The 276732-nt window shown below is 48.6% G+C and overlaps 14 protein-coding genes, 1 long non-coding RNA gene and 1 pseudogene across 40 annotated transcripts; 5 read left to right on the top strand and 11 right to left on the bottom strand.

The window, feature by feature from the left end:
• Positions 1-4041: 4041 nt before the first annotated feature.
• Positions 4042-6895, bottom strand: PRR13 (proline rich 13). Its single transcript, XM_028125673.2, has 4 exons — positions 6715-6895; positions 6238-6276; positions 5501-5865; positions 4042-4278 (listed from the first exon to the last, which is right to left on the bottom strand). The coding sequence occupies exons 2-4, from the start codon at positions 6254-6256 to the stop codon at positions 4231-4233; spliced, it is 432 nt and encodes a 143-aa protein (XP_027981474.1). The 5' UTR covers positions 6257-6276; positions 6715-6895; the 3' UTR covers positions 4042-4230.
• Positions 6896-19868: 12973 nt separating this feature from the next.
• On the bottom strand, positions 19869-25550 carry AMHR2 (anti-Mullerian hormone receptor type 2). 2 transcript variants are annotated; one of them, XM_028125717.2, is made up of 11 exons: positions 25484-25550; positions 25004-25186; positions 24561-24752; positions 24217-24294; positions 23890-24032; positions 23538-23768; positions 22075-22189; positions 21758-21930; positions 21408-21555; positions 21101-21237; positions 19924-20219 (listed from the first exon to the last, which is right to left on the bottom strand). In XM_028125717.2, the coding sequence occupies exons 1-11, from the start codon at positions 25533-25535 to the stop codon at positions 20010-20012; spliced, it is 1662 nt and encodes a 553-aa protein (XP_027981518.2). In that variant the 5' UTR covers positions 25536-25550; the 3' UTR covers positions 19924-20009. The 2 variants fall into 2 exon arrangements, with proteins under 2 accessions (XP_087882234.1, XP_027981518.2); XM_088026108.1 differs by lacking the exons at positions 25004-25186; positions 25484-25550 and having other exon boundaries at positions 19869-20009; positions 20106-20219; positions 24561-24977.
• Positions 25551-26181: 631 nt separating this feature from the next.
• Positions 26182-81351, bottom strand: SP1 (Sp1 transcription factor). Of its 2 annotated transcripts, XM_028125714.2 has the most exons (7): positions 81249-81351; positions 80048-80202; positions 78176-79691; positions 40534-40702; positions 37623-37822; positions 30654-30724; positions 26182-27210 (listed from the first exon to the last, which is right to left on the bottom strand). In XM_028125714.2, the coding sequence occupies exons 1-7, from the start codon at positions 81253-81255 to the stop codon at positions 27148-27150; spliced, it is 2181 nt and encodes a 726-aa protein (XP_027981515.1). In that variant the 5' UTR covers positions 81256-81351; the 3' UTR covers positions 26182-27147. The 2 variants fall into 2 exon arrangements, with proteins under 2 accessions (XP_027981515.1, XP_027981514.1); XM_028125713.2 differs by lacking the exons at positions 26182-27210; positions 30654-30724 and adding an exon at positions 31705-37183.
• Positions 58697-62076, bottom strand: LOC114225870 (peptidyl-prolyl cis-trans isomerase D pseudogene; annotated as a pseudogene).
• A 26204-nt stretch (positions 81352-107555) lies between the features above and the next one.
• Positions 107556-114465, top strand: SP7 (Sp7 transcription factor). 2 transcript variants are annotated; one of them, XM_088025616.1, is made up of 2 exons: positions 107556-107721; positions 113183-114465. In XM_088025616.1, exon 2 carries the CDS (start codon positions 113224-113226, stop codon positions 114463-114465), a length of 1242 nt encoding a protein of 413 aa, XP_087881742.1. In that variant the 5' UTR covers positions 107556-107721; positions 113183-113223. The 2 variants fall into 2 exon arrangements, with proteins under 2 accessions (XP_087881742.1, XP_027981211.1); XM_028125410.1 differs by lacking the exon at positions 107556-107721 and adding an exon at positions 108228-108248 and having other exon boundaries at positions 113191-114465.
• Positions 114466-120483: 6018 nt separating this feature from the next.
• Positions 120484-133401, top strand: AAAS (aladin WD repeat nucleoporin). 4 transcript variants are annotated; one of them, XM_028125702.2, is made up of 16 exons: positions 120484-120755; positions 121417-121544; positions 124682-124737; positions 125049-125140; positions 125338-125384; positions 125625-125723; positions 126049-126192; positions 131081-131201; positions 131540-131664; positions 131861-131921; positions 132062-132152; positions 132355-132448; positions 132533-132600; positions 132731-132812; positions 132931-133015; positions 133148-133401. In XM_028125702.2, exons 1-16 carry the CDS (start codon positions 120633-120635, stop codon positions 133370-133372), a joined length of 1641 nt encoding a protein of 546 aa, XP_027981503.1. In that variant the 5' UTR covers positions 120484-120632; the 3' UTR covers positions 133373-133401. The 4 variants fall into 4 exon arrangements, with proteins under 4 accessions (XP_027981503.1, XP_027981502.1, XP_027981501.1 ...); XM_028125701.2 differs by having other exon boundaries at positions 131795-131921; XM_028125700.2 differs by lacking the exon at positions 120484-120755 and adding an exon at positions 120788-121163 and having other exon boundaries at positions 131795-131921.
• Positions 133402-133672: 271 nt separating this feature from the next.
• On the bottom strand, positions 133673-140421 carry MYG1 (MYG1 exonuclease). 2 transcript variants are annotated; one of them, XM_028125656.2, is made up of 7 exons: positions 140157-140420; positions 139888-140000; positions 136880-137039; positions 134599-134751; positions 134339-134461; positions 134045-134226; positions 133673-133893 (listed from the first exon to the last, which is right to left on the bottom strand). In XM_028125656.2, the coding sequence occupies exons 1-7, from the start codon at positions 140370-140372 to the stop codon at positions 133695-133697; spliced, it is 1146 nt and encodes a 381-aa protein (XP_027981457.1). In that variant the 5' UTR covers positions 140373-140420; the 3' UTR covers positions 133673-133694. The 2 variants fall into 2 exon arrangements, with proteins under 2 accessions (XP_027981457.1, XP_027981458.1); XM_028125657.2 differs by lacking the exon at positions 134339-134461 and having other exon boundaries at positions 140157-140421.
• A 136-nt stretch (positions 140422-140557) lies between these two features.
• PFDN5 (prefoldin subunit 5) lies at positions 140558-144067 on the bottom strand. Of its 2 annotated transcripts, XM_028125658.2 has the most exons (6): positions 143945-144064; positions 143638-143740; positions 143312-143343; positions 142284-142358; positions 142063-142168; positions 140558-140858 (listed from the first exon to the last, which is right to left on the bottom strand). In XM_028125658.2, exons 1-6 carry the CDS (start codon positions 144014-144016, stop codon positions 140782-140784), a joined length of 465 nt encoding a protein of 154 aa, XP_027981459.1. In that variant the 5' UTR covers positions 144017-144064; the 3' UTR covers positions 140558-140781. The 2 variants fall into 2 exon arrangements, with proteins under 2 accessions (XP_027981459.1, XP_087882231.1); XM_088026105.1 differs by having other exon boundaries at positions 140774-142168; positions 143945-144067.
• A 752-nt stretch (positions 144068-144819) lies between these two features.
• On the bottom strand, positions 144820-166926 carry ESPL1 (extra spindle pole bodies like 1, separase). Its single transcript, XM_088026104.1, has 31 exons — positions 166814-166926; positions 166235-166327; positions 165009-166067; positions 164620-164724; positions 164329-164449; positions 161556-161692; positions 160434-160627; positions 159877-160116; positions 159575-159719; positions 159331-159469; positions 159001-159140; positions 157009-157143; positions 155515-155634; positions 154845-155016; positions 154318-154446; positions 154032-154188; positions 153397-153506; positions 151437-152425; positions 150666-151002; positions 150321-150470; positions 149264-149477; positions 148973-149163; positions 147904-148031; positions 147646-147768; positions 146789-146944; positions 146545-146715; positions 146316-146420; positions 146034-146149; positions 145780-145863; positions 145447-145611; positions 144820-145182 (listed from the first exon to the last, which is right to left on the bottom strand). The coding sequence occupies exons 2-31, from the start codon at positions 166313-166315 to the stop codon at positions 144981-144983; spliced, it is 6315 nt and encodes a 2104-aa protein (XP_087882230.1). The 5' UTR covers positions 166316-166327; positions 166814-166926; the 3' UTR covers positions 144820-144980.
• A 2732-nt stretch (positions 166927-169658) lies between these two features.
• On the bottom strand, positions 169659-175387 carry SLC61A1 (solute carrier family 61 member 1). 2 transcript variants are annotated; one of them, XM_088026103.1, is made up of 3 exons: positions 175215-175387; positions 173675-174609; positions 169659-172123 (listed from the first exon to the last, which is right to left on the bottom strand). In XM_088026103.1, the coding sequence occupies exons 2-3, from the start codon at positions 174589-174591 to the stop codon at positions 171958-171960; spliced, it is 1083 nt and encodes a 360-aa protein (XP_087882229.1). In that variant the 5' UTR covers positions 174592-174609; positions 175215-175387; the 3' UTR covers positions 169659-171957. The 2 variants fall into 2 exon arrangements, with proteins under 2 accessions (XP_087882229.1, XP_027981477.1); XM_028125676.2 differs by lacking the exon at positions 169659-172123 and having other exon boundaries at positions 172994-174609.
• Positions 175388-178818: 3431 nt separating this feature from the next.
• On the bottom strand, positions 178819-182969 carry LOC148163756 (uncharacterized). The gene is made up of 2 exons (XM_088026102.1): positions 181413-182969; positions 178819-179308 (listed from the first exon to the last, which is right to left on the bottom strand). Exon 1 carries the CDS (start codon positions 182208-182210, stop codon positions 181713-181715), a length of 498 nt encoding a protein of 165 aa, XP_087882228.1. The 5' UTR covers positions 182211-182969; the 3' UTR covers positions 178819-179308; positions 181413-181712.
• A 4747-nt stretch (positions 182970-187716) lies between these two features.
• On the bottom strand, positions 187717-212112 carry LOC114225745 (uncharacterized). Of its 2 annotated transcripts, XR_003612622.2 has the most exons (4): positions 211969-212112; positions 197408-197581; positions 191082-191291; positions 187717-188115 (listed from the first exon to the last, which is right to left on the bottom strand). It is a non-coding gene; the product is annotated as an uncharacterized LOC114225745 (long non-coding RNA). The 2 variants fall into 2 exon arrangements; XR_003612621.2 differs by lacking the exon at positions 187717-188115 and having other exon boundaries at positions 190724-191291.
• On the top strand, positions 195130-211227 carry RARG (retinoic acid receptor gamma). Of its 3 annotated transcripts, none has more exons than XM_088026100.1 (8): positions 195130-195328; positions 206249-206397; positions 206612-206753; positions 207427-207587; positions 207777-207953; positions 208339-208543; positions 208991-209149; positions 209920-211227. In XM_088026100.1, the coding sequence occupies exons 1-8, from the start codon at positions 195145-195147 to the stop codon at positions 210117-210119; spliced, it is 1377 nt and encodes a 458-aa protein (XP_087882226.1). In that variant the 5' UTR covers positions 195130-195144; the 3' UTR covers positions 210120-211227. The 3 variants fall into 3 exon arrangements, with proteins under 3 accessions (XP_087882226.1, XP_027981274.2, XP_087882227.1); XM_028125473.2 differs by lacking the exon at positions 195130-195328 and adding an exon at positions 201760-201939; XM_088026101.1 differs by lacking the exon at positions 195130-195328 and adding an exon at positions 204833-204955.
• Positions 212113-213393: 1281 nt separating the features above from the next.
• ITGB7 (integrin subunit beta 7) lies at positions 213394-227090 on the top strand. Of its 6 annotated transcripts, none has more exons than XM_028125446.2 (16): positions 213394-213494; positions 217951-217998; positions 218550-218753; positions 220459-220660; positions 220737-220907; positions 221650-221891; positions 222224-222382; positions 222701-222796; positions 222962-223051; positions 224114-224260; positions 224665-224858; positions 225235-225458; positions 225704-225923; positions 226062-226270; positions 226580-226737; positions 226989-227090. In XM_028125446.2, the coding sequence occupies exons 3-16, from the start codon at positions 218553-218555 to the stop codon at positions 227067-227069; spliced, it is 2394 nt and encodes a 797-aa protein (XP_027981247.2). In that variant the 5' UTR covers positions 213394-213494; positions 217951-217998; positions 218550-218552; the 3' UTR covers positions 227070-227090. The 6 variants fall into 6 exon arrangements, with proteins under 6 accessions (XP_027981247.2, XP_087882217.1, XP_087882220.1 ...); XM_088026091.1 differs by having other exon boundaries at positions 217951-218027; XM_088026094.1 differs by having other exon boundaries at positions 226184-226270; positions 226989-227085.
• Positions 227091-227771: 681 nt separating this feature from the next.
• On the bottom strand, positions 227772-237583 carry ZNF740 (zinc finger protein 740). 5 transcript variants are annotated; one of them, XM_028125483.2, is made up of 8 exons: positions 237311-237583; positions 236115-236428; positions 235559-235780; positions 233598-233747; positions 233167-233256; positions 232572-232695; positions 232169-232287; positions 227772-230992 (listed from the first exon to the last, which is right to left on the bottom strand). In XM_028125483.2, exons 4-8 carry the CDS (start codon positions 233679-233681, stop codon positions 230903-230905), a joined length of 507 nt encoding a protein of 168 aa, XP_027981284.1. In that variant the 5' UTR covers positions 233682-233747; positions 235559-235780; positions 236115-236428; positions 237311-237583; the 3' UTR covers positions 227772-230902. The 5 variants fall into 5 exon arrangements, with proteins under 5 accessions (XP_027981284.1, XP_027981285.1, XP_027981282.1 ...); XM_028125484.2 differs by lacking the exon at positions 235559-235780 and having other exon boundaries at positions 233598-233779; XM_028125481.2 differs by lacking the exon at positions 235559-235780.
• CSAD (cysteine sulfinic acid decarboxylase) lies at positions 236970-261509 on the top strand. 5 transcript variants are annotated; one of them, XM_088026096.1, is made up of 16 exons: positions 236970-237056; positions 237318-237418; positions 251114-251250; positions 251514-251640; positions 251741-251831; positions 252167-252273; positions 252707-252822; positions 253308-253387; positions 253702-253756; positions 258024-258140; positions 258222-258286; positions 258568-258649; positions 259056-259255; positions 259452-259503; positions 259629-259718; positions 260833-261509. In XM_088026096.1, the coding sequence occupies exons 3-16, from the start codon at positions 251125-251127 to the stop codon at positions 261004-261006; spliced, it is 1482 nt and encodes a 493-aa protein (XP_087882222.1). In that variant the 5' UTR covers positions 236970-237056; positions 237318-237418; positions 251114-251124; the 3' UTR covers positions 261007-261509. The 5 variants fall into 5 exon arrangements, with proteins under 5 accessions (XP_087882222.1, XP_087882221.1, XP_027981277.2 ...); XM_088026095.1 differs by having other exon boundaries at positions 237318-237549; XM_028125476.2 differs by lacking the exon at positions 237318-237418 and having other exon boundaries at positions 236994-237056.
• The last annotated feature ends 15223 nt before the right edge of the window (positions 261510-276732 follow it).

The following is a 276732-nucleotide window of genomic DNA, read 5'->3' as shown; positions in this document are numbered from 1 at the left end:
TAAAAATGTTACCATCTGGGCGCCTGGGTGGCTCAGTTGGTTAAGCAACTGCCTTCGGCTCAGGTCATGATCCTGGAGTCCCTGGATCGAGTCCCGCATCAGGCTCCCTGCTCAGCAGGGAGTCTGCTTCTCCCTCTGACCCTCCCCACTCTCATGTGCTCGCTCTCTCTCTCTCATTCTGTCTCAAATAAATAAAATCTTTAAAAAAAAAAATGTTACCATCTGGGGCGCCTGGGTGGCTCAGTCAGTTAAGCATCTGCCTTTGGCTCAGGTCATGATCTCGGGGTCCTGGGATCTAGCCCCACATCGGGCTCCCTGCTCAGTGGGGAGTCTGCTTCTCCCTCTGCCCCCCTCCCCCCTCCCCCCGTTTGTGCTCTACCTCTCTCTCAAATAAAACCTTTAAAAAAAATGTTACAGGGCGCCTGGGTGGCTCAGTCATTAGGCGTCTGCCTTCGGCTCGGGTCATGATCCCAGGGTCCTGGGATTGAGCCCCGTGTCAGGCTCCCTGCTCCGCCAGAAGCCTGCTTCTCCCTCTCCCACCGTCCCTGCTTGTGTTCCCTCTCTCGCTCTCTCTCTGTCAAATAAATAAAACCTTTAAAAAATAAATAAAAAATTAAAAAAATGTTACAATCTGGGGGCACCTGGGTGGCTCAGTCAGTTGAGTATCCTATTCTTGATTTCAGCTCAGGTGGTGATCTCAGGGTCAGTCCTATGTCAGGCTCCACGCTCAGTGGGGAGTCTGCTTAAAAGATTCACTTCCAGGCGCCTGGGTGGCTCAGTCGTTAAGCCTCTGCCTTCAGCTCAGGTCATGATCCCAGGGTCCTGGGATCGAGCCCCACATCGGGCTCCCTGCTTGGCCGGAAGCCTGCTTCTCCCTCCCCAACTCCCCCTGCTTGTGTTCCTGCTCTCGCTATCTCTCTCTCTCTGTGTCAAATAAATAAAATCTTTAAAAAAAGAAAAGATTCACTTCCTCTGCCCCTCCCCTCTCTAAAATAAATCAATCAATCTTTATTAAAAAAATGTTGCAATCTGGGGCACCTGACCGGTTGTCTTGGTAGAGCATCCAATTCTTGATCTCTGTGTTGTGAGTTCAGCCCACACTGGGCATAGAGCTCACTTAAAAAAAATTAAATTTTTTAAAAGATTTTTTATTTATTTATTTTTAAGTAATCTGAGCCTAGCTGGCTTGGAAGGAAGAGTCCTGGACTCTTCATCTTGGGGTTGTGAATTCAAGCCCTATATTGGGTATAGACATTACTTAAATAATTAAAACTAAAAAATTACAATCTTCTCCCCAAGTATATATATTACTTTTAGCTTTTAAAAAGTTAGTAAATTTGGGGGGCGCCTGGGTGGCTCAGTCGTTAAGTGTCTGCCTTCAGCTCAGGTCATGATCCCAGGGTCCCAGGCTCCCTGCTTGGCGGGGAGCCTGCTTCTCCCTCTCCCACTCCCCCTGCTTGTGTTCCCTCTCTTGCTATCTCTCTGTCAAATGAATAAATAAAATCTTAAAAAAAAAAGTTAGTAAATTTTTGAGAAATAACAATAACAGAACAACAGCAAGGCGCTCTGCATATGGCTTAGAAATGCCAAGAAGGGGGATGTGTTCTCCATGGTTAAGAGTGGGGAGAAAGAGGGTCAGTGAGTTTTCTCCTTAATTTCTTGGCTTCTCTTTGTGTTTCCCCCTCTAACACTTCTGTGTCTCTCATTTCTAGTTTGTCAACATCTGTTTCTCTTCCCCTCACAATGCCCCTGTGCCCACATCTCCCTTCTCCTCAAAAAGGAGGAGCTGATGAATAAATGAAAACGGAGAATAACTGGAATATAACATTAGAATGGCCCCCAAATCCAGGACACTGGAAAAGCAGGCACACAATAAATGCTCAGTGTTAGCTGATATTATTTACCAACTGGGCACCTCCTACTTATCCTGAGGCACAGCCCAGACCTAGCTCATTTTCCCAGTGGCACCATCACTCCTTCCTTTGTTCCCCCACTGCTTGATCCATGTCTCTATTGTGGTCCTTTTTACAATATTATAATGACCTATTTACGTGTCCGTCTGCTCCATTCGATCTTGTGGATCACGAACAGCAGAGACAGTCTTATTCATCTTCGTAGGTTCAGCACCCAGAACAGAGTTATTTCCTCAATAAACAATTTTCTAGAAAACCAATCTAACCCCACTGGGAAACCTGTGATTCCCAAACATGCTACGGAACTTTATGACTCTGTACCTAAGCACACATGCCTTTCCTGGCTCTTCTACCCACCTCCACTTGGTAAATCCATTCTTTCGTTTTTTTCTGCTCATACTTTTCATGCTCCAGGCCCAAGAGGTAGCTGAAATGTCACTTTTCCTGTTAAGTCATCTTTGATCCCTCCTACCCTTCCCACTTATTTCTAGGTTTATATCCCTCTGGCATTTTATAACATCGATCCTTATTAATTAGTTCTCTTGGACACCTTTTTCCTTTCCTCAGCAGATCATTGAGAACCTGATGTGTAGTACCATGCATGGCATATAATAAATTAGGGGCCAACAATTCTGTGTATCATAATCACCCACATGTTTTCTTAAAAAAACTGATTTGGGGGGGGCCTAAGTGGCTCAGTCAGTTAAACATCCAACTCTTGATCTCAGCTCAGGTCTTGATCTCAGGGTCGTTGAGTTCAAGCCCCACATTGGGCTCCACACTGGGCATGGACCCTACTTTAAAAGAAAAAAACAAACAAAAAAACAAAACAAACAAACAAAAAAACTGATTTGTAGGGCCCCATCCTTAAGAGCATCATTCAATAATTTTTTTTTTTTTAATTTTTAAAAAGATTTATCTATTTGAGAGACAGCGCGAGTAGAGCAAGGGGCAGAGGGAGAGACTATCCAAGCAAAATACCCCTGACCAAGAGGCTCAGTCTCACGAGCCATGACATCAGGATCTAAACCAAAACCAAGACTTGGATGCTTAACTGACTGAGCCACCCAGGCACCCCCTCAGTCAATAGATTTAAGGCAAAACTCAAAATTATTCTCACCCTGAGGGGCACCTGCGTGGCTCAGTCAGTTAAGCATCTGCCTTCAGCTCGGGTCATGATCCCAGGGTCCTGGGATCAAGCCCCGCGTCAGGCTCCCTGCTCAGCAGAGAGCCTGCTTCTCCCTCTCCCTCTGCCCGCCACTCTGCCTACTTGTGCTCTCTCTCTGTGAAATAAATAAATAAAATCTTTAAAAAAATTTAAATTATTCTCACCCTGAAACTAGTAATACACTGTATGTTAACTAACTTGAATTAAAAAAAAAAAAAATCACAGTACTCCAAATTATTCTCTGATAGCTGATGGGCAGCCAGGGTTAAGAACCTCTGTAGCAGATATGAAAACTTATGCTACAGACCTGTATCTTCATTGAAGGGAAGACAGTAAAGATCCATTCCAGTAGCCTGAACCAATTCTGAAGTTTCCTCCCACTTAAGAAACACAGGGACATAGGGACATATGGTGTCTTCCTCACTGATGTGCTGGTTCCTTACTATAAAACTGATACACTTTGGAGCGTCTATGGAAGGGCAGCAAAAGTAGTAGAATGTGCTGGGCCCAACCAAGGTAATGGCACAGGTGAACAGAGACCAGGAAAAAAAGCTTTATTTGGACTGAGAGGTGGAGAATGAGAAGGACCTAAGCCAGTCTATTGAACTAAGGAGTGAGATACCAAAATGGCAAGCAGAGCTTATCAGCCAAATGGACTCCACCTCCCAGCAGCCTTACAGTTAGTACAATCAATAAAGGCTGCTGGGAAATCTATTTGCCACTAAATCACCAAAGTGTGCCAGCCACCATTACAAAAACGGCACAGTTTCTTTTTTTCCATAATTAAATTTCCACACCTCCCAACTACAAGTATTACAAAAGAAAGTTTTAAAAAATCACATTTTACAGATCTTAAACTCATCTTTGGCATTCAGCTCCAAGGTCTCACCATCCTCAAAAAATAGTTCTCCTGCTAAACTCATCAGCTAAAAGTTCTACCCAAGTAGTGAGAAGACGGTCTTTGCTAGCCATGGCAATTCTTTTCCCATTCTCCCTAGCTGGTTAGGGCTGAACAGCAGAGTAAGGCTCAGACTGGGGGATGAGGGAGAAGGGGCACAAGGGCTAATTTTCCCCAGTACAAGATGGCATCTGAAGCTTGATGGGAGAGCAGAACTGGAGAGGCTTGAGGGAAGGGTCCAGGCCCTGTATTCAGTCAGAGTCACTGCTGGAAGAGGAGGAGGAGGAGGAGGAGGAATGCTGTAACGGGAAAGGGGAAAGGAGACAGCATCAGATCCAAGGACCTTTGATCACTCCATGGGACGTTCTTTGGTGCTCTACCCCTCCACCCAAGCACCCCTTGCTTCCTAAGAAGGTGAGGAGTCTTGAAACAGACTGTCCCTTAAACAGCAAAAGCAAACATTTCCTTCAGCAGCGAACATACAGGAATGGATTAAACCCTCCCAAATCAGTGCACAGAACTTAATACTGCTTTTGGAACATGTTTCTAATTTTCTTTACCTGAGCCAGTGCCTAGGCAGGGAATAAATTATAGGTACTAGCACACTATAGTGCTAGGAGACAGCTGCTACCATACAAATGCTTACTGACTGGTTGCATGGAATGTTCGTGTAGCTGTGGGTCTAAGACAAATGAGTAGAACCAGCATCTGGGTGCCCATCTATCTCCACTTTTTCCTAAGCCCCAAATGGGAGAAAGTGAGGAAGGTGGGAGAGAAGGTGAGGAGAGTCCTAGTCAAGGTTCTTTACATGCACACTTCCATCACAACTGTCATCAAAAACATTTTTTAGTCTCTCCAGGGTAATTTCTCCCCCCATTCAACCTCATCTTTCCTTCTCCTCAAATTTCTACCAAAGATCCATAACCAGGAAGTAGTGCCCAAAGCCCTAAGGCAAATAAACACTAGGCAGTAAAATGTAAATTAAGGTCTCCTCAAGATCCAGGCTGGTTCTGTCCTTCCAGAGTTGTTCTGAGAGCTACTTGTTAGTTAACACTCTTCCAGAACGTAGAAGATACTCGCCTTGGGGCTGAGCATGAAATTTAGGTTTTGTTTGAGGCTGAGGGTCACTGAGTCTTGCTGGGTGGTAGGACAAAAGGTCCCTGTAATTAACACAAAACCTTGAGAACACTGAAGGTGGGTGTGTCTAACTTGCTAAAACAAGCATCTGGGGATGGGAGTGGAGCAAAAGTTCTGGGAGAGAAACAGACAGGAAGGGCTTTGGATTCTGGTATCTATTCTAAGGCTCAGCGTAGCCCCTCCTTGACAGAAGGCCCCTTAGCCTAATATTTCAAGATGATCGGATTCTTACCAGCGGGAATACTTTACAAAGAAGAACCATCTACCAGAGCAACACAGTGGCTGCTCCATGTCCTCAGACTGCAAATCCCCCTTGCCCACTCCTGCTAGCCTAGTCCCTCTGTGGGGGCACCCCTTCCTAGCCAGGCTCCAGAGGGCACTGACCTTGCCATGCTTGTGGTGTTTGTGCATCTTTTTATGAGCTTTCTTCATCTTCTTCCGCATCTTCTTGTCCATCACCATTCCCGGTCCTACCATGCCGGGTGCCACGGGATTCACAAGAGGCATGCCAGGAGCAGGTGGTGGGTAGGGAGGTGGGTAGGGACCTAGGGGTTGGCATCCTGGATACCCTGGTTGTGGCACAGGATGAGGGGGCCCACCTGGGGGGAAAGCTGGATTCCCCTGGGGAACTCCTGGGGGAGTTGGAAAGGGGCCTGGAGGATAGGCAGGATTTACAGGTGGTGGATGGGAAGGATTGGAACCTTCAGGGTACCCAATGTTAGGGGGATATGGATTTGGTCCTGGCTGCCCTGATGGAAGAAGCAAAGAGTAAATTAAGATTAGAACAGCTCAAAGTCTTTGACAACAAACAAGGACAAAAAAGGGGATTCAGTTTCTCACTCAATACTTGAAGGGAAATGCAAAGGTGAGGAAGGGGAATGGGGCGGAGGGGAGACAAACCTGAATAGCAGAGAAAAGGTAAGAGCACGGGCAGGGCTGGGGAAGAGAGGGAAACTAGTGAAGTCTAAGGAAAGAGTACCGGTCAGCGGGTGGTTTGACTGCTTTGGCAGGTGGGAGAGGGGGAGGAAAAACTGACAGAAACTTCCTACTGTGGGGCTCATCTGAAAAAGGTTTGCGGTGGGAAAAGAGATCCCCCCAAACACCTACCCCCAAACACCTACCGGCATTGGGATTCCACATGTTCAGGTGTTTCCTCCGGCCTGAGGAGAAAGAAATGAAGGCAAAAAGCTGATGGCGCAGAGGTGGGAAGGGGATTTAAAGACCGAGCCCAAACCCAGTGCCTCTCGGAAAGACTCAAAGAACTACCACGACCTCCACATAGATATTTTTTTCCACCCGTTCCTTCGCCCTCAGCACCTATTTTTTTCCTTCTTTTCTAACTACTGGGATCTAGCTCCCAGGTCCCCTCCACCTTATACTACCTCTGGCCGCTGCTGGAGGTCTCTAACTCCTCAATAGAGGGGCAGAGTCCGCGAACTCACTGTCCTCATCCTTCACCTCCCTTTCCGTGACTGAGTCCGGAAGACTTTCAGCACCCAAAGGCTACGGAAGGATCTTAAACAATTTCACCACCCCCACCCCGGGAGTGGGGGAGGGAGTCAGGAGAAGGCGTTCAGAAAAGATCCTCAACCACTTACTTATGTAGGCACACCCCCTTCCACATTAAATAGGCCAAATAGAGATCCTGGCTCCTAGTTGCGAAGGGACCCCTGACCTACGGAAGAGGAAAGGAGGAAATTGAGGAATCCAGATGCCCCGTCACCTTTATACCACAGCCTGAACTTGACTCATCTTTGGTTCTCACTTCCTGATCTCACTTCCCCGACCCTAGGCTTCAGCACCTGCCTCTGCTACCACCTAATTGGCAATCGCTTTGTCTTTCGGCGTAGTGATTGGAGAACACACACGTCAATCACTCTAGTCCCAGCTAGGCTGGTGGACAACGTTTGCAATAGGGGCGGAGCGGGGCTCTGCAGGGAACTAGGCTGGTGCAGAGGAGTGGGCGGTCCGGAAATCCCTGGGGGCGGGACCAAGAGAGATCTAGGAGAGGGCGGAGCCAGGTTATGAGCAAAGTCCCTTGAGAGGCAGCCAGGGAGGTCAGCCTGTGCCCCCTGAGCTCCTAGTCAGAGGTGGGTGCGACACCTTGTAAGGTGAATAATAACACCGTGGTAAGTATTGTAACACGGATATACGCAGAGCGCTTAAGAGAAGGCGGAGAGCTGCTGAGTCTCAACCCCCCGCCTCAATTTTGCCTCCTCCCGCCTATCCCCCGGTGGAAAGTAAAGAAACATTCTTGGGGGAAATACAAAGATTCCCTAATCCCTCGTAGGATTCCCTATCTCAGTTTTATACCTCCGCCCAGCTGTCGAATTGCATAAGGCAGAAACCAAGGAGGTCATGCTTGATGGCTCTCTCCTTCACCTTTCCCTTGTCCCCTTCCAACACCACGAAGAGTTCGTTTTGTCTCCCAAATAAATCTGAATTCCTTCCACTTCCCTCCATCTTCCCTGCTCCCAACCTGTCATCATCTCTCGACTGGATTGCTGCAATGTCCTCTTTAAAAAAAGAAGAAGAAATCGGGCACCTGGGTGGCTCAGTTGGTTAAGCAACTGCCTTCGGCTCAGGTCATGATCCTGGAGTCCTGGGATTGAGTCTCACATCGGGCTCCCTGCTCAGCAGGGAGTCTGCTTCTCCCTCTGACCCTCTTCCCTCTCGTGCTCTCTATCTCTCATTCTCTCTCTCTCAAATAAATAAATAAAATAAAATAAAAATAAATAAAAATAAATCACAATCAACAAGTTTGATTTAATAAACACAGAAATCCAGGCACCCAAAACTTAAAAATACTCATTCTTCCTAAGCATACTTAGAAGATTTATTTAAAAATTGGTCTCAACCAATATAATTCAAATTTCAAAGAATTGTACAATACATATCACATTCTCCACAATATAAAATATAAATACAAACATACATCTGGAAATTTAAGAAGACAAACAAAACGCCTTCCAAAGAACTCTGGGTTAAAGAATAAACCATGATGGAAATTAAATACTTTGAACTAAGCCATAATGAAAACATTACATACCAAATTTGTGGGATACAAAAAATAGGAAGAAGATAACTTTCATAATGAGTTTATCATCTTGAATTAAGGACTTTGATAGATCGTTTAAATATTTTTTATTTTGAAATAATTTTTAGACTCACGAGAATTTGCAAAGAGAAAAAACAGGAATTCCCATGTATTTTACCTTTACCGAGATTCCCCCAATGATAATATCTTACATAACTGAAGTACATTTTTTTAAAAAGATTTTATTTATTTATCTGACAGAGAGAGACACAGCGAGAGAGGGAACACAAGCAGGAGGAGTGGGAGAGGAAGAAGCAGGCTTCCCGCTGAGAAGGGAGCCCGATGCGGGGCTCAATCCCAGGACCCTGGGATCATGACCTGAGCTGAAGGCAGACATCTAATGACTAAGCCACCCAGGCACCGCATAACTATAGTACATTTTGATATACTTTCCTGTCAGCTTTGTACTAAACATTTGAGATGAATTAGAATATTTCCTATGTTTTCTTAAGCTCTAGGGCAATTTATATCTACACTATTTCTTTTTTTTTTTTAAAGATTTTATTTATTTATTCATGAGAGACAGAGACAGAGACAGGCAGAGAGAGAAGCAGGCTCCCAAGGAGCAGGGAGCCCAATGAGGGACTCGATCCCAGGACCCTGGGATCATGACCTGAGCCGAAGGCAGACGCTTAACCATCTGAGCCACCCAGGCGCCCATACACTATTTCTTTCTGGGAAAATTGGGTTTGAAAGAAATTATTGATGTGTCTGTATGGGCATGATGCCTTTTAGAAGTTAAATATTTCAAACTATTTCTTTTTTTAAGCAGCCTTAATGAGATATAGTTCATATACCATACAATCCATCTACATAAAGCATACAATTTGTTGGTTTTCAGCATATTCAGAGCACTGTGCAACCATCACCATTATCTAATGTTAGAATATTTTTGTGCCTCCTGAAAAGAATCCCACGCCCATTAGCAGTCAAGCAGGCAATCCTCATTCCCCTCCCTATTTCTCCTCATCCCCCACCCAGCTCTCAGTAACCATTAATCAACATTCTGTCTATAAATTTGCCTATTCTCGACATTTCATATAAATGGAAAATTGTACAATATGTGGACTTTTATGACTGGCTTCTTTCACTTAGCGTAATATTTTTAAGGTTCATCCATGTTGTCCTATGAATCAGTACTTCACTCCTTTTTATGAAGGAAGTACTAAATAACATGCCACTGAATGGATATACCACGTCTTGTATCTATTCATTGGATGATGGATATTTTAATTGTTTTTGCTTTTTGCCTATTATCAATACTGCTGCTATGACAATTCATGTACTAATTTTTGTTGAGCATATGTTTTCAATTCTATTGGGTATGCCTGCAAGAGGAATTCCTGGGTCATATGGTAACTCTGTGTTTCACTTTTCCAGGAACTGCCAGACTGTTTTCCAAAATAGCCACATCATTTTACATTCCCACCAGCAATGTAGAAAGGTTCCAATTTCTCCACATCTGGCCCAACACTTGTTACTGTCTTTATCAGTATAGCCATTCTAGTAGGTGTGAAATGGTGTCTTCAATGGCTTTGCATTATCTTTAAGACAAAGATCAAAATTATTTTTACATGTATGTATTAATTTTTGTTGAATAGGTAATATGTTCACATGATTTGAAAATGTAAAAGGAAAGTGAAAAGTCTCCCTCCCACTCTTGTTCTTCATCTACCCAGCTTCCCCCAACCCACGCAACCCCTGCAGTTTCTTATGTATATTTCCACAGTTTCTTCATTACAATCAAGCAAATACTGATATAAATGTATATCCCCCCATTTTAAACATAAAAACTAGTTATGCAGAGTTTAATTTGCAACTTCCCCCCCCCCCACTTAGTACATCTTGGAGATACTTTCATATCAGTACACAGTGTGTGTCCTCAGTCTTTTTCACAACTTCATTTTATTCTTTTGTATGATGTACCATAATCAATTTGACCAGTCAATGGATATTTGTGTTGTTTTCAGTCTTCTGCTATTAAAAACAATGTTGTGGTAAATAACCTTGTATATATGTCATTTAACATATTTTTACTTTTTATAGTTATTGATGAATTACTCTCTATAGAGGTTATATTTATTTACATTGTCACCACCAAAATGTGAGTATCTATTTCCCCGAAGGCATTCAGTAAAGAAGTACTCAAAATCTTGTTACTGTAGCCTGCAGTGGTCTTGCCCTACTATCCCTCTGGTCTCTTCTCATACTGTTCACTCCTGGCTTTCTGCCCTCCAACCCTAAGCTTTTTTCATCCCTCCAGATCTTGGTTCCTTTTGCAGGAGGGCCTTTGCACTTACTGCCTTCAGCCTGGAATGTTCCCCATCTCTCTCCACTTTGCCTAATTAACTCTTGATCATTCATCAGCTCTCAGCTCCAGAATCACTTCTTCAGGAAATCCTGTTTGACATTCTGGTCAGATGAGATTCCTATGTTGTAGAATGTTGTAGAATCTTGCCTTTCCTTTAGCACACCCATCTCAGTTTATAATTATACATGAATTAATCGATAATTACTTGATTAATATCAGCTTCCTACATTAGACTGTAAGCTTCTTTTTTTAAATATTTTATTTATTTATTTGACAGAGAGAGACACAGCCAGAGAGGGAACACAAGCAGGGGGAGTGGGAGAGGGAGAAGCAGGCTTCCCGCCTAGCAGGGAGCCCGATGTGGGGCTCAATCCCAGGAACCTGGAATCATGACCAGAGCCGAAGGCAGACCCTTAACAACTGAGCCACCCAGGCGCCCATAGACTGTAAGCTTATTGAGAGCAGGGACTGTGTTCATTAACACTTAACACTTCACACAGTGCCTGGTACATAGGAGGGTATTAATGAAAAAACTATTAAATGAATAACTACATGAATGAATGAATGAATGAATGAACGAACAAACGAACGAACGAACAAAGAGGAACAGAACATGGTGGTTCTGGAATCAGTCAGACAGCTTCTAGATTCACATTCTGGCTTTGCCACTTATTGTGTGACCTTGAATTAGTTAAACCGTGGACCATCAGTTCTCTCATCTGTAAAATAGTGGCAATGGTACCTACCTCATAGGGTGGTTGGAATGAGATAAGCATGTATCTGTCACATAACAAGCACATATTACATGCTAGTATGTATTACTCTCATGATTCTCATTAATATTATGAATGATTACTGTTAGACTAGCATGATTTTGACCTCTCTGCAGGACCCTCAGAGGGTACCAACGTCCTCCATGTATCTCTTCACCTACCTCCTAGTTGGGAAATTCTTCCTCAGATTTAAACTCAGATTATTATTATTTTTTTTAGATTTTATTCATTTATTTGAGAGAGAGAGAGATCAAGAGAGCATGGGCGCATGAGTGAGGGAGGGGTAGAGGGAGATTGAGAAGCAGACTCCCCGCTGAGCAGGGAGCCCGATGCAGACTCCATCCCAGGACTCTGATATCATGACCTAAGCCGAAGGCAGAGCTTAATGACTGAGCCACCTATACGCCCCTAAACTCAGGTTATTTTTAAAGCATTAAACAATGCTTTTAAAGCTCATTTCAGCTCATTCATTAAGTCAATAATTATTTACGATGCTTCTGTCATTCATTCATTCAACAAATATTTCTCAAGCTAGCCAGGTACTATTCTAAGTGCTGGGGATTAAGTGAAAACAATAGAAAAAAAATGCTTGTCTTTCTGAGGTAATATTGGGAGGAAATATATATGTATATATACAAAATATAAATATACAATAAAGTGTCAGATAATGATGTGTATGTACTACGGAGAAAAAAGAATCAAAGTGTAGGAGCTGTGGTGCAAGTATTGTAAGCCATGGAAAAGAGTTGAGATTTTATTCTAAGTGTGAATGGAAGTCTCTGAAGGATGTTGAGCGTGGGAATGACATGATCTAATTTTTGTTTTAAAAAAATCATTCTGTAAACCAATGTTCATAGAAGTATTATTCATAATAGTCCCAAAATGGAAACAAACCCAATGTCCATCAACAGATGAATGGATAAACAAAATGTGGTATGTGTGTACAATGGCATATCATTCAGCCTTAAAAGGAAGGACAATCTAACCCATGCTAAAACATGGATAAACCTGGAAGATATTATGCTAAGTGAAATAAGCCAGGCATAAAAGGAGAAATACGTATGATTCCATTTATATGAGGTGCCTAGAGTAATCAAATTCATAGAGACAGAAAGTAAGTGCCCAGTACTGGAGGAGAAGGAGAATGGAAAGTTATTGTCTAATAGGCTCAGAGTTTCAGTTTGGAAAGATGAAAAAGTGCTAGAGAAGAAAGGTGGTCATAGTTGCACAGCAATGTAGATATACTTAATGTCACTGAACTGTACAGTTAAAAACAGTTAAAAGGGTAAAAAAAAATAATTCTGGCTACTGTGTGATGAAAGAACAAGATAGGGAGAGGTGGTTAAAGTAGAAAGAGGGGGCACCTGGGTGGCTCAGTTGGTTGAGCGACTGCCTTTGGCTCAGGTCATGATCCTGGAGTCCCGGGATCAAGTCCCACATCGGGGTCCCAGCTCAGCGGGGAGTTTGCTCCTCCCTCTGACCCTCTTCCCTCTCGTGCTTTCTATCTCTCATTCTCTCTCTCTCAAATAAATAAATGAAATCTTTTTAATAAATAAATAAATAAATAAAGTAGAAGGAGGGAGCCCAGTTAGGAGGCTACTGTTGTAGTCTAGAAGAGGAATGGTGGTGGCATGGATGGAAATTGTGAAAATGTGGAAAATGTGAAGACTCTGGGTATTTTTTTAGGTAGAGCTTAGCAGATTTGGACTGGAAGTGATGTGTGAAAGAAATAGAAAAATCAAGGATGAACCCAAGGATACTGAGCAACTGAAAAATAACGAGAAAAAAAAAGAAAAAAAGGTTGCTATTTATTGAAATAAAGAAGATGAGAGACGAGCTGATGTGACTACATTTGGACAAGTTTAGGATGCCTATCAGATATTCAAGTGTAAATGTCGAAAAGGCAGTTGGATTTGGAAATCTGGAACTAAGGGAGAGGTTTGTTCTGAAGAGAAAAAAACTGAGTTATCCAGGTATGTGAAGCCAGGGAGCTAGATGAGGTCAGCTAGAGGGCAAGTGTGGCCAGAGTAGAGAAGAGGGTGCAGCACTTGGCCTTTGGCATGCCAGTGTTTAGAAACTGGGAGGAGGACCAAGCAAAGGATACAGAATGAGTGGCCAGTGAGGAAGGGGGAAATCAGAAGAGAGTATGAAGAAAGCATTCGAGGAGGAAGCTATCCAATGTGTGAAATGTTGCTGATAAATTATGTAGGGTGCAGTCTGAGAATTGGCCACTGGATTTTGAAAGGATGGTGAACTTTTTAAGAGCAGTTCTAATTACATGGTAGAGACAAAATTTTGCCCGAAATAAATTGAGGAAAGAATGAGAAATGAGGAAGTGGAGACAGCAAATAAAAGCAATTCTTCCAAGGAGTGTTGGTAAATAAGGAAGCAGAGAGGTGGTGCAGTAATCATGAGGATGCGCAATCTAGGAAGGGCTTTTTTTTTTTTTTTTGAGAGAGAGAGACAGAGAGAAAATGAGAGTCAGGGAGGGGCAGAGGGAGAGAGCATCTTAAGCAGACTACCTGCTGAGCGCAGAGCCTGACCTCAGGACCATACAATCATGGCCTGAGCCAAAACCAAGAGTCAGATGCTTAACCAACTGAGTCATCCACACGCCTCTAGGAAGGGCTTTTTAAGATGGGAGAGTTTAAAGCATGTTTGTAAACTGATGGGAATAATCCAGTAGAGAGAAAAAACAAAGTTGCTGGAGAAAGAAGGGACAATTTAAGGAACAAAGTGACCAGGAAGAGTGAGGTTCCAGTCCACGATGGAGGCACTAACCTTAGATAGGTCAGTTCACGAGTACAGCGCAGTGGTTGAGAGAATGAGTTCTGGAGTCAGACTACTTACTTTGTGACTCTGGACAAGGCACTGAAAAGGAAACCTCCAGGCCTCAGTTTCCCCAACTGTAAAGATGAAGAATCATAATAATACCTAACTCAGAGTAACGTTTAAATGACTTAATACATGTGAAGGGACTCAGCACAGGGTTGGGCATATAGTAAGCCCTCTATAGGCATTAGCTCTTATTATTGTAATGGGAGGGAAATGAGTCTACAGGTCCAGATACAAATGCATTGGTAGATTGAGCGATGGGAAGATATAACCATTCTTTGCTGATTGCTGTTCTCTTTTTTTATTATTATTATTTAATAGGGAGGTGGGAAGAGAAGGTTAGAAATAGTCATCACAAAAAGTGGGCAAATGAGTTGATTAGGGAATTGTAGGAGGGTTGCTAGGCAGCATGAAGGGCCCACTTGAGGTTGGTGAGCCATATGTAAAGTGGGACTAGTTGGCACAGGTGGTGGTTTCCTCCAGTTAAACATCAATGCTTGGGTACAGCTGTGGGATAGAAGAACTGGCTTTAAATGGGGTTAGGGTTTGCCTGGAAAATACAAGGAAGGGGAAGGGAAAAGAGGGCAAGGCTATTAAGTGTGCATGCATGATAATGATTATGGTGATAGATTATGGAAAATAAACTGAGTAAATAAGGAAAAACAGAAGGGTGTGATGGATAGTGACAAAGTGGCAGGTCAATGGATTGGATGTCAGTGGAGGTTCTCTAGAGTAAGTGAGCTGAAAAGGAGGTAGAAGGTGTATCCAGAAAGTGAAATGCTTAAAAGAGTTCTTGGTGGAGGTAGTGGAGGAAAATCTCGTTGGAAGTGAATGGTCAAAGAAGCAAGAATTAAATAGATTATCTAGGGGCACCTGATGCGGTGGCTCAGTCAGTTGGGCGTCTGTCTGCCTTCGGCTCAGGTCATGATCCCAGGGTCCTGGGACTGAGCCCCACATCAGGCTCCCTGCTCAGCAAGGAACCTGCTTCTCTCTCTCCCTCTGCCTCTCCCCCTGCTTGTGCTCTCTCTCTCTCTCGATCACTCTGTCTCAAATAAATAAACTCTTTCATAAATAAATACATAAATAGATTATCTACATAACGATGTAAAGAACGTACACAATGATGATAAAAGTAGTGATAAAAAGAAAGAGACTTCGAGCCAGATGCTGAAATGTTCAACAAATACAGAGGAGTGACCAGGAGGTCTGTAAATGATCACAACAAGGTGAGGTAGGAAGTGATGTGGTCTGATGGCGTGTATTTCAAAGATGCTTGGGATTTTGGAGGAGAAAGATAAAGAAATGATCTGGAAGTAGCAACAGACAGAAAGGAAAATACCTTTCTCCAGAGTATGCAAAAGAAAAAAGCAGCTACCTACCACTCCAGGATAAGGACATTCAGAGAAGAGGCTGAAGATAAAAATTTTGTAGATACTTCCCTAGACCTGATACAGGCACTAAAGAAATGCAAAGTAGCGTGAGACACATTTCACTTGCCTGCTAAGAACTTCAGGTAGGCATGCAACTTTCTCACGGAACCAAATATGTGTCACTCTACAAGGTCTTTATCTTTTTCCTATCAGGTCTGTTGGTCAAAAAACATTTATTGAAAATAAATTTAGCACATCAAAAGTGAATGCACCCTCCTTGAACAGATGAGAAAAATGAGGCTCAGAAAGCAGATGGTTTATTGCAGATTTCGCCTTAGTTAGTAGCAGATCCAGGTCAGGAACTGAGGATTCTATCCAGTCCACCAGGCTGTATGCAGAGTCCTGAACTGGTTGCTATAAAGGAACAGGAAGGACTATAAACTATGTTCCTCCACACCCTCCATGCTCTTAGTTACAGTCCAGGTGAGAATGTGATGCTCACAAATGAAATTTCAGCAAACAACATATTGTTACAAGTTGTGCTAATAAGTACGGAAGGGAGACAATGTAAAGTCACAGGTGGTTTTTCAAGGAATATTTCCTGGTGATAGTAAATTTGTTTACGTGCTTTCAATAATCTATTGAGTAATTCATGAGAATTAAAGAAAATTTGGAAAACAGAAAAGCAGAAAGAAAAAGCAAACTGTTTTTGAGGCCCCATTTATCCAAACAGAATCACTACTGTTGTTATTTTAGAATATTTCCATCTTTTTTTCTGGCATAGACTTTTTAAGTAAATACTAAATTTTAGTAGACAAAACAGGCAAATAGTTCAAAATCCAAGAGGTAAAAAAAAAAAAAAGTTGGAAAGTCAAGAATCAATCTTCTTCCCACCATCCAGCAGCCCTATCTTCAGCCACATAGTTTCCCTTCCTTGAGTCTGGCTCTATTCAGAGATTTATGTTTTTGAGTTTCTAAAAAGTGTACTTATAAAGTATGAAGATTGGGCACCTGGGTGGCTCAGATGGTTAAGCTTCTGCCTTCGGCTCAGGTCACGATCCCAGAGTCCTGCGATGGAGTCCCGCATTGGACTCCCTGCTCAGCGGGGAGGCTGTTTCTCCCTCTGCCTCTCTCTCTCTCTCTCATGAATAAATAAATAAAATCTTTTAAAAAAATAAAGTATGGATATTAGTTAATAATCACTTAATCACAAAGCAATATTGGATCATTAAGGTAACAAGCATACCATACTAATGTAAGATGTTAATAATGGGGGAACTGGATGTGAGGGATACAATTTATTGCATCTCTTTGATGCACTATGCATCTCTATGAGCATGGAATCACTAATCAGCAATATCATACTGGATTTGGTGAAATAATCTTTTTTTTTTAAGATTTTATTTATTTATTCATAAGAGACAGGGAGAGAGAGAGAGAGGCAGAGGGAGAAGCAGGCTCCCCACCGAGCAGGGAGCCCGATGCGGGACTCAATCCCAGGACCCTGGGATCACAACCTGAGCCGAAGGCAGACGCTTAACCATCTGAGCCACCCAGGCACCCCTTGGTGAAATAATCTTCACAATGGGGACTTTAATATTTTATCACAGAATCGTGGAAGCATTGGATTGGAAATGACTTAGAGAATAATTCATTCAATTTTCTGAGAAAATTAAATAAACATTTCTAAGAGTTCACAGTTAGGAGAGCCAAGATTATAATCTAAGTTTTCTAGCTTTTATATTAATGACATATTACAACATATTACAACACACCTACTCAAAAATACTACAAGTAGGCATTGTCATGCTTACCACAACCCTCCCATTGTTCTTTGTATTTATGGCCACTATGATGGTCGTAGTTTTGTTTTGTTCTGTTTAATAAGCTTTATTTATTTATTTTTGGAACAGTTTTAGATTTACAGAAAGATTGAGAAACTAAAGCCCATACTTTTATTCAGATTTATTTAGTTTTCACCCAATGTCCTTTTCCTATTCTGGGATCTTATCCAGGATATCACATTATATTTAGTTTTTGTGTCTCCTTAGGCTCCTCTTGGTTGTGACAGTTGTTTGGTTTTTTTAAAGATTTTATTTATTTACTTGACAGAGAAAGAGACACGGTGAGAGAGGGAACACAAGCAGGGGGAGTGGGAGAGGGAGAAGCAGGCTTCCTGCTGAGCAGGGAGCCCAATGCGGGGCTTGATCCCAGGACCCTGGGATCATGACCTGAGCCAAAGGCAGCCGCTTAACTGACTGAGCCACCTAGGCATCCCCCCTTGAATAATCTTTAAACATAACTTTTAGGGGCACCTGGGGGGCTCAGTCATTAAGTGGCTGCCTTCAGCTCAGGTCATGATCTCAGGGTCCTGGGATTGAATCTTGCATTGGGCTCCCTGCTCAGCGGGGAGTCTGCTTCTCCCTCTCCCTCTGCCCCCTGCTCATGATCTGTCTCTCTCTCACACTCTCTCTCTCAAATAAATAAAATCTTAAAAAAAAAAAATTATTCAGAGCATGGTGTTTAACCAAGACTGGGGGGAACATAGGTGGCCAAGAGGCAATTGCAATAGTTGGGGCCTGCAACCTCAGTGGGACTGGAGAACTGACTGGATATGGGTGGGTGGGACGAGTTGGGGTCACAGAGCAGACACAACACCTTCCTTGTGGGGATCCTCTAGGACCAAGAGAAACTTAGTGCAGGGTGGCTCAGTCGGAAGAGCATTTGACTCTTGATCTCAGAGTCATGAGTTTGAACCCCACATTGGGTGTAGAGACTACCAAAAGAGAGAGAGAGAGAGAGGGACTTGGTGCTTTTGAGAGCCAGGGAAGAGGGTAAGGCAGGCCTCTCGGTGAAGGCAGGAGCTTGGATTTCGATGTGTTTAGTTTCAGGCGTTCCCGTGATGATGTCTTGTAAAAAATTAGAGTTCTGAAGGAAAGTGAAGTCTCAGGGCTTGAGAGTGGACAGGCTCTGCAGAGGCTAATGCTGGAACAACCAACATGGAAAGGGACAAGAGATCATCTCAATGTTCAGTCACAACTGTTCCCATTTACAGAGTGTCCACTGAGGCCAGGTGCTGCACCAGACCTGTCACCATTTCTTGTTTACCCTGAATAAACTCTGCAAACAGGGTAGGTATTTTTACCCATATTTTATACATGATAAAACAGATTCCTAGGGTTTAGTAACTTGCTCAAAGACACAGGGCTCGTTGGTCACTGACCGGGAATCAATCCTGTTGTAGTGAAGTCAAAGCCTTCCCATTGCTCTACTGGAGTTAGACCAGAAGGCCTCAACCCCTGGATTTAGCAGATGAGAAACCTGAGGCCTGGAAAGAGAATGTAACTTCCCCAAGAGCACTCAGTTAGAAACTAAACGGGGAGGGGAGGGTGGGCATGCCTGGCTAGCTTTGAGCATGGGACTTGATCTTGAGGTCAGGAGTTCAAGCCCCACGTTGGGTATAGATATTACTTAAAAACAAACAAACAAACAAAAACACTAAAAAGAAAAGAAAGAAAAAGAAAGAAAAAGAAAGAAAAAGAAAGAAAGAAAGAAAGAAAGAAAGAAAGAGAAAGAAAGAAAGAAAGAAAGAAAGAAAGAAAGAAAGAAAGAAAGAAAGAAAGAAAGAAAGAAAGAAAGAAAGAAAGAAAGAAAGAAAGAAAGAAAGAAAGAAAGAAAGAAAGAAAGAAAGAAAGAAAGAAAGAAAGAAAGAAAGAAAGAAACGAACGAACTAGGGCTATAAACCAGGCATCCAGACTGAAATGTCCCTGTGGGGCGCCCAGTATGAAAGGGGCCTGGGGTGGGAAAGAAAAGCCAGTAGAGAAGAACAAAAAGAAATGAAGGAAGAACTTCTCAGTAGGGCTCACAAGGCCTTGCCTACAGATCTCCACAGAACCTCTCCTCTCTCTCCTCCACACAGCCTATGCTCCCGCTACCCAGGTTCCTTGCAGCTTCGGCCCACACCACGGGACACTACACCTACTGCCCCTGCCACTCCCGGGAAACTGTGCATTGAAAACCCAAGCTTCCTATGCTCTGTGAGGCCTTCCCACTCAGCCTCAGGACCCTGGGCAGGCCCTCCACAAGGGCACCTGCAGAGCAGCGATTTCATCTTTCCCCAATGACCACCTTGTGATCCCACCCAAAGAAGGCTTGTGGTAGAGAAGGAAAAGAAGAGAGACAGGAGGAGCCCAGGATCACATGAAGTGGGGAAGGCCCAAGGACATGGAGATAAAGCTGACTTTACCTCTTTCCTATGCACACCCATCCCTTAGGCCCTGGTCAGGACTGCAGTGTACTGGATGCCCACAGAAGGATCCAGGCACTCGGCAAATAGGAAAGGCAGTGAGTGGTGAAGCAGAGCAGCTGGGCATTCGATCACCAGATTTATGTTTACATGTACATAGATTATACATAAGCTGCACATTTACAGGTGAGACATGGTACAGGAGGATTCCCGGAACAAGGGCCTTGCTGAATGCTGAAGGAGCAGACATTCGGCTGATGCCTACAAAGGGGAACGGCAGTGGGGAGGAGTTGAGAGGCAGTCTTCTGGGCAGAGAGGTGGGCAGTCATGGGCACAGCTCTCTGGGGAGGGGCAGACCTCCTGCGGTCGGGCCAGGGCAGCCAGGCGCCGCTGTGCACACTCCGCTGTCAGCCGCGCTTCTGGGTCTGCATCCCAACAGTCCTCTAGCAGCTCTCTCAGGCCGCCAGGGTCCTGGGAAGAATGGGAAGCAGGCTTAATCCTGGGATCCTCCGTGGCTCCCTGAGTAGCCCCAGAGTTGAAAGGTGTCCACCACTACCCTGTTTTCAACACTCCTCTTCTGATCCTCCCTGGGGCCTCCCTCCCTTCCTCCTCCCTGCAATCCAGCCCTTTGCGTCTTGCTCCCAATGAGACAGGTTCTTTGGGTGTCTTCCAGAGGGTCCCCCTTTTCCTCTGAGGAGCTAATTCAGGTTAATGACTTCACATGCTGATGGGAAATTACTCTCCTCCCATTCAGGCAACCAGGGTCTTAGGCAAACAATGTTTAACCCAACAGATACTTGTGCAGTGGAGATTTCAGACCAGGTAGCAGGGAAAGGGGCTTCCTGTTAGGAAACTAATTATACAAATCCTGAAATTTCACTGTTTGGCCACTTTTTTAACCCTTTATACCCAGGACTGGCTTTTCTTGAGTCATGGCAGAAACACAGATGTGTGGGACAGGGTGAGGAATTACCGGACTGAATGTTGGGCTCCATTGTACCAGGAGAGGAGCCATCTTGGGAGTAGAGCTCAGGGCAGAAGCAAGGCTAAGGAGGGCTTCCTGGAGAAGGGGACTGAGAAATAGGGCTAACCAATGGTGGGGAGGAGAGAGACAGACCAGGCAAGTCTGAGCAGGAGGATGGTGTCTGTCTCAGGAATGGGCCGTGAGACTTATGGTAGAAGGGGATGAGCTGAGGTGCAGAGCAAGTTTGCCCAGCTCCAGCTGAACACGAGACAGGAGTGGTGGCAGATGAGAGGAGGATAGAAGCAGATGGGCTGGTCCCAGTAGACAAGTCCTTGAAGCCATGTCCACACTTTCCAGGTCCCCAGCCCACTAGCAGGTGGCCTCTTACTGTGGTGAAGCAGTGCCAGGTGGATGGGATGTAGGGGCGCCTTCTCTCCTCTACAGCCAAGGCCCACAGCTCACAGGTGGTGGGAGTGCTGCCCAGTTCTGCCTCATAGGCCAGTTGGAAGGGTGGTGGTCTGCTGTCTGGGGAAAGGCACGTGGGGCTAGGTGTCAACTAGCCCTGGGGTGCCTCCTTGTGGGAAGCCCACGAGGGAGAAGGGCAGAACTTCCTGCGTCAGGAGGTAGGTGCATCTAGAATGGGTGGGTGAGTTATGGGGGGCAGGGAGAGGAGGCACTGTTGCACCCATCCTTACCAGGCCACAAATCTGGGCAGCGGCTCAGGATCTCCCATAGGAGCAGAGCCAGAGAGTACACATCGGCTTGTCGGAGGGCTGTGCCCCAGTCCTGTAGGTCCAGAGTCTTGTCCAAGAGCTCCGGCGCCATGTACCTCTGGGTGCCAGCCTGGAGAGAAAGGCGTGGAGCGCCAAGAACCATCTCCCGGGCAAGCCTCACCGCAACGCTCATCCATGCAACTTCCCCCCAACTAGAGTCTGCAATGTCCCAAATGCTATAGGTACTGCTGCACTGTTGCCACAGCAAAGGGCCCATCTCAATCAGCAACACTGCCATCATCCTGGGCTTCACCCTTATCCAGAGTACTCACCTCCATGATGGCAGCTGGGCCTCGGGGTTGAGTAGGGGCCCACGTGGGAGGCTGGGTGAGGCCAGGGAGCACCAAGGCAAGGCCCAGGTCTCCGATGGCACACGACCCATCCTCCCGAATGAGCACATTCTGGCTGCTCAAATCTCGGTGGGCGATACCTGGTTTATATTGGCCTGTGAGAGAAGCCAAGGTTGAAGGGGCATGGATCCTCTTCCTTTCTCTTTGGACCCAATTCTTCCCCTCCGAGCTAAGGGAGAATCAGAAACATAGCAGTGTGGTTCCTGATTCCCATGGCTTCCTACTTCCAGGTCACCCACCATCTTGCCAGCGCTCCTCATGGAGAAATGCCAGGCCCTGCGCCAGAGACAGTGCCATCCGCATGGAACTTCCCCAGTCACTGGTGTGCTGGGTCAAGTAGTGGCACAGGGAGCCCTGGGGAGCAGCAGAGAAAAGAGGAGAACACATAAGCTGGAGGTGGCTGATCCACCCCAGGAAGCAGAGATCAATCTACAGACTTCCCCCTGCATCTCCCAGCAGACAACATACTGATCCATCCAGGCCAAGACAAGAGGCAGGGGAGAAATGAGAACATGCGTCTGTCAGATTGATGGGAAAAATAGTAATCCTAGCTCAAGTGTCTGAGTGCTTACTGTGTGCCAGGCCTCCTGAAAGCCTCACAACCCTAGGAGATATGTACTCCTGTCCCTCCTCTTTTATAGACGAGGAGCTTGAAAGGAAACTAAGTAAACCTGCTGGAAGTCACTTGGTGAGAAACAAGTAGAGCTTGAATCCCAGCAGTCTGACTCTAGGGTCACTCACTAGTAACTACCTTATCCTGCCTAGGGACTTGAGACAACAACAGAAGCAGAAGAGGCAAGGTGAGCTCAGTGTGGTATTCCCTGTGAACCACCTGGCCTGAGGTGTCAGGCCTGGATGGGAGAGCAGGCCCCTCGGGAGAGGGGCTGGCAAGGAGAGTGAAAAGTGGGGAGCAAGTGGAAACTGGGAGGGGAAGGAGCATTAGTGCCCCTCATTCAACAAACATTACTGAGCACCTTTAGTGTGCCAGGGAAGTTAAACAAACCAACCAACCCAAGAAAGCAGAGATTTTTGAGCTAGGCATTAAGGCACATGGTCAAAGAGAGGACTTCTCCGAATTCAAGATTTCAGAGGGAGAGGACTGCAAGGGCTAGTAGAGTCCCAAGCCCTTAGGTGGCCGGTGTGCACACAAGGGCAGGTGTGGTCTGGTCCCTGCCTCCCTTGTCCTCTTCATCCCTCCTGTTCATGACCCTCCCCTCCAGTCACATACCCTTATTCTTCTCTCATGGCACCTCCTCTCTCCGCACTTAACACGCTTGACAGTTGGCGCTTATTTTTGTGTTTACCTGATTCACTTCTGTCTCCCCCACTACTCTACAAAATCTACAAAGGCGGGGACGAGGCTGTTTGTCTTAGCACAGGAGGTATGGCATATGGTGCATAAATACTTCGTGAATGAGTGTGTAAATGGGTTTGGAGGGCCGTGCCTGGAGATATTTCCTTAAGGTTGGGAAAATGAATAGTTTTGATTGCTCCTTCTCTATGTTTCATGAGTTAAAAATATTAGCAAGTATTTCTTGTCTAATAAAAAACCAAGAAAACAACAAAAAAAATCATTTTTAATGTTCTAGAGTAGAGGAAATCTGAAGCAGAAGAATAAACACGAGCAGGGCCCCGCTGCCACCCAGCCCTGCACCCACATACACACACGGGCAAAGACATACAGACGTCCCTCGGTCCTCACCTTCGGGTGTAGTTCCAGTACCAGCAGGGGCCCACAGGGCAGGGGGCCAGGGCCCCCTTTGCTGGCGGTGATAAAGCGGACAATGTGGTCGTGCCGTAGGCCTGGCAGTTCGTATAACGCTCTCTCAGCTTGGAACTGGGCCACAGCCCTCCGGGAGAAGGCCTTGATGGCTACCAGTTTGCCTTGCAGCCGCCCAGCCCACACCACTGTGTGACCTCCTTCCCAGATTACCTGGTGGGAACATGGTGCTGGGTGCAAGCCTCCACTAGTATTAGGACCAGGCTTCCTCCCCAGCACACCCTCTGGGAGGGACTGGAGGACCTCCCCCCCCCCCCCCCCCGCCCCCGGGCACCTGGGAGAAACACAGTTCAGGCAGCTCGGGCAGCTCAGCACTCCAGTCCCTGCCTGAGTCTGGCTCTGGTTCTGGCTCTGGTTCTGGCTCTGGTTCTGGCTCTGGCCCACCTTGTACTCTGCAAGTCTTTCGCTGTAGCAGGGCTGGGGCAGAAGGGCCCTCGGGTCAGGGTGCATAGGCATGGAGACTGGGAAAAGGGCTTTGTGGGAGGTAAGGGGCTCAGGCTGTAGAGATCTCAGAACCATGGGGTCAGGGGAAACCGGAGAGGGGTCAGAGCTTTGGGGCAGTGACTTGGGGTCACAAGGGAGGGATGAAGTCGATTAGTACCCAAGATGATGCTGCCCAGCAGCAGCAGGAGGAGGAAGAATAGCCCCAGCAGCACCAGTGCCATCCAGATGGACTCGCCTGGACAGTAGGGCAAGAATGCAGCCTGGATGAACCCTGCCCCAAATCCACTCTGCTCCTCTCCCCCTCCTCAGAGAACTTACTTCTGGACCCACCCCCACATTGGTCACAAGCCCCTTATCTCCCAGTCACCAAGGCAACCAACTTCTCAAGGCCAGGAGGAGGACAACTTGGGATGGGGGTAGGGTGAGAACTGGCCCTGATTCTACCTCTCACCCTAACCTGGGCCCCAGCCCCCACCAGGCCCCAGCACCCTGCGTGGCTACCTGGGACAGCTTGTGGACCCTGGGAGCCAGAAGTCCCAGGGCTCCCTGGAGGAGGCAGATGGCTGTAATTGGCATTGCAGAAGTCAGTGCCACAGGAGCAGGTGAAGAGAGTGGACCTGGGGCTGGGGTGGGCTCGGGGGCTCAGGTCACAGTGGGGGGACTCACAGTCTGGCTCATCACTGTCTCGGCATCCTGATGGGGTGGGATTAGAAGAGGAGAGAAAGGGCGAAAGGGAGAGAAAGAGAGGGCGAGCGAGCATAATAGAGTCTAGGAACAGAGAGGATAACCCCCTTCTCTATCAGAGGCAACCCCTCCATCTCATACAGGCTTTTCTTGCCCTCCACACATTCCAATTCTCCTCCTCTCCCGCTGCTGTCACCCCCACCCCAGGATGTACCTGTCTCCCACCCTAGCTACCACCTGCTATATACTTGGCCATTCACCTTGCATCTCCACCTGTGCCTGGTCTTGGGTCAGGTTCCAGATCCCAAAACAGCAGCGGCTGTAGAGGCAGCGGATAACCCTGGGGGGCCCTGGTCCTGCATCTAGCAGCTTCCCCAGTGTCTTTGTGCTTCCCTGCACTCCAGGGGCCTCAAAGAACACACAGGTCCGCCTGCTTGGGGGTGCTGTGGCCCAGGGTGGGGAGAGGGGAGGGTTCAAGATGGGCACGAATGCAGGGGCAAAAGCAGCAGCCAAAAGGAGAGACGCAACATGTTTCATACCCTAGGGCCAGCATGGTAAAGCCAGAGGAGGAAATAGGGTCAGCAGAGGTCTGGAACCTGACCTCACCGTGGGGACACATGGCTCTACTTTTTGCCCTCACTTACCCACCCCACTCACGCTTCCAAAGGGGTGGCTGCTGCTTCCACCCTTTTCCTCCGTGGGTGAGTGAAAAGGCCCTGCCCCTCCCTGTAGACACTTACCGCGCACAGCTGTGGGAAGTGGTACCCAAAGGCCCAGAGTCCCCAGCATCATGCCGGAGGGGGCACGCAGCACGAGGAGGGGAGCATGAGCCAGCACAGCTGCCCTGGCCAGAGCTTCCTTCAGAGACAGGGCGCTGTGGGGCTTCTGATCCCTCAGTCCCCAACCCCGCCCCCCTCCCTCTTCCCAGTCTCTGTGGGGGAGATGGCCTCTGTGTGGGAGAGGGTGGGTGTGGGGAAAAGCAAGGAGAGGGAGGAGCAGAGAACCGAGCTCATATCCTCTTCTCTGCAGCCGCCTCCTCTCTGCTCTGCAAAGTGGGAGGAGGGGGTCTTAGAGGCCCGGCTGAGAACCCTGTGATGCCTAACTTCAGGCCTCTGCCCTTTGTGGACCCTGGAAGAAAGTGCTGGAGCCTGTCAGCCCTTCCTAGGCTGGAAACCAGAGTGAGGTCAATGGAGCCATTCAGCTGTGCCCAAGATCCCTTCTTTTCAGGGCTCAGATCTGTAGGTCTCTGGGCAAAGAGAGGCTTCATAAACCATACTAAAGTTGACCTCAGTTTCCAAACTCCAGAATCAGAAAAGAGTTATATAAAATTTCTGAGTTTTAAAAAAAGTCACATTGAAAATGGGTAAAATGGTAAATTTTATGTTACCAAAATTTAAAAAATCATCGAGTCATACACTGAAAAGAATCACTGAGAAGGTAAAACAAACAAAACAAAACAAAAAAACACTTTTATTGAGCACCTATCTGCTAGGGCACAGCTAGGGCTATGCATTTTACAGTTATCTCATCTCATTCTCCCACTAATTTTTTTTTAAAGATTTTATTTATTTATTCATGAGAGACAGAGAGAGAGAGAGAGGCAGAGAGAGAAGCAGGCTCCCAAGGAGCAGGCAGCCCGATGCGGGACTCGATCCCAGGACCCCAAGATCATGACCTGAGCCGAAGGCAGAAGCTCAACCATCTGAGCCACCCAGGCGCCCTCCCACTGACTTATTTATTATTATTTTCACTGTACAGGTAAGAAAGCTGAGCTTAGGTAACTTGCCCAAGGTCACTCTGCTAGGAAATAGCAGAGCTAGGATTTGAACCTAGGTAAATCTGATTCCAAAGCCCAGGCCCTGTTCTTTATTCTATGATGCCTGAAAAAAAAATTCAGCAATAAAAAATATTTCCATTTGATACAGTATTTGAATATTTGAATTTGGATTGTTGAGAAAATATGCACCATTACCTGCCAGCAGGCCACTAACTAAAAAGGGAGGGTACAGTTCAAACTACCGCCACCAGAGGTCAGCAGACATAGGAGAAACTCAGGGTGCTTCAAGGGGCAAAAGGGCCTCCTCTGATGACTAATATCCATAGTCTACCTCCTGTATTTTTTAAGCTGCAGGGACTGTATAATGTGAAGGCAGAGCCCAGGGTGTGCAGTGTGAATGGCAGCACGGAGATGGAAGAAGTCTATACTTCTGCTGCAATAGGAGACAGGAGTCCAGCTGCACCAGACTCTTCCCCAGAGTAAGGCATTTCAACAATAGGTAATCATTTCCGTACCTGTGAGCAGTTGGCTCCCTTGAGAATTAGAGTCAGAGGCGACTGGTTCCATTTTCCCAGCCTTCTGTCCCCCTGGTGGTTGCCTAGAAACCCTTTCTGGGAACGGTCTGGCTTAGACCAGGACTGAGGGTATAGGTATTAACTCTCTAATTCTGGAGCCTTTCTCCTGGGGAGCCTGCATGAAGGAAGGAGAGAGTAAAAGCCCCGGTAGTTGTGAAGGAGCAGCCAGAGGAATGACCAGGGCCAGAGGCAGATGGATAGCTGCCCACCCCTCCCTGGGACCTTCTGGGACAGGGCCCTGCCGGTGAGATGGAATGTTGTACTTACAGCTATTTTCCTGCTCCCAGATCAGTTAAGTCTGGGGGGTTGGAGGGCAGGTGGGGAGTTGAAGGTCAAATAGCTTGTTGTGTCTGGAGTGTTTCAGGAGACCACCTCCTCCAGAGGGGAGCAAAGTAAGGATGAGGCAGAAAGGCCGCCTCCTCCCTCAAAGCCTTGGGTGACTCCTCCTCTCAAAGACAGAAACATCCCAGCCAGAGTTTATAGGGTGAGGTGGTGATAGAAGGAGTAATAATCTGAATGCTGAGGGATTAGGAAGGTCCTGAGAAAGGACCCCAGGATAGAAACAGTTTCCCGGGAGCCTGGGTGGCTCAGTTGGTTAAGCGACTGCCTTTGGCTCAGGTCATGATCCAGGAGTCCCTGGATCGAGTCCCGCATCGGGCTCCCTGCTTGGCAGAGAGTCTGCTTCTCCCTCTGACCCTCCCCCCTCTCATGTGCTCTCTCTCTCTCTCATTCTGTCTCAAATAAATAAAAATCTTTAAAAAAAAAAAAAAAGAAACAGTTTCCCTGGATTCCACATACACAAAGATCTTTCTTCATCAGGATCCCGATTCAAGTCTGCAGTGGCCCAATAAGTTACCTTTGACCCCCCTGTCTACAGAGCTAACATAAGTTGTTTATTCATTCCACTCAGAACATATTAAGTCTCAGCCTTTCTTTTTTTATTGAAGTAATCTCTACACCCAGCGTGACGCCCAAATTCACGACCCTGAGATCAAGAGTCACACACTCTTCCGACTGAACCAGCCAGGTGCCCCAAGGTCTCTGTCTTAAAATGGAATTTCAGTAGGTGCTGGGCCTACAAAGAGATGCATGTTTCCTGTCCTCCAGGATCTCGGAGTCCAGAAAGGCAGGATGATATATCAACAAGCAACCAGAAAATTACGGGTCAGACCAAGGGGTATGAGCAAGGAGCTATATAAGCAGAAAGATCAAATAAGCTAATTCTGTCCAGGGCATAGAAGCAAAGTACCTAGAGGGTTTCAAAGAGAAAGGGACAAATTGTCTTGAAGGTAAACACACTGAAAACAAGTAAAAGGAGGGTGACGATTATAGGCAAAGGGAGCATCAAAAATAAAGTGTGTGTTGGGGGAAGGGGAGAGTGAGCAGGAGAAAGAGGTATGAGATATGAAGCAGCAAATCACCCTAGAGACAGACTGGGAACAGACTGGAAAGGTTTTTCAGGTCTATTATCAAGGAGACTAGACTTTTCCTGAAAGTAAAAGATTTTAGGGAGGGGTTTGGTGGCAATGTGGAAGATGGAAGACTAGGGTTTGGGGAGACTAGAAGCAGAGAGATCAGTTATGAGACCCGAGCAGTAACCATGGTGAGTACTAGGACAGTGGAAATAAAAAGGGAAAAAGTTGAGATATGTTGTATTGGTAATATTGACAGGATTGGGTAATCAAATGAATGTGGGTATTTGAAAGTGAGAATTAAAAAGATGATTCTGAGGTTTCAAGTATAAATGATCAAGGGGTAGTAATACTGTTAAGTGAGATGGGGAACACCCATGATGAGAAGCATCATTTCTCCTTCTTACATGTTGATTTTTGAGTTATCTGTGGGACATCCAGATGAAAATGTCCCATAAGCAGTGTGCCAGGTTGAGAGAAAAGGCAGGGCTTAAGATTTGGGATAGCTAAAGAGTGAATGCAACTTGTTTAAGGGGGTGAAAGGTAGAGTAAGGGAAAGGACACAAGACAGGGACACCAACATTTAAGGGACAGAGGAAGAAGTGGCTATGAAGGAGAACCAGGAGTATCAGTCTCACACTCCAAGGGAACAAAGCTCTAAGATGTACATGGTTGCAGGAGGTCTAAGAGGCAAATGAATGGAAGACTACCGGAGCTGGCAACCAGATTGCTGATGAGCTGGCAACCAGATTGCTGATGTTTGTAAGAAACAATTTCGTACATGATAGGTGCTGAACAAAGTGGCCTGAGGGGCTCACTAAAAGAAGACAAAAATTGTCAACTACTTTCACTAACTTTGGAAATGAAAAGAGCTAGATCTGAAGCTTGAAGTGGAAGCAGAGGGACGGGGGAGAGATTTTAACATGCTTATAGGAAGACAAAAGGGAACCCAGGAGAAACTGAAGATGAAAGGGGAAAATACTATCCAAATGAGGAAATGAGGTTAAGAGCACAGCAGGTAGTAGGGCTGACCTTCCAAAGGTCAACATTCTCTCCCAAGAGGAGGAGGGCGCCTGGGTGGCTCAGTCGTTGGGCTGTCTGCCTTCTGCTCAGATCAGGAACCCAGGGTCCAGGGATGGAGCCCCGCATCGGGCTCCCTTCTCCGCGGGAGGCCTGCTTCTCCCTCTCCCACTCCCTCTGTTTGTGTTCCCTCTCTCGCTGTCAAATAAATAAAATCTTAAAAAAAAAAAAAAGGAGGTAAACTAGTATTGGTGAATATATGGCTGTTTGTAGGGAGATGTGAGGGAAGTTTGAGGAAATTCACGCTTAAACATTCTCTCCATGAAATAGGAAGTAAAGCATCTATTAAAAAATGGGATCAGGATTGGGAACCCTGCAATTAATGATTATCTCTCTCACTTACGAGACTATGAAGTATGTGGTGGCAGGACCGGTCTTATTTTTTATCCTCAACCTAGCTCAGTACCCGGGACATAGCAAGGGCCCAATAAATGTTTACTGAATGAATAGATGATACAGCTATTAAAGGCCCATTTAGGGCTACAAAACCAAAACCAAAAACAAACAAAACAAAAAAACCCCAAAACACCCAACTCCTCCCCCCAAAGAATGCCCCCCCAATAAAGCCAAATGTTAAAATGTTATATTGCTAATGGCTAAATAAGGAAATCCAATGGCTGAGTTTACCCATGGCTGAGTGATTGAAAAGCAAAGGGAGTCAAATGAGCAAAGTAATTGAGAATGCTGGTAGTCACTGTATAAACAAGTGACTAAGGATTCTTGGATAGGTAGGAAGGGAAGGGAAACCATAGGCTGATGGGAAATTGGAAAGACTATCAGAATAACTTCAATTTCAGTTTCTGAAAGGGCCATAATCCAGATTCAATCACGTTAGACACAGGCTGCTATTAACTGAATGTAAAATATGTTGGGACTAGATCTTAAGTTTCTAAATACCATTCTCCAATAAAAAGAACGGAGGCTCCTTGGAGAAATGGCTGATTCTAGGGCTGGGGCTGGGAAAATACAAGGTTAAATCTGAAGTATCTTGTTATTGGAAAGTTCTTTAAAAAGTGCTCAAAAAAGGAAAAGGATGTAGACATATCAGAGAGACACAGGAGCCTACCTGAAAGAGCTCCCAATGCCCAGAGCTGGGACAATTTGAGCAATGAAAATAGTGTAGAACTGGATTATAACCTAAGTATAAAATAAACATACATGAGTACATACTAATATAAATTAACGGAGTGAGAAGACACAATTTCCTCAGAATTCCAAATACTCTTATGTAGTTACTTCCATCAGGAAAGGAAACTTAAATTCCCACCAATTCCATTAAGGATGCGCTAGACTTACTGACTTGCTTCCCAAGAATAAGGAAACACAGTGGAGAAAGCTGGCAAACACTACCTTAACTAGGGTGATGAAGGTTAGCATTGGTAATGTCACGTGGCTCCCGTACACCCAAGAGGATGTAATGAGAAAGGCATCTCACACTGTTTCACCTGTGTGGTATTTCTTCCAAAAACCTGGAAGCTCAGTCTAATGACGAAAACTTCAGACAAATTCAGATTGGGGGATATTCTACAAGACACTTGGCCAATACTCCCAGACTGTCAAGGTCATGAAAAATAAGAAAAGACTAAGAAATTGTCACAGACCAGAGGCGTCTGGGGAGACATATCAATGAAATGCAATGTAGCATCCCAGAACGGATCCTGGAACAGAAGGAGGACATCAATGGAAAACCTGGTGAAACCCACAGAGCCTGGGGTTTAGCTAATGTAATGTACTAGCATCAGTTTCTGAGATTTGACAACACACCAAAACAGTATGTTAACAATGGAAAAAAACTGGGTAAGGAGTATATGGAATCTCTCTGCACTCTTTGTAGCTTTCCTTTAAAAGTATTCCAAAATAAAAAGCTTATAAACATTTTTTTTTAAAAAAGAGGTTGGGCCTGCCCCATTCCTCTCGGTCCTCCACATTTCTATGTACTCATGGCACACTGATCTGGTCATGAAACTATTTGCCTGGGAGTTAAGTGTAGGGCAATTGCACTGACTAACATGTATGGGAGCACAACTGTATACCTGGAAAACTTTGTTGGGTACAGTATATGAAGTTATAACCATATTCTCCCCATTCCCACCCTGTCAACACACCAGAGACATGGCTTTTTATTAAAAAAACTTTTTTTTAATTGGTTTACAAAGGAGCTACAGACTACATTGAAACTAATCTTTGTACAAAAAGGCCAAAAAAAAAAAAAAAAGCCCCAAAACACCCAGAGACAAAAGGTAGGGGGGAGAGACAAGAAAGGAAGATACAAAAGAGTAGGAAGAAACTGAAAGACAAGAGATTAGCATCATACATACACAAGATTAGGGGGGAAAAAGAGCAAGAACGATGAGAGAGCATTTAAAAGTATTTCCCCACATGGCCCTGGTGATAATCGGATTGGAATCAACAACAAACACAGCATGAGAATATTAAGAGGTTTAAAAAGGCAACAGTGGTATGGAGACTGGTTATCGCCAGTGTTGAGAAAGAGAAATAAACTTGTTTTAGGCACCAGAGACTGGAGCACTGCCCCTCCCTCCCAGAGGATGACAGACTGGGTAAGAGGAAGCAGGCCCTGGGGCAGCTGCCATTGGTGTGTGTAAAAAGGGTCTCCTCAGGTCAATCTCAGCATATTTCCCCCAGCTTCCCCCAAAGTCTTTGTGCTCTAGACTCCAGGTGAGGGCTATGGGATGCCACTGGGAGAAAACGGTGAAGACCTGCCCTGTCCACACTGTTCAAGAGCAGTTGCTGGGAAAGTGGAGGGCTGGGTCGACAAAGCCCATTCCCCTGTGGAGAAGGCACAGTGTAATTCCTGAAAGTGAGATAGAGGAAAACACACACCCCAGGAGAGGTATTAACAAGAGTCCTCACTACCTGCAACCCCAGCTTAACTCCATTTGTTATGCTTTTTTTTTTTTTTGATACTGAAGGGAGTTGAGGGACAGTTCACCACACCTCTTCTCACTTAAAAGGGACAAGAAAGGCTAGGGGCTCTTTGATAATAAGGAAAGAGGAAAACGGGACAATGTACTCATTTCTCTCAAATGAACGTGGTAGAGGAAATCTTTCTGGGTTTGGGGAAGTCAAACTGGAAAAGACGTCGGGGAGGAAGGAAGCCAGGGACTCCCCTTTTTTACCCTTTCCCAGCCTTCACTCTTAAGGCAAGTGAGCCAAATTGGGAAGAGGGAGTAGGAATTTAAGCTTAAGGCTGCTTAATGTCCTCCTGGGGGCTGGTGTTTAGGGAAGGCAGACAAAGAAAAGAAACAGGTCAACCTCAAAGCTGGTCTGCTCATCCTCCTAGAAGAGGTCTGTACCCCAGGAGGAGAGCCAAGAGAGGCACCAGAGAGAACACAGGCTCCCAAACAAAAGTAATAACCTGCCCATGTTTTATCAGCAGTTTCAAAATCATGTTTTCCGGGATTGGAGGAGTGCCATATCCTCCTCCCTTTCCCCAAAACTACTGCTGCCACCTTTCATCCTTGCATATAAGTTACTGGCTCTCTTCTAAGGGAGATGAAACTCTGAGATTTCACATTTCTCTTCCCCACCCCAAGAGGTTACCCAGCTTTGAATAGGGGGAAGGAGAGCTACGCTAAGGGCCCCTCATTTGAGGAAGCTAGACTATCCGCATTTCCTTGGTACTGGGATCTCCAAAAATTGTTTGCTCTGATCCCAAGGTCCAAAAGGCATCAGGGTACTTACAATTGAATGAAGACTCTAAGCAAGTAGCACCAGGGCTCCCCCAAAGCGTAACAGGGGCCTGATTAACACCCCCCGAAGAACCCCTCAAAAAGTATATAAATTTATTGCGTCCTAGCAAAGATCTGCAGCTTCCAGTATTCACACAATGTGAAGATATTAACAATACAAAATATATTCTGAAAGTCAAACATCTGCAGTTCATAGTGCTTTCTCAGATTTGTTAAAAAAATACAATGCTTAGTTTCCTATATAGGATATACAAAAGCAAAAAATATATATATATATATATGTATATAGTAGAAATAAATCAATCAGCCATAGTAATTTACAGCTTTTGTCTCTAACCCTCCCCCAATCATAATCTTTACCCCACACTTCAGTCTATACTTTCTGGGATCAAGGGTTCTATTTATTCTGAATCAGGCTGAGAAATACCCATTAAATGGCATTCTGCATAGCACCCACAAACAGGGTGCTAGCTGGGAGGTCCCTGAAGGAAGATGGGTGTGGCTTGTTACTGCCCTGGGTTATAAGAGCGACAGTCCAATGGTACACAGATGAATGTGAATGGGCAACCTGAAGGGACAAGGGAATGGGTGCTTTAATATTACCACTGCTCTGGGCATCCCCTGCCCCACAGGTTTGGTCATTTAAAATTTTTAAATAAAAAAAGCAACTCATGAAAAAAATTTTAGAATCAATAAGCCTGTCAGTTACATTAATTTCTGCTGGCCAAAATGTTCAGGGAGAGGGATTTTCAGCAACGAGCTCATGACTCAAGCACTGCTGGCTCCTAAACTTCCTGTGGAAAGCGGCGTACTGCTGCTGGAAGACAGGAGCGGAAGCTGCTTCAGTCTGGGGGCCAAACAAGATACTGCATTTGGAGCTTCCTTGGCAAAATGGAAAGAGGGCAAGTGGAGGGAACGGACTAGGAATTCACTTTTAACAATGCTCATGAAGGGGCTTGAGGGTAAACCAGCATTTCATCCCAGAGAAAATCATCATCAAATAACCTTCTAAACACTTGTAGTCCTCAGCATCATTAAGCTAGTTTATATCAAATAATTTCATAGCGGGGAAGATTCCATTTCCTGAAATGCTCTAGCAAAATACCACACACTCCGGTGAGTTATCCTGCCCCTTTCCTCCAAAAGATGCCTACGTACATGATTACAGACATAAAATAACAGGTTCTGAGTTCTGCCTTTCAGTGGGAATAAAGGGTGTGTGATAAGTGGCTGGGCATGGATGACTTTTACTTCAGTATTAACAGAATTTGATTTGGGGAAAGTTCCTCACAATAGTTCCTGAGTGTATGAAGTCTGCAGAGGAAGGACCAAATGGAGTGAACTACTGTTTAGAATATCAACAGTTATTGTATTTCTGGCTAAACAACAACACAAAATTACCCAGACCCTAATTTGGATAGATTTGATATAAAATATATAGTAGAATCATAGCATCATCTATTTGAAGTCAAGGTAAAAAGATTTATGAAAGAAACTAGGACTCTGCTATAGATCTGGATGTTGGTTTCTCTTTCAAACACAAAAATAGTTTTTTCTTCAAAAGTGCAGTCGAATATCCCCCATCATTAATTGTAACTAATTTAGCATAAGCAAAGAAATGACCTCAGGAACATACCCAGGTTTTAAGATAGATTTCTAGGTAATGGGCCTGAAAGGCATTTTTGAGCTGAATTTGATTTATTTTCCAACAATTTCAAATATAATTTCTCATTTGTGTGTAGATATATACAGGCACAAACACACATACACACACAGTCATACACAAACACTTCATTTTCTATCAGATCAGGGCAATTTTTTATTGCAGGTCTCTTTTAGTATAGGCTAACAGAAAACCTATCCCCAACCTAACAGATTACACACATACACACAGCCATTTCCACACTTCCTCACAGTGAAAAGCTCTCTGACAAGATACCAGAAGGTCAAGAGAGACAATGTTTTAATGGCTGGGCCTTGAGGACAACTCTGGTTGCATTTAAATCTCAGTGCCAAATGCACTAAGAGTTCCCTGCCGCTATAATTTTTGGATCAGTCTCTTCAGGAATCAGGCCATGGAGAAAGCAGGATGGCATCTCCCGATCTCTCCTATAAACCACAGTGGTAAGACAAGATTTCTTTTTGTTCTGGGCTATCATTCCCATGATCGTGTGCTTCTTTTTCCCTTAGGAACCACCCAAGGAAGAGTTAAGGGAAAAGATCAAGGAACCACTGCCTTGCCACTAGTACATGCTCTGGAGTTCTGCAGAATGGAAACTGGGAACAGATTCATTGGCTGATGCTCCTTAACAACATGAGAAAGAAACTACCGGGGATGTTCAAAAGAGGAAGTGCATTTCCTTTCAGAATGTGACCTCAGAAACCCATACACCAAAGCTTAGAGCTACTTTGGAAGACACTGTACAAAAGTCCAAATACTCCACTAACTCCTGAACTGGACTACTATGAGTCACTTCCGCTTCTGGGCACATCATTTTCCTATTGAAAGTCCCTACCTATTACTTGACCACTTTTTGACAGTTTATACAAACTGATCCCAGATTATAACCTTTAAAGGGTCTCTTGTACAATTCCATAGAAGGACTCTTGATACTTAAAGCAGCTAATGACGAGAGGTGCCTTGGACTCTCCAGCGCCAAGACGGTGCCTGCGTCAGTAGTATTTTGAACACTCTCTCCACAGCTACCTCAAGCATCAGCCTGGCTTCAAGGCTCTCCATTCTGCTGCTGGGACCAAGGACCTTAAAAGATTGACAGAAGTGCCTCATCCAAGGATCATTACCAAAACCAAAACATGAAGTGATCAGGTGAGAGAAAGGGAGACAGAAAGGTTGCGTCAAGAAAGGAGTGCAAGAAGCTGATCCCAAATAAAAAGACAAAATTAAGAAAGGAAAAACATTATGTATGTATATATAAACTAAAAGCAGAGCATATGAATGCTTAATCTGGTGGGAAGCCAAGACAACATCTATAGAAAAGCTTGATGTGTCACAACAAGGCTCAGCCATAGGGAAATAAGGCAATATAAAAAAATGACCAAGGTATTTTGGTCACAGAATGGTCTCCTTCCTCCTCCCAGCCAACCCCTGCAAATGCATCTCTATATATCTTTTATATATATATATATATTTATATATATATAATATAGAATCTGTTTTTTTGTTAAAAAGTATTTCAATGATCATATATATTTATCAAGGCATGATGGCTTCAGGAAAGGGGGGATCCATCATGGGGAAGCTGAGAAGGGAAACGCAGGAAGGGGAGGCTGGGGTAAGAAGTATAAGAAACTGGGGTCAAACAAATGCTCATCAAAGGGTGGCACCAACAGAATTTTCACTAATGTTTCCCACTTCAAGGAGGTACTGATGATATAGGTGGGTGCCAAGACCCCATCTCTTCTCTTGTATCCCTCCCCCAATTCTTCCCGCCACCATGCATTTTAATGCCTCATGGCTCTCTCTCCCACATGTCTCTTGGACCCATGCTACCTTGCATCCCAGGGTTGATGGGTATGGCCCATATGTCTCTGGCCCCGGGTGCCTGATCTCAGAAGCCATTGCCACTGATATTAATGGACTGCAGATCTGCCACCTGCATGACGTTGATGCCACTGTTGGCAAGACGGGCAATACCCTCCGGACAGATGGCTTCCATGGCTACCATATTGGTGGTAATAAGGGCTGAAGGGGTGGCAGTGCCGCTGCCTTCTGAACCTGCCCCACTGTCCAGGGGCAAAGTGCCCACACTCAGGGATACACCTGGGCCTCCCTTCTTATTCTGGTGGGTCTTGATATGCTTTGACAGGTGGTCACTCCTCATGAAGCGCTTGGGACACTCAGGGCAGGCAAATTTCTTCTCACCTTAGTAAAAGAAGAGAACGAAGATGAGATACGGACATCTTTGGAAGTAGGGTTACCTTGTCCAATTCACTGTTTTCAAACTATATTAGAATATTAGGCACTCTTAGAAGGTGATAAAAACAAAAATCTGTTGAGTATTTTTTTCTTTGGAAGGTGGAGAAAAATAGGTAAAGCTCAAGGAGTACTCAGAAAGGAGGGACTATAGCAGAAAAGGCAGGACTGAGACTAAGAAGAATAATGGGCCATGGTCCTCCTTTAAAATCCCACTGAAAACCTAGCTCCTTCCTTCTGAAAGCTTTTCCAGATTAACTCCAATTCCATTTATATTCTATACATTCACTTTCAAACTTAAGTTGCTCGGAAATTTAATTATTTCATAGATATATTTTGTGTCTTTCTATTCTATTACTGTTTCTCTCTTCCCCAGGCTGCTCCTCACCTGTATGTGTGCGTTTGTGTCTCTGTAGCTCATCCGAACGTGTAAAGCGTTTCCCACAGTATGACCAGGTACACATGAATGGCCTCTCGCCTGTATGCCAGCGCAAGTGTGCCCGTAGGTGTGAGGTCTTGCCATATACTTTGCCACAACCTTGGATGTGGCAAATGTGCTGTTTCTTTTTGCCAGGGTCCCCAGAGCCCCTGAAAATAAGAACACAACTATTCATCATGCATTCTAGAGACAAAAATTAAAGAACCTCAGTGTCAGCAGTTATTACCTGACCCACTCAAAACTAACCCAAATTTTTATTTTAAAAAAAGGCTTCTCTGGGGGCACCTGGCTGGCGCAGTCAGTAGAGCATGCAACTCTTGATCCTGGGGTCATGAGTTCAAGCCTCACATTGGAGGTAGAGTTTACTTAAAAAAAAAAAAAAAGAAGAAGAAGAAGAAGTACAGACTTCTCTTTAGTACCAAAAGATAAATCTTTAGGGGTGCCTGGATGGCTCAGTCAGTTAAGCATCTGACTCTTGATTTACGTTCTGGTCATGATCTTGGGGTTGTGAGATCAAATCCCGTATTGGGCTCTGCACTGAGCGTGGCGTCTGCTTGAAATTCTCCCTCTCCCTCTGCCCCTACCCCCGCTCACACTCTCTAAATAAGTAAATAAAATTAAATAAAAAGATAAATCTTTAGTTGATTCTGATTCTTAATATCCCAAATTCAAGTTTTAAGTTCCCTCTCTACTGGGTATTTACTCTTTCTTGTTTTTCTATTCCTTAATCATTCTTTTTTTTTTTTTCAAGATTTTATTTATTTGAGAGAGACAGAGAGCACATGAGAGGGGGTAGGGTCAGAGGGAGAAGCAGGCTCCCCGCTGAGCAGGGAGCCCAGTGTGGGACTCGATCCTGAGACTCCAGGATCATGACCTGAGCCGAAGGCAGCCGCTTAACCAACTGAGCCACCCAGGCGCCCTTCTTTAGTCATTCTGATATTTGATGTGTGAAGGGATAATTGCTCTCACGATCACTTGTGAAGTCTGTAAGGCATTTTCTTGTATTTATCACAAATTTTAAATCACAATACAAGCATTTTCCATGGGAAATGTGAATATGGTGCTATTTTTGGCTGGGAACTTACGGAGCAAAAGGTCTCTCCATTTAAACACCTGATGGAGAACATTAAAGAGAACATAATAGTTTACAACTATTAACTTATTTCCTAAAATAAAGGTCAAGAGCCAAATGGTAAAGATTACATTATCAGGGACTTCAGAGCAGAGGAAGATGGGCTGGATAAAAATTAAAACAGGGGAATAAAAACCCTAACTAATTCAAGGTATATGTAAAAATAAATAAATAAATATATATATTCCCTATATGAAGCAGTTCCTAAGCTCCTCTGAGGCATCAGCTCTGAAATGTTTTTGCCAAACCAATTTGTTCCATGTGTAATCCATTAGTGGGCATTGGGGAGATTTCCAAGAGGGACTTTTCTTGGGTTTTAACAGCAGAGGGAAAAAAAACTAACGGAAATGAAATCACAAATAGGTGGAACTCAGAGAGTTACCTTTGAAAATTTAAATCCACTTTTTTTTTAATATTTTATTTATATATTTGACAGAGAGAGAGACAGTTAGAGACGGAACACAAGCAGGGGGAGAGGGAGAAGCAGGCTTCCCACAGAGCAGGGAGCGGCTCGACACAGGGCTCGATCCCAGGACCCTGGGATCATGACCCAAGCCAAAGGCAGGCGCTTAACAACTGAACCCCCACCCAGGCGCCCCAAGTTTTGTTAGAGGGAAACTCTATTGTACTCATGCTTTTTTTTTTTAAGATTTTATTTTTATTTATTTATTTTTAAAGATTTTATTTATTTATTCATGAGAGACAGAGGAGGAGAGAGAGAGAGAGAAGCAGAGGGAGAAGCAGGCTCCCAAGGAGCAGGGAGCCCGATGTGGGACTCGATCCCAGGAACCTGGGATCATGACCTGAGCCGAAGGCAGACGCTTAACCATCTGAGCCACCCAGGCGCCCAAGATTTTATTATTTTTAAGAATCTCTACACCCAACATGGGACTCGGACTTACAACCCCATCATCAGGAGTCACACACTCCACTGACTGAGCCAGTCAGGTACCCCTCAGTGCTTCTGATTCAGATTTTTCCTGTAATGTAGGTTAACCTATAAAGAACTCAGATTATATTTAGTTTTGTTGCTTTTCTTATTTTTGTATCTTTGTACTTATTTTTGTTGGGACAAAACTTTAACAGATTTTATTTCCAAAGGCATTAAAAAAATCTGTATGACTTTCTATTCTCTTTCAAAAGCAGTGAGTTGAAGAAAAAGAACATAACTTGGAACTCTCCAGAAATCATACTGAATAAAACTGAATATTCCACCAATAAGAAAAATTTGCCAGAACTTTGTTCTGTAGGACAGATTAGATTCCAGGATGGAAGAATTTTCTATCTGGAGTAAGCATTTCTGTCTATTTTGAGGGAAAATAAGACTCTATAAACCCTTATGATTCTCACACAGCCACTGTAAAAAATCATTACAGTAGGGATGTTTCTTTTTCTTTGCAAGACTATTTTATAAGCAACCTTGTTAAAACCATTTCAAAACAGACATATGGTAACAATCATTTGACCAGTTGGCTCCATGTGATTACCTTATCTCTGGAGAAGGCAGGCACCTATTAAGGCCCAAGGTCTTAGAGTAGATGAAAGGATCAGAGCTGGAACCAAAATCCTATAATATAACCCAATCAAATGTACTGTACTATCTCTGGTCCCTTTGCAACACTGCCAAGTCTTAAATGTTAAAAAATTAACCCTCTTCTGCTTACCTCCAAATCCATTAATTTTTCTCCTTTATACCCTTAAGAGACTGGCTTGGCTGGGTCAACTTACCTTCCTTCACTGTCTTTACAGTAGGGGCAGGTGCATGCTTCCCGCCGGGTCCTCCGACCAGCTTGGGGCTGGGGATCTGGGCTGTTTTCCCCTTCTTCTCCACCTGCTGTGTCATCATGTATTCCATCACCACCAGCTCCATGGAGGCCAAGCTGAGCTCCATGATCACCTTAAATTAAGAGAATAAAGGGTCAAGGTGGGAAGTAGAGGAGATTGTCAAGCTGTGGTCATTTCAGTGACACTTTACGTTTATAGCACCATTTCCTCACAGCTTTGAAGTCATATTTACTGATACTGCCGTCCATTCATGAAATCTCAAGAATCAATTTGTATTTGAAAATACAAAGAGCTAGTAAATATATAAAAACATGGTCAGTCTCATTTAAATTTTATTTTTTTTTTGAGGGGGGGAAGGGGCAGAGGGAGCAAGAGAATCTTAAGCAGGCTCCACACCCAGCGCAGAGCCCAATACAGAGCTCACTCTCACAACCCTGAGATCATGCTATGAGCCAAAATCAAGAGTCAGACGCTTAACTAAGCTACCTGGGCGCCTCTCTTTTTTTTATTTTTTTAAGATTTTCTTTTTAAGTAATCTCTATACCCAGTGTGGGGCTCAAACTTATAATCCTGAGATCAAGAGTCACATGCTCTACCAACTGAGCCAGCCAGGTACCCCATTCTCATTTAATTTTTCAAATGCAACTCTAGGGGCACCTGGGTGGCTCAGTCAGGCCTCTGCCTTTGAATGATTCCAGGGTCCTGGGATAGAGCCCCACATCAGGCTCCCTGCTCAGCGGGGAGTCCGCTCCTCCATCCTCCTCTGCCTGCCACTCCCTCTCTGCTTGTGTGCATGCTCTCTCTCAAATAAATAAATAAAATCTTTAAAAAATAAAAATAAAATAAAATTCAACTCTAGGTGGACTTTTGTAATTTTTCACCTATCAGATCACAAAAAGTTAAAACAAACAAAAAAACACGAGAAGCCTAAATTCTAATAATGCATAGCATTAGCAAGGACATGGGGAAAGAGGCTTTTTTTTTCTTTAAGATTTTATTTATTTGACAGAGAGAGACACAGCAAGAGAAGGAACACAAGCAGGGGGTGTGGTAGAGGGAGAAGCAGGCTTCCCGCCAAGCAGGGAGCCCGATGCGGGGCTCGATCCCATGACCCTGAGATCATGACCTGAGCCAAAGGCAGACGCTTAATGACTGAGCCACCCAAGCACCCCGGAAATAGGCATTTTTTAAAAAAAGATCTGATTCATTCGTCAGAGACAGACAGCATATAAGCAGGGGAGCGGCAAGCAGAGGGAGAAGCAGGCTCCTAGCTGAGCAAGGACCCCGATGCGGGACTCAATTCCAGGGCCCCGGGATCATGACCTGAGCCAAAGGCAGATGCTTAACTGACTGAGCCACCCAGGTGTGCCAGGAAATAGGCACTTTTATATATAGGTTGTGATAAATCAGTACATTTTGAAGTCCAATTTGGCAGTATTATTAAAAATTTAGGGGCTACTGGCTGGCTCAGTTGGTGAAGCATGTGACTCTTGATCTCCAGGTCATGAGTTCAAGTCCCATGTTGGGTATAGAGCTTACTTAAAAAAAAATTAAATTACATTTAGAAAAAATTTAAATGTGTACCTTCAAATTAATTCCACTTTGAATCAGCAATGTCCTATGGATATACTCATGAGTATACAAAAATATGTGACAATAATATTTTCTATAGCTTTATAACAACAAAGAATGAGAAACCATCAAATGGTACACATCAGAGTAGTTAAGTAAATTATGACAAACTTCTGCAACTGAACACTATACACCCATGGAAAAGAATGAGATAAAGTTATGTGCTGTTACAGAAGATGGTCATAACCCAGTATATTGATTTTATGAAGCACTAATGGGTCACACTTAACGTTTTCAAACACTTCTCTAGGCCAATGGACAAAAGTAATGTTTCAAAAGAAGAGGTAACATATCCTCAAGTTTTCAAAGCATCAACCAACAAGAAGTATTCACCTATGAAAGCACCTTGTGAAAAAGTTAATGACTCTATCCTTACTTAAGATTTCTATAGAGATTTTATTTTTTAAAAGATTTTATTTATTTATTTGACAGAGAGAGACAGTGAGAGAGGGAACACAAGCAGGGGGAGTGGGAGAGGGAGAAGCAGGCTCCCCACTGAGCAGGGAGCCCGATGTGGGGCTCGGTCCCAAGACCCTGGGATCATGACCTGAGCCAAAGGCAGATGCTTAATGACTGAGCCACCCAGGCGCCCCTATAAATGGAGATTTAAAATTGGCTTGCTTTGTTTTTACCTGTTGTATAAAGAAACAAACAACAGCTACAAATCTCACCTCCTGGTTTTACTTCTGTACCTAATCTCCACTCTTTTCAGTGCATCAACATAATTTTGAGTTACTATGCCTAATAATAAGCTCTCCTCACTCTACCACTTCTTTTATTTATTTAGCTATTTATTTATAGATTTTATTTATTTAACAGAGAGAGAGCGTGAGCGCACAAGCAGGGGGAGCGGCAGGCAGAGGGAGGAGGCTTCCTGCTGAGCCAGGAGCCAATGCAGGACTCGATCCCAGGACCCTGGGATCATGACTGAGTGAAGGCAGATGCTTAACGGACTGAGCCACCCAGGCATCCCTAAGATTTTATTAAGGGGGAGGGGCAGAGGAGGAGGGAGAGAGAGTCTTTTGGTTTTTTTTTTTTTTAGATTTTATTTATTTGACAGAGAGAGAGAGCGCAAGCCCGATGTGAGGCTCAATTCCAGGACCCTGGGATCATGACCTGAACTGAAGGCAGATGCTTAACCAATTGAGCCACCCAGGCGCCCCAGGAGAGAGAGTCTTAAGCAGACTCCCTGCTGGGTGTGGAAGCCCAACCCACGTTGGCTCAATCTCAGGACCTTGAGATCACGACCCAAGCAGAAACCAAGAGTCCAATGTTTAACTGACTGTACCACCCAGGTGCCCCTCACTCTACCACTTCTAAGCACCAGCCTATGGAATTAAATAAAATAAATTGGAACGTTTTGAGATTTTCATGATACTGGCAGAGCTAAACTGGAAGGACTGGAGTACAGCGCTGAGAACAGGTTTTGGAGTAGGACAGATGTAGATATGAGTCCCTGCACAGCCATTTGATTAGCTTTTTGACAGTGAGTCAGTAAAACTTCTCTAGTTATCAGTTTCTACCTTAGCAAAAACTGGGATGAAATATTATCAATCTCAGAAAATTACTGTGAAAAACAAATGAAATAATACTGTTAAGGTGCTTAGCATGGTATCTGTTAAAACATTTAACACGCTGTAGCCAATATTATTAAGAAATTAACTTGTGGTCAAACTATAGTGAGAAATCATGGAATAAGATACACAGTGCTACTTTATTTAATCAACCTGCCTTAAAAACTGTATGTGAAACTGAGTGGAAACTCCCCATAATGGGGATGGATAATTTCTCCTCTTGAAATAGGCCCCAAAAGCTCAGCAGGTAAGACAGAATGCTATTCAATATCATCAGTGGTTACCTATCAAAAATTAACTCCAGAAGAGAAATTTACGAGACTGTAGATCCAACTACCTGCAATAGGTCTTCAGAAACACAGTAAGCAAAACCGTGGTCCATACAAGCAAGTCATCTTTGATCTAATTTCCAAACTAACCTTACTCAATTAAAATCAGGGAAGCAATTAATTAAACCTGGCCTCTCCCTGTTGCAATCAATTGGAAAGAAGCAAACTTTTCTCCATTTTATTGAAACATAAGTGTAACATTCAGAACACAGGGAACAAAGGGAAACAAAGAAATACTTAAGATATTAGGATGCTGTAAAACCGTATCTCTAAGCCTCTTTCAAATTCTTACAAAATGGGGGCGCCTGGGTGGCTCAGTCATTGAGCGTCTGCCTTCAGCTCAGGTCATGATCCCAGGGTCCTGGGATCGAGCCCTGCATTGGGCTCCCTGCTCCACGGGAAGCCTGCTTCTCCCTCTCCCACTCTCCCTGCTTGTGTTCCCTCTCTCACTGTCTCTTTGTCAAATAAATAAAATCTTTAAAAAAAATTCTTATAAAATGGACAGTCAAATCTGATATCCTCCTCGATCCCTGCTATGATTTCAAAGGATTTTTTTAATATGAAAACTGAAAATGGGGTTAAATGAGTTTCATTTACCAAAAAGAGGGACGAAATGCCAACAAAGCATCGACATCAGACCAGAATCTGTTTCCAGCCTCTTTCTTAATAACAGTTTTAGAAAAAGAACAGTTTTATCTTAAAATGTGGCATTGGTTAAGCAATGAAATAAATTAAAGATTTTCCTTTCCATGATGAAAATAACAAGTAACCAAAGGCACAGTTTAATGACAGTCTCGCCAGCCCAGCAGTTGCCTTTAGCATCAGTTATTGAAATAGCTATGGTAGTTAACACACTTTTTCAGTTTCTTCAAAGTGAAGAAGTGTGCTGAAGTCATGAACTTTTAAGACGACCATGATACGTCAAATACCCTATTCTTCTCTGAGAAAAAACCTGGGCTGAATACACTAAAATAAGATGAAATAAGAAACTCAATAATTTTCAAAAGGGTAGTTCCCATACACTTCTCTATTCATCTGGTCTCTGGAATGATTTTGAGAACGCTGTGTTCTTTAATTCAGTAAGTATTAACACAGGATAACTGATTTTTATTTTTTTTTAATTTTTTTTTTTTTTATTCATGAGAGACAGAGACAGAGAGAGAGAGAGAGACAGAGGGAGAAGCAGACTCCCTGCTGAGCAGGGAGCCCGATGCGGGACTCGATCCCAGGACCCTGGGATCATGACCTGAGCCGAAGGCAGATGCTTAACCATCTGAGCCACCCAGGCGCCCCAGGATAACTGATAACTATACTAAGTACACACTGAGTTTTCTGAACATGTTTCATTTTATACAACAGATTTAATCCAAAGAATTTTATCTCAGTCCAGAAAGTGTTTGTGTGTTCAGCCACATTCAAACAGAATACTGGTAATAAATCATTTAAGCGTGAGGAACATCAGGTATCCAGAATATAGCCCCAAATCAAGAAATAAAACAGAAATAGATAATTCACAGTACATTATACTTTATTTTTCAGGATAATAATAATTTTCTTAATCTGGCTTCCTAATCCAAGTGAATCAGAGGTAGCAAATCAGAGAAAAAGGAATAGAAAAATTGTACTTTTAATGGCAGAAAAGCGGGGCACCTGGGTGGCTCAGTGGTTAAGCGTCTGCTTTCGCTCAGGTCATGATCCCAGAGTCCTGGGATCAAGCCCCGCATTGGGTTCCCTGCTCAGCAGGAAGCCTGCTTCTCCAACTCCCCCTGCTTGTGTTTCCTCTCTCGCTATGTCTCTCTGTCAAATAAATAAATAAAATCTTTAAAAAAAAAAAAAGGCAGAAAAGCTGACAACTGGGAGTGATAAAATGTAATACCAAAAAATACTGATAGATGGCCTCCAAATTCATCCCTACCTTGACTACTTGGTTATGCTTGAGATACAGTTTAACATAAGAGACAAAATAAATGCTTGATTCTGTCAATTACTAGTTTTTAAAATAGTTTCCTAGAATCCTTGAAGAGTGACTAAGGACTCTTCCTTTTAAAAATCAAGTTTGGGGGCGCCTGGGTGGCTCAGTCGTTGGGCGTCTGCCTTTGGCTCAGGTCATGATCTCGGGGTCCTGGGATCGAGCCCCACATCGGGCTCCCTGCTCCTCAAGAAGCCTGCTTCTCCCTCTCCCACTCCCCCCGCTTGTGTTCCCTCTCTCGCTGTGTCTCTGTCAAGTAAATAAATAAAATCTTTAAAAAAAAATAAAAATCAAGTTGGTTGGGGTGCCTGGCTGGCTCAGTTGGAAGAGTATGCAATTTTTTAAGATTTTATATATTTGATATATATAAATAAATAGATATATTAATATAACATATTAATTATATTTATATATTATATAATATATAAAATATATTATATTTATATTAACATAATTTATAATTATAATTAATATAATATAATTAATATAATACAAATTTAAAAGAAAAAAATCTTTAAACAAAATATCAATGTTACTAAGGTTGAAAAATCATGGTTTATTTTTTTAAAAGATTTTATTTATTTGACAGAGAGAGACACAGCGAGAGAGGGAACATAAGCATGGGGAGTGGGAGAGGGAGAAGCAGGCCAGCCTGATGCAGGGCTCGACCCCAGGACCCCGGGATCATGACCTGAGCCGATGGCAGACGCCTAACGACTGAGCCACCCAGGTGCCCCGAAAAACCATGGTTTAGATAAATGTACACAGTAAGTAGTGTAACCTTTTAATCAAGATATAGAGTATTTCTATCATCTCAAATAGTTCCCTCATACCCCTCTGCATCCAGTCCTTTTTGCATCAATATATATGAACTCAGGATTTAAACTTATTTGATGTTTCAATCCATGTGGTTTTTGTTCTTATTGATGCTCAAACTATCTTATAGTTGGTCACAGAAACTTATGTTGACTCTTGTGTCCTTTGACAAAATATCCCACATTTAATATTAATTTCCTACTCTAGATCTAAAATCAGGTATTTCTTCAACTATTCCTAATATCCCTAGTTTCTCTTACTGGAAATTAGTATTTAGATACCACAGTCTGGTTCTCTAGTTATTTTAGTTATTTGAAGCTCTAGTAGATTCCATACAAAGGGATCATGTGAACACTGTTTCAATTTTTTTTAATTTTTTTAAAGATTTTATTTATTTATTTGACAGAGAGCACAACCAGAGGGAGTGGCAGGCAGAGGGAGAGGGAGAAACAGGCTCCACACTGAGCAAGGAGCCCAATGTGGGACTCAACCCCAGGACCCTGGGATCATGACCTGAACTAAAAAAACGGCAGACACTTAACCGACTGAGGCACCCAGGCGCCCTATTTCTTCAATTCTTACATGTTACTGTTAAACTGTCTGTGGTATGGGGTGCCTAGGTGGCTCAGTTGGTTAATCGTCCAACTCTTTACTTTGGCTCAAGTCATGATCTCTGGACTGTGAGATTGAGACCTGCATCAGGCTCTGTGCTCAGCGGGGAATCTGCTTGGGATTCTCTCCCTCTGCCCCCCCTCCAATAAATAAATCTTTAATGAACTGTCTGTGGTTCTTATACTTAGGGGTCTATTTGTCTGGATATAAAATTCTTGGTTCATGTTTTATTTCACTGATTTTCTTAAATGTTAATCCACTGCATTCTGACACTAAACATGCTATCAAGAGTCTAGTGACAAGGGGCACCTGGGTGGCTCAGTTAAGCAGATGACTCTTTGATTTCAGCTCAGGTCATGATCTCAGGGTCCTGGGATGGAGCCCCACATTAGGCTCCCTGCTCAGCAGGGAGTCTGCTTCTCCTCTCCCTCTGCCCCCACCCCCCCAATCTCTCTCTAAAAAAATAAATCTTAAAAAAAAAAAAGTCTAGGGTGCCTGGGTGGCTCAATCCTTAAGTGCCTGCCTTCAGCTCAGGTCATGATCCCAGGGTCCTGGGATCGAGTCCCGCAGCGGGCTCCCTGCTCAGCAGGAAGCCTGCTTCTCCCTCTCCCACTCTCCCTGCTTGTGTTCCCCCTCTCTTGTCTCTGTCAAATAAATAAAAAAACCTTAAAAAAAAAAGTCTAGTGACAGTCCATTTTCCTTCCTTTTTAAGTGATTAGTAGGTCTTTTTTTACTAGGATGCCCAAATGATTTTTTTTTTTTTTTTTTGCCCTTAAAGTCCGTCAGTTTTACTAACTATGTCTCTGTGTTGGCCATTCTGAATCAATCTCCCCAGACACACTTTCACAAAGTTTTCTTTCTGTCCCATGGCTTTGGTTATTTTCTTCCTTGGGGACTCTGTTAGTATGAATGTTAGTTTTTTCTTTTTTTAAAGAGATTTTATTTGTAAGACAGAGAGCGCGCACGCACAAGCAGGAGTGGCAGGTAGAGGGAGAAGCAGGCTCCCCGCAGAGCAGGGAGCCTGATGCTGGACTCGATCCCAGCATGATCCTTGGGATCATGACCTGAGCCAAAGGCAGATGCTTTACCCACTGAGCCTCCCAGGTGCCCCTCTTTGCCTACTATTGTAGCAGTTTTTTCTCAATCCCTTTTACTTCTTTTTTTGATTTTTAAAAGGTTCTATCTACCTTGTTAAAAAATTTTTACTTTTTATTTTATTGAGTCATTACCTGTTGTGCTTCTTCATTTATGTGTTCCTTTTAGTTTCACCTTTATTTCTGAAATAATTTTTTTCTCTTATTTCTAATTTTTTCCTAAGGTCTATCACTTCTCTTTTCAAATTCTTTTCTTCAAACACCTCATTTCTGAGATTCTTCTCATTTGAATTAATTAAGTAAGTAGGCTCCACACCCAATGTGGGTCTTGAACTCACGACCCCAAGATCAAAGGTCACATGCCCTACCAACTGAGCCAGCCAGACACCCCGATCTTCTCATTTGAATTTATTTTTTTTAAAGGTTTATTTGAGAAACAGAGCGAGCAAGTGTGGGGTGGGGGGGGGGAGAGGGAGAGAATCTCCAGCAGACTCCCTACTGAGCAAGGAGCCCTCTGTAGGGCTCGATCCCACAACCCCGAGATCAAGACCTGAGCCCAGTTCAAGAGTCAGGCATCCAACCGACTGAGCCATCCAGATGCCCCTCTAATTTGAATTTAAAGTATTTTACTTTGGGACGCCTGGCTGGCTTAGTTGGAAGAGCATGTGACTCTCGATCTCAGGGTCATGAGTTGGAGCCCCACTCTGGGCATAGAGATTACTTTTAAAAAGTAAATAAATAAAATAATTATTTAGGTGGAATCCTCATTCTCTATTTGTGGTTGTTTCAGTGGTATAGGTAAGCATGTACATTACGCTATGGTGCTCAACAGCAGATACTACTACTTGTTCCAGTTTTCATTCTCTCTCATTCTCTTCCTCTTCCTGCCTAAAAGCCAGGCTAACAAGAGTGCCAGGTTACATATATTCCCCTTCCCAGATACCCTTGCAGATAAGAAGTAGGCAAATGACAAGGTCTTAGCCCATCAGCTGTAAAACAAAATTACTGTTAGGTAAGACTTTCAAGAAAGCTCTTTAAATGCGAACTCAGGGGCGCCTGGGTGGCTCAGTTGGTTAAGCGACTGCCTTCGGCTCAGGTCATGATCCTGGAGTCCCGGGATCGAGTCCCGCATCGGGCTCCCTGCTCACCAGGGAGTCTGCTTCTCCCTCTGACCCTCTTCCCTCTCGTGCGCTCTATCTCTCATTCTCTCTCTCTCAAATAAATAAAATCTTTAAAAAAAATAAATGTGAACTAAGCTTGCTTCCTCCTTTATCAAGCTTCACCTTTCCCTCCTTTATCCTGTCTGGAAAGAAGACACAATGCCTTGCAAGCATGGCAACTGAGCCACACTAAGGCAAAAGTAAACATAGCGAGGGTTCCTACTGTTACCTTGAGCTGCCACACGAACTTTGGACTCACTACCTTCAGACTTCATGTTACATAAAAACAATAAGCACCCACACACCTGGTTAAGTCACTGTAATAGGTTTTCTGGTATATACAGCCAAATATGCATTCCCTAACTCCAAAAAAAAGGGAAATTATTTTTTAAAGACTGATTTATTTATTTGAGAGAAAGATAAAGCCTGCGTGTGCGTGTGGGGGGCAGAGGGGAGAACGAGATCTTAAGCAGGCTCCACACCCAGAGCACAGCCTGACGCAACCCTGAGATCATGATCTGAGTCAAAATCAAGAGTTGGACGCTCAACTGACTAAGGCGCCCAGACGCCCCGAAATTATTTTTTAAAGTACGTCATGACTATGCTGGGCCTATCAGTTTTTCTGAATTATACAGATATACCTCAGTATATCTTACCAGGATTTTGTGTCACTACTTTTTGTGTGTCAAATTGGTAAGAGCCTTTAATTTTTTTTGTCCAGCTCCCAGAACTGTAAGTGGATAAGCATCTAACAAAAAAAATTCTAATACTTTTTTATTAAATTAGACCACACAAGAATAAAGAACAGATAACAGAAACTTATTTCCTCCTGTTCCAAAACATTAAGCCCTTGCTAATTCATTAGTAATTTGTGCTCGATACAAACCCATATAACCTTGCTTCTAAACTCATTTTTTCCACATTAAATCTTTCCTGATTATAGTTATTACAGCATATTTTACACACACACACACACACACACACACACACACAATTTACAAGCTTTACCATATATAACTTCCTTTAGAGTGTATCCGTATAGTGTCCTATACCACGTGGACTCCCTAAAAAGTATGTTGTAGAAATGTTTACCAATTATTTATTTTCTGTTATTCCAGGTACTATACTAAGCTCTGAGGAGTCAAAGAAATAGTACTGGCTGTTGAAGAATTTGTAGTTCCCTAGAGAAAAGAAAAACAGGTAATTTCAAAATAGTGAGATAAATGTTATAGTAAAAGCCATTCCAAAGATGTTCTGGTATTGAAAGGGGTAATCTCCCCAGTCTAGAATTTCGGAGAAGGTTTACTTCCTAGAGGAGCTGACATTTCGGCCAAACTTTAAAGAATACATAGGAATTAGCCAGGTGAAACATGTCGGCAAGGGAAGGTGTTCCAAGAAGAGAGAACACTAGGACCAGAGTGAAGGAATGTAGAGGAGTAGAACATGGTGTGTAGGATGATGGTAGAGTAAGAGGGAGAAGATGGATGTGGAGAGGTGAACTTCAAAACATGGTATCATCAGATCCAGGACAGATATTCAAATGAATGATTTTTTGAAAAGTGATGGTAGAGACAACACAAAAAGATAAACACTTTCAGACAACTCCCAGTAGCATGAGTGCACTAAAGTGTATAGCAGGGAATGAGCATGGTGTGTATATTAGGCATTGTGGCACAATACAGAGCAAATCTTTTTTTTTTTTGATTTTTTTTTTTTTTAAAGATTTTATTTGAGAGAGAGAAAGAGAGCACATGAGAGGGGGGAGGGTTAGAGGGAGAAGCAGACTCCCCGCTGAGCAGGGAGCCTGATGCGGGACTCGATCCAGGGACTCCAGGATCATGACCTGAGCCGAAGGCAGTTGCTTAACCAACTGAGCCACCCAGGCGCCCCAGAACAAATCTTTAAAATGTGACTAATCTTGGGGCGCCTGGCTGGCACATGCAATTCTTGATCTCAGGGTCGTGAGTTCAAGCCCTACACTGAGTATGGAGCCTACTTAGAAAAAAACAAAACAGGAACCTGGGTGGCACAGTCAGTTAAGCTGACTCCTGGTTTCAGCTCAGGTTGTGATCTCAGTGTCATGAGATGGGGGCCCCAAGTTGGGCTCCATGCTCAGCGCAGAGTCTGCTTAAGAATCTCTCTCCCGGGCGCCTGGGTGGCTCAGTTGGTTAAGCAACTGCCTTCAGCTCAGGTCATGATCCTGGAGTCCCGGGATCGAGTCCCACATCAGGCTCCCTGCTCTGCGGGGAGTCTGCTTCTCCCTCTGACCCTCTTCCCTCTCGTGCTCTCTATCTCTCATTCTCTCTCTCTCAAATAAATAATAAAATAAAATCTTTAAAAAAAAAAAAAAAAAAGAATCTCTCTCCCTGGGGCGCCTGGGTGGCTCAGTCGTTAAGCGTCTCTCTTTGGCTCAGGTCATTATCCCAGGGTCCTGGGATCGAGCCCCACATCGGGCTCCCTGCTCAGCGGGGAGCCTGCTTCTCCTTCTCCCACTCCCCCTGCTTGTGTTACCTCTCTCGCTGTGTCTCTGTCAAATAAAATCTTTAAAGAAAAAAAAAAAAGAATCTCTCTCCCTGGACATTAAGGAGGACACATGATGTAATGAGCACTGGGTATTATATAAAACTGATGAAATCACTGACCTCTACCTATGAAACCAATAATATATTATGTTAATGAATTGAACTTAAATTTTTTTTAAAATGGGAAAAAAAAGAATCTCCCTCTCCCATTCAAGCTCTCTCTAAAATAAATAAACAAATCTTGGGTGCCTGGGTGGCTCAGTTGGTTAAGCGACTGCCTTCGGCTCAGGTCATGATCCTGGAGTCCCGGGATCGAGTCCCACATCAGGCTCCCTGCTCTGCGGGGAGTCTGCTTCTCCCTCTGACCCTCTTCCCTCTCGTGCTCTCTATCTCTCATTCTCTCTCTAATAAATAATAAAATAAAATCTTAAAAAAAAAAAAAAAAGAATCTCTCTCCCTGGGGCGCCTGGGTGGCTCAGTCGTTAAGCGTCTCTCTTTGGCTCAGGTCATTATCCCAGGGTCCTGGGATCGAGCCCCACATCGGGCTCCCTGCTCAGCGGGGAGCCTGCTTCTCCTTCTCCCACTCCCCCTGCTTGTGTTACCTCTCTCGCTGTGTCTCTGTCAAATAAAATCTTTAAAGAAAAAAAAAAGAATCTCTCTCCCTGGACATTAAGGAGGACACATGATGTAATGAGCACTGGGTATTATATAAAACTGATGAAATCACTGACCTCTACCTATGAAACCAATAATATATTATGTTAATGAATTGAACTTAAATTTTTTTAAAAATGGGAAAAAAAAGAATCTCCCTCTCCCATTCAAGCTCTCTCTAAAATAAATAAACAAATCTTGGGCGCCTGGGTGGCTCAGTTGGTTAAGCGACTGCCTTCGGCTCAGGTCATGATCCTGGAGTCCCTGGATCGAGTCCCACATCGGGCTCCCTGCTCAGCGGGGAGTCTGCTTCTCCCTCTGACCCTCCCCCCTCTCATGTGCTCTCTCTCTCTCATTCTCTCTGTCTCAAATAAATAAAATCTTTAAAAAAATAAAATAAAATAAAATAAATAAATAAATCTTTAAAAAAATGTGATAATTCTTTTAACCCAATAAGTATATGTCCAGAAATAAGGAAGGACATGTGCCAAATACTGTATTAAGCTCTTGGGATTGATAGAATCCTGGCCATTACAGAGGTTCTATCTTACTGGGAAGATAAACAATTAAATCAACTATAATATTTGCCTTATGGTTTATAAAATAAAGTACTAATAACATGCTCTGGTAAAAGGAATATAAGAGTTGGAAGGAGGAGTATTAGAAAAAAGAAAAGTAGAATGTTCTGGGCTACTCCATTTGATAATGGTGAAAGATAATAAAGGCCTAAAGCAGGGCTGTGAGGGGTGCCTGCCTGGCTCAGTCAATACAGCATGTGACTTTTGATCTCAGGATCACGAGTTCAAGCCCCACACTGGGTGTGGAGCCTACTTAACAGCAATAAAAACAAAACAAAAAAAACAAGTGGGGCTGTGGTTCCAATGAAGAGAAAGGCACGAATAAAAAATATTTAGGAGTAAGAACAGTCAGAATTTAATGGCTGAATACAGGGAATTTCTAAGTTTCTGCGGCATAAATGAAATAGCAAGACTGCCAGGAATATGAACAAAAGAGAAGTGATAAATACAGTCGTCTCCCCTTATCTGCAGACTCTATTTCTGTGGTTTTAGTTACCCACAGTCAATCACAGTTGGAGGCAGATGATCCTCCGGACATTATTGTGAGAAGGTCAACTACAGCCTAACACTATGTCACAATGCCACATCATTCACTTTACTTCATCTTATCATGTAGACATTTTGTCATCTTATATCATCACAGAAAGGGTGAATACAGTACAATAAGATGTATTTTTTGCAATAAGATATTGTGACAGAAACCACATTCATGTAACTTTATGATATATTATTGTAACTGCTCTATTTTATTATTAGTTATTGTTATTAACCTCTTACAGTGAGTAATTTAGAAATTAAACTTTATCATAGATATGCATGTATAGGGAAAAAACAGTTTATTTAGGGTTCGGTACTATCCACAGTTTCAGACATCCACTGGAGGATGAACGTAACCCCAGCAGGTAAGGTGAGACTACTGTATTTTTAAGATCTTTCAAAGATACAAAGGAACTCATTAAAAATTGAATCTAACCTAGTAGCTCCGCTCCTAGGTATATAACAAAGAGAAATGAAAACATATGTCCATACAAAAACTTGTACACAAATGTTCATAACAGCACATTCATAATGCCAAAAAGTAAAAACAAGCCAAGTATGTACCAACTTGATGAATGGATAAACAAAATGTGGTATATCTACATAATGAAATACTATTTGGCAATAAAAAAGAATGAAGTACTGATACATGCTACAACGTATGAATCTTGTAAACATCACGCTAACTGAAAGAAACCAGTCACAAAAGACCACATATTGTATGATTCCATTTATATGAAATGTCCAGAATTGGCAAATCTATAGAGACTACAAGTAGTGGCTGCCCTGGACTGGGAATGAGAAGTGAGAATAGGGAAGGACAGCTAATGGGCCACATGGTGTTTCTTTTAGGGGTAATGAAAATGTTCTCAAATTAGATTGTGGTGGTAGTTGCACAACTGTGTGAATATACTAAAATCTACTCAACTGTACATTTTAAATGGGTGAACTGTATGGTTTATGAGTTATAGCTCAATTAGGATGTTTTAAATAGCAAACTATGTTCAAAACATGCCTTTTTTTTAAGATTTTTTATTTATTTATTTGACAGAGAGAGACACAGCAAGAGAGGGAACACAAGCAGGGGGAGTGGGAGAGGGAGAAGCAGGCTTCCCGCGAAGCAGGGAGCCCAATGTGGGGCTTGATCCCAGGACCCGAGGATCATGACCTGAGCCGAAGGCAGACGCTTAATGACTGAGCCACCCAGGTGGAAGAGAAGGAGGAAAAAAGAGGAGAAAAATGTTCAAAGGTGAAAACTGAAAAGGAAAAAGAAGCAACCTATACTGCACAGGGGATGGGGGGCACCAGAGAAGGAGGGAGAAGAAAAATACTTATTTTATTAATTTTAATTCAATAAATTTTTTTTTAAAGATTTTATTTGACACAGAGAGCAAGAGAGAGACAGCAAGCACAAGCAGGGGGAACGGGATGCGGGACTCGATCCCAGGACCCCAGGATCATGACCCGAGCTGAAGGCAGCCGCCTAACTGACTGAGCCACCCAGGCGCCCGTAACTCAGTAAATCTTTATTGCACATCTGCTGTGTTCCACACACTAACTTTATGTGCTAAATTGTAGCGAGCCAAACGCAGTGAGATAATACACAAGACAGAAAGTAGTATCACCAGTTGCCTTTTTTGTTCTAGATGAACAGAAGAGACAGCTCTCACGTTCGAAATAACTTTAGATACCTCTGCCCTGACAGTTCAAAAATAACTCTGGGCAGATAAAGTTCAAGGTTTACAAAAATGTCTAGAAAGAAAACCTGGCAAGAAATTCCAAAACACTAACACTGGTTTCTTTAAATGATAGGTTGCCTTCTTCATATTTTCCCCTGAAAAATAAAGCATGAAAAATAAAAGGGAGGGGAGTTAAACACACACACACACACACACACACACACACACACACAGTTTAAATGTGAAGAAAAGAAGGGGTGCCTAGCTGGCTCAGTCAGTAGAGATTACTTAAAAAAGAAAGAAAGAAAGAAAGAAAGAAAGAAAGAATGTAAAGAAAATAATTATTAATTTTTGAAAAGGCATTTCTATATGATTTTAAAATTCATTAAAGAAATCACTATCATCAAAGATCAGTTCATTTGACATATAAAAATGAAAACTATATTACAAAAAACTAAGAGCTTGAGGAAGTTTTTCAACAAATTTTATTTTATTTATTTTTATTTTTGGGGGGGTGGGGGTGGGGAGGGGAGACGGAGAGAAAGAATCTTAGGCAGGCTCCACACCCAGCGTGGAGCCCAATACAGGGCTTGATCCCATGACCCTGAGACCATGACCGGAGCTGAAATCAAGAGTGGGCCACTTAACCAACTGAGCGATCCAGGCACCCCTCAACAAATTTTAAAAACAACAAACTTCTTTATTTAAAAAAATAGCCCAGGCAACTTCCTAAGAATATCATTATGGTGCCAGCAGACGAATCAACTAATACAACTTGTAAACAAGCAGAAGGAAAAACTTCAATCTCACTAGTAGGCAAAAACACAAAAACTTAACCTTTAGGGAAAGGTCAGAGTATATAAAAATATTCCTAATTGAAAAAATCCAAATATGGAAAAAGTCATTTGAACAGATATCCAACAAATTCCTTAAAACAGCAATATAAAAAATGGAGGGGCTCCTGGGTGGTTCAGTCGGTTAAGCGTCTGCCTTCAGCTCAGGTCATGATCCCAGGGTCCTGGGATGGAGCCCCATATTGGGCTCCCTGCTCAGTGGAGAGCCTGCTTCTGCTTCTCCCCTGGCCTGCTGCTCCCCCTGCTTGTGAGCTCTCTCTCACTCTTGCTCTATTGCAAATAAATAAAATCTTAAAAAAAAGGATTAAAATGGGAAAAATGAGCAAAGTGTTAACTAACCTGATGGAATATACCAGGCAGTCAGTAAAATTTATGGTTAACTGAAGTATAATAACTTGGAAAAAATGCTTATGCCATATCAGTGAACAAACCAAGGAACAAATTACATGCATGCCAAGAATAAAGCTATGCTTAAAAAATAAATACATCAGGAATGCCTGAGTAGCTCAGTCGGTTAAGCATCTGCCTTCAGCTCATGATCCCAGGGTCCTGGAATCAAGTCCCACATCGGGCTCCTTGCTCTGCAGGGAGCCTGCTTCTCCCTCTCCCTCTGCCTGTTGCTCCCCCTGCTTGTGCTTGCTCGCATGCTCTCTCTCTCTCTCTCACTCTGTTTCTCTATGACAAATAAATAAAATCTTAAAAATATATATATATTAAAATTTAAATAAAGTAGAAGAAAACACACCAAAATTGCTGACTGTGATGGGGAGTAGTTATTAGTTTTGTTTTTCTCCTTTCTGTTTCTCATATTTTCTATAATATGATCATTTAACTTTTATCATTAAAAACATACACAGGGGTGGGGCGTCTGGGGGGCTCAGTTGGTTAAGTGACTGCCTTCGGCTCAGGTCACAATCCTGAAGTCCCGGGATCGAGTCCCGCATCGGCCTCCCTGCTTAGTGGGGAGTTTGCTTCTCTTTCTGACCCTCACCCCTCTCATTCTCTCTCTGTCTCTCTCTCTCTCTCAAAAATAAATAAAATTAAAAAAAAAAAAAAAAACAGCGCGCCTGGGTGGCTCAGTTGGTTAAGCGACTGCCTTCGGCTCAGGTCATGATCCTGGAGTCCCGGGATCGAGTCCCGCATCGGGCTCCCTGCTCGGCAGGGAGTCTGCTTCTCCCTCTGACCCTCCCCCCTCTCATGTGCTCTCTCTCTCATTCTCGCTCTCTCAAATAAATAAATAAAATCTTAAAAAAAAAAAACAACAACAACAACCATACATAAGGGTGCCTGGGTGGCTCAGTCTGTTAAGTGTCTGCCTTCAGCTTGGGTCATGATCTCAGGGTCCTGGGATCTAGCCCTATGTTGGGAATCCCTGCTCAGTGGGGAGTCTGCCTCTCCCTCACCCTCTGCCCCTCCCTCTGCTCCTGCTCTCTCTCTCTCTCAAATATATAAAATCTAAAGATTTTATTTATTTATTTGACAGAGAGAGACAGCGAGAGAGGGAACACAAGCAGGGGGAGTGGGAGAGGGAGGGGCAGGCTCCTCGCTAAGCAGGGAGCCCGATGCGGGGCTCAATCCTAGGACCCTGGGTTCATGACCTGAGCCAAAGGCAGACGCCTAACGATTGAGCCACCCAGGCGCCCCAAATATATAAAATCTTAAAAAACAACAACAACACACACACACATACACAGTGAAAAAATAAAAAAAATCAGCCTATATATCTCTCCCTTTTATTATTAACAATGTTTTATAGATTTAACAACTGGTGTTTCACATCTCAGTAAATGGGAGTTTTCTTTAAGTATGGGGCAATCAGCACAATGATGTCAAAGATTCTTACCAGTAGGTGTCGCCGTAACAAAGTGATATAGTTTTTATATTTTTATTTTTATTTTTTTAAGATTTTATTTATTTGAGAGAGAGAGAGCAAGAGTGGGGTGAGGGGCAGAGGGAGAAGCAGGCTCTCTGCTGAGCAAGGAACCCGACGCGGGACTCGATCCCAGGACTCGGGTATCATGACCTGAGCTGAAGGCAGATGCTTAACTGACTGAGCCAGCCACTCAGGCGCCCAGATAGGAGTTTTTAAAGTCCACCCTCCCAGCAAAGAGGTTTAGAAGAAAAAAAGGGGGAAAGGCAATCCACAAACTTTATTTATTTATTTATTTTGTAACACTGTTTTATTAAGAGTGAACTCTTTTCAGTATTCCTGAACTGTAAACAATGGGAAACTGGAGTATCAAAGGAAACACATCAGGGATCATATATAACCGACAAAAACCTTTAAATTTTCTTATTGCCTTTATATAACAATCAACGCATATTTAAGTAAAACTGAATTTCTTACTAGGCAAATATTTTTGCATACGCTGCCTTCTCTTTATCTTTCGGTGCTTTTATCTTTTGTTTGACTTTCAGCAATTCTGCCTGGATAGCTTTATCTTCTGGCGCTATCTCCTGAGCTTTAAGATCAGCCAATGCTTGATCGTATTCTTTTAATCCTTGCCGTCCTTGAGCTCTAGGGTACAATGCTTTGGTATTGGATGGGTCTATTTCAAGAGCCTCCAAACAACTGTCGATTGCTCCCTGCCAATTTGACATCTTCAGTTTACAAGCACCCATATTCAGCACACAGCTTAAAGCTATAGGTTGCAGCTTCAATCTATCTGCTTTCTCAATAACAGCCTTTGAACCTTCCACATATCTTAAAACTTTTGCATATTTTTAATGGCCATCTCCCAGTTCTGAGATTTGAAAAAAGTATTTCCAATATTTTTTACATCTTCTGTTATTAGTAAAATTTTATTTACATCTTTTAAATCTGTATCTGCATCCTCAGGGAAGTCTGGATGACTGTCACCAGAGCCATCTTTTGGGAATATGCCCCAATCATCCCATTCCTTCAATTCTCCGCATTCTGCAATAATGCACAATTTGGCAGGTTTTTCACCTTTCACTTCTACATTTTCCAGTATCCTTGCCACACCCATTCCTTTAATTACTTGGCCAAATACCACATGTTTCCCATGCAAGTGAGGAGTCGGGACTGTTGTGATAAAGAACTGACAACCATTTGTATTGCAGCCTGCATTTGCCATGCTCAATAAACCTTCCTGATCATGCTTACAATAGAAATTTTCATCTTCAAATTTTTCACCATAAATACTTTCTCCACCTGTCCCATTTTGATTTGAGAAGTCTCCACCCTGAATCATAAATCTCTTAATAATTCGATGGAAAGGGCATCCTTTGAAATGGAGGTTTCCCAGTGGTGGGTCCAATGCCTTTTTCTCCTGTACACAATGCACGAAAATTTTCTGCAGTTTTGGGTATAGTATCTGCAAACAATTCTAAGACAATTCAACCAAATCGCTCCCCTCCAATGTCCACATCAAAGAAGACTCTGGGGTTACTGGGGTTGGAGGGCTTAGTTTGGGGGGACGGGTGCGACATTTTGAATTGCAGATGTGCTTGGGAGCGAACTCAAATAACCTTGTGAACGGCAGCTCAACCCAAAGGCGACTTTCTCCACGAAGAAATCCACAAACTTTAAATGGGACCATTTGGAAGTATAATTCAGATGTGTATCAAAACCAGGTATTTTTTTTCAGCTTTGGTAATGCTTCTTTACTAAAAACTCTAGTCTTATGTTATCCATCATGAATCCAAAGGTACAGGTTTCCCTATTTTCCGTGTCCAAAAAAACCTAAAGATCTCAAAATTTAATCATTATTAGTAACATACTGAAATTCTTCTAAATTCCAAGACTTTCACCGACTTCCCACCTCTGTCAACATCATTCCATAGTGAAAACTGTTTTTTAAGACCGAGAAATGAATTAGAATTGTCATATCTTTCCCCCAACTCTCACCACAGTGATAACTTCCTGGGGAAACGGTCTCACTTTAACATCCCTCCTAAACTAGCTATAATTACTTATTATTCAGACTAGTATGATTTAAAATTCATTTATTTAAATATATAATATATACATTCCAGAGGAAAGCTACAGGAGAGGGATACAAAGGTTAAGAGAATATAGTCATTTGGTTTATTAAGAGCAAGAAAGTGATAAAACAAATAGGAAATAATAAAATTAAAATTAATTTTGGACTTAGGGGTGCCTGGGTGCTCAGTGGGTTAAGTGGCTGCCTTCGGCTCAGGTCATGATCCCAGAGCCCTGGGATCGAGCCCCACATCGGGCTCCCTGCTCAGTGGGGAGCCTGCTTCTCCCTCTCCCTCTGCCTGCTTCTCTGCCTACTTGTGCTCTCTGTCAAATAAATAAATAAATAAATAAAATCTTTAAAAAAAAATTTAATTTTGGACTTAATTCATGCCTCCACCATTTTCCTGATTAAAGAAGAGATGAGGCAGCTCTTTCTGCCCACAGGTTCTGACCCCATGCTTTAATAAAACCACCTTTTTTGCACGGAAGGAAGGAAGGAAGAAAAGAGGTGAATGCAACTTCTCCCTTGTTGGTTTTTATTTATTTTTTTCAGATTTTTAACTATTTATTTAAGTATTCTCTACACCCAATGCAGGGCTCAAACTCAGAACCCCAATACCAAGAGTTGCATGTCCCTCCGACTGAGCCAGCCAGGTGCCCCATCTTGTTGGTTTTATCTTTCTTCCTTTTTTTTAAAGTAGGCTCCACACCCTGCATGGAGCCCAACATGGGGTTTGAACTCATGACCCTGAGATCAAGACCTGAGCTAAGATCCAGGGTGCCTGGGTGGCTCAGTCAGTCAAGTGTCTGCCTTTGGCTCAGGTCATGATCCCAGGTCACAATCCCAGGGTCCTGAGATCGAGCCCCACATCGGGCTCCCTACTTGGCAGGGAGCCTGCTTCTCCATCTCCCCCTGCCTGCTGATCCCCCAGCTCGTGCTCTGTCAAATATAATAAATAAAATAAAATAAAAGACCTGAACTAAGATCGAGTCGGACACTTAACTGAGCCACCCAGGCGCCCCCAACCTTGTTGGCTTTCAAGTAAGGTCCTTTTGACTGACTTTTGGTCCATTCATATCCATTAACAGGTCTTTTAAAATTACTAGGAGCTTCTGACGATTAAAATTAATCAGGACCATTAAATACACCGTAATGCACTATAATGGTGCAGTTGGACAAACCTAGACTGAATCCTGGTTTCACCACTTACTACTAGCAAAGTAACCTGAGCCTTACTTTCCTCATCAGCAAAAAGGGTATGATTATCCTGGACTAATGATATAAAGCATACCGTTAGCATTACATCTAACACATAGAAGGCACTCAATAAATCACTGTATATTAGTAAAATAAAAGAGCTGAGTGTGACTTTTGTTTTTTCCCTATCTATGTATTATACACTTTTACAACTCACAATATGTTATTTTGAACTTATCTAGGACAACTGTAGTGTCAAATTCAATCACCAATATCTCTAAAACAGCACCAATAAAATGCTGTAAAACAAAGAAAAATGAAATGCACAGTAATTTAATATTTTGCTTCTAACCATTAGATTTACCACTGAAAAAGGATAATCATACCAAAGCATTCAAATAATACTTCTCATTAAAAATAGTTTGGAGGGGCACCTGGGTGGCTCAGTTGTTAGGCTTCTGCCTTCGGCTCAGGTCATGATCCCAGGGTCCTGGGATTGAGCTCTGCATCGGGCTCCCTGCTCAGCAGGAAGCCTGTTTCTCCCTCTCCCACTCCCCCTGCTTGTGTTCCCTCTCTCGCTGTGTCTCTCTCTGTCAAATAAATAAATAAAATCTTTTAAAAAAATAATAAACAAATAAATAAAGTTTGGAGTTGATTAATAATGCAGAAATAACCATTCTGAATACACAACACTGAAAGGAGAAATTGTGGGGCACCAGGGTGGCTCAGTGTTAAGCGTCGCCTTTGGCTCAGGTCATGATCCCAGGGTCCTGGGATCGAGCCCCGCATCAGGCTCCCGCCTCCATGGGAAGCCTGCTTCTCCCTCTCCCACTCTCCCTGCTTGTGTTCCTGCTCTCGCTCTCCCTCTTTGTCAAATAAATAATAAATAAATAATCTTAAAAAAAAAAAAGATTTGAAAGGAGAAATTGTGCCAATTAAGCTTCATGTTTTCAGAGAATTTTCTGGATAAAATATAGTAATGAGGGGCGCCTGGGTGGCTCAGATGGTTAAGCATCTGCCTTCAGCTCAGGTCATGATCCCGGGGTCCTGGGATCGAGCCCCGCATCGGGCTCCCTGCTAGGCAGGGAGCTTCTCCCTCTGCCTCTGCTTCTTCTCTCTCTCTCTCTGACTCTTATGAATAAATAAATAAAACATTAAATATATATATATATATAGTAATGAGATGCTGTGTGACGATAAAACCATGAAAAAATGCTGAAGGAAAGTACAGATGACCATAGGGAAAATAAGTACTTTATTTATTTATTTTTAAAGATTTTGTTTATTTGAGAGAGAGAATGAGAGAGAGAGAGTACATGAGAGGGGGGAAGGTCAGAGGGAGAAGCAGACTCCCCGCTGAGCAGGGAGTCCGATGCGGGACTCGATCCCGGGACTCCAGGATCATGACCTGAGCCGAAGGCAGTCGCTTAACCAACTGAGCCACCCAGGCGCCCGGATACCTGAATTTAAAGTACTTATTTTCCAGGGCGCCTGGGTGGCTCAGTTGGTTAAGCGACTGCCTTCGGCTCAGGTCATGATCCTGGAGTCCCGGGATCGAGTCCCGCATCGGACTCCCTGCTCAGCGGGGAGTCTGCTTCTCCCTCTGACCCTCTTCCTTCTCGTGCTTTCTATCTCTCATTCTCTCTCTCAAATAAATAAATAAAATCTTTAAAAAAAAAATTTAAAAATAAATAAATAAATAAATTCAGGTATCCTAGAAACTCTCTCACTAACCAGACCAGATTAATTTCTCTAGTAGGGCCTGAAGAAAAATGAACAGTAATAGCCATCTATCATGTTTTGTGAATAAGATTTTTTTTTAAATATTTATAGTATTAGTAAGAGTAATGGAAACAAGGGGCGCCTGGCTGGCTGAGCTGGAAGAGCATGTGACTCCTGATCTCGGGATCGTGAGTTCAGGTCGTTGGGTACAGAGATTAAATAAATAAATAATTAAAAGAAAGAAAGAAAGAAAAAGCGCAATGGAAACCAAAAAGGAGGGGGAAACATCCAAAACCCCATCCCAACAAATTATCATCACATTTTCATCTTCTCAATTAATATTCATATGCACAAACTTTACCTATTTATAATCATAAATTACATTATACGTAAAAATCTGAACTAAAGAAGTAATTCTTCAGATCCACACCATTCTAAAATCCCTGAAATGACCAGGTAAATAGCACTTACATGTTAGGTACCTTTTAATGATAGGCTTCTCCAAGTTTATACATGAGTAATGACCATAGCACAATTATATAATCTGATATACTATGGGCTAATATTTTAATCCTCCCTAAGCATAAACTCTAAAGTCACTTTATAATGTAAGAACTAGACTTCACCTTGTCTTAATTTATCTAGATTACTAGGCAAGTACTAAAAGCAGATACTCTCATTTATACCTAGTGTTGCAAAAACACATCACATCTTTAAACTGCCAATGACAGTATCACAAAAAGATACAAGACAAAAATGCTACTCTATGGGGACGCCTGGGTGACTCAGTCAGGTGAGCCTCTGACTCAGTTTTGGCTCAGATCATGATCTCAGGGTCATGGGATTGAGCCCCCCTGCAAAGAGCTCTGTGTGCAGCGGGGAGTCGGCTTGAGATTCTCTCCCTCTCCCTCTGCCCCTCCCCCAGCTCACATGTGCTATCTTTCTAAAAAATAGATTTTTAAAAATAGAAAAAAAGAAATGCTACTCAATGATAATATACAGGTGCTCATCTATGCATCTGCGTACTCCTTTTCCTATACTAGTTTCCTTAAACTTCTGCTTAATATGGCAATGGATAATTCAGACATATTGTATCTAATATATTTTAAATGTTATGCTCTCTGTTTTTAATATTATGTAATGAATGAATCAGCAAACCAACTCCTAAGGATGTATTCTAAGTAAATGACTCAAAATGAAAAAACTGTATGCTCTATTCTATATTTAAAATATAGGAAAATTTCAAACGATCAGAATATTTGACAAAGAGAAGAAAGAAATTGTGGCAAACGACTTGATAAATATTACACAGTAATTAAAAAATCACCACTTTAGGGCGCCTGGGTGGCTCAGATGGTTGGGCGTCTGCCTTCGGCTCAGGTCGTGATCCCGGGGTCCTGGGATCGAGTCCCGCATCGGGCTCCCTGCTCCTTGGGAGCCTGCTTCTCCCTATGCCTCTCTATCTCTCTCTCTCTCTGTGTCTCTCATGAATAAATAAATGAAATCTTTAAAAAAAAAAAAAAATCACCACTTTAAAAGTGAAATATAAGGGTGCCTGGCTGGCTCAATTGGTTATGCGTCTGACTCTTGATTTTGGCTCAGATTATGATCTTAGGGTCATGAGATGGAACCCCTGGGTCCGGGCTCCATGCTCAGCAGGAATTCTGTTTCTCTCCTCCCTCTCCATCTGCCCCCCTGCCCCTCACCCCCGGCTCATGCTCTGTCTCTCTCTAAAATAAACAAATCTTTAAAAAAAAGGGGGGGGGGCACCTGGATAGCTCAGTTGGTTGGGCATCTGCCTTTGGCTCAGGTCATGATCCCAGCATCCTGAGACTCCCCCCTGCTCAACGGGGAGCTGCTTCTCCCTCTCCCTCTGCCTGCCGTTCCCCCTGCTTGTGTTCTCTGTCAACATAAATAAATAAAATCTTTAAAAAAAAAAAAAGCGAGGGGCACCTCGGTGGCTCAGTCGGTTGAGCATCTGACTCTTGATCTCAGCTCAGTTCTTGATCTCAGGGTCCTGAGTTCAAGCCCTGCATTAGGCTCCAAGCTGGGTGTGGAACCTACTTTAAAAATTAAAAAATACGTTTAAAATAAAAACAGGCAACTCACGGGGCGCCTGGGTGGCTCAGTTGGTTAAGCGACTGCCTTCAGCTCAGGTCATGATCCCAGGGTCATGGGATCAAGCCCCGCATCAGGCTCCCTGCTCGGCGGGAAGCCTGCTTCTCCCTCTCCCACTCCCCCTGCTTGTGTTCCCTCTCTCGCTGTCTCTCTCTGTCAATTAAATCAATAAATAAAATCTTTAAAAAACAAACAAAAAAAAACAGGCAACTCACGAGAAAAAATGCAAATAATAAATGAAAATATATTTATTTCCCTAATATTCAAATAATGCTAATTAAAGCAAGAATCTCCCCTCCACACACATATTGGCAAAGACTAGTTATTAATGGTAGTATAAATTGCTAGCTTTCTTAAATTCAGTTTAGCTGTTAAGTATTGAAACATCAAATGTATAAAAACCTTTGACCCACTAATGCTTAGAACTTTTTTCAAAGATTTACTCATTTTAGAGAGAGAGACAGAGACAGAGAGCAAGAGAGAAAGCGCCATGTGTGAGAGCAGGGAGAGGGGGAGAGGGAGAGGGAAAGAGAAAGGGAGAGAATCTCAAGCCGACTCCCTGCTAAATATGGAGCCTGACTCAGGATTTGATCCAACAACCCTGAGATCATGACCTGAGCAGAAATTGAGTCGGATGCTTAACAGACTGAGCCACCCAGGTGCCCCTAGAATTTAAGTAAGCTCTACAGCCAACATGGGGTTTGAACTCACAACAGCAAGATCAAGAGTCACGTGCTCCACTGAATGACCCAGCCAGGAGTTCCTTTTGAAAATTTTTTTAATTGACATGAGATTCATGTAACATTCAATTAACTATTTTAAAGTGTACAATTCAGTGGCATTCAGTGCGTTCACAATGCTGTGCAACCACTACCTCTCTATACTTTCAAAACTTTCATCGCCCCAGAAAAACATCCATACCCATTAAATAACCATTCCCCATTCTCCCTTCACCCCATACCCTGACAACCACTGTCTCTATGGATTTTCCTGTTCTAGATAGGTCATATAAGTAGAATCATAAAATATGTGACCTTCTTCCTCTGGTTGATTTCCTTCATTTAACAGAATGTTTTCCAGGCTCACTCACATTGTAGCATGTATCAATACTTCATTCCTTTTCATGGTTAAATAATATTCTATCATATGGATATATCACATTTTGTTTATCTAATGGACATTTAGGTTATCAGCGTCTTTTGGCGATTATGCTGCTCTAAATGTTTCTGTGCAAGTTTCCATGTGGACATAAGTTCCCTTTTCTCTTAGAAATATACCTAGAAGGGCGCCTGGGTGGCTCAGTTGGTTAAGCGTCTGCCTTCGGCTCGGGAGAGTCCTGGGATCAAGTCCTGCATCAGGCTCCCTGCTCTTTGGGAGCCTGCTTCTCCCTCTGCTTCTCTCTCTGTCTCTCATGAATAAATAAGTGGAATCTTTAAAAATAAAATAAAATAAAATAAATAAAAAATAAAAAATAAATAAAAAGTAAAAACTATACCGTTTTGCACATTTAGTTTTAAGTAATTTTTCTCTCAAAATATGTAAATGCTAGGGATTTAATAATGAACAAAAATACGATTACCATTAAATAAATGAAAATATTTATGCAATTCTCTTCCCCCTTTTCCACACATCTGCTTTTAAAACTTGAGTCAAAATTATAAGTGAAAGTACAAATAGTTAATAAAATATTAAAGGACATGATATTAATTAAAAATAAATAACCTGAGGGGCACCTGGGTGGCTCAGTTGGTTAAGCGACTGCCTTCGGCTCAGGTCATGATCCTGGAGTCCCGGGATCGAGTCCCGCATCGGGCTCCCTGCTCGGCGGGGAGTCTGCTTCTCCCTCTGACCCTCTTCCCTCTCGTGCTCTCTATCTCCCATTCTCTCTCTCTCTCTCTCTCAAATAAATAAATAAATAAAATCTTTAAAAAAAAGCTATAAAAAATAAATAAATAAATAAATAAATAACCTGATAATGTATAACACAAGAGAAAACTAAAATCCAAAATAGTGTGGCCCTATTATTTCTTATATTTTCTGCAACTCTCAGTATTAGCTCAGTGTGAAAATTAGTGTGAAAACTTGTTCCCCTCTGAAGTGCACTAAATGTATATAACTACAGCATAACAGCAACTGGAGCTCCATGAAGGCAAGGACCATTATCTGTTTCAGAGAATTCTGAGAGCCTGGCACATTTGACACATAATAAGTGCTCAATAAGTTTTGCTAAATTTGCCTATGAATAAGGCATCAAAAATTGGAACCCATTTTCATTATTACACTTTTTCCCCCCACTGTTACACTTTTGTATCTAACTTTTTTATTTTTTTTAAGATTTTATTTATTTATTCATGAGAGACAGAGGGAGAGAGAGAGAGAGGGAGAGAGAGAGAAAGAGAAGCAGAGGGAGAAGCAGGCTCCCAAGGAGCAGGGAGCCCAATGCAGGACTCGATACCAGGACCCTGGGATCATGACCTAAGCCGAAGGCAGACACTTAACCACCTGAGCCACCCAGGCACCCTCTTTTTTTTTTTTTAAAGATTTTATTTATTTATTTGAGAGAGAGAAAATGAGAGAGATAGAGAGCACGAAAGGGAAGAGGGTCAGAGGGAGAAGCAGACTCCCTGCTGAGCAGGGAGCCCGATGTGGGACTCGATCCCGGGACTCCAGGATCATGACCTGAGCCGAAGGCAGTCGCTTAACCAACTGAGCCACCCAGGCGCCCGCTGTATCTAACTCTTAAGCCTGCTGGGGGCAATTATATTACTAAGTATACTGGTGTTCAGTAAATGCCTATGTGAGTTAACTGAACCATGAGTATTATTGGATTTCTTAATAGCATTTAGGGCTAAACAAGGAGTCCATTCAAAACATGATAATGCCAACAAGATATTCTGTTAAGAGAACACCAAACCAAACAAAGAAGTTCTTGATAATATGGAAAATTTCCAAATACAGTTTTCAGAATTAAGAGCTTTTTACCTTAAGACAGTCTGCATAAAATTACAGTTTTTCATGAGTGCAAGAAACTGCCAAAGAATTCTAAGCATAGTACGTTCAGATACCACCATTGACTGTAAGAAATATTATGTATATAAAAAAAGAAATATTATGCATTGTCTATGTTGGGCCTGGACAAAACTGGGCCCTATATAGTCTCTCAAAGGGTTGTTAAACTGTATCCCCAACAAGTATGTCAGGATAATATATTTTTTTCAAATCAGAAATGTGGTGGGTAGGGATGCCTGGGTGGTTCAGCCGGTTAAGCGTCTGCCTTCGGCCTGGGTCATGGTCCCAGAGTCCTGGGATCAAGCCCCAAGTCGGGCTCCCTGCGTAGCGGGGAGTCTGCTTCTCCCTCTCCCTCTGCTCCCCCATGTGCTCTTGTGCTCTCTCTCACTCTATCTCAAATAAACAAAATTAAAAAAAAAAAAGAAATGTGGTGGGTAGAGAAGGCAGGCACTGAAAGGGAATTTCCTGATAACAAAACAATAGATGAGAAACAATAAATAAAACTTTGTTATGAAAAGTCTGAAGCATATCAGGAAAAAAAAGTAAGAAAGGTACAGTCAGGGGCGCCTGGGTGGCTCAGATGGTTAAGCGTCTGCCTTCGGCTCAGGTCATGATCCCAGGGTCCTGGGATCGAGTCCCGCGTCGGGCTCCTTGGGAGCCTGCTTCTCCCTCTGCTTCTCTCTCTCTCTCTCCCTCTCTCTCTCTCCTCCTCTGTCTCTCATGAATAAATAAATAAAATCTTAAAAAAAAAAAAAGAAAGGTACAGTCAGGGAAAACACATCATCTTAACTGTAAAAAAAAAAGGGAGGGGGAAGGGTAATACCCTTCTACACATAAACCTCAATATGACACAGCTAACCTTCACTTTGTTTTTAAAGATTTTATTTATTTATTTGACAGAGAGAGACAGCAAGAGACAGAACACAAGCAGAGGGAGTGGGAGAGGGAGAAGCAGCCTTCCCGCTGAGCAGGGAGCTTGATGGGGGCCAGGACCCTGGGCTCATGATCTGAGCCACCCAGGTGCCTCGACCTTCACATTTTCAAAGTGACTATAAGTCTTTGATTTCTCTTGCCATCCTGCCCCTCCCTTCTTAATGTTTTGATCACATTTATATATTACAGATTAAATTAAATTCAAATTAACTAATCTGATTACAGCAAATTATGATTCATAACAAAGTTTATAAAGAAGTTGATTAACCATGCTTCTTTTTTCCTTTATCTGTCTTCGGCTACAAATGTTAGTAACACTTCAAAAAAACTGAACCTGGGTAAAAAAACAAATCCATTTTTCTACTTGGGAGAAGTCTTATAAAATGGGGAAAAAAGGAAAACAGGGGTGCCAGGCTGGCTCAGTCAGTAGAGAATGTGACTCTTGGCCTCAGGGTTATGAGTTCAAACCCCATGCTGGGTGTAGAGATTACTTAAAAATAAGTATTTTTTTTAAAAGATTTTATTCATTTATTTGACAGAGAGAGAGAGAGAGAGAGAGAGCAAGAGCAGGAACACAAGCAGGGGGAGTGGGAGAAGGCTTCCCGCCGAGCAGGGAGCCCGATGCGGGGCTCTATCCCAGGACCCTGGGATCTTGACCTGAGCCGAAGGCAGACGCTTAACGACTGAGCCACCCAGGCGCCCAAAATAAGTATTTTTTTCTTTAAAGTCATATAAGAGGGGCGCCTGGGTGGCTCAGTCGTTAAGCGTCTGCCTTCGGCTCAGGTCAAGATCCCAGGGTCCTGGGATAGAGCCCCGCATCGGGCTCCCTGCTCGGCGGGAAGCCTGCTTCTCCCTCTCCCACTCCCACTGCTTGTGTTCCCTCTCTCGCTGTGTCTCTCTCTTTCAAATAAATAAATTTTAAAAATCTTAAAAAATAAGTAAAATAAAAAAAAAACAAGTCATATAAGAAAATAGTGTAGTGTAGTGGAAAAGGATATTGATCTAAAGCCAAAAATTTACTCTATAAATTTTGTCAGGGACCTCTGGCAAGTCAGTGACTGTTTCTAGTCCTTAGGTTCTGTCAAAATGGGGGTATTGGAGAGGATAAGGGTTTCCAGCTCCAGCAATCTTCCGATTAGTTGCTATTACCATTGACAGTCTTATTTAATTGTACTATATTTGCAAAGAGTTGTAACTTTTAAATCATCAAAAAGGGTCAATTCAATGAAGAACATACTGAATAATTTGAAAAGATCCATCTCAATAGCATTTAAGCTTTTTTAGGTTATTTGCAGCAAGTTATTTGCTTTCCTATAAAAATAATTTTTTTAGGGGCACCTGGGTGGCTCAGTCATTAAGAATCTGCCTTCAGCTCAGGTCATGATCCCAGGGTTCTGGGATCAAGCCCCACCTCAGGGCTCCTTGCTCAGCGGGAAGCCTGCTTCTCCCTCTCTCACTGTGTGTCAATAAAATCCTTAAAAAATAATAATAGGGGCGCCTGGGTGGCTCAGTTCTTAAGCGTCTGCCTTCGGCTTGGGTCATGATCCTGGGGTCCTGGGATCAAGCCCTGCATCGGGCTTCCTGCTTGGCAGGAAGCCTGTTTCTCCCCCCCACGCCCCCCCCCCGCCACCGCTTGTATTCCCTCTCACTGTGTCTCTCTGTCAAATAAATAAATAAAATCTTTAAAAAAAAAATAAATAGGGCGCCTGGGTGGCTCAGACGGTTAAGCGTCTGCCTTCAGCTCAGGTCATGATCCTGGAGTCCTGGGATTGAGTCCCGCATCGGGCTCCCTGCTCCTTGGGAGTCTGCTTCTCCCTCTGCCTCTCTCTCTCTCATGAATAAATAAATAAAATATTTTAAAAAATTTAAAAAAAACCTAAAAAATAGGGGCACCTGGGTGGCTCAGTCGTTAAGCATCTGCCTTCAGCTCAGGTCAGGATTCTGGGATCGAGCCCCACATCGGACTCCCTGCTCCGCAGAAAGCCTGCTTCTCCCTCTCCCACTCCCCCTGCTTGTGTTCCCTCTCTCTCTGTGTCTCTCTCCGTCAAATAAATAAAATCCTTAAAATAATAATAATAATAATAATAATAATTTTTGGGTGCCTGGGTGGCTCAGTTCTTAAGCGTCTGCCTTCGGCTTGGGTCATGATCCTGGGGTCCTGGGATCAAGCCCTGCATTGGGCTTCCTGCTCGGTGGGAAGCCTGCTTCTCCCCCCCGCCCCCGCCACCGTTTGTGTTCCCTCTCACTGTGTCTGTCAAATAAATAAATAAAATCTTTAAAAAAAAATAAATAGGACGCCTGGGTGGCTCAGACGGTTAAGCGTCTGCCTTCGGCTCAGGTCATGATCCCAGGGTCCTGGGATGGAGCCCCACATCGGGCTTCCTGCTCAGCCAGGAGCCTGCTTCTCCCTCTCCCCTCTCCCGTTGTTTGTGTTCCCTCTCTAGCTGTCTCTCTCTGTGTGTCAAATAAATAAATAAAATCTTTAAAAATAATAATAATTTTTTTAAGTTTTCAGAGATGTATAAATTTTTAACTTAGTTCTCTCATCTCTTAATAGTAAAGTCTTTGTCTTGACGTAGATATATCTTAACTCCTTCAAAATTAAGTTATTATTTATTTTGTACATAGATACAGAGTTAGAAAGATTCATAGTGAATTAGATAAGCACATCCAAACTTGTCAAACAAGTAATACTGCCCACTTTCCATAAGCCACTCAGAGTTTAAAAAACACTGGAGCAAAGTGCAAATTCAAATTACAACCCATATTTGCAACCAACTCTGGAAAAAAAAAAGCTTTCTACGGAAACTTTTTCAGGGTCTTCTAAGAAAAAACAATTCTTAAAACCTAGCATAGTATCAACAATATAGTCTTGGGCGCCTGGGTGGCTCAGACGGTTAAGTGTCTGCCTTCAGCTCAGGTCATGATCCCAGGGTCCTGGGATCGAGTCCCGCATCGGGCTCCCTGCTCTTTGGGAGCCTGCTTCTCCCTCTGCCTCTCTCTCTGTCTCTCATGAATAAATAAAATCTTTAAAAAAAAAAAAACAATATAGTCATAATGTGGGCATATACACCTTAAAACAACACTTCAGCACACGAGTACCTAAATAATAATGCTCAATGTTAGAGAAAGGGATAGCACTATTGTGACACACCCGTAAGAAATATGAAAAACAGCAAAGTAGAAAATTTCAACTATCTATTAAAGTTTATAGACATCCAACAAGTAACTTACAAAGCATCATGTAATAAAGCTTTTCTACAGATGTTCATCTTATATCCCAAAACATTTTCAAGGAGGGAAAAAAAAAACAATTAGAAGCAAGGAATGAGCAGAACTAAATTACTAGTGGCAACATTTATATGCTACTTTACAAAGTGGAACAGTTAAAAGAAAAGGAAGATATAAGAACAAAACAGATACTAAACTTTCCTGAAACACTAGGCACCCTTGTGCCCGTTATTTAATTAAGAACTAAAATGGCCACATTACACAATGCAACGTGATTTAACAATGACGTCATTTACAGAAAGCCACTGGAATGAATAAATAGGAGCAACTGAAAAGGTCCGAGGACTGTCTTCTCAGTCACTTCAAATCAATGAATCCACCTTGGTTTTAAAGGAGACTTTTTCTACTTAAAGTGAAATCAGTTAAAAGCACTAATATCACCTTCAGAAACAAATATTAGATTAAAAAGGCAAATGATGCAGAAACATTTGACATTGTATCTGATAAAGTATATTATTTTAAAAGAGAAAATTCTCTCAAATGATCTTTTGCAAAAGAATAATTCTGAACACATTTAAATCATCTAAACCTACTTGTCATTAGTGTTCAAATACCCTAGTCTAAAATACAACTTTTTAATAAATTAGGTCTCAGCAATCTGACCCCAAGTTTAGCGACACTGTTGGCAAACTAACTCTGGTATCACATTCGACTTAACTTCTAAGAGAAGACATTTTCCTGACCTCGATAAAACCAAGCAGATGTGAATTTTTTATTTTTAGTGCCTGAAATTTGCTTCTTGAGTGAATTATAGCCATCAAGGAAATATGTTCTATTCTCCTGCCAAAGACTAGCCCTGAACTCTTTATTAGGCAGAACTCCCACGAAGTCATACAAACTTGTCTTTCAAAGCTGGCCCCCTGTCAACCTGGTGGAAGAGTTTTCAGGACACAGCAGTGTCTGAGAAAAAACCTGAAGCTTTAAACTGGAAAAAAACAAGATCTGTGAGAGTCTAACTACAAAATGAGAGGAAAGGGTGCTGATAACTGGGAAACAGTGTTGATTTAAAAACAAAAAACAAAACAAGACAAAAAAAGCTGATAAAAAAACAAAAAACAAACCTCAGAGCCCATAGATCATTTCACTGTCTGGAAACTAAACTCAGTTTACTGGGTGGTCCCTTCCTCACTACCACCCACCAGGGGCCGAGCCATAAAAAACACAGGATACTAAGATGGCTGGCTTACTTTGGTTCTAAGTTTGTGCCTTTGCCTGTGTATTCAGCAAACAGAAATAAACCCTGAAAGTCAACAGGAGAGCTTAAACAATTTCTAAAAGATGGTTTTTAAAAATAATAAATATAAACAGACTAAGTGAACACCATGGAAGTTGCAGTCTTCCACAACCATGTAATAGTCTCACTTTGTAGAGTGCTATGTATCTATCCACTTATCTACAGATTTCATATCCAAGGCTCTTTCTACAATATTATACTGCCAAGAGATTGAGTGTTTCCAGTAAAATTACTATATACCAGAAAAGGGGGTAAAATGAGACATTTTTTAGCAGCCAGGCAACAGATGAACAGCACTAAAGCTTCTAAGAAATGATTTTATTATCTTTCATTAAGGATAAAGTTGACCAATTGAAGGGGGAAAAATGTTGCACAAGTATAACCAACCAGAAAGGAGGAAACTTTTCTCTTCGGAAACCACTATTAATGAGGCAACCAATCTCAACTCACAAAATGGCCTTTCAGAAACTCATTCTCTCATTAGTGAATGTCAAGCTGCTGCTACTTCATAGAAAGGCATGCAATTTCTTGAGCTCTGAGACCATCCATAATAGCTAGGTAGCCCTATCCTATGACATATTAAATGGCAGACTTCCCCAGAGCATGAGTTAGCAATGAGAGTGCCTAATAACTGTTCTCTAAAGCCTAAGTTCTAAACCTTTTTAGAAATTTGCAAGGATCCAAATTATTACTAAATGGAACAATCCCACAGCTTTGCTTTCCTTTGAGGAAGAGCAAACTGCTGGATACAACCTAAGAGCAAAGAGCAAATAAACATGCTAGTGTAGCAAGTGTCTAATTTTCCAGGCTGCTGTTTAGTTTTCATTAACTTTTCCCACTTCTACCGCCGTGTAAGTTTTAGCCTATGAAACACTTGCCACATCTAGAGCAGTAAACTTCAAAGAAGCAAAGATATCTTTTCTAAAACATTTTTAACAATCTAAAGGATTTCTCACATCCTAAGTTAAAACTAATAGGTAATGCCTTACACTAGGAGAACTAATTACAAGCCCTAGCTCTGACTTGTACGTAGTCTCACCACTTACTCAACTGCTTCTCTGTAACTCAATGTCCTCACCTAGAAAATAAGGCAGTTGTACTAGATGAATTCTTAGGTCCCTTCCAGCTCTTTCTATTCCAAGATCTCCCGATTCATTAAGAAAACTGTTGTCTTGTTAAGGCTCAAAATGTAGTCATTTTAAACACACCTCAAAAATGTAAAAAGTGGGCGCCTGGGCGGCTCAGTCAGTTAAGCATCTGCCTTCAGCTCAGGTCATGATCCCAGGGTGCTAAGATGGAGTGCCGCATCAGGCTCCCTGTTCGGTGGGGAGTCCGCTTCTCCCTCTACCCCCCACCCCCGCTCATGACCTCTCTTTCTCTCTCTCAACCTCTCTCTTTTTCTAATGAATAAAATCTTAACAACAACAACAAAAAAATGTGGGGCGCCTGGGTGGCTCAGTCATTAAACGTCCGCCTTTGGCTCAGGTCACGATCCCAGGGTCCTGGGATCGAGCCCCGCATCGGGCTCCCCGCTCTGCGGGAAGCCTGCTTCCCCCTCTCCCCCTCCCCCTGCTTGTGTTCCCTCTCTTGCTGTGTCTCTGTCAAATGAATAAATAAAATCTTTAAAAAAAAAAAAAGTAAGAAAGTTAAGGAACCTGAGCAGACCTCACGCCCACCATTTTCCAAAACTGCAGGAGGCAGGAAATATGGTCATCTATTTGTTATCCTTTTTTTTTTAAGATTTTATTTATTTGACAGAGAGAGACACAGCGAGAGAGGGAACACAAGCAGAGGGGGTGGGAGAAGGAGAAGCAGGCTTCTCGCGGAGCAGGGAGCCCGATGCGGGGCTCGATCCCAGGACCCCGGGATCATGACCTGAGCCGAAGGCAGACGCTTAACAACTGAGCCACCCAGGCGCCCCTGTTATCCTCTTTTATGTAAGAACCAGTCTAAATGAAATGAGAACTCTACAATAAAAGTAAACAATTCATAAACTCACATATATTCCAATAAAAGTAAGTTCGGTGATATTAAACTATTTCCCATCATAATTTTTATATATCATGCCAGAATATCAAAAATCTATAGTAACCTGGGTGGCGCAGTGGGTTAAAATGTCCAATTCTTGGGGCGCCTGCGAGTCTCAAACGGTTAAGTGTCTGCCTTCAGCTCAGGTCATGATCCCAGAGACCTGGGATCGAGCCCCGCATCGGGCTCCCTGCTCAGCAGGAAGCCTGCTTCTCCCTCTCCCTCTGCTGCTGCTTCCCCTGCTTGTACATTCTCTCTGTCAGAAATAAAATCTTGGGCGCCTGGGTGGCTCAGTAAACGACTGCCTTCGGCTCAGGTCATGATCCTGGAGTCCTGGGATCGAGTCCCGCATCAGGCTCCCTGCTCGGCAGGGAGTCTGCTTCTCCCTCTGACCCTCCCCCCTCTCATGTGCGTTCTCTCTCTCTCAAATAAATAAATAAAATCTTTAAAAAATAAAATAAAATAAAATCTTAAAAAAAAAGGTCCAATCTTGATTTTGGCTCAGGTCTGATCTCAGGGTCATGAGACTGAGCCCAGCGTTGGACTCTACACTAAGCGTGGAGTTGGCTTGGGTTTCCCTCTCCTTCTGCCCCTCCCCCCTCAAATAAATAAATCTTGAAAAAAATCTTGTGCTCTTTTTTTTTAAAGGTTTAAGTTTTGTTTTTGTTTTTTTTTATTATTCATGACAGACAGAGAGAGACAGAGAGGCAGAGGGAGAAGCAGGCTCCCAAGGAGCTGGGAGCCCGATGTGGGACCCGATCCCAGGACTCTGGGATCATGACCTGAGCTGAAGGCAGACGCTTAACCATCTGAGCCACCCAGGCGCCCAATCCTGTGCTCTTTATTAAAGATTAGCTCCATCACCACAGAATTTAAAATAAATTCTAAATAGACTTTCACTTTTTTAAATGGACATATCTCAAATTAACAACAGTGAAACACTATTCAAAATGAATAGTTGAATACTGTGGTCAACTGATTCAACATACATTCCAATACATACCTCTTCCCTGAGGACTCTTTCCCTTCAATGCTCTCCTTATTCCTAATTCCTCTCAACTCCACCTCCCCACTCCATTTCAGGCCTTACTCCCTTTCTCTCCCCTCTCTTCTTAACCATACGCTACTTTAAAAGCAGTCTAGGAAGTGGTTCTCCTAGCTAGAAGTACCAGAATCACCTAGGAAGCTTACTGAAAATATACATTAGTGTAAGGGGACGCAGACAGATTCCACTTTTAAGATAACTAGAAGTTTTTAAGATTTTATTTATTTATTTGACAGAGAGAGACAAAGCGAGAGAGGGAACACAAGCAGGGGGAGTGGGAAAGGGAGAAGCAGGCTTCTCGCTGAGCAGGGAGCCCGATGCAGGGCTCGATCCCAGAACCATGGGATCATGACCTAAGCCAAAGGCAGACGCTTAACGACTGAGCCACCCAGGCGCCCCAATAACTAGAACTTTACAAAAATTAAAACTTAACTAACCAGCTTGCTCAGAGAGTAGGATATTCTAGCTAACTAGAGATTAACTATGTAACTTTTTTCGTTGAAAATCCTTCTGGAACCCACTATATCACCTTTCCCTCACTTAAGAGTTACAGTTCATAAGAAATACCTGATTATTTAATAACTGTCCTACAAAAAGGTCAACTTTATAATCAATTCTCATCCTATGAAGCGGTGGGCCCGTAGGCCAAATAAAGGTCTTGCGGTAAGAATGGTTTTACACATTTTTAAAGGGTTGTAAAAAGACAAACAAAAAAGAATACTATGTGGCCCACAAGGCCTAAAATATTTACTATCTGGGCCTTTATAGAAGAAGTTTGCTGACCCTTGCTCTGTAGCACCAAAAGCACTGAAGTACAGTGACCCCAGGGACATTGCCCAGAAATGCTCCTTTCTCATAAGATTAACTGAAAAAAAAGTTTCCGTTAAGTCGGTTCCAAATGACTTAAATAGAATCGTTGCTATTTCTCTAATCGACCTGCCCTCTAGAAACTATTACCCACAAAAATCTCTGTTTCCTTCCTTAGACTCAACAGTTTCAGTTAAGATGCCAGTAAGCTCTGGAAATTAATGTAAAAGATTGGAAGCCTTACCTGGGGCGTTGGCTATAGCCAAGGGCAGGCTTGGAAGCTGGTGCACCTGGATTCCTGAAGCACCCAATGCACTGAGGTTAATGGTCTGGAGGCCAGGCATGGAGGAGAGCTGAGCAGCATTCACAGTGACTGTGCCAGTAGGGATGGAAGCAGCTGAGGCAATGGGCGTAAGGGTGGTATTGCTGCTGCTGGTCTGCCCCAAGGAAACACCCTGCATTGGGGCCAAGGTGATTGTCTGAGCCTGTGGGTTCTGAACTTGGAGATTCTGCAGCTGAAGAGTCTGCCAACTGACCTGTCCATTGGGCCCCACTGTTGGTGTCCGGATGATGATGGGGCCAGAGTTTGGAACAGCCTGAAGCTGGAGATTCTGGAGGGTTTCCTGGGAGATAGCTTGGGTTGTAAAGGTCTGCCCTGACAATGGTGCCGCTTGAAGGGCCTGGAGAGCCTGTCCCCCTTGAACTAGCTGAGGCTGGATAAGAATTTGTTGCTGTTGCTGCGTCTGCTGATTTTGCTCTCCCTCTTTTTGCTGACTTGCTTGCAGAGAGCCTCCAGATGTCTGGTTCTGCTGGATGTTTAGAGCATCAGACCCCTGTAGCCCACTGACCCTCTGGGGTGTCTGCCCTTGAGAGTTGGTCCCTGCTGATCCGCTGGTGGTAAAGTTCATAATTCCCATGTTGCTGGTGGTTGTGGTTGTTGAGTAGCTATTGGCATTGGTGAAAAAGGAGCTGGAACTGGCTTGTGATGATACCAAACTGGCAGAACTGATGGCAGTCCCTGAGGTGGAGGGCTGTGAGCCACTCTCCTGGGACCCAGAGCTGCTGATAGTGACTGCCTGAGAGCTAGGAGTCAAGGTAGCTGCAGAAACGCTGTTGACAGGTAGCAAGGTGATATTCCCATTCAGGGCCACTGGTACATTGGTCACATACTGCGTCTGTCCTGAGAGTACATTATTAGTCAGGCCCTGGAGGGGAACAGCCTGCTGGAGTAGGTTTGGCATAGCAGCAATGATGTTGCCTCCACTTCCTCGATTTGTGATGATCTGTTGGTTTGCACCTGGTATGATCTGTATCTGACCAGAACCATCCTGCTGCACTTGGGCCCCAGTGGCTGCGAACTGCAGCTGCTGCCCATCAACGGTCTGGAACTGTGGGATTACTTGATACTGAATATTAGGCATCACTCCAGGTAATCCTGTCAGGACTTGCTGGTTCTGTAAATTGGAGGTGGCAGCCACAACATACTGCCCACCAGAGACCGTGCGGTTCTTGGAAGACTCACTGCCATTGCTGCCATTGGTACTGCTGCCACTCTGTTCCTTTGAGGTAGGGGTAGCCCCAGAGGAGGAAGAGATGATCTGCCAGCCATTGGCACCCTGTGAGAGCTGTGTGGCTGCGAGGTCAAGCTCACCTGTGCCCCCTGACTGGCTTGGGCCCTGGGAGTTGTTGCTGTTTTCATTGGGTGACTCAATTCTGCTGCAAGTTGCTGCCAGCAGAGCCAGAGGGGATGGCTGGGATTCCTGGCGAGAAAATAAGGGAGAGGATAAGAGTTTAGTGACACCCAGCTGCCAGCCCAGGGGGCGGTATAAAACAAGTAAACAGCAAAACAATGCAGACAAAGAGGGAGAGAAAGAAAGGAAAGAAAACTAAGAAAGGAAAGGAAAAAAGGAAGGAAGACAGAAAGAAAGAGCTGACCTATCTACACTGCTGAAATCTTCATCTTGGGGATCTCCCAATCATTTGTCTCACTATGCTAACTTCCCTAGCTACAAAATGGTTTAGCCCCTTCCTAAAAATGTTTCTGTGAAAAGACAATCATCTAAGAATAGCCACATCCTCTTAACATCTCCCCCACTCTGTCCTGATCATCACTTACCTGCCCTCCTCCTCCTCCACTGCTGCTACTGCCTGTGCTGCTGCTTCGAGCCTGGGAAAAGGCACCACCACCATTACCACTGCCCCCATTATTGCCACCAACTCCTTTTTCAATCTTCACCACAGCTGTCATTTCATCCATGGAGTGATCTTGGTCTAAAAAGAATTAAAAGATAAACAACTTAAAGTTGGGGGAAGGAAAAGGGTAAGGTGACAAGGAGTGAAGGACACTATGATGAAAAAGAAATAATTAACAGTAAGATGAAAGGCACTAGTATAAAAAAAAAAGTGGAGTGGAGAAAGGGCAGTTGTAGGACATACAGAACACAGTAGCGCTAAAACTGGGCCTCAATTCTCCCTTGCACAAAATTAAACCCAGAAAACATTAAAAATGTACTTTTCACATAGGAAATGTGAGGGGCGGTGGACATGTTCAAAGAGTTTCAAAATACAACAAAGTATCCTGGGGGAAAAAAGGATAGGTAAGGCAAAAAACAACATGTGGGTGGATGGAAAGCTTGCTAAAATTAGGGTCAAAGGATATGGAGAAACAGAAAAATTCAAGGGTAAAAAGGACCAAAAGGAGAAGAGGGATAAAGGGAAAAGAACAAATAAAAAGTGTGAGTGGGGAAACATTTGTGAATACTGCTAAGGGGCTAAAGGGGTCCAGGGGTTAGGAATCTGGAGGTTTCGGGGCGGACAGAGGGCGGGCCCTAAAGAGAAAGGGCGGTTTCGGGGTGAGGGGCGTGGAAAGGGCGGGACGGTGGGGGGGAGGGGAAACCTACGGGGGGGAGGGGAGGGCCTTGGGGCAGGCGGCGACCAGAGGGCGGACCAGGGAGGCGGTTGGCCCGGGCGGGGCCTGCACTGCTCGGGCCGCCCCCGCGGCTCCAGCCCCCGGCGGGAGGAGCCTCAGGCGGGCGGCCGAATAGTGGGGGGTAAGGCCCGTCCCCCGTGGCCGGGGCGGGCAGGGGGCGGGCGAGGCCACGCTGCCCCCTCCCCCGGGGCGGGCGGCCCATCCCCCTCTTTCTCGCAGGCCCCGCCACTGCCCCTTCTCCCTCCCTTCCCTCCGCCCCGGGCGGGACCAAGGCCGCCGCCGCCGCCTCCCGCCCGCCCCCCCTCACGGCGGGGACCGCCCGGTCGGCCCTTGCGCGCGCCCCCTCATTCCCCTCCCACCCCTAAGCTTGGAGTGGACTCATCCTTACCGCTCATGGTGGCAGCTGAGGGACGAGCTCAAGGGGGTCCTGTCCGGGGGGGTTGGGGGGGGCCGGGAAAAACGCGGACGCTGACGAGGCAAGCGAACCCGGACCGGACAGGGAGGGGGGGGGTAAGGAGGAGGGAGCAGCGCGCCACAAGCCCGGCCTAGGCTCCGCCCCTTCGCTGCTGCCCCGCCCAATGAGGGAGGGAGAAGGGAGGGACTTGTAGAAGAAGGACGGGTAGGTTATCCAATGACAAGACTCGCTTGCTTTCTAAGGCGTGTAAGACAAAGTTGCGTGCCTGGTGTCCGCCCAAGGAGGCCGCCCTCTCAGTTTTAAAAGCCAATGAAAGACGCAGGAAGTGAGGATGGGCGGGAGCTAGTGATGATAGGCTTGGAAAGAAACCAGTTAACCGCCAGGCGGGCTCCCTGAACGGTAGGGATAGGAAGAACTTTGATTGGAATGACAGAACAACGACCAACCAGAACCCTGGACATGCCTGGGCACAGTCCCTGGTGGGAGGTGGTAAGAAGTAGGCAGAAATGGGATAGGATGAAGCTGATCAAAACCAATCAGAAATCAGGCGGGCAGCCAAGAAAGTTATGATTGGATTAACACTGAAAAAAGACACGATAGGACGCAAATTGACGTGAAGGAAAAGCCAATTAAATGCCGAATGGACTCTGAGGGCGGGATTTTGGAGTGGGCAGAGGAGAATTGGCGTCTCCCTCAGTCACTCAGTCCAATGAGGCGGCGAAGGAAGCCAGGCACCGCCTCCAACTTGGCCAATGGGCGCTACCAGAGCCTCTGGTCCTGTGGGGAGGGAGCAGGGCTGTGCCAAGAGGAGTCCGTCGCCATTTTGGCCCTCCTCAGGGGACGTCTTTACAGTGATTAGGTGGCACGCTTCAGTGGAGCCCTGCTGCTCAACAAGTGTCAGAGCCAAGACAGTTGCTGCGCAGTTTCACCTCGCCACCAGGGCTCGTTTGAGCCTTCACTTACCCGTTCTTAAAAGTACCTCTTAAGTCTCACCCTTCCCGGGGTTGGGCGGGCAGGCGGGCGGATGCCTCTGAATGTGGGTGTAAGGCCTGTGGGTGCGTGCACGACGAAATCTGGCGACATGCTCACACAGTTAATACCGAGCTGACAATTCGCAATGGCTGTGTGAGACCAGCAAACGCCATTTTATTAACTTCTCCCAGATAAAAGTGCTAACTACTTAATTTTTGTGGGGTTAACTTTTCAAGAGTTGGTCTTTGAGGCTAAAATACATTGGAGAACCTCCCGGGGTCAATGTCTTATAAGCCACTTCCTGTTTCTCCCCTTTATTGTAAATACCGTCTAAGCATAAAGTAGGATGGCAAGATCAAGAAGAGTTCCTGCATTTGTAACTACAAACTTAAAAGGACGTTTTTCCCGAGGCACTTGAATTTCTGGCCTCCCATTCCACCTCTCCTTTTTCCTGATTTTGGTGGGGGCAGCTTCGGTGACTTGTCAATGACATGGAGGTCACTCATTCTCTGTAGCCCCTTGTATCTTACATGTTGTCACTAAATTATTTACAATTCAGCACTTAGTGATGTGTTGTTGTTTTAAAGTCTGGATCCCCCTGGGGCGCCTGGGTGGCTCAGTGGGTTAAGCAACTGCCTTCGGCTCAGGTCATGATCTCAGGGCTCTGGGATCGAGTCCCTCGCCGTTTCTCCCTCTCCCCCTGCTCTTCTCTCTCTCTCTGTCAAATAAATAAATAAAATCTTAAAAAAATAATAAAGCCTGGATCCCCCTAAAATAGGCCTCTGCCCCTTTGCGGAGGCCCTGAAGAAAGTGAAGTGATTGTTAAATGCCTACTGTGTTAAGTGCCTACCTAGGTCAGTTAGACGTTCTGCCTCTTTTGTGTCATGCTCATAAGGAAAATACTAGTACTAGAGAAGTTACGTATTTTATAAGAAATTTAGGTTGGGAAATAACTGGCCCAAACTCACAAAGCTAATAAGTTGTAGTGCCAGATTCCAGTCCAGAACAGTCCCACAAAAAGTCTTCCATAGATTCTTAAATGAATAAAGCATGCCTGGTATAACCATTTATAAAAATGGGCTTGATAAAATTATATGTATAAAATTTTTTTAATGTTTTTGTATTGTTCCCTTCTAGCTCCTGAAAAAAAAAAATCTCTAACTTCTAGGACAGCTCACATGGCATCATACTCTTGTATACCTTTATATAAAACATCACATTACGTTACAAATTACATTACAATAGCATCTCTCCCTAGATCAAAGTTTCTCAAAATACAATGTCAGACAGTCTCTAGCCAAACCCTTGGCTGCTTTGTTTAAAAAAGCAGATTCCGGGGCGCCTGGGTGGCTCAGTCAGTTTAGTGGCTGCCTTCAGCTCGAGTCATGATCCCAGGGTTGTGGGATCCAGCGCCGCATCAGGCTCCCCTCTTCCCACTCATGTGCGCTTTCTCGCTCTCGCTTTCTCTCAAATAAATAAAATCTTAAAAAAAAAAAAACAACTCTGAGCTTCCTCATGTATAAAATAGGAATAATGAAAATCTATCAAATAAATAGATAAAAAAAATTAAAAGGTAGATTCCTAGTCTCCCTCTTGGTAGTAAATCGGTGAATCAGGTTCTCTGGGGTGAGGCTTGAGAATATGCATTTTTAACTAATTCTTTCAAGCTGATTAGTCCCTAAGGCAAAGTTTAAGAAACGATGGAACTGTAAAGAAGAAACAGAAGGGAAGAAACTTCCTGGATGTTAGAAACTGCATTAGTCATCTTTGTAAACCAAGCTCTGGAGATTCTAACAACTGTTTAATGTATTCAGCAAAAGACCACACCTAAACTTGCTGGGCATGGGAGTGGGTGGGGGGAGGAGCTAACATAGAGCTGACCTCTGAATGTTTCCTGTATATACATATTGTCTAACTTAATCCTTTCAATTAATTTAAATTGCCATCCCCTTTTACAGATGAGAAAACTGAGGCTCAAATACTTGAACTATGATGGTTCTGTTTAGTTCCAAAGCCTGTGTTTTTTTTTCCATGGTTCTAAGCTAGTCTATCCTTGAAATGGGAAATAGAGTTTGATTTTATCCTCGGTACTGAGAAAAAGGTCTACTTACTGATAAGAGAACAAATGGGCATGATCCATCTTGTCCAATTCATCTGTGAAAACCTGAACAAAATTTCTTTAAACAAAACTAAGATAAATCTTTAAAAAATGAATAACTTACTTCAAGGTTTCTCAAATCCCACACATGCCAGTGTCTTGTCTACATAACCATTTGTGAAATCATTTAAATAACTCCTCATGACTGTGTTTAAAAAGCAACATGGGTACTTGAGAGATGTTTTACTTCAAAATCAATCATAATAGTACAGGCACTAGGGGCGCCTGGGTGGCTCAGTTGGTTGAGCAACTGCCTTCCGCTCAGGTCATGATCCTGGAGTCCCAGGATCGAGTCCCACATCGGGCTCCCTGCTCAGCAGGGAGTCGGCTTCTCCCTCTGACCCTCTTCCCTCTCGTGCTCTCTAGCTCTCATTCTCTCTCTCTCAAATAAACAAATAAAATCTTTAAAAAAAAAATAGTACAGGCACTAAGTGGTAACATTCCAGAGTGGCAGTCGAGGTTCTTAGTGGTCTGCCTTCACTTATTCAGGCTCATCTTCCATTACTGTGTTCTCTGTTTGACTCTTCCCCCAAAGCATTCTTTCTTGGGTCTCCATAGTCCAGAACCACAATTTACTGAGCTTACCCTCCTTCTGGGTTACCAAACTCTTCCTCTTATCTTTGTTTTTTGGTTTTTTTTTTTGTTTTTTTTTAAAGATTTTATTTATTTATTTGAGAGAGAGAGAATGAGAGATAGCACGAGAGGGAAGAGGGTCAGAGGGTCAGAGGGAGAAGCAGACTCCCCGCTGAGCAGGGAGCCCGATGTGGGACTCGATCCCGGGACTCCAGGATCATGACCTGAGCCGAAGGCAGTCGCTTAACCAACTGAGCCACCCAGGCGCCCCTCTTCCTCTTATCTTTGATAAGAATGACTTCTCTGAAGTCCTTTCCTAACTCCCCCAGATGGAATACTCTGTCCACTATGTTTTAATATACCTCCATTAGAGGTATCTAAATATCCAATCTCCTCCCAACTAGATAAAAGCATTGAGGGCCTGGATAATGCCTTTTCACTTTGTATCCTCAGGGCCTAGCATATAATTGACACCCAGTAAACAAACACTTAAGTGAAAGAAGCCTAGTCCCCAAAATCCTGAATAGATCTCTGATAATACAATGCCAAGGATTGACTCTCAGCCTTCAGTTGTTTGCCTTTTACAAATTAAATCATTCTTCCTGATTTTGAAGCCACTCTTGTTTTCATCAATTTCTCACTTGGGGCACCTGGCTGGCTTAGGTGGAAAGGCATGCGACTCTTAATCTTGGTGTAGTGAGTTCCAGCCCCATGTTGGGTGTAGAAATTACTAAAAAAATAAACTCGGGAAAAAAAATTGTCCCACTTAGCAATCTGGTAATGGGGAACATTTTACAAAATGAAATATGCAGATATTTCGAAACCTTCCTTTTACACCATCACTGTAAACTTCCTTCTCAGTTACCTTTCAACTACAGCTATTAAATACAAAACAGACTTGGGGCACCTGGGTGGCTCAGTTGGTTGAGCATCTGCCTTTGGCTCGGGTCCTGATCCCAGGGTCCTGGGACGGAGCCCATTTTGGGCTCCTTGCTGGGCGGGGAGCCTGCTTCTCCCTCTCCCTCTGCCTGCCGCTCCCCCTGCTTGTGCTCACTCGCTCTCTCTGTAAAATAAATAAAATCTCTTAAAAATAAATTAATAAATACAAAACAGACTAATTTTTTTTGAGAGAGAGCTCGCACACAGGCATGAGTCGGGGTGGGGGGATGGGGGCTGAATCTCAGGCAGGCTCCACGCCTAGCACGGAGCCCTACACAGCTTCTCCATCCCATGATCCCACAACCCTGAGATACTGACCTGAGCTAAAAGCAAGAGTCCGATGTTTAACCAACTGAGCCACTCAAGCGCCCCTAGATTTTTTTTTTTTTTTTTTTTTTTTTTTTTTTTACCTGTTCTGCCTACTCTAGGATAAAGAAGCTCAGGAAAGAAAAAGTAAGAGAGAGTCCCTGATAATAAAGTATCAACAGTCTTCTAAGCAAGAAAGCTTCTCTCTGAGCAAGAAAACAAGCCTAGAGTTTTCACATCATGCTATCTAGGGTCATCTGAAGTGCAGTGGTGACTGGAGAAGCTGGATGGATCATCACGCACATCCCTCAGTCTTTTCAGGGCCCTGGAAAGGCAAAAAACTAAGAAAAGGACTGTAACAAGTTTGGTTTCTGTTTGGGAAGTCCAGAACTAACTACAGATATTATTATCATTATTTAAAAGGATTCATTCCGTACCTTTGCTATGTCTTTATTTCCTTATTTGAGAACCATTGTGGTTCATCCCTGTCTAATCTGTACCTTGTACTTGGAAAGGCCTCTATTCAGTCTGGCAACCTGCCGGTGTCTCTGGCGATCTTGAAGGCCTGGAGGGGGAAGAAGGGCTTGGGGGTTGGGGGGGGGGAATGAGAGTTTTTCAGAGTTGGGAGGCATGGTCAACAACACAACTTAGTTATTGTTGGAGCTGAACCCTGGCCCAAACTTCTCGAATATTCTCTTTTCTGAGGAGAGCTGCAAGATGACAGGCCTGACTTTAAACCCAGCTGATGGTCTCTAGAGCTTGAAGACACTTTGGCAAACAAAAGCAGAGGTGGTTTGAGGTGGTGGGAAAGAGGAAGAGGAAGATCTGAGACTAAATTCCACAATCCATCTGCATGCTCGAGAGCTAGAGAAGGCAGGCTCAGGCACCAGGAAGCTTCAGAGAGGAGCCTAGACCCCAAACTGAGCAAGCGGACAGCTTATCTGAACATTTAAATCTGCCCCCTATGGACTCTGGCTTGAGACAAACGCATAATCAAAACATTTGCCTCCCCTAAAATATCCAAACCCTTCAGACTCCTCAGGGATCCTTAGCTCACCAGACCTGGAAGCATGCCAGTGCTTAATGCCAATTTACCCACTAGTCACCCCCACCCAGACCTCTGCACCCCAAGGGTGACTGCGGTCCTGCCTGGCAGTTTAGCATTCTAAGAGTAAAGTTCCTCTTTTAACCAAAAATGAAACAGTTTCCTCTCCTGGGACAAATAGTCCTGAGTCCCCTCCAGAGTCCAGAGCTGAGTTACACCACTCCCAGCTTTCCATTCCCAGAAAGGAAAATGGCCCCGACAGGACAGGCGCATCAGGACTGGAAAAAGGACCTGGCCTCCCCGGGCATCCACAGCACAGGCTGGAGGAAGGAAGGGGAGGAGAAGGGAGGGGGGCCGGCAGGGTTTCCCCCTCCCACGGAACTGGGGCCACCCTGAGGGCGGGCGGAGGGCCGGGCTGGGGGAGGAGGGAGCTGGATTCATAAACAAACCCGCCTGGGCCACGAGGTGCCCAGAGGAATGGGGTGGGGTTTGCCTGCCTCTCGGGCCCAGCCTGGAGCTGGAGGTCTGGTGTGAGCTGGGCTGGGCCTCTCCACCCCCAGTTTCCGGAGAGAGGTGGGCCCTCTGGCTCTCCCCAACCGCAAACCCCTCCTTCCTGCTTTGCCCTCCCTTCCTTGGGCCGAGAAGCCAGCTGAAGTTCGTACAGGCAGAGGCGTGACACCTAACTTCTCGTCTCTTTTTCCGGAAGTTTGCACTGTCCCCAGGACTAGTGGGTGGTTCCTGTGGGGAGAAGGCCCTGGAACACCGTGTTCATTCCTTCCTGAAGTATCCAGGAAGACGGTGGAGAGGGAAAAGTGGGAGGGGGCGGGAGCTTCACAGATTTTTGCCTCCAAGAGGGGTTTTCCCACCATTGCCCTGATGCTGATGGCCAGTTTAGAGGTAATCTCTACCAAGGCCTGCCTTCTTTCTGCTCTCCCATCCCCCACCACCGCAGGTGCTCAGACGTGCCTGGACAAAGGTCCCTGGGAGCCTCCCAGGAAGAACTTAACCTTCAGTCACTCACAACAAAACTAGTGACTAACACCTGTAGATAGTATAGTTATTTCCTTCTTATTGATTAGGAAATACATTCAGGACTTGAGAAATGTGCCCAACCAAGGTGCCATGGCAGAATGAAACTCTCTGACAACAATTCAACTTCTCTGGCATTTCCAGAAGTGTGATGATGCACTTAACTACTGGTGGAATGTGAACATTTCTTTATGTGTTCTTGTAATTAATTTTATTTTTTTTAAGATTTTATTATTTGAGAGCACGGGGGGGAGGGGTAGAGGGAGAAACAGACTCCCACGGAGCAGGAGTCCAATGTGGGGTTCAGTCCCAGGACTGGGATCACGACCTGAGCCGAAGGCAGGCGCTTAACCGACTGAGCTACCCGGGCGCCCCTCTTGTAATTAATTTTAGAAAGAAATTGAACTACATACCAAACCTATCATTTCAGAGGGGGTGTTGTTATGATAAAGAAAAAATGGTATACTGTGGAACAAGGGAAGCCTGATAATGTTAAAAAATTATGCAGGTGGAGTGGGAATGATTGAAGGTCTGGGAAAATAAACTGTACATTCTGCTTTCACCATCTAACATGTGGCTATTTCTAAGAAAGAATGGAAATTCTTCAGTGACTGGCTAGCTTAGATGGTACACAAGCTTCCTTCCATTCTAAAGTTTAAAAGCAATTAAAGAGTACTATAAGGCAGGAACTGGAAGCCAGAGAACAAGAAAAACTGAGCTAGTAGAGTCAGGAATTTTCTTGAGCCACAGCCACAGCATCACCAGGCCTACCATCAAAGGGCCCAGAGCTGAAGGGGAAGGTTTCTTGCTCCCTGCAGTGGAGAGTGCAGGACAGCATGAAGAGGTCCTGGAATGGTTCCACCCCCAATCCTGGGGAATTTTGCCTGGTTAGTCTCCTCATTCCTGCCAGGTGCACGCGGGACTGAAGGGAGGCACTGCTGCCTGTGTGGTTTCTGTCCCAGACTCTGCTCATTCCCGCTCAAGGACAGCCAATCCAAGCTGCTAACCTCAAGCTGATGCTTCTCTCAGTGCCTCTTCCCAGACCTCAACCCACTCTTTGCCTGTACACACCAGCAGCCATGGAGGCTGGGGCTCAGTTGGAGCTCGGCTTCCGGACGTCCATGGGGGTTGACTGCCTGATCCCCTCAGGCTTAGCCTCCTCTCAGCTTCAAAAACAGAGTCAGACCACCAGACATGTGCATTATGTGTCCCTGATGTAATGTAATATGAACACTGCATCACCTACCAAATATTCTTTCCAAAAATATGGAACCTGAATCTAAAGGAGTCTTTAGATGTAATCGCTGGCTTGCAGAAAATATGGGGGCTGGTGGAACAAGGTAAGTGGAAACACAAAGAAACAAATAAGAAAAATCCCAAAGGTAGAACATTATACCAGGCAATTGACTGTTTATTCAGCAAGTCAATGGCATGGAAAAAGAGGAGGAAGGGCTGTTCTTGCTTAAAAGACACTTAAGAGGCAAAACAATCACATGCAATATGATCCTATTTTGAACAATCACTTGTTAAAAGACACTCTGGGGACAGTTGGGAAAATTTGAATAAGGTCTGGGTATTACATGATATTAAGGAATGATTGTTAATTTGGGGGGCATGATAACAGTATAGGGATTATATAACGACATGTTTTTATTAGCAATGCATATTGAAATATTTAAGGGTTTAAAAAAAGAAATATTTAAGGGTTTAATGTCATGTCTATAAATTATTTTTAAAATTTTTTTTTACTTAGGGGCGCCTGGGTGGCTCAGTTGTTGGGCGTCTGCCTTCGGCTCAGGTCATGATCCCAGGGTCCTGGGATCGAGCCCCACGTCGGGCTCCCTGCTCCGCGGGAAGCCTGCTTCTCCCTCTCCCACTTCCCCTGCATGTGTTCCCTCTCTCGCTGTGTCTTTCTCTGTCAAATAAATTAAAAAAAAAAAAAAAAAGACTTATTTATGGGGTGCCTAGCGTGGCTCAGTCAGTTAAGTGGTTGCCTTAGGCTCAGGTCATGATCTGGGTCTCCTGGTCTCAAGCCCCACATCGGGCTCCCTGCTCAGCGGGGTGTCTCCCTCTTCCTCTGCCCCTCCCCACACTCATGCTAACACTAGCTCTCTCTCTGAAATAAATAAAATCTTTAAATAAATAAATAATCTCTATGCCCAGCGTGGGGCTCAAATTTACAATGCCGGAGATAAGAGTCGCAGGCTCCAGGGACTGAGCCAGGCAGTTGCCCCTCATCCACTCACCTTTTGATGGATGTTTGGTGTATTTCCAATATTTTGATTTTATGAATAAAACTTCTACGAATCCCATGTAAGTGTCTGTGTAGATATGTTTTTTTTCTTTAAGATTTTATGTATTTATTTGACAGAGGGAGACACAGTGAGAGAGGGAACACAAGCAGGGGGAGTGGGAGAGGGAGAAGCAGGCTTCCCGCTGAGCAGGGAGCCCGATGTGGGACTCGATCCCAGGACCCTGGGATCATGACCTGAGCCAAAGGCAGACGCTTAACGACTGAGCCACCCAGGCGCCCTGTGTAAATATGTTTTTATTTCTCTTGGGTAAATACCTAGGATTGGAATGGCTGGGTCTTGTGGTAAATGTATGTTTAACTTTATAAGAAACTGCCAAACTGTTTTCCAAAGCTGCTGCATTATTTTACACTTTTAAATATACATAAATACGATATACTAATCTTCTAAAAAATTGGAAATATTTTCTCCTGGGGCGCCTGGGTGGCTCAGTCGTTAAGCGTCTGCCTTTGGCTCAGGTCATGATCCCAGGGTTCTAGGATAGAGCCCCTCATTGGGCTCCCTGCTCAGCGGAGAGCCTGCTTCTCCCTCTCCCACTCCCCCTGCTTGTGTTCCCTCTCTCACTGTGTCTCTCTCTGTCAAATAAATACATAAAATCTTTAAAAAATATATATATTTTCTCCTTGTCAGTTGTCTTTTGACTTCGCTATCTATGCAGTAAAACTTTTTTTATGCATCAAATCTGTTTCTCTTTTTGTACATTGAGTTAGGTCTCATTTATCTTCATATCCCCAGCACCCGGAACTATCCTGGGAACAAAATAGCCCCCCAATAAGTGTTTATTGAATGACCCAACACCAGTGAAGAATTCTGCTATCCCTAGAAATTTGTAAATAGGGTCACATTCCGATCATTTAGCTAATACAAAGAAGTCACAGGTGATAGATTTATATCAGTAAAAGACCCCAAGGTATTCTCTGCAAAGTAGATGCTGATGAGATTTGGAAACACCCAAATCCAATCTGTGCTCCACAGTACACCTACCAGATCCTTCTTAAATATTCTCATCTGTTTTGGTGCCTGGCTGACTCAGCGCTCTTGATCTCAGGGTCACGAGTTTGAGCCTCCATTCTGTGTAGAGATCACTTAAAAAAAAAAAAGAGTATTAAAATTCTCATCTGTTTGTATAACACTCTCCTGTTTAAAATCTTTTCAAGGGTTTCCAGAACCCTGGGGATAAAGTGCTCCAACCTTAACATGGCCTACAAAGCTCTGAGTCATCTGGTCTTCAAGTTTGGCCACAATCTCCTCCTCCTTGTCTATACATGTTCTTCCAATGTGCCATGATCTTCCTCAAGCCAGGGTCCTGGGGCGCCTGGGTGGCTCAGTTGGTTGAGCGACTGCCTTCGGCTCAGGTCATGATCCTGGAGTCCCAAGATGGAGTCCCAAGATCGAGTCCCACATCGGGCTCCCTGCTCAGCAGGGAGTCTGCTTCTCCCTCTGACCCTCCCCCCCTTCATGTGCTCTCTCTCTCTCAAATAAATAAATAAAATCTTTAAAAAAAGCCAGGGTCCTTTTGCCTGGAACCCCCACCCCCACCCCCCGTCTCCCTCCACCCCACCAAACTTCCACTCATCTTTCTGGACTCAGTTTAACTCTCATCTCCTCAGGGAGTCCTTCCTTCCCCAACTCCTGAAAGAGCCTTAGGTCCCATATAACCCTGTAATTACTCATTCAACTTTTGTTTCCCCCAAAGATCTTAAGCTCCTCAGGAGCAAAGAGTGCTGCTCTTATTCGCCTCTTAGTTTCCACTGACTGCTAGAGTGCCTGGCTCATAATAGACTCTTGATAAAGGTTGAATGGATGAATGAATTAAAGGTAAGCCAGGACCAGGAGGAATTGTAGGATTCATTAAGGACTTGACTTCAGGGGTGCCTGGATGGCATAGTAGGTTAAGCATCTGACTCTTGGTTTTGGCTCAGATTGTGATCTCAGGGTCAGGATCTCAGGGCTGGGGGATCGAGTTCCGCATGGGGTTCTGTGTTCAGAGGGGAGTCTGCTTGAAGATCTCCCTCTGCCCCCACCAACTCTCTCTCAAATAAATAAATAAATCTTAAAAAAAAAAAAGAACTCTGGACTTTATCTTGGGGTAAGGGAAACCGCTAAAAGATTGGAAGCAGAAGAATGAGATACAAAGGTCTCAATCCCACTAGACTGTGATGAACTGTTTAGATAATTCGAAAACAGAAATTGCAGTGATAGAGTGAACACATAAAGGGACCCTAGTCTAGCCTGCAAACATCTGAACTGAGTAGGAAATCACGATTCTTAACCTACCTAAGGATTTTTTTAATTTAAATTTGAATTTTTTTTTTTTAGATTTTATTTATTTGAGAGAGAGAGCAAGAGAGCAAGAATGAGCGGGGTGAGGGGCAGAGGGAGAAGCAGACTCCCCTGCTTGGGAGCCCCTACATGGGACTCGATCCTGAGACTCCAAGATCATGACCTAAAGTCAGTCACTTAACCGACTGAGCCACCCAGGCATTCCCCCACCCTTTGTTTTAGAGGATTTTTTGTTGTTGTTTTTAAATACAAATCTGGCCATTTCACTTTCCTGTTCCACAGCTTTCAATAACTCCCATTTCCTTAGGATAAAGCACAAACTTCTTAGGATGACAAAGGAGTCAAGAAATTTTACATCTCTATACGTCTTCTTTCCTTCATAAGAAGACCTATGATACTGCCTAGTCTGTTAGGCACTTGTAAAGACCAAATGAGTTGGAATGCCTGGGTGGCTCAGTCGTTAAGCGTCTGCCTTTGGCTCAGGTCATGATCCCAGGGTCCTGGGATTGAGCCCTGCATTGGGCTCCCTGCTCAGCGGCAAGCCTGCTTCTCCCTCTCTCACTCCCCCTGCTTGTGTTCCCTCTCTCGCTGTGTCTCTGTCAAATAAATAAATAAATAAAATCTTAAAAAAAAAAAAAAAAAGAGTCGACACAGGGGAAGTGCTGCTGTAGCTTGTAAAGAACTATAGAAATGTTGGTTTTATTGATAGATTGTCCTTCATATATTTCTTCCCCTCAGAGGTAGGCTTCATGTTTATTTTAGCCATTCTTGAGTGGTGTAAAAATGCGGGTGGTAGGGAGTGGGCAGCACACTCATTGGACAGCACCGCTGTGGGGTGTTAATGCAGTGAGGGAAGAGTGACCACTAGTGAGAAGGCTGGAGGCAAGGAGATCAGGCTAGTGAGGCTCAGAGTAGGGGCCTTGGGCCCTTACCCTTTCTTCTTCCCAATTTCTGTAGGCATCTGAGAATAAAGATCAGGCTTTTTTTTTTTTTTTAAGATTATATTTGTAAGTAATCTCTACCCCCAACGTGGAGCTTCAACTCAAAATCCCGAGATCAAAAGTCACGTGCTCTACCAACTGAGCCAGGCAGGCACCCCAAAGATCAGGGTTTTATATTTTTCACTTATCTTCGTTATCTCTTACAACCTCTGAGAGAGCCTCATAGTAGGTGCTCACTAAATGTTTGCTGATTGGTGGAGAAAATCTGGACAATGCCAGCCTCAAATGTGGGAAGCTAGCTTCGTCCTTGTCCCCATTGCTGGTGAACAAGGGGTGTGCATCCATGCTCCCCAGAGTTGTCTGTCTACTCCTCCCTGTCCACCTTCCTCCAACCCCCCACCCCCACTTAACCACCTCTCCCTCCTTCTCCTAAGTATCTTCTACTTATCCTTCAAATTTCTACAACAGTGGTAACTTTCTCTGGGAAGTCTCCTCAAGTCTGAACTGGGTGCTGCTTCCCTAGCATTCAGCACTTACACCACTTACACAGCAGGCAATTAATTTTATTTATTTTATTAAAAAAATGTTTTTATGGGGCGCCTGGGTGGCTCAGTCGTTAAGGGTCTGTTTTCGGCTCAGGTCGTGGTTCCTGGGTCCTGGGATCGAGCCCCACATCGGGCTCCCTGCTCAGCGGGAAGCCTGCTTCTCCCTCTTCCATTCCCTCTGCTTGTGTTCCCTCTCTCGCTCTGTCAAATAAATTTAAAAAAATAATAAATCAATAAATGTTTTTAGGCATGAATTTTATACATCATCGTGTTGGTCTTCCACAAGGGTCATACACTCCCATTTTATAGACAAGGAGACTGAGGCTCATGGAGTTTGCACAACTAGCAAGTGATGGAGCTTGAATTCACACCCTAGTGTGTCTGACTTCCAAGAGAGTGCGCTTAATCACTACTCAAACTGCCTCCCAGTGTCATGGGAGCATAGCTGTTTACCTGGTTCTCTTGTACTAGATTGCACACTTTTTTTTTTAAGATTTTATTTATTTATTCATGAGAGACAGAGGGGGAGAGAGAGAGAGAGAGAGAGGCAGAGGGAGAAGCAGGCTCCCAAGGAGCAGGGAGCCCGATGCGGGACTCGATCTCAGGACCCTGGGATCATGACCTGAGCCAAAGGCAGACGCTTAACCATCTGAGCCACCCAGGCGCCCTGCACACTTCTTATTAAATGCCACCTGGGGGCGCATGGGTGGCTCAGTTTGTTAAGCAACTGCCTTCCGCTCAGGTCATGATCCTGGAGTCCCGGAATCGAGTCCCACATCGGGCTCCCTGCTCGGCGGGGAGTCGGCTTCTCCCTCTGACCCTCTTTCCTCTCGTACTCTCTGTCTCTCATTCTCTCTCTCTCAAATAAATAAATAAAATCTTAAAAAAAAAAAAAATGCCACCTGGGACACCTCTAGCATGCACCTGGTGCACAATAGATGCTTAGGAAATACTGTGAAAGGCAGGCAGGCAGGTAGGTGGGGCCGGAAATAGACCCTTACTGGTTGGATGCTGGCCTAAGAGTCAAGACACCCTAGGACCTTTGACAAGTGCCTTGTCCTCTCTTGAGCTAAGACCAGGGGAAGGGGCAGAATCAGTACCATAAGCTCCTGAGACTTCCCACTCAGCGCTGATAGCTCTGCCATCGCCTTCAGCAAAAATGTGCCAATCTTCTGCCCCCAACAAGCCCAGGAAGGGCAATAGGTGGAGTCGCTGAGCAGCTCATTCCTGCCACCTGGTGGTATCAAGGAACCCTGCTCAATTTTCTTTGCAGATCTAAGAAAGGTCTTGCCTGAAAAAGTCTAGAAGCTTTTGCACACTGCCCTTCCCTCCAGGGATTTTGCTTTCTCTGGAATCCCTTCCCATTCCCAGCACACATCAACATTCCTGCTATTCCAACACATGGAACTGAGCTGGATGAAGTTAAGACCCTTAAAGATCCTAAGGTCCAAAAAGATTGTGGTGTATACCTCCACCATAAGGGCTTCAAGACAGAAACGATACCAGAAGTAAAATAAGTACAAGTAAGGATGTACCACAAAATTCTGATTTCTCTTACGATGACTACTTTAATGCTTTTATTTTTTAAAATATGAAATACAAATTATTTGTCTCAAAATTTGTTTGTTTCAGTGCCCCTGCTTTGCTGTGCCATGCACTAAGTACTAAGGTACTGTCGGGTAGCACACCATGGACCCTATTTTGGAAGAGAGAATCTTCCTAAGTTCAGCCTATGGGCTACTTGAGGGTAAGGGTTGTTGTTATTTTATAAGAGCTAGCCTTTCAGTGCATCTGGCTGGCTCAGTAGGGGAAGCATGTGATTCTGGATCTTAGGGGCTGTGAATTTGAGCCCCACATTGGGTGTAGAGATTACTTAAAAATAAAATCTTTAGGGGCCCCTGGGTGGCGCAGTTTGTTGAGCATCTGCCCTGGTATCCCGTCATGACCCCGGGGTCCTGGGATGGAGCCCCCTGTCAGGGCTCCCCACTCAGCGAGGACTCTGCTTCTCCCTCTCCCTCTGCCCCTCCCCACTGCTCTTGCTCTCTCTCTCAAATGAATAAATAAAATATCTTTTAAACAAATAAAACAAAATCTTTAAAAAAATAGGCTTTTCTACTGGAACTACAGCAAGAAGTCGAAGGCTAAATAGAAATATGGAAGATGATGGTTACACTGAATAAAAGACTTCCATGGGGCTCCTGAGTGGCTCAGTCAGTTAAGTATCTGCCTTTGGCACAGGTCATGATCCCAGGTTCCTGGGATTGAGTCTGGCATCTGGCTCCTTGCTCAGCAGGAAGCCTGCTTCTCCCTCTGCCTGCCACTCTCCCTGCTTGTGCTCTCTCTCTCTCTGACAAATAAATAAAATCTTTTAAAAAATAAATAAATAAAGGACTTTCAGGTAGTTAGAGAAGGAAATCATCAAGCAGGTGAGTAAAGGTGGCTTGAGTCATCCCCTTACCTTACCAGGTGAGCTTGAAAAAGCGGAGGCTATGCCTTCTGACTAGGCGAAAAGACCAAGGAAAGAACACAGTGACTTTTGGTCAGGCTGATTAGTTTTGGTTCTTCGTATGATTATTATCATATTTCCTTATCGCTCTATGGTGACCTTGTATCCTAGATTCTCCAGAACTTTACAATTTCAAATATTTCTTCTCAGGGCATCTGGCTGGCTCAGTCAGTAGAGCATGAGACTCTTGATCTCGGGGTCATGAGTTTGAGCCCCACATTGGGTGTGAAGCCTACTTAAAAATAAATACATAAATACATAAAAATAACCAAATATTTCTCCTAAACCAGTGAGATGTTCCAGAAAAAGAGCAGACTACTCCACCTTCAGCTTTTCCAATGCTCTGTCCCATATCGTATCCATGCCCAAATCTGTACCCTTCCCAGCAAAAGACAAACATTCCAGATTTCCAGATGTAAGAATAGATCCCTGAAAAAAAAAGAAAGAAAGAAAGAAAGAAAGAAAGAAAGAAAGAAAGAAAGAAAGAAAGAAAGAAAGAAAGAAAGAAAAAGAAAAGAAAAGAAAAGAATTAGGCCCCTGTACTGGAAAGGCAGTGGGCAGAAGAGGATAAGGCCAAAGAATGGGCTAAGCAGGAGGCACAATACCCACCTTCTTCTTTTCACCACCCTTCTAAGATAGAAGGGATCTGGGGGAGCAGTGGAGAGTGGGCTGTCACCAGTGAGACCACAGGTCCCCAGGTCCCCAGGTTCCCAGAGCTCCCTGGAGCTGCCTATTCTTGCCCTCTCTTTGTCCTTTGGCTGCCATGAATGAGCCCACTGGACACCATATGCTTTTTCTCTAAGAATAATTTGGAAGCAACTAGAAAGTACTCTGAGGCCAGCACTAAGGGATAGCATCCCAGATTTCCTCTACTGTGGTCCCCAGGTTCCGGGAGAAAGGGGTCAGGCCTCAGAACCATCCAGAAGTGGAATGGAGTGGTAGGTGTTTTCTGGCAGGGCACAGGCAGCCTTAGGTGTGTCTGTTTGCCCCCTTACCCTCTGTTAGCTAAAGTCTCCCTGCTGTCCTACCCCTGTATTCTTGGATTCTTAAGGTCTCCTTAGCTGGCAAGGAAAACCCAGTGCCCTAGGAGACTTTAGAGGGGTAAGGGACTATGTAGAGAGAGGGATCGCCTAGGTGTTTGTGGAATGTATTTATACGACTTTGCATTTCTCCCTCTAAGACCTGGCCCTGTGGTTCATGAAGTGTCGCCATGAATGCCCATGGATGTGTTACTGTGGCATGTGGTGTGTGCCTTTGTGTGTCAGGGCAGAGGCTCCCTGTGGTGTGCATGGGTTGGGAGGAGGTGATGGTGAGAGCCTGGCTCCCTCTCCTCCTCCCCCATCCCTGCTCCCATCTGGCCTTGATCAGCCGGTCCCTGGGGAGAGAGTCGCGGTTTCGGATGCAGGAAAATGTTCCAGGAAGCGGCCACTGTGCGGGCCCTGCTCCGGCTCCCCCAGCGGAAATTGTTCCAGGAGGGAGGGGGAAGGGAGTGTTGAGATAGGATTAAGGGCGGGGGGGGGGTGGCTCTTGGCTCCCCTCTCCATGGGATAAAGCAGGATAAGCTGATGGGAAACTCAGGTCAGCCAGGAACCTGGATGTCGCTACCTAAATCATTTAGTGCAGGAAAATTGAAAGCCATTAGAAGAAAGTTCCTTTTCTTATCTGGTTCTCTTTCTAGTGAAGTTTAAGGAGTGGGATCTGGGTGGCCCTTGGGTTCCTTTTCCAACCCTGCCAGCATGTACCCAAGCTGGGGACCAGGACACCCGGGTCTTGTCTGAAAGCGGTGTGGCTTGGGGAGGGGGGAGGCATAGGATTCAGCCCCCTCTTCTCCCCCGTGAGGGGGCTTTGAAGCTTGCATGCAGGACTGGGAGGGCTGCCTAATTGGGATAATGGAGGTTAATGGGGCGCCTGGAGGGGGTGGCCACGCTCCCAGATCAAAGAGGCCAGCTCTTCCCAACCACCACAGCTGGAGGTCACAGCTGGAGGGGGAGGGGCAGGGGCTTCGGGCCAGCCAGCAGGGGGTGCTCTGGCCCCCGGATGCCTATCCTCTCGAGTCTGACCCCTTCTTCGTGGCGAACTACTTTTGCCTAAAGAGTGCTTGTGGGGAGCTAGGGATAAAGAGGCGGGGAGCCCCGAGATTCAGACTCCTCTTTGCGTGGATGTGGGGCTGAGGAACAGAGGCTGGCAGCCTAGGGTCAACAGCACGTTAGCGCCGTCCGGACCTCGGGGAGTGCAGGGTCCAGAGAAGGACGCCCGGGATCCAGGTCTCGAGAAAGCCAGGGTTGGGGAGGCAGGACTCCCATCGTGGGTTCAGGCCGCAGAGAAAGGACTGGGCGGGGCAGCTGGGGGCTCTGGCTGGGGCGGAGGGGACAGGGGCACACGGAGCGCCGCCGCCGCCGCCTTCTCCCCCCTCCCCCGGGTTGGCGCTCCCTCTCGGGCTCTAATCGGCGCGGCGGCCGCAGCGGGCAGAGTCAGCGCCGCCAGTCTCCGGGACGCGACTCCCAGCAATTGTGGTCAGGACCGCAGATATGCAGCTGCCTCCTGCCCGGGCGCCCGGCCCGGCCGACCCCGCCCGCGCCCCACCCCCGCCCCCCCATCCCCGATCGGCCCAACCCCTCCACCTCCCGGCCGCTCGGGGACACTGAGGCACGCCAGGGCTGCGACGGCCTCGGCGGCCCTGAGCCCGGCCGAGGCGAGAGAGCCCTCTCCCCGCGTCCCCAGACCTCATGCTCCGTCTGTCGGGGGCACCTATCCCCGCAGCAGCTGGAGCTGGGGGCCAAGACCCCCCCCCCGCCCCAGTCCGGCCTTCGCTTAACCGCTCAGCCGGCCTCAAACCTCCACGCCGAAAGGGTCGAGTGGAGCAGTGCTTTGAGATCCAGAGAGGGCGTCCGACTGAGGGCGTGTGGGGAGGAGGTGGTGGCTGCGTCCAAGGACTCTCCTTAACCCGGGCAGTGGAAAAAGGAAGAATGGGGAAGGGTGGCCTAAGCAGACTCTGAATTTACAGAGAGTTCCTTCGTAGGGGAGGAGGAGGGCTGGTGGGGAGAGGCAGGAATGGGTGTAAGAGGGGAAAGGAAATAGTCAAGGAGGGATTAGGGCATTGTGTGGTGGGGGGCGGGGGGGGGGGCGCCGAGGAAGTCCTCCTGCGAGGCTGGAGGCCAGGTCCTCAGACACAGCATGGTGCCTTCACTCTGTTGACCGGATCCAGTGGCTGTCAAGGGCCATTCTCAGAACAGAATAGGTACGGCCAAAATGCCTGCGCGTCCCGTGTGAGTAGGCACACACAAACCCACATATCAAGGGAAGTCATTCTTGACTGCTCCTCACACACTCGCAAACTTCTCACGTCTCAGTATGACTTTTCCCTTTACTTCTACGCAGCTAAAAAAAAAAGATGCCGCTCCAGGCCGCATCTCACCTCTTGCTTGGACTGCTGCATGCGCACTGCTCTCCGGGCCTCTAATGTGCCCTCCTCCACACGTTGACAACACTCATAGGCACCATTCATGCAACCACGACTGAGTGCCAGACACCGTGGGAAGAGTTCCACATGTCTTATTCCTAATCCTTGCAACAACCCTGGAGGTTGCTGTATTATGTTTCTCCATTCTAAAGAAGAATCTAAGGCATCAAAGGTTATATCACCTGGCCAAGCTTACACCATAGTAAACGACTGATGTACCCAGACTGCCTGGCTCTAAGCCCCTATTCCCACCTACTCTGTGCTGCCGGGGCTATCTTTCTAATACAGGAATATTTCCATAGGTTGCCCTTAGGATCAGGTTCAGATCCTTTGCATAACTGATTAGACCTTCTCCACCAGTCTCCACTTGGCTCAGTCACACTCAACTTTGAGCATTTCAAAAGTGTCATTATTCTCTCACACCTCTGGGCCTTTGCATACACACTTCTCCCTGCCTATGAACACTCTTCCTCTCTTCACCTGGCTAACGTCAGTTTTTTTACCTAGTCACTGGTTCTTCCAGGAAGCCTTCCTTGATTCCCCAAACACTGGATTAGATTCACTCTTTGGTCTCCAGTAACATCTAGTAATTACTGTCTCCAGATACTTCCCACTCTTTATGTTAGTTGCTGGTTTGTGAGGCAAAAGGCTAGGTCTATTGTTCATAGTTGTGTGCCTGAGCCTAGCTCGCTGTGCTAGGTGCTCCCTGAGCATTTGTTGAGTGAAAGAATGTTCCTCAGGTCCAGTCTGCATTTCAAAAAACTGTGCTTCCAAGAAGAATAGGAGCAGATCAGAGAAAATGAGGGAAATGTGCCTCCAGGGTTTTGAAGTACCGCTCCCTTGGATTGTTCACTCCTAAGGATAGAAGATGTGATCGGGGCTCTATTACCCCAAGTTCTCTTTATTCAAAGACATTAAATATTTCATGTATCAGACTCCAGGGTATATATTTTTACAAAGGGGCACTTCCTTGAGATGACCAGAGTCTTAATTCAATCTTGACCCATGTGAGACACCCACCCAGGACAGGTTCCCTTGTTCTGGGATTAGGCCTCAAGTCTTCCCTTTCCCTCCATTTTCCTCCTCTTTGTCCCCTGCCATCCTTGCTCCTTCCCTTCTTGTAGTACTTCTCTTTATTTTTTTTAATTTTTTTAAAGATTTTATTTATTTGACAGAGAGACACAGTGAGAGAGGGAACACAAGCAGGGGGAGTGGGAGAGGGAGAAGCAGGCTTCCCCGCGGAGCAGGGAGCCCGAGGCGGGGCTCGATCCCAGGACCCTGGGATCATGACCTGAGCCGAAGGCAGACACTTCACGACTGAGCCCCCAGGTGCCCCTATTTTTTTTTAATTTTTAAAAAAGTTTTATTTGTTCAAGTAATCTCTATACCCAGCATGGGGCTCGAACTCAGGACCCCAAGATCAAGAGTCACACACTCTTCTGACTGAGCCAGCCCGGAGCCCCAGCAGGTCTCTTTCTGATTCTGATCAGCACCCCCCCCACCCCGGAATTGCTGTATTATCTCAGGACTCAAATGTCAACTAGGGAAGCCAAGGCTCAGAGCAGAGGGGAGCCAGGACTAGCACCGGGAGTCCTGCCTTGCAGCCCTGGTGCTGGAAGAAGGGATGGGGAGACCCAGCGGAGAATGAGGGAGCTGGGGTAGGCATGTAACATGTAAATGTGTTGGGGAGGGGAGCCCCTCTTCCAAGCTCTTCTATACAGAGGTTGCTGGCCTCTTGAAAGCTTCCATTTTGCCCTGTGTTCTTTTTTTTTTTTTTTAAAGATTTTATTTATTTATTCATGAGAGACAGAGAGAGAGAGAGAAGCAGAGGGAGAAGCAGGCTCCCAAGGAGCAGGGAGCCTGATGTGGGACTCGATCCCAGGACCCTGGGATCATAACCTGAGCCGAAGGCAGACGCCTAACCATCTGAGCCACCCAGGCGCCCTTGCCCTGTGTTCTCAGCTTTGCCTCCCAGAATTGGATCCTTTTCCCCAAGGTCCCTGAGCCTAGGCTCAGAATGCTCCGTCAATGCCCAGGGCAGTGGCCACATCCCGAAATCTTGAGTGGATCTTCCTCCAACCCAAGGAGCAAGTTTCCCTGGTCACCAGCTCCATTGCTTTTGGAGGGCCCTACCAGATCAGCAGCTGTCCCCCAGGGCCTCTTATCTCCCTCCCCACCATCTCTCCGTCCCCCCTCACCCCACCCTGTGTCTCTCCTTTTGTCTTCCTGTTTCCCTGTCTCTGGGTGCCTTCTTTTTTCTTGTCCCCTCTGTGTTCTCTGTCACTGGTATCTCTCCTGGAGACAAGGGCTGGGCCTGGGTGCATTGGGGGGGGCGGGTAGTGGCCAGACCAGGGGCCCGGGACATGAGCGCAACTTTCCAAGCTTCTCTTCCAGGCCCCTGTGGTTGGGGAGCTCCACAGAGGGAGGGATGAGTCAGCGGGCCGCAGAGCAGGGGGGGTCTGGGTGGGGGTGGGGATGTCAGGGCTCCCCAGGGCCAGGGAGTTCGCTGGGGCATCCAGGTCTCTCAACTCTGGAGGATACTGGGCGTAAAGGATCTTTGAGTCCCCCAAATGTACACTAGAGGTTGCTACACTAGTAGGAGTTGCAGGCGGCTGTTTGTAGGACTGGCAGTGCTCTCCACAGCACCTTTTTCCCCAGATTCCTGTGGAAAGAGGGGTTCGTAAATCCCCTCTGGGAGACTTCAGAGACCTTTAGAGCTGTATGGTTGTGATGCTAGGCCCGTGTGTATGTGTGCGACGTCTGCCATATATGTAAACGTGTGTACTGAGGGGAGTCTGTGTGTGTCTCTGGTTGGGAGGGTATTCGAGGGGACTGTGAGTCTGTCTGCGCGTATGCATACTGCTGTGTGCATTTTTGTGATTGGGGGTTAGGCTAAGTACCTTGGTATAAACATCTTTTCCATAGGCTATATATATATATATACACAATCAGTATGTATCCGTGTGGGTACCTGCAAAGTATTCAGTTGACCCTTGAGCAACATGGGTTTGAACTGTGTTGGCCCATTTATACACCCTTTTTTTTTTTTTACAGTACAGTACAAAAACATATTTTCTCCTTCTGATGATTTTCTTAATAACATTACCTTTTCTCTAGCTTACTTTATTGTAAGAATACAGTATATAATAGATAGAACGTACAAAATACGTGTTAACTGACTATGTTATCAGTAAGGCTCCCGGTCAACGGTAGGCTATTAGTAGTTACATTTGCAGGGGATCAAAAGTTATATGCTGATCTCCGACTGTCAGGGGGTTGGTGCCCCTAACCCTTGTGTTATTCAAGGGTCAACATATTTTTCTAATTCAGCATGTGTGCAAGTATGTATCTGAAAGGGTGTCACTTGTTAGGTATGTATTCGAGTGTGTGTCCAACTCTACTTTCAGGGCCTCTATTGGCTGTTCACTGGTGATTCTAGGGTAGCCAAACCTTCTACAACAACAGGAAAGGGTTAGGAGTCCCTTTGGTGTAGGGCTGTCAGCGGGAGCCCGGCCTAGGAGGGTGGGCAGAGGACAGCGGGTGTGGAAGGAGGCAGCTCCCCTGAGGAGTAGGGGGATAGAATCTTCCACTCTGCCCGGGTTTCACTGTCTCTCCACCTCACCCATTCTCACCCCCCCCAAACTTTCCAAAGGATCCCCAACCATTAGAAAGAACTGAGGCAGGTTCCAGATTCAACCCCTCTAACCTAGAAATCCCACCTTGATACTTCTAGGGGAGGGAGGGAAGGGAGCGGTCCCTGTGGTTCAGCCTAGTCCTGGGGTTGAGAGATCAGAAAGGCACCATCCCACCCCTTCCTTCAGGGGCGTCCATCTCAGAGCTCAGTGTCTGGGTGGCCATGGGCGGAGGCTGAGGGGCCCCCAGGGTGGTGGGGGGTGGTGGATAGAAACCAGATGCCTAGGGGGTTTATACTGGAAGGACCAGAGCCGCAGCCTCTACCCGCCCCTGCCACATGGCGCCTCTGCCTGGGCTGCCCCACCCCCTGGGAGGCTGGGCTGAGGGAGGTCTGTAAGGGTGGAGGCAGGTCCTTGGTCAGGGCTCCCAGTTGCCGCCCCTAGCCCCTGGGGGCACTGGGAAGGGGGGGTGGGGGTCTGAACCCAGGAATACTAGGGCCTCAACTGGGCAGTAGGACTATCTTTATTTTTTTTTTAAGATTTTATTTATTTATTCATGAGAGACAGAGGGAGAGAGAGAGAGAGAGAGAGAGAGAGAGAAGCAGAGGGAGAAGCAGGCTCCCAAGGAGCAGGGACCCTGATGCAGGACTCGATCCCAGGACCCCGGGATCACGACCCGAGCCGAAGGCAGACGCCCAACCATCTGAGCCACCCAGGCGCCCAGTAGGACTATCTTTAAAAAGGGTGTGTAAGATGGGGTGCCTGGGTGGCTCAGTTGTTAAGCGTCTGCCTTCAGCTCAGGTCGTGATCCCGGGGTCCTGGGATCGAGCCCCGCATCGAGCCCCGCATCGAGCCCCGCATCGAGCCCCGCATCGAGCCCCGCATCGAGCCCCGCATCGAGGCCCACATCGGGCTCCCTGCTCCACAGGAAGCCTGCTTCTCCCTCTCCCACTCCCCCTGCTTGTGTTCCCTCTCTCACTGTCTCTCTCTCTCTGTCAGATAAATAAATAAAATCTTTAAAAAATAAATAAAATTCAACACTTAAAAAAAAAAAGGGTGTAGAAGTCAGAACCCAGGGTCCCAAGGGAGGCAGCTGGGGGCTTCAAGCAACCTCTCTGCCTGGCTTTGGCACTGACCTTTGGGAGGGGACTCTGTGTCCAGGCACTATCCTACTGGGGGTAACATATCAGGGACCCTTGGCGCACATAGTTCTAGGAACCTTGCTCCTTCCTTTTCCTTCCCTACACTCCTACCCCTTCCCAGGTAGGATTAGGGATAAGGCCCCCAAGGGAAGTAGACAAGGTTGAACTTCTCTGCCTCCCCACCTCCTCTCCCCAGCCCTGCACCTCCATTCATCCTGCTTTGTTTTCCCTTCAGTCTCTTCCTTTCTTTCCCAATCTAGGCTGAGCTCCAACCCCTTCTCTCACCTGCCACCTCTTCTCTATTCTGGAGTCTAGACTTTTCTCCTCTGCCTCAGTTGCCTGCCTGATCCAACTGGTCTCAGGCTTTTTTGCTGGCTGTGCAGTAATTTCTCCAAAGCTTCCCCTTCATCCTAGCTTTGCGGGGGGGGGGGGGCAGAAATCCATCTGGCACCTCAGCCTCAGATGCACCCACCAGGGGGAGACTGGGAGGTCACGGGGACACCCCACCACGGGCACTTCCTCTTGGGCAGACGGGTGGGGTGGCCCGTGTAATCATCGGACACAATTATGCGCTATTTATACTCCATCCCCGCCCCCCACCTGCCCAGCCGCTTAACCCTCTGCCTCCTCCAGACCTGGCCATGCCTCCGGCTATTTTCTCTGTCCTGTCCTTCCAAGCCATTGTCTCTATCTTTGTTCTTCTGGGCCCGTTTCTTTTCCTTTTCCTTCCCCACCCCCCCACTCTCTGCTTTTTTAAAGCCAAGCAGCACCTGGTCTTCTGTTGCCCTCTTGTCTCTTTCTCTTTTATGTCCCACAGCGTCTCTTCTGATTCTCTTGATCATTTTATTTGTTCTGTGTATCTCTGGGTCTTTCTACTCTTTCTTTCTTCTTCTTCTTTTTTTTTTTTTGCTTCTTTTCCATTTGTCAGCCAGACACCCTGATTCCCTAACCCTTTCCCCAAATGCTGGGCCTACAGCGTTCCTTGGGGAATTCACATAATGGGGCTGGAATCCAAATGCCTGGTCCTGAACTTTGATCCTGCCTGCTGGTTAAACTGCATTTAACCCTCCCTGGACCTCCAGGGTGCTCCTCCCTCCTCCCCACCTTTTCATCAGTGAGAGCAAAAGGAGCAGGGAAGTGGGCACGCAAGGGGAGAAAGTGAGGGAACTGTGTTGGGAAGTGAGGGGAGTGGGGAAGGACATGTCTCCTTTCCTCTGATGGACGGAGGCTAGGAGGGGCTGAGGGTTATGCTGGGGAATAACTTGCAAAGCAACCGTGGCTGGCTGGGCCCCTCTGTGGGAGAGACGCTACCCACTGGCGACCCAGTCCCCTCTTTCCCAGAAACTTACCTCAGGGCCCAGATTTCAGGCCATAGACTTTTTGGGTTTCCTTCTCCCAACCTAATTGACCTTCCTTCTTTTCTTCCCCATTCTGATGAGAAGTCACCGTTGGGAAGTCCTGCTGCAGCTCTAACTTCAATTCTGCCTGCTGCAAGAGGACACTGATGCATGACAATGACAAAGGGAACGGGGAGCTCCCTCCCAGGAAAGCATGACCACTCAGAACTATCCAGCAAAGGATGGAGATTTGGTGTATGGCCAAGAGGAGCCGGGGGATGGTAACTGGCAAGGAATAACGGAGGCCAGGGCTTCTCTTTTTGGGAGTGAATCCAAAGGGGCTAGGCTCGGGCACAGATGAGTTGACCCAATGACCTGCCACCTCCACCCTCACTCCTACCGACCTTCAATTTTCTTAGAATCAAAAGATCCAGGTTCTGCCCCACAAAGGGAGGTAGGCCTAGGTGCTACTTTCGAGAAGTGAAACTGAGGCATTGGTAAGAAGATTGGGGAGCCCCTGAGCCTGTGCCAAGCCCTCCTCCCACTCTCCGCCCCTCCTCCAGGCCTTGCTCTCTAACCTACCTCAGTGACCCTGAAAGTTTAGGCAGCTGAAGCCTCCACCCAGAGCATGGCCTCCCTCCTGTCTCTCACCACACACACACACACACACACACACACACACACACACACACACGCACATACATGTGTGCGCGTGTACACATGCACATACACACTGTTCTCCTGATCTAGAGGTCGTGATGGGGGAAGCAAGCGTCTCTGTGGTCAGCTCGGGGGGGGTGGTGGTGTGTGCACCCCCAGCCATGTCACTGTGCCCGTTCGTACATGTGTTTGTCTGTGTCCGTTCATGGCAGCGGCGGTGGCTGTGTGGGCAGCACCGTGTGTGCGGACGTGTGCACGTATCATCCTGTGTTTGTCCATGAGTGTGTCTGTCAGTGTGTTCCAGTCTCTCTGTGTGAGTGTCGTCCCCAATCCCCCATCCCCCCCCCCCCGGATCTCTAATTAGTGGTTTGGGGTTTGTTCCTTTTCCCTCCTGTTCCTTCCCTCAGCGGCAGTAGGAGAGCGGCGGCGGCGGCAGCCAGGACTCTGCAGTCAGAGTAGGGCTGTAGGATCGCAGCCCGAGTGGGAACAGGAGTGCAGCTGGCCTGGGAGAGGAGCGGAGCCCTCCCGGGGCCCTGAGGTCACCCCTTGCCCGCACTCCCACTGCCAGACCTCCAGGGAGGAGAGACCCCCGGACACCCAGCCCCAGAGCCCCCAGGTACATGACACCGGGGAGCCCTGGGAGGGGTGCCCACAGATGCTTATGGGATTGCTGGGGGCAGGGTGAGGGACACCTGGGCCCACCATCCCTTCGACCCCCCCCCAGCACCCCCCAGGACACCCTGACAACTTGCCCATGGCCCTACCCTCCTCCTGCTTCCACCCCCTTCCCTGGAGCCCTGTTTCTCCTCTCCCGCCCAGATCCCTTCTTTGGGGAGCTCAGCAAATGGAGCAGGAAATTTGGACCCTCTGCCTCCCTCTCTCGCCCTGCTCATTGGATCCGGAGCCTTCTCCGCTGGGAAAGCTGTAATTAGAGGGTGGATCCCTACAGACAGAGAGCAGCCCCCCCACCCCCCACCCCCCAGTCCCTTCTAACTTTAGATCTCTTCTCTCCCATTCTCCCATTCTCCCTCCCTCTCCCTCTCCCTCTCTCTCCGGCTCGGCTGGCTCTCTCCATCTGCCTGGCTCCTTGGGACCCGTTCCCCAGCCTCAGGATGGCGTCCTCCCTGCTTGAGGTAACTGCCCCCTCTTCCCCCCAGGACACCAGCGACAGTCCTAATGGCCCTAGTCCCTGCCCGCACCCCCCACCTCCCAACTCACACAGACAGTGGCTGTGGTGCTTGTCACTTCCAGGGTCCCCCTGATGAGGAGAGAGGACGGGGCTGGGGGGGGGGGAGTGGAGGGCAGGAGGAAGGGCTGGAGAGAGTGGGGCCAGGGGTCAGACAGCAGTCAAAGGCAGATGAGAGGGGCCAGGTCAGAAGAAGGCATGGACCTCTGAGGTCTGCCCCGCACGCCAGCCCTGAGGATTGGCCAGGGATGGAGAGAGGAGGAAGAGGAGGGGTGGGGGGCAGGTCAGCCTGGCAGACAGGGGGAGAGAGTGAGCAGGCTGGTGGAGTGGGCACCAGGCAGCAACTGGGGTGCCTTGGGGGTCACGTCTCCGGGAGCTCCTAGCCTGAGCCTGAGCTGCAGCCCATCTGGTTTGTAGTGGACAGGCACTGGGCCTCCGGGCTGTTGTGTGTAGAGGAGGAGGTGAGCTATGGGAGAGGGGAGAAGGGCAGCCCTGTGCATGTGGGGGGGCTGACCAGAGGAACTGGGCCCGGGCCTGAGAGGGAACCAAGGAGGAGGGCCAGGGTCTGAGGCCGCCTGCCCGGCTCACAAATATTTAGCTTTCAGCCAAAGACAAACTCAGCTCTATTTTGGGAGTGGGAGGCTCCAGGGCGGCCTGGGCCACTTCTCATACGGGCTGGGACCCCAGCATCCCTTGCCTTTGGCACTGGGGATGGAGGGAACTAGGGTACCGTGGAGGTCAGATTTGGGGATTTTGAGAAATCACTGACTCTACCAGGGGTTCTGGGGGACTCCAGGTGCATAGTTGGAAGGGAAGGACTCAGAGCCACTTAGAATGTCCTGAGTTCTCCTTGATTTTGAAGTCTCTGACTCTGTTTCTCTGTCATCATCTCTGTCCTGCTTTCTGGGTCCCTCCACAGGAATTTGGAGCCAGAGTCCTCCCTTCAGGTCATCCACCTTCAGTTGCCCCTCAGAAGCACCCATCTCTGCTCCCAGTGCCCTAGCTCAAATCCCAGGGGACATGGGCCAAACGGGAAGCCGACTCATTCAGCCTGTAGGAGAGGTGTGTGTGTGTGAGATGGAGTGGGAATCTTTTGGCACCTGTGTTCATTGGCCTGGGCGTAAGTGTTAGGATGTAAAGCAGCGTGCCTGCATGCACGACTGGCTTTGTGAGAGCGCAGGGGTGTGTTTATGTGTGGCAGCTGGGCCATCCGAGCATCTGCTGGTCCAAGTGAGGACTGGTGTGTGCGGACGGCTGGGAATGGTGAGTTTGAGACTGAGTCTGAGGGCATGGCATGCAAGCCAGTGGGGTAGACACGATGCCCCTTGTCATGTTCTGTATCCAGTCAGAGGTCCCCAGGCATGATGCTCTACTGCACTGAGGGCAGACTGCTCGCCCTGCTGTGCCCCCCCCAGACTCTATATTGAGCCATCACTGAAACCCTGCGGTTGATCTTGAGGAAGCTTCAGGACCAAGGTGCATGGAAATCCTGGGGCCATCCGGGGCAGGGGCAGTACCAGTGGGCATGGGCACCATGCCAGAGTTGCCAGCGTGGCACTGGTGCCTGGGGGAGGGGCTGGCCCTGAGGCCTGCAGGAAAGGCACAGGATTGGGGTAGCACTTGGCAAGAGGAGTGTGTCCAGGCATCCAGGCCTTCATGTCCCTCACTGCTGGTGAGCAGGAGATGCGCCCCCAACACAAAGGCATTCCAGTCCCTCTGCCTATTTCTCCTCCTTTTGGGGCACTCGGGCCCTCTTCCCCACCCAGGAAGCCCTCTGCCTTGTATGGGTGGGCTCTCTGGCGGTGCAAAGAACTTGGGGGTTCCGAGAGGGAAGCAGCTGCTGCCCGATGAGAGGCTCACCTGGGACGAGTGAGCTGCAGGGGAAGAGGCAGGAGGGAGAAATGGGGGCGAGGGCCAGGTGGGGATGGAGAATTGGAAGTGGGGAGCACCAAACAACGTGGGCAGAGGCGGAAAGTGGAGAACAGCACCTGGGAACTTGGGTGCTCAGAGTGGATGGCCAGCTGGCCCTCAGATGTAGAGTGAGCTTCCCCAGGAGGTCAGCAGGACACTGTGAGCTCCCGGGAGAGACGCCCCCACTTCCCCAGCTGGGCTGCGCCTGCGAGTGAGAGAGCTGGGGCAGCTCCTTGTTCTTTCTCTGGAGACTCCTTTTCAGGACTTTCAGCCTGCTTTTATTGTTTTAGCGGAAGGTGGGGTGGAGGTAGGAGGAAAAACAACCGGAAGGTGGGACTCCTGGGCCCCTGGGAAAGGAATACATGTGATCAGGTATGGGGGTGCATCTGTAGGACCCTCTCAAGAGCACACAGGCAGCTGGAGAAGGAAACTGAGGCTGCGGTGAAGCTAGCCAGGTGCCCAGTTCTTGGCCTCCAGAACCCGTCCGAGTGGGACGGGTGCCTTGCTCCGGCTTCCCTGCTCTCAGGGGCCCTAGGGGCCTCCGCTCCAGGGCTGGGGTCTCCTGTTGGCCTGGGGCTGCTTGCCTTCTTTCACCCCTCCTTCCCTCTCCTCAGCTGGGTGGGGTCCCTGGGCTTGGCGGAGGCCCCTGTGGCCACAGTGTGAGGGCCGGGCGGGGGGGGGACGGCGTCGGCGTTTTTAAAAATAAACCGACCGCAGGGAAACCAACGGAGCCGGGCTGGGCCAAGGGGGAGAAGCGGTCAGGGGGAGAAGGAGGGAGGAGTGGCCTGGTCTGGGGGTTTTCTGGGGCCCAGCATCGTGGTGGTTTTCTCTTAGGTAGGAGATCTGTCTTCTCCCCCTCCCCCTTTTCTGTTTTCTTCCTCCTCTCCCTCTCTGTTTTCCTCCGCCTTCCTAGCCCAGGCTCTCTCCATCACTTCTTTGTCTATTCTGCTTCCCTCTCTCTCCCTGCCCTTTGTCTTTTCACCTTTCTGCTCTTTTGGGTCTCTGCCCATTTCTGCCCCTTAGTGCCAGTTTTCCCCTCTGCTCCCCCTCCCCCACCCCCGGTGGCTTCTTCGTCTGTGCCTCACCCTGTGATGTGCAGGGTCTGTCGCTCCTCCCGGTTCTGGGTCTCTGCCTCTTTCCTTCGCACTCCATGCTTTTACCTTTCTGCTAGGCTTTGAGTCCTGCCCCTCCAGCTACCCTGCCTCAGCTTACCCTCTGCTTGGGAGACCAGGGGCTCTAGGGAAACTTTGGCTAGGGAGGACCCAGGGCTTTTCCCATAGCCGGATTTCAGGAAGGTTTTGGTGGCTCAAATCTGGGAGTCTGTGGGGTCGACAGGACCTCAGAAAGAGGTGACTGGGCAGGGGAGCGGCAGGTCTGCACTTGGGGAGCAGTGCGGGAGTGATGAGGGCATAGGCCTCTCGCCGCAACCTTAAAACCCCAAACGTAGCTGTAGGATTGGTGTCACACACACACACATGCTGCATGCTCAGAGGGACCAGGCGGGTCTTGGACGCTTGGGTTCTTTTTCAGCTGGGAAGGTACCAGATACATCAGCTTTTGAGGGCCCCAGCCAGGGAACTGTACAGGGTCAGCTTTTGAGGGCATCTTTTTGGGTGGGATTCTCAGTAATGGATGTCTGTACCAGCCCCGGATTCTGGACAGTATCTCCTCCTGGCACATCCTGAGGCTGACCCAGGGAGGGGTACCATGAGCTACTGACGGATGGGCATCTCAGGGTGGTTTGGCCTGGTAGCAGCAGCATGATAAGCATTAAGGGCATTTTGTGTTTCTCAAAGAGCCCTGTGCCCCACATCTACGTATCTTCCTTCACTCACGGTGCTGGAAGGGTGAAGAGAGACCAGCTACATGTGTAGGCTACATGTTAGGGGACACTGGACATGGAGGGATGAGGCCATGAGCCAATATCTTAGCCATCCCAATTCCCGGTCCTGGAGGGGTTTGAGGACTTCGGCTCCTCCAGCCTTCCCAAAGGGGTACCAGCTGGCTCCACAAAGCAGGAGGTACCCACTGCCTGCTTGAAAGACATTCTTTTTTGAAAATCTTTTTATTTATTTATTTATTTCAGAGAGAGAGAGAGAGTGAGAGATAGAGAGCACGAGAGGGAAGAGGGTCAGAGGGAGAAGCAGACTCCCCGCCGAGCAGGGAGCCCGATGCGGGACTCGATCCTGGGACTCCAGGATCATGACCCGAGCCGAAGGCAGTCGCTTAACCAACTGAGCCACCCAGGCGCCCCTGCCTGCTTGAAAGACATTCTTGCCTCAGCCACAGTCCTGGCTTGGCCGCAGCCCTGTTCCCTCTCAATGTCCCAGTGTCTCCCGTCGCTTCCTCTTGCACCCCAGCCCTAGAATCCCTGCCAAGAGATTCCTTACCAGGAACATGAGGCTGTGGCCTCAGGGAGACCAGGCCACTCACTGCCGTAGTCAAGAGCTGAGGCAGAGACAGGAAGTGGAATATGGGGTAAAGCTGAGCAAATCTGGAGTGGAGGCAACTGCAGTCCCCTAATACTTCATTTTCTCCCTGTGTTACTCTTTGAGCCTCATCTTTCCTCTCCAAGTCTCTGACCATGGCCCTTGCTCTGAACCTACTTCCAGGGGTAGGACCCCTAATTCTCACTTCACCTAGGTCCTGCATCCATCCTCGGCTCTTCTCGTGGCTATTTAAGCAGCGTCTCCTGTTCTTCTGAGGCGCCCTGGCACCCCAGCAACTCCACAGTGAGCTCTGCCTCCTGCCTCCTGGATCAGGTTGTCAGGGTGCAGTCTGGACCTGGCTCTCTTCCCCACGACTCCATCTGAGCTTTGCCCTGGGGCCTCGTGTTCACTGGCCCCTCCACCTCTACCTCCCATTCTCTTCAACTCTTCCTGGACCCCTTGGTTCTGCTCTCCACATCTCTAGAGTTTTGCCCTTCCTTCTGCACTTCTCCTCCTCTTCCCCTAAGCCGTGCTTCCCTCTGTCCACAGGAGGAAGCTCACTATGGCTCCAGTCCCCTGGCCATGCTGACGGCAGCGTGCAGCAAATTTGGTGGCACCAGCCCTCTGCGGGACTCAGCGACACTGGGCAAAGCAGGCGCCAAGAAGCCATACTCTGTGGGCAGTGACCTTTCAGCCCCCAAAACCATGGGGGATGCCTACCCAGCCCCCTTTTCAAGCACCAATGGGCTCCTCTCACCTGCAGGCAGTCCTCCTGCACCCACCTCGGGCTATGCCAATGACTACCCTCCTTTTTCCCACTCATTCCCTGGACCCACAGGCACCCAGGACCCTGGGCTACTAGTGCCCAAAGGCCACAGCTCTTCTGACTGCCTGCCCAGTGTCTACACCTCTCTGGACATGGCGCACCCCTATGGCTCCTGGTACAAGGCCGGCATCCATGCAGGCATCTCACCGGGCCCAGGCAACGCTCCTACTCCTTGGTGGGACATGCACCCCGGGGGCAATTGGCTAGGTGGTGGGCAGGCCCAGGGTGATGGGCTGCAAGGGACACTGCCCACAGGCCCTGCTCAGCCTCCACTGAACCCCCAGCTGCCCACCTACCCGTCCGACTTTGCCCCCCTTAATCCAGCTCCCTACCCAGCTCCTCATCTCCTGCAACCGGGGCCCCAGCATGTCTTGCCCCAAGACGTCTATAAACCCAAGGCAGTGAGCAATAGTGGGCAGCTGGAGGGGAGCGGTGGGGCCAAACCCCCCCGGGGGGCCGGCTCTGGGGGCAGTGGTGGATACGGAGGCGGTGGAGCGGGGCGTTCCTCCTGCGACTGCCCCAACTGCCAGGAGCTAGAGCGCCTGGGGGCGGCAGCAGCTGGGCTGCGGAAGAAGCCCATCCACAGCTGCCACATCCCGGGCTGCGGCAAGGTGTACGGCAAGGCCTCGCACCTGAAGGCCCACTTGCGCTGGCACACAGGCGAGCGGCCCTTCGTCTGCAACTGGCTCTTCTGCGGCAAGAGGTTCACCCGTTCGGACGAGCTGGAGCGCCATGTGCGCACCCACACCCGGGAGAAGAAGTTCACCTGCCTGCTCTGCTCCAAGCGCTTTACCCGAAGTGACCACCTGAGTAAACACCAACGTACCCACGGCGAGCCAGGCCCAGGGCCCCCTCCCAGCGGCCCCAAGGAACTGGGGGAGGGCCGCAGTGCAGGGGAAGAGGAGGCCAGTCAGACGCCCCGAACTTCAGCCTCCCCAGCACCCCCAGAGAAAGCCCCTGAAGGCAGCCCAGAGCAGAGCAACCTGCTGGAGATCTGAGCGGGGTGGAGGGTCTCCAGTCCCAGCGCTGCCTTGCCAGCCTCCCCTGGCTTCGTGGACCACTGCTTGCCCCTCACCCCCTTTGCCCCATGCATGCTGCCCTTGGGGCTCTCGCCATATCTCTCCTGGCCGTTCTGGGCCCGGGTGTCTCCCAGCATGCCTCCGCAGCTCACCCCTCCCTTTGCCGTGAGCCTGTTCCGCAGACTCTCATCTCAGGCCCTCACCTTGTGCCTGGTTTCTGCACTCTGGCTTCCTAAGATCTTCCCTTGCCCCTGCTCACAACTTCCCTCTCCTCTGCTCTTACCACCCCAACTCATTTTCCTTCCATCTGGGCTCCCAACACTTTCTTTCTCCAGCTCACTAACTCCTTGACAAGCATCCTTTCTGCTTCCCAAGCGTATTTACCACTATTGCTTAGCTTCCAGGCTCCAGTCTTCCCAGCTTCTTCTTCCACTTGCTTTCCATGCTCCAAAGCATTTTTGTTTTTGTTTTTACAAACATAATGATAATGATGATGATAATGATAATTTATTGCCCCCCTGGTGGCCTCTTCATTAGGAACCAGAGTTAGGGGGCTTGGGGTTAGTGACCTGGCAGGGAGCAGGGTGCCTAGAGGGGGGCAGACCAGTGGGGATCTGATCCCAAAGATGGGGTGACCCCAGGGTCAGGGAGGCTGCCCCCAGGCCTGTATATTTAACCCCTATGTTCCAAGAGAAATGAATACTAATAATAATAATAATTCTATTTATCTAAGTTATGATGACAGGTCAGGTAGAGTGAGCTGGGGAGGGAAGGAGATCCATTTCTGCTATGGAAATTTTAGCTAAGTGTATCTCTGTACAGAAAAAGTATTAGTGGAGATCTTGTTAATAGAATTTCTATCATCAGGGTCTCAGCTAATGGGGTTTCTCTTTTAATAGAATCTCTGCTAATAGGGTTGGTTAGCTAGATCTCTGTTAAAGAGTTGATGGGGTGTCTCTCAATTAGGGAATCCCTAATATTCTCAGTCCCAGCCTGAAGCTGTGAAACCTCAAGTCCTATGGAGGGGAGGACTGGAATGTACCCCAGCTCCCTTGACCCCAGAGCAAACTGTTCTTCCACTGCCCCTCCCCTGACACCATGACCCCATCAGGCTAATCCCTTGTTGCCATGGTTATGGAGAGCTTGCAGCTGCCATCCTGGACATGCTTTTTGGGGGAGCCCACCTTACAGGAGGAGCACACTGGTTTGGAGGTGCCTCTCCTGAAGAATAGGTGGGGGAGGCTTTCTCTGGGATCAGATTCAAATAAATCAAGTATTTATTGAGTGCCTATTCTGCACAAGGCACTGCTAGGCTGGTGCCTAGAAGCCATGAGAAAGAAGAATTTATAGCGCTAGGAGGACAGAGGTCCCCGAGCTGATTTGGGGTTGCATCCCCAGGCCCCCAACCAGGGACTTCCAATGCCCCCAACTCCACCTCTGGTGACTTTTAAAGCCGCTTCGTGCCTTTGAATGCCTTTCCTGTGACTTTGGATCCTCCTTTCCTATCTCCTCCTCCCTCAAGGCCCCAAGTTAAAGGGTTAAAGCCGCTGGAGCTTGGGGAGAGGGTAATATTGTGGAAGGGAAAGGATCATGGCCTCATGGAGTCTTTTTTTTTTTTTATTATTTAATAAAAAGTTCGATTTTAAATTTTGTCCTGGTGAGAAAAGAGAAAGAGGAAGGAAGAGTGAGCCACAGGATTTTTCCTTGGCAAATTGGAGACTCCCCACGGGCATCCCATCGTGCACATTGGCACAGTGTGCCCGCGGCAGAACGCTCCGTCGGCCAGGCCCTCGGGCTGAGGTCAGTTTTTGAGAGGCCACAGCTCTCCGTCGAGTTGGGAGGTTTCTTCCCCGGCTCTCTCCCGGCCTCTGCCTCCCGACCCCGGCCAGGGCAGGGCCCCGCGGCCGCGGTGCGGACTACTGCGCGGCCCCGAGCGGGGTCCCGGCGGGCGGCCCCGGCCTGGCACGTAACCGCCCCCTGCCCGGGGCCTGCAATCAGCCGTGCCCGCCGCCGAGTTAGCGGACAACAAAAGCCACTCTGTGGCGGCCAGCCCGCAGCCACAATAGGGCTTTGTGCGGCCCCCGCCCCCGGGCTCCCCCGCGGGGCTGAGGGGGCGCACGGGTGGCGCCCCCGGCGACCGTCCCCCCCTCTCCCCGCCGGCTCGGGCGGTCAGCCCCCCTCCTCAGCCTGCCGCCAAGGCCGCCCCGGCCAGGTGCGAAGCCTCCTGCCCTCAGGCGGGGCGCGCCGCTTCAAAGGCGCTTTGAAGAGGGCCGCGTTCCAGGGCTCCTCCCGCGGGCGGGGGTCGGGGGCAGCGGCGTAAGAGACGCGCTCTGGGGGCGCGCGGGGGGTGGGAGGGGCCGACCGAGGGGCGGGGGTCCCGGGCTCCCGTCCCCACCCCGCCGGGCAGGCTCCTCGGGACCCCCCAGGGCCTGGCCCCCTCGCCTCCCGGTCCCCGCCTGTCCGGTGCCAGCCCCCGCCCGCCGCGGCCTCGCGGTCCTCCCCTCCCGGCCCCTCGGCCCCTTTCATCTTCCCTAGACTCCGCTTGGGGTTTTGCTGGTTTCTGGGAGATAAAAACCGCCTCAAATAGCGGCGGCGCGCTGCCAGGACAAACAGGGCCGGGCGGGCCATGTGCGCCTGGTTACCGGCCCTGAGCCGGGGCGCCGGGCGTCGGCGGGCCGAGCTCCGGGCACCCAGGCTCCGGCGGCGCCTCCCGCCTCCCTAAGTCGGGGAACCCTTTAGAAAACCTGGGCAGTGGCCCGGCGCTGCCTCGGTTTCCCGCCCAGGTGGTAGGGTGCTCCACCCCCCACCAGCTCCCGGCAGTGGAGACCGCCCGCTGAGCGCTCTGAGTCGGTGGGGCGGTGGGTCGCCGTCGCTGTGTTGCTGGGTCCGCCGCGCCCCCTGGTGAAGTGAGTGGGGAGTGCGCTAGGCCTGGATGTGGGCCTCCCAAGAATCCGCAAACCCTGAAAAACACTGACAACAAACGTTAAGTAAGTATGGGGGAGGCGGGGGCCGAACAAGAATACACAGCGCACTGTTCCTCCTCCCTAGTTCATATTACAGGGTGAGAGACGGGCACCTAACCCGGTAATTACAACACAACCTGTTGGTAGGAATCAGGCTTCACCGAAGGGAGGTGGAAGCTGCAGGCCCAGTCCGCAGTGATTTCTTGGGGGGTGGGGGTGTCTCTGGGGTTGGATGGTGAAATGATTGCGTACAAACAAAAACTTTGTGGGTGGGTTCTCGGTGCTCTTCACTAATCTGTCAGAGTCAGGGCTCCCTGTCTTCCTTCAAAGCCTGCACTGCTTCCCTCTTTCAAGGAGAGCTTTCTCAGCAAGTTTCCCCTACCCTGTTTTTACTCTATGCTCTTTAAGCTTTCTGTGACTTTCCAGGTGACTGTGCACTAACCTAGAAAATTAAACTGGGGCTACTCAAAATTTGGTCTGTGCAGTATCACGTGGGGGGCGTTTTGGAAATACAGCTTAAGAGCTCCACCCCAGAATCTGCATTTTAGCAAGATCCTCCAGTGTGTCTATGTTCACTAACATTTGGGAAGTACTAGAGTAGAGGAGACCCATGTCTTTCTCTGTGGTAAAGGCATTTTCAGAGAAGCCTTCTGGAGCCTTCTTGTTTTCTGACTCTGGAATAACTCTTCTTGGTGGCAACTTTTCATGTAAAAAGGAAGAGCAGACAGAGCCCAAGATCGCTAAACTTAGAATGCCCCCTAGATTCTCCAACTAGGGCAACTCTTGGGAGTGGGGACTAGGCTTTATACATTTCTGTGTCCCCAGAGCATGGTCGTTGGAATTGCCCATTAACCCTTATTAAATGAACAAACCAAAGCCCAAGGTCACCGAGTTCATGGCACAGTTATGGCTAATCAAGTGTTTAGTACTTCAAATTTTTTTTAAAGATTTTATTTATTTATTTGACAGAGAGAGACACAGTGAGAGAGGGAACACAAGCAGGGGGAGTGGGAGAGGGAGAAGCAGGCTTCCCGCGGAGCAGGGAGCCTGATGCGGGGCTCGATCCCAGGACCCTGGGATCGTGACCTGAGCCGAAGGCAGACGCTTAACGACTGAGCCACCCAGGCGCCCCTAGTACTTAAAATTTATTAAATGGCTTCATTTCCATTATTTCGTATGGGAAGCAACCCTGGGTAATAATTAGGACACTGCAAAAGTGAGGAAGTTGAGGCTGGAAGAATTCAAAGACTTTCCCAAAGTCATACAGCTTTAAGAAGAGGAGCCTCCATTCTGCATTCTAGTTCCATCCTTTGGGATCAGAATAAAATCAATCTCACTTTTCTTCTTTAATATTTAAAAGAGAGAGCACGTGCAAGAGAGAGAAAGCATGAACACAAGCCAGAGGTGGGGGCAGAGGGAGAGAGACAAGCAGGCTCCCTGCCAAGCAAGGAGCCCAATGCGGGGCTCGATCCCAAGACCCTGGGATCATGACCTGAGCGGAAGGCAGAGACTTAACTGACTGAGCCACCAGGGCATGCCTCTTCTTCTTTTTTAAAAAATAATTAATTAGTTAGTTAATTAATTGACAGAGAGAGACACAGCGAGAGAGGGAGCACAAGCAGGGGGAGTGGGAGAGGGAGAAGCAGGCCTCCAGCCGAGCATGGAGCCTGATGTGGGGCTCGATCCCAGGACCTCGGGATTACGACCCGAGTAGAAGGCAGACGCTTAACGACTGAGCCACCCAGGTGCCCCTTATTTATTTAATTTTATTTATTTTTTTAAAAGATTTTATTTATTTATTTGACAGAGAGAGACACGGCGAGAGAGGGAACACAAGCAGGGGGTATGGGAGAGGGAGAAGCAGGCTTCTGGCCCAGCAGGGAGCCCGATGTGGGGCTCGATCCCAGGACCTTGGGATCATGACCTGAGCCAAAGGCAGACGCTTAACGACTGAGCAACCCAGGCGCCCCGCCTTATTTATTTATTTATGTTTTAATTTTTTTATTGTTAGGTTAATCACCATACATTACATCATTAGTTCTTGATGCCCTTATTTATTTTTTTAAGTAAACTCTACACCCAACATGTAGAACTGGCCCGAACTCACCACTCTGAGATTAAGAGTCGCAGGCTCCACCGACTGAGCCAGCCAAGCACCCCAATCCCACTTTTATTCTTAAATCAGAATGCTGGTTTTGGTACAACCTCTCTGTGCCTCATTTTCCTCATGCCTTCACCTCATGGGGTTGTTGTAAAGATTATACAAGCACTTGGGGCGCCTGGGTGGCTCAGTTGGTTAAGGGTCTGCCTTGGGCTCAGGTCTTGATCCCAGGGCCCTGGGATGGAGCGCTGTATTCAGCTCCTGGCTCAGAAGGGAGCCTGCTTCTCCCTCTGCCTCTCTGTCTCTCATGAGTAAATAAATAAAATCTTTTAAAAAAAATTATGAAAGCACTTTACTATATAATACGCGCTCAGGAAACGTCACTGTTTTCCAACTCACTCGCCCTCCACCCGTAACCCCGGGGGCCTGAGGTTTTGGCTGGCGCATCCCTCTCCCTCCCAAGGTCTCTCCTGACTTTACTCCTCCCGGAGGCTTTTCTCTCAGCTTTCCAGCCAGCTGCCCGAGAAGGTCCGCATTTTCCTCTGGACGATCCACGGTCCTGGGAGGGTTTAATTAGATACTTCCCTGAATGTGGCTTATTTTGGGCTTTCCGAGCGCTGAGAGGGTGAATGGGAAACTGTGTTGCGGAATTCGGAACTGGGGGGAAAAAAGCAGTCTCACAGAAAACACACACACACTCACACACACCGCCCCCCCCACCCCACTCTGACCCTTAACTGGGGGAAAAAAAGCAGTCTCACAGAAAACACACACACACTCACACACACCGCCCCCCCCACACCCCACTCTGACCCTTAACTAGGGGCTGACCCTGCGGACATGCCGGCGCCGCTCCCCCTCCGGCCGCCAGACGGCGCGCGAGGAAGCTCTGGAAGTCTGTCCCGGGACTGCGCACGCGTTCGTGTTCTGCGTTTCTCTTCTCCTCACTTCCGTTGAATTCTGCACCGCCGTTTGTCCCAGACGGCTGCCCGTACGGATCCGAATCTAGCCCGGGAACTAAGAGAGTTGGGGAAGCGGGATCCGTGAGCTTACCGATTCCACACGTCCTCGGGACCGGCAAGATGTGTTCCCTGGGATTGTTCCCTCCGCCGCCGCCTAGGGGTCAAGTCACCCTCTACGAGCACAATAACGAGTTGGCGACAGGCAATAGTTATGAGAGTCCGCCTCCCGACTTCCGGGGCCAGGTGGCCGGAGCGGGGAGGGAGGGGATCTCCAGGCACGGGGGCGGGGCCCGGGAGAATAGGGGACCTGAGGCCCCGTAGCGGGGCCCGCGGTCGTGGTCCTCACCCTGGTCGACTGGCCCAGACTCGAGACTAGAAGGGCCGGAATGTATTTTAGGGCTGGGATTGGAGGATGAGGGATGTTGAGGAGCTGTGGGGCGGGCCTAGAGGGAATGGAGAGAATGAGGGAGAATTTAGGGGATATGAGGGTGCAGGAGAACTATGGAAAAGTTGAAGACGGTATCTGTGAGAGCTGGGAAGGCACAACCTGGAGTTTGTTTGTTTGTTTCCCCACGGAGTTCCTGGGAAAGAAAAGGGAGAGAAACTGCTGATTTATTGAGCGTTTGCTGTGTAAGAAAGAGACTGAATCAGGTGTGCCTCACAGATGTTCTAAGATCTAATAATCACAGCAACCCTGTGAAATACGCTGGTTTTACAGATAAGGGAGTTAAGTTCTGTTTCTCTTTCCCACAAGAATTAAGTTTATGGGAATGAGAAACAGGTTCCCAGAGCCTCTTACTCTTAGCCCAGCCATGGTTTGGAGATGGCAGGGAGTGCAGCAAAGATCTGGGGAAGAGACTGACTCACTGTCACACCTCTCACACCTCTCACTTCTGGCCTATAGTGGATCAATCTTCCTGTCCTGAACCTGACCAAGGATCCCCTGAAGACCCCTGGGAGGCTGGACCATGGCACAAGAACTGCCTTCATCCATCATCGGGAGCAAGTGTGGAAGAGATGCATCAACATATGGTGAGATGTCGCAAAGGGTCTCCTGGATCATGGTCTGCAGATCCCAGAGAAGATGGGGTCACCATCCCTCTGCCTTGGGCTCCCAAGCTCTCTCTAGCTCAGTGCCGGATATCATTCATCATAACAAATTAGCAGTACTTCTTGGGAAACCTAAGTCGACAGTAGTTCATTTCATCTCCAATGACTTGCCTTGCTTTCTGGTTTAAGTGAGCCTGCTCCCTACCCGCTCTTCATGTCATTACCACTTTCTGAGCCTTTACCCGAAGCTCGGCAAGGTTAGGGATAATGTTGCAGTGAATAGTCTCATATTTAGGTCATTCATTTAGCACATTTAGGAGTGGAGCCATACTGCCTGGGTTCAGGTCCTGGCTGTGCCAGTCTTTAGCTGTGTGATCTTGGGCAAATTACTTAATCACTTGGTCCCTCACTTTCCTCATCTGTAAAATGGGACCGATTTTACAAGGTGTAGTGACGATGAAATGAATTAATGGATGTAAAGCACTTAGAGAACAGTGCCTGGCACATGCATATTAATACTTTCAAGGGTTAGTTATTATCACTGTCATGTGTAGGATAAATTCCTACAAATCTAGTTGGTGGCTTCAAAGGGTAAGTTCATTTGTAATTTTGTGAGCTGCTGCCAAATGGTCCTCCATTGAAATTGTACATATTTACCGTCCCACCAGCAGTGTATGAGAGTGCCCGCTCCCCAACACACGTGCTGTCAGATCGAGATATTTGTTATCACAGTACCATTTAATTTGCATATCTTTGTGTGAGTGAAGTTAAACAGCCATTTATTGTCTGATAAGTCATTCAGTCCCTGATAAGTCATTCTTTCTCACTGCCTACCTCTTTTTTTTTTTTTAAAGATTTTATTTATTTGAGAGAGAGAGAGAATGAGAGAGAGAGAGCACGAGAGGGAAGAGGGTCAGAGGGAGAAGCAGACTCCCCGCTGAGCAGAGAGCCCGATGTGGGACTCGATCCCGGGACTCCAGGATCATGACCTGAGCCGAAGGCAGTCGCTCAACCAACTGAGCCACCCAGGCGCCCCTCTCACTGCCTACCTCTTTAGCTGCTGCTTCCCTGCCTTTTCTGTGCCTCCTCTTTCCGATGTCCCTGAAATGCTGGTGTCCTGGGCTGGACTCGCAACTGAGACTTCATACCTGGGTGTTCCCTTGTATGCCAGACACCCTCAGTTGGCTCTTCTGCAGGCTTTTACACACTCTGTGTATTCAAAGCAGATCTCTTCATTTTCCTTTCCAAACCTGCTTCTACCTTGTGTTTTTCATCTCAAAGAATGGCCTTACCACTCATTCAGGAGCAAGTGATTTTTTTTTTTTTAAGATTTTATTTATTTATTTGACAGAGAGAGAGACGGCGAGAGAGGGAACACAAGCAGGGCGAGTGGGAGAGGGAGAAGCAGGCTTCCCGCTGAGCAGGGAGCGCGATGCGGGGCTCGATCCCAGGACCCTGGGATCATGACCTGAGCCGAAGGCAGACGCCTAACGACTGAGCCACCCGGGCGCCCCAGGAGCAAGGGATTTTTGAGTGTAGGCTCTGAGGCAGACAGGTTGAATCCTGATGCTGCTACGTCCTATGGAGGTCACATTGACAATATCAATCTCTTCATGCCTCTGTTCTCTCATCTAAAAATGCAGATGTTAACAATACCTATTTTGAAGGGCTGTGATAGTGGCTGAGTTAGATAATGCATGCAAAGCATCTAGCCCAGCCTTGGCATACGGTGCGCAGTATCAGCTACTATGATTATTACATAGGTGTTTCGTTTGATACTACTCCTACTAGTGTCTAGTTAGCCCTCAAATTCTGTTCATTCTACTTCTTCAACCTCTCAAATCTATCTGCTTTTCTCCAACCCTGTTGGTTCAGAGCACTTTGGCCTTTTTACCAGATTCCTGAAGTAGCCTCTTAATTCATCTCCTCCTCTCCATTTTTGCACCGTCCCTCTAATTTGTAGCCAGAGTGATCTTTCTAAAATGCCAGTTTGGGGGGGGGGGGTGGTGCCTGAGTGGCTTAGTTGGTTGAGCATCCGACTCTTGGTTTCTGCTCAGGTCGTGAGATGGAGCCCGCTTCAGGCTCCGTGCTCAGTGGAAAGTCTGCTTGAAGGTTCTCTCCTTCTGCCCCTCCCCCAACTGGTGCGCACATATGCCTGTGCTCGCTCGCTCTCTCTCTCAAATAAATAAATCTTTAAAATGCTGGTGTGATCAATTTATACCTCTGCTTAAAATCCTTCCATGTTGGGGCACCTGGCTGGCTCAGTCAGTAGAGCATGACTGTTGATCTCAGGGTCATAAGTTTGAATACATGTTGGGTGTAGAGATTACTTAAAAAAAAAAATCTTTCCATGGCTTTCCATTCACAGGCTTAGGGCAGGCCTTGATCACCTGACCTGCTCACAAAGCCCTGAAAGATTTCTGAGCCTTAGTTGCCTTGTTGGTATGAGCAGAATGCCATTCAGATTAGTGTGATAATTAAATGAAGAATAATATATAAAATGCTTGGCACATACTTGGAACTTATTAAATGTGAATGCTCCTTTTTTTTTTTTTTAAGATTTTATGTTATGTTATTTTATCTTAAGTAGGCCCCATACCCAGCGTGGAGCCCATTGTGGGGCTTGAACTCACGACCCACCTGAGATCAAGACCTGAGCTGAAATCAAGAGTCAGACCCTTAACTGACTGAGCCACCCAGGCACCCCAGAGATTTTATTTTATTTATTTATTTAAAGATTTTATTTATTTACTTGAGAGAGAGAGAAAGTGAGAAGCAGCATGAGAGGGGAGAGGGTCAGAGGGAGAAACAGGCTTCCTGCTGAGCCCAGACCCCGACGTGGGACTCGATCCCAGGACTCCGGAATCATGACCTGAGCCAAAGGCAGTCGCCCAACCGAGCCACCCAGGCGCCCCGCAAAGATTTTATTTTTAAGTGATCTCTACATCCACTGTGGGGCCTGAGCTCACAACCGGAGATTAAGAGACATAGTCCACCTACTATACCCCCCAGGCGCCCCTGAGTGCTTTTATTTTCAGTACCCGTTTACTAAAGAGTGTAACTTGTAGAGGGAGACCAAAGGGAGCAGAGTAATCTGACTCCCAGCTTCCTCTCCTCAGGCGTGATATGGGCCTTTTTGGGGTGCTGAATGAAATTGCGAACTCGGAGGAGGAAGGTGAGTATTTTTCCCTACAGCCTTCTCTCGTTTTGTGGTTGGCATCTCCCCTCCTGTTTTTCCTAACTCATCCCAACACCTCTTGGCCCAGCCCCCTTCCCTTTAGCCCTGTTTTTCCTATCCTAGTTGCCGTGCTGCTGCCATCTTTTCCCCTCTGCCTGTCTCACACACCGCAGAGTGGGTATCTTGAGTATGGGTTGGGCGGGAGGCCCTGGGGAATGCTTGTCCTTCCCTTGCTCGTTCCTTATCCGAGGGTGCCCAGTGACAGCCCTGTGAATGGTTTAATCAGAGCTGCTTCCTCAACCCCACAGTGTTTGAGTGGGTGAAGACGGCGTCCAGCTGGGCCCTGGCACTCTGTCGATGGGCCTCCTCCCTCCATGGGTCCCTGTTCCCCCATCTGTCTGTAAGTTTGGCTTCCTCCCCTGGCCCTCTGGCTGCTCCTCCCTCACTCCTGCCCTCTTCCACTTTCCATCCCTTAGGGTCAGGGTGGGGTGGGAAGAAAGCCTGCAGAGGGTGGGAGTGGTCCAGCTCCCCTGCGGAAAGTTGGGGGGATGAGCTCCCTTTGTCCCAGCGCATCCTCTATCCACTTTGTTCTCATAGCTCAGGAGCGAAGATCTGATTGCTGAATTTGCCCAAGTCACGAACTGGTGAGTGTACAAGCTCTGAGGCTTTTGTGGGAAGGAAGTCCCGAACCTTGGAACTTCTCTGGGGGAGAGGGAAGTCAAGGCAGAGACTCCTCCTACCCCTTTCCTGACTTACCCACATTCTCACTCCCAAAAAAAGAAATAAAAGAAAAAGTGAAAAGCAATAATGCCCTCACGTGAAAGGGAATCTGAGCTTCTGGGCTGGGGGCTGGGTTCAGGCCCTCATGCTCACTCCGGCCCCAGGTCCGGCTGCTGCTTGCGGGTCTTTGCCTGGCACCCCCACACCAACAAGTTTGCAGTGGCCCTGCTAGATGACTCAATCCGGGTGTATAATGCCAACAGGTACGTGGACACCTACTGGGCGGGCTCCGACTGTTTCGTCTCCCTAAGTCAGTCTCCTTTCCTCACCAGCCTTGGTTCCAGGGCTCCTGTAGGTTCCTGGGCCTGGTCCACAGGACCCCTTCCGGAACTAGGGTCAGGGAGCCTCTACAACTAGATGTGTCCTATTTGCACATCTAACCTCTCTCCTACCCTTCTATCCATCCCACAATACCCCTGGGCCTTGGGTGATCAGCTTTCTTCTCTTGCCTTTCCCTCCTCAACTGAACTCTGGTCCCCTGAGCTCTGGTGTCCCTGCTTTGACTCAGTCCCTTAACCTTCCCCACAGCACTATAGTCCCCTCCCTGAAGCACCGGCTGCAGCGAAATGTGGCGGCTCTGGCCTGGAAGCCCCTCAGTGCCTCTGTCTTGGCTGTGGCCTGCCAGACCTGCATTCTCATCTGGACCCTGGACCCCACCTCTCTGTCTACCCGGTGAGTCCCAGTAGCCTCTGTCTTCCCTTGGCCGGAGGCTTGTGGCCGTGTTCGTGGTGGTGGGTGGCCAGGCGGTCTGGAAGTTCTTTATCTTCACAGCACTTCCCAGGGCTGTGGGAGAAGCAGACCTAAGGTCAATGTCGAGCTGCTGAGAAGGCTGTAATCTAGAGAAAGGGACAGAACTAGGAGCCTCTGGAATTGTCGGCAGTGTGTATACATGGATCGTGGAGTAGAAAGACTGACTCTTCCAGAGGACTGTCAGATGTAGGGTTAAAGGCAGTGGGGGAGGGAATTCATATAGACATAAGTTGAAACCAAGGAAATTGGAAAAAGAATCCCCATGAGAGGGCGCCTGGGTGGCTCAGTTGGTTAAGCGACTGCCTTCGGCTCAGGTCATGATCCTGGAGTCCCGGGATCGAGCCCCACGTCGGGCTCCCTGCTCAGCAGGGAGTCTGCTTCTCCCTCTGACCCTCTTCCCTCTTGTGCTCTCTCTCTCTCATTCTCTCTCTCTCAAATAAATAAATAAAATCTTAAAAAAAAAAAAAGAATCCCCATGAGAACTAAGTAAATATAACATCAGAAACTGGTCCTTTAAGTTATGAATAAAGAAGAAAACTTTATGGCCAGCCTTATTAGGGTAAAAGAGAAAATCAAAGTACAGTGTTTTTCAGAATGGGAAAGAAGAGATAACTGCAGATATGGAAGAAAATAGAAGAATTATTATAGAATTTCATGTACAAGTTTAGACCAACACATTGAAAATCTAAAGGAAATACTTGATTCTCTACCAACATCTGTAACCAAAGTGGATTGTGTAAAAGAAATTAAAACTTTTAGAGCTCTACCACTAAAAAAAATGCCACGCATACATGGCTTTATGAGAGGTCTATCTAATTTCAAAGAAAAGATAATCTCCGGGGCGCCTGGGTGGCTCAGATGGTTGAGCGTCTGCCTTCGGCTCAGGTTGTGATCCCCGGGTCCTGGGATCGAGTTCCACATCAGGCTCCCTGCTCCTTGGGAGCCTGCTTCTCCCTCTGCCTCTCTCTCTGTCTCTCATGAATAAATAAATAAAATCTTAAAAAAAAAAAAGATAATCTCCATGTTTTTGTATTTTTTATTTTTTTAAGATTTTATTTATTTGTGAGCGAGAGCGCACACAGGCAGGGGGAGCGGCAGACAGAGGGAGAAACGAGCGGGGTGCGGGGGGGGGGGGGGAGCCTGATGCGGGGCTCGATCCCAGGGACCTGGGATCATGATTTGAGCCAGAGGCAGACGCTTAATCGACTGAGCCACCCAGGTGTCCTTGTTTGTTTTTTAAATTAGGCTCCACGCCCAGCCCATAGTGGGGCTTGAACTCATGACCCTGAGATTACAGTCACATGCTCTACCGACTGAGCCAGCCAGGCTCCCCTCCATGTTATTTGAATTAGACCAGATCACAGAAAAATTGGGAAATTTTTGGAAATCAGGCTTCTGATTTTTTTCTTTTAGTAAACTTTATTTTGGCATAATTTTAGATTTTTTAGAACAGCTGCAAAGATAGTACAGAGAGTTTTGAATATCCATCACCCAGTTTCACCCATTGTTTTTTTAGATTTTTTTTTTTATTTATTCATTTGAGAGAGAGTGAATGAGAGAGAGAGAAATAGCACACAAGTGCATGAACCCAGGGGCAGAGGCAGAGGGAGAAGCAGACTCCCGCTGAGCCTGGAACCTGATGCGGGACTCGATCCCAGGACCCTGGGATCATGACCTGAGCCAAAGGCAGACGCCTAACCAACTGAGCACCCAGGCATCCCTGTTTCACCCATTGTTAACATCTTGTTACCATGTGACATTTGTCAAAACTAAGAAACTGACGTTTATACGTTATTAACTAAACTCAGACTTTCTTCAAATTTCACCAGTTTTTCCACTGATGTCCTCCTTCTGTCCCAGAATCCATCCTGGTTTATTTTTATAAAGCTCTACCCTAAAACCTAAGCCTGACAATAATTAGTATTAGAAAGACAATATTTTAGCATAGATTTAAAACTCCTAAAAACTCTTAAAGAAAATATTAGCAAGTAGAGTCCAAAAGCATATTTAAAAAAAAAATCTTAACCAAGTAGGATTTTTCAGAAATTAGACTGTCCTCAGGAAATCTATTAACATGATTTATTAAATTAGCAAATTAAAGGAGAAAAATGCTTATATCCATAAATGCCCTTAAAAAGCAGACATTCCAGTTGAAAACAAAGTAAAATAGGAATACAAATAGACGACCTAACATATTTACTGAGAAAAAAAAGAGTATTTACTCAGAATCAGTACCTACCATATTAGACAGTGAATATGAAATAGTAAAGGTATTTCTTTCAGTAATGTCAAGATCAAGACAGAGATACATTATCACTGTTATTTTTATTTAAGATTTTATTTTTTTAAGTAATCTTTACACCCAGTGTGGGGCTTGAACTCACAAGCCCGAGATCAAGAGTCGCATGCTCTACCTACTGAGCTAGCCAGGTGCCCCCCATTATTACTGTTATTAATCAACATTATATTTGGAGAGTCTAGTGAGTGCAGTAAGACAAGGAAAAAGGTAAAGTCTTGAAAACAAAGGGAAAATTATTCTTCTTTGCAGATATGATTTCATACGTAGATAAAACAAGCGACTTAGCTAAAAAAACCTATTTGAGCTAATAAGAAATGTAAATGTAGGATGGTGACTGGATCCAGGAAACCAAAAGTGTAATAGTTTCCTTTTATACCTATAATCATCACTGAGAAATTGAAATGGAAAAAATATTCTACTTATAATGTGCAATTACCAAAATCACTGGGAATGAATTGTTAAATTTATTTAATCTACTAGATATCTGGAGAAAGTTGTGGAAGACCATAAAGCAAGAGCTGACTAAATGGAGAGACACACTGTACACCTGGACAGGAATGTGTCATCATAGAAATGTCAGATTAAGTGGACTTGCAGCCAGAATTCTGCTAGATTTGGTTTTTCTGAACTGGGCAAAATGATATTCAGAGTTTTTTTTAAGATTTTATTTATTTATTTGAGAGAGAGAGCATGAGAGGGAGGAGGGTCAGAGGGAGAAGCAGACTCCCCGCCAAGCAGGGAGCCCGATGCGGGACTCGATCCCGGGACTCCAGGATCATGACCTGAGCCGAAAGCAGTCGCTTAACCAACTGAGCCACCCAGGCACCCATATTCAGAGTTTTTATTAAAGAATAAATATGGAAGAGTTGCCAAGAGAAGTTTGAAAAGGAAGAATGTGGAGGGGAGACTTGCCCTACCAAGTATTAAATATCTTATGAAGTTACAGTAATGGGAATTTATTGGCATGAGGATACAGAAACAGATCAGCATAATCGTGTAACATTCAGGAATAGATCTAAGAATATATGAGAATTTAATATATAAGAAATGTGGCTTTTCATTGCAATGAAGTTTAGATTTTTTTTATTTTAGTGTTGGGATGATTGGCTTTCCATTTAGGAAATAATAAAGGTAGTCCCTATTTATTTATTTATTTATTTTTTAAGATTTTATTTATTTATTTGAGAGAGAGAGAATGAGAGATAGAGAGCACGAGAGGGAAGAGGGTCAGAGGGAGAAGCAGACTCCCCACTGAGCGGGGAGCCCGATGCGGGACTCGATCCCGGGACTCTAGGATCATGACCTGAGCCGAAGGCAGTCGCTTAACCAACTGAGCCACCCAGGCGCCCCCTATTTATTTTTTTTAAAGTGCAAGCCTAAGGGCGCCCGGGTGGCTCAGTCGGTTAAGTATCTGCCTTTGGCTCAGGTCATGATCCCAGGGTCCTGGGATCGAGCCCCACATCGGGCTCCCTGCTACATGGGGAGCCTGCTTCTCCCTCTGCCTACCACTCCCCCTGCTTGTGTGCTCACGCTCTCTCTCTCTCTCTCAGAAATAAATAAAATCTTTAAAAAAGAATAAAAACATAAAAGTGCAAGCCTTTTTTACTCCCAAATTCTGAACACATAGTAACATGAGTACCTAAGGGTATAGATACAGAGAATATTTTTTGCAGTGTTGTTTGAAATGATAAAACTCTACAAACAGTTGAAATGTCCATTTGTGGAGGCGTGACTAAATCAGTTCTAGTTTCTCGATTCAGGGGAGTGGAGACAGCGGAGCCACTGAAAAGAATGAGATGGATCTCTGTGAACAGACCTGAAAAGAAAAGTAGGGTTTATTAGATCGGCGATCTAAGACCCCATTGGCACTAGAGGTAGTGACAGTTCGGTGGTAGAGGAGGATGGCATTCATTCAGGTAGTAGCCTGTGCCTGTCAGGCCAGGTACGTGGCTCTGGAGGTACAAGGCAGCTCCCAGCCTATTGGTGGAGGACGACCCCCTGCTGCACCTTTGTCACAAGCAGAAAACCGTGCAGGAGCACAGAGGGAGAGTAATTCTGACAAGGAAAGAGGGAAGGACAGGGTTTGCAGCACAGGATGAGTTCTGGGGAGCAGCAGATAACTCTGGAGAAGAGACTGGAACCTTGAGGTAACATCACAGATGATCGCGGGCCCCAGGCTGGATGGCCCTGCGGGGAGAGGGCTCTGGTCTGGGGCGGAGCGTGACCTCTCCCCGGCTCGGCACCATCTAGCCTCGCTGGCCAGAAGTGTGTGTCTCCCTGAGGCCTACGGTGACAGCTTACTCCCTTTCACTCATTTTCATCTGTGGACCTAATGGTGGTGATTTTGCCCTTTTTTTTTTTTTTTTCCTTTAACTCCCATGACCCTTACTTATTTCCCCTAACGTGGATTTGAGGGACCATTGGGATATGGAAGTTTCGTTAGGAGGTAAGGAAATAGTCATGGGGTGTCCTTGTCTCCTTCTGATTTCATACCCTGCTTCCCCTCCGCAGACCCTCTTCGGGTTGTGCCCAAGTGCTCTCTCACCCTGGACACACACCTGTCACCAGCTTGGCCTGGGCGCCCAGTGGGGGACGGCTGCTCTCAGCTTCACCTGTGGATGCTGCTATCCTGGTGAGTTGGTCCCCCTCCCTTGCTGTCATTTCAGCCCCCCTCAGACTTGAGGCAAGACCATTCTTTGCCTGGGGGTGGAAGATAGCCTATGGGGAGGAGAGAAATAATCGTCCGTTGAGCGTTAAACTTTTCCAGGGAAGGAGCGGTACCATTCAGACTCCTCAGACGTAAAATTCTGCTTGCTGTCACTGCACATAGAAACCTGTTCCCTCCTGTTCTAACAGTCCTTCTCCTGCTTCATCTCCTTTCTGTGTCTTTGTACCTTGAGTAAGGGCAGCCCCTGTGACAGGTTAGGGATGCTGGAGTTTCTTCTCTCACTCCCGACCCCTGTGGCCCAGGTATGGGATGTCTCAACAGAGACCTGTGTTCCCCTTCCCTGGTTTCGGGGAGGCGGGGTTACCAATCTGCTCTGGTCCCCGGATGGCAGCAAAGTCCTGGCTACCACTCCTTCAGCTGTCTTTCGGTGAGTGGGAGGAGGGCAGAGGGAGGGGGAGGGCAAGGATGACCTAGAGAAAGGCACTTGGCTCCTGGAACTTCCGGCCGCAGAACCTTCTGTTCTGTTCCATTCTCTGACCTGGCCCTGGGGCTGGCAGAGGGAGGGCAGTCCAGGTTTTGGAACCTAGAGGTCCTGAGTTGCGACCTGCCTCTCTCCGGCACAGAGTCTGGGAGGCCCAGATGTGGACTTGTGAGAGATGGCCTACTCTGTCAGGGCGGTGTCAGGTGAGAGGGGACTGTGATTCAGAGAGCTGGGGAGGAGGCGGGTCCCAGGTGCCCCAAGCGTGTCTCCCCTCACCCTCTACTGTTCTTCCTGCATTCCCCTCCCGACCGATGTTCCCCTGCCTTTTGCTCCCTGACCCCAGACTGGCTGCTGGAGCCCAGATGGAAACCGACTGCTGTTCACTGTATTGGGGGAACCACTCATTTACTCCTTGTTGTTCCCAGAACGTTGCGGTGAGTCAGGGGAAACAGCTCGGGATGCAGAGTATCTGGGGTAGTCAGAGGGAGGCAGGAACCCTCTGGAAGATGCTACTCTGAAGGATAAAGGGAAGTAAAGCTTGGGAGACTTGAGAGGTGTCGATGCTTACAATGGATGTGAGGCAGAGGACCAGTGAGAGGCCTGCTTCCTGTACCAGAGCCTCCGCCCTTCTTGCAGGGGAGGGGAAGGGGCGCGTTGGAGGTGCCAAGTCAGCCACCATTGTGGCGGATCTGTCTGAGACAACTGTACAAACACCGGATGGAGAGGAAAGGTGAGCTGAATGGCTGAGGGAGGGGCAGTGAAAAGGTGGGCGGGACCATGCTGAGCCCTCCCAAATGACTCTTGTGACTCACAGACTTGGGGGAGAGGCCCACTCCATGGTCTGGGACCCCAGTGGGGAGCGTCTGGCTGTGCTCATGAAAGGTAAGACTTGGGAAGGACTTTGCTCGGCCGTCTTCCCATTAATGGAGGGTGTCCAGGCCCTGGCTGCCGTTCTCTGCCCTGCGCTGGGGTTCTGCCTCCAGCGTGCCTTCCTAGCGCATCCGTTTCTCAGGAAATCCACGGGTCCAGGATGGGAAACCAGTCATCCTCCTTTTTCGCACTCGAAACAGCCCCGTGTTTGAGCTGCTTCCTTGGTAAGTGCCAGGTAGGCCATCAGGTCTGAACCCCCTACCCACCTTCCCACACCCCACACGGAGCCCACATCCTGCTTCACCTCTTGTCTCCAACTGCCTGCTCACCTTCTCCCCCTAGCGGCATTATCCAGGGGGAGCCGGGGGCCCAGGCGCAGCTCATCACTTTCCATCCATCCTTCAACAAAGGGGCTCTGCTCAGTGTGGTGAGTCGGCCAGGCTGCTGGGCTTTTGGGGAGCAGGGTGGAGGAACTGAGGGCTGTGGCTGCTGCGTGGCCCTGCCATGTGGCCTTCTTTGGGCCTAGGCTCTGAATGATTTTTCTTGTCCCTCTCTGCAGTGCTGGTCCACAGGCCGAATTGCCCACATCCCTCTGTACTTTGTTAATGCCCAGTTTCCACGTTTTAGCCCAGTGCTTGGCCGGACCCAGGAGCCCCCAGCTGGGGGTGGAGGCTCTACTCATGATCTGCCCCTCTTTACCGAGACATCCCCAACCTCTGCCCCATGGGACCCTCTCCCAGGGCCACCCCCTGCCTGGTCCCACTCCCCTCACTCGCACTTCTAATAATAAAAAATTCCCTTTGTTGTTTTCTATTCCATTATGAGACTTTCTTTTTTCAGGGAGTTGCACTGGGGTCTAGTGAAGAAAAAAAATAGTGGACTTTGGGTTAAGATGGCTGTGTTACTTTTTATGAATTTGGCCAACTTATTTAACCCTAGGAACTGGGTGGTTCTCAGGTGATTTGGAAAGCAGAGCTGAGAAAAGACCTACCATAGGCTTTGGTATATAATAGACATTTCACTTTTCCCAAGTTTCAGGCAAGTTCCCAAAATGGTGCAGAGTAATAATGTGGCAAGGACTTGATCAGTGTGTGATACATGACATTTTATTGGACTAGGGAATTTGTGGGAGGCTTAGGTACCGGGTGCTGGGCCAGGGTGACACGGGCCATGCTCAAGGCACCCTCTCTGGTGTGGTGCCCACCAATGAAGCCGCTGGTGTGGACAAAGATGCAGCCAGGAATCCCACTGACCTGGTCCAGGGCCTCGTCCCGAAGACCCCGCCATGGCTCTGGCAGGGGCAGCCTACAAGTAGACAGAAAGAGGAAGTCAGTGGGAGCAAGTGGAGGCCTTGAGGAGCAGAGAGAGGAAGCACAGAAGAGGCCAAGGTTAGTGGCCCCTCTGATAGGGCTGAAACAGGCCTGAAGGTCCGCAGGGGGGTCCTCTGGGGCCTTACCGGCTCTGGAATGAATGGGGCTCCTTGGGCACACACTGTACCCGCCACTGTCCGGCCTGGTCAGTGTAGATAACAAAGGCGATGGTCCCTGGTGGGGACAGCCCAGATTCCAGGTGGTAGAGGTGCTCCTTCCAGGGGCATCCACCGTTTGCCAGTTCTATTATCTCCCCACTTGGGTCCACCTGAAAGGGAGGCTGCGCTGGGAGACGAGGGTGGAAGCAGGAGCCCCTTCGGCCAGCAGCCTGCCAACAGTCACTAAGCCACGAGCCACAGTGCCGCCTCCTGGGCCTGTACCTGGAACCGCTGGGCCAGGGCCGCTTCCACCAAGCCCCGGGCCGGCAGCCAGCTGTGCCGGTAGAAGTCTAGTCTCTGCAGGAACTCCTCTCGGACTAGGTCCATTGCACGCTGGAACCCGGCCTGGGGATCGGAGGAATCAGAACCGCGGTGCTGGCCCCAACTTTTGACTCTGCTAGGATTGGAGGAGGCAACCACTCTCGTCCTCCCCCAAAGTGCTTACCAGGCCTCCTGGTCTCTTCCTTTGGGGCTCTCCTTACCTCGGTGTCTTGGTTGGGCTGGTTCCAGGCAGGATTCAGTCGGGCAACCCGGGCGCTCAGTGTGGTAGTCAGCACGTATCTAGGCTCTCCCTCTTCCCACTGGGAGATCCCATTGTCCACCGCGTCCACCTCCTCCACGAAGTTCTCGTACATCTAAGGTGGCAGCAGGAGTCAGTGCTCTTGGGGGTTCCTACCATTTGCATCACGTTTTACAGATTTCACTCATTTAATCTCCACAACAGCCCCCTGAGGGTGTCAACATTCACTGGATGAAGAAAGGGGGAACTGGGGAGTTCAGCGGCTTCAGGTCAGATCTAATCGTGCTGGGGCTGGAATTCAGATCACCTGACTTGTAATCCAGTGTTCCCTCCAGTACCGCACAAAGCCTGAGTCAGGGCCAGCATGGCTGAGGAGGGGGCTGCTGACTTCAGAATAAGGAAGGTCTCAAGTTCCCATGAGGGGCTCTGGGAGTGGATCCTGGTGGCTGAGATAGGGTAAATCTCCAGGTGGGCTGAGTAGGCTATTCAGTGACCTGGTAACTGAGGTACATGGGGGCCTGGCCAAACACGAGTCAGGTGGGAGAACAGTGCTGGACGAGACAAGGGAGCTGGGATGTGGTCCCAGGGAAGCCCGTGACGCGTCACGTGGTGGGAACAGGTACTGCATTCCCTGAGGCCAAAGAGAGGGGAGGATAGTGCCGCCAAGAGTCTGGGGGCAGGGACACCTGCGTGGTTCAGTTGGTTGGGCGTCTGCCTTTGGCTCAGGTCATGACCCCGGGGTCCTGGGATCGAGTCCTGCATTGGGCTCCTGGCTCCATGGGGAACCTGCTTCTGCCTGCCGCTCCCCCTGCTTGTGCGTGCACAAACTCTGACAAATAAAATCTTTAAAAAAAAAAAAAAGTCTGGGGGTAGAAACAACATGGGATATGAATGCTTACAGCAAAATTGCTCTGCAAATAGGCTTACAACATCAACATGTCCGTGGTATGCGGCAAAGTGCTCCCCTTGGGGAGAGCTGAAAAAGAACCTCCCTTATGCCCAGCCTCTCTTGCTCTGGACCCCAACCTGATGCTCAACTAAAACTTGGTATAATCTACTTCAATTGCTCAGAAGCCCCTCAGCAGGGGGCATGGGTGGCTCAGTTGGTTAAGCGTCTACCATCAGCTCAGGTCATGATCCCAGGGTCTTGGGATCAAGCCACACAGGCTCCTTGCTCAGCCCCCCCCCGACTTGTGCACGCTTTCTCTTTTATTCTCTCTCAAATAAATAAAATCTTTTTTTTAAACAATGATCAAATTTTATTTTATTTTTTTAACGATTTTATTTATTTGAGAGAGAGAATGAGATAGAGAGAGAGAGCATGAGAGGGGGGAGGGTCCAAGGGAGAAGCAGACTCCCTGCTGAGCAGGGAGTCCGATGCGGGACTCGATCCCGGGACTCCAGGATCATGACCTGAGCCAAAGGCAGTCGCTTAACCAACTGAGCCACTCAGGCGCCCTCAAATAAATAAAATCTTAAAAAAAATTAGAAGAGAAGCCCCTCAGCAGAAGGGAAAATGGCCTCAGGCAGTCTAAAAACCTTAGTATTCCCAAAGCTCCAACGCAACCATTCCTATTTCTTCACTTCTTTGGATTGTACTAATGCTATGTCACAGGGGGCAGATAATAGGCAAACTAAGACAGAACCGAACTCAGTGGCTTCTGCAAAAACCAGAGTTGATGGAATCTGCAGCTTGACTCGTGAATGTCACAGGCATGGGGGGTCAAGCAGGTGTCCTCAGAATCACTGACAGGTGTACCCCCATTCCTTCCCCGTAGCAGGAACGTGCTGAGCTGCTCGCAGGGGATGCTGGTGGAACCTGAAGATATTTTCATAATCCAACCCCTCCCAGCTGAATGTCCCAATTCGTGTCCCAGATACGCTTCCCTCCACCTTCAGGGCAGCCAGAACCTCCAAGCCATGTGCTTCCCAACACAAGCAGCCTCCTCTATTACCAAGTTGTTGAACAATTTTTTATGTGTGTCAGGTCAAGAAAAAGACCAAGAAACACTGCTTTATGGTTTTCAAAGCCCTTCCCCGAACACTACCTCACCCGCCTCTCACAACCACCCCAGGATGGACGTGAGAGAGATGAGCCATCCCCTGTGAGAAGATGAGCCTGACTGGGGGAGAAGGTGCTGAGCCGACTACAGGCCAGGAGTCCTGAGGCCCAGTCCTGCGTGAGTGCCATTCCCAATTGGTGGAGACACACTTATGGGTCATCTCTGTCCTTCGGTCCCCACCTTGTCATAGATGGTGCCCAGCATGCTGTCCTCTTCACTGATGCCCAGCAACTGGGCCAGCAGCTTGTGCCCGAAGTGCAGATAGATGAGTCCCGCACTGCTCAGCTTGGTCTGCCATGGCTTCCCAGGAGACAGGGAGCTCATGGTCTCTGTGAAAGATCTGAGGAGCACAGGGAGGTAGGGCTGAGGCAGAGCTGCCCCAGTTAGCCCACAGCATGTGCCTGCATGTGCAGGCATGAGGGGGTGGAGGCTGGAGAACACTCAGGAGGTGGGAGGGGGGGTGCCCAGCTGTGGGGCTTTAGCTTTTCCTTGGGGTTCAACATGGACCTCAGCTTGGAGTCTCCATTCATGCTTTCATTTGACAATGGTTAATTCAATGCTTACTACATGCCAGGCTTTGTGTTTTAGACACCAGGGATAAAAAAAAAAAAAAAAAAAAAAAACCTAAGACCAGGGCGCCTGGGTGGCTCAGTTGGTAAAATGTCTGCCTTGGGCTCAGGTCATGATCCCAGGGTCCTGGGATCGAGTCCCGCATTGGGCCCCCGGCTCAGCGGGGAGCCTGCTTCTCCCTCTGCCTGCCGCTCCCCCTGCTTGTGCTCTCCCTCTGACAAATAAAAACAAAACACCAAAAAAAAAAACTTAAAAAACAACAACAAAAAACCCAACAAAACTAAAACCCTAAGACAACGTCCCTGCCTTCAAGTTCATCTACTACAGGCAGAGAAGCCCACAAACAACCAAGCGAATGCTCTACTTAGGTTATAAACAAGGGAAAGGGGGGAGGAAAGACTTCAGGTCATTCTTAAAAGAGGAATTAGGTGTTCGCCAGCCAGACACAAAGGTCAAGGAGAAAAGGTACTCCAGGTACAGATGGAACAACATCTCTTACAACGGCTAACACAGGTCTCTACATGGAACTGCAAGAAAGGCAGCTCGGGTATGAGGAGTGGCAAAAAAATAAAGCTAGAGGGGTAAGCAAGGGCCAGATCATGGCAGGCCTCGTCCACCATAGTTTGGATTTTGGACGTTATCTGTCGGTAGTGGGGAGCCACTGAGAGATTTTCAGCGGACAAGTTCATGTGAGAGCACTGTGCCAGCCAGCATGCAGAACAAATGCAAGGTCACCTTGCAGTGGTGCAGGGGAGTGAGGAAAGCAGAAATCTGAATTCTCAGTGGCACAGAGAATAGGGAAATGGTATGACAGTTCTTAGGGAAGTAGAAAACTACTGCTGTAATTTCTAATACCAGTCTGTCAGAATCAGCTAGAGAGCTTATTTTTTGCTTTAGTGTTTTTTATTATGGAGCAAATACAAAAATATTTATAAAATGTTCACAAAGTAAAAAGATTAATACATAGTAAGCCCCAGATAGAAGTCCAAAAAGAAGCTAAACGAAATTGTTGATGGAAACAGACATATGTGCTAAACTACACAGTAGAACAGAGAATTAAGGACACCGCTTGCTTCCGGGGAGGCAGGGGACTCGGAGAGGGAAGAAGTACTGGGGCGCAGACGCCAAGGTAATGGTGCTCTTCTAGTTCTCAGGTTGGGAGATTGGTCCATGGGTGCTTGTTACGTGTGTTATAGTCCGAAAGTGTTAAATACATCCTTTTATGTATCAAATACTGCACAGTTAAAAAATATATATATAAAATCATTAGAAAAAAGGAATTACTCAATATTGTCAAGTACTACAAAGAGGTCCGTTAAGGTGAGACCCTCCACCAGCAACCTGAGTTCGGTGTTGAGGGGCCCTTTCCACGAGCATTTCCAGTGGAGAGATTGGGAGAGGGCCAGCCGAATGAATGAACGGAACGAACTGGAAGGGATGTGGAATCAGGGTCAGCTCTTTCACTGATGAGAGGCTGAGAAGGGAGGGTAAGAGATGAGGCTATAAATAGCAGGAGGGTTCCCCCACCACATCATTTATGGATGTAATATGTACACTTAAAAAAAAAAAAAAGAGGGAAAGGGAGAAAAATACTTAGAGAGAATTTAAATAAAATACCCTCATACTCTGTCAGAGATCCCCACTTTAAGCAGTGTGGGGTATATGAGGGAGGGTTTGTTTTTTTATTTACTCTTGACTTCCAAATGGAGACGCTCGGGCAGAATTTTAGGCTGGGGGAGGGGGTGCCTGGGCAGCTCAGTGGGTTAAGTGCCTGCCTTCGGCTCAGGTCATGATCCCAGGGTCCTGGGATGGAGCCCCGAGTCGAGCCTGCTTCTCCCTTTTCCTCTGCTCCTCCAACTGCTCATGCTCTCACTCTCAAATAAAGAAATAAAATTTTAAAGAAGAAACAAACACTGGGGGAGAACGGTGGTGTGAGCCCCCAGAGGAGAAAGTAATAGATCACAAAAGGGGCAAACAGAAGGGAACGATGTTTCCTGAACTGGAAAGAGGGAGCTGAGGATGCTTGGGAATGGGAATCTGAGGATGTGCATGCAGGAAAGGCTCAATTTCCTTTGAAAAGGAGGCGGCAGGGTCACTCACTGAGGGAGTCTGATGAGGTAGGGGCCTGAGGAGAGACGAAGGGGACTGAAATGGTACCACGGATAATGGGCCAGCCTTGGAGAAGAAAGATTTCCCAATGTAAGAGTATAAATTAAGTAGAGGACCACATACATCTGAGCTGTCACCACCACCGCTGCCATGTGGGCCCAGCAGTCTGAAGTGGGGCAGCAAGGGCACATGAAAGGACCAATCTGAGCTGGGGTATTAACTGGGGTGAGGATGGTGCTAGTGGGAGAAAATCCTGACTGAGCCAAGGAAGGCGGCCAGCGGGGAGGGGCGTGAGGACCGCCTGGAAGCCAGCGAGGCCCAAGGCCAGGGGGACGGACGCAGAGCGGGGGGCGAGCCGGCAGGCTGTAGTCCCGCGGCACTCAGGAGCTGGCTTTCCAGGATGAGGCGGTTCCCTTCGCTGGCACGGACAACCGCAGTGGATGGCTGCCTTGGGGCACAGAACAAAGCTGAAGTCGAGGAAGCTAAAGAAATGCTATCTGGGCACTCACCTCTGGTGATGGTCATATCGGTGTCTCTGAGGGTCGTACTCGCCACCCACATCTACCACGATGTCACAAGAAGCCAGTTTTTCGGGGTCCCGGGTCCGCACAATCTCCGCATCCTGCAGCGGACACAGGAGGTGAGGTGGCGGCCAGGGTCGCGCTGATAGAGAATGAATGTTAGGTTTCCAGGGGAGCGGGTAAGGAGGGGGTGCTCGGGCACAGCCCGCCCGGGGGGGGCCCGTAGATGCCCCGGGGTCAGTTTCCGCGGATCGTACCCGGTACTCGGGCAGGAGGCGCAGCAGTGCGCACGCCAGGGCCTCATCGCAGTGGAAAGTGCCGTTGTGCGTGCCGATTCGGGGTGGCGCCATGAGGCTGCCGCGGGGTCGCTTGGGCGGCGGGACGGACTCCAGGCTGAGCACACGCGGCCGGGGCCGCGAGGCTCGCGGCGGCCGCAGCAGACGTAGGAGACCGCGCGGGAAGCGGCAGCCCATGCAACCTCCCCGGTGGGGCGGTGGGTCGTCGACCCGGAAGAGGAAGCGCACGCGCAGTTCCATTTCCGCCGGGCGGCCGTTTCCACGGCAACCGACCCGCAGAAAGCGGCGTCTCGCAGGATTTCTCCCGGACTCCTCCAAAGGCCCAGGGTGGAGCCTCGGAGATAAGCACTGCATCCCCCACTAACTGAGCAGGCCCTGGGGAGGGGCACAGCATCTCCATCACCGCCCTCCCATGTCATCACCAGTCCTTTGCTTCATGCAAGAAAAGACCAACATTCTGCCCAGCTGGCACATTTATTAGCATTAAACACAAGATCGTTCTCTTCCTGGACCCCAGGAAGCCACGCCCACAAAGTCCCAAGCTCCTGAAGCAAGAGTCCCTCTGCCCCAGATCTGAAACAAGCTCTCAGGCCTTGGCAGTAGCCTGAGCTGCCCCGAGGGCTGTGAGCTGCTGAATCTTCTGGCTCATCATCTCCATGACAGCTGTGGGAAAAAAGAAGAGTCAGATCCTGGTCTGGAGCTTGAGGGGAGAACCCAGAGTTCAGGAAACGTGAGGAAAAAAATTTAAAGACAGGCAGACAACCAAGTACAGTTAATAAAACTTTTAACACAGTGAGGGGCGCCTGGGTGCTGGTGTCGGTTAAGCGTGGGACTCTTGGTTTCGGCTCAGATCGTGATCTCAGGGTCTTGAGAGGGAGCTCCACTTGCGGCTCCTAGCTCAGCATGGAGTGGCCTTGAGAGTCTCTCCCCGCTCTTACTGCCACCCTGCTCGCGCACTCTCTCAAATAATTAAAAACAAAACAAAAAAACCCCAAAACTTTTAACACTGATCCACTGTGGGATACATTTACATGCACACACAAATTTACAGTCTACAATGTGTCAGTAAATATATGATAACCACTGAGACATAAAAATGAACAAAATAACATTATTAAATGAGTCAAACCTAACTGTGGATAAGATTTTCACCTTTAGAACAGTGATTCTCAATCCTGACTGTGTAACAGAAATACCTGGGGAGTTTTTAAAAAAACACTGACCCCCAAGGGGTGCCTGGGTGGCTCAGTCGTTAAACGTCTGCCTTCGGCTCAGGTCATGATCCCAGGGTCCTGGGATCGAGCCCCGCATGGGGCTCTCTGCTCAGCAGGAAGCCTGCTGCTCCCTCTCCCACTCCCCCTGCTTGTGTTCCCTCTCTCGCTGTCTCTCTGTCAAATAAATAAATAAAATCTTAAAAACAAAACAAAACAAAACAAAAAACACTGACCCCTGAGAGTCCCCCCACCCCCAGGTTGATTTAACTGGTTTGGCTTGGACTCAGGCTTCCTCTTTAAACTTCCTGGGTTATTCTCATGCGTAGCCAGGGTTGCAATGGCTAGTACTTAGTTTGGGTTGTATTTCTTTCCTGTGTGTTCATTTACAGGTATCATCTCCCCCATTCCATCCCCATTAAATAGAACACCCTGAGAACAAAGATGATTTCCTTCCTCTAAATTTCTCAAGCACCCAACCCAGCAATCTACAAATAGTGGGTATGTAATGCACAGAATCTAGAGACTACATCTAGACACCAAAGAGAAAGACATGGTTTTAATCTAGCAAAGGGGACACCCCCAGTTCATACTGGAATCCATGCCCTTTACCATGGAAGTAGAAAGGGTGAAGAGGTGCCCCAGGCCAACCTTACCCTGTTTCATGGCATGCTTCTCCTGCAGAGCTGGCTGGATTTTCTCCATTTGCTTGGTAAGGAAGTCTATCTTCCTCTTGAAAAAGTCCTTGGCATCCTCAGCTGTCTGCAAGGTCAGAGGTGAATGAAGGGCTAAGAGGAGACCCTGTGCTGCACTCTAGGTCTTCCCCTAAACTTCTTTCCCTGCTCAGAAGGGCATCCACGTGGTTACTTCCACTCACCTTTTCTACATAGTAGCCTGTTCCCACATCGATGAGTACATGTTCCACATCATGTAGCTTCCCAGGGACATACATCTGAGAAGCAAGGATTAAGGGAAAACTAGCCCAGCAGGAGTGTCATGATTCCCTGTCAGCCAGCCTGCTTGGCCTTCTTTTCTAAAAAGCTACAAGCCACAAGGACTGAAGAATCTGGAGGCCTTAGAACTGTACCTGTACACTCCAATGGGAAGGGACAGAGAAGTCGGTTCCTTATGGAGAAAATGGCATATGCTAGAACACTCTCTTGCCCTGATCCCATCTCCCATCCTACAAGCAGTCCTTACAGTTTTTTCCACTAGCCCCCCAAGAAGGACTAGATACAATGATATTTTCCTACCGCTGGAGAGTAGTAAAGTGAAAAGCCGGCTTCACTTTCCACCAACAGCCCCAGTCATGAAATCACTAGCTAATTCCTGGTGGATTTAATGCTCACTATTTAGCCAACCCCTACTACACTACTTCTGTATTTCTTTTTCAGCCTGTCAGTTCTCAGACTACAGCTTACAGATGCCCTACTGTCATAACTTAACTCATTCAAGTAAAACACTGAACGGGTAGCCACAATCCAGGTTTCTTGGTAACAACAGTTTAGAAATAAGAGCCACAGTTAAGCCAAAACTGAGGGTTCATAAACACAGCCAACCCCCTTGTTTCTACATCCTGTTATTCTTCCATCGTTTATCTCTTCTAAGTTATTAGTGAAAGTCTAAATCCACCTTTTTTGTTTTCCTATTAGAGGCTATTCTCAAACAGCAAAGGGAAATAATCACACCTCAATTCTACATATGCCTTGGTGCTCACAAGGCATCAGCTGGATGTTGGCCCCAGGTTAAGTAGGAGAGGTACAAAGAATGCATAATAAGAGCTTTCTCAGAATCATGGGGACTCTCTGGAGTAATCAAAACTAATCCTTTTTTTTTTTTTTTTTTCAGGCGAGGGGTGAAAGAGAAAAGGAGAGAGCAGGGTAGCAGTTTCTGTGGAAAGGATACAGAACTCGTCAGTGGGACGAGTAATTCTTTCCCTGTGAAAGCAATTAAGACAAACATCTGGGGAAAGTTAAGACGTTAAAGGGAGTCCCAAGATGGCAGAGAGAATAAGAAAGATCTTAAGAAAAGGATGGAAACAGGGACAACAGCAGAGGAATGTCCTGTACATTTCAACTCTAGATAGGCAACACGAAAGGGCTCCTGTAGCGGTATACAATACGTAAAGGATTGCTTTCTCATCTCAGGTAAGGACGACGGGATTAGAAGGCGGGACGAGAGTAGCCGGCTCACCACATCCCCCAGGTTGCCTTCACGCGCCTACCCCATACCCTCGTTGTTCTTGTTCAGCACGTTCAGACAGTCCTTGGCTTCCACATACTTGGTCTGTACCACCTTGAGCTGGGCAATGGACGTGGACAGGAACTCCACTTCCTACAGAGGACGGGAAATAGGGTCATTGTGGGGGGTTGGAGAGAGAGGGGGCACTGCCGGAGAGGGGGGCGATCCTGGGATGGGGTGGGGGTTTCCCAGGGGAAGGGAAGCCTCCCAAAGAGGGGAGGAATGGGGGACGAGGGAGGACGCGTGGGCAGGAGGCATGTGAAGCGGGAATGGGGTGTCTCTGCCGCCGGTCCCCACCTGGTCCAGCTGGTTCTTGAGCATTTCTAGCTGCGGCAGGTTCAGCTCGGTGATGTTAACTGACTGCGCCATGTTGGGACGGAGGACTAACGGAGCGGAAGCCGGCTCGACCTGCAACGGTCTAGCCGCCCGCTGCGCATCTCGATGGCTGCGCCAGGAGGCCTCGCTGCGCCGGACGTCTCTATGATCCTTCGTCGGGGAAGGGAAGGGCAGGCTGGAGCCTTTCGGAGACTTAGGTTGGTTTGGCGAAAGCTGCGCGTTGTTTTCACAAAACCTCCCACGCCTACCGTAGTAAAGTTGGAGCAAACAGGACTACTTCCCTCAGGGAGCTTAAAAATCTTAAAATACCCGGTTCATAACCACAACATTGCGAAGTAATGTATGCTACTCCATGTGGGTGCTATAAACCTAACGAACCACAGGCAAGAAAGAAACCTGTGAAATTCGCGGATCAAGTAGCATCGTGAGTGGTGCTTTGGGATCACACGGTGGGAAGATCTGGCGGTGGAGAGAACCGTAAGGAGTCACGTTGTCAACCAACAAGTACAGCACAAGGTTTATTAATCAAAACGATGTTTTACCGTGTGTTAGATGTGAGGGATACACGAGAGTGTAAGATAACGTGCTTCCGAGGAATTTAACAGTCTGGTTGGGGAGAGAAAAACCATACGTAAACAGAATTCCACAGAATCTGCTGCTAAAGTTCACGGCCTGACAAAGTATATTTGGGGAGAGGACGGTGGCTTTTTTTTAAGATTTTTGTCAGCGAGAGTGCGCACTTAACTGCAAGCTGTTCTCACCTCTATAGTACCACATAGTGGGAGGGGCCAATAAGTTTGTCTACAAATGTTCTCCAATGAACCACACAAAACAGGTTTAAGTACTACATCTTTATTATATTAAGGTTAAATCAAAGGGAAAGGTTTCATATAAAATACTGGGAAAAATCACTTAAAATATTTGTCCTAAGGGTTAAGTCTGATAGGAGGTAGAACAGTCACATGGCTTCCACCAGCGCTAGGACAGCTCCAAGGGGTCATCGCAGGCAGACAGGCAAACCATATGCCACAGGTGCAGCCCCAATAAGATACTTCAGTCGGGGAGCCTGGCGGGCCTGGTTGACATAGTAGAGAAGGGGGGCTCCTGGGCCTGCTCCAAGCCAGCCCTGCAGCAGAGCCTCTGTGTAGCGGTCGATGTCACGGTCAGTCACATCCCAGAGGTTTCCCAGAAACAGGGGACTGGGAAAAGAGAAGGAAGAACTACAAAGTGAGGGCTCTAAAACAAAATACATAGGCAGACAGACATGACTGGCGGTGGTGGGTGAGGAAAGAGGAGTGAGCCAATGAGAAGTGCCCTAGTTCCAGGAGGGGGGCAGAAGAGGGCAAAGGTTAAAGGCCCAGGCATGACAGGGAACTAGAACGGGAGGGGGCACAATAAAAGATTTAGGGTTCAGGCCGGGGAAAGAACCTGGCTGGGAGCTAGGAAGGGCCCTCAGGACTCACCAGCCAGCCATGATATACTTGAGTACGATGCCAGCCCCCTCCAGCTTCCCGTGCACAGCCAGGGCTGCACTGCTGCAGCCAAAGAGCAGGGCCACCGCCCGGCAGCTCAGCCGGAGGACAGCCTGTCCATCTAGGAAGCGGGCGCCAGCCCCGTGCCCTGCGTAGCTAAGGCAGAGGGACGTGAGACGAGTCTGACCTAGCAATACCTGGCCTCTGCCATGTTTCCAAGGGCGTCCTGAGTCAGCCAGTGGCTTTAAAGCCCCAAAGAAAACTATGGTGATGCCCTCCTCCAGGGCCTGCCCCTCTCCCCACCTCCCTGCCTTAGGCACTCACATGTATAAGTCATGCTCCGTCAAGGCCACCTGCACTTGCTCTGGGCTTGGCACTTCCCCAACCACCCCTTTCCAGCCAGCTTCACTGCGGGGGGAAAAGGTAGGAGTAAGAATTGGGGTCAGCTGGCAAAGAGGGCCAAGGGAGTACTAGGGAGAAGGTGGGCTGTACCATTTGATTCTGCAGGAAAGGCTATGAGCCCCTCTATGTGGTCTCTACCCTCCCCCCACCCCCTTTCTTACTCTTACCCCACTGACCTGCTAAAATGGGCTCGAAATTGCTCCTCTGTGCTTGACAGGTTATTGTGAGGGTTCAGAACATAGAAGGTATTGCGTGGATCTACCCCTTGGCTTAGCACCGACGAGGCCCCAGACTGAGGAGAAGACACTGGTGATCAGGACCCTGGTCTGGCCAGAGGGCCCAAGCTTCCACAAACTCCAAATTCCTTTCCACGAATGAGCCATCGGTGCCCGAGACCCTCTCCTGTCTTCCCAGATCTCTTGTCAATCACCAGTCATTCCCCACACCCTGAACCCCACCTCTTTGATGATGGAGTAGCTGAGCAGGAAGCGGAAGGAGGGCAGCCGAGTGACAGGCAGTGCCCGGAGGCTGGGCATGTTCTCCCACGGCAGTTTTTGCAGGTCCTGGGGTAAAAGCACAAGGAGATGACTATCCCCAGCCAGGCGCACATAAGTGTCGGAAGGGCATGGGGGTGAGTTGGTGCCCACTGCCCACCAGACACTGCCCTTCCAGCCCCTAGCTCCTTACCTTGTCTAGCACCAGGACAAGGTGCCTGTCGCTTGGGACTGTCTGACCCTGCAGGCGTCCTACTGCCTCACTCAGAAGCTCTTGGGCTCGTTCCGGCCGCGCTGGGCACAGCCCATAGGCCAGGGTCTGAATGTCCTGAGGAGTGAGGGTACTGGCGCCACTGAGCATGGCCTGCAAGGGAACAGTGGCCAATGAGAAAGAATTAAGTCTAGCTTCTTCCCCTTTCCCTGATTTCTCAACTCACTTTCAGCAGAGTGGGGTCAGGATATTTCCAGCCACATTCCTGCAGCAACTTTTGTAGGCGGGAGGCCTCCTGGGCAGGGCCAGGGTCTTCACTGGATGGCAGCAACAGTCCCCTCCAGCAGCCCAACACATGCTTCTCTAGGGAAGTGATGAGAACCTGAATGAGGAGGAACAGAACCTTTAGTCCCGGAGAGGAGCTGAGTTTCTTATCCCACAGGCACCAACATTCTGGACATGAGGAAATGGGTTTTCCAGCGTATTTGTCTTACATATCTTCCTGCCAGTTAAAAAGGCAAGAAGCTAGAGGGGCACCTGGGTGGCTCAGTCAGTTAAGCGTCTGACTCTTGATTTTGGCTCAGGTTATGATCTCAGGGTCGTGAGATGGAGCCCCGTGGAGCCTTCTTCAGATTCTCTCTCTCCCTCTCCTTCTGCCCCTCCCACCTCCTCTCTCTCTCCCTCTCTTAAAAAAAAAAAAAAGGCAAGAAGCTAGAAACATTTTTCATTTGCTGAGACTGGGGGAGTACAGAAAAGATGATTTATTACATATCACTATGTTTTGACAAATACAAATAGGTGGGCGATGAAAACTAAATCCAGGAAGCTGATTCTTGGGCTTAAATTAAATCCCTTTTCTTGTATGTATCTTTAAACATTCTGGTGCCATAACACCTTCAGGTTTTTGGCTCTTGTTTAAAGTCTTTGCCAGGTAACATCATTTTCAAAAATTTAGGCCTATGCTTCCAGAAAGGACCTGAGGTAACTCAGCACTGGCCTGGGACCCCTGAGAGAGAAGACACTGACACCCCCGGGGTCACTCCCAGGGCAGGCCTGACCCCACCCCACCTCGGGGACACACACCTCCATCCTATGGTCCAGTTCTAGCCGCCCTGTCCACCACTCTCGCTTGTCAGTACAGCTGCTGTTCTCTTTCTGCTCCTTCTGGATGGCGTCAAACTCTTTCAGGGCTGAACTCAGAGGAAACTTTGAGAGATGGGACTGTGAGCTTTCTGCTGGTCCACACGATCACCATCTCTCCGTCCCCCAGCCACAGAATGGGAGCAGCTTCACCAGAAGCCTACCCCAGCCCAACTTTGCTTACTGGCCCAGGAAACGTACCTTGTTCTGGGCAGTGGGGATCTGCACAGTGACTGGGGGACTGTCTTTTTCTAGCCGGGTCAGCAGGAGGGTGTCGCCCACAGTTCCAGGCTGGAGCGTGGCCAGAGCCAACACACACACGGTCACCCCTGCCACACAGAGCATAGCCAGGATCATTTCAGCTCTTACAAGGAATCCCCTTCTCTGTCTTCTGCACTCAATTCCCATTTATCACTCAAGACAACTCCAACAACTCCAAGAAATCTTCCCTTGTCACTAGAGTTCAAGGTGCTCTCCCTTGCCCTAACAGCCACCTGTGGACAGAGACCACATCTTATACTTCTTTGTGTCCCTCACAGAAACAGAAGTTCCTGCACAGAGGGAGGCACTCAAATCATGTTAGCATAGGGAGCCTCTGCACGCCTGAACTTACCCCTGAGGAAAGACACTGAACCTGCTAGTAACTCAAAGTTAAAGTTGGGGCGGGGGGGCGTACCTGGGCGGCTCAGTTGCTTAAGCATCTGCTTTCAGCTCAGGTCACAATCCCAGGGTCCTGGGATCAGGACAGACCTCCTGCTCAGTGGGGAGCCCGCTTCTCCCACCTCTCCCCACTCATGCTCTCTGTCACTATCTCTGACTTTCTCTCGCTAATAAATAAATAAATAAATAAAATCTTAAAAAAAAAAAAAGACTTTCAGATTTAGGGTAGTTCTCTTTGGTGAGAGTAACAAAATGACTAATCAATGAAAAGGTATGACATGTCCTTCCATAAAGGTCATAAATCTATGTTAACCAGTACCTTAAAGTCCTCCACCTAACTCCTTAGTAAGAAGATGCAAACAGGGGCGCCTGGGTGGCTCAGTTGTTAAGTGTCTGCCTTCGGCTCAGGTCATGATCCCGGGGTCCTGGGATCGAGCCCCGCATCGGGCTCCCTGCTCCGTGGGAAGCCTGCCTCTCCCTCTCCCACTCCCCCTGCTTGTGTTCCCTCTCTGGCTGTGTCTCTCCGTCAAATAAATAAAATCTTAAAAAAAAAAAAAAAAAAGAAGATGCAAACAAGGACAGAAGAGCCAGCTGCAGCCTACTACCGTACCACTGGGGATCAGAGCCAGGCGCTCCTGGAAACTCTCCTTCTCGGGCTCAGGGAATTGACCAGATCCTGAAGCCCTGAAGGAAAAGAGGTGCTGGATGCGGGCCAGGGGGACATCTCCAGACCTCTCCTCCAGGCTCAGTCTCTGCAGCTGGTCTGCCATTTCGAGTGATCCCCGGTGCTTCTGGGCCTTGCTGTGGACAACGCAAGTAGGGGTGAGTTGTCCCTCCTTCAAAATCTGGACCCTCCCCCCAGTCTGCCCCAGCATGGGCCTCAGGGACTGTGGCCACTCACCTGAGCTGCCTGTGGAGGTGGGTGAGCAGCTGGTGGCGACAGGTGATGGACACAGACTCGGTGACGAGGCAGGCAGTGGCATAGGGATCCCGGTGGCCCAAGCACAAAGCCAGAAAGCGGCAGAGGTGAGCATAGAGCCCACTAGGAGGGCAGTGACTAACCCCACGGAAAGCAATGGTCAGTAAGTCACAGATGGAATTCAAGGTAGACAGACCTAGAAGAAGGTGAAGATACTTGCTATAGATGAGTCCCGTACTTCCTAGCTGGTAGAACTTTGCATGAAAGTTCCAGGTTTCCAAGGCCCTACCTCCTCTCCCACTTGGAAAATAAAAGCTATCATTTACGAAGAGCAGTGTGTGCCAAGTGGGATGCTACGCAGCTTACATCAACTCCCAAACCCCATTTTATAGGTAAGTAAATAGAAGCTCAGAGAGACTGACTGACTTGCACACAGCTAGTGGAGAGAGTGCTGGTCAATTCCCTGAACCCAGGTTCAAAGGTGACCAGATCTAGATGGGGATCCAAAGACAGAACCACGGACAGGCTAGAAGAGCATCAGGATCAAGAGACCTAGAGGCTGGGTGCGTGGGGGGCTCAGTAGGTTGGGCGTCTGCCTTCGGCTCTGGTCATAATCTCAGGGTCCTGGGATGGGGCCCTGCATCGGGCTCTCTGCTCAGCAGGAAGTCTGCTTCTCCCTCTCCCTCTCCCCTCTACTTGTGCTCTCTCTCGCTCCCTCTCTCAAATAAATAAAATCTTTATTAAAAAAAAAGAGAAGAGGGGCGCCTGGGTGGCTCAGTTGTTGGGCATCTGCCTTCAGCTCGGGTCATGATCCCAGGGCCCTGGGATCGAGCCCCATGTTGAGCTCCCTGCTCCATGGGGGGCCTGCTTCTCCCTCTCCCACTCCCCCTGCTTGTGTTCCCTCTCTCGCTGTCTCTCTCTCTGTCAAATAAATAAAATCTTAAAAAAAAAAAAAGTTTAGATATAAAAAAAGAGAGAGAGAGACACCTAAAGCCTCACTCTCTCCTAGTGACCAGACCCCAGCGGTCAGCATATTCACCAATGGCTGCAGGGGCTGAGGGGAGTCGGAGCCGAGGACCGAGATCCTTGTCTGGGCATGGGATGGGCAGCTCCTCTTTGCTGGAATCACGTCTCAACACCTCACATTCTCCTGTGGCGGTATCAGGTCCTGGAGTGGGTGCCTTCCCACCTGGGGAGAGAACGTGACTTTCTGTAGTTCCTTCCTCCTGCCATTTCCTTTGTTCTTTCTAGGATCCAGTCCCAGAGCCAGGAAAAAAGCTTTATTTCTGTACTGTCTTTGGCACCAGTTATTTCTTGGGCTTTAGTCCCAGGGCAACCCCCCAAAAATGTATGCACCTTCTCCCTCCCACCGTTACCATCATACCGGAGGTGGAGTCTTCTCCATCAGAGCCCCTGAGGATCTCAAAGCTCATTTCCATCTGGTCGTCAGTCATTTCCTCCTCGGGGATGGTCCTCATGATCTCAGAGCCCAGCTCCTCACAATGTCCTGATGTCACCTTCTTGGTCCTCCGGCTCCTGCCACTGAGCCCAGGTCGCCCAGGGCCACTATCTGGGGCTGCCACTGAAGCAGTCTTCAAGCCCAAGCCCTTCCTGGCCCGGCCCCGGCCCCGGGAGGCAGTGCCCCGTCTCTTGGGCTCCTCTGCAAGCCGTGCCTCAACTGAGACAGGGTCTTCCAAGTCACTGTCATCACTGAAGTTCACCTGGGATGGGTGGAAAGGGAGAAGGGCCCGGGCGGGGGCGGCCTTCAGTGACAAGACATCTGCCAGCAGGTGGCACTGCAGAGGCACAATCACAGAGGCCTTGGGGGAAGATTAGAAATTAACCTCTCCACCGTACATACACCCACCACACTCAATCAAGGGCAGGGACTCTTGGGTGTGGAAGGAGGGAACAAAAGGTAAGGAGGAAGGATGAAAAGGGAAAGGAACCACAGAGTTAAGGAAAGCACCTTCTGTCTGAAACCAAGGTAGAACTGTCTTTCTGTGGAAGATGTTGGGATCCTGCCAGTAACAGTAGAGCTTAAGGTCCCAGCGGGCCCTGGGAAACTATTCCACAGAGACATCTACGCTGCGCAATTCTCCAGAACCACCCCACATGACACCACCACCACCACCTAGCCACAGTCCCACCTCACCTTGAGGCGCGTCTGGACCCTCTGTTGTACCCTCGGGGCCTTGGGAACCTCAGGCTTGCTCTTTGCAGAGAGGACTTCCTCAAACACAGTGAAAGGGACGCGAGGGCCTGCTTGCCTGACCTGGCCTGGGGGCTTAGGTGTGCAGGGCAGTCCTCCACCTTCCAGACCTTTCAGAGAGGTATTATGGAGGGACGGGGTAGAAGAGGCCACCCGATGACGCCCTCTTCCAGAATGTTTTTGGCTCCGAGGCTTAGAGGGCCCTGAGCCTGGGGATGGTTTTACGGGTGGTGGCTGCCAGCCCCAGGAGCTGGCAAAAAGTTGGCCCGTGCAGCGGCTGAGGCCTGCCAGCTTTGCAAGGGCCCGAATCAAGAGCAGGCTGGCTCGCCAGGGCTCCAGGTTGGGAACCCGCGCTGCCACAAACTTCAGCCCTGACTCCAAGACCTTCCCCAGGCTCTTGTTTGATGGCTGGCTCAGCCCCTCCAGTGCCAGCTGTGTGTAGGCCTGAGCTAAGAGCTCATCCAGGAGCCTTGGGGCAGGGGAGGGCGGTGCTGTGTGATTCAGGGAAGTTTGCAGAGCTTGGGTGAGGCGCTCAATGGCTGCAGGGCAACCCTTCAGCACGACCTGCAGCAGATCCAGACCCTGGGCCTGATGGCCCGTGGCCAGCCTCACCCCCGCCGTGACCAATGCCCAGCGCAGACAGACTGCCGAGAGAATAGGACTGGCACACAGCAAGCAGTCACACGTGGGCAGGTGTGTTAGGAAGCCAGGGCTTGGCTGGGGCTTCATTTTCAGGATAGGGGAAGAATTAGTAGAAGGTGCTACAGGACCAGGCTCCTTGGCCACAGTGGCCACCAGCTCCAGAGCAGGGCCTCTTAGGAAGGGCTCCTCTTCTGGAAGCTCCGGAGGACGATGGACCTGGGCCTGCTGCTTGCCCTTCTGCAGGTGGACCTTCTTCACAGAGTCCAGGTCCTGGGCTAGTCCACCAAACTCTGGGGAGAGTGAAAGCAGAATTACCAAGTGCTTCCTGAGCTACCCCACGGCCCAACTCCCTCATATAGGTGTTACTGACTTACTACTTGTACGATTTACTGTACAAACATATGAAATGTTAATATGGCTTGTTATTTTTTCAGTAAAATCCCCTAATGTTTTCTTCCCATTCCACAGTGGATTAACACAACCCACAAAGCCCCCATATCTGCAGCTGAGATGGCTGTGTGGCTCAGGATAGCAGGCCGGCACCAGGAGGCGCACATCTCAATCCTGGCTCCTTCCCCCCGACTAGGCCCATGATCCTGGCCCCAAATGCTGAATTTCTCAACTTCGTCATTTTACAAAAAAAAAAAAAAAAACCCTATGTGTCTCCTTGACTTTCCAGGGTTTTGTGTGGCTCCAATGAAATACTAGAGATAAAAGTGGTTACAAGAAAAAAATGTACCATAAGCTATTTTATTACTAACTTAAGCCCTCCTGAGGACACTACATTTGTGCTGTCCAACAGAGTCGCCCCCAGCCCCATGTGGCTACGAGCACACAAAATGCGGCAAGTGACTGGAGAAATGAATTTTAAATTTGATTTAAATTAAATTTAAATAGGCAGTGGTGCCTGGCTGGCTCAGTCAGAGGAGCATGCCACTCTTGATCTCGGGGTTGTGAGTCTGAGCCCCACGTTGGGTGTGGAGCCTACTTAAAAGTAAAAAATTAAAAAACTAAAAAATAAATAAATGTAAATAGCCAAAATGTATTAGTGCTGAAAACTAGAGCCCCTGGGTTAGTCATGGATAAGCCATCTGAAGGAGGGAGACGAGTGGTCTGACTGAAGTAGAAGGGGCTTTGCCCGGGGGACCAGAAGTCAGACTGATCTCGAAGGGCACCACACTTTTACATACAAAGGTGTGTTGCAATGTGTGGGCCCCTCCTGCCACCGCCTGCGGGTGCAGAGGGCCCCTTGGCTGCTCACCTGTGCAAGATTCAAGTAAGAACAGAACCTGCTGCAGGTCCGACTGACAGAGGTCGATGTCACCGCGCACCAGCTCCAGCTCCGCCTTCAGCACCAGGAACAGGGCGCACCTTGTTGGGAGAGGAGATGACCGCCAGTGTGCAAGGCTTTGTTTTCCCGGACTCTGTCTTTTGGCCCCTCTCGCAGGCAGAGCAGGGGCAGTCTCCTAGCCTCTGAAAGGCCTTCACAGCCTCCGGCTGACTTCCAGGCTCCCCGGGAAAAACCCTCTACACTGCGTTCTCATCCCAAGTCAGCCTTGCATATGAGGACAGATTTCCCAAATGGCATTCCTCCAAAAAAAAAAAGGATTCTGTGGGCAAAGGGATTTAGGGAAACACAGTACATTGGGCCTCCCTTTTGGAGAGTTACAATGCGTATGAGCATTACTGAAGGACGTGAGAAGTCCTAGAGGAAATAAGGATGTCTAACCTTGGTTAACTCGGCACATCCCACTTACTTAGCCACGGAACGTACTCTCCCCACCCATCCAAACAGAACAGGTTAACCTGTAGAAGCTGTGGAAGAGTCTGGGAACCCACGGTCCAGCATGTGGACACCTGGGTTCTGGACTCGGCCTCCTCCCGCCCGGCACTCACTGGCGTGGCATCTGCAGCTTCGTCGTGAGTTTCAGGGCCTCCAGGCAAAAGGCCTTGGCTTCGCTCACACTGCCCAGACAGCCCAGGCGGGAAACCAGCTTCTCCGAGCAGCTCAGCACCTCGGTCAGAACCTGCCATTTTTGTACCAGATTTTCACCTGTAGCAAAGGAGAGAGACAGGACTGTCATCCCTCAGTCACTGCCTGGATCCTCTGGAGGCAAAACTGGTGGCCCCACCATGGAGCCTGTTCCGGCACACAGGGCCTTGCTCTCTTCCTCAGACTCACCAGAATCCAGAAATGGTGTCTCCACAGCTGCCTTCTGAATCGAGAGCACATCACTGCCCAGGAGCAGGAGGATGATGCTTCGGAGGAGCTTATGGGAGTCGATGAGGGCGATCTCAGGCGTCTGCCAGCCTGTGGGGGCGGGGGGTGGCAGTGGGGGGACAAGAAGGGAGATGATGCAGCCACCGCTGCCTCCACCTTCACCTACTAAGGGAGCAAATGCCAAGCATGCTGTGCTCTTCTCCTCCTGTGCCTGAGGCAGAGGGACTCAACCGCAGAAGTCTTTCCTTCAGACCACACGGGGCCTCAGAATCCTTGTCAGAAAAGCATTCTAGCCAGGTACTAAGTGGTCAGTTAGGGAACAGGCAAACAGAAACTCATATGCTAGCGCAGGCCTACTCTGGGCAGCCTCCAGGTAGGCTAATCCACACAGTTGGGACAGCAGAGGGGACAAGGGCTTGAGAAGAGCCGAGAGCGGACAAACCATGCAATCTGACCACGAAGGGCCATCGTCCCCCCTATTTTTTCACCTTGGGCACAGAGCTGCTCCCGCAGGGAGGCTGAGAGGCTGTCTGATGAGAGGCTAAGGTAGAATGCCACCAGCTGCAGGGCCTGGACACGCAGCAAATACCAGGCCTTGGATGACCTCTGGAGGGCAGGGTCCCGGAGCACAGACAGCAACAGAGAGGCGCCCTCAGTCACCTGGGAGACAGGGAGGGCCGGAGGAGAGTAGTGAGTGAAGTCAGATCAGCGATTCAGAACTTAAAATGCCCCTGGAGATCCTCTGGCCCAGCCCCGGCTTTGGGAATGACAAAAGCTGTGGAGAAAACTGTAGCCTGACAGGACATACGACTCAGCTAAGTTCACACAGTTGGTTTGTGAGAAAACTCAGGTCTTCTGCATCCCATTTGATTTCTACTCTAGGGCTCCAGTGCCTTCCCAAGATCATTGTCATCCCAGTTTCTAATCACAGGACCAGACAGTGTGACTGAGGAGACTGAGAAAGAATGGGAAGGACTGTGCCTCTCCTAGAGGAGTGCTGGTGACATTTCACTGGAGTGGGCAAGGCGAGGAAACAGCACTGCTTCTCAAGGTCAGGAATATTCTTCCTAATTCCAGGGAAATCTCAGAAACCACACAAATACCCTGAAAATCCTTCCAATACCTGGGAACTTTGGGGATTAAGAAAGTGAGAAATACCTTCCGGTGAACACAGTAGAGTTGACTTCGAAGTAGGTCACAGGTCAGCGAAAGGAGCAGGTACGTGTCAGTAGTGTGATCCAGAAGTTTCAGGCTTGAGTCTGCCTCTTCGAGGTGTAGCTAAGGACACAATCATGGGATGCGTGAGCATGCTGATAAGGAGAGGCAGCCAGACTTTTCAAATTAAAGTGGATTAAAGCACTTGCAAGTGAGATGCAGAGCACATGCAACTGAATATGAAATTATATCAAATATTATAATCTACATAAGAGTTATTCATTCACTCACTAAAACGTTCAGTTAGTATCTTTTGGTTGACCACTATGCTAGAAAGACATAGTTGAATAAGAAATAAGCAGGACTTGGGGTGCCTGGCTGGCTCAGTTGGTGGAGCATATGCCTCTTGATCTGGGGGTTGTGAGTTCGAGCCCCACGAGAGATTAAAAATAAAATATTAACAGGGCATCTGGGCGACTCAGTCAGTTAAACATCCTACTCTTGATTTCAGCTCAGGTCATGATCTCAGGGTCTTGAGATCAAGCCCCACTTTGGGTCCCTCACTGGGTGTGGAGCCTGCTTAAGATTCTCTCTCTCCCTCTGCCCCTACCCCCACTAAAAAAATTAAAAATTAGAAAAAATATTTTAAAAAAAGGAAGTAAGTAGGACTTTCCATCCAACAGCTTGCAGTGCAGTAGGATGCAGACATGCCTTTGTAATCAAGACACAATGCCATTAGTGGTATGAGGACCCAGGGAAAGTAGGGGATTCTGCCGTTGAAGAAGAGGACATATAAAATACTTCATGAAGGAGAGGGCAATTGAAAAGAAAGTAGAAGTTGGCTGAATAAAAAAAAGGGGGGTGGGGGAGGTGCATTTAGGGTGGAGGGGCTAACACAACCAAAGAGAGGCAGCATGTACAAGGCTGTAAAGCAACTCGTGTGGATGGACATAAGTTCCAGGGTGGGGTGGGGCGGGGGGAGTGGCAAGGACCAGTGAGCCAGAATATAGAAGGTGTGCGATACCAAGCAAAGCATCTAGACAGCATCCTTCAGGTAACGGAGGAACCAATGAAATCCTGTCAGCAGGGAAAAAGACAAGACCACATCTAAAAAGATCATGTTAGCAGTAGTTAGAAGACAAAGTGCAGAAGGGAGAAGCTGCAGGCAGGGAGACTAGCTAGGCGGTGTCAGCGCAGACCTAAGCAAGTGGAGAAACGGCAACCAGGGCAAATGGTGGGGAAATACAGGATTAGTGGCCTATTCCTGGGGCAGGATCTGTAAGACTTATCGAACAATGGTTTTGCGGTGAGAAGGAAAGACGCTTCCTCTTCCCACAGCTGCCTCCCAACCACTCCACACTTTACAATCCTCCAGCAGGATGTGGCGGTCGAAGGCAGGGAAGATGCCCCTTCGGTATCTTATTTTCTTAGAGAAAAGATGCATCGCTAAGGCCGGGTCCCCCCTGCAGCTCCACGCTTGGCTGGCTGGGCGCTCACCTGGGCATAGCTGGGACAGCCAAGTGTCAGGAGCAGCTGGGCGGCATGGCAGGAGGAGCCAGCTGCCTTCGCGTGGTCCTCCAATCTCTGGGAGACGATCCGTACAAGCAGGAGGACCTCCAGAGCCTGCAGGGGCTGGTCAGCCAAGAGCGGGAAGTTTACCCAGCTCCTGCTCAAACCTCCACTTCTACCCTTGGCTCCCTAGCCCTTGGAGACCTCGGCCTGACCTCAGAGCCTGGATGGAGTGTGGCTACAGACAGAGCAACTGTCAGCCACCCTCAAGGAGCCTGAGAGGAGAGCAGTGAGGGAGCCTACCACCATCGACCCTCCTGTTTGAAAGCTTAGGTGCCAGTCAGCATCAACAGCTGGGATTTACTGGGAGCTTACTATGGGCCAGGCACTGTGCTGAGAGGTTTACATGGATGGGGTGGGGGTGGGGGGAGGATGGGCAAGACAGGTGAAGGGGATCAAGATGTACCAACTTCCAGTTATAAAATAAATAAGTCATGGGGATGAAAAGTATGGCATAGGGAATAGAGTCAATAATGTGATAACGTTGTATGGTGACCACTCATCATGGTGAGCACCGGGTAATGTGTGGAATTGCCAAATCGCTATGCTGTGCACCTAAAACTAATATAGTATTGTATGTCGATCATACTTCAATTAAAAAAAATTTGATAAGATGAAATCAGAGAGGGAGACAAATCATAAGAGACTCTTAACTATAGGAAACAAACTGAGGGCTGCTGGAGGGGTGGGGCGTGGGGGGGTGGGGTAACCGGGTGATGGACATGATGTAATGAGCACTGGGTGTTATATGCAACTGATGAATCACCAAACTCTATCTCTGAAACTAATAATACACTATATGTTAATTAACTGAGTTTAAATTTTAAAATTTTTAAAAATAAAAAATTTGAAGGAGTGTCTAGCAGGCTCAGTTGGAAGAACATGGGACTCTTGATCTTGGGGTCCTAAGTTCGAGCCCCACACTGGGTATAGTGATTACAAAAAAATAAATAAACTTGAAAAAAAAAAAAACAAATGAAGCTTCAAAAGTAAAATCATAATAAAAATATTGAATTTTCGGGGTGCCTGGGTGGCTCAGTCAGTTAAGCATCTGCCTTCGGCTCAAGTCATGATCCCAGGGTCCTGGGATCGAGTCCTGCATCGGGCTCCCTGCTCAGTGGGGAGTCTGCTTCTCCCTCTGCCTGCCACTCCCCCTGCTTGTGCTCTCTCTGTCAAATAAATAAAATCTTAAAAAAAAAAAAAAAACGAATTGTCAAAAAAAAAAAAAAGAGGTTCATGTGCATCAACTCATTTAATCCTCATAGTGACTCTAACCCGAATTTTATAGATAACCATAGCCTGAGACACTACGACTGACACGGGCTCAGCTGCTTGTCGAAGTTCACATTACAGGGATGTGGTAGAGCCAAGGCTCAGGTCCAGGGCTGAGTCAGCCTCCCCCAGTCCTCATGCTAGAAATATGGCCAATTGGCTGCAGTAACAAAGGTCATTTATGTGCCATGTTCTTTTTCGGAGGTTCCTAACGTGGTGGCCAGGGAGGAGCTTCAGGGAGTCTGTGAGACGGCCTGACATTGCATGTAAAAGGGTAAAATTGGGCCTCTAGGTATTTCTGTATGTTTCTGAGTATACAGGTCTCAGACTATCCAAGAATTAATAATAGTTATTGCTGACACTTGAATATTCTGCTTAGGCCCAGCCCAGACATGTTATCTCACTAAGCGCTGACGACACCACGACATAGTACTATTATTGTCCTCATTTTAGAGATAAGGAAACTGGGCTTAGGAAGTTAAGCCACTTGCCAAGGCGAGTTACTAATAAAGGATGGAGCTCGGATTTCAACTTAGGGACGCTGGTGGTAGAGCCCACACAGGATTACATGGCCTCTCAGCAAATTCACCGGTCGAAGAAGGGGAAGGAGCTGGGCTTCTGGGCTGTGTTAGCACCCTGCCCCGTTACCTTGGCTGCCAGCTGATAGAGGGCTGCTAGGGTCTGTAGCGAGGCCACTGTCTGCTGGAGACTCCGGACGGCAGGCGCCTGCGTCCTTGTAAGCACCTCCTTCCAAAGGGCCAGGGCTTGGTCCAGGCATTTGGACTGAGCTAGAAGTCAGAAGAAAGGGACCAGCCATTCTCTCAGAGCATGGGTTATCTGGGGAGAACGCAGCCTTCTCCAGAACACCCTCTCCCCTCGGTGCCCACCTCCCACCCCTCCCATACCCGGGGTCCCCATTCAGCTCTGAGGAAGCCCCAGAGGAGACCCTAGCCACCACACTACATTCACAGCCCTCACCAGCATCTGCCACGACGTTGAAGGCGATGTTACTGTATAGGAAGCGATCTTCCTGCAGTTTATCTTCATAGTTCAGGTCATTGACTTCAAATTCCTCCAGGTTATTAGGGGCCTGGGCTCTCCGATCCCGCTCGATACCCTGGATGGGGAGAGCAGGATAAAAAACGGGGCAGGCATCAGCTCACTGTGGGCCTGGGGAAAGTAATCCCTGCCCCGAGTTGTGCTATACGGCAGCCACACTTACTTCCTGCATCTTGGCCTCCAGAGTACAGATGTAGAGCCACAGCAGGGCCTGTGCTTTATCATCCAGAAGCTGATCCTCGGCCTGGGGTGCAGGCCTCACAGACTCCAGAAGCTGCAGGGCTTCCTGGACAGCATCCAGGGCTGAGCTGGAGGGAAAGGGGGCACTGAAGCTGGGCCCACGATGGGTACCTGCCACAGCATCCTGGGAAGGGCCTTCTGCAGGACAGCCGGCCCCACCCTCTGAAGAGGATCAGAGCACCCAGGGCAAGAAGCAAGAGTGGCATCCTCAGTTAGCCTCCTCACCAGTTGGTCTGCTGGGCAAAGTCGTGGTAGCAGAGCACCTGAGCCAGTTCCACCAGGTGGGTGGCTCGAACCCAGGCCCCAGCCGGTGTCTCCTCAGGGCTCAGTTCCAACAGGTCACAGATGACGTTGAACCGCTCCTGCCCGGTGTCCACTCGCATGGCCTTATAGGCCTGCAGCTCCTCCCTCAGCAGGAAGACCAGGGTCTCCGGGTCCCAGCCACTCAGGCTGTCTCGCAGAGTCCTGAGAGAAGGCAGGCCCAGCACCAGGTCAGGGAGCCCGTGAAGCATGGAGCCTCTGCTCCATGTCAAGGAGGCCCAGCCTTGGCTTGGCTGAGAGCGTGCTAAGTTTCCGGTCGTGAAAGCAAGAGCATTGCCCATCGCCACTGCCCCCCCGCCCCCAGTACCTAGCACAGCAGCTGGCCTACAGTAGGCGCCTGACGAGTAACAGTGAAGGGAGGAACCAGTGCCTTTTTCAGATGGAAGGATGACCAAGACCACGAGTACCAAAGCCAGCTCTAGCCAGGGAGCAAACATGGTTATCTCTCCCCATCAACTCACCTCAGCTGTAGCTCCTTGTCTCCTGCTTTGGCTGCGTCCGTCTTGACCCGAACCCAGAAGGTGACTGGCTCAGCCATGTGTTGGGGGCCGCAGGGCTGCAGGGCTGCCAGCCACAAACTCACCATCTTGCAGCCCTGGGCCTGTTTACCCAGTTTCTTCAAACTCTCTCCATGTAGCCGGAAGCACCTGTGCAACTGACCAGAGAAAGCAAACAGACCAAACTGCAGAGAAGAACCAATGAGTCTGTAACAATGGGTGAGTACGTGCCCGCACGGGTCCACACAAAACAGGGTGGGCCTCGGGCCCCAACCCCTGCCCCAGAGGCAGAAGACACCTAAGCACTAAATACCCCGGGGCTCCCAACCAGAAGCTTCAATCCACCCCATCTACATATTTATGTCCACAGCCCTGAAGACCTGCTCCTCCTCCTGTCACCCCTCTCCCAGCAAGTCGGCACCTTCTCCTCAGTCAGAAATGCCAGGCCACTGTTGACTTTTCTCCCTCCCTCAAAGCCAGTCACTTGCTAGATTAATCCTGGCCTTCGAGTACCTGTCCACGTCTCCCCAGCCCTCGGGAAGCTGCTTCAGACACCCACCTTTCCTGTCTAGGCTGCTACAGCAGTGCCGGGGCCCAGTGTTGTCCCTGCACCCTGTTCATTCACCACAGTGATGCCAGAAAAACCCCAAATGCCAATCTGGTATCATGCTTTCCCTTAAATCCTCGAGAGGCTCATCAAGCTCACTCAGGATGAAACCCCAGGCCTTCTACAACCTGTCGCAGCTGCCAATCCCAGCCAACCCATCATTTCACGGGTATCCTGGTAGTGGCTCTCACTCTGGCTACTGAAAGGACCTCCTAGGGGGAACTCTGAAAATATCCAGCCACCTGGGGTCTAGCACCAGAGATTTTCAGGTGATTCTAATGTGCAACCAGGTTGAGAACCACCAGCTTGGGACGTGGCTAAATATAAAAAGTGAGACAATAACAAGAAATTAGTAACAGTACAAGCGAGGTGTGGGAAATGCTGCCCCAAGTACTGGTCCCTACTACAAGGCAGGGCCCTGGCCAGCCTCTTTCATGCTGCTCAGGCCACCAACTCAACCTCCCTTCCTGCCCTTGTACCTTCTCAGGAGGCACCTTAGGATAGGTGCCCGGCTTCGCCAAGCCCAGGTGCTGACAGAGGGGCGCAGAGATGGCACAGGCTTCAGCATACAGCTTGTGACTATAGAAGCTGTAGGCCAAGTTACTGGTGTAAGAGGCTGCAGGTGAGAGAGAGAATGGTTGCCAGCAGAAGAGTTCCCACTGCCTCTCCCGTTGGGAGAGGCAGTAGAGAGGAGCTCAACCTGTGGTCAGCTCAGCAGCTTCTAGATCAGACAGCAACCCCCCTTGCTAGGGGATAAGAGAGGGGCAGCCCTCCCCTTCTTGCTCCAAGGCGGCCCATGAGGTCCATTCTGGTAAGGGAAACCCACACCAGCCAGCCCCTTGGCGCCTGTTTTATAAGAGCCGAGTCCTCATCCCCACACAGGGCCCATCTCACCTCACAATACCAATTTTTGTCTTCATCTTGCTCCAAAGGGCAGCAATTTTGGAGAGACACTCTGGCCTGTCCCTTACCTCCTTCTCCTTCCCTCATTCCATGGAAGCCACCCTAGTAGCCTCCTTGCTATTCCTTCCACACACCAGACCAATTCCTGCCTTAGGGCTTTGGCACTGGCTATTTCTTCTGGTATCTACATGGCCAACTTCATTACATCCTCCAAGTTTTGCTCATGTCACTCTCTCAATGAGGCCTATCCTGACCAACCTATTTGATTTTTAAAAAAATATTTATTTATTTATTTGAGAGAGAGAGAGAGAGAGAGCATGAGCAGGAGGGGCAGCGGGAGGAGAGAGAACCTCAAGCAGACCTCACTGAGCCTGAAGTCCAACGTGGGGCTCAGTCTCATGACCCTGAGATCAGGACCTGAGCCGAAACCAAGAGTTGGATGCTTAACCCACTGCGCCACCCAGGTGCCCTGAGACCACCTATTTTATTTATTTATTTATTTATTTTATTTATTTATTTTTAAAGATTTTATTTACTTATTCATGAGAGACAGGGAGAGAGAGATGCAGAGGCAGAGAGAAGCAGGATCCCCACCAAAAAGAGAGCCCAGTGTGGGACTCGGTCCCAGGACCCCGAGATCATGAGCTGAGCCAAAAGCAGACGTTTAACCATCTGAGCCACCCAGGCGCCTGACCACCCTATTTTAAATGGTAACTTGTCCCTCATCCACCCTGAACTCCTAATTCCCTTTCTTATTCTGCTCTACTATTCCTTTCCCCCCATATTTCTTATCATTTTCTAACATATTGATAATTATCCTCTTGCTTATTATCATTCTCCCCCAACTGGAATGTGGCTCCCTGAGGACAGGGATCTGTTTTGTTTACTGATACACCCAAGTACTCAGGACAGTGCTTAGCACATGGAAGGTACTCAACAGGTATTTGTTGAATGAGTAACATTTTCCTAAATTCGAGTTTATACAGCATTTGGCTATCAACGTAGATGGTTAGGGAAAAATGCAGTCTTCAATATTCTGGGAAGAATTATCATGCTAATAATTTTTGTGACTCCTGATCATATTTTCATCTCAATGGGTAGGTTCAATCACTGACTATATGAATATGAAAAGTTTTCCAAAACCTTCCAATGACTGAAGTGATTTGGTTTGTGTAACTTAAACTAATGGGCCATGCTTTTTGTAAAATGAGGGGAAAACTTATTATAAAATACAAAAATAGGGGCAACTGGGTGGCTCAGTCAGTTGAGCATCTGCCTTCGGCTCAAGTCATGATCCTGGAGTTCTTGGATGGAGCCCCGCATCTGGCTCCCTCAGTGGGGAGTCTGCTTCTCCCTTTGCTCGTGCTTTCTCTCGCTCACTCTCTCAAATAAATAAAGTCTTTTAAAAAAATACAAAAATATACAAAACTGGGACGCCTGTGTGGCTCAGCCATTAAGCGTCTGCCTTCGGCTCAGGTCATGATCCCAGGGTCCTGGGATCGAGCCCCCCATCGGGCTCCCTGCTCGGCGGGAAGCCTGCTCTCCCTCTCCCACTCCCTCTGCTTGTGTTCCCTCTCTCGCTGCCTCTATCTGTCAAATAAATAAAATCTTTATAAAAAAAAAGACAAAAAACAAAAATAGACAAAACTAATCTCTGCTGTTGGGGAGGCTGGTCACAAAAAGGGGGGACAGAAGGATGGATTTCCCGGGATCTAAGTCATACTCTTACTTGACCTAGATGTTGGTTACAAAGTATGTTCACTTTGTAAAAAATCGAGCAAACCATACACTTATGATCTTGGTACTTTTCTGTCTATACATTTCAATTAAAAGAGTGGGGAGAAGTACATATGCAAGTTGGTTTATATATACATATGGTATAGCTCCAGAACGATACCTAAAAAATTGATATTAGTTGCCTCTGCAGAGGGGAACTTGGTAACCAGGATTAGGAGTGAGAGAGGCACTTTCAACTACATGCCCTTTTGTGCAATTTGATTTTTAAAGCATTTTTATGTGGTTCTTAAAAAAAATTAAGTTACAAATGTTCTTTAAAATTTAAACAGATAGAAAGGTCATAAAGTTGCATATCAGGTATAAACATTTTCATGAAAGAAACACCAAATCATATTTCAAAGTCAATGGGGAAAAACTTATATCTGCTATTATAAGTTAGCCTCATTACTTCTCTACTGCTGTTAAATGTAGGGTCACTTGCACTTACATTTTTTTCACTCTTCCTTAAGCCATAAGGAGGTCCCAGGGTAGTCAGAACCATCCAGCAAGTGCTATTTGTCTGCCTAGTGAGTGATGACCGTCCCCCCCACCTCTGGGCCCCAAGGTACTAACCAGTCATGCCCAGATAGTCAGTCAGCTCTTGGCCTGACAGGTTCTGTAAGGCCTCCAGCATCCAGACCACAGTAGATCTGCAACTTTCCATTAGCTGGGCCAGGTCAGCCACATCAGCCACCTAAAGGGAGAACAAGGGCTTGAGGGTGATTATGTCTCCACATACTAGGTCCAAGGTGACATCTACCCCACCCCGAGCCCAAAGCCAAAGCCATCCCAATGCTCTACCAGAGCAGTGGAGCAACCCCAGACCCCAGGACTTGTCCAGGTGTTTTGATTCCCAGACTGTACCTGACAGCCTTGTGCAAAGTCATAAACCACCACAGTGTAGAGATGAAGTCCCTGAAAGTGCATCTGAACTAAAGACTGCTGCTGCTTGGAGGAATCCCCACAGACCTGAGGAAGGAAGGGGTTGGTTTGAGGGGCCGAGATGAAGCGGGAGCTCCAAGCTGAAGACTGGCCCAGTGTCCTGGAAAGCGGACTCAGCCCAGGGAGTAGGAAGGACATGAGAAGGGGCCATTGCCCTCTCAGAGTAGACTAGGTTGCTGGCGGGTGGGCTAGGCATAATCCAGAGAGTGGCTTACTAAGGAGGGAGCCAGGGCTTTCAGATCTTACCAAAGACCTTAGCCCGACAGTCTGCAGAACCACATTCCCACCCTACCTCTAGGTCTTTAACTCACACCATCCTGCAGCTGCCGGAGGAGAGAGAAGTACCCGCCAAGAAAAGTAAAGAGGCCCAGAACAGCATCAGGTCCATAGCGCCTCTTGATGCCTCGATCCAGGCCTGAGAGGAAGAACTGGCAGCAGTCACACAATGCCCGCAGCGGGGGTGATGGTGCCTCCACACTGTTGTTCAGGAGAGCTGATGCCTTAATCAGAAGCTTGGCCAGTGCCTGAGGTCCTCCCTCCCCAATCTGTAGCAGTTCAACTCCAAGCCGGCATAACTGGAGGCTGGGGGCCAGATCGGTGTTCCTTAGGTAATCACGGGCCTTCTCCACTACCTTGGTGGCCTTGGCATGGTGGCAGCTCCAGCAGAGGCGACGGCAGTGTTCCAGGGTGAGTTCCAAGAGACAGAGGGCCCTCTGGGGAGAAAGAGGACCAGGAGAACCCACTCCCTCGCTCACCAAGGCTTTGATCACATGCCTGGAGAGCAGGTCATCTAGGAAATCAGCATCTGCTTCATTCAGACTGTGCCCAGTGGCATCAAATAGCTGATGGGCACCTACCACTCGACAGGCTGTTGGAGAAGCAAAGTGGGGAACCTCACAAGGGGTACTTTCATCCTCCAAGAGCACTAGAAAGCTCAAGGCCTTCAGCCGAGCCGAGAGTGCAGCTCGCCGCTCCTCCAGGGCTTCTGCCACCTTCCAAAGCAGAGAAAAGCTGCCGCGAGCCACAGCCTCATAGTCCTGGGGAGCAGCTTGGCGGGAGCACTGCACCAAACAGGCATGGAGGGGCTGAGCGAACCGGAGTGTGGCCTCTGGGATTCCCTGTGTGGCAATATTCCGGAGAAAGATGAAGAGAATTCGTTCCAGGTAAAGGGGTGAGCGCTGGGGGGTGAATACCAAGTAGCCATTGCAAGCCAGCTCTGCCAGTTCCAGCAGGCTCCCCAGGTGTCTAGGGCAAGCCAGCTTGGCCATCAGCTGCTGGTTGCAAGCCCTCAAGATGGCATCACAAGCTTGTCTCCTCTCGGCATCAGATCGGCAGCTGGGTGAACCAGCTGGAAGCTTGGACAGGAACTCCTAAGAGGAGAGGAAGATGTGATTGGGATTACCAAGGTAGGGAAAGAGAACTAGAAATAGGGTTGCTCAGGAGAGGATCTCCAATTAAACTGTCTCCTAAATAAGACAAAAACAAAACAGCTCATCCTGAGAAGTCAGGTCTATCCAGAACCAGACAGCACCCCTACCTTCAAGTCAGGCAGCAATTCTTCAGCCTCCTTCGGGTTGCTTAGTAAGGTCCCAAAGTTGATTCCTTTGAAGTTCCTCATGGCGTTGGAGGGCTGGAGAAAAGGAGAAGAATTAGAGAAGGTGAAGAAGAATCGAAAGGGAGCTAAATGGAGGCCAGGAGAAGGGCTTGAAGGCTGCGGAAGAAGGGAGCCAAAGAATCCCATCAGAAATCCTATCGGGAGCGGCGCCTGGCTGCTCAGTTGGTGGAACATATGATTCTTTATCTCGGGGGTCGTGACTTCGAGTCCCACCGTGGGTGTAGAGGTTACTTAAAAAAAAAAAAGAAGAAAGATAGAAAATCTATCGGGGTAAAAAAACACCATGCCAGGACAGTGGGCTCCCGTTATAAACCGACGCTTCCGCTTTTCCTTCCTCCGGGTTAATGCCAGGTCTCACTACCCATCCCACCACCCCAACGCCCCACACCGGAGGCCTCCACCGAGTTCCGCGCCCACCAAGACTTCCTGAGGTCTCCCAACATTTCCTCGCAGAGTCGCCCCCGCCTCTCCCTCAAATCAGCGCCGGGGACCCCACCTTACCTTGGCACGTACACACGCTCACGAGTCCCTCCAGGACTTATTGCCCCAGAGGTCACCTCCTTCCCAAATCCAGGACTTACTCGCCCAAGAGAGCACTCCGCAAGAAGCCAAGACGCAACCTTCGTTTTCCGCGCCAGCCCCCCCTTTCAAATATCCCCAGTGGCCAATCAAGAGAGAGCTTTGTAACGCCGGCGTGCCGCGCGGCGCTGTGGGAGTTGTAGTTTATCCGCTGCGCTGCACCGTCACGTGATGCCGGGAGCGGTGTCGTGCTGCTGTGGGCGTTAAGGCCTCTTGGGGGCGCGGGTTTCCCCACTTTTTGTGGTCAAGGCAGAGATCCTCACCTATCCGTCACTTAGTAGCTATCGGGAGGGCCAGACCTCTGCCCTCTTTTCTTTTATCTTCAGATCTCAGAAAGTTTAAATTTCAAGAGGAGAGAAGTAGGCTAGACAACAAAAAGAACTTACTTGGAAATGCACGCGGTTTGGGTTACTGGGAAAATAGGGCGTAGCCTTTCCTGGAATTCTTTAAAAATATAATTTTCTGAGGGCACTGACAGGAGTACCATGGCAACTTCCAAGCCTTGCTCTTTAAATCAACTCCATCAACTGGATTGTATGAGGAAGACAGGATCTAGCGTAGAGGGGATGGTTAAGGGAAGAACCGGGAAAACTCATTCACTGGGATATTTCACAGTCTTTAATGGCTTACGTTTGTAAGTACTAACTTCTTCTCCAAACGTGCAAATTCGGTTGGCTCTGTTTCTCTTTCCTTCCTCTGCCAAAGAATTCAGTTCAAAACTCTGGTCTTCCAGTTCACTTTTTCCTGAGGAATTCTATTGGATAGCTCATCCTTATCTATCACCGTCTTTCTTTCTTTCTTTAAAATTTTATTTAAGTAATCTCTACTTTACTCGTACTATTTATTTATAAATAGGAGTTCTAATTAAGTAATAACATGAAATGAAATCCAGCATATGAGCTGGGCAAGAGTTTTTAATTTTATTAATACTCAAAACCAAGTTTGCGTTTTTTTTCTTTCGAATGTGCTTTGCTTTCTTCATTAAAAAAAAAAATTTTTTTTTAAAACTGACCCTAATAAAGAGAACAGGGTAATATGTGAGGCTAAGTATGTCCCAGTACGTGCGAGTGTGTGACTATGTTTGTACGTGAGTGTCCTCATGCGATTATGTCCTTTTTATGTTGCTAAGGGGTGGGGTGAGAATTAAGTACTCGTTTCGTATATTTGTGTGCCAATTAATGCCTAATAAATACCATGTGCTTAAAAAGTAAAAAACAAAAACAAAGACGTGGTGCTTGAGCTCAGGACACCAATATCAAGAGTGGCATGCTCTTCTGACTGAGCCAGCCGGGCACCCCAATCATAGTCTTTCTTCATCATCATCAACCTCTTTTAGGAGCACAGAATCTAGCAGAGAAGACTATTTTAAAAAAACAAAAACAAGAACAAGAACATCACCAAAGAATCTCGGTGTTGGAATGATAATACTAATATCGGTGCAAAATATATGTTATAGACATTACATACATATCTCTTGTAGCATAAGGGACCCAACAGAGGTCTTCTTAAATGATCAATGAATATATCAATTTTCACACTACTCATCTCCTCTTGCTTACACCTTAGCAATAAGTGCTCATTTATTTACATGTTGTGTAGCGAGTGTTCTGGGACTTTTTCCTATGTATTACATCTACTTGATTCTAAACTTAAGGGCAGAGAATTTATCCTTTTTTATTCATCTTCTACTTCTTACAAGAAGTAGGAAGTTCCTTAAGTATTAAGAGATTAATAAATGCTGACCAGTATGAACGTGAGTCACAAAATTCAATCCCTCACCTGAAGCTCAAGCTTATAAAGAGACAGCACAGGATAGTGGAAAGAACTTTGAATTTGAGCCTGAACAGAGGAGTTGGATTCTAGTCCCAGTTCCATGTATTATTTATCTGTGAAATGGGGATAGTAATATCAAGCCTCACTACTTCCCAGGGGTTCTGCCAGCCTCAAATAGACTAGCCTTGAAAAGCTTTCCAAAGGCTCTAACAATGCTTTGCAGCCATTAAAAAGCATGTCTTCTATGTATTGACATGTAAAGATGTCAGAGATACATGAATGACTGTATAGTCTTCCTGAGGATTTCAGCTGTTTTAAAGAGAAAAAAATGAGATATACTGTTATGTAAAAAAGTTGCAGAAGAGCACTATTCAACACTTTGATTCAATTTTTTTAAAAAGGTTGGTTTAGAGAGAGAGTGCGCACATGGTGGGGAGGGGCCAGGGAGAGGTAGAGTCTTGAGCAGACGCAGCACTGAGAGTGGAGCCCAACACAGGACTTGATATCACGACCCTGAGATCACGACCTGAGCTGAAACCAAGAGTCAGACACTTGACTGACTGCACCACCCAGGTGCCCCTGATTCAATTTTTATTTGAAAACAAAAACAAAACAACCAACTGGGCACCTGGCTGGCTCAGTAGGTATAGCATGGGACTCTTGATCTTGGGGTCATGAGTTTGAGCCCCACATTGGACATAGAGTCTACTTAAAACAAAACTAACAAAACAAAAAAACCCCTAATATTAAGTGTGTGGATTAGACTCCAAACATTTAATAGTGGGAGCCTGTATGAGGAGTGAGATTAAGGGAGCCTGTCGTTTTTTTACATTTTATATATAAATCATATACATTGTTTATATTAAACATATATTTCTGTATTTGCATTTGATCATTTTACAGTGAGTTCATATAACTTTACTGTAAAAAAAACTTTAAAGCAAATGAGAAGTATTTTTTTTTAAAGATTTTATTTTATTTATTTATTTGACAGAGACACAGCGAGAGAGGGAACACAAGCAGGGGGAGGTGGGAGAGGGAGAAGCAGGCTTCCTGCAGAGCAGGGAGCCCGATGCAGGGCTCGATCCCAGGACCCTGAGATCATGACCTGAGCCGAAGGCAGTCGCTTAACCAACTGAGCCACCCAGGCGCCCCGAGAAGTATTTTTTATAAGATTTAATTTTTATTTATTTGACAGAGGGAGGCAGAGCACAAGTAGGGGGAGTGGCAGAGGGAGAGGGAGAAGCCGACTCCCTGCTGAGCAGGGAGCCCGACATGGACTTGATTCCAGGACCCCAGGATCATGAGCTGAGCCGAAGGCAGATGCTTAACCGACTGAGCCACCTAGGCACCCCACAAAGTATTTTTGTAACATTAGATCTAATCCCAAGCACGACAAATTTTTGTTTGTTTTATAATTCTATTCTGTGGTTCTGTGAGGAAGTGGTGGCAAAATATAATAAAAGGGAAAGAGAGAACCACAGGGTTGGGATTAGGGGAACAGTGATAGGGAATAGAACCTAGACCTAGCCAAGGGGCCATGGCCCTTAGATGGGAAAAGCCCCTCCTCTTCCTGAGCAGGGACTGCATTTCCAGGAAGAGACAGTCCTCCAGGCCTCAGAACCCAGTGCTGTCCTCATGACCCAATCCTCCTGCCCTCTCATCTATTGGATTCTGGTTCCTTGGGATGTTTCTGCTCTCCTCCGGATCACTTAGAAGTTCCAAATCAAATAATCATGTGTCCAGCTGGATGGGAAGTCAGAAAATCAGGAGCCTCTTAGTGAAAGATGGTGGTGTGTATCAAGTCTGACACCAAGCTGACCTTCCCACTTGAAGAGGAAATGAGTTCAAGTGGAACATACTGACACCCTACTCAGCTGCTCATATACCCCAGAGTAGAAGGCCTCTCAAATAGCTTGATACTTCTATCTGGGCCAGGACCAAAGATAAACACTTCTGGGAATCACCCAGCCACTGGGATGTGTTGTAAAGTTCTATACCCCATCATAGCTCCATCCATTCATTCTCATACCCAGATCTGGTTAGGTTCAGCTGGATTGAAAAAATTTTTAAATAAAATATAAAAGCAAACACTTATGTGGTGCTTACACTGTGGGCCAAGTGCTATTCTAAGCACTTAAATACAATAATGCTTTTAATCCTCCGAAGAGCCCTATGGGGGCAGAGACTATATTATCATCCCTGTTTTACAGATGAGGAAACTAAGGCACACATTCGAACCCAGGTAGCTGGGCTCTGGTTCCATGCTCTTAACCAGTTGCCTATACGGCCTCTCAGCAGAGCATCATAAGCAGTATTTTGCAGGCACTGTGCGCCTGGAGAATCAATCCCTCCTTTGACTCCTATGGGCAGATACTGAAAAGTGGACCAGATGGCTGAGGCCAAACACTCCCACAGTCTCTTGCCCTTCTCCCAGGACCAGGCTTGGGATGAGGGAGCAAGGCTAGAGGGGGAAAAGGCAGATCAGCAAAGACCCAGGGGACACAGGCAGTACCTGTCATAGAAGGGGCACTAGGCAGGCAGCAAGAAGCACAGTTTAGCTTTGGCTTTGCCATTCACCTGCTACATGCTCTTTGTAAAAGAAATTTACCAGCACCTAGTAATACACTGCATGGCATACAGTGGATGCCTAATAAAAATATATTTAAGGCTGAATGGACAATGTCTAAGATGCCTTGGAGCTCTTAATGCCCTGTGCATCTGAGGAGACAGAGCCCTCCCCACTCTATCCAGCCCCTTTGGAGAAAGCTCAGCAGGGACAAAACTAAAGGAGCCTCATTAGTCTGTCTCTTCTTCCTATTTCCTTATCACTTAGGAATGTGGGGCCCCCTCATGCTTCCATTAGTAAATAATTACTGTCGTCCCAAACAACAAATCACTGACTAGGCTCTGGACTCCAGTCTAATAGACTTCCCAAATGGGCAGCACTTGAAAAGCCAGGTGTGAGCTAGCCTGTCTCCTCTCCAGATATTTACTGAGCACGGCCACAGGCGGAGCACCCACTGTGTGTATATATGGAGGAGACAAAGGCAAAATAAGACACAACTTGCTCCTGTCCTCAAGGAGACCACACTATGGTAGAGAGAGACGGAAAGTCTACAGATAACTATAAAATATATCTAGGTCCAGCTGAACGGGGCAGAAAGAGGAAGAGGAATTTTGCAAGAGACTCTCTCTTAGCCTCAAGATGGGGGAAGGAAAAGGTATGTTTTTCGGTACTTAACCTCAACCTCTATACCCCGAGGTCTGGGTGGGGGACCTTTTATTTTTCTTCACTGAATAGGGACCTGAGACCCCCATCCATCCCTCCCCCTCAGTTTCCCCCTGCAGAAGCGCATCCACACTACATTCCTGCAGCACCAGCTGATGTTATCTCTCCACACAGGTTGGAACTTGCAGGTCCTGGTACACCTTGCATCTTCCTGTCTGCAAAGTAGACTGGGACCCAGGGAAATAGTGTCAATCCCTTTCCAAAATGGGTGGATCCCCCATCTCCAGCTCAAGCAAATTCCAGGACATACCCCTGAGCCTACCCTCCCTTCATCCCCGCCCCCCCCTTTTCTTAAGGCTGGCTCTGCTTCCCCTGAGAAGCCCGGGTTTTGGTGGGAGGAGGAAAGGGAGATAAAATCAGGTGAGGCAGGGAGGGGCCCACCGAACTGGTGTTCCCACTGGTAGTTTCCTGCCCTGATGGCTTCCTCACCCTCACTGAGGCTGGGTGGGGAAGAGTCAGGTACAGACAAGGTGTCCCAGTCCCTCAGCCATTCGCTGTTTTCTCCTCCTGGCAGCCCTTCACTTAGGTTTCGCGCGAGGATACGGGACACAGGACCGGGTGGACCCAGGTGGTGCTGGACAAATGGAGCATTCTGCCACAGGGGCAGAAGGCAGGTAGCATGCATGTGCTGAGCTGCAAGCTTGTTTCTGCAGGAAGGTCCCAGATTTGCCCCACAGGGTGGTCACAGAAGCAACTCGAGCCCATGGAATCTCTGTTCAGTGGCGTGGGCATCCACCCCACATGCTCCAGAGACTCTTTCAGCCTGGATGTGGAGCAAGGGTCTTGCTGGGCAACTAGAGAGGGTACCTGTCCCCGGGGTGACAAGATACAGAAGACCTAGGGGCCTCAGGCATTTCCCACCCATTTCTGCTAAGAGGCAATGCTACAGCTCTCAGTTTAAGCTGGAGACAGTCTTCAAGAGGCTAGAAATACAAATGGCTTCTGCTGGTGAGCCCACCTCTATCCTCAAACTCTCCAGGTGCCCACTCATCAGAAACTACCGAGGTGGGTGCAAGTGAGGATGAGCTAATCACATCAACGATCGATTAGAAGTGTTTATTTTTAAATGGAAAGGGGAGAGGGAGTAAGACGGAGGCAACATTTGGCATCTTCTTTCCCGGCCATCACCCCCATGTGATCTCCAACCCAAAGCACTGGCAGGAGGGGCCCCAGGACAGGCTGAGGGGCCAGACAGTTGCAAAGTCAGTCATGGGGAGATCTGTACAACCCTGGAGAGGTGGGATTCAAGAGTCCTTCCCAGCCCCTTTGTCCTGGAACAGGGTTAGAGCTCAGGGGCATAGGGCTCCCCCGTGGGTGAGGGCACCCGCAGCTCAGCATTGTGCCTGACCACGGTGAAGAGCCCCACCACCGCTAGCAAAGCCAACACCATGACACCAGAGCAGATGCTGAACATGTTCCGAGTGCCCGTTTTGTGATCACTGTCATGGAGAACTAGGAGCCCCAGGCAGGCCAGTAAGTGCAGGGGCACCCGGAACCAGTTGAGTACACCAGCTTGCTCTGTCTCAGGGATCACCTTTCTCCGCAGGAAGCTCATGCTGGGAAAGTATAGCCCACAGGCCAATTCGATAAGTAGAAAGGCTATGAAGGACTCCACTGGACTCTCCTGGCCTGGGCTGGTGGAGAAAGTCAACATGAAAAGGGAGAAGACAACGATGAGGACAGCAAGGGAGAGTAGGTGCATGGGCTGGAGGTGGTACCTCTTGGAGGTCGCGATGCGGTACAGGGAAGAGCCAAGCAGGCTGGCGGCCATGAAACTGGAGAAGACAATGCCCAGCGGAGCCCCATGTGGGTCCAGCACAGGCGTCCAGAGGAAGACAAAGATGAAGATGACGCTCTCAAACAGGGCTTGTATGGTGCCTAGCAGCAGCACGCGGCGGTCCGACAGGAGGCAGCGCAGGCCTCCAGCACAAGTCCTTGAAAAGGCACGCTGCCGATCATAGTTCTCTCCCCAGTTATGAAGGGCCAAGGCCCCAGCCAGAGCCAAGAGAGGGATGGCGGCCACAAAGGGTGCTACAGGCCCCAGCCCCATCCAGCAGGCCACAGCTTCAGCTGCCACACCTGCCACTACAGCCAGCACATGGTTCCAGAAGGCAGCTCGGGCAAAGGTAGCTGGGATCCACTCAGCAGGGAAGTCATGACGCTCCACGTGTTCATGGATGTACCAGGCCTCGAAGGCCGAGAACAGCAGGGCCGTGGACAGCCCACCGAGTGCTCGGCCCACCAGCAGCACAAAGTAATCCCAAGAGAGTTTGGTTAAGCAGCATAGAGAGTAAGTGAGGGAGAAGAGGACACAAGACTTCTTGCGACCCAGCCAATCCACAAGGGAGGAGGCCACCAATCCAAAAAGGACTGTGGAGGCGAGGCCACAGACATAGAGGATGGCAATCTGACCCTCCAGGAAGTGGTAATGCTGATAGAGTTTATAGAGGTAGGGGGCCTGGAGCCAGTCAGCTGCCAGGGCCAGGAAGTAGACCTGATAGAAGTCCAGTTGAAACCGAACAAAGGAGGGGTTGCTGCAGGCCCTTCCAGGGGGCTTAGCCCGGCATCTTGACAGTTCCAACCCCAGGCAGGAGGCCAGGAGGACCACAAAAACAAGATAGGCAGTCACCAGCATGGCGGGCCCCCGGACGACCTAGGGAAGGAAGGGGGGTTCGGAATCACATCCATTGCCCAGGTAGCACTGTCAAGGGGCTGGGTGTCTAAGCAGAAGACAGCTCCACCCAACACCCGCCCCCCCCTCCCCGCCAACTGCATTTCCCCACCCCTCAACTCCACTCCCCTAGAGCTCAGACTGGAGTGACCAGTTGGGTGGGTGGGTGGAGTGGCCCGCCAGAGCAGGTCTCCTAGGATACTGTGGGGCAGGGAGGGGTAAGAGGAGAGGGGGAAGACTGAGCATTCGCCCCACCCTTGCCCGGCATAGCAAAGAGAGAGTCCCTTTAATACAATAATCCCAGCCCCACAAGTTAAGGGGGTGCTGGCCTCTTTCACTACAGCTTGTATATACTTGTAGTACCTCCCATTCTCTCTGGGGAGCTCGTTTTTGCCCTCAAAGTCTTTCCATCTGTCGAGGGCATCCCTCCCGCCCGCGCGGGCCTCCGGAGTTGCTTCAGGGTCACGCCCGTGCATCTCGGATTCCCGCTCCTCCAGGTCATAGGCACCCCCCCTGCGCCCCCTAGCCCCAGCCCAGCGCCCTAGCGCCGCCACACCTGCTCGCACCTCGCCCAGACCCCGTCTCACCTGCTGCCCCGGTCTGCGGGGACGCCCCGGACACGTCCGGCTCCAGGCCGCCCGGCCGCCCTGCCCGCTCTACCTCCGCCCTGGGATCGGGTTTGGGTTCCAGCAGCGCGCCCGCCCCTCACAGCCTGCTTCCGGGAGCCGGGTAGGCCTCTGGCCGCCGCCATGATGGCTCCATCACGTGACGGGGTGAGGCGTTCAAGCCCCGCCCCTGCTCCGCCTCCCCGTCCCCACACTGGCGCCCAACTTCCGAAGCCCGCGCGGTAAAGAGTAGAGGCGGTAAGGGCTGGGGCTCTCGCTCTGGCCCCCTCCGCTGCCTTCCCGTGACACCCGCTCCCTCGAATCCCGGGTACCTGCGGGGCCGCCCCGAAATAAAGACCCATTTTCTCTCTCTCCCTCCGTAACATGGAGAATGCCTGCAGTCCCGCAGACTCGTGGGCTGGAGCATCCGAAGGAACACCGCTGCCCTAAGCCGAGCCGGCTCTCGGTTTTCCTGCTCTCTCACCTTTGTGACCTCCGGGCCCGACGTCAGTATGGCCCCGACACCTGAGGGAGGCAGTGTGGTGTTAAGGACCTGGACTCCCGCATGAAGCCGGGCTAAGGCTCAAATCCCACCTCTGTCACTTACCACTGCGTGGCCTTGGGCAAGCCACATTACTTCTTAGTGTCTCAGTTCCTTTGTTTGCAGTCAAAGGAGAGCAGTGCCCAAGTAAAAAAGGCTAATAAAGTTCAGCCCTGTTGCTGAATCCCCGCCTTCTGCCACTTAACCAGCTGTGTTACCTTGGAAAGGTTATTTTCTTATACTCCAGCCTTCGTGTATCTCCGACGGCTTCCCACCTCACTAAGCCTAAAAGCCAAAATCTTTATAATGACCTATAAAACCCTCTATCCCCTCTTCCTCCACTACTTCTCTGACTTCATCTACAATTCTCCCTCCAAACTCTTTCTACTCCATCTATATTGGCTACCTCCTGGGCCTTTGCATACTGTGCCCTGAAAGGTTTTGGTTTTTCTCCCAAATACCTACATGGTTCCCTCCAGTCCCTCCAGCCGCTCCAGTTCTCTGTTCAAATGTCACCTTCTCAGAGAGGCCTTCCTGGGCCATCCTGTTTAAAACAGCATCACCACCACCTCCACTAGTAGTCTACCTGCTGTCCTTCCAGCCTCTTCCCCTTCGCTGCATTTTCTCCATAGCACTTAACACCATCTGGCACACTATATATTTTACTTATTTACTATCTCTTCTCCCTACAGATTTTTATCTATTTGTTCACTTGTATTCCCAGTACTTAAAAGTTATTGGGGGGCACCAAGCTGGCTTAGTCAGAAGAGCATGTGACTCTTGATCAGGGGTGTGTGGGGGGATTCTAGCCCCATGATGGGTGTAGAGATTAATAAAAAAAGGAAAAAGTTTAAAAAAAGCAGTTATTGGTAAGTAAAAAGCAGTCAGTAAATATTTGATGAATAAATGAATAAGTTAATTCAGATAAATAAGCCTAAAAAGTGCTGGCCCATATTAGTTGGTAACACTCATCAAACAGTTATCTATAATGCATCTAAACTCTGTTTTAAGAATTCCTGGGCCATCTGCTATATATGAATTATGTCGTGTCACAACAACCCATAAGGTAGGTACTATTATTATCCTTGATAGTTGGAAAGCTTAGATAATATGCCCAGAATCTCTTGGTAAGAGGCAGAATTAGAACTGGGACCCAGGGGCGCCTGGGTGGCTCAGTCAGTTAAGCGTCTGCCTTTGGCTCAGGTCATGATCCCAGGGTCCTGGGATTGAGCCCTGCGTCAGGCCCCCCTGCTCAGCGGGGAGCCTGCTTCTCTTTCTCCCTCTGCCTACTTGTGCTATCTCTCTGTCAGATAAATAAATAAAATCTTTTAAAAAAATGTTAAAAAAAAAAAAGAACTGGGACCCAGATCTTTCCAGTTCTACACTCATGTGGTTTCTGAGAAGATGAAATGAGTTCACTCATTTGCACAGGTGATTAGTAAATAAATGTTGGTTTCCTTTATACTAAGGCTTGGAGGGCAGAGGGTGGGAGAGTCTGGGATTACACCTTGAGAAATCCTTTTTTTTTTTTTTTTAAAGTATGCTCCAACACGGGGCTTGAACTCATGACCCTGAGATCAAGACCTGAGCTGAGATCAAGAGTCCGATGCTTAACAGACTGAGCCACTTAGGCACCCTGAGAAATACTTTCTTATGATAAAGTAAACAGCTAAGATTTATATCCTACAAGTTCCAGAGTGCCTTTATACCTAACTGGCAAAGCCCTACAGAGTAGTGGCTCCCATGTATTCATCTAGAAACACAAAGACTCAAAAAAACCAAGATTTCCCCAAGGTCGTTCAGTGAGTGAACCAAATACTCTCCATCCCAGTACTGGACTGAAGCTCCTTGAACTCATGACCCCTGTTTCTTTTGGGGGTGGAGGTCATCCTGAATGACGGCAGGAGTGGGACAGGATGGCCTTACATTCGGGCCTTCTGTTTTCCGGGAGGGAGGCCAGTTTTCTTCCATTGTTGAGCTACATTTTGCTCAAAAGCACCTGGCAGAGAGAGACTTACAGCGAGATCACATTATTTTGGATTATTTTTTGCTTATTGTGTGACCTATTAAAAATATGTTTAGTCTTAAGGCTCCCCTGTCCCTTCAGAACTGAGAAGCACAGCTAGGAAAGGTCCTAAAATGGGAAATGTGCCAGCAGAGGACTAGAGGGGATAAAAGGCAGCCTGTGAGCACAGCCCATCTCTAGGACATGCTTCTAGTAAAGGGCAAGGAGGGCTGAGGTCTATGTATTGCGGAGTCACAGGGGAAGTCCTGGTTTTCAGGGAAGGTGGGAGGACGCCCTGGGAATAACTAGGAACCTTGCTCACCAGAGGAGCATCGTTTAAAACTTTTATTATGAAAATGTTCAAACATACACAAAGGTAGAGAGTATAGTTCTATGAACCTTTATATAGTTAATTCAATAATATTAATTTTGTCACTTTGTTCCTTCTACTCCCTGCTTTCTGTCCTTTTTTGTTGGCCAAAATATCTAAAAGTAAGTATGTCACTTCACTCCATACTTCAACGTGTATCTCTAGGGAATAAGGCCCTTTGCTTACATAACCCCAAAGCCATTTATTTTACATCTAACAAAATCAATACTGATTCCTTGGCATTGTAAATACCCAATCTATAATTAAAAGGCTCCAACTGGGGTCCCTAGGTGGCTTAGTCGTTGAGCATCTGCCTTCAGCTCAGGTCATGATCCCAGGGTCCTGGGATCGAGCCCTGCATCGAGCCCAGCATTGAGCCCCGAACTGAGCCCCGCATCGGGCTCCCTGCTCGGCCAGAAGCCTACTTCTCCCTCTCCCACTCCCCCTGCTTGTGTTCCTTCTCTCACTCTGTCTCTGTCAAATAAATAAAATCTTAAAAAATAAATAAATAAAAGGCTCCAACTGTCTAAAATTGTCTTTTTACAATTGGGTTGTCCAAATCAAGAACCAAACAAGGTCCACGTGCTCCATATAATAGTTGTCCTTTTATTATTATTATTATTATTATTATTATTATATTCCCCCCCTCCCCCAGCCATTCACTAGCTGAAGAAATTAGGTCAGATTTCCTTGAGAAGTTTCCACATTCTGGATGTGTCTTCTCACCTCCTCGCTGGGTCATTTAAATTGTTCCTCCATCCCTGGTATTTCCTGTTAAATGGAGGTTAGTTCTAGAGGTTTGATTTGAATCACATTCAGTTTTTGTGTGTGTTTGTTCCTTTGTTTGGCAAGAGTCTTTCATGGGTGGTGCTGAGGGCTTCAGATTACATCACATCAGGAGGTACACAGTGGGTGGTTGTGCCCTTTTTAGTGATGGTAAGATTCATCAGTGGGGTCAGGTGGTGACAGCTTGATTCCTCCATTGTAAAGTTCCCCATCAACCATCGTCTTTGGTTTCATCCATTCATGATTCTTGCTTTGATCAAGTATTTCATTAAGGGTTGCAAAATGATTTTTCTAATTCCATATTCCTTCCACATTCGCTGGAATTCTTCTGTAAATGAGAAGTTTTCTCCACCACTTAGAGCTATTTGGTTACCCTGAAATATAGTTTATATAGGACAGGCAGCATAAATGCTTAATTCTTTTTTTCCCAAAGATTTTTTTAAACTAATCTCTACACCCAATGTGGGGCTTGAACCTATAACCCCAAGATCAAGAGTTGCTCACTCCACAGACTGAGCCAGCCAGGTGCCCCAATTCTTTTTAATTGCTTATTTTCAGAATAAGAAGTTGGAAGAAGCATCATTTTTAAAAAGTTTGAGCTTAGAGCTGAGTAGGGATGAATTGCCTGGATCATGGGTGAGGAAAGGAAGGACTCTTCTGGTAGCTGTGTCCAGCCCTTGCAAACACCAGTGCTTGGGGCATGTGTGGGATAGACAGACATTGGAGGACTCACTGTCCTGGACCTCGGACAGCAATGAGATAGGCATGACGCAGGCATGGTGTGCAGGTACCTGTAGGACCCAGGGAGAGAGAAAGACAAATATGGAGAGGCAGAAAGAGAGATAGGAAGTGAAAAAACAACTAGACCCAGAAAGACAGGGAGAGAGACAAGGACAGAAAGGGAAATAGAAATGAAAGAGATGGAGAATGAAATGCACCAAAAGCAGAACAGGATAGACAAACAGAGAGGGGGGCGCCTGGCTGGCTCAGTCGGTGGAGTGTGCGACTCTTGACTTCAGGGTCCTGAGTTTGAGCCCCATGTTGGGCATAGAGCTTGCTTTAAAAAAAGAGAGAGGGGGCGCCCGGGTGGCTCAGTCGCTAAGCGTCTGCCTTCGGCTTGGGTCATGATCCCAGGGTCCTGGGATCGAGCCCCGCATCGGGCTCCCTGCTCCGCGGGAAGCCTGCTTCTCCCTTTCCCACTCCCCCTGCTTGTGTTCCCTCTCTCGCTGTCTCTTTCTCTGTCAAATAAATAAAATCTTTAAAAAAAAATAAAAATAAAAAAAGAGGGAGATGTGTAAGGTGGATCGAAAGACCAAGAAAGCAAATAGAAATGAAGACACAAACTGACCCAGGGAAGGGGGAAAGAAAAAGACATATATGTTAGGTAGATTTTAAATTAGATGCGAGATGCCTGGGTGGCTTCGTTGGTTAAGCGTCTGCCTTCAGCTCAGGTCATGATCCCAGGGTCCTGGGATCAAGACCTGCATCAGGCTCCTTGCTCAGCAGAGAGTCTGCTTCTCCCTCTCCCTCTGCCTGCCACTTCCCCTGCTTGTGCTCTCTCTCTCTCTCTCTGTCAAATAAATAAAATATTTACAATTAATTAAATTAATTAGATGGGCAAATGGAGAGAGAAATAGAGGGATAGAGAACGGGGAAAGCTGATGTAGAGACAAAGTTAGGTGAAGGCAGAATGTCCCAGTGACAGAAAGAAGGGAGTAGAACTGGAGAGAGTGATGTAGACAGACAGAAGGAAGGGTAAACAGAAAGCTGCACAGAGATAGAAAGGAAAGAACAAAGGGTTCCAGAGAAGGAGGCTGAGAAAGAGAACACTGAAAGGACTTGAGAAATGTAGAGGGGTACTTAGGGGCTCTTGGCTTAGGGCCTAGTCCTGGGCAGATGCCCGGGGCTCTTACTTCCAGCTTCCTATTGGTCACTTCTCCAAACCGCCAGCCCCGCCCCCAGGACAGTGGATTCTGACGAGCTGTGTGGATGGGATCCCTGGGGCGCTGCAGGGTTCCCAGCTTCCCTTATCCCCATGCCAGATGAGCATGGGTGTAGCAGGTGGGATTATTGCTGGAAGATTGAGGTCATGAGACTGCGTGAGCACACAGAGATTTGAAAGACAGGACATCCAGGCAGAGAATGCCAGGTTCCTAGAAGCAAAGGACCATGAAGGATGTCATGACATCCAAGGGGAGGGAAGAGCCAGGAACCCTCTGTTCAACTTTGTCTTCTGATCCAAGAGCCACTGACCTTCTTTGCCTGACTCGAGATGAGAGGTAAGGGGTCCAGAGACTCTTGGGTCAGTCAGGGAGATGGGTGGAGGTCCAAGGGGCAAGAAGTAGCCCCTTAACAAAGAATCCCCTCCTGCCTCTAGAGGAGGAATGCACCTTATCCACGCAAACTACAGAGATGATGAGCCAAGAAGGATCTCCAGCAGAGGCTGAACTAGAGGAAGAAAATGGCTAACTTGCTCACCTTCAGCAGCCATGAGGGAGGCTCTGAGAAGCACGCTTTCCATTCCAGAAGTTGCAGAAAAGGAGGTTCTGGACCCAGCAGGAGCATGTCCAGAAACTAACACCAAGGCAGATGTCCCGCTCTCAGGGACTGAGGGGGAGGCCGGGGCTCTGAGCAGGCTTCTGCCTCTGCCTGTCTGGGCGAGGGGTCTGGCTGATCCCTCTCCTCGCTCCAGAGCTTCTGTCTCCCCTGCAGAGGAAGCAGCTAGCAGAAGTGCTCCAGGAGACTGACAGTCTCTCAGGGGGGGGTGCAACAGCCCAGCTAGACTATCAGACAGTGCCTCTGAGAGGGGCGTTGTCCCCTGAAACAGCGGCCAGTGGAGCCTGGAGGAGCCCCTCGGCCACAGCCACAGCTGTCGCTGCAGTCTAAGCAGGAACTTGGACAGGCAGCTCGGCCTTTGGAGCAAGGGGAAATTGGGCAAGATGAGGGGTGGCAGCAGGTCAAGTGCGGACCAGTGCATGGGATGCAGGAGCTGTGGGGACAAGTCAAGGGCAGGCAGGCAGGGCAGGGAGGGCAAGGGCAGGTACAGGGTGGGCCAGGGAGGCCGGGACAGGAGGGGCAGGTGGCTGCATAAGAGGGATACGCAGTGCAGGAGCAGGTGGGAGGAGGACAGCTAGGGCAGGGGCAAAAACAGGCGGAGGGGTGACAGGACAGACAAGGAGAGGCAGCTGGCGGGCCGTGCCCCGAGGGGGGAGGGGGCTGTTGGTGGGTAGCCTTCTTGTTCCGAGGCCCCAAGCGTAGGCCGAGAGAGAAGTCCATTCAGCGGCAGGAGCAGCCAGGCTGGGGGTTGGGTGAAGGGAAGGGCAGGGGTGAAGTAGGAGGGGCGGACTGAGAGAGGCAGGGGTGGGGGCAGGATTAAACCTAAGGCAGGGCTGAGCCTTTGCTGATCCTGCTGGGCGCTCGGGCCTCCGCAGCCAGCCCTCCCCTTCCAGGCCTGCCCAGCGATGCTCTCCTGGAATGCTACCCTCCACTGAAAACTCTCTGCACCACAGCAGAACCCGTTCCTCAAATATGACACTCGCTTTCATGCCTCCAGTCCTTTGTTTCCACCGTTCCTTCTGCCCTGCTCCCAATGCTCTTTTTCTTTTTGCTGCCTGGTGAGGTTCTCTCATCTCTGAAGTCTTCCCCTTTATTCAGTCAAAATGTTTTTTTCTTGAGCTCCAGGCACCTGACACCTGCCTGGGTAAGGAAGGACCCCTGCCCAGCGCGCCCTGGCCCTGACGGCCACCACCGGCCACCGCCGGCCCTGCCCTGGCTGCCTCTAGCTCCCAGACTGTCCCCCGAGGGCATTTAGGGAAGCAGCCCCAGCTGCCACCCCAGAACTGTCTGAGACACCGAGCCAGGGATGTTGGCGGGAACTGGCAGTGGAGGGAGGATGCTTAGATTCTGGGGATTTCCAGCCAGGGCAAATCCCAGGTGTGGGGGTGGGGGTGCCCAGCTGTCTCTGGAAGACTGACAACCAGCCTGGACAATTATTATTTGAGGACTTATCGTGTATCAGGGAGTGAATAAGGCAGCTAAGTTTCCTCTTTTATAGAGCTCCCATAAAAGTGAGGGGTGGGGCAGGGTGGGGAGCAAAACCAAACAAGTAAATAAACAAATACACAGGCTTATTTCAGAGCATGAGAATGGCTGTGGGAAACCCAGGGTGCCCTGATGACAAGTGGCTCAGAGGGGTGGGCCCATCAGCAGGGGCAGCTAGTCAGCCCCCAAACTGTCAGGTATGACAGGGCTTAAAGGTTTGGGGCGAGATACAATCTGTCAAGCCCCAGCAGACCAGGGGAGAGGTGCCTGAGGCTGAAGGTATCCCAGGTGGCTGGGCTGTGCAGAAAAACAAAGCTGAGGAGGGGATAAGGAATGTGGGAGGTTGCAATATCAAATTTGGTGGTCTGGGTGCCTGGGTGGCTCAGTCAGTTAAGCGTCTGCCTTTGGCTCAGGTCATGATCCCAGGGTCCTGGGATTGACTCCCTGCTCAGCGGGGAGTCTGCTTCCGCTTCCCCCTCCACCCTTCCCCCTGCTTGTGATCTCTCTCTCTCAGGCGCGAGCTCTCTCTCAAATAAATAAAATCTTTTTTAAAAAGATTTTATTTATCTATCTGACAGAGAGAGACACAGCGAGAGAGGGAACACAAGCAGGGGGAGTGGGAGAGGGGGAAGCAGACTTCCCACGGAGCAGGGACCCCGATGCAGGGCTCGATCCCAGGACCCTGGGACCATGACCTGAGCCGAAGGCAGACGCTTAACGACTGAGCCACCCAGGTGCCCCTCAAATAAATAAAAGCTTTAAAAAAATAAAATAAAATTAAGTGGTCAAGGAAAGTGTCACTGAGAAGCGATATTTTAGCAAAGACCTGAAGGAAATGAGGGAGAGAGCCATGGAAAGATCTAGCCAAAAGAACATTCAGCAGAAGATTGGGGGTGGGGGTGGGGCGGAGATGGCAACACTCAATGGGACTGGGGGCAAAGGCGAGAGTCCTAATGGCACAGGTAGAGATCAAGGCAGGGACCCCAACATGCAAGGCCCTGGGAACCCCCACAGGGGCTTGGATCTCAGTCCAGTAAAAGGGAAAACTGCAGAGGGTTTTAGGCAAGAAAGCGTATGGGTCTTCTTGGTCTCATGCCTGACCCCTGGTTAGAAAGTTCTGCTTCTTATGTAATTGGTGTAACCACTTTGGGAAACAGTTGGGCATTATCTGATAACTGAGATTGCCTATAGGAACACTTTGACTCTTAGGCTTGGTTTGGCTTTTTAAATAAGCTTAAAAGCCCCAATGTGGGGCTTGAACTCACGACCCTGAGATCAAGAGTCAGCATGCTCCATTGACTGAGCCAGCCAGCTGCCCCATGACTCTTAGTTTTATAGCCTGGAAGAACTCTTGCATGTATGTCCTGGGAAACGTGTCCAAGAATGTTCTTAGCAGTATTGTTCATGATAGGCATACTGAAAACAACTCAAACATCTACCAACAATAGGATAAAAACATAAATTGTGATGTATTCATGTGACTGAGTACTATGCAACAATAAAAAGACAGTTATGTGCAACCACTTGGATATGTCTCACAAACAGGAAGTTGAACAAAAGAAGACACAAAAGAATAATACGGTATCATTTCATTTACATAAACCTCAAAAACAGGCAAGACTAAGCAATATTGTTTAGGGATGCATGCATAGGTGCTAAAAGTATAAAGAAAAACAGGGTAGGGGCACCTGGGTGGCTCAGTTGATTAGGCGTCTGACTTCAGCTGGGGTCATGGTCTCAGGGTCCTGGGATCAAGCCCCATGCCCCCATGCTGGGCTCCCTGCTCAATGGAGAGTCTGCTTGTCCCTCTGCCCTTCCCCTGCTCATGCTCCTGCTCTCTCTCTCTCTCAAATAAATAAATAAGATCTTTAAAAAATCCAAGGAAATAATTATCACAAAAGTCAGGATGGTGGTTACTTCTTAGGGGAGGGAAGGAATTATGGGAAGAACACATGGGAGCTTCTGGAGCACAGGAAATACTATTTCTTGACTCGGACGGCAGTTAAGTAGGTACTCTGTTTGTTCCAGTTTATCTGTACCTCCCCTTTTTTTTTAAAGATTTTATTTATTTATTTATTTATTTGAGAGAGAGAGAATGAGAGATAGAGAGCACGAGAGGGAAGAGGGTCAGAGAGAGAAGCAGACTCCCTGCTGAGCAGGGAGCCTGATGTGGGACTCGATCCTGGGACTCCAGGATCATGACCTGAGCCGAAGGCAGTCACTTAACCAACTGAGCCACCCAGGAGCCCCATTTGTACCCCTTTCATAATGTATTTGTATATTCTGTCCAGAAAGAGAAAATAAGGTATCGCTTTTTTTCCTCTGGTCCATGCCACCTTGTTCAGATAGGGATGCTGACGTTAGATATTTCCTAGTCCATATACCTATCTTTCCCACCAGATCTCAAGGACAGCGGCCTTCCTTGTTTTTTTGGCACCTATCAATGCCTGGCATGAGGCAGGTAATAAATGTTTGCTGAGTTGGATTGCATTGAATTTCCCAAGTCTCTAATCCCATGGAGAGAGGGGCAGTTGCGGAAGAGGAGGAAGCCTTCGGTGGTGAAGTGTGCTCAGGATCACCAGGACCTGGGTTCCCGCCTTAGCTTTGCCACTTCCTAGCTGTGTTATTTGGCCAAGTTGCTTAACTTCTCTGGTTCTCAGCTCCCTCTTCTGTGAAATGGGGATGATAACTGCTACCTCTCTGGACTGCTGCGTGGATTAAGGTGAATGCCTAGCACAATGCCTGGAACACAGTAGGGGCTCAACAAAGGATAGCTTCCCAACCCCCCTGGCCCCAGCCCCACATCTTTTCTTCAAAGGAATCTGCTAGATGGAGCAGCCAGATATCAAAGATGGCCCCAGAGAGTGGGACAACATCTTTGGGGGAAGCCCCTGAAGCTAAGGTGGATCTGTAGTCTGGTAGAGAGCTGGCAGACAGGGAGATCCAACTGAAGCTGAACCGATCCCAGGCAGTCGGTGGGAGCTGGCAGGGGAGATAGGACACCAGGGTTCTGGGAGTTTCCATCTTGGGGAAGTCCCAGGTGTGGGTGCAGGGGTGCCAGGCCGGCCCCACCCAACACCCTGGCTCCAGGGGATGTGGGCACAGGGAGGAAAGTGGGTCAGAGCAGGGCTGGAATTTAACCCCATTGGTCCCATGACCTCTTTGCCAGCTCCAGAGGCTGCAGGGCCACAAAGAAACCTGCTCCCTCCTCCAAAGGGCCTTCCATTCCTTTTCCTCAGAAAGGAAGAATCTTGGCACCTTGGTGTCTAGGCAAGAGGAACTGGAAGCCCCCCAGTGGACAGAGGAGAGATAACCCTCTAACCCCTGGATTGAGGTTCTGTACAAAACACTGCTACACCCGCCCACGTGATGACTGGCAGACACCTGGAGCTCTCACCTCACACATACTCCAGGCAACTAGCCCAGGGAGTGGGCCAGGTCAGGGCTGGATCAGGGAAGGGGAAGGGCGCATGGCAGAGCAGCTTGAAGGAGAAGGCTTTTCTGTCTGGTGAGGCTCCAGCTAGGCAAACACAGGAATCCCTCACTCCGGGGGATTTGCCAACAATGTGGGGCCTTGTTTTCTGTGTATAATCTGAGACCCAAGCCTGTGGTTTCCTCTTCCCTATCTGTGTCTCTATTTCCCTTTCCGGAGGAGGAAATGAAGGAGTGTGTGGGGGGGGATCACTCCAGGGTGGGGTCACCAGGTGTCCTGGGGCCCCCGCTTTGGCCTTTAGGAGGTGCTTATCATCTCTCCCTGTAGCATATCAAAATCCACGTGGGGAACAGGAATGGAGGGACCCTCTTCTTTCTGGGGGGAGCAGGGTGGCTGGGAGCCAGGACCCTGTTCCAGGCCCGTTGCCCATATTCTTTTGTTGCCTTCCTTTCTCTCTACTCTCCTCCTCAGCTTTTCCTGGAAGCCTTTCCTGATCTCCTGGGCTGGGGGGACATCCCTCCATTATCCACTCTCATTGTACCTTATGCCTCTGCACACTAGTTATCACTTGTAATTGCGTGGATTATCCGGTAAACATCTGACTCCCCCAGCAGATTATGAGCCCGAGGCGGTATTCCCAGGGTCTAGTACAGTGCGGGGTACACAGTGGATACTTAGAGGAGATCTGTTGAATTAATGAAGGGTGCATGTTCAGGGAAGAAACCCCTAGAATTGTTTAGGGTAGTCCTCAAATCCTGTGTTCCAAAATCAAGGCCTTATTCCATGTGGGGATCTGGGTGGCACTGAGGCCAGTAAGGGGTCTTCTACACACGAATTCATTCACCGGGAAAGCCAACAAACTGGCAAGCGGGAGAAGAGGCCTGGTCAAAGGGGTGGAATTGAGCAAGCACCCGGGGCAGGGCTGGCACCGGACTTGGCATGGGGCAGGTCTAGGGGGAGGAGGTGGGAAAGGAGGGGAGGAAGGGAAAAGAGAAGACACGTGTTGTACAAAACATGTTTTCATCACACTCTCCCTGGGTGCCCTGGCCTCCAAGCTCCGATGGCACTTCCGTGCCTTAATGATGTCCTTGGGGGCTGTAACACAGCTCCCCCACCTCCCACAGACATCTGCCAGCCACCTCTGAGCAAGGCATAGGATGTCCTCCCCAGCTCCAGAGTGGGCACGGGGTAATTACCCAGTCCATGTCCTCATGTTCCTGGGGAGAGGGCAGGGTGACAATGAGGGGTGGGGCAAAGAAGCACAGCCAGGGCAGGTGGGTCAGACGTTCTGTCAACACGATCTCTCCTTTTTTTTTTTTTAAAGATTTTATTCACTTATTTGAGAGAGAGAGAATGAGAGACAGAGAGCACGAGAGGGAAGAGGGTCAGAGGGAGAAGCAGACTCCCCGCCGAGCAGGGAGCCCGATGCGGGACTCGATCCCGGGACTCCAGGATCATGACCAGAGCCGAAGGCAGTCGCTCAACCAACCGAGCCACCCAGGCGCCCCGATCTCTCCTTTTGGTCTTTGTGATGAGGGAAGCAAAGGAAGCCTGGTCCTACGGCCCCCAAGAAATCATTTCTCCAAGTTGCCAGGGTGACCCGGTGGAACAAGCACAGAGTAAAGGCTAGAACTAAGGATGACAGAAGAGTTCTCCAACCGGCTTCCAGAGTAGGAGGCCCTCTTCCCAAGTCTCCTCCTGGAATCCCTGCACGGAACACCAGTTCCATTGTAAGAGGCAGAGAAGAAGAATCCGAACCCCTCACAATGCTCCACTTCCCTGATCCCCAGTCTGCGGGCTTTTTGTTTTGACTTCCAAACAGACCCCCGTCATTGGGTCCCAGGGAGGGGCGGGGGCGGAGGCGCGGCAATCCCAAGGGGAGGGTCCGGCACAGGGCGGGTCTTCCTGGGCATCGCCCCCTGGCTGCTGTCCTTGGCTGGGGACGGAGCAGGCCACCAGAAGGGAGGAGCCACAGTTACTAAAGAAGGATGGATGGACAAACACCCACCAGAGACAAAGACAGAGGCAGACAGACAGACAAACCAAGACAAAGAGAAGGGCAGAGACAGATGGAATTTTAGACCTGCTGACTCTTCCCAGGCTACCACAAGTGTTTGGTCCCCATGCCCACCCCCACCCCCCCGCCGTTAGCTTCCCTGCCCCCATCTGCTACCCCAGCTACACAGTCCTAGAGCCCTAGCTCTTGGCCTCGGGGAACAGCCTCTGAGTCCCCTTAAGAAGGAGGGGGGGAAGAGTTGAGAGAGGAGATACCCAGCAGGAAGAGTGTCGCGGGGGTGGTGCCTGGTTCTGTGTCAGGATGCCCGGCCAAGGGCCAGGGAGGGAGTGGTGCCCTCGCCCGGTCATGAGGACAGGAGACTCATTCACTATAAACCAAGTACAGATGTGCTGGGACGGGGAGAGGGAATTAGGGCCACATTCACAAACCACAGTTGGGTCCGCCCTCCTTCCACCAGCCCCCAGCATCAGGGCAGGAGGGGTTAACTTTGCAGCCTCCTGGCAGGATCCCTGCCACATGGGCCAGACGCCATCCCACCCCAGCCTGGATGCTTGGGTCCAACTCCCTGACACTTGCCCCTCCCACACGGCTGAGTGCTGCTCCCAGGGTAACCAAGCAAAGTCAACAGCAGCCAGGCCACCTGGGGACGGGACCCTGGAGTACCTATTCCCAGCTCTTTCCACCCCTGGAGTGAAAGGGAGGGCCTTGTCTGCACCCCCATTGACGTCTCCTGTTCTCCTGAGAAAGCCACAGCATGCCCCTTCTTTCCCCCTCTCCATCACCTGACTCTGGCTACAAAAAGAGCCCTTTCCCTAGGAGGGAGGACATCTGGCCCCCAGGGTGGCAGTGAGGACAGAGCAGAGTAATTTCTGCACGGAAAATGTGATGACGTGATCAGGAGTCCACGGCCCCAGTGCTGGCCACCCTGGGATTGTTGCTGGGGGAAGGTCCTTTGGGTGCGGATCTTTCCAGCCCAGTTCAGCCCCTATTACTGCTCCCCTTCTCGCCTTTCTCACTCCCACCCTTCATCCCGTTGGGAGTGTCTGGGGTCCATGCACAGAGCCTGGACTTCAGACCCCTTCTTTTCTCTCACTCTGTCTTCAGTAGAATGGGGACAAACCCCTGGGTTCCCACTGTTGGGCTGAGAGTCTTTGTGGTCATGTTGAAGTCAGAGAGTGTCCCCATCAGACGCTGACACTGACACTGACCCTGGGCATGCGTGCACGCGTGCGCGTACACACACACACACACACACACACACACACACACACACACACACAGAGTCAATAACATTCGTGGCGCATCTACCAGGCAAGCAGGCGCTGGTTAAGGCAGACACACACCCTCTGCTTGGGCTTTCTCCCTCACACCCAGCCCAAGGCTCCTCCCACTCCCAGCTACAGTTCCTCCTGCCCTCACCAGTCTCTCCTCCGCCAGACCCAGGCTCCCTAAATCCCGAGTTTACTCAAGGCAGGGTGAGAGGAAGAGGTCTTCCAGCCCCTGGGCCTGAGCACCCCCCAAATCCCACTAATTAAACCAGTTTGCTCCTGGCACCAAAAGACCACCTGGGATAGGCTAGGGGAAGTAGAGACTACCTTGACCTGCAGGTGAAGGCTAAGCAAAGGGTAAAGACAGTGGCCTTTGCTTCGTACCCCAGCGCCATCACTCCACCCCCCGGGGATGATGAGGATACAGCTCCCATTGCCTCCCCTGGAGAGGTAGCAGAGACTGGCTTCACTGAACCACACAGCCCGGCCAGAGAACCCAAGCAGTCCCCCTAAATGGCAGGAAGGGGAAAAGTGCCAGAGAGAAAGGGTGGCATCATGGGCCCAGGACACTGACCTCTTCTGCCAGCCTTGCCCGGCCTCCTGGGTATGGAGCCACGGAAGCCCAGCAAATGGGAGGGGCAGAGACCCGGGCGTCCTGGGCTGCCCCGCCCCGCCCAGCCCTCCCCCCCACACAGCCCCCCCTCCCCCCAGCCCCTGGGCACCGAGGAGGGAGCCGGGCAGGGGCAGCCGGCAGGGGAGGGAGGAGCGAGGGCGGGAGGGGGAGGAGGGAGCCGGGCTGGGAGGGAGGTGGGGGGGTGGGGAGGGAGAAAAAGAAAGAAAATATTTTCCGTGTCCCCGCCTGCAGAGTCAGTGTGCGGTTTGGGAGAAAATGTGTCGGATATTTTGGGGCGGTCACGTGGGCGGGCGGGCTCAGAGAGGCCCCGGGACAGTCCCAGCCTAGAGCCCGTGCCCCCCCCCAGAACCCCCCATTGCCGCGAGCCCCTGACACTGCGACGCCGCATCCCCGCGACCGCCCGACGCCGGGACCTCGGGGCTCCCTGGCCTCCCTTCCCCCTCCCTCCCCTCCAGGTGAGTCAGGCGGGGAAGCAGGCTCGCCGCCGCCCGCGGACGCCTGGGTCCCGGCCGAGGTGGGCTGGGGGCGGGGGCGCGGCGGAGCGACGCCGCTCAGTCCGTGCCGCGGCTGCTCGCGTGGTCCGCAGGGCTGGAAGGGCTTCCTTCCCGACTTGGGGGTCTGCCCCGATGCGGGAGGCAATGGGGAAGATTTAGACAGGCTGGGGCTGGGCTGGGCTTCAGCAAGGCTTCATTTCGGTGAATGGTGGGGAGAGCACTTGGGGAAGAGTCTTCAGCCCCGGGGGTTTCTAGCTTACTTTTGTGCTTTGGAGTGTGAGGGAAGACAGGGTTCCCTCCTGTGTGGAAGGACCTCTGCTAGCCCTCCATCTGGCTTCCCCAGGGGAGTCTGAGGGGTGGACTTCTGGTCCAAACTGGTCCAAGTTCTTCCTTCCCCAGTGGAATGGCCCGGCTTGGACATCAAAGGGGCAAGAGACATCCAGAGGCAAGTGCTCCCAGCCGACTGGGTCCTGGAGTTTGTAGAGACAAGTGGATAGGACAGTGGTCTGTGAAGGTCCCTTAAACTGCAGTTTTGTATTCCCTCTCACTTATATCCCCAAGCAGGGTGTGAGTCTTGGCTCCCTCCAGCCAAGGATGGGGGCTCCTCAGGGGCATTCATGAGGGGAGCCCAAAGGGAACAAAGGAAGAGCAGGAAGACTGGGGCAGGGACCTAGGAGTCCTAGTCTAGGAGCCCCACTGACATGCTTCTCTGTCTTCAGCAGTTACAGCCCAGTCCCCTCAACCTGACCCAGTATGTAGGAGGGAATCTCTGCAGGTGGCCAGAGGGTAAGAGTATGCATGGTTGGGGGTGGCCTGAGGAGGGGTCTGTGGGGTGAGAATCTGAAATGACTGTGCCCCTTCAGGGCCCATGTCCAGGGTAGCTGCAATCCCAGACCTCATGTCTGAGGCTCCTGCCCTGACTATCACTCCTCAGATGCTGAGTGTGGGTTGAGGACCAAAGGCAGTGTCCCATATCCTTGAGGCAAGAAGAGAGAGGAAGGGGGTGGGGGGCAGGAGGCAGTATGTGCAGGGTGCCTGGAGCTTGGGTGTCCCAAATAGACATAGACACACACACACACACACAAACACACATGCGCACACACACACACACACACACCCCACACACATGCACGCATATACACTGTAGCTTAAAGCCTGGTAGGCAGTACAGGGCACACCCCCCCCACCCCGGCACACCCCCACCCCTGGCTCAGAAAGCCACCTAACTGGCACCTCCAGTTCCCCCCTCTGCCCCACCCTGCCCGTGCCCTCCATTGCCCACACACATTCCACTGGCATTGCCTGCCTGCCTGCCTGCCTCCTGGGCACTGCCCCTCCCTGGGGCCAGTGGGGTGGAGGGAGGGCACCTGGGGATGAGAGGTGGAGACTTAAGGGTCTGGACTCCCCCAAGGGTGGCACGAGGCCAGGGAAACCCAGGCCACTGCTGCCTCCTGGGGAGCAGGCTGGGGCCCAGGCTAGAGCAGAGGATGCCTGGGTTCTCCGCCCAGGCTGGGGATGGGGTCATGGAAAAAGGTGGTCGTGTTTATACAGAGGGGAGGGGGGCAGCGGGTGGAGAGCAGCCGACAAGAGCAGCTTTGTTCTGGGCTCTAGAGCGAGCAGGGCAGCAGGGAGACGTGCTCCCCCCCCATCCGGCAGCCCCCTTCATCCATGCCCTCCCTCAACTCTACCTCAGCCCTAAGAGAAGCAGCTTTGTAAGGGCCCCTTTCCCCTAGTCAGCCCCACCTCCATCTGAGGTGACATCTTGGGAGGAGAGAAGGGTTCTCTTCCTTCCACAGGTTCCCCAAAGAACCAAGGCATCTGGGTCTCTAGTGGAGGATTTCCTTTTACTCTCTGTACCACTGTCTTCAATCCCTTGGTCCCTTCCTCCATCCTGGATCTAAGACCCTCCCCTTCTTTTCCCATCCAGGGCAGAGGAACCAGGGCTCAGAAAGGGGTGACTCTCTGTCGCCTTCCCCTTTCCGCTCAACTCTCAAGTCCCTTCTCTGAGGCAAAATAGGAGGAAGCCCAAGGAGAGCTGGGCTGTCCGTCACTCATTATAGCTTCATTCTTCAGTAGGGACCAGGAGTCTGAGCATCCCTCTCTGGGACACCGGAAGTCCTCCTGCCCCACACTCAGGTCTCTGTTTCCCATCTGTAAGTGAGAAGCGAAGACAGTGAGTGCTGGAGCCGGAGCCTGGGGCCCAGTTGAAGGCAGTCTGAAGAAGATGGGGAGGGGGGGCTCTAGTAGCTTCTCACCCTTGGCATCGGAGGGGTTAATCCACCTGGAATGTGGCCCAGCCTGTTGAGCTATGGCCCAGGGGCCTCTGGGGCCCCGGACTCCTGGCTCCACCTGGGCTTAACCAGGGATGAGGACTTGAGGGAATAGGGGAAGGTAAAGGAGAAGGACCCTGGGGGCTTGGGGCTCAGCCTTTTAGGCCTGGGGAGACATTGTGCTGAGGAGTCTGAGGGTACTGGGGCTTATGGGTGATGGCTTCTGAAAAGCAAGGGTTGTCATGCATCAGCACTGAGTGGAGGGTGGTGGTGCTGGGGTCTGAGTTTCTGTAACTTCCATGACAGTTTACCCTCAGGAGTTTGAAGGCCAAGGTAGATGAGAGAGAAAAGAAAGAAGGGAAGGAAGGAACGAACGAAGGAAGGAAGGAACGAAGGATAGAAGGAAGGAAAACAGAGGTACAAAGATGGAGAGATACTGGTCCTAGAAGCAAAGACCGATGAAAAGAGATGCAGAAATGCCTATCACCTACCTCTGGACCTGACCACCCCATAGTCTATATGTGTTTCACTCTCAGTCCTTCTCTGTCCTCTGCACCTCAGTCCATTATGGTTCTGGCTGGTAGAGGAGGTACCCAGGCTGGGGTGACTGTCCTCCCCACTAACTCCCCTAGAGTGGGCGGTTCTGGGGCTCCTGGGAAAGTCAAACTTTCCCTTGTCCGAGCATCAGGAAAGAAACTACTGCCCAGCCCCAGGATTCCCATTTCCTCTCTCCCTCCTTCCTCTCTCCCTTCCCTGGGCTCAGGTTAAATATCCTGGGGCAGGCTACACTTGAGGGAGGGGAGGTTGTAGAGAGGGCTTCCTGGAAGCAGGGGCCTCAGAGAAGACAGAGAAAAGGAGATGGGGAAGTAAAGTAAGGTGAGGGCGAGGAGAGGAGCTGCTCTCTGGAATCACACCTGGCACACAGTGGGGCTTCCATCAACATCTGTGGATTTGAAGGAGAGCATGCAAGACAGGTTTGGGAGTGAGGGATAATTGGAGACAGAGATAGAACTGGGAGAGGGAACTGGAAGAGGGAGTGTTGAGGAAGGTAGAGAGACCGAAGGCAATGCTAATTACAAGAGAGGTATGGAGGAAGAGAAGGTACAAAGAGAAATAACATGAGACACACATAGCACTTAATATGTGCCCATATTATTCTAAACACTTTACATATGTGAAACCATTTAATCCTTACAACAGCCTTATGCAGTAGGCCCTATTATTCCTAACTGACAAATGAGGAAACTAAATTCAGCAAAGGGAGATTAAGTAACACACCCAAGGTCCAGGAGTGGTGGGGATGGATTCAGGTAGCCCGGCTCCACAGTCAGTGTTCCTAGTCACTGGACCACGACTGCTTTTCAGAGAGATGTAGGGCCCCAAAGTTACAACAGAGATATGTTTGCTTTCCCCAGAGTGGTAGAGAGTTTAAATAGTCTTTTTTTTTTTTTTTTTTAAGTTAAGTAAGCTCTACGCCCAACATGGGGCTTGAACTTACAGCCCGAGAGTTTGAATCCTGGCTCCACCATGATCTTAAGCCAGTCACTCAACTTCAGGTTCCTCCTCTGTGAAATGGGAATCATAATTCCTACTTCACAGGACTGATGTGGAGGTTAAATCAAGTGTTTGGTGCACTTGTGCTTAATGGTCACTTCTCAGCTTAGGGGTCCTCTCTGCCAGGAGTCCCGAGACCTGAACTAGTTTACCCTTCTCCGGAGAATTTTTTTCCCTCAACCTGCGTGAGCTCCTGCCCTGCTTCCTACCCTGTGGTAGAGGGTCCTGAGTCAGGGCAGAACAAACCTTAGAAGCGTGGGGGGAAAAGGCTCCAAGTGAGAGAGCGCCACGGGGCTCGGGACATTCAGGTGATCCTTCTTTCATCCCTCCCTCTCCTCTCTTTCTCCCTAGGACTCTTGGAGACCCGGTGGGCAGGCCAGGAAGGGCGGGCACGGAGCCTCCCAGGCTGGGGCAGTGGGCATGGGCGGGGGCCGTGGCTGAAGACCTCCCCCGCCCACTGCAGACCCCGGGGGATTCAGCCTCCCTCACCGCAGCTGCCATGGCCACCAATAAGGAACGACTCTTTGCAGCTGGTGCCCTGGGGCCTGGATCTGGCTACCCAGGGGCTGGCTTCCCCTTTGCCTTCCCAGGGGCTCTCAGGGGGTCTCCACCTTTCGAGATGCTGAGTCCTAGCTTCCGGGGCCTGGGCCAGCCTGACCTCCCCAAGGAAATGGCCTCTCTGTGTGAGTCTCAGGGACCTTGGGGGATGAGGGCAGGGGGAAGCCGGAGGACATTTAGAGGGTGGGTGCTAGAGAAAATTGGCACCCTAGTTAGCAAGGTGGGCAGGGTTGGGGGTTGGATCTAATGGAGTAGGGGGCAGCGGTTGTAGGAGGGGGTTTGGACGTGGAGCAAATGGCATTGTTTGCAATGACGACACTCCTGCCCCAAAGGCCTAGCATGCTTGGGGTCCACGGTTGCCTCCTGAGTCAACTGGCAGGGGGGAATATGGGCAGCCAAGGTTGGGTTTGGTGAAGTCTGAGGCTTTTGCTTATATGCAGTGGTGGGTACGGCGGAAGCAGCCTGGGGAGTGGAGGGGTCCGCAAGGCCAATCAGCTGACTATGATCGAGAGTCGAAATTGGTGAGTTAGAGGCAGGCAGCACAGAAAGGAAATGCAATAATGCCAGGGGCCCAGAGATGTGTGGGGCCAGGGAACGTTCCTGTCGGTGCTGGGGAGGGTGGAGACAGCTACAGAGAAGGTGGCTCTTGCACCCTAAGTAATCCGGGGAGGTGAGGGGCTGCTCGAGAAGCATCCTCTCCTCCAGCCATGTGAGTTCTGGACTCCTCCCCTCCCTCTGGGTCTGGCATGGTGCCCACAGGCTGTGCAGATCCCTACTTGTCCCTCAGGCCTGCCCTCTTTGGGTTAAGCCTTTGAGTGCTGACAGCAGACAAGTCTTAGGCCTCTCCTCTTCCCTCTGGATCCTCTTTCCTCCTGTTTCGTAGTTGGTCTTCTTGACCAAGCCATTACAGGCATGGGTGCCCAGGAGCTGGAGCGCTGGGCTGCTAGGTTCTGCGGGGTAAAGGGGCAGCATGTGAGCAGGTGTAGAGAATCCTCTCCTGGAAAGAAGGGGAGGTGATGGAAGGAGAGGCACAGAGAAGGGCAGAAAACCAGAGGCTTAGAGACAGAGAGGGAAAAAAAAGAAAGATAAAGACATCCTTTATAGCTCCACAAGCTCAGGGAGAGAGAGGTAGGAGAAGAGGGGCCCTGCCTTTAAGAGGGGCCCCCCGGGGGGTTGTGTGTATGTGTGAAGGGGTGACTAGATGGGCTGGCAGCTCTAGTGGAAAGAGGGTGCTCATCTGGAGAAGGCGTGTGCATGTGCACGTGTGCACACGTGTGTAGACCATATGCAGTTCTGTATGTACAGCATGTCCTTGAGACTCTCTGCTCACATACAAAATTCCAGTGTGTGCAACAAAGAGTCAGTGTGAGGAGGCGATATTTAATAGGGCTGCTGATGGTGTGTCTGGTGTTTGGTGAGACCTGCTGGTGGCATGTGTGTAGACCAACAGGGGATATTTGGGTGGCATGCAGGTGAACAAGAGAGCACAAAGCCCCCTTTTTGGAAACCTCAGCCGGGCTTCCCCTACCTCATTTACACCCCATGAATAGGGCCTGAGGAGGGAGGAAGAAACCACCCTTCTCTGTGAATGTACTTCTTGCAGAGAACCATACAACTCAATCCCCTGGGACTTAGTTTCCCCAGGTTCTAGGAGTAAGGAGGGAGAGGAGAAAAAGAATGATCGTGGGGGAATGCTGAGAGCCAGTGGCCAAGTCCCCAGGGAAGTTCTCCTGTGTCCTGGACACACTGAGGTCAAGGTCAGGGATCAAAGTAAGGTCAAGGTAGGGGAAGGGGTCACACTGGGCTCTATCCCTCAGGGCTGCCCTGAAAGAGCAGGGGGAGGGGGTACTGAAAGGAGAAATCCAAGGGAGGAGCCAGAACCAGGGCAGGTAGCTGGGGAGGGTGTGGCTGGCAGCGGGGGACAGGCCTGGGCAGAGAGGTGCTGGTGGGGTGGGGAGGAGGGGAAGGTTTGGGTCCAGACAGCCTGCATGGGAGTGGGGCATGCAGCACCCAGTGGTAAATGAGAGTGAGGCAGAGGGGAGAGGAAGGGATCCTGGAGTCTGGGAGGCCTCCCATAGTAGGAGAGGGGCTGAGGGGTGAAAGAGCATAGCCTCTCATTTCTCTGCCCTGTTGTCCCTTTTTGCCTGGGGCCACCCAATGGAGAGGGGTTGGAGGCCTAAGTCTGATGCCAAAGCCACACTCACCTTGAGCCTGTGTCTCTCTCTACACAGTCTATGGGAGGGAGGGTGGCCCATGAAGGAGTCTGGAACTTCTCCCTGAGGCTGCCTCTTGGATCCTAGTGCTGGGTCCCTAGCACCTTGGAGACATCCACGTTGAGAAGGGAAATCTTGCTCCACCTCTTGGGGTACTCCAGGGGCCTGAGTGGGTAAGGCAGGCGTCTCAGAACCGTGTGGTGGAGGAGAGGAGGCGGGGAGGGGAGGAGGGCATGTGCTGTGGAGGCAAGCACAGGCCTGTGTGCATGGGAGAGCAGAGGTGTGTGTGTGCGTGTGTGCGTGTGTGCCAGTGTATGCGCTCACACGTGTGCGTGAAACCCTGGGATCTGTGTCTCTCTGTCTCTCTGTGTTTATCAACACTGATGTGTTCTGTTTGCTTTGTCAAGACTACAGGGAACAGAGTGGGATGGGAGGGAAGGGAAGCCTTGCCTTCTTTCCCCTCTTGAGGAGATGTCTGCGGTGTTGAGGACCTAGCCCTGTTTATCATCTGAACTTGGTGACTGTGTCCCTGGGGCAAGGAGCCCAGGCTGCACCTCACTAAGTCACATGGAGAAACTGAGGGCAAGCTGGCACAGGAAGAAAAAGAGTTCTACTTAAAAGAAACTGAAAAAGACAGACTCGGAGACCTAAGCGAGGTGACAGAGAACTACACAGGCCAAAAGGCACAGACCCAGAGAGAACCCAGCTGCTGGGAGAGCAGGCGGGTAAGGGTGGCGAGCAGGCGGCAGGGAGGCCTCGTCCAGGAAAAAACCCCAGCCGACTGCCTCCTTCCCCTCCCCTCCCGGGTCTCCGCTACTCAGGCTTGGGCTCCAGCTCCAGGCCTACACAAACGGGGCTTTGATTGCAACAGGAAACCTCTCCGGCGGGGGGAGCTGGGCAAGCCGCCGCTGGGGCCCAGGCTGCACCCCCCTCTCCTGGCCCCCTACCCGGTCCCAGCCCCCATCCTGCCCAGCTCCTTCCTTACACCCCAGCTTTGGGCCCCATCCCTCATTCACACCTCCCTTCTCTCTTCTGCAGCCCCCTCTTTCAGAGACCCCTCCCCATCGCCCTTCAGGTGGGACTCCTAAGTCAGGACTTAGCCTCGGGATGTGGCTTCTTGCTTTGAAATGCCCCCTCTTCACCTTTTTGAGGGAAGGTTTTGGAAGAAAAGGAGAATTTAGCATGAGGAATTCAGAGCCACTTATTCTCCAGCCCCATCCAGAAGGTGGCAGGAGGGGGGAAAGGAGGGGTGCATAGGAGTTAGCTGTTCCTTCCTCCACAGTCCCTTGTTGGCCAAACTCATCCTTGCCAGGGTGGTAGAGGCTCTGAGGGGTGACCATGCAAGACTCTGAGTGCTAATGACCTTGTTAGTGGGGGAGGGGTGCACTTCTCTGCCTCTGGGGTCTTGCCTTTGTGGGACTCTAGCTGGGAGGGGTGAACCGTGGTGGTGGTGGTGGTGGGGATCATAGATGGGGAGGGGGGTGAGTCAGGCAGCAGCCCCCCCTCATACTCCCACCAGGCTGGTGGAGAACATCTGGTTCCCATGAAATGCTAGAAGGCTAATGGGTCTAATTGCTGCAATAAGGGCTGGGGGGACTTTGGGGATAAGAGGGGGCACTAGATTCCCCCGTCCTCTTACCTTCTCTTCAAGGCTGTGCTAAGACTGTCTAGAATGGGGGGGGGGATTGGGGTTGACGGGAAGGGTGGGCCTGGCACTCTAATGTCTTATAAGCCCCTTATAAGCCCCCCTCTCCCTGCAGTGCCTGGGAAGCACACACAGATGGGGTGATGAGGAGTGGGGTGCATCTGGTGAAGAGAAAGGGGGGCTATTGAGGGCTCATGACTTCCTGGAGCCTTCCACCCCCCTCCTGTGCCCCACTCCCAACCCCCCTCCCTGTGGCCTGGCCACTTCTGGTTCTAATTACCAACCAGGCAGGCCTGACTTAATTGGGACCTTTCAGATTTCGGAGGAGGAAGGGTGGGGGGCGGACTGACAGCCTGGAGTTGACTAATCAGGGCTCTTTTCCCCCTGGTTTTGGGGGTACTTCCCATTTTATACTTAATTGATTTTTTTTTTTTTTACCACTGCCCAGATTCTGATTCAGAAATCTACCATCCCCCTCCGTTTTGTTGTGTGGGGGGCTGGATTCAGAAATGGGGTATTTGAGGTTGGGGGCAAGAGCCGGGAGCTCACCCTGGTTTGGAAAGAACACTGCCTTCCCACTTCATCCCTACTTCAAGCCCCCCAGTCAGCCCTGCCACCCCGTGCCCCCACCCTCCCATCCATCCCTCCCCCCCCCCCCCCCCCCGCCCCGCGCTTCCACAAGTCTGGCCCTCCTTCCCAGCCCTGCCCCCTGCCCCCCCCCCCCCGCGTCCCCGGCCACCACCCCGGCCCCTCCTCCGCGCCCGCCTTCCCGTCCCTGACTACTCTGGCACCCCTTCCTGCTCTTTATTCTTCCAAACTGGCGCCCCACTCCTGCAGCACCCCCAGTGCGCCCCCCACCCGGTACAGCAGATTCTTAGAAAAGCGCGCCCCGCCCTGGCCCAGCCACAGCCGCCAGGCGGGGGAAGGGGCCGGCCGGGCGCCGCTCCCGCTCCCCGGGCGCTCCCCGTGTGAGCGGCGCTGACAGAGCCGGCTGGGCCGGCCCGCCGGGCGGCCGGGCGGCCGGGCGGCGGGCGGGGCGCGGGGGGAGGGGGCGGTTTCCGGGAGTCGCCGCCGCTGGCGCTGTCCTGGGGCCAGGGTCCCCGATTCGGCCGGGCGGCGAGGGCAAACTCTTGACGTGGCCAAACCCCCGCCCCCCTCACCCCCTTCTCCGCCGGGCGAGGGCGCTCAGTGCCCGGAAGGGGCTACGGAGGGGACAGCGAGGCGGCCCTCGGAGATCTGAAGGGCACTCAGTGTGGCACGGAAGGGGAGAAGGGCCAGTTATTGCCAATGGTGGTGGGGGGGATATGTAATGGCTCTGAGAACAGTTGACGACCGGACCCGCAGTTACAGCCGAGAGGGGCCCTTGGCACTTTGGGGCAATTGGCACGGTAGAAAGCCTGGGGGAGGGGAGCTGGCACTCAGCAGGGCAACTTCATCGGAGGCGCGGCTGACACCGTAGGGACAGTTTGGGGTGGGAGTTGGTGTGCTCTGAAAGTGAAGTCACGCTCGAGGAAGGGGCATCGAGAGAGGCGGTGGAGCGCCTGGGGAGCGTCAGTCGCGGGACGGGGCTAAGGGGACTTGGAGGGAGGCAGCCCGGGACGCGGCGAAGGGAGGACAGCTCGGGCTGGGAGGGGTGGACTCCGGGCTGCGCAGGAGGGGGCGGGGGACTCCGCGGCGGCGCTGGCGACGGCCTGGGCGGGGTGGGGCGGGGCCGGGTCAGGAGGAGGTGAGCGCGCCCGGCCACCCGCCCCGAGGGGGGTTCCCGGAGAGTTCACGGCGGGAGCGCGCTCCGGCCCTTCGACCGGGGGTGGGGAGAACGGGAAGGAAGGAGGAGGCCGCGCGCGCCGAGCCGCAGGAATGTACGGTTCGGCCCCGAAGCGCGCGCGCGGAGGGAGAGGGAGGAGCCAGGCCTGGGAATGAGGGGGTGGAGGTAGTGCAGGTCCCCGAGCTCCGGAGAACTGCGGCGCGCAGGGAACCTCCATGTTCCCCTCTCCCCCGTCTTCCTTGACACCCCTGCCTGTATCAACTTGTGTGCAGAGAGTGTTGGGGAGGGGAGGGGGGAAACTCAAAAGGAAATGCGTGTGCTTGGTTCCTCCACTCCTTCCCCCATTCCCGACCGGGGCACGCGCCGAAGTGCAAATGCGTGCAAAGCCTCGGGGATTGTGGAGACAGAATGCCTAACAGCGTTCTCCCGAGCTAGATGTGCTTGCACAAGCGTTTGTGCATCTGTGATTTTATGTGCGTGCAGATAGATGAATGCGCACGATTGCATATTTGCAAATACGTGGTGCCTGCCTAGATAAATGCATGCACGGATATGTGTCTAAGCAAGCGCGCGCGCCGGGTGCGAGTGTGTGTAAGTGTGCGCTCCACTCCCAGCTCTGCTTGTCTTAGTGCCCGGCCCCCTTCGCTCTCCAAGCCCCACCCCCCACCCCTCCGGGCTTCGCTTTTACAAAAGGTCTCCCCAGTGTTAGGCGCCGAGGCGCCCAGAGTGAGCCGGACCGCGGCCGATGCGGCAGCCCCGGCTTTGCGCCCCGCCCAGTCCCTTTCCCCTGCTGGGGATCCCCCTCTTCCCCGCCCACCCCTTACCCCCCATGCAGCCTGGCGCCCTATGCTAGCCCTCCCCCTCCCCCCCTCCAGGAGCGGGGCGCCGCCGGGGGAGGAGGGGGAATCGGCTGCGGGTCCTTGGTGTTCCTAGCACCCAGCTTCCCTCCAAGCCGGGTCGCGATGTACGACTGCATGGAAACGTTTGCCCCGGGTCCGCGACGGCTGTACGGGGCGTCCGGGCCCGGGGCCGGCTTGCTGCGCAGAGCCACGGGCAGCTCCTGTTTCGCCGGATTTGAGTCTTTTGCCTGGCCTCAACCCGCCAGTCTGCAATGTAGGTACCAGAGCTCAGGGGTGGGGTGCGGGGCGTAGGAGAGGCAGCGGCTCACCCTTTCCGTGTGTAAAAGGTGGAACTGGGGTGCAAGCGGAGATTCTCACCCTCTCTATGTGAGGGGCGGCTGTGTGTAGGAAAGAGAGGTACTGGCCCTTTAAACGTGGGGACCTCAGCGACTCCTTTGGGTGTGTGCCGCAGTGTTTGGAGTGTGTGTGGTTTTTATGGTGGGTGTTTAGCTAGGAGCTGCGGTTGATGCCACTCCAGAATTTCTGGGGATAGGGAGAGACCGAGGTGTTATTGGTAGCTTGTGCCCGCAGGTCCGTGGCCCCGGAGGGATATGGCACCCAGGACCGTGGGTGGCGTTTATAGAGTCCATGTGGGGAGTTGGGAGCGTAAGAAATATTTGCAGAGCGTGTGAATCCCTGGAGGGTGCAGCGCCTTACGTAGGCGGTGTGGCTGTGAGTGTAGGGGGGGGGGGTCTCTCCACGCCGCGTCGCCCTCGGACAGTTGGCAGGTCCGCACGGCCCTTGTGTGGGGATGTTTGTGGCGTGAGGCCGGGAAGGCGTGTGCCCCAGCGTGGCTGCGGGGGCGGTTTTGGAAAGTGCGGTGTTCGAGCGTGCATCCTGTGTGTTCGTGCGGGGTGGACGCGGTTGTGCACACAACAGGGAGAAGGCTGGGCTCTGGCGCCCCTCCCCCATCTTAAAAAGCAACGTTTGGAAATGTGTACAGGGTTGTATGCAGAGAGATTACTTTTTCCTATGGCTCCGACACACACAACTTCAGTAGGAAGCGAAAAGTTTACAGCAAAGTCTGTTTATGGTGAGGGGGTGGCCTGGAGGAGGCAGCGGCGGGGAGAGTAGGACTACTGGGTCCCCAAATATCCATTTTCCCCTCTCTGTGAAATGGGAGATGCCAGGCCTGGGGCCCTGGAACCCCTTTCCAGAGCGGTAATAAAAAGCTGGGGACTGAGAGGCAGTAAAAATGAAGTCCAGATGAGAGGCGGCTTTGAAGCCTGGGCCGAAGTGCCTGGCGGGGGTGGGGTGTGGGGAGGAGCCGGGAGGGGAGCCTCAAACACCCCCCGAATTTACCCGGGGCTGGGAGCGCGCTGGTAGCCCGGTGCGGACGCCGGGGCGAGGGGCTTGGGGGCAGCTGCGAAGGGGCGGGCGGCGGGCGGGGCCCAGGGCGCTGGGGGAGTGCGCGCGAGGGGTCACCGAGCCCCCGCCAACGCGCCTCGCTCCTTGGCACTCGGCAGCACTGTTTACGAGTGTTCGGCTTTTTTTTTCTTTTTTCTTTTTTTCTTTACTGTTCTTTTTCCTTTCTTAGTTTCTTTCTTTTTTCTTTTTCTTTTTTTGTTCTTTTTTTTGGGGGGGGTCTCTTGGTTCCAGGGCAATGCTGCTCAGATGGGAGGAGGGAGGTGGCAAACAGGAGACCGTATTTTGGGGTGGAGTGGGGCAAGAATTAAAAGTGTGGCATTTATAGGGTGGAGAAAGCATGGAACTGTTATTACTTTGCACCAAATCCTGATGAATTCTTAACCTTCCTTTCACTGCCCAATAGGAAGGGGCATCGGGGTATGTTGGGAGGGGTGCTGAGGTGGAGACTTTCCCAGGAGGGGTTTTTGTGGGGGCTGGGTCCTTTTTTGGGGGGCTTGGCAGTCTCAGGGACTTGGCTGGCAGTATGTTTTTTGCATTTCAATTTGGACCAATAATTTTGGCCTCTAGGGTCTTGGTGGGCTTCAGGCCTGCTCTGCACACTTTCAGAGAGAAAGTAGTTTAGACCTGCGTCTACATCGGGGAAGGAAAGAGGTCCCATGAGGAGAGGGCCACATGGTGTGTTTGTGGGTGTTCGCGGGTGTCCTGGTGCTGCACTGGCAGGCTGGGGTGTGTGGTCGCTGAGCTGCTCTCTTGCAAATGTGAAGCTGGATGTTGTGTGGCAACTTCATGACTTGTACCTCCACCTCTGCCGTGTGGCTGGAGTGGGTGTGCTTTCAGGCCCGCCTGTGTGTTCTTCGGTGCCCGGGGCCGGCCGGGTATAGGGGCCCATTGGTAGTATGTCCGCTTTTGTGCCCTGCGTGGTGTCGATGTGAGAGTGTCTCCAAAGAAGTGTGTGTCAGATTGTGAGTCTGGGCTTCTCGGCCCTGTGCCTCGCAGCTGGGAGCGTTTACAGCCGGTTATAAAGAGTTTGTTTGAAGCTCCGCTCAGCCTGGCCAGGAATTTCCTCAATTTCAGCAATTTGGGCTTTAAAAGGAGAAAAACCTAGAGCCCACCCCCCTCCTCCCCAGCAGGGGCCCCTGCCTAGCCTGGGAGCAGTATCCCGATGCTGGTGTCTTGGCTCAGGGCTGAGAAGGGAATCTGAGCAGCCTTGAGTCAATTAGCCTTCTTGTGCCCTTCGCCCCCCAGATTGTCCAGAGCTGTTGGGCTGCACTCTAGGCTTCAGGGGGCAGGCTTGTGCCAGAGGAGTGCCCAGAAGGGGTGACAGGAAAAGCTGTCCTCAGGCCTGTCTCCCTGCGGCCCCCAGTCTTGTAATTGCCTGGCACTGCCCCATGCCAGTCTGACCGCACCCAGGCCCTTTCGCAAGAGAGGAAATGAGGCAGCGTTCTGCGGGCAGGGAGGGCGTCAGCACCCAAGTGAGTACCACCCCACGCACTGGCCTCTGGGCTGCACTTGTGCCCTCCTAGGACACCAGGAGGGGTCCTGAAAGGCATTCCAGCCCGCCCCACATCTCTCAGCACCAGCCCCTCCTGGAGGCTCCTGCCCCCGGTCCTGAATAGACGGGAGGCACCTTCTTTCCTCCCCTCTTCTCTGTCCTTTTCCATTGGGGAATCTCACTCCAGCAGGATTCTTATGCTAATGGTGTCTGTGTGTTGGGGGGTGGGGAGGGCTTCCCTCCTGTGGGGTGGGTGGAGCTAGCCCGGAACCCCAGCATCCTGGGCTTTCCTTCTGTCCTGCTGGCGGCATGGGGCAGACTTTTGACCAGGTGGGCTGCGGCGGGTTAGAAGCCAGAAGGTGCTCATGAGGTGGGTGCGTGGGACGAGGGTCTCAGTGTTTTCTTGCATTAACTTGGGCCCTCTAGGTTTGGGCAACAGGTCCTACAGGTTGAATAGTTTATAGATTTTTCCAGTCTCTGAAGATCAATTACAGACCCCAAAGCCCCACAAAATCAAAAAAGGTCTACCGAGTAGCCTCCTGAACAGAGGGTGTCCTCCTGGCCACACGCATTCTGTGTGGCCTGGGCTGAGACCCCCTTTGAGCTGCGACTGGGTATTTGTGCGGGAAGTTTAGGAGTGAAGACACAGGCTCAGAGAGGGTCCAGAGATAGCTCCCCTCCCCCATGAGCCCTGTTTACCTACTGTCACCTGACTTTTCCTGCTTTGCTACACCCCCAACCGCTTCTGGACCTGAGAATCTGAGCAAATACCTCAGTCTCTCCTTCCCCAACTTCTCCTGAGTCCCTGCCAGGCCACGTAGATCTAGTCAGAGAACCTGAGAGTCTTGGCTGCACCACCAACTGGTAGTGTGGCACTGGGTTGCCTCCTTCCCTCTCTTGGCCTCAGTTCCTTCAGGTGTAAAATAAGGCTACTGCGTATCTTCTAACCTGTTTTCTTGATCCCTATGTCCCATTTGCTCCACTGCCTCAGTGGTTTCTGGAGAAACAGTTACGGGCAGTTATTTGCCGGGGCCGGTGGCGGGGGTGGGGGGGGCGTCGGTATGAGAGGGAAAAGCGGGAGGATTATCCACCCTGGACTACTTGAGAGATAATGAGGTCCTCTTGGACCTACTGAGTACCCCAGCAGGTCATTTAGCCAGGTGCTAGCTTCCGGTGCCGGGTACTTGCCTCCTGGGCCCCAGATCTCTTGCCTCAGGAGGAGGAGGATGGTGGGAGGTAGACTACCTGATGCGGTGGACCGATGTGACAGACAGGGACTAAAGAGTGCAGAGCCACAGCCCATAACCCCTCCACCTGCCCACTTTATAGCTGGGGAAACTGAGGCCCAGGGACGTTAACTTCCAGGATGGCTTTGGCTTGGAATTTGGGGAACTGAGCAGTGTCACGAGGGCTCGGGCTGGCACTGCTGTGCAGGGAGATGGCCAGACTGCAGGAGGTGCACTCAGAGTGGTTTTCTGGAAGTGTGTGCTCTGGGGCTGTACATGGTCGTTGGGACTTTAAGTCACCGTGGCGAGGATGGTGGTGTCACCGCTGAGCTGGAGGGAGAAGTGGGAATGGGGTGTGCGTGTATAGTGAGGATGCCTGGAGCTGGAGATCTGAGGGGCCCTGTTCCCCGACCCTCATGTCACTACTTTCCCCCCAGCGGTGGAGACGCAGAGCACTAGCTCAGAGGAGATGGTGCCCAGCTCGCCCTCGCCCCCTCCACCGCCTCGGGTCTACAAGCCGTGCTTCGTGTGCAATGACAAGTCCTCTGGCTACCACTATGGGGTCAGCTCCTGTGAAGGCTGCAAGGTGTGTGAGTGGTGGGGGTGGGCACGCTGAGTCCGGCTCCAGACCAGAGGGGCAAGACACTGTGTGTTAGTGGCTCTTGCTGTGGAGCGGGCGGGGCTGCTTTGCACAGACTTGGCTCATAGACTGGCTCGGGCCTGGGGCCACCCGCAAGGCCCGCAAGAGGCTGGTACTCCCATCATCCTGCTTCACTGCCTACCCCCACCCCCAACTCCAGGGCTTCTTCCGCCGCAGCATCCAGAAGAACATGGTGTACACGTGTCACCGCGACAAAAACTGTATCATCAACAAGGTGACCCGGAATCGCTGTCAGTACTGCCGGCTACAGAAGTGCTTCGAAGTGGGCATGTCCAAAGAAGGTATGGGCCCCTAGCCCTGGCCTGAGCAGGAGCCCTCCTGCCCTACCCTGTCATTGCTACCCTCTTCCCACAGCCGCTTCCTTGACCTGAGACCTGGCCTGCCCTGGGGTGCTGCCTCCTCCCTGGCCTGTCCTGTTGATTAGTGCCCATTCACCCAGGAGGGCCCACCCCTTGCCGTTCTCCCCTCGCAGAGCTTAATCCTCCCTCTGAGTGAGTGAATGGGGGTTACTGGCTCACTTTGCCCTGTTTCATGGGGAGCTAGTTGGGGGGGTGCTTGCCAGTCCTCTCCCCTGCTCCCAAGACTGAGCCTGAGGTGGCTCTGGGGTGCCCCCCCTCCCCTGCGCCATTGTGCTGCCAAGGCTATAAGTGGATATCCTGCCGCCTGCATATCCTGCCCCCCCCCTTCAGCTCCTGCAGGGTGACAGGAAGGGCAGGATGGAGTCGAATGGCTTGGGGAGGGAGCAGGGGCTGCAGGCCCTGGGTGGGGCTGGAGAGAGCCAGCCTGGGAGTGGGAGCTAGTGTAGGGGCTAGGGAAACTGAGGCAGCGATTAGGGTCCCAGGGAACAGATGTTCATGGTAAGGACTGAGTACATGATAATTGGGGTGAGAGGGGCTAGATACCCGGAGGGAGGTTCTGAGGGTCCTGACCCTCTCCATGTGCCTTCACCCCAAGCCGTGCGGAATGACCGGAATAAGAAGAAGAAAGAGGTGAAGGAAGAGGGGTCGCTCGACGGCTATGAGCTGAGCCCTCAGTTGGAAGAGCTCATCACCAAGGTCAGCAAAGCTCATCAGGAGACCTTCCCCTCACTCTGCCAGCTGGGCAAATATACCACGGTGAGTCTCCAGCGAGGGCAGGGGACCATTCGCTTTGGGGACTAGGTCCGGGCTGTATTGAGGTCACGGTCTGGTGCTGAGGACAAGGAAGGGCAACAGAATGCAGAGGGGAGAGCTTGGGGTTTTGGCCAAAAGAAGACAGCCCCCAGGGCGGGCCTTAGCTTGCATTCCCACCTGCCCTCCCTGTAGAACTCCAGTGCAGACCACCGGGTGCAGCTGGATTTGGGGCTCTGGGACAAGTTCAGTGAGCTGGCCACCAAGTGCATCATCAAGATCGTGGAGTTTGCCAAGAGGCTGCCTGGCTTTACAGGGCTCAGCATTGCTGACCAGATCACTCTGCTCAAGGCCGCCTGCCTGGACATCCTGGTGAGTTAAGCCCGGCGGCCTGTCTCCCCCCACAGCCTGACCCTCACATGAGGCCAAGGAGTTGGTCCACACAAAGATCTCATCATCTTCCCCACCCCTCTCCAACCTGGGACTCCCCAGGTCTCCTCTAAACCCTAGCTTTTTTTGGTCTTACCCCTGCCCCAAGACCCGATCCTACACTTCTGGACGCCCTGCCTCCTGACCTCTCTTCCCTCCCCAGCGTTAGATTCTCCGCCTCTGCCTCCCTCCCCCTGCCTGCTGCAGGTTGCCCTCCTTCTGCATCTAACCCCCTCCTGTTCCGCGTGCACCTCATCACCCCTTCTCCCCACCTGAGCTGGGCTCCTCCCCAGACACAGCACTAACCCTTCCCCTTGCCCACCTCCAGATGCTGCGGATCTGCACAAGGTACACCCCAGAGCAGGACACCATGACCTTCTCTGATGGGCTGACCCTGAACCGGACCCAGATGCACAACGCCGGCTTTGGGCCCCTCACAGACCTCGTCTTTGCCTTTGCTGGGCAGCTCCTGCCCCTGGAGATGGATGACACAGAGACGGGCCTGCTCAGTGCCATCTGCCTCATCTGCGGAGGTGCGGGGGCGCCCCCTGGCGTTTACTTGAACTCCTTTCCCACCGCACCCCATACCTGCTGTCTCACCAGGCAGGAGACCTTGGTCCCTCCCCCGAGGCATTGTTGCACCTGCCCCATGCACAGACTTCACAGGTCCAGTACAGGCTCCCCAGCAGCCCTGGGGCACAGGACAGAAAGGAGAGCAGAGCCAGAGAGAGAGCTGAGGAGATCCCAGATAACTGGTGCTGAGATAGGGGTCTGGGCAGGAATGATTTACCAGAAGGGAGAAGGTGTGGGGCTCAGAGCAGGGCAGGTGGTCTGGGTAGGCTCAGGAATAGTAGGCAAAGGGCTGATGGGGCAGAGTGGGGGGGGGCCGGGGGGCCGTAGGGCAGGGCCAGTTGAGGATGGGCCACCTGTCACTGTCTCTCCTGTCTCTTCCTCTCACCATGCTGTGCTTGTTCCTGTAGACCGCATGGACCTGGAGGAACCCGAGAAAGTAGACAAGCTGCAGGAGCCACTGCTGGAGGCCCTGAGGCTCTATGCCCGCCGGCGGCGGCCCAGCCAACCCTACATGTTCCCAAGGATGCTCATGAAGATCACCGACCTCCGGGGCATCAGCACCAAGGGTCAGTCATGAGGGACCCTCTTCAGTCTCCTCCTGGACCTGCTGGTCTCGGGTCAGGCGGGCAGACAAGCAGAGACCAGAACAGAGAATCGGGCGGTCTACACTGGAATCCTAGCTCGGCTGCAGGCTGGTGGGGAGACTTCGGGCAAATTCCTTTTACTTACTGTACCTTGTTTTCCTGTTTGAAAGCCGGGCTGTACTTAGACTTACCCTATCAGTAATTGTGAGGACTAAGCGAGTTAACAGAGGGGGCTTAGAACTGCTCTGAATTAAAAACGCCAATTCCTCGGTGGCTGTAGCCGCATTTCAAGTGCCCAGGAGCTAGTGAGGACTGTACTGGGCGAAGTAGATAGTTCCATCATCACAAAAGATTCTGTTGGACAGTGATGATTCAGAAGGATGCGTGGCAGATAGGAGGGGTTCAATTAGTATTAGCTATTATTATAAAGCTTGGTAAGAAACGGCCTAGGCACAGTTGGCCAGCTGTGGACGTGGGAAGGTGGAGTACTTGGAGAATGGGACTGACAGTTGGGCTGGGTGTGATCTTTGAGCCTGAAGCATGGGATGAGTGGGCAGCAGACTCGGCAGAGAAGGCAGGTAGGAGCTGCAGGCAGAGGAGTGGCCCCCAGGAACCCTGGAGTAGGGAGAGGGTGGGCTGGGACAGAGAGGTGGCGGGCTTGTGCTGGGAGCCCCTGGACGGAAAGGTTAGGGAGGTGGCCTCAGGGGGCGTGGGCCTCTGCTCCCCTGAACCTCTTTGTCCCTCTGTTGCAGGAGCAGAAAGGGCCATTACCCTGAAGATGGAGATTCCAGGCCCGATGCCTCCCCTAATCCGAGAGATGCTGGAGAACCCCGAAATGTTTGAGGACGACTCCTCGCAGCCTGGTCCCCACCCCAAGGCCTCTAGCGAGGATGAGGTTCCCCGGGGCCAGAGCAAAGGGGGCTGCAGCCCCCAGCCTGACCAGGGCCCCTGACTTCCCCTGCCGTGGGGGTTGGGGCTCCAGGCAGCAGACTGACCATCTCCCAGACACTGCCAGTTACTGGGGGAGGACCTGCTCTGCCCTCTCTCCACCCCTTCCAATGAGCTCCTTGTTTTTGCCAAAGTTTCAGGGGTGCCTCTGTGTTCATCCCCTTCCTGCTCTAACTGGCTCCCTCTCCGGTCTCGGGGGCCTGCCCTGTCCCACCAGGAGAGAGGGCAGAGGGGTGAGCCTCGGTTTGGACTCTAAAATCTCAGCACTGCCCCTCAGACACCAGGGACCCAGGCTCTCCAGGGCAGGAGGAAGACCCTGCCAGCTCCACAGTCCCTTCCTCTGCCAGGTGCTTAGGCCTCTGGGAGCAAACAGGAACACTAGAGACCAAAAAAAGGGGGCATAGGGGGAGGGCTGAGCCCACCCTCTTGCCCCTGCCCTTGGTGCCTCATGCTGCGTAATGCACCTGCCGGGTGCATGCTGCCCTCCGTCCCCTGGCCTCGTGCCACGTCAGGTTGGGGCAGGCTGGGCCCTGCATTTCTGTGGGGGCCAGAGGGTGAAAGGGACAGATGCAGGTCCATTCGGCACCTCTTTGCTTGGGCCCAGAGTTGACCTTGTGCCCTCCGTTACAAGCCCCTCCCCTGGCCCCATCACCGTGCCTTGGGCTTCCCCTGCCTCCCATCTCAGCCACCGGGGCAGGGACCCTCCTACACTACAGAGGGACCAGGGGATCCGTCTCCCCCTAGTGCCTTCCCCCCACCTTGATCTCCAGAGCAGCTTGGCCCAGGGAAGGGGGGGGTGGGCGCTGCTTAGCTGATCCTTCCCTGACCCAGAGGAAACCTCTATTTATTTATTAGCTTTTGTTTACACCCTGGACTTGACCCCTTCCTCCAGGGGTCTTGGGAGGGGGAGCCCAGGGCCCCTGTGACCCCTCCCTTCTTCCTCCAATCCCCAGTTTGTATTTAGCTGCCAAATAAGATTCCCACTTGGCTCCCCTTTTTCTCTGGGGGGTCAGGGTGCTGTCCCCTCCCCTCTGTTTACATCTCCCCTCCACCCCGCTGTGTCGCATATTGCTGAGTTTTCTATTTTTGCAAAATAAAGTGATGGAAACTCATGGCATGTGGCTCCCTCTGGGAGGTGGTAGGGGAAATGACCAGCTGGGCTGGACGAGGAAGGTGAGCTCCAAATCTACTGGATTTTGCAGCTTTCTTAGGGAAACCAAGGGAATTGGATGAGATGCGCCTGGATGGGGGTGGTGGGAGCGGGGGAGAAAGGGAGCCCAGAGGGGCCTACCCTGGGTGTCTGGGCCTCCCACTGCCACCAGGTGTGGGTTCTTAGATTGGACCCTGTGCACCTCTGGGAAGGTGTGAATGGGCCCAGACGTCTTTAAGCTGTCTCCACAGCCCCGGTTATGTATCTGTGCATATCTGCCCTTCTCTGGGGAGGGCGTTCATTTTGAAGCTGCACTTGGCTCTCATGAGGGTCTCTGGCCCCAGAAGAAAAGAACGACAGCCTCCATCTAAGTTACAGTGTTTCTGTTTTACACCAACCCTCTCTTTACTTCATGAGCTCCCCCACTCTGACCCCACTATCACCTTAGAAATCACTCCCTCTGCCCCTTCTGACCCCACTTCACCTCATGACCCCACTGTTAACCTTCTCTCCTAATATCTCTCCTTGCCCCTACATGCCTTACCTCTGCAACACCCCCACCCTCAGCCCACTGCCTGTGGCCTCTACCACGGTGCCCTGTGCTCTCCCCCTCACCCTCTGTGACGCCCCCTCCACGCCCCCCCCCTCCACTCAACACACACACCGTGGCCCACCTTCCTTGCTGGGCCAGCGCCCTGCCTACCTTATGCCTGGCTTTCTTCACCGATGACCTGTGCACATAGGAGAGAGGTTGGGGATGTGGGAGTAGGGGAGGAGAGAAGAGTGAGGAAAAGCAGAAGAAGAAAGTGAAAGAAGCTGTGGAGGAAACCACAGAGCCTGTGGGGAAGGAGGGGTCATCGCCATGGTAACCCCTGCTTGTGGGGGAAGGGTATGAGGTCTGAGGTCCGGTAGGCTGAGGCCAGCTGAAGAAGCACCCCCTGGGGAAGGAGCCCCCCAGTCCCAGGCGCTCCTCCCAGCAGCTGCACTCCTACAATCCACCTGCCACTCACTGCACACCCACAGAGATCGACACTTGTCTAGGTGTGGTGGCATGTCAGTCCCTGCCGCACGGAGTGTCCCTCTGGCAGAGGAGGCAGGCCTGTGAACACAGATCTCCAGTCCAGCTCCTTCTCAAAGCTCCCCGCGGTCAAGTGTGGGCTGGGAGCGGGTATTTTCCACACCCCCTTCCCCGCCCCAGGCTTCATCCTCGCCCCGGCTCCAGCGGCCATGACTGAGCCCTCGGCTTCTCCCATCCGCCTCCTCTGCGCCTTTCCCAGCCTCCACCGCCGCCTTCTTGGCACAGTGGGCCCCCTCCTCCAGTCTCATTCTCTGAGCCTGGCCCTGTGTCTGTCTCCAACTTCCCAGCTGTCCAGGCCTTGAATTTCTCAGCCTCTCCGCTTGTGTGCGGAGAAGGATGTGCTCCTTCTCATCCACGGAGCCTATTATCAAGCCCTTAGGTTGTCCCGGGGTCTCTTGGAAGCCATTGATGTGAATTATCTCATTTAATTCTCGCAGCAATCCTCAATTCCACAGGACCGATGAGATGAAGCCACAGGAAGGCTAAGTAACTACGTAAGTTCCCACTGCTGTCATGAGAGAGCAGGACTGGAGCTCGGGCAGTTTGGCTCCAGAGCCTACGGAGTTCAGCGGCCAGCATGATAGAGAGGGCACTGGGTTTTCAAAATCAGTGCCCATAGTCCCTAACATCCCCCTTCCCAGTACTTATTGCCTCCATACTTTTTCCTTTCCTATCATGTTCTTGTATGAAGAAGTGGAGCGGTCACATCGATTTAGGAAGCAGGCAGCCCAGGATGGAAACCCACCAGCCAGTTGCTAGCTCTGTGGCCTTGGGCAAAGATTTTCATTTCTTACCTCTGAGTCGCAACATCTACCTTTCCTCTTAGCCTCTACATCTGTAAAATTTGGGGGCTGGAGAGATACTAACCTGTGGCTATGTCAGGGGTTAATTATAATATCGTGGTACGCCCAGCATGTAATAGGTGCTCAGTAGCCAGACAAGCTTCCTTGCTTCCTTCCAGATCCCTGTATTGTCACCCCCCTCAGCTCAGTTCCACCCCTAGGGGCTCCACCTTCTCCTAGGTCAGTTACCCCACCACCCCGAAATCTCCTCCACCCCACCCCAGGGTGTGTCACTTCCTCCTCTGCAGCCTCCCAGATCAGTACACAAAGGCTGCGGCTGCTGGAGGAAGGGCTGCTCTGCACGCATCCGTGAGTACCAGGGCACCAGCCCTCTGCCTCCTCTCCTTACGTGCCCAACCCCCGCCTGCTCCCAGCACCCCCCCCCCGGGAAGAGGGCTCCGGGCTCTGACCTGAAGACACCCAGGATCCGGCTGAGACTGGGGAAAGGCTCTGAACTCCTTTCTGCTTTCCTAAGATCCTCTTCCCAGTTCTCTCCTCCAGTTTCTCAAGCTCTCCCCTCCCCACCCCTACCCATCTCTCCTGCGTGGGTTTCCCAAAAGTGGGGCTGGAGGGAGGCAAAGAAGGTAGGGGGTGTATGACTACCATCACTTGAGTGCCCGCCATGTGCCAAGGATTATGTCAAAGAGGGGCTCTCCTAGTCTGAGTCTCCAGCTGCTATAGCCCTGCTGCCCAGTGCCCGGTGCTCAGCTCAGCTCTGCCAGTGGCACCTTGGCTGTGGATACCACAGTCCTGGGAGACTGGCCCAGTGGCTCAGTTCTCTTCCCTCCTCGTGCCGCTGAATGGGCAGCAGAGGATTCCACTTGATTTGGGAGATCTGGATGGGTTGGAAAAATGCTGTTTCTCAGGTGCTCAAGGGGGATGTTAGGGTGTGTATTGGAGTCAGAATCGAGTCCAGGAAAAATGGGACAATTACAGAGGGAAAGAAGGGAAGACGGAAGAAGAGCCCTGCAAGGGAAGAGAAAGGGGATCAGGTGGAGCCCACTGGAGCTGGTGGGGAGAAGGCACAACTTTTGATGATGATGGTGGCTGGGGTTGGAGGGGAGGAAAGTGGCAAACAAACTGAGCCTCACCTGTCTTTATCCCTATTCACTGTGTGACCGTGGGCAAGTCACTTATTGCTCTGGGATTCAGGTTTCCATTTGTAAAAAGAGGGGGATGAAGTAGACCACTCTGCTGCTCTATGGTTAGGATAAGAGGGAAAAGGAAGTAAAATAAAGAGCTGTAAAGAAGTGGAGAAGAGAAAAGCAGCAGAAAGATGTCACCAAAGTTTTGAATAGCTGGGGGGGAGGGGGAGAGAGAAATTAACAGAAGCAAGTAGCAGGTCGTGTATCCCCATGTTAGCAAGAAGAGGGAAAATTGGGAGAAGGGGGTTGGGAAGCCCTATGCAGGGAATCCCAGGGGCTCCTTTTAGGGGAGATGAGTGGGTTTGAGGTCTCTGGTTATGTCCAATCCTGGGGGCCCCACCTTGACAGATGAGTCAAAACCGGGCTTTGTGCTGCAGCATCGCCTGCCTCCTCGACCACAGGCGTGCTGAGCAAGCAGGGTTGAGGTTACAGAGGCTGAGACCTGGGCCGGCCTCACACAGGAGGGGGGCTCAGATGTATATATATATATATACTGCACCTGAGGGCCCAAGTGGTGGGGAGCGGGGAGCAGAACAGCTGAGGTCAACAACTTGGCACCCCACCCCTTCCCCATGCTTCTCATACACACACCACTGGTGGGAATATAAACTGACACAGTTGCTAAAGAGGTTATGTTAGTGATACACGCCAACATTACAAATGATACCTATTTAGTGACCCCACAAATCCTCTTCCAGGGACTTTTAAAAAAATACTTTATTTATTTATTTGCCAGAGAGAGAGAGGGAGAGCACAAGCAGAGAGTGCAGCAGGCAGAGGGAGAAGCAGGCTCCCCGCCGAGCAGGGAGCCCGACCAAAACCCGAGCCAAGGGCAGACGCCTAACTGACTGAGCCACCCAGGTGCCCCTAAAATTTATCATTTTAACCATTTTTAAGTGTGCATTTCAGTGGCATTAAGTACTTTTACAATGTTGTACAACCATCACCGCTATCTAGTTCTAGAAGTTCTAGTTCTAGTTCTAGAAGTTTTTCTTCACTCCAAAAGGAAACTGCCCATCAAGCAGTTATTCCTCATTCTCCCCTCTTCCTCAACCCCCGGCAACCACCATCTATTTTCTGTTTCTGTGAATGTCTAGTCAGAAGAGCTCACATGAACGAAGTCATACAATGTGTGGTCTTTTGTGACTGGTTTTGTTCACTTAGCATCACGTTTTGTTTGTTTGTTGTTGTTGTTTTTAAGATTTTATTTATTTATTAGAGAGAGACACAGCGAGAGAGGGAACACAAGCAGGGGGAGTGGGAGAGGGAGAAGCAGGCTTCCTGCAGAGCAGGGAGCCCGATGCGGGGCTCGATCCCAGGACCCCGGGATCATGACCTGAGCCGAAGGCAGACGCTTAACGACTGAGCCACCCAGGTGTCCCTTAGCATCGCGTTTGCGAGATTCATTGATATCGGAGCATGTGTCAGGACTTCATCCCTTTCTATGGCCAAATAATATTCCATTGTGTGGTTATAGCACATTTTGTTTATCCGTTCATCAGCGGATGGACATTTGCGTTGTTTCTACCTTGAGGCTATTGTGAATGGTACTGCTATGAACGTTCATGCACAAATTTTTGTTTTAAATAACTTACTGAGGATTTATCAAACTGTGTTGCACCATTTTACATTCCCACCAGCAATGTATGATGGTTCCACATTTTCCACATCCTCTTTTTCTATTTTTTAAATATTTTATTATAGCCATTTACTGGGTGTGAAGTGGTATCTCACTGTGGGATTTCCCTGATGACTAATGGTGTTAAGCATCTTTTTCTGTGCTTGTTGGCCATTTGTCTGTCTTCTTCAAAGAAATGTCTACGTAAGTCCTTTGCCGTTTAAAAATGGGGTGGTTTGCCTTTTTGTTGTTGAGTTGTAAGAGTTCTTTATATATTCTGGATACTTACGAGATATATGATTTGCAAATATTTCCTCCCTTTCTGTAGCCTGTATTTTCATTCTCTCCATAGTGCTTTTTGATGCACAAAAGTTTTATATTTATATATTTATATTTTTATGAAGTCCAATTGACCTATTTTTTGTTATTGTTGCTTGTGTTTTTGATGTCATCGTTAAGAATCCATTGTCAAGTCCAAAGCCACAAAGATTTACCCTTCCATTTTCTTCAGAGAACTTATAGTTCAAGGACTTACATTTAGGTCTTTGGTCCATTTTCAGTTAATTTTTGTATATGTTGTGAGGCAGGAGTCCAGCTTCCTTCCTTCACATGTGGATAGCCAGTCATTCCGCACCATTTCTCGAAGACTGTTCTCTCCCCATTGAATAGTTTGGCACCTTTGTTGAAAATCAGTCGGCCATAAATGGATGGATTTATTTCTGGACTCTCAATTTTATCTCATCGATCCTTATGCCAGTACCCCATTGTCTTGATTACTGTAGGTTTCTAGTAAGTTTTGAAAGTGAGAAGTGAAAGTTCTCCAATTTCAGTCTTTTTCTCAAGATTGTTTTGGCTGTTCAGGGTCCTGTGCAATTCCATAGGAAGTGTAGGATCAGCTTTTCCATCTCTGTAAAAAGGGGCCATTGTGATTTAACTTTCTGATTTTTAAAAAAGATTTATTTATTTATTTACTTGAGAGAGAGCGCCTGCGCACGCAGGGGAGAGGGGCAGGGGGAGAGAGAGTGTCAAGCAGATACCGCGCTGAGCACAGAACTGGAGGGACTTGGAGCTTGATCTCATGACCCTGATACCGGGACCCAAGCCGAAAACCAAGAGTCAGACACTTAACCGACTGCACCACCCAGGAGTTCCCCTAACTTTTTGATTTTTGAAGCATGGTTATGGCTTGCCTACTCAAATTTTTAATTAATAAGTTTTTAACAATCAGACATTTGCCTAGTTCTCCCTAGAGGTCATTCCAGGAATTACCCTGCCTTCAGGCTCTTTCTTCAGTCTGTATTTGGAAAGTACAAGAAAGAGAAAATTTTACCAACCGTGGCTTGCCTTCGTCCATTATCCCAGACATTTAGAAAGTTTTCTTATGGTCTAATCTTTATTCCTCTTGCTACCATGTCAGCTACCTTCCCTGCCTCTTTCACGCACTCCTTCATCAGCTCCAGCCTTCCTCCCTCTCATTCCCGTTCCCTGACTTTCCTCCCTTAAATTTAGAACCCTTGATCCTCTTCCTTTGTTTATTTTTTTTAAGATTTTATTTATTTATTTGACAGAGAGAGACACAGCGAGAGAGGGAACACAAGCAGGGGGAGTGGGAGAGGGAGAAGCAGGCTTCCCGTGGAGCAGGGAGCCCGATGTGGGGCTCGATCCCAGGATTCTGGGATCATTTTTTAAATGTTTTCTTCTCTCTCTCTCTCTCTCTCTCTTTTTAAGATTTCATTCCTTTATTTGAAAGAGAGAGAGACAGAGCATGAGCATGAGCATGAGCAGTGAGGAGGAGGCAGAGGGAGAGGGAGCAGCAGACTCCCCGCGGAGCAGGGAGCCCGACATGGGACTCGATTCCAGGACCCTGAGATCATGACCTGAGCCCAAGGCAGACGCTCAACCGACTGAGCCACCCAGGCGCCCCTGTTCCTTCATTTAGAATCCAAGATTATGAAAGCTGCAAGGGCTGTCAGATTATTTATTTAACTCTCTCTCTTTGCAGATGTGGAAACTAAGGCCCAGAGAAAAATTCTGACCTGCCATACAGCCAGTGAGTGACTGAAGCCCGACCAGAACCTGGTCTGTTTCCTGTTCAGTTCTGTTTCCACTGTGGCTTGGAATCTTGGTCTATAGACCTGGGTGGGTGTAGACCTTAGTGCTTCTGGGCCTAGCCTCCAGACTCTTGTTAGGCCATTTTGCCCACCTTGGCCTAGTAAAGTCTGCACACAGGAGGGACGGGGCTTCTCTGAGGCTCCTACCCAGGTGTGGTAGCTGCCTCTTCCTGACACTTTAAAGAAACTGCTGAATCCACAGGGAGACTATCAGGGGAGATAAAGAATTGGGTTAAAAAAAAGAATTGGGGTAAAGCTTTTGTCTTGTTGTTGTTGTTGTTACTGTTGTTTTCTTAAGTAAGCTCTACACCCAAGGTGGGGCTTAAACTCATCACCCTGAGATCAAGAGTTGCACGCTTTACCGACTAAGCCAGGCAGGCTCCCCTGAGGTAGAGTTTTAAGAGTGACAACCACAGGCTAAGTTTAGAGGACTGAGAGCTTGGAGGTCCTCCCTAGGGGCCCACGTGTCCCCTTTTATATCCTATTGCAGGCCATGGTGGCTTTGTCCATGGTCCTTGTTTCCCTGCTGGTCCTGAGCAGAGGTGAGAGTGAATTGGATGCCGAGATCTCATCACCCGAGAAGGCCACAGAATGGAGGGATCCTGAGCCATCCCTGCAGGGGTCCTGCCAGCCTGCCTCCTCTTGCCGGGAATGCATCCTCTCACACCCAAGTTGTGCATGGTGCAAGCAACTGGTAAAGATGAGCCTGTGGCCTTTGAACCTGCGTGTGTGCATGTGCAGAACAGAGCTATGTGTGTGATTGTGTGGGCAAATGTGTGATTTTCTGGGCGCACTCTGCAGTTCATGTGTGACTGAATGTGCGCACATAGGACTACTGTGTGTGATTGTGTGTGTGTGCATTCACATGTTTGCAAGGTTCCTGAGTGTGTACGCTTATGTATCTGTGTATTTGTGTATCTTTGGAGAAGACATGGGACCATAAATTTGGAGAAGTATGTCCTTGCTGGAACTCATGCTTGTGCAGAGGTAGAGGGAGCTGCGGCACATGTATACATGTGAGAAAGTGTATTTGTCAGCTCGGGCGGCATAACAACATACCACAGACTGGATGGCTTAAGCAACAGGAATTTATTTCTCACAGTTCTGGAGACTAGGAATCCAAGATCAAGGTGCCAGCCAATTTGGTTCCTCGTGAGATCCCTCTCCCTGGCCTGCAGTCGTGCTGTAGACAAGCTCTCTGGTGCCTTCTCTTATAAGGGCATTAATCCCATCGTGAGGGCTCCCCCTTCATGATCTCAGCTAATCCTAATTTCTTCCCAGAGGCTCCATCTCCAAATGCCATCATCACATTGAGGGTTAGTCCCTAGCACAAAGTGTGTGACTGGGTTTCTGAGTGTGTGTTGGGGGTGCGTGTGCATAACGTTCCTAAGGTATGTAGCCTCCTGTGGCTGGGAGAGTAGAAGGGAAGGAGGTAGAAGTGTGTATGTAGGCTTTGGGGAAAGGTTTGATCTACCTAAGTGGCCAAGAAGGATGCTGGGGAGTGGGTGTCTCCCTGGCTGGTCAAACAAGGTGGTTCTTTGTGCCTTAAAGAGACAGGGCTCATGGAGTGGCAGAGCATGGTGGGTACCTGAGCTGGGGGTGGGGGCAGAACTGTCTCTCCCACCGGAAGACAGAGAGTTAGATCAGAGATGAGGGCCACCTCACTAGAAGGCAGAGACACAGAAACTGAGCGGAGGCTGAGCCAGCCCAGGAGAAGGGCACGTCATGAATCCGGGAGGAGCAGAAGAGGAGATTCCGAGTCAGCACGAGGCAGAGAGCAGGGAGGTGCCAGGCAGACAGGCAGATATGTGTCTGCCTCCTTCAATCTTTGGGCCTAAGGCAGGCACCAGGGCCAGCTGAGAAGCCATTGTAACCATTTCCTTCCTCTGCCACTTCCCAGCCAGTCCCAGAGGTACCAGACACACTGGGGTGGGATGTGTGTGTGGGAGAGTCTCCTCTTCTGTCCCTGTCCTTCCCCTACCCAGGAACTTAGCCCCGGTCTTACCTAGCCTGACCGGCTGTCCGGGTCTGGCCTGAGCATGCAGGAGAGGTTCGACTAGGAGGCCAGGCTCCTCCTTTTCTTGTGGTAGTGAGGTCCCTGAGATCTCAACAGGAAGTCTGTGGCCCTGGGGTGGGGGTGGGGGGAGGAGAAGGGTAGATGGCTAGGGCGAGGGGGTTGTCTAGATAAGCAGAGGGGAGGTGGGGTGCTAGAGGAAGTGGGCTCCGACCAGAAGGACAGGACCAGGTTGGAGGGGGCTGTGGGGGGGGCGGGGAGGGGAGGGCATCTGAGGGCCTCAGCGACCTGTGAGGGGAGGGTTGGGAACCGCCTGGATGGCAGGGGCTTGGGGGGGAGGGTCCCTGGGGGACCAGAGTCCCGACGCGCATCCCCTTGGGCTCAGAACTTCACCGCGTCGGGGCTGGCCGAGGAGCGGCGCTGCGGCCGGCGACAGGAGCTGCTGGCCCGCGGCTGCCCCCCGGGGGAGCTGGAGGAGCCCCGCGGCCGGCTGGAGGTGCTGCAGGACCAGCCCCTGGGCCCGGGCACCCGTGGCGAGGGGGCCACGCAGCTGGCGCCGCAGCGGGTCCGGGTCACGCTGCGGCCAGGTGAGTAACCCCCTCCCGGGGGCGGCGGTGTGGGGGGCGGCGGGGCTGGGCTGACCCACGCCCGCCCGCCCCCCAGGGGAGCCTCAGCGGCTCCGCGTGAGCTTCCTGCGGGCCGAGGGGTACCCGGTCGACCTGTACTACCTCATGGACCTGAGCTACTCCATGAAGGACGACCTGGAGCGCGTGCGACAGCTCGGACACGCCCTGCTGATGCGGCTGCAGGAGGTCACCCACTCGGTGCGCATCGGTGAGCGCTCGCCGCGCCGCCCTGAGCCCCGCCGGCCTTCGGCGTCCCCCCTGCAGAAGCCCGGGGCCCTACCTGCCCTCTCCCAGTTTTTAACAGACCTGCCCAGGCCACATGTTTCCGGCGTCTCTTCCCAAAGCCATTCATCTTCCAGGACAGCACTGGAGGGGATTTAGGAGACTGTCCAGTAGGACCACTCATTCTACAGGAGGGATGACTGAATCCCAGAGTCTGGCCAGAGGGGGTTCACACAGCTCCCAGGGGTCAGACAGTGCACCCTGGATCTACCAACCCAGTTAACTGCCCTGACGCCAGCGTCTCAGCCCTGTCTGGGACTCGCAGACAAGGGCTAAAGGCCACTGTCCCTGACTGCGCATTCAGCACTCGCATCTCCCTGGTTCAAGAGGCCCTCCTTTGCCTCCTGCTACACCCTACACCCTCTCCTTCTTCCTCCGGAGACCCTGCCTGACCTCTACTGTGTCCTCTCCTTGATCACCTCCTGCCCCCACTGCCCTGAGCCAGGGATCCAACCCCTTCCCCCCCCCCCCCCCCCCGCCAGGTACTTGGTCCCTGCACGCCAGGAGCACTCACTCTCCTTATCTCCTCTACTCCTCTGTGACGGTCCCCCTGACCGCGCCCCACTGCTTCCCATGGACCTCTGCCTTCTGAGTCCTCAGCAGTGGCCCTTCCACCCGGCTGCCGGCCAGTGACTTCTGGCACAGCCCTCATGATGCCCCCCTCTCAGGCTTTGGCTCCTTCGTGGACAAAACAGTGCTGCCCTTCGTGAGCACGGTGCCCTCCAAACTTCGCCACCCCTGCCCCACCCGGCTGGAGCGCTGCCAGCCCCCCTTCAGCTTTCACCATGTGCTGTCCCTGACCGGGGATGCTGAGGCCTTTGAGCGGGAGGTGGGGCGCCAGAGCGTGTCTGGCAACCTGGACTCCCCTGAAGGTGGCTTCGATGCCATTCTGCAGGCTGCACTCTGCCAGGTGAGGAGGTGGGGAGGGCATCTGAGTCTGAGGCACTGTTTGGGGCCAAGACTGCCCCCTAGGGTCGTGCAGTGCCCAATTCTAGGGGTGCCCTTTGTACCATAGTCCCTGTAGTTTGCATATTCATTTTAACAATTACCTGGTGGATTGGAGTAAAATATCTTGAGGAAGACTCATGGTTTTCTAATTCATAAGAAGGCCTCCACTAGCAACAACCCTGTTTGGGGGGATACTGGAGACAGGGGGATACTCAGACTGACTCGGAATGAGGCTGGCAAATCCATGGCTCCTAGAGCCCAAGTGCACAGCCTACGTCCAACCCCCAACCCCAGGAGCGGATTGGCTGGAGAAATGTGTCCCGACTGCTGGTGTTCACTTCAGATGACACATTCCACACTGCTGGGGATGGGAAGCTGGGTGGCATTTTCATGCCCAGCGATGGGCACTGCCACTTGGACAGCAATGGCCTCTATAGTCGCAGCCCAGAGTTTGTGAGTCCCTAGCCTTGTCCCACCCCTCCCTAGCTGAGCGCCCCCTTCCTCTATGCCCAGGACCCCCACCCCTACCTCTTTATCCTTACCAGTGACCACCCTGCTCTCTTCCCCGGCAGCTCCTCTTCTCCATGTCCCCCCACTGCTCAGACAGAAACCCATGTCACCCCACTCCCTAGCCCCTCCCTCCTCCTTGCTGAGCCTCCGGGGTTCCTCTAGCTGGTAGAACCCCGGTGCCCAGATTTCCTGGGCGGAGGGCACCTTGGATGTTGTGGGGGAGACCTGCGGTGCTCATCTTGTCCCCGCTCCCCTGCCCAGGACTACCCCTCTGTGGGTCAGGTAGCCCAGGCCCTGTCTGCGGCAAACATCCAGCCCATCTTTGCTGTCACCAGTGCCACGCTCCCTGTCTACCAGGTGAGAATTGGCTGAATGCCAGACCTTCCCTCCATGAGCCTTTCTCAACTCCCTCAAAGACCCATTCTCCAACTCCCCGTATGCCCTCGCCCCCTTCCAGACCCCCCAGAAGCCCGCTTCCCCCTAACTGTGACCCACCATTTCTCTCGACTCCTCATAACCTAGGAGCTGAGTAAGCTGATTCCTAAGTCTGCAGTGGGGGAGTTGAGCGAGGACTCCAGCAACGTGGTGCAGCTCATCATGGACGCTTATAATGTGAGGGGCTGAGACTGGGCAGCATGGTGAGGGCGGGCATTGGAAAGGGGCCTTCAGGGGAGGTGGCAGAACTAAGAAGGACTGATCACTTTTTGGTGTAGCTCTCCACAGCTCCTACCTACAGTTTGCCTATGGCTGTCATTCATCATTTACTCACCCAGTCTGACTTTTTTTTTTTTAAAGATTTTCTTTATTGATTTGACAGAGAGAGACACAGCAAGAGAGGGAACACAAGCAGGGGGAGTGGGAGAGGGAGAAGCAGGCTCCCCGCCGAACTGGGAGCCCGATGCGGGGCTCAATCCCAGGACCCCGGGATCATGACCTGAGACGAAGGCAGACGCTTAACCATCTGAGCCACCCAGGCATCCCCAGTCTGACATTTGTAAATCTGGTGTCTGGCTTGTGCAGAGCACGGAGCCCTGCTCTGGGCAAGGAAGGAAAGGAACATTCATTGAGTTGGTATTTCGTGCCAAGCACTGTCCTAACTGCACGTGCTGTTTGCCATCTCATTTACCCCACTAAACCCCTGTTTGCTAACGATTAGCACCCCCATTTTATAGTTGGGGATACAGACACAGGAGGCTGAATGTCACAAAGATAATAGAAGGGCTGGCATTCATGCCCCAGTCGATCCGTACATAAAGAAACATCTGGAGCCTACTTTCACTGAGCTTACAAATAATTCAGACATTCTTCACAGGAACCATAGAATTTTACAGGTAGAGGGAACCATAAAGATCCTTGTGTTTCTTGGGCTTAGCTCTGTAACCATGCCGTAGACTTCTTATGACAGGGATCACATCCTAAAGCCACGGTGAGGAAATCTGAGACAGTATCCAATTTCCCAGGGCAAACTCAATTGAAAGACTCTGCCCTTGAGCCCTTTACACACACAGGTTATATATCCTGATTTGGGGTTTGAGAAGCAGCCACTGCACGTTGCAAGGGGCCCCACAGTGGGCCGAGGGCAGGGGTATGGTGGAATTTGGAATGGCTGGAGAGGGCACGAGGTGGGGTTGGAGTCCTGCCTTCACGTGGTTACTCACTGTCTCCCTTCCACAGAGCCTGTCATCCACGGTGACCCTCGAACACTCTCCACTCCCTCCCGGGGTCCACATCTCATATGAATCTCAGTGTGGGGATCCTGAGAAGAGGGAGAGTGAGGCTGGGGACCGGGGCCAGTGCAACCACGTCCGAACCAACCAGACGGTGAGAGCCAGCCGAGATAGGCAGAAGGAAGGAAGTGGGGTGGGGGAGGGAAATTGAAGCAGGCAGGAAAAGATGGGGGGCAGACACAGAGAACAATGCAAAAGCATGGGGGTAGTTCTCCATCCATCCTTTCTAAAAGGGTTTAATGAATGGTTTCCTCCAGTGGGTGTCTAAGAGATGGGTGTTAGCATGATCCTATCCCTTAATTTCTTAAGGATTAGATTCTGGAGGATCAATAGGTTTGGGGTGTGTGTGTGTGTGTGTGTGTGTGTGTGTGTGGACACAGGACCTTAAGTCTGATTTCTGCCCACATAGGTTCTGGAAGATCAATAGGTTTGGGGTGTGTGTGTGTGTGTGTGTGGACACAGGACCTTAAGTCTGATTTCTGCCCACATTGTCCTCAGGTGAATTTTTTGGTTACTCTCCAAGCTGCCCGCTGCTTCTCAGAGCCCCATCTTCTGAAGCTGCGAGCCCTTGGCTTCTCAGAAGAGCTGATTGTGGAGTTGCACACGCTGTGTGATTGTAACTGCAGGGACACCCAGCCCCAGGCTCCCCACTGCAGTGATGGCCAGGGGCTCCTACAATGTGGCGTATGCAGGTGAGGCCTCCAGCTTCCTTTCACCCCTGTGGCCCCCCCACATGACTGAGCCGGGTGTTCTTCTTCTCCCTTCTATCCTCCAACTGGTGTCTCTAGACATCTTTTTCCAGACATCCCAAGACTCCACCTGGATTTTCTTCTGAAGCTTCCCAGATATGCCAAGACCCTCCCCTCCACTCTTCTACTTCTTGGCGCTCAGCCATACACTGGCATCCCTTCAGGCACTCATCTCTCTCCAACTCTTTTTGAGAGCTTAGGTTTAGAGGATCCTGGGAAAGATAGGTCAAGGGATGGTCAAACCCTCTGACCCACCTTTCCCTTGCCTGGCTCTGCCTGACCCCGCCTCCGCCTTCCCCCCTCCCGCCCCCCGCCCCAGCTGTGCCCCCGGCCGCCTGGGTCGACTCTGTGAATGCTCTGAGGCTGAGCTGTCCTCCCCGGATCTGGAATCAGGGTGCCGGGCCCCCAACGGGACGGGGCCCTTGTGCAGCGGGAAGGGACGGTGTCATTGTGGACGCTGCAGCTGCAGTGGACAGAGCTCCGGGCGTCTGTGCGAGTGTGACGATGCTAGCTGTGAGCGCCACGAGGGCATCCTCTGCGGAGGTACCTGCAGACTTTGGGAGAAGGGTGGGGGGCAGAGTGGCTCCCACGGGTGTTTAGGCTCTGGGAACCTCATGGCCCTAAGGGCGGGTATTGAGGATTCTGGTGTAGGAGTTGGAGGTGCCTGGCCCACTTGGGAGGGAACTGGATGCACAGGAGCAGACCAGCTCTAGGCAGCCCGTGGTGGCACGTGATGCCCAGTGTGTGTGAAGAGTATGGTTGTCAGCCCGTGCGTGGCTCTGCCCCAGGCTTTGGCCGCTGCCGATGTGGATTGTGTCACTGTTACGCCAACCGCACGGGCAGAGCGTGCGAGTGCAGTGGGGACACGGACAGCTGTATCAGCCCCGACGGCAATCTCTGCAGTGGGCACGGACGCTGCAAGTGCAACCGCTGCCAGTGCTTGGACGGCCACTTCGGTGCCCTCTGTGAGCAGTGCCCAGGCTGCGAGACGTCATGCGAGAGACACAGGTGAGGCCTCAGGTCTGACAGCCTGGGAGCAGGGGCACAGTGGGGCTCGCTGAGCCATTCCCACTGGCCCGCTCCTTCCTGCTGTGTAGTGTGGGTGACAGCTGCCCAGCTGGTAACCTCTTGGCGTCCACCGGACAGGGACTGTGCAGAGTGTGGGGCCTTTGGGACTGGTCCCCTGGCCCTCAACTGCAGCAGGGCTTGTGCCTCTGCCAACGTGACTCTGACTTTGGCCCCTATCCTGGATGATGGCTGGTGCAAAGAGAGGACCCTGGACAACCAGCTGTTCTTCTTCCTGGTGGAGGAGGAAGCCGAAGGCAAGGTCGTGCTGAGAGTGAGACCCCAAGAGAGTAAGTGGGCAGAGATGCCGTGGACATGCCCAAGGGAGCCCTGGAAGTTTGATGGGTAGGGCCTCAGAACTCTGGGGTTGGGGAGGTGGAGAGAATGGGAAACCAGGCTAGGGGTTGAAGTAGAGCAGAGTCCAGGCAAAAGTGGAGGCGATGGGAGACTTAGAGGAGACTAAGGCCTTGGCCACTGAGGATAACCTTGGGCACCGGCCGGGTTCCCTTTGTTTTCAGTGACAGGCAGGGATGGGGAGGCTGGACACACTGTGGGCAACTGCCCACCAATCCCCATGCCCTGCTGTTTCTTCTCCATAGAAGCAAATCACACCCAGGCCACTGTGCTGGGCTGCATGGGGGGCATCGTGGCAGTGGGCCTGGTCCTAGTCCTGGCTTACCGGCTTTCTGTGGAAATCTACGATCGCCGAGAATACAGGCGCTTTGAGAAGGAGCAGCAGCAGCTCAAGTGGAAGCAGGTGGGGAGACTGCCTTCTACCCTACTGGGCTCTCCCTGGTTAGGACCTCTTTGCTCTCTGCTTCCCACCCCACCCTCAGCCCTGACTCCTTCCACCTAGGCCACCCCCCTTTGGTCTGTGCCTCCTCTGCCCCACCCCCCTAATGCCCATCAGCTCTTGGGGTGCTGCTCAAACTCGAGGTTGGCCTCTTAGGGTTAGATAAAGGAGGGGACCTGGGACTTTTCCTCATTGTTTCCGACCTCCCTCCCCAGGACAGCAATCCTCTCTACAGAAGCGCCATCACGACCACGGTCAACCCCTGCTTTCAGGAGGCAGGAAGTCCCCTTCTCTGAAGCGGGGGGGGGGGGGGGGGGGGGCGGGACGGACACTCCTCCCAGGGCTCTTCTCTTTCTTCTCAGCAGCCTGGTAGGGGACTACTGAGGAATGAATGGTCACCACCTACTTCATTCTGAGTGACACCTGAGGGCTGCCTACCCCCGCAACCTTGCTTCCCTACCTCACGAGTGGCGGTCAGCTCCTGCGCCCCCGTATACAATAAAGACTCTTACCTCAGGGCACAGTAGTCCTCTTGCTTTACCCACGGCCAGAGCAGGCTGTGGAGCCTGGGCCTCAGTCCTCCCCCAGCACCTGAGGGTGGGGAGACTGGCTCTAACCTGACGTGCAGGAGATTCAGTCAGCGGCCGCACGGGAAGCGGCTGCTGGGGGTGGGCTGCTCAATCCTCGGGCTATGCTGATGTAGGACTGCAGAGCCACACTCTGACACGCTGGTACCCTAACCTCATTCTGTTCTAGCGTGTGTGTTTTGTTTTTCTTATTCAGAAGTGATATCCTGTTTTTACTTCCACTTGTTGCTCTTCTGTGGAGGGGAGTTTTAAACGGTGGTTTCCAGGATGCCGGACGTTTGGGGTGGTTATATTTGGGGGGAAAACGGAAAACCACTTTGGCCCCAAAGAAAAAGCTTTCCCAAAAAAAGAGATAGTATGTAGAAAAGCCCCATTTTCTTTTTATTTAAATATCCTAAATATATCACGAAGGAACATACACTGCACTTTAATGGTAAAAAGATACAAGTTTATAACATCTTATAAAAACTACCATTTAAAAGTGATCTTGTTCATTTGATATTCCCCTCCCCCAATAGCAAAATAAGTATATTAAAAAAAAGAGAGAGAGAGGGGGAGAGGGCAGAGAGGAAGAGTTGGGAGGGATTGTTAAGATAAAAGCCCCAGGACTGCAGCAGAGGCAAAGAGCATCTGGAGAGAGGGTTGGAAGTTGTGGCGGGACCCCCCACATCTCATTGAACCCTCCGATGTCAAGCCATAGGGCACAATCAGTAGCTACGTGATGAAAGAGGCTGTTGGGGGGGGTGGACGGAGAAGAACTGGGGTGCAGGGAAGGGCAGGGCTGGTAGGGCCCGGTACAAGGGCCCCCCAGAACTGATGCTACTCTTTCCCAGGTCCCCAAATTCCACGTCCTGGTCTCTTGAGAGCCTGCCCTAGCTCCCTTTCCCTTCACTCCAAACGCACCTGAGGCATCTGTCCAGTGCTAGACCCCACCAGCTGAGGAGGGCTGGGGCGTTGGGCCCAGAAGCCTCTGCAGCGCTCTTCGTCTGTGGTTTCCCTGGGGTGTAAGTGGGGCTTCTGGGCCCTCTGGGAGGCTGAATCACTCCTTTCACCTCTTTGCGCCTCTCTCCTCACACATCCTTGGCCCCAGAACCTCAGCACCTGGACAACTGAACTAACCACCTACCTGCTCCTGAGTTGCCTCCACACCCAATCCTTGGCAGGGGTGCTTCCGGTATGGCTCTTTCCACATCTGCTCACAAATTCCCTCTCCCTCCCACCCCGGCAGGAGGCTGAGGCTGTGGGGGGCCACAGCACACTGTGACCTAAGCACACATCTGCACACGTAGGGGCACAGGTCACTCAGGGGATTCTCGCCACACACACTCTGACCCTAAACAGATTGGCTGCAAGTGGCAGGGAATGAAGCCTCCTATTTTCAAAAGTGCTCGTGGGAGAAGTTTTCTAAATGTAGCTTCCTTCCAGGAATATATTCCCAGAGGTGAATGATAAATTCCAGCCCCAGCAGAGGTCTCTAACAGGCAAGGGGCTCGCTCACACATGGAAGATACCCGGCTTGTGGGGACCACAGGGCAGCTTCAGGGACTGAGGTCTAGGCCCTGGGCCGTAGCAAATGCAGTGCCAGCATAAAGCTACAGGAGCACAGGCAGCAAACACTGCCCAGTGTCTCTGCCAAAGGACCTCAGGAGCCGTGAGGGCAAGTCTGAAGGGTGCCACACCTTTCTTTCCCTGAAATCCTCACATTTCAGAGGTATAGAGTCTCCCGCACACCTAACAGCCAGGAGCTTTCTGCTGCTGTTCCTGCATCTAGGAAATGAAGTTACACTGCCTGGAGCTGCCATCTTAGATCCCCACTGACAGTGTGGTCAAGTTCACCAAGCCTCCATGATTATTCCATGATTACTCCCCACTATAGGTCAGGGCAGGCCACAGTGGGGGCCAAACAAACCCCAGAACCTTCCAAAGCAGGCAGAGGATTTTTTATTTCACTTTAGAAAATTCATGTTTACAAGCTTTGGCTTGGGTTAAACACCCTAACCAGCCTGTTGAATCAACCCAAAAAAAAACCTCTCCAAAACAAAGCCCTTCACTCTCCTAAATCAAGTTCCTCAGCTGGGACCTCAAGCACCCTCAGATTTGGTGGTGGTGGTGGGGGCTGTTTCATGCTCATCCTCCCCTGAGTTGAGGGCCAGAGAAGGGTTTGGCTCAATAAGATGCCATCTCCAAGCATACAAACACAAGCACACATTTCAATGAACACACTCAAGCGCACACACATACACACATACCCCTGATCACTTTTTTGGGGGTGGATAGGGTGGTGGTGTTGGGGCAGAGAGGAGCAAAGAGTATGATTAAGAATAAAACCTACAACAGGTTTCTTCCTCAGTCCTTTCTCTGCAGCACCCCCTCCCCCCAATTCTTTGTTGGGTAGGGATGGCCATTAAGGAGGAAGCGAAGATCTTATTCTTTGGGACCAAAGGCCACACCCCTATCTCCTCTACCTGAATACAGTGATAGGACTTGGGCAGGGAGAGCAGCTCACACTGCTCAACAGTCATGTCAGGGGACACCAAACTCCTTTGTTTCTTGAACAGTTGTTGCTCAACTTGGGACTAGTCTCGGGTTGTTCCTAAGAGGGCACAAGGAGAGAGAACCCCCTTTGATATCCATGACTACCTGCTCAAAACCTCTGTCTGGCTCAGGAGTCAACGGCAGCGAGGTAGCCACACACTATCTCCAAGATGGAGTGCCCAAAGAGGGCATGGAAGGGCTCCGTGGGCCGCTCTCACCCAAGTTCCCTCCACAAGGCACTTGAGCTGACCCCATCAGGTACCAGGGTGGCCCGGGCTGTTGCAACAGCCATGGGCACAGCTCTCGCTCTTCCCCAGAGGAAGGAAGAGGTACCCGCCCACTCTAGTTGGACCCAGCCCTTGTGGGCTCCTCCCGCCATTCTTCCTTCTGTCCCTACAGTGTATAAGGAGACCAAGGTAAACTCAGCTGCCATCCCTGATCCTCCTCTCCTTCAAACAGAAGGTGAGGTGCAGGGCTGTGGAACACTGAGGATCAACTGCAACTAAAAACTCAATTCTGGGGAGGGCTGGGCCAGCCATTGTCCCTGCTTTGACCAGGGATCTATGCCTCCATATTACCTGTATCCACAGTGTAGCTGCTAAAATTGCTTTTGAATAAACAAAAACAAGAACAGAACAAACAAACAAATCCCTCTCCCCAATCCTTTCCATTTCAGCTGCCAGCTGGAGTCCAAGGTTGTGGGAGCCACACCAGTCTTGGTCCTGTACCTTCAGTCCCCACCTATAACCTCAGCCAAGGGTCCAGGGACTAGCTTCCCTACCCAGGAATGCTGTAGGAACTTCCCCGAGATGCTCATAGTCTCAGATTATTTACAGAGCTGAGGCTCTGAGGCTGCTGTCCCCTGATGCACTCTTCTGGTCTCCTGGGTCCACTCCTCCAGGAGGGGGACAGGTACAGATGGGGTGGTGGTGGGACCATCAGACCAGAGGGGGTGCGCTCGTCGGTAAATTCTTCTGATCACTCCCACCACCCAGGGCCCCTCGTGCCTATAGAGAAAACTGCCCGTCGGAAGTCTTGGACTGGCACCCTTGGCACATCCGTTTGTGTCTGAGTAATCGATCTGTCCGAGAAAAACACTGAGAAGAAAGGAAGGATTAAGTGTTGAGAGGAGAACCTCAGCTACCTGTTGGCTAGCTCTGCCATCCCCACACGGGAGGCACACATCCCGTTCCACATGCCCTCAGCAAGTGCACAGATGGCAGGAGCACACAGTGGTTAAGAGCGCAAGCTCTCGGGGCGCCTGGGTGGCTCAGTCGTTAAGCGTCTGCCTTCGGCTCAGGTCATGATCCCAGGGTCCTGGGATCGAGCCCTGCATCAGGCTCCCTGCTCCGCGGGAAGCCTGCTTCTCCCTCTCCCACTCCCCCTGCTTGTGTTCCCTCTCTTGCTGTGTCTCTGTGTCAAATAAATAAACACAATCTTTAAAAAAAAAGAGCACAGGCTCTGAAGTCGGGAGTCCTGGCTCTAGCACTCAGTGGCTGTGCAAACTTGGACACGGTATCTAACAGCACTCAATCTGTACACTCATCTGTAACGGGGCTAAAAGTACCTACTCACAGAAGGGCTGTGTCATTCATCCAATATTTATTGAGTGTCTGTCTCAAGGCAGGTACAGTTCTTGGGGCTGAGGATAGAGTGGAGAACCAGAGGGGCAAAATCTCTGCCTTACGGACTTTCATTCTAGTGTTCTGAGATTCAGTGTAAGCGGGTGGAGCAAAGCATCCAGGCAATGTTAGTTGTTATCATTTCTCGTCTTTTGTTCTTGTCTTGTTTTGGTCTAGCTCTTACATTCTCATCAAGTCAGACTCTGACCCCCTGGGCAGAGATTGTCTTTCTTCTTCCAGGTGCATCAGCTCTGAGTCTGACTGAATCCTGCCTCTGCCCTCCATCTGCTGTGTCCTTAGGACACTTAACCTCTTTGAATCTCAATTTCCCCATACGTGAAATGACGACAACACAGCTCTTTATGGAATTAACATGAGGATTAAAAAGATAATCTACGTTAAATATGCTCTCACAGTGCCTGGCACAGAATGAGTACACAAGAAATGCTACTGTTATTACAATTATTCTCACGGCCCCTCCCATAAACAGCTGCATAAGGCCAGAGAGAAACACCTCACCCTGAGGTACTAACTCTACCATGGCCAGGAATTCGATGTGGCCCCTTGTTGGGAAGGGGATGGGGGCTGGCCCTGGTTCTTAGTGAAGGAAAAGTTTGTTGTGTGGGGTAGACAGGTGACACGTGGGCTTACCTGATGACACCGTTCACACTGGTAGGGCTTTTCGCCACTGTGCACACGCTTGTGACGCTCCAGGTGGTACTTCTGGATGAAGCGCATATCACATATATCACACTCAAATGGCTTCTCACCTGGCCCAAGTGGAGAGAGAAGTTAGTATCAGGAGGTACACAAGGTAGGGACTTCATTCCAGGTATTTTCCCAGAAAGTTTTAATTTTTAGCAATGTACAGACACCTAATGAGGAAAGATCCCCAAAGCCGTCGGTCTCTGACACTAGAAACAAAGCCACAAAAATCTTTCTAGCTAATTCACTTATCTTCTTCCTCTTTTTCTGAAACTCGGCCCCTAAAACAAACCCAGTAAGAGCTATACACACACAACTACAGACTACTGAATATGAACAAGAGACTTACCAGTATGAATAAGGATGTGCCTCTTGAGGTGGTAACTGCTCCTAAAGGCTCCAAAGCAGTGTTCACAAATAAAATTTTTGGGAATCTTTACTTGAAAAGAACCATTTTGTTCCACTACCACCACCTAGGGGCAACAATCAGGCATGTCATAAGGCTATCCCTCAGCCGCCTTTTTGTCCCCATTCTACTCTGGGTCAATTTCCAGTTGCTGGACAAAGTAATCTTTCTGATGTTGTCATCTCCCTCATTCCCTAGAGTTAAGAGATTAAGAGACCCTCTGAAGAAGGAGGTGGGCATGGGTAAACTGTCTGCCCTATCAAACCCAACACCTCTGAATATGACCTGAGGGAGGTCTGCCTGCCCCTTTGTCACAGGATCCCATGCTTCCCTGGCCCTCCTTCCTTTACCAAGGATGTTCTGGAGAGGGCAGAGATCAAAGACCAAAGTGGCCTATGGAGGAAATAAGAGTGACACACTCATTGGCTATGAGTGACCAAAACATCTAGGGAAAACTCCAGGTTGAGCCACAGACAAAAGAAAAGGAGAATTACGCCATTACAAATGGTACCAGTTTGGGGATTACCCCATTACCTGCCTTTTTAACAGTCTTCTTTGAATGAGAGGCCTCAGCCAAGCTGTCATCATCTTTGCGACTCCGGGACTTATCGCTGTCTTTTCGGTGGCCCTTTTAAAATAAATCAAAGCTAAACTCATAGTCTATCTCCCCACACAAGACAGGAAACCAAATGCTGTGCTGCAGACAACTTCTAAATGACAGTAACCACCTGCCCCAAAGGTTTAGAGAAGGTACTCATCCATTTCCTCTCCAAGTACTATGGTGTTAAGGGGTTATAGGTAAAGCCCTTCCTTAGCTCTCTAAAATACCCACATTCATTCATTCCCCAGCTGGATCCCTTTTCCCCACTTCCCTAAACAGAAGCACTGAGGAATCAAAGCTTGGCATCTCCTGGCAGAGAGCTTGGGCCACCCGACCCCCAGGTGCCACAATGGACTCAAACGCTGTACCTGACTTGAGCACCTCAGCACATCAGGGCTACCTGCCCGCTCTCCATTCTCGGCCTGCTTGCTGGCAATCTGGCTCAGCATCATCTTCTTGCTGGCTGCAGTGGGAACCAAACTCACACCTGCTAGGCCTTCACAAGCCAGGAGACTTGCCTAAGTTGAAAGGAGATGAGGTGTCAGGTCACCTGGCAGGGCAGGGCAAAAACAGGCTGCCATCTTCTGTAGAACTACCTTTCACACCCAGCCACAAACTGCTTCTCTAGGGAGTGTCCCTCTCTACTGCTAAACTCTGCTTCCTTCAAGAGTCCTCCCTAACTCACCTCACCAGGAATAAGTTACTTGTTATACATCAGCATTTAAATACAAATCCACTGAATAACCAAGTATTATTGACACTTCTGTCATTAGCAGTGTGCTAGGACCTGTTACCAGGTACTTGGCCTTGTGAATGGGCAGGAGGGTCTGCCCTGCTGATCCACTGAAATGGGAGATTTCTAGCAGAACTTCCTCCTTCCTCTCTCACCAGCAGGTTCAGAGGCCAGTTATGATTGGCAGACATCACTGGTGCCAAATATGTATTCTATCAGGTCCCAAAAGCATGTTTATCAGCAAAACTACGTTATTTCTCCCTTTAGATTTTAAATTCCCTAGGCGTAGTCAATTTTAACAGATATAAAAATTAAGTCCCCTGGAAGGACTGAGTATCACTTTCTCTTGACCTCCAAGGCCATTTATTTGTGTGCAAATCCATATATTTTCACATTCTCTACTTTATGCATAGTTTAAAAATTGCTTAAACAAGGAATGATTAAAAAAATTTCCTCTTTTCATGGCTACATTCTTCAAACTGACTTTGTTTAGCCAGCACTAGAGAATATACTTTTCTTACTGAAAAAACATTTTTTTTGAAGAAACACTTTAAAGAAATAGTTGATCAGCAGACTTCCACAAGTGATTTATTAAAAAAAATTCCTTTTAAAAATACTCTCTTAAAAAAAGAAATTCCTTTTAGTATATCCTGGGACCCCTTCTTTTCTTTCTCCTTCAAGGACTTTGGACAGAAAGGTCTAGAGGTAGAAAGCTTAGCTCTGCTGTTTGTACTGTATAATCTTGGGCAAATTACTCCACCTCTTCAGGCCTCAGTTTCCTTAAATGCAACATGTTTATGAGAGTATCTACTCTCCCAGGGTTGATGAGAATAAAACTAAGATACAAATGCCTAGCAATGCCCAGTACAAAGTTAGTGATTAGTGAGAGGCAGTTTCTCAGAACAAGAGTGAACATGATGCCGTGAAGTGGGTTGCAAACAAAGGAAGAAAAAACCGAGGGCTCCTAATCTGCAAGGAAAGAAGGAAGCCATACATGCAGCTGGAAGAAAGCCAATTATACTCTAATCAGGCTGCCATCCTGGTGAGACTGGTACAGGAGGGTCCCTGCAAGAAAGCTGGGAGGAGCTCTGGGGATGCCCGCATATGGCTTTGCTATCCACACTTAACAGCAACCTAACAGATCATCCTGTCTCTCCAATCCATCCTCTCCCCTCACAATGACAATTACCTTCTAAATACACTGATCTGACGTCACTCTGCTGCTTAACATTCTTCAGAGAGTTCCCATTCATTCAGAATAAAGTCTAATTCCTTAGCAAGGCATAAAAGGCCCTTGGGTTATACTCTTAACTTCTCCAGGAAACAACTCCCTCACCCTAACTTTTCCCTCTATCACTACCTACCCTATCCCCCAACCCATTTAAACCCCTTCCTCTTTAACTAGCAAACTATCTGTAGTACTCCTAACCTCATCATATTCTCCCATGCCTCTAAGCCTCTGCCCATGCAGTTCTCCTTGTCTGAATGTCCTGTTCTGCTTGTTTATCTAGCAAAATCCTATGCATTCTTCAAGCTTCACCTGCTTTTTTCCATCCAGGCAGAGGTACCCTTCTCTCTCCTCTGCAGTGTACATACCTCTATTATTGCACGTTCCTTCAATCAACAGATTCATTGAGTCTCTGCTGCTAACCAACCACTGCAAGGCATTGTGAATATAAAGGTAAATAATAGACTGTCTCTCCATTTCCCCCCACCCCAACCCAACTATCCTGGAAGCTTGCTGGGGATGGGGACAATTGTACTCATCTTTGTATCCCCAGCATAATGCCTTGCATGTAACAGGAGCTCAATTAATTCCTGTTGAAAAAAAAAATGAAGCATTCACCAGACTGTTCACTCCCTCATGCCCCTCAGCACTTAACGTACCAAGTGTAAACTGAGTAATTGTTTCACAAATGTCCCATCAGTGCCTGTGATGCAGAATAGCCTACCTCCTTCATTTGACTGGAAGCTCCCTGAAGGCAGGGGCTGTGGCCTGTCTCCTTTCCTTCCTCTAGATCTCCCCCTGGTGCTTAATACAGAGCTTGGCTCACTGGGTTGGTCAATATGTTGACTAGGGCAGCATTCAAGAGTGAAACTGCAAACACGTTTCCCAGTGATCTTGAAGGAGGAGGATTCTATAGCTTTTTACCTGAGCCATGCTGATTTCTCACTTAATGCAACCCAAAAGTTCAGGAGTTTCTTGATCCACCTTTCCTAAGACACTGTTGTTTGAAGAACTGTCACCAAATCACTGTAACAACTCCTTTGTGTCCCTTCAGTCCTGCTGCCATATTGAACTGCCTTTGTTTTCAAACAGATCTTAGTGTCCTCCAAAGGGAAGATAGATGTTCCAAGAATCCCTGGACTCTGCCTGGCTCCTGCCTATGATCTGAAGAAAAAGTCTGCTGGTCTTCGTTTTCCAACCGAATCCTCTCGTTGAAGTTCACGATCTGTTTCAGAAACCTGAAACCAGAAAAGGAGATGGGGCTGTTAGGTGCAACATTCTCAGGCCATTCGACCTGCAGTAGGCTGAACTTTTTTTTTTTTTTTTTTGGTGGGCGCTCTCTGTGAAGCTCGGGAAGAGGGCATTAGTTAAGCAGAGTTTTTTTTCTAGGTCAGAAGAAATTGGTCTCCAGGGCAAAGAGGAGCTGCCAACGGGAATAAAAGTAACTGGGGCCTCTCATGGAAGACTGCAACAGGCCAACTGCTTGGATTTGCCATCTTACGAATAGAAGGGGGCGGAGGCCCTCCGGGGCTTTTGTGCCGAGTGGGCCGGGCCGCGAAGCTAGCACTCTATTAAGGAGGCCAGAACTGGGGTGGAGAAAAGCTCAGAGGCTATCGCTGGACGCCTGAGTAGCAAGTCAGCAACCGGACTGGCAGTGTGCGCTGGGCCGGCCCACACGTGCGCGTTCTCCGAGTCCGCCCGAAGGTACGGAAACTCGCTGCGGAGGACCGCAGGCAGGCAGGCGGAGGCCAGCGCTCCGCGTTCCCTCCCTCCTCCTCCCTCCTCCTCCTCCAGCCAGCCAGCCAGCCAGCCAGACGCAGCGCCCCGCCGCACGGAGCCGGAGGAGAGCACCGAGGAGCGCGCGAGGTGCGTGCTCGCGCCCGCGTCCCCGCCAAGCAAGCCCCCCTCCGCCCGACCGCTAACGCGGCCGGACTGGCGGGCGGGGGGCTGTGCGCGCGCGCGCGCGTGGCCCCTTCCCCTCCCCGGCGAGCCCCCTCCCTTCGCCACGCGCCCCTCCTCCCTTCCCCTCCCCCTTCCCGCGCGGCGCTCCACGGCCTGCGAGCAGCAGAGCCGCTGCCGCCTGCCCGGACGACGCTGCGCTCCCTGAGCCGTGTTCCTACCTGCCAGGCGCGGCCTCCCGCTGTCTCCCCCCCCACCGCGCGGCGCCTCCTCCAGGCCCCAGCACACCGTGCCAACCCCGTGGCCGCCGCTGCCCTGCCGGGACCGAGGCAAGTTTACAAACACCAACCCGGGGCCCGTTTCCCCGGAAGCACTTCCCCCTCCCCTCGTCCTCTCAGCCGAACAGCAATATCCACTTCCGGGCTCGGAGCCTGGACCGGCGGGAGCAGCCAGAAAGGGGGTGAGGCTGAGGACGCTGGGAGGGGGTGCAGCTGGTGAGTGGGCGGTGCCGGCGCGCGGGAGGACGGGAAGGGGGCGGACCGGCGGTAAGACGCGTGCGCCTTGGTAGAGGCGCGCCCCGGCCGCCATCTTTGCTGAGGGCAGGAATGAAGACCCTGAAGTGACGTGCGCTGGCTGCTAGGTTTTGCTAGGTGGGCTGGTTGAGGCTCCTTGAAAAAACGCCATCAGTCTCCCTTCGCGGACGTTCTCCCTGTCTCTTTTGAGCTTGCAGCCCCAAGTAGAGCCTGAATAGTTCTTACCCAGCCTTTTCACGTAACTCAGCCGAGGTCCTCTTTATTTGAGTTTTCTATCAGGCCCAGCTCTGTAGATTCTGGGGCCGCCCAGTCAGCTGGGAGAGGAGTTAACTTTCTTTAAACCTTTCTTCCGTGTACACTCAATCCGGGCGCGTCCCCAGGCCGGTCTGGTTAACTTATACCGCTTACTCCTTCATTCCAGATCTTCCAGCGTCTGACGTTGGCCTTCTCGCCTGGAAAAAGCCATAGGACTCCCCTCGGTAGAAGACTAGTTTCATTAGCGATGTAGGGTGGCCCCCGGGTCCAGCGTTAAAAAATGGAAACTTGAACTTTTCTTTAGAATCTCCCAACTTGAGCTATTAGGGAGAGGTCCCGCTAAAGATGGATTTTGCCAAGTGTTCTTAATGGAAGGAAATGTCAGTCCGTTTATGTGTCAGCTTCTGCTGTCGGTGCTGTCAGGTTGTGAGTTTAGGAGGGTTGAGATGCCAAAAGAAATATTTCTGGAAGAGAGGAATTCCCAACTACTCTTTGTACACGGGTTTCATTTCCCTGAGCACTTTATGTTTTGAACCATTGACAGCAAATCTTTGTGCTCTTATATTCATGATAAAATTGAGATAAAAATAGAGAAACGTCATCAGAAATAAGTCTTTAATTAAAAAAAATTAGCCATACTTATTTTGACAAGTCCGCACACACAAGAATAGAAGGCAAAAATGTTGTTTCCTTTTTCTACTATCCAATGCTCCTGAAGATAGTCACTTTTATCAGTTTGGCAAATATACCTCCAGGCTTTTTTCTTTATTCTTTCTTTTTTTTTTTTTAAGATTTTATTTATTTATTTGATAGAGGGAGAGACAGCCAGAGAGGGAACACAAGCAGGGGGAGTGGGAGAGGAAGAAGCAGGCTCCGCGCGGAGCAGGGAGCCAATGTGGGACTCGATCCCAGTACCCTGGGATCATGACCTGAGCCGAAGGCAGACGTTTAACCGACTGAGCCACCCAGGCGCCCCCCTCCTTTTTTCTATATTCATACAATTTTTTTTCATCCAGAGTGTATTTATTGAGCAATTACAGTGCTGGACACTAGTGTTACATTGTAGATTTCTAAGTTCTTTAACATTTTAACAATTGTTACATAATAGTCTAACATATTTGTACTTTGATTTGTCTAGACTCATCCTGATGAACATTTAGGTTAGTTCCATTATTTTTTAAAATAAACAATGCCATAAGGAACATCTTCCTATAGTTAATCTTTTGCATTTGTAGATTTATAGATAGAATATGTGCATTAAAATTTTTTTAAAGATTTATTTGACAGAGAGACACAGCGAGAGAGGGAACACAAGCAGGGGGAGTGGGAGAGGGAGAAGCAGGCCTCCTGCCGAGCAGGGAACCAGATGTGGGGCTTGATCCCAGGACCTTAGGATCTTGACCTGCGCGGAAGGCAGACGCCTAACGACTGAGCCACCCAGGTGCCCCTAAAAATTTTTTTTTAAAAGATTTTCTTTATTTGAGAGAGCGTACAAGCAGGGGGAGTGGCAGAGGGAGAGGGAGAAGCAGGCTCTCAGCTGAGCAGGGAGCCCAATGTGGGGCTTAATCCCAGGACCCTGGAAAATTCACCTGAGTGAAGGCGGACTTTCAATGGACTGAGCCACCCAGGCGCCCTTGTGCATTTTAAATTTTAATCAATTCTGTGAAACTAAATTTCAGTTTGTAACAATTTACTTGCTCACTCAGAACCATGTGTGAATGTCCTCATTTCCTATAACATAGCAATACTGGATACTATGAATTTTTAGTGCAGTTGCCAATTTGATAGATGAAAAATAGTAATTTCATTGTTTGAATTTGCATGTCACCAGTAGTGGAGTTGAGCAACTTCTGTTGCATCTTCTCTAAGTTATATTAACTTTTTATTTGTCATATGCATTTAAAGTACTTTCTCTTAGTTTTTCGTTTATCTTTCAGCCTTTTTGGGGGGGCAAATTATGCTTTACAGGAAATTATTTGAAACATTCCTATCAAAAATAGGAATAAGAGACGCCTGGGTGGCTCAGTCGGTTAAGTGGCTGCCTTCGGCTCAGGTCATGATCCCAGGGTCCTGGGATCGAGCCCTGTGTCGGGCTCCCTGCTCGGCGGGGAGCCTGCTTCTCCCTCTCCCACTCCCCCTGCTTGTGTTCCACTCCCTCTGTGTCTCTCTCTGTCAAAGAAATAAAATCTTAAAAAAAAATAAAAAAAATAGGAATAAGACATGAATGTTTACCATCAAAGCTAACATTGTACTGGAGCTCCTGGCCGTTGAAAAGTCTCACTATTTCCATATGATACATTCATCAAGAAAGAGAATTGACTGACAAAGTACTAAAACTAGTGAGTTCAGCAGTATGGCCAGATGGGAGATTAACAGAGATTGTATACATAAAATATAAGAACCACCAACCATAAAAATGTGATGAAATAAATAATCTCACAATAAGAATATTACACTTCTTGAAATAAATTTGACAGGAAACTGCAAGTCATGTATTAAGAAAATCAGACTATTTTAGTGAAAGACAAAAAGGTCTTGGTTAAATGGGGAGTTTTAGCATGTCCATGAATAGAAAGATTTAATTTTGTAGAGACATGAGTTTTTGCTATCGATTAAGGTAAGTTCTAATTAAAATGGGACTTCGCATGGACCTTAACCTGATTTTAAAATTTTCACGGAAGAGGGTGCTTGTGTGGCTTAGTGAGTTAAACGTCTGCCTTTGGCTTAGGTCATGATCCCAGGGTGCTGGGATCGAGTCCCTTGGAGTCCCATGGTTGGTCTGGTCAGGTTCCTTGCTCACCAGGGAGTCTCCTCCTTCTGCTCTTCCTCCCTGCGCCTGCTCTCTCTCAAATAAATAAATAAATAATCTTTAAAATTTTACAATAAAATAAAATTTTCACGGAAAAGAATAATTGCAAGGAGAGCAAAAATCACTGTGGAAAACACAGAGTGGGTAAAATAATAAGGGGTGGGGTAAAGCCATGAGTTATCTTTAACCACTTTAATGGTGTCTTTCTTTACACAGAATTTTAAAAGTTTTATGTAGTCAAGTCTGCCTGTGGCTTTTGGGTTTTTGTGACGCTACCTCAAGATTATAAAAATATTTCCTTGTAGTTCCTTTTTTTTTTAAAAAAGATTTTATTTATTTATTTGACAGAGAGGGAGAGAGGGAATACAAACAGGGGGAGTGTGAGAGGGAGAAGCAGACTCCTGGCTGAGCAGGGAACCCGATATGGTGCTCCATCCCAAGACCTTGGGATCATGACCTAAGCCAAAGGCAGACGCTTAAGGACTGAGCACCCAGGTGCCCCCCTGTCGTTCATTTCGACATTCTTATAGTTGTGTATTTTCTGCTTATGTCTTTATCTTAGCTGCCGTTTATTTTTGTGTATGGTGAGAGGTAGTGAGAAATGCCAGACTTAAAAGTAACCAATAGCGTAGTGGGAGAGGTACTAGCCTAGAATTCAGAAAATCAGAGATCTAGGTTTGTTCTCATATCACCTGTGTAATCTTGGACAAATTAACTCTGGACTGAGAGTCCTCATCTTGAAAACCAGAGTGAATAAATAAATACCTTTCAGGCTAATTTCCAGCACAATGTGAGGATCAGATAAGGTCATAGATGAGAAGGTTTTGAGAAAGAAAAAACCCTTTGCAAGTCTTCTAAGATATCGTTAATACAGATTTTTGGTCTATGCAAATCAAATGTAAGTGGAATGCAGCATTATTTTTCAGTACCTGGAAATAGTTGGTCGATTCACCCAGATGTTCATTGAGTGCCTTTGTGCAAGACCTTGGGGGAAGGGAGAGGAGAGTGGGGAGGATGAAAACTAACATTTTTTTGAGTACCTCTTTTGTACTTAGTGCTTTCCTTAAAAATAAGATTTTAACCCCCAGGAATTTACAATCAGAAGGGGGAGAAAACACTGTACACATAAGGAGAAATTGGTGCCTTTATGGATGTGGGTATTGAGTCTGTGGGATTTGTGACCATGTAGATAATACGGAGGTCAGTGTTGTCATTCTCTAATAAGCCTGGCCAAAAGTGCTTTAAAGAAGCAACTGCCCTGGGGCGCCTGGGTGGCTTGGTCATTAAGCGTCTGCCTTCGGCTCAGGCCCTGATCCCAGGGTCCTGGGATCGAGCCCCGCATCAGACTCCCTGCTCTGTGGGAAGCCTGCTTCTCCCTTTCCTGCTCCTCCTGCTTGTGTTCCCTCTCTCCTTTGTCTCTCTCTGTCAAATAAATAAAATCTTAAAAAAAAAAAAAAGCGACTGCCCTGATTTTTTTTTTTTTTTTTTTTGTCTACAGGCAGGCCTCCTCCTGTGTGACCTTCCCTAACTTCTTTGGCACAGTCCTTCCCTCAGGCCCACCCTATCAGTTATTCAAATAGTATTGTAATGATTACTGATGAGTCTTTTCCTGCACCAGCTCTCCATCGCTTAAGTCCTGAATGTTTTCTCTTTGAAGGCTGCCCTGAGCCAACAGAGCAGAATTAACCAGCCCTGCCTTTCCTTGTGAGCATTCCACTCCTTTGTGGCGAGTGCGTCTGTCCACGTCCCTACTGGCCTGCCTGTTAGCTGGAGCGCACAGGGCAGACACCTCCCCCCCCCCCCCGCCCTTCTGGGTAGTCCAGTGCCAGGGATAGATACTGAGTCAGTGTTTGCTGAACTAGCTGAACCCGTACCTCTCTCTGAGAGCCATTTGGGCAGCATAATAGAAAGAGCAGTATATGGCTACCTTTGTCACCAGTGAGACCTTTTTGATGATAGTGGATTGAAGAGCTGGGAAACCACGTGATGTACTAGGGCCATTCTTGAGCCTTGGTGATTTGTATATTTTGGAGTTCTTATTGATCCTTAACCTCCTTAATTTTTCTTGTTGATTAAAAATAACCTTTAATTATATGAGTAATATGAAGTTATCATATAAAATTATAAAAGTATAGGTGTATAAATAAGAAAATGAAAATAATTTATAATTTTGACAGCCAGGCATAACCATAAATAATACTTTGAAAGCTTTTTCCATCTTTTTCAGTCTTTTAAAAAATGCATGGGTAGCGACTGCTAATAGGTATGGGGTTTCTCTTTGGGGTGATGAAAATGTTCTGGAATTAAATAGTGTGAACGATGCACAACTTTGTGAGTATCCTAAAAAAAAACCCACTGAATTGTACAATCTAAAAGGGTGAACTTTATGGTATGTGAATCATATCTCAATAAAGCTGTTATTCTTCTAAAAATGCCTGTAAATTCATACAGTGTTGTCTTTTTCTGAACTGAGAGAAAGTTGTAGATATCATACTCCTTTTCTGCTAAATGTTTCAGTATGTTTTCTCAGAATAAGAACATTCTCTTACATAACCACAGTGCAATGATCAAATTAAAGAAATTTAACTCTGATAGAATACTAATATTTATGATGGCGTGCATAGTCAGCTTCCACCAGTTGTTCCAATAATGTTCTTCATAGCAGGTTTTTTTTTTTTTCCCTCATCCAGGAGCTGATTTAAGTTCACACATTCCTTTTGATTGTGATGTCTCTGTTTCTGGAATAGTTCTTCAGTCTTTCTTTGAGTTTTATGACATTTACATTTTTGAAAAGTAACAGGTTAGTTGTTTTGTAGAATGACCCTCAATTTAGATATATCTGTTTCCTCACAATTAAATTTGGGTTATGCATTTTTGGCAGAAATGTGACAGGAGTGATGTTGAGTTCTTCTCAATGCCTCACATTAGGAGGGCCATATGTCAGTCTGTCCCATTATTGGTGATGTTGCCTTGATCATTTGGGTAAGGTGGTATCCCCCAGGTTTCTCCACTATAAAGTTACCATTTTTCCCTTTAAAGTGTTTTTTGTTGTTGTTGTTGTTTTTAGATTTTATTTATTTGACAGAGAGAGAGCTAGAGAGGGAACACAAGCAGGGGGAGTGGGAGAGGGAGAAGCAGGCTTCCCGCTGAGCAGGGAGCCCGATGCGGGACTCGATCCCAGGACCCTGGGATCATGACCCGAGCCGAAGGCAGACGCTTAATGACTAAGCCACCCAGGCGCCCCATAAAGTGTTTTTAAGGAAAAGAATTTTACAACAGAGCCCTAAGGGAAAAAAGTGAAGCTTTATTCAGGTTTTGCTATTGTGCTGATGTTTTTGAATGAGAGAGAGAGAGAAAGATGTAACAATATTTGAAGATTAAATGAAAAGGAAAAAAAATCAGTCAAGGATGAGGAGGCAAGAAATCAGTCAGAATCTAAGTTTGAGTAACCAGTAGAAGATGATGGCATTCATCAAACCAGGGAACCTAAGAAGAAGAGCAGATTTGAGAGGGCTGATATTGAGTTTAATTTTGGACCTACTGAGTATGAAGTGCCCTTGAGTCTTCTAAATTAGAAAGGTGGCTTCATGGACCTGGACTCAAGAGAGAGGTTTGGAATGGAAGAGCTACCAGCAGGTAGCCCTAGGAACAGATCAATTGCCTAGGGAGTGGTGCAGAATACAACATGAAAGAGGCCCTGGGACGGGGCCCCAAGGGACTCTAGCGTTTCAGGGAGGGCCAGAGGAAGGTGAGAATGCAAAGGAACTAAGAAAGGGCTGGTAGTAATCCAATGGAAGCCACGGAAATAAAATGTTTCTAGGGTAAAGGTGATGTGTGTCCATGGGATTTGGAAGTTCTTAGTGACTTGGTGGGCTGAGGAAAGTGTGAGAGGAGGGAAAGCGAAGATGGAGTGGAGATGACTCTTTTAAGAAGGTTGGTGGTGATGAGGAGGTGGCTAGAATGGGAACATGTGAGAGGTTTAAACAATTTAAAATGCTGTGAGAAAGAGGTAGTAGGAAGGAGAGTTGAAGAAATGAGAGGGGATAATCAGGAGGAAATCCCTGAGGAAAAGGAGAGTAGTTAGACCAGTGGTTCGGCCAGTGGTTCCAACTCAGTTGTCTATGGGACCAGGCAGGCAATGCAGATGAGTGTGGTGGGCTGGTGTGGACTGAGGTGAAACAGAATACAAAAAAAATTTTTTTTAAAGATTTAATTTATTTGTTAGAGAGAGAGAGAGAACAAGAGCAGGGGCAGCGGCAGGCAGAGGGAAAGGGAGAAGCAGGCTCCCCACCAAGCAGGGAGCCCAATGCGGGGCTCGATCCCAGGACCCTGGGATCATGACCTGAGCCAAAGGCAGATGCTTAACCAACTGAGACTCCCAGGCGCCCCCAGAATGCAAACTTTTAAGGGCTTATGTCCAATGACCTTGTGATGAGAGTTTACATCTTCACCTATTGCCATTAATTTTGCAGTGCCCGCCTGTGGGAGGAATATACATCCTCACCCCACTGCCCTGGGGTTTGCCATGGTCAACAGGGTATGAGCATATGTGCCCTATGCCAGATAGGAGCAGAGGTTTTAAGAGTCGTTGCATGGTTTTCTCTGCCTTTTACTCCTTTCCTCCTGCCAGGAGAACATTATGTCCCAGATAGGGGCTGTTCCTTCAGCCTGGGTCTTGGAATAAAGGCGCACGAATCAGAGCTGTAGCCAACCACACCACCAACGTAAACCGGGAAAGAGAGATAAACTTCTGTTGTTGCAAGCCAGTGGGATTAGTTACCACAGCAAAACTGACTAATGCAGGTGTTCAACCAAAATAAAACCATACTAAGATACCATTTCTTACTCCTCAAACTAAAAAGATTCAGAAATTTGACAGCATACTCTGCTACTGAGTCTAAGAACGCAAGCACTTTGATACGCTGGTACAATCTCTGGATATCAATATTCCATAATATGGATACACTGCATTTTATTTAGCCATTCACCAACCAATGGACATTTGGGTTCTATGTTTTGGCTACTGTGAACAGCGCTGCTATGAACATTAATGTACAAGTTTTTGGGTGGGTACATGTTTTCACGTCTCCTGGGTACATACCTGATAGTGGAATTGCTGGGTCATACGGTAGCTCTGTGTTTCAATTTTGAGGAACAGCCAAACTGTTTTCCAAAGTGCCGGTACCATTTTATATTCCCATCAGTAATGTACGAGCGTTCTAATTTCTCCACATCCTTGCCAGACTGCGTCGGGCTCCCTGCTTGGCGAGAAGCCTGCTTCTCCTTCTCCCACTCCCCATACTTGTGTTCCTACTCTCGCTCTCTATCTGTCAAATAAATAAATAAAATCTTTAAAAAAAAAAGAATAAAAATATTGGAAAGAAAGCATAACGAATGTAAAACTACAATAATAATAAAGGGCAACTCCAATTACAGGCGATTGTTGCTATTTATTAATTTAGGCCTACTGTTGCTACGCCTTCTGTTTTTTGTTTTTGTTTTTTTTACAAGAAGCTGGAAGTTTCAGTATTGACAATTATTTTTAAAGTTTTAAAAGAGGGGTGCCTGGTTGGCTCAGTTGATAGAGCATGTGACTCTTGATCATGAGTTTGAGCCCCTTGTTGGCATAAAGATTACTTAAAAACAACAACAACATACTATGCAAACTAAACAAAACCACCTCTGCATGAGAGTTGGCTCACCGGTGACCTTGCTTAGACTGTGAGCTTCATGAGGACAGAGCTATGGCCTTTTCTTCCTCTTTTTTTTTTTTTTTAATTTTTGTTTTATTAAGTAAGCACTATGCCCAACATGGGACTTGAACTCACTGACTGAGCCAGCCAGGCACCCCAAGGTCTATGTCTTTTGCTCTCCATTGTATCTCTAGTGGCTACCAAAGTGCTTGGCAAATACTAGATACTGAACAAATATTGAAAGAAGGAAGGGAGGAAGAGAAGGGGGCGACCCAGAGGGCAGATAACAAAAAGTTGAGTGCTGTTATCCTCTGAATATGGTTACTACCTTCATTACAGCCCTTTGGATTCCCTTCACCTCTCTCCTGTGTTGGAGGTGTTCGATTTGGTCTGATTCTCTGTCTTTTGTCTATGACCCAGTTTTGGTTTATTTGTTTTATCTCTGGAAGTCTTTGGATCCTCCACTGTTCTAAGACAATATTATAATCTATCTTCGTATTGGTCATTCAGTGGATCCTTTTAATCTATCCTTCTGTTCTATAAAGCTTTCTTTGATTTCTTCCCCCTTTTTTCCTTCCTTTTTGGAAATTTCTATTACTTGACTATTGGGCCTTTTGGATTGATCTAAAGTTCTTTTCTTTGTCCATCTCTTTATATTTTTATCTTTCTGTGTGATTTTCTTGGCATCATTTTATTTCTAATTTTTCATTTCAGTTGTCATATTTTTAAAATCCTAGAGTTTCTTCCTGTTCTCTGAGTATTCCTTTTTGAGGGCGACCTATTTTTTAATGAATGCAATATCTTCTGGAAATTTTGAGGCTTTCTTCTGCTCCCTGCATTTCTTTTCTTCCACCAAATGCCTTTTTTTCAGTTTGCCTGTTTTTACCTCTGTGGTTCAGATTAGGGGCTTTCCTGTAGTGTCTGGTAATTTCTGGCTGGCTGGTTGCTCACATTGAAGAGGAAGGCATGAAGGCATATTGGAAGGCCAAAGTGCATGGATAGGCCATATTAACTTGTGGGCACCACTGACCAGGAGATCAGGTGAGGACTGAAATAAGAGCATCAGGAGGTCTTTTCTCCAGGGCTATCGAGGTCAATTTCTCCGGAGAGGAATCCTCTAGTCTGCTGGCCCTGGAGGGTTTACCCCTGGCCGCTGGTTCTGAATGCTGGTTAGGAGAAAGGAGTTGATTTGATAGTAACTTCCTCCTAATCCTCCTGTATTTGGTGCAGTGCCTCATGCTCACCTGCTGTGCCTCAAGTCTCTAAGTCCTGGCCTCCCTAAGTCCCACCCTACCTGTTTCAGTTGCTCTAGAAAACAAATCTCTTGCTTTCTTTGGAAGCAGGGGGAAAGGAGGGTTGTTGCCTGACTAAATAGGTAGGGGGGGAGAGTGAGGGTCTAATTATTCCTTATACACACTTCTACAACTCCTTCCTGCCTTCCAAGATGGCTAATGTTTCCAATTCCTGAGGCTTTCTGGGCTTCTGCTCCAAGAACCAGCTTGTTTCCCATTGGCATAGCCTTATAAGGACATACTGGTTTTGGCTTTCTGCCGTGTGCTAAACCAGTTACCACTTCTCATCTGCTTTCTATCTTCTGCGATTATTGACAGCTCTCATCTCTCTTCATTTGCTTTATTCTTCTGAATTTAAAATTCCACTGACGTAATTTTAGTTGGGTTTCAGGAAGGAAGAGTGGTCAACACAGGTATTTAATCTGCTGTGTTTAATTGGAATGAGCACAGAGATCATGAATGTATAGCAATAGCAATTTGAATGGTTGAGTGGCTTTTACTAGCAGAATCCAGCAGTTCTGGTGGATTTGGTAAGAGAAAGGTTGGCCAGTTGGATTGGAGTTTCCCCAGGTGGGTTTGGTGGAAGGACCAAAGGGCCAAGGAGTTGAGGATTTTGCACAAAGAGTGGTTGAAACAACAAAACATACAATCTAGGTTGCATAAGCAAAGGAAAGAAAGATATGAGGGAGTTGATGGTTAGAGGAGTTGATGGACTAGAGATCCCATGACGTCAGAAGAAACATGAATTTCTTAACAAACCCTACTTGGTCCTACCAGCATCTTCTCAGCCTGGGGCTGAAGCCCTGTTCCTAACTCCATTCATGTTTCTTTGCTTTATCATTCTATTTTGCCAGTTAACATCATTCTTCTTTAAAAAAAAAAAAAAAAAAAACTCTGGGTGCCTGGGTGGCTCAGTGGGTTAAGCGTCTGCCTTCGGCTCAGGTCATGATCTCAGGGTCCTGGGATCGATCCCCACATTGGGCTCCTTGCTCAACAGGGAGCCTGCTTCTCCCTCTGCCTGCCGCTCCCCCTGCTTGTGCTCTCTCTCTCTCTCTCTCTGTGTGTCAAATAAAATCTTTTTTAAAAATTAAAATAAATAAAAGGAAAAGAAAAACTCCTGGGTGGTTCGGTTGGTTGAGCATCAACTCTTGGTTTCGGCTCAGGTCATCATCTCATGGGTTGTGGGATTGATCCCTGAGTCAAACCCTGAGTCAGGCTCTGCACTCAGTGGGGAGTCTGCTTGAAGATTCTCTCCTTCTCCCTCTGCCCCTCCCTTGGTACCTATCTTTGCTTCTCCCCCTCAAGCCTCTCCACCCAAATGCCCCCCTGCTGCCACCTGTCAGGGGAGCTAAAGTGACACTGATAAAGGATTGGCTCTTTTATTCTCAGGGTTTGGGCCAGCTCCCCTCTTGCCCCCAAACCCAATCTACTGAGGAAAAGTTTAAGGGTTGGACTGCTAGGGTTCCTTGAACCTGTGTTTTCAACTAGTGTGGGGTCCAGTGGCTGCTGACAGTGGATTAAATCAGAGCAGCCCACTTTGAGGAAGTTTCTTCTTCATATTCCCTTGACCCTCTCGCCTGCTCATTTGGGGGGTTCCTAGGCCTTAGTGTTTTCCCCTCCTCCTGGCCATCTCTCCGAACATTTTCTCCCATGGGGAATGGAGCCCATTACAAGGCTTCAGCAGTACCCTGACTCTCAAATCCACTTTCTGTTCTAGCAGCTCATCAGAGCTTTGGGCCGACCTCCTCATTCCTCTGTCCTTTCCTACCCACACCACCCTTATTCAGATGTGGATCGCTTCTTGCCTGGTTTACGGCAACACCCTGTGAATTCTACATCCTGTGCTGTATACTGGTCTGAGCATCAGTTTCATCACATTATTCCTTGCCACCAAGTCTTTTGTCTTTCAGTGAGTTCCTATTTTCTTTTTCTTTCTTTCTTTCTTTTTTTTTTTAGATTTTATTTATTTGAGAGAGAGAGAGAGTGCGCGAGCACGAGTGGGAGGGGGAGGGGTAGAAGCACACTCCCCGCTGAGCAGGAAGCCCCACATGGGGCTCCATCCCAGGACCCGGAGATCATGACTTGAGCTGAAGGCAGACACTTAACTGACTGAGCCACCCAGGCGCCCCAATGAGTTCCTGTTTTCTGCAGGATAAAATCTAGATCCCTGGACCTGGCTGGGGCTCAGGGCTCCCCATAATCTGATACAACTCTGCCCACCCCGCCTTTGCTCCAGTATCATCCTTGCAGACCTCCCTCCAGCCAGCCAGGTGCCTTCATTGACCTTCCCTCAAGCCATACTTCTTCCCCATGTTGGCTCATGGCATCACCTTACCCCCAAATGTTCTCTTTCTCCCTTTTGCTAATCTCATTTCTCCTGCCTTCTTTCTTTTTTTTTTTTTTCCTCCTGCCTTCTTTCAAGATTCAGCTCCAGCCCTGCTGCAGATCTTCCCCAACCTTCAGCTGCCGTCCTCCATCCATCTCCTCTCTTCCTCAGTAGCATGTGGAGTCAACATCCAGCCTAGCCCAGGCTGGGACTGCTGCACGTGCATCTGTGCCCTCCCAGCAGACAGGGAGACTTTCTCAGTCCCCGGCACCCTGTCATGAACACAATTGGTGCTCACTTCAGACAACCGTTTTCTGTGTATTGAGCACTCTCAGCCTGCAAGGCCCAGGATCACACTTGTTTAACAAAGTCCTTCCTCAACATAACCCCCTTTCCTTCCTGCTCTAGGAGAGGGCTTTAGAAATCAGGCTGGTTCTTTGGGGGTGAGGGTGCAAAGAGATAAAGCATTTCACCTCCACCTATCTCAGGCTCCCTCCCTTTCTGTCTCCAGGGTCAGGGGCAGCAGCTTCCTGCCAAACATTCTCCACTAAGTCCCCTCTCCAGCCCTCTGCTTCACAGTGATTCTTCCTGGCCACTCTCTCAACCCTGATGTTAATGTTTTTGCTTTTCATTGCATTTCCCCCTTCTTCGTGTCAGCTAATGATTATTCAGGGGCTTAACCAGTTGTCCCTATCCCAAATCTCTAAGTTCTCTTCAGGGCAAGGGTCACGAGAGTGAGCTCATGGTCATGTGAGTGCTGCCTATACCTCACTCCCTGCGCTGTCGTGGTCCTAACACTCTCAAAAGCTAGTCGTGTGCCCTGCCTCCCTCTCACCTGAACAGAGACCTGAGTGGAAAGGTAAGCCTGTCGTCTTTGCCTGAGGCAGGCAGTGACCGCAAGTTTCTACCTGCTCAGCACTCACTGCCTTTTTCTTCCCTACCTGTTGCTACTGACGTTCTCCCTGGGCATTTGCTTGCCCTTGTCTGTACAGCGAAGGCTGGGACTCAGCTGCAGGACAGGGGCTGTGGGCCTGCTCTGCGATTACGGTTCTTGCTGGTTAGGTCCAGGTGGGATACACTGGGCTGAGTAAGAAGTAACTCCTGCTTTGCTCACAGATTTTATCCTGATGGCTGACTCTAAACCACTCTTCTCCCTTGATGGGGACCCCATGGCTGCAGAAGCCTTGCTCCGGGATGTGTTTGGGATTGTTGTGGATGAGGTCATTCGGAAAGGGACCAGTGCCTCTGAGAAGGTGGGTCCTTTCCCCCTCCTCCTGCCCATCATTCCTGGCTCAGAACTTTCCTCCTCCGACAAGGCTTCGGCCCAGAATTCATCACTGTCTCGCTGAATGCATCAGGGATTATATGCTGGGTCATACTGTGTATATTTACCCTTGTTCATGAGTTGCTTTGGAAATATTCCTAACTCGTTTTATGTGCAAGCTGAGAGGTGGTTTGGGCAGCCAGTCAATGGGGGTGTCCACGGGCCCCCAGAACCTCCCGCTTCTCCCGCCAGGTCTGCGAATGGAAGGAGCCTGAGGAGCTGAAGCAGCTGCTGGACCTGGAGCTGCGCAGCCAGGGCGAGGCGTCGGAGCAGATCCTGGCGCGGTGCCGGGAGGTGATCCGCTATAGTGTGAAGACCTGTGGGTCCTGGGCTGCAGCGGGAGGAGTGTCTGGAGTTGTCCGTTTGTCTGTCCACAGCTGCACTCTGAGCTCCCTGCCCCCCCCCCCCGCCTTCTCCAGGTCACCCGCACTTCTTCAACCAGCTCTTCTCAGGGTTGGATCCCCATGCTCTGGCAGGGCGCATCGTCACTGAGAGCCTCAACACCAGCCAGTGAGTCATCCCGAGTCCCCTTCCCCCCACCTTACAAAGGCTTGGATTTGCTGGAGACATACCCCAGGGGTAGGGAGGAGAATGGTTTTCCACACACCCCCCCATTTCCTGGCATCTCTGCTGGCAGTCTTTCTCCTTGTACCCTTTGGACTCCCTTTCTCCCAGCTTTCTCATGCCTCCTGACCCCCAGTTCTTCCTTATTCTTGTTTCCCTGGCTCGTGGTCACCAGGTCTCTCCTCCCTCATTGTCCCCACCTCCTTTCCCTACTCCTCTGAGAGTTGGACCTGGCTAGCCTTCCTTCCTCTTTTCCCTTCTCATCCCCCTTCTCCTGGCAGGTACACTTATGAAATCGCCCCCGTGTTTGTGCTCATGGAAGAAGAGGTGTTGAAGAAACTCCGGGCCCTTGTGGGCTGGAGCTCTGGGGATGGGGTCTTCTGCCCTGGTATGTGAGAAGGAGGGGGAGCTCTCTTTGGCCTTTTTGAGGGTTCCTCTTCCCCCACGATTTTCTTGCTCTATGCTGGCAGGGAGGGGTGATTCCTCTTTGTTTCCTCTCCAGCTGGGCTGGGGCCAAACCTGAAAGAAGCTGCCCAATCCCCTGTATCCTCATGTTTGCCAAACAGTCCATGGGATCAGCACTCCAGTGCCTGCTCTGGGGAGGGGAGGCCCTGTCCTGGGTCAGCCCAGGATATGGAGGGGAGTAGTCTGAGGGATCTGCAGATCCCGGGGCTGTTCGGGGTTATCAGCAGGCCCTTGGAGAGCCCTGGGAGCCTATCACTCATGCTTCTTTGATCAGCTCTCCTGGGTGGAGAGGTCAGGGGGAGCAAGCTCCAGTTTTGACCCACTGCTCCTCCCTCTTGCCGCCTTCCCTGCGACAGGTGGCTCCATCTCCAACATGTATGCTGTGAACCTGGCCCGCTATCAGCGCTACCCGGATTGCAAGCAGAGGGGCCTCCGGGCGCTGCCGCCCCTGGCACTCTTCACATCAAAGGAGGTGGGAAGAGGCATAGACCTACCCTGGGCTCCTGATGCTAATGTCCAGCCAGCTGAGTCTGCCTGCCCAGACCCATCTCCAGGGCCAGTCTGCCTCCAAGCAGAAGTGCTTCCTTCCAATCAAGGGGCCGAGTAAACGCTCCCGTTCACCTTGCCTTCTGAGTGGAGGTAGCAAAGGGACAATGAGTGCCACAGACATAGTCCACACCCTTTCTACTCAGAGTGTGGTCTGTGGACCAGTAGCAGCAGTATCACCTGGGAGCTTGTCAGAAATGCAGACTCTCAGGCCCCACCCCAGACACACTGAATATGAGTCTGCATTTGAATCAGACACCCTAGTGATTTGGAGGCACATGAACATTCGAACACTCGAGAAGCCTTGGTCTTCAGAGTCTTATCTGTTGCAGCTCACACATTTACCAGTCTCTCTCTATCCTCCCTGCCCTCTTGCCCCTAGCCTAATCTGCCCTCTGCCTTTCTCCATAGTGTCATTACTCCATCAAGAAGGGAGCTGCTTTTCTGGGACTTGGCACCAACAGTGTCCGAGTAGTCAAGACAGATGAGAGGTAAAGTCCTTCTGTTCACATGGCTCAGACCCAGCCTAGCACAGCGTGCCCTCCTGCTGCCAGAAGCTCTGGCCTCAGGCCCATGCCCCAAGTGGGCTTTTCTCCCCTCTCTGTTCCTACACAGTTGCCCCTTCTGTCTGTCAATGCCTGCTGGAGTCTCTCGCCCGGTCCCCTGATGTCCGCTTACCTCTCTTAGGAAAAGATCAACATTATGGCCTCTGTATAGCTAACCCCACATTACCCTGCTCTCAACAGTTCTGCCTCCTAGCTGAGAAAATCAATTACTTCTTTACCCAATCAGTTTTCTTTTCCAGAGGGAAAATGGTTCCTGAGGATCTGGAGAGGCAGATCAGTCTGGCCGAGGCTGAGGTGAGTGAGTGAGGGGCGCTGAGACAGTGGAGCAGAACCCCCTTGGTCTTTTCTTGGAGGCTTCCCTGGGCTCGCCCCACTCAAGGTGCCGCTCAATCCCTCTTCTTCTTTTTCTTCTTCTTTTTTTTTTTTTTTAAGATTTTATTTATTTATTTGACAGAGAGAGAGACACAGTGAGAGGGAACACAAGCAGGGGGAGTGGGAGAGGGAGAAGCAGGCTTCCCACAGAGCCGGGAGCCTGTTGTGGGGCTCCATCCCAGGACCCTGGGATCATAACCTGAGCCGAAGGCAGACGCGTAACTGACTGAGTCACCCAGGCGCCCCAGAACCTATGGTTATTTAGAATAATATATACTTATTGATATATTGATGTTACCTCTGAGTAGCTATGTGAGCAGCAACTAGAATAGTGGAATACCACTTTTATTGTACAAATAAATACCTTTTTTTTTTGTAATCGCTGTATTGAGATATCGTTCACATGCCATACAATTCACCCACTTAGAGTGTCCAATTCAGTGGTTGTTTTTTTTTTTTAAAACAGGTTAGCAATTTTTTTTTTAAAGATTTTATTTATTTATTTCAGAGAGAGAGAGAGAATGAGAGATAGAAAGCACGAGAGGGAAGAGGGTCAGAGGGAGAAGCAGACTCCCTGCTGAGCAGGAAGCCCGATGTGGGACTCGATCCCGGGACTCCAGGATCATGACCTGAGCCGAAGGCAGTCGCTTAACCAACTGAGCCACCCAGGTGCCCCCAATTCAGTGGTTTTTAACAGAGTTGTGTAACCATCGGTACAATAAATATTAGAACATTTTGGGGTGCCTGGGTGGCTCAGTCATTCAGCATCTGCCTTTGGCTCAGGTCATGGTCCTAGGGTCCTGGGATTGAGCCCCGCATCAGGTTCCCTGCTCTGCGGGAAGCCTGCTTCTCCCTCTCCCACTCCCCCTGCTTGTGTTCCCTCTCTCGCTGTGTCTCTCTCTGTCAAATAAATAAATAAAATCTTAAAAAAAAAAGAACATTTTCATCACCCCAAAAAAGAAACCACACACGCTTTAGCCATCAATCCCCAATTTTCCCCAAACCTCCTACTAGGCAACACTGAGCGAGTTTGTGCCTGGATGGATCTGCCTATTGTAGATTTTACGTATAAATGGACTGACACTATGCATGGTCTTTTGTGATGAACTTCTTTTACTTAGCATACTGTCTTCGAGGTTCATTCTTGTAGAGTCTCTCAGCACTTCATTCCTTTCATTGCTGGATAATATTCCATTGTATTGGATCTACCACATTTCATTTATCTGTTCATCAGTTGATGGACATTTGGGTTTCCACTTTTTAGCAATTCTGAGTAACGCCGCTCTGACCATTTGTGTACAAGTGTGTGTGAACGTATGTTTTTCATTTCTCTTGGTTATATACCTGGGGACAGAATTGCTGACTCATCTGGTAATTCCATCTTTAACTTTTGAGGAGCTGCCAGACTGTTTTTTCAAAGTGTTTGTACCAGTTTCCAGTCCTACCAGCAGCAGATGAGGGTTCCAGTTTCTCCACATTCTCACCAACACTTGTTATTTCTTTTTTTCCTAGTCTGTTTGTTTGTTTCAACTGAAGTATGATTAACATAAAGTGTGAAGTTAGTTTCAGGTGTACAACCTATTGATTTAACAGTTCTGTTTATACAGTGCTCAGTGCTCACCACGATAAGTGTACTCATTATCTGTCACCATGCATTATTTCAATATTATTGACTAGACTCCCTATGCTGTGTTTTCATCCCCATGACTTGTTTGTTTTTTAACTGAAAGTTTGTACCTCCTAATCCACTCTATTTCACCCATCTCCCCCAACCTCCCCTCTGCAACCACCAGTTTGTTTTTTGTGTTTGAGTCTGTTTCTTTCCTTCTCTGTGCATTTTTTTGTTTTTTAGATTCCACATATAAGTGAAATGATATGGTATTTGTCTTTCTCTGTCTGACTTATTTCACTTAGTATTATACTCTCTAGGTGCATCCATGTTGTTGCAAATGGCAAGACCTCATTCTTTTTGATGGCTGAGTAATACTCCATGGTGTGTGCGCATGCGCACGTACATTTGTACACTACATCTTCTTTATTCATCTATCGATGGGCACTTAGGTGGCTTTCATATCTTGGCTATTGTAAATAATGCTGCAATAAACATAAGGGTGCATATATCTTTTCAAATTAGTGTTTTCATTTTCTTCAGGTAAATACTCAATAGTGGAATTACGGATCATACGGTAATTCTGTTTTTAAGTTTTTGAGGAACAGTGTCTGCACCAGTTTACATTCCTACCAACTGGGCACAGGGGCTCCCTTTTCTCCACATTGTTGCCGACACTTGTTTCTTGTCTTTTCGATTCTAGCCATTCTGACAGGTGTGAGGTAATATCTCATTGTGGTTTTGATTTGCATTTCCCTGATGATGAGTCATGTTGAGCATCTTTTCATGTGTTAGCCATCTATGTCTTCCTTGAAAAAATGTCCATTCAGGTCCTCTGTATTTATTTGTTTGTTTATGATTGTTTTAATTTTTATTTTTTTTAAAGATTTTATTTATTTATTTGACAGAAAGACACTCAGCAAGAGAGGAAACAGAAGCAGGGGGAGTGGGAGAGGGAGAAGCAGGCTTCCCGCCGAGCAGGGAGCCGGATGCAGGGCTTGATCCCAGGACCCCAGGATCATGACCTGAGCTGATGGTAGATGCTTAACGACTGAGCCACCCAGGCGCCCCTGTTTGTTTCTGATTTTTAAGTAATCTCTACACCCAATGTGGGGCTTCTGCTTTTTTCCTTTCCAATCCGGATGCCCCTTATTTTATTTTCTTACCTAATTGTCCTGCTAGAACTTTAGTATAATGTTGAGTAGAAGTAGGGAGAGTGGACATCCTTGTCATGTTCCTGATCTTAGGGGGAAGGCTTTCAGTCTTTCAGCTTTGAGTACGATATTAGCTGTGGGTTTTTTTTTTTTTTTTATAGCCTTCTTTTTTTTTTTTTGTCAAAGATTTTGTTTATTTATTTCAGAGAGAGAGATAGGGAGAGCAGGAACACAAGCAGGGGGAGTGGGAGAGGGAGAAGCAGGCTTCTGGCCGAGCAGGGAGCCTGATGTGGGGCTCGATCTCAGGACCCTGGGATCATGACCTGAGCTGAAGGCAGTTGCTTAACCAACTGAGCCAGCCAGGCACCCCTAGCTGTGGGTTTTTTGTCGTTGCTCTTTATTAGGTTGAGAATGTTCCCTTCAACTCTTAGTTTGTTGAGTATTTTCATCAAGAAGGAGTGTTGGATTTTGTCAGATGTTTTTCTCTGTCTATTGAGATGCGTTTTCTCCCCCTTTATTCTGTTGATAAGAGTGTCTTACATTGGGGCGCCTGGGTGGCTCAGTTGTTAAGCATCTGCCTTCGGCTCAGGTCATGATCCTGGGGTCTTGGGATTGAGCCCTGCATCTGACTCCCTGCTCGGCGGGAAGCCTGCTTCTCCCTCTCCCACTCCCCCTGCTTGTGTTCCCTCTCTCACTGTCTCTCTTTCTGTCAAATAAATAAAAAAGTCTTTAAAAAAACGAGTGTATTACATTAATTGATCTTTGGATGCTAAACTGGGACAAATTATTTTGTCATAACATAATTTTTTTATATGTTGCTGATTTTGGTTTGCTAGTGTTTTGTAGATTTTTATATCTATATTCAAAGAGATATTGTCTGAGGGTTTCTTGTGATGTTTCATCTAGTTTTGGTATCAGGGTAATACTTGCCTCATAGGATGAATTCAGAAGTGTTCCTCTTCTGTTTTTTAGAATATTTGTGAAGAACTGGTATCAGTTCTTTTTTAAATGTATTATAGAATTCATCAGCAAAGCCATATGGGCCTGGGCTTTTCCTTGTGGTTGTTTTTTAAAAATAAAAATTCAAGTTCTTCATGAACTTTTGTACCATTAGAATTTTTTAAATAGCATTTTGATCTTCAAGACACTAAAAGTTTTTGGAAGTGTGTGAGCTTTGGAAATAGACCAGCAGACAGACCTAGGATTGAATTCCATCTCCGGAGCTTCAGCTTGGGGGTGAATTTCTTAACACCTCTGAATCTGAGTGTCCTCACCTGCGAACTAAGGGGGAACAGTAGCATGTTGTAAGGTTGAAAGGGCCCAGGCCAGGCATGTGGTAAGAGTTTAGAGACGGCTCGGCCCTAGGCTCTGGGTAGCTTTTTAGATCCCTTCACAGTCTCTTTCTCCTCCTGCGTTTTTGCCACAGGGTGCTGTGCCGTTCCTGGTTAGCGCCACCTCTGGCACTACCGTGCTGGGGGCCTTTGACCCCCTGGAGGCAATTGCTGACGTGTGCCAGCGTCACGGGCTGTGGCTCCATGTGGATGTGAGTGAGCCTTGGGCCTGAGGGTGGGGTGGGGTGGGCTGAGCCAAGGCCAAGGCCCACGTTATTCCTTTTGCTCCACAGGCTGCCTGGGGTGGGAGCGTCCTGTTGTCACAGACACATAGACATCTACTGGATGGGATCCAGAGGTGCATACGGCCACCTACTTCCTGAATCCCACCCTTCAATTCCTTGACCCAGAGAATAGTCCTGGACTAGGGCACTTCCGATGGGAAGGAGGGAAGGAGGTTGGTGGGAGGGGCGCTGGAGAGAGTGGACTGGGGCTGGGAAGTCAGACATCGGACGCCGGAAGGCCGGGGTGAGACTCAAGCCCCTTCACTGAAGATGTGGTGAAGGAGGGGGGCTCTGGTTGAGGAGGAGCCAGCTGATCCAGCTTTGCTCTGCCCCCCCCCCCCCCCCCCCCCCGCAGGGCTGACTCGGTGGCCTGGAATCCTCACAAGCTTCTGACAGCAGGCCTGCAGTGCTCAGCTCTTCTTCTCCGGGATACCTCGGTCGGTCGGCCCTGCCCTCTCCTCACTCCACCTCCCACCCTGGATCTCTGTCTTTTTCTCTGGCCCACCTTTGAGAGGGGCCTGGCCTTATTATGTCCTCCTCACCATCCCATCTGAAGCCCAGGAGCCGTGACCAGCCTTATCCGCTGTACTGCCCCCACCCCCTCCCCCACTGTGGCCTGTCTTCAAGCAAAGGAAGAGGTTTCCAGCTTGCAGTTGTAATTGAAGGGATCCTAGGCCGAATCTGGGAAGGACTCTGGGTATTGAGAGAAAACCCAGAGAAAGGGGCCTAGTGGCCCGGGAAAGAATGGGTGGGCTGAGCTAAGAAATCCCCGTGTGCAGCTCTGGAGGAGGCCTTGGGGGCGTCTGACAGTCTTCCCCACACTCCCCCCACCCCAACCAACAGAACCTGCTTAGGCGCTGCCACGGGTCCCAGGCCAGCTACCTCTTCCAGCAAGACAAGTTCTATGACGTGGCTCTGGACACGGGAGATAAGGTGGTGCAATGTGGCCGCCGCGTGGACTGTCTGAAGCTGTGGCTCATGTGGAAGGCACAGGGCGGGCAAGGGCTGGAGCGGCGCGTCGACCAGGCCTTTGCCCTTGCCTGGTAGGAGTGGGGGCGCGCCAAGGTCCTCTCCCCTGGGGTTCCGTCTGGTCCATCCTGCCCCCACCCACTGCCCCGCTCCTCCCATTTTTCTTGTTCTTGGGGGGTCTCTGGGCTCATTTCCTGGGTCTCTTCTGCTTCTGTGTCTCTGCTTTTCCTCCTCCATGTGTGATTTCTCTTTCTCTCTCTGTGTTCGCAGGTACCTGGTGGAGGAATTGAAGAAGCGAGAAGGATTTGAGTTGGTCATGGAGGTATGCATCCTCCTGCCCACCCCAGGCTGTCCCACACAGCAAAGCCCTGACCGGGGAAGAGGGGCAGTAAGGGGGGATCATCCCCCTTCCACAGCTCACCCCTTCTCCTCCCTCATTCCTCCCAGCCGGAGTTTGTCAATGTGTGTTTCTGGTTCGTGCCCCCCAGCCTGCGGGGGAAGCAGGAGAGCCCGGACTACAGTGAAAGGCTGGCTAAGGTAGGCTCTGTCTTCTGGTCTCTGGTTATAGCCCAGTTTAGGGAACTGTGATGCTTCTGGTGTGTTTCTGCCCCCTGCTGGCTGTGAGTGGCATGGCAGGTCCCTTTGCTAGTCTTGCTCCTGAGGTGGGGCTGTGAACTGGAAGACAACCCCAACTGGTCCTCATTTCTGTGGGGGTGGGGATAGAAAATAAGGTATGTTTCTGGAAAATGAAAAGAAGACAGAGAGGGATGTTACAGGAGAAGTCACCAGTGTGTAGTACGTAGTCCATGGGAGTTCTGCTGGGAGCTTCGGCCCAGGACAGCCGTATGAAGCCTTATTCCCCGATGCTGGGGGCAGAGTAACTGTATAAGGCCGGTCCAGACATGCCTCCTAGAGGAAAGGAGATACGTCACGTCCCTAAGGATAGATTGGTGCTAGGTGCTGCAGATGATCTGAAAGGACAAGAATGTTCTTGCCCTTAAGGGGTTATTTAGAAAACTAGAGTTGCCTATCTGAAACCAATATGTTCAAGGCAATCTTGTAAATTATGTGTTAGATTACAGGGTACAGATCACAGATATTCCAGGAATTCAGAGAGGGAAGAAGAAGGTGTTAAGGATGACAAAGGCTAGATGTTAGAGCAGAGCAGTGCTGGGAGCCAGGGAACAGTGAGGATTTGGCAGAAAATGGCCCGTGTGACAACTTGGAGATAGGTAAGACAGGAAATAATGCAGAAGCTGGAGAGGGAGGCGCCTGGGTGGCGCAGTCGTTAGGCGTCTGCCTTCGGCTCAGGTCATGATCCCAGGGTCCTGGGATTGAGCCCCGCGTCGGGCTCCCTGCTCAGCGGGAAGCCTGCTTCTCCCTCTCCCACTCCCCCTGCTTGTGTTCCCTCTCTCGCTGTGTCTCTCTCTGTCAAATAAATAAATAAAATCCTAAAAAAAAGAAGAAGAAGAAGAAGAAGAAGCTGGAGAAGGCCAAGCAGGCGGAATGTAGTGGGGAAGGTGACCTGGGGCCAGGGTCAGGAGCTGAGCGATGAGTGCTCCCTCAGAAAGGTACCTGAGCGAGAGGGAAGTGTGCCTAGGGGAGCGTGCACTGAGGCTGCAGCCGGAAGTTCTCTCCAACCCTTCCACAGGTGGCCCCAGTACTCAAGGAGCGCATGGTGAAGGAGGGCTCCATGATGATAGGCTACCAGCCCCATGGGACCCGGGGCAACTTTTTCCGCATGGTTGTGGCCAACCCAGCGCTGACCCAGGCTGATATGGACTTCCTTCTCAACGAGCTGGAAAGGCTTGGCCAGGACCTCTGAGCCTCCTCTTCCTCCTCCTTGCTGCTGGCCCTGACACCCCCCACCCCCACTGTCTCTGTGCATTCCCTTCCTGTGTTTTCAAGAACAGAGTGACCTTAACAACCTTTCTATGCCTTCATCCACTAACTCTCTAATTAATTATTTGCTATTAGGAGAATATTTAAATAAACTACAGTATATCCAGATGATGGAATGGTACTCTGCCATTATAATTATGTTTACAAACAAGATTTTTATTGATATGAGAAAAGATGATTTTAATATAATGCTATATTGAAAAAGCTGGATACAAGGCTTTGTATATAGTAATATCTGAGTGGTGTTCATGCATAGGAGAAGACTGATAAAATGAAATATGCCAAATAATAATTTTCCCTGGGATGGGATTATAGGCAATTTAAAATTAATTTTTATACCTTTTGTGCTCTTCCCTTTTATTACATAATTAATATGCATTACTTTTATAATGGGGAAATAATAAAGTTAAACCTTCAACTATATTATTTCCGAATGTTTTGAAGTTTGTTACCTTTTATCAAATAGTAGGGAATGTGAAATTTCTTTTTAAAGGGGCGCCTGGGTGGTTCAGTTAAGTGTCTGCCCACAGTGAGAGAGGGAACACAAGCAGGGGGAGTGGGAAAGGGAGAAGCAGACTCCCGGCTGAGCAGGGAGCCCGATGCGGGGCTCGATCCCAGGACACTGGGATCATGACCTGAGCCGAAGGCAGACGCTTAACGACTGAGCCACCCAGGCGCCCCACTAAGCCTTATTCTTAAAGAGTTCTATATATCTGCAAAATGTCTTAAACTTGGTGAAAAAGACAAATTTAAAAAAATCCTTATTTTCAACTCAAAACAAAGCTAGAAAGCAAAAATAAAACCAAAATCTTCAGGATACCTGGGTGGCTCAGTTGGTTAAATGACTGCCTTCAACTCAGGTCATGATCCTGGAATCTCAGGATTGAGTCCCGCATCGGGCTCCCTGCTCAGTGGGGAGCCTGCTTCTCCCTCTCCTACTCCCCCTGCTTGTGCTCTCTCTCTCTCTCTCTGACAAATAAATAAATAAATAAATAAATAAAATCTTTTAAAAAAATCTTCAAAATTCTTAAATCATCTCCATTTGAGAAATATTTTTAAGAGGTCAGAAAGACAAGACCTAGTATCAGTTAATCACCAGGTTTTCTCCAGCTTTATAAGCTAATGCTTCTACTCTTCTATTTTTTTTTTTTTTTTTTTAAGTAAGCTCTACATACAGCGTGGGGCTTGAACTCACAACCCTGAGATCAGGAGTCACATGCTTTACTGACTAAGCCAGCCAGGTGTTCCTACTCTCCTATTCTCAAAATTCAACCTTTCAATCTCTGGATACAATATGGCAGTCTCCCTCCTGCTTCCTCTCTTCCATCAGCATTTATGGAGCTCCTAATATGTGTAATTCCTTTCCCTGCCTTCGAAGAGTTTAAGAATTAAGCAGTCATCCCTCATCCAAGGCATATCCCTGCTCCAGGGCCTTGGCACCTGCTGTCCCCTTTTGCCTCAGAGTTCATCTATCTACATGGTTCGTTCCCTCATTGACTTTAGATTTCTGTTCAGATGTCACCTCCTTAGTGAAACTTTCCTTGAATATACTACTTAAAATTACATTTTTAAAAAAGATTTTATTTATTTATTTGACAGAGAGAGACACAGTGAGAGAGGGAACACAAGCAGGAGTGGGAGAGGGAGAAGCAGGCTTCCCGCTGAGCAGGGAGCCTGATGCGGGGCTCGATCCCAGGACCCAGGGGTCATGACCTGAGCTGAAAGCAGACGCTTAACCGACTGAGCCACCCAGGTGTCCCTAAAATTACATTTTCACCTTTGGTTCTTGCCCTTGCTATTCTATTGTCTGCCCTGTTTTTCTTCATGGCACGTGTAAATATCTGGCATAGTCTATATTTCAGTCTCTATCATCTATCATCTATCAGTGTATTTATTTATTTTTTTTTCTGTCTCACCCAACTAGAATGTAAGTTCTGGGAGTAGAGATTTTGTATCACTGCTTCCTAAAATGGAATCTGGTACTTACTGGATGGATAATGTTGAGTGAATGGTTAATGAGCTCCAGGTAGTAGTTGACTTGCTCTGTCACATAACTTGAGTGGTGGAGTCAAAGCCAAATTTCGGCCGTCTTCCTCTGGCTCTTAACCACAGATGTAGCCTGCTTCTGTTGTCACACTTACATAATTCTATAGGTGTGTGAGTGTTAGGGCTGTTTTATTATCTGTATGCTCTGAATCTATTGCTTGCAGGGAGGGTGAAGCCATGCGTAGGTTCGGATACCCATCTTGCCCTTGACCTGGGGAAATCGTGTTTTCATCAAACAGGAAATGAGGATATTGGGAATACCTACCTGGGTGGGTTGCAATGTTGGAATAGGTTTTGTTTTGGTTTGGTTTTGGTTTTGGTTTTTGGTTTAGAGCGGTCAGTGTATTCAAGTGGCCAGATTCCACAGGACTGGGGAAGAAAAATGGTACCATCACAGGCAGGCCATCGGCTGAGGAGCTAAAAGCTGGGTGGGGCACCTATGATATGGCAGCTCTTGAGGTTGATGGTAAGAGCCTTTTTAGGAAAGTAAATGAAAGGGAGCAAGCTACAGGAAGGTCAGAATTTGACTAAACACTTGGAATTTTTCTTACGTACCTTAGGTCCTCATTTGGCTAGTTCTCTTCTGTTTATGTACCTTAAAAATACTTTCCTTATTTCAAAACAATAATAATATAATAGTTACAGAGAACTTCCATATGCTCTTTACCTAAATTTGTCGATTTTTCACCTTTTGACAAATTTTCTTAATCATTGTTTTGTATATGTACTATAACATGTTTTTTTCTGAACCATTTGAGAGTTGGTTTCATACAATATGCCCCTTTATCTCTCATACTCTGGTGCATATTTCCTAAGAAGAAGAATTTTTTTAAATTTAAATTCAATTAGCCAACATAAGAATGTTATCTTATATATAACCATGGCACAATTATCAAATTCAGGAAGTTTAACATTGACACTATCCTTTAAAGTCTGTTATTCCAAAATTGTCAGTTGTCCCAATAGTGCCCATTATGGCATTTTCCCTCTCATACGAGATCCCAGGCCAGGATCATGTATCACATTTTGTTGTCATACTTCTGTTTCCTTAAACTAAAGTAAACTAAACTTAACGGAAATAGTTCTTCAGCCTTCTTTGTCATTAAGGACATTAACATTTTTAAAGAATACAGGCCAGTCATTCTATAGAATGTTCATCTGTTTGTTTTTCCTGATGTTTCCTCTTGACTGGATTCAGGTTCTGCATTCTGAGCTGGAATATGATGTAAATCATGTGTGTTCTTTTCAGGGAAGTCAACCCCAAGGCCCATCTTATTGGTGATGTAATTTGGTCAAAGTCAAAATCGATCAAGGGGTTGTCTGGTTTCCCCACAGTATAGTTACTATTTTCCCCTTTGCAACTAATAAACAATCTATGAGGAGACATTCTGAGAATACGCAAATATCCTGCTCTGCTTTACTCCCCGCCTAGACTTAGTATCCCCTCGTGATCCTTGCCCAAACCAACTTTCATCATAAAGCTTGCAAAATCGTGATTTTCTAACTCTAGCAATCCCTCCACTTTTATCATTTGGCATTCAACTACAAAGAAGAACCCTCCTTTCTCCTCATTCATTCATTCATCTATTTACTATCAGTATGGGCCTTTATTTTATCCAGTAAGTTATAATCCATTTCTTCTTTTTTTTTTTTTTTAGTTATAATCCACTTCTATCCTTACTTATTTTAGTACTTGAATTGTACCGCTTTTGACCATAAGAAGCCCCTTTAATCTGGCTCCCGGGTCCTTTCACCCTGACTTTTTTTCCTCTTAGCACTGCCTCTGTTCCTGGCACAACAAAAATGTTCCAGGCTTATCTTATGCTTCCTCTGCTCCACTTGGAATCAGCCATGTCTTCAAGGAGCCCTGATTCCTTTTTGTGGAGAATGGCATTTAGAAACTGCCATCTTGGGGAGCCTGGGTGGTTCAGTCAGTTAAGCGTCCGACTCTTGATTTTGGCTCAGGTCATGATCTCAGGGTTGTGGGATCGAGTGCTATGTGCTCAGTACAGAGTCTGCTTATCTCTCTCCCTCTGCTCCTCCCCACCCCCACACGCACACTCATTCTCTCTCTCTCAAATAAATAAATACATAAAAATCTTAAAAAAAAAAAAGAAACAATGATCTAGGCACCAGGTATGTTCATAGCTACTGGATAGATTTATGGACTTTTGAATTTTAAACTAACATCCTTTGGATCCCCCAATCCATCTTAATTGTGCTAAGGGAAACAAAGGGCCACAGCTTTAAAGGGGGGAAGTGATGTTCCCCTGGGAGATATCACAGGGGCAGCAGAGAAAATGGATTGATAACCCAGGAGGTAGGTGGGGGGTGAGGTAGTCAGTTGGGGTGCTTAATTCTTCCCTTTTTTTAAGAGAGGTGTTTAAATGTTAAATGAAGTACCTTGAAGGTTGGGCTTTGTATAAAGAAGGCAACATTCTCTCAACCCCTGGTTTAGTGTTGGCATTGTAAGTTTCCTAGAATAATAGGTCATGGAGTCAAAAGGCCTGCCAAGTACTCACTTGATACAACCTTGGCCTTTAGGCAGATTTTTTTAACCTGTATTTTACAAATAAGGCAGCTGAGGCTGGGCAAAGCTAAGGTTCTTACAAAGTCACAAAAGTGTCTCTTAAGCAGAAGATGTAGTTTATTCTAAAGAAGAATACCATTTGTTTGTACAAGCCACCATCTCTTCAACTTTATCCCCCCAAACGCAACAATTCTGTGCTTTCTTTTCTAGACTGTTTTGTCACTACTTGAGATCCAGTTTCCACATGTTAGAAGAATCCAGTAGTCTGATGACCTAGTTTTGAAAAATTCCTGAAGTTCATTTTTAGCAAATTCTCTGGTGCCAACATAATTAGCTCGCACATTTCCTTAGTTTGTAGCATGGTATTTTTAGTTTTTTTTTTCTTATAACCACATACATTTTAAAGTTGGATGAGAGGTTTAAGTGTTTTTAATGTCAGCTGGAGGTGTTTTGCTACTGTTCCCTTCTGCCAAGGAAGATAGACTGGAGGGTTATATATACCAGGTATTGATACTGGGATTTCTTTGGGGGAAGAATTTAAACTACACATTCAATTTCTTTAACAGATGAGGACTGTTGAGGGCTGTTGAGGGCTGTTTCTTCTGGAGTAAGGTTTGGTAATTTTTGTCTTTCAAAAAAATGGTTTATTTTCATCTAAGTTTCAGGATTTATTGATATAAACTTGTTTCCTTATTATCCCTTTAATATCTGTAGAATCTGTAGTATTGTTACCTGTCTCTCATTCCTGATACGGATGACTTGTGTCTTCTCTCTTTTTTTCTGTTCAGTTTAGTGAGAGGTTTCTTGTTTATTGATCTTCTCAAAGAACCAGCTTTGGTATTACTGAGTTTCTTAATTGTTTTTCTTGCTTGGTTTCTGCCCTAATCTTTATCCAAGTGAATTTTCCAGATTGGCAATATTCAGTGCATACTGTCACACACTGATGCTGAAAGAGTAACATGTCCTGAGGAAAATGGAAGCTTTGCTTACTACAAAACTGTAGTAATCAACATAATGTGGTCTACCATATGGACATGCAGACCAAAGAAATAGATTGAGAATCCAGAAATAAGCCCTCACATTTACAGTCAATTGATTTTTGGGGAAAGAATAGTCTTTTCAACAAATGGTGTTGGGACAACTGGATATCCATATGCAAAAGAATGAAGTTGAACCCCTTTATCACATCATACACAAAAATTAACTCATATGAATTATAGAACTAAACCTAAGAGCTAAAAACTATAAAACTCTTGGAAGAAAATAGAGGAATATATCTTAGTGAGCTTGGGTTAGGCAAAGTCTTCTTACATATGACACCAAAAGCACAAGCAACCAAAGAAAACACAGATTAGGGGCGCCTGGGTGGCTCAGTTGGTTAAGCGACTGCCTTCGGCTCAGGTCATGATCCTGGAGTCGCGGGATCGAGTCCCACATCGGGCTCCCTGCTCAGCGGGGAGTCTGCTTCTCCCTCTGACCCTCTTCCCTCTCATGCTCTCTGTCTCTCACTCTCTCTCTCTCAAATAAATAAATAAAATCTTAAAAAAAAAGAAAAAACAGATTAATTGGACCTCATCAAAATTTAAAACTTGTGGGGTGCCTGGGTGGCTCAGTCATTAAGCGTCTGTCTTCGGCTCAGGTCATGATCCCAGGGTTCTGGGATCGAACCTTACATCGGGCTCCCTGCTCGGCAGGAAGCCTGCTTCTCCCTTTCCTACCCCCCTGCTTGTGTTCTCTCTCTCTCTCCGTCTCTCTCTGTCAAATAAATACATTAAAAAAAAAACTTAAAAAAAAATTAAAACTTGTGCTTTAAAGGACAACATCAAGAATGTGAAAAGACAATGTGGAGAATGGAAGAAGATATTTGCAAATTATATATCTGATAAAGGACTTATATCTGGAATAGATGAAGCCCTCTTACAACTTAATAATAAAAGAAAATTATCCAAATCAAAAATGGACAAGGGATCTGAGTAGACATTTCCCCAGAGAAGATATACATATGGCCAAAAAGCACAAGACAAGATGCCCAACATCATTAGTCATCAGGGAAATGCAAACCAAAACCACAATGAGATACCACTTCATGCCCACTAAGATAGTTATAACAAAAAAAGAGAGAAATAGCACGTGTTGGTAAGGATGTAAAGAAATTGGAACCCTCATACACTGCTGGTGGAATTGTAAACTTGTGCAGCCACTTTGGAAAACAGTCTGGCAGTTCCTCAAAGGTTAAATACAGAGTCATCCTATGACCCCGGAATTCCATTCCCAGGTATATATCTAAAAGAAATGAAAACGTACATCTGCACAAAAACATGTATGCAAATGTTCATGGCAGCGATATTCATAAGAGCACCAAAGCAGAAACAATCCGAATGTTCATTGTATTGATCAGGGTTCTCCAGAGAAATAGAACCAAGAGATATATATAAGAGGAGCTTTATTATAGTAATTGGTTCACCTGGTTATGAAGGTTGCCATCTGCAAGCTGGAGGGCCAGCGAAGCCAGTGGTGTAACTCATTCTGAGTCCAAAGGCCTGAGAACCAGGGAACCACTGGTATAACTCCTAGCAAGAGGTCAAAGGCCCAAGAGCTCTGATGTCTGAGGACAGGAAAAGACAGATGTTCTAGCTCAAGAAGAGAATTTGCCCTTCCCTTGCCTTTCTGTTCCATTTGGGCCCTTAAAAGATTGGATGATGCCTGCCCACAGTGCTGAGAGAGGATCTCTCTACTCAGCCTACCAAATCAAATGCTAATCTCTTCTACAACACTCTCACAGACACACCCAGAAATAATGTTCTGCCCCCTATCTGGGCATCCCTTAGCCTAGTCAGATTGGAACATAAAATTAACCATCATATTCATCAACTGATGAATGAGTAAATAAAATCTGGGCTATCCATACAATGGAATGTTCTTTGACCACGCAAATGGATGATGTACTGGTATACGCTACAAAATGGTTTAACTTTGAAAACTGTATGCTAAAAAAAAGAAGCCAATCTCAGAAGACCATATATGGTATGTTTCCATTTATTTGAAATATCCAGATTAGAAAGTAGATTTGTGGCTGCCCAAAGCTGCAGGTTTAGAGGGAAATGGAAAGGAAAGTGATTTCTAATGGGTACAAGGTTTTGGGGGGCAGTGATGAAAATGCACTAAAATGAATTGTGGTAATGGTTACACAAATCTGTGAACATATCAAGACCATTGACTTGTGAATGGAACAGTATATGAATTATATTTGAATAATCCTGAGGTATATATCTTTGAATAAAGCTGAACAACTATGTATGTATACATCTGTCCTTCTAAGATCAGGAACAAGATGGAGAGGTCCATACTCACTCCTTCTGTTTAACACTGTACTTGAAGTTCTAGCTAGGTAATAAGGCAAGGGAAAAAAATACATAAAAATTAGAAAGGAAAAAGTAAAATTGTTTTTATTTGCAGGTGAAATGATCACCTATGTAGCAAATTCTAATGAGCCTACGAAAATGCTACTAGAACTAGTTTAGCAAGGTTGCAAGATACAAGATCAATATACAAAAATTAATTTTATTTCTGTACACCAGCAACAAACTATTGGAAGTGGAAATTAAAAGACAATATCATTTACAGTATCATCAAAAAAGAAGAGAGAATTATGTAAGGACAACTCTGATGAAAGATATGCAAATCCCATACACTGAAAACTAAAAAACATTGGTAAGAGAAATTAAATAAGACTTAAATGGAGAGATATACAATGTTTATTGCTGAAAGGCCTAGTATTGCTGAGACGTTAATTCTTTCCAAACTTATTTATAGATTCAGTGTAATCTCAATAGAAATCCCAGCATGGTTTTTGTAGAAATTACTGTTGATTCTAAAATGCATATGGAAATGCAAGTGATCTGGGATAGCCAAAACCAACCTTATTTTTTTAAAAAGATTTTATTAATCCACTTGAGAGAGAGCGCGCGCTCGAGAGAGAGCAAGCACAAATAGGGGACAGGTAGAAGGAGAGGGAGGAGGCGCCATGCTGAGCAGGGAGACTGACGCAGGGCTCAATTCCAGGACCCTGGGATCACAACCTGAGCCGAAGGCGGACGCTTAACTGACTGAGCCACCCAGGCCCCCCCAAAAACAACTTTAAAAAAGAAAAAATTGGGGGGCACCTGGGTGGCTCAGTCAGTTAAGCATCTGACTCTTGATTTCAGCTCAGGTCATGATCTCAGAGTTGTGGGATCAACTCCCAGGTCTAGCCCTATGAGGGGCTCCACACTCAGTGGGGAGTCTGCTTGAAGATTCTCTCCCTCTGCCCCTCCCCCCACTCACACATGGGTGTGTGCTCTCTCTATCTCTCTAAAATAAATATTTTTTTAAAAAGATTTTATTTATTCATTTATTTGAGAGAGAGAGAGAGCATGAGTGGGCGGGAGGGGTGGAGGGAGAGGGAGAAGCAGGCTTCCCGCTGAGCAGGGAGCCCGATGCAGGACTGGATCCCAGGACCCTGGGATCGTGACCCTAGCCAAAGGCAAACATCTAACCAACTGAGCCACCCAGGTGCCCCTAAAATAAATAAATCTTAAAAAAAAAAATAGTGTGTGCTACCCGGGTATCAGCATAAATTTACATATTTAAATGTCACACCATTTACATATCTTAAAACAGTGATGAATAAAATGGAATGAGAATTATAGCATAAATTACTTGATATAAATTAAAAAGGTAAAGTCCAACACTATATTTTTCAAGAATACATATAGATTTGTCATGTACTAGAGTGGATCCCTAGGTGAAAAAGGAGATGACAGGAAGGCATGAGCACTGGTAACCCATACTAAACCATGAAGAGACACCTTTGTAGACACATGATTAACACAAAAGTGAAAGGAGGTGACAGAACAGCCACAGTGAGCAGACAACTTTTTCCAGGAGTTTGGCTATGACAGAAAGCTGAGTAGTGGGACAGCTTGTTGGGGATGTGGGGTGGAAAGGGAAAAGTTAGAGCTGGGACGTAGTAGAGGGAGCATGTCTGCGTGCTAATAGGAACGACTGGTAGAGAGGAGAAAGGAGGGGGCGGTGCCTGGAACTCATAAAAGGTTTGTTTGTATTTGGTAGTGTTTGAGGTGGTGAGAGAGAGGAGAATCGCCCATGACGGACGTGAGGAGGGCCAATACCTGCAGCTCATAGGAGGGACTCGGAGTGGGGGAAATCTAGAGTGTGTGTTTTGGGTGGAGCTATAGAGTTGGAGATGGATGGTGGGAAAAGAGAGAAGAAATCAAGTTTTTCGGGACATGTGCGTGGCTCCGTCGGTTAAGTGCCTCCCTTCAGCTCAGATCATGATCCCAGGGTCCTGGGATTGAGTCCCTCATTGGGGGAGCAAGGAGCCTGCTTCTCCCTCTGCTTGTGCCTCCCCCTGCTTGTGTGTGCGTGCACTCTCTCTCTCTCTTTCTGACAAATAAATAAAATCTTAAAAAAAGAAATGAAGTTGTTCTTTTGGAGAGTGGGAAGGGAGTACTCCAGATTAATAGGATCACTGGACGTTGCTGAAATGCCCATTTGAGTTCAGTGTTTCAGAATTGTGGAGTGTGTGTTATAGGAGGGGTGCTCCAAACAGCAGAGCGAGGGGCAACCAATATGGGAGGGAGAAACTCCAACTAGTGGAGTATGAGATGTTATGAAGGTAGCAGACCACTGGGCCAGCACAGATTAGGAAGGGGGCCACAAGAGGGGAGTGGGTGTTATATGGGGATCCCAGGATGAGCAAGAAGATCTAGAGAAAAGACCAGACAAATCAAAGGGGTGAAGGGAAGGTGTTTGAGGCAGAGGATGGGCACAGAGTTTGAGGGGCACAGGTAGGGCAAGCAGCAAAGAGACCCCAGACAGGAAGCCAAGGTGGTTCCTAGCCCAGGAGGAGAGCCGTGCTGGGTGGGAAGATGGCTCAGAGTCCTCCCTGCCTCACCTGCAGACCCTCACTCTGGGTGCTATGTCCCCACTGACATCCTGGAGGGAGAGCTGGTGGGGCCACGCTGCCACCCGTCTGGGTACCAGGGGAAAATAAGGTACTACGAAGGGTCCTGAGCCTGTGCAAAGGAGAGGCTTTCTGGTCTGACCCACCTCTACTCCACTTCGGTTCAGCCCAAAGATGTTCTGCTCTGGGCACGTTTAGCCTTTGGCTGCTGCCCACTTCTCAGACAGGAGTCAGGGCGGTGAAGACCCGAGAGGGCTTTGGTGGACGAGGGGGCCTGGATGGAACCTCAAGACTATGAATAAGTTGAAGAACCCAAGGTAAAATGAGGAGACAATACCTCCCTGACATTGGATTAATTTCCTTACCGTAAAAAAAGCTATAATTTTGAGGAAGAAGAAGGACAGCTCGGTTTCATGTATTCTAATGCTGTGGTTGTCAACGTGAGGTTGCCAGACCAGCAGCATCAGTGTTTCTTGGGAATTCTCAGGCCACGCCCTAGAGGTAATGAATCAGAAACTCTCGGGGTGGGGCTCAACCGCTCCTAGCAAGCCCTGGAGGTGATTCTAGTGCGTGCTCAAGTTTGACAGTCACTGTTCTACGGGAATTTCCACTCCCAACACCTGCCTCTCCTTCACCATAGTGCTGCTGGGGCCAGGGGCTGGGTGTGCAAGTGAGGGCTTGAACTTGGAATTATTAAGGAAAGGCCTAATGAGGAGACCTGGTGAGGAGCTTCCTCATTCTCACCATGTAGGAGTTTGGAGACCAGCTTTGGATAGCCCTGAGCAGAGGTCAGGACCATGGGGGATCCTGAAAGAACATGACTCAGATGACCCTGGCTTTATAGGGATGAGGTCATCATAGCAGTTTTTCCTGCACACCAGACAGCAACAGCAACTCCACTGAAGAGTTATAAGACAACTTAAGAAAATATTAGGAGCACTTAAAGAGACTCAAGTGGTGTACCAAAAAATACTTTCTGGAACTAAAGAAACGTTATTTCAACAACAACAAAAAAATTAGTATATGCATCGAAAGAGAAAATCTGGTCGCTGCTGAGACTGAAATTAGTGGCTTGGAAGAACAAGTGGAAAAAATATTTCAAAGCATGGAGCAAAGAATACAAAGAGATGGAAACAACGAGGCAAATATGAGACTTGGAGAATAGATCCAGTAGTCCTAACATTCAAATGTATTAGCTCCAAAAGAACGAAAAGGCATAGATGGAAGAGAGGTAATAATTTAAAAATAGAAGAATACTTCAGTGACTTGAAAGAAAGATCTCAGCTTGCAGACCGAAAGGGCACAGGAAGACACAAAAAAGAAAAGAAAAGAAAAGGCAGACATCTAAGCATGAAACTCTGAATTTCAAGATTAAAGAAAAACATTTTCAAGTTTCTAGACAGAAAGAGCAAGTTCTGTACAAAGGGAAAAGCAGCAAACTGACCCGGGACTCTTCATCTGCGGCACTGGCAGCTAAACGTGGGGACAGTGAGAGAAAAGGACCAGCTGCCCAGGGACCTCATCCCCCGCTGGGAGAGCTTTCACCTGTCAGAGCAAAAGAAAGGTATTTAGAGCTATAAAGAGTATCTCAGTCTCCTATCTCACCTGAGGAAAATACTCAAGAAAAAACTCGGCTAGGGAATAGAGAAGTCAAGGTAGAGGAAGACAAGGGGGAGGAAAAACCTGCAGTGAGCAGGGCACTTGGCCAAATATCAAGCTGTTAAATGCTCATGGAGCTGGACAGACACTTAATTATATCTAGGACCCTAAGTACTGTGCTCTCTCAGCCACACCTAGGGATGGGAAGCAGAGTAAGAGAGATCAGTCAAAGTATTCTGAAGGTTTCTCTTATTGGGGTAGAAGTGGCAGTAAAATAAAACATCTTAATGGAAGAAATAATTGGTATCTTTTTTTTTAAGTTTTTATTTATTTGAGAGAGAGAGGGAGAGCAGGAGCAGGAGGAGCAGCAGAGGGAGAAGCAGATTCCCCACCGAGCAGGGAGCCCGATGCAGGGCTCGATGCAGGGCTCGATACAGGGCTCGATCCCAGCACCCCAAGATCAAGACCTGAGCTGAAGGCAGATGCTTAACCAATTGAGCCACCCAGGCGCCCCATAATTGGTTTTTAAAAAAATGATGGTAAAGAAGTAGGTATTGGATTATCAATAATCCAATAGGAAGGAAGGTAGGTAACTATCAAGGGATTGGAAGAGTATATTGAACTTCCAAAACAACAAGGGAGCAGGGGAAATGGAGCATAGCAGCAACTTGCTCTGGAATGATGAAAGCACATACGATACAATGTAAGATACAATACATAACACATTGAAACCAAATGTGCCATTCATTTCATTTTGAGAATCATAAGTAATCCAAAAGAAGACAGAAAATCAGTTGGTTTGCATATATAAAAAATCAGTTGATTTCAAAGTGCTAGCAATGAACAATCAGAATTGAGATTAAGAAAACAATAGCATTAAAACATGAAATACTGAGAGACAAATCTGACAAAAGATGTGCAAATTCTGTGTGCTTAAAACTATGAAATGTTGCTGTGATAAACTAGAGAAGACCTAAATAAGAGGAGAGATTTACAGTGCTAACGGGTGCAAAGACTGCATTTTAAGATGTCAGTTCCATACAAATCGATGTACAGATTCAAGGTGCAATCCCCAATCAAAATCCCAGCAGACTTTTCTCTCTCTCTTTTTGAAATTCACAAGCTCGTTCTGAAATTTATATGGCAGTTCAAAAGAACTCAAATAGCAAAAATAACTTTGAAAAAGAATAAGGTTGGAAGACTGAAACTACATGTTTTCAAGACTTATTATAAAGCTGCTGTAATCCAGACAGTCTGGTGTTGGTATAAAGAAAGACCGAAACAAAAAATCAGTGGAACAGAAAGAAAGTTCAGAAATAGATCTACAGTTGCAAAGACAATTCAGTGGAGAAAAGGTAGCCTTTTCAACAAATGGTACAAGAACAATTGGATACACACACACAAATGAAACTTAACATATACTTCACATTATCTACAAAACTTAGCTCAAAATAAATCACATAGCTGAATATAAAACCAAAATCTATAAAACTTCTAGAATAAAACATAGAAGAACATCTTTGTGACCTCAAGTTAGGCAAAGATTTTTTAGATATCTCACCAAAACTATGAAAAGGAAAAAAAAAAAAACCCTGATCAATTGGATTTAATTAAAATTAAAATCTTCTGCTCTGTGAAAGAAACTGTTAAGGATACAAAAAGGACAAGCCACAGACTGGGAGAAAATATTTGTAGATCAATCACCTATCTGTTAAAGGACTTGTATCCAGAATATATAAAGAACTCTCAAAATGCAATAATAAAAACCCAACAACCCAATTTAAAAAGGAGCAAAAGGTTTGAACAGACACTTTGCCAAAGAATATATACTGGTGATAAATAAGCGCATGAAAAGACACTTAGCCTCATTAGTCATTATAGAAACAGATAGGAAAACCAAAGTGAGATACTACTATGGCTAAAATGAAAAAGACTGACCATACCAAGAGTTGACAAGGATGAGGAACAACTGGAACTTTCATAAACCGCTGGTAGGAATGTGTAATGTTGCAACCACCTTGAAAAGTTAAAGATACACCTACCATGTGATTCAGACATTCTACTCCTAGGTATTTACCCCCCTAAAATGAAAGCCCATATTCACACAGACTTTTACCTAAGTGTTCCAGCAGCTTCATTTGTAATGGCTTCATCTGAAAACAACACAAATGTTCCTGGACAGGTAAATAGATAAACTAATTGTGTTACAACAGACTACTCCTCAGTAATAAAAAGCAATGAATGTAATAACATGAACGAATCTAAAAGTAACTATGCTGAATGAAAGAAGCTGGAGAGAAAAGAATACATACCATATATTCCGCTTATGTAAAATTCTAGAAAATGCAAACTAATCTAACACGACAGGAAGTAGATCAGTGATGGCCTGGGGATGGCTGGATGGGGGTGGGGACGGACACGGGAGAGATTATGAATGGACATGAGGAAACTTTTAGAGGTGATTGATATATTCATTATACTGATTGTGGTGATGGTTTCACACGTGTATAGCTATTCAAATCTTATCAAAATATACACTTTAAATATGTGCAGTTTATATATTTCAATTATATATCAATAAAACTATGAAATTTATTATTCAATAACTAGGTTATATATAAACTTATATTGTCAAGCCCATTTTCTTGTTTTTTGAGATTTATTTATTTATTTTAGGGAGGGAGAGAGAGAGCAAGTGTGGGAGGGGTAAAAGGAAAGGGAGAGAGAGAATCCAAAGCAGACCCCTGGCTGAGCACAGAGCCCAGCTCGGGGCTGGATCCCACAACCCTTAGATCATGACCTGAGCTGAAACCAAGAGTCAGATGCTTAACTGACTGCACCATTCAGGCACCCCTGTCAAGTCCATTTTCTAAAGGAATGATCACAGTTATTTCTGTGATCTTGCAAATAATCAATATGCACACTTGTTACATGACAAGCATCAATCCTGAGGTCTAAGTTATCCAAACTCTTTAAGCTTGTTGACATAAACATCAGGGATCACCTGCTCTTTCAAGGCCACAAGGAAGAGGCCAACAGCTATTAAAAAATAAAAAAAAGGGGCGCCTGGGTGGCTCAGTTGGTTGGGCGACTGCCTTCGGCTCAGGTCATGATCCTGGAGTCCCGGGATCGCGTCCCACATCGGGCTCCCTGCTCGGCGGGGAGTCTGCTTCTCCCTCTGACCCTCTTCCCTCTCGTGCTCTCTATCTTTCATTCTCTTTCTCTCAAATGAATAAATAAAATCTTTAAAAAAATAAATAAATAAAAATAAAAAAGGACCAAGGCTCTTAAACTTCATATGAAGAACATATGCCCAAGAATAGCAAAGAAAAAATATGAAAAAGAAAATTAGCAAAGGGGGATTCACCATAACCAGTTATCTAACATCCTCTAAAGCAACTGTAACTAAACATTATGGTACTGATCAGTGGATCTAATATAGAATCCTTTAATAGATGTCAATATATTTGAGAATATTTTTAGGTAAAGAACTTCTATAATGGTGGATACAT

This window comes from Eumetopias jubatus, unplaced genomic scaffold (genome assembly GCF_037043125.1).
Source record: "Eumetopias jubatus isolate StellerSeaLion01/CBP00866 unplaced genomic scaffold, mEumJub1_p1.0 scaffold_8, whole genome shotgun sequence".
Classification (NCBI taxonomy): Eukaryota; Metazoa; Chordata; class Mammalia; order Carnivora; family Otariidae; genus Eumetopias; species Eumetopias jubatus.
Note: the sequence above shows the minus strand (reverse complement) of the source record. Positions and strands in the feature narration are given on the sequence as shown.

Bases quoted from the DNA above. Each gene is read 5' to 3' on its own strand.
- SP7 (XM_028125410.1), top strand. From the start codon at position 108,228: ATGGCGTCCTCCCTGCTTGAG. The intron at 108,249-113,190 runs GTAACTGCCCCC...CTCTGTCCACAG, and splicing joins TGGCGTCCTCCCTGCTTGAG to GAGGAAGCTCACTATGGCTC.
- CSAD (XM_088026096.1), top strand. From the start codon at position 251,125: ATGGCTGACTCTAAACCACTCTTCTCCCTTGATGGGGACCCCATGGCT. The intron at 251,832-252,166 runs GTGAGTCATCCC...TTCTCCTGGCAG, and splicing joins GAGAGCCTCAACACCAGCCA to GTACACTTATGAAATCGCCC. The intron at 252,823-253,307 runs GTGGGAAGAGGC...CTTTCTCCATAG, and splicing joins CACTCTTCACATCAAAGGAG to TGTCATTACTCCATCAAGAA.
- AAAS (XM_028125700.2), top strand. From the start codon at position 121,014: ATGGAAAAGTTGAAGACGGTATCTGTGAGAGCTGGGAAGGCACAACCT. The intron at 124,738-125,048 runs GTGAGTATTTTT...TCAACCCCACAG, and splicing joins TGCGAACTCGGAGGAGGAAG to TGTTTGAGTGGGTGAAGACG. The intron at 125,385-125,624 runs GTGAGTGTACAA...CTCCGGCCCCAG, and splicing joins TTTGCCCAAGTCACGAACTG to GTCCGGCTGCTGCTTGCGGG.
- SLC61A1 (XM_028125676.2), bottom strand. From the start codon at position 174,591: ATGCTGGTGACTGCCTATCTTGTTTTTGTGGTCCTCCTGGCCTCCTGC.
- LOC148163756 (XM_088026102.1), bottom strand. From the start codon at position 182,210: ATGGACTTCTCTCTCGGCCTACGCTTGGGGCCTCGGAACAAGAAGGCT.
- ITGB7 (XM_028125446.2), top strand. From the start codon at position 218,553: ATGGTGGCTTTGTCCATGGTCCTTGTTTCCCTGCTGGTCCTGAGCAGA. The intron at 222,383-222,700 runs GTGAGTCCCTAG...TCCCCTGCCCAG, and splicing joins ATAGTCGCAGCCCAGAGTTT to GACTACCCCTCTGTGGGTCA. The intron at 225,924-226,061 runs GTGAGGCCTCAG...TCCACCGGACAG, and splicing joins ACGTCATGCGAGAGACACAG to GGACTGTGCAGAGTGTGGGG.
- PFDN5 (XM_088026105.1), bottom strand. From the start codon at position 144,016: ATGGCGCAGTCAGTTAACATCACCGAGCTGAACCTGCCGCAGCTAGAA. The intron at 143,344-143,637 runs GTATGGGGTAGG...TTGCTTTCACAG, and splicing joins GCTGAACAAGAACAACGAGG to GGAAAGAATTACTCGTCCCA. The intron at 142,359-143,311 runs GTATCCTTTCCA...CTTGCTTCTCAG, and splicing joins TCGTCCCACTGACGAGTTCT to ATGTATGTCCCTGGGAAGCT.
- RARG (XM_088026100.1), top strand. From the start codon at position 195,145: ATGGCCACCAATAAGGAACGACTCTTTGCAGCTGGTGCCCTGGGGCCT. The intron at 206,398-206,611 runs GTGTGTGAGTGG...CCCCAACTCCAG, and splicing joins GCTCCTGTGAAGGCTGCAAG to GGCTTCTTCCGCCGCAGCAT. The intron at 206,754-207,426 runs GTATGGGCCCCT...CTTCACCCCAAG, and splicing joins AGTGGGCATGTCCAAAGAAG to CCGTGCGGAATGACCGGAAT.
- MYG1 (XM_028125656.2), bottom strand. From the start codon at position 140,372: ATGGGCTGCCGCTTCCCGCGCGGTCTCCTACGTCTGCTGCGGCCGCCG. The intron at 137,040-139,887 runs GTGAGTGCCCAG...TGTGCTCCTCAG, and splicing joins CGATATGACCATCACCAGAG to ATCTTTCACAGAGACCATGA. The intron at 134,227-134,338 runs GTACAGGCCCAG...CCTCCCTTTCAG, and splicing joins CCCTGGCCCAGCGGTTCCAG to GTGGACCCAAGTGGGGAGAT.
- ESPL1 (XM_088026104.1), bottom strand. From the start codon at position 166,315: ATGAGGAACTTCAAAGGAATCAACTTTGGGACCTTACTAAGCAACCCG. The intron at 159,141-159,330 runs GTGAGGGCTGTG...TCTGACTTCTAG, and splicing joins CAACGTCGTGGCAGATGCTG to CTCAGTCCAAATGCCTGGAC. The intron at 150,471-150,665 runs GTATGATGGTAA...TTCTCTCCCCAG, and splicing joins TGGAGAAGACTCCACCTCCG to GTGGGAAGGCACCCACTCCA.
- ZNF740 (XM_028125481.2), bottom strand. The intron at 233,257-233,597 runs GTACAGCGTTTG...TTATTTTAAAAG, and splicing joins TGCTGAGGTGCTCAAGTCAG to GGCCACCGAAAAGACAGCGA. The intron at 230,993-232,168 runs GTAAGCCCACGT...CTTTCTTCTCAG, and splicing joins AGTGTGAACGGTGTCATCAG to TGTTTTTCTCGGACAGATCG.
- PRR13 (XM_028125673.2), bottom strand. The intron at 4,279-5,500 runs GTCAGTGCCCTC...TTCCCGTTACAG, and splicing joins AACACCACAAGCATGGCAAG to CATTCCTCCTCCTCCTCCTC.
- SP1 (XM_028125713.2), bottom strand. The intron at 79,692-80,047 runs GTAAGTGATGAT...TTTTCTCGCCAG, and splicing joins GTGGAGGAGGAGGAGGGCAG to GAATCCCAGCCATCCCCTCT. The intron at 40,703-78,175 runs GTAAGGCTTCCA...TCTTAATTTAAG, and splicing joins GGCTATAGCCAACGCCCCAG to GTGATCATGGAGCTCAGCTT.
- AMHR2 (XM_028125717.2), bottom strand. From the start codon at position 25,535: ATGATGCTGGGGACTCTGGGCCTTTGGGTACCACTTCCCACAGCTGTG. The intron at 25,187-25,483 runs GTAAGTGTCTAC...CCTGGGCCACAG, and splicing joins ACTTCCCACAGCTGTGCGCG to CACCCCCAAGCAGGCGGACC. The intron at 23,769-23,889 runs GTGCCCGGGGGC...TGTTCCCACCAG, and splicing joins CTGAACTGTGTTTCTCCCAG to GTAATCTGGGAAGGAGGTCA.